Raw genomic sequence first — 288,358 nt, forward strand, 5'->3', positions numbered from 1 at the left:
TCAATGCTCAAACACCAGAAACCCTAGGAGACCTGTTTCCTTCTTTCTAGAGATTTGGGAGCCAAAGTTTCCTGCCTGGAAGCAATTTCCTGTGCCCCACTCTCTTTCATGTCTGCCTGCTCCCTCTCCACCACTATCTCCATTATTTGCCAGGAGATAAATCTTTCAGCCCCACTCAGGTGGCTGGGTGAGCCACCGTGGTTTTGTGCTGGCAGGCATCACTGGGAGTTACCAGCCCCGTGTCTGATCTGCAGACGATTGCTAAAGCTTTTGAAACCCTTTATGATTCCCCATTGCTTCCTCTTCCCATTTCTACTTCCCTCTTCCTGCAGTTAACTGAGTGTTGCTCACCGAGAGCTGAACTTTCCAAACCAACGCATCCTTAATATTTAAATTGCTGTGCTGCAGGTAGCAGGGAGCTCCATATGGCACTGAGAAACCTACACCTCTGGAGCCAGGGCACAGCCTGACACGGCAGGCGGAGAGGTGAGGGTGAATGCTGCGCCCCAAGGACACGGCAGGGAGGATTGCCCTTGAGAGCAAAATAACTTGCGTCAGCCAGAACACCCAGTGCTTCGGGCTCAGAGCTGCACGGTCATTAATAAACACAGAGACGCAGAGAGGGTCCAGAAAGATCATGCATCTGCATTATAACCTGTCATCAAATGCGTTGTAACCCTCACACAAACTTTTATATATGAAATAGTCCCTCAACAGCCTCCCTGGGAAATAAAGTGCTGCCTGCTAGAAGGAAAGCATTCAATAAAAAGGTCATTTTTGTGAGCGAGGCTTTGGAAGTAGAAAGGCACTTCTACATCATGAGTGTGGTGAGCACTGAAGAACACGCACAGGGGGAAATAAAAGCTGAATTAAATTATTTTGGTATTTGCTTGATAATGGTATTAGGCCCACGTTTGCACTTCTTTACGTACATACCTAAGTGAGATGTCCTTTCTTTGTAGCTCCCCAACAACTCTTCTTGAGCCAGCATTTGTAAAATGATATTTCTATATTTACTTAAGCATCTATTTAAAGAGGAGCCCCTCACAATTACTCACCACACAGATAGATGACACTGTTTGGCTGTGTTTATTTAGTTTCTATTAGTGATTGGCAAAAAGTCTATTGTGGCTTCAAAGCAGATATAGATGAACGACCCGTTGATCATAAAATAAAGTATGATGATCCCTTATAGGCCTTGTGGAAAGTGGTATGTGAAGGGGACATGTGTCATTATCTCATCCTGCCACTTGGTGATATAATATAAAATCCAGTCGTTCTGGTGGGTTTGGCTCAAAGGAAGATGTACACACAGTGCTGGCAGTCTAAGGCATGGAATAATGGGAGCAATTCAAGGGAAGCTGTTAGCTTCAAAGCATTAGTTCATTTGTCACTGCAGGTGAGACATCTTTCTACAAGTCCTCTGTCAGTGATGATGGACAAAATATGAGCCATCAGAATGTTAATCTCAAATTTTTGGCTTGCTGTTACCTGCTGGTACATGGTTCATCCTCTGGGAACTCAAGCACAGGCTATCCTCTGCTCAGCTTCACTCATCCAGAGCTGGGTCATGGAGTGATGGGGGTGACACAGACAGGGCAGCATCTGGGCTGGGATCAAAGGACAGATGAAAATTTACTGTCTGCCATCATGTATTTCACTGCCCTGAGTAGAGAGAGAGTTTGCAGAGTGCCTGATCTGCCCCTTTTTTGTTTTGGTCATTGGGGCAAACACTTATCAACCTGGCTCCAGGTGAATAGTTCTTAATTAATACCTTTTCAGCTGATTTAGCCTTCCAGGTGAGGTTGGCCAGGGCAGAAATTGGTGCTGTCTATGCTCAGAGGAGTTAGCAGCAGAACTGCACCATGGCAGCACCCAGACACTCCTTGCTCAGGAAATACATCTGGTGCTGACTTCTAAACCCTTCTTCCTGTGTAGTTCAAACCCCTCTCCCCAGTGTCATGAGCTACAAGTGCAGGAGGATCTGTCTGTGCTGGAAATCAAAGTTCACACTGCTGGGAGGGTATTTTTGCTGATGCTCATTAGCCCTGCCAGCCAAACCTCAAGTGTCACCAGCTGACCATCTTTTCAAGGTGTTGGTCCATGGCCCACCCACCTGGATGCTGAGCCATCCCTGGAGCAATCCTCCTCTTGAGGAAGAAGAAGAGGCCAATCCTGCCTCTTGAGGAAGAAGAAGAGGCCAATCCTGCCTCTTGAGGAATGAGAAATCCCCCAGGACTGTGAGGGTGCTAACACTGATAGGTCATAAATAACACCAATTACGATTTTCTTGTGAATTTTCAAAATGCAGAGCACTGAGTTTCCTAGTGCTCATGCTGTAGTCCCATGATTTGTGGAATGCTGTGCAAACCCAATATGCCCAGTCAAAACAAGTGCCCAGTGAATTTATTTGAAATGAGATGTCAAAATAACCTAAAGTACTTTTAATAAACCTGAAAACAAGACTTGCTGTCATGGCAGGTAGAGCATCCTCAGTTTTTTCTGGTATCACGGAGGGCTTGAAAGTACTTACAGCTTTTGCTGTAAGTACTGTTGTGCTAGAACATCTTTAAAGACAGAGGTATTCCTGCCTGGACATTTGTGTTTGGCCTGTGCAACACCACAAGCTCCCTCTTTCCCTCATGGTGACTTTGATCATGGGCCAGCTATGAGGGAAGCAAGCAACAAAGTGAAAAATCTGGGGAGAAAGGCCAGGGAAGAAAGAGGGGCTGCCCAATTTCAGTCCCAGTGCATGCCTCGTGCATAGGACTGCAGGGCTTTGTGGAACGAGCATCCAATCGAAAATCCCACAGTTTCAGGCGGCCACATGTGATTGTGGGATATGCACAACAAACAGACCCTTTCTGCACTTCCTTGTGGGTGGGCTTGTCTCTTCTGGACAAGGTGACCCCAGGAGTTTTTTGGCCCCAGACTCCCCATCTAGACTGCAGGATATTTTTATTTTACGTTGAGAAATACACTTCTGTATTCCCGCTGGCACTTTTGTTAATTTTTACCCCAGATTTGGGGTTTCTTTCCTCCGAAGTGTCATGTGCTGTTAAAGACACAAACACACACACACATATATATATACATAAATGTATATAATACTGCTGCCAGTCATGACACATCCTTTCCTAATACTCACCAAGACCTCTCCTTGTAGACCTTGGTTTTGCTGAAGGCTGCTCCTCTCCGCTTGGGACTTATTGACGTTACACTGTTGGATGCTGGATGAATTTTGTTGTTTATCCTTGCCTTTTGATGATGCTGCTGCGTGAAGGTTATCTGCTACAGTGATTTCATAATCCTTTTGAGTCTCTTTCATATCTTCAAAAGGCAGGAAACAGGGTTTTTTAGCTATTCAAGAGCCACTTGTCTGCAGGTAAAGAATTTAACAGCTTGTGGGAGTGCTACTTACTGCCAGCAATAATGTGATTGATCTTTCCTGGAACTGCAAAAATGATTCTTAGAAGTGACATTGTGGAAGGCAAAAATTGAGCTATTTTCTTTCCCTTGTCTACTAGGAACACTTAATACAAGAAAATAAATACCTAGTATTGAAGGGCGACCTGCCTCCTTGCATTTCCTTCTTCCAATTCAATTGTTAACTTCTGGGGGACATCATTGATGGTTTTATTTGCTTTAAGATTTGGAATAGAAAAGGAACAGCTTGCTCAAGGACTTGCCAATTTAGATGTTTTTAGTAGAAAAAGAAACGTGTTTAGAGCTAACTGCATTTTCTTTTCTGGGGACAGGAGGATTTAAGAGCAAAACCCAAATTGTGTGTACTATTGTATGACATACATATCCAGATGGTTAGGCTGGCTTATCTTTATTCTGAGATTTGTGTGTAATGAGCCCCAGTACATGATTTTGGCATGGTTTTCATTCAGGGCTACCTGATGAGCCCTCCTTGTGTAAGCACCAGAGCTGCTCATCTCAGGTTCCAGGGGCTGTGCTGCTTTGTCTCAAGGCTGTGGTGCAGCCTTTCCAACCCAGGCACAAAAACTAGGCAGAAAAACAGAGTTAAAATGTCACAAAACACCCAAATTAAACAGTATCCCTAGTCTTGACTGGGCAGAAATGTAGCTTTGAGTGACCTGGTCCAGAGGAAAGTGTCCTGGCCCATGGCAGTGACGATATTAAGGTCTCTTTCCACCCTAAGCAGCTCTGGAACTCAAATTATCACATAGAACATTTGAATAAGTTGCTTGACTGGCTTTCAGTGTCCCATGCTAAAATGATTTGGATTCTGGAGTTGATTTTGTCTGGCAAAGGACCACCCAATGTCCCATTTCCCACACCTCAGGAAAACAAATAAATAGCTCTTGTAGGCCAGAAACACTTTTATGTCTCAACGTGTCTACCTATCATACCTGGGACATGGCCTTTGTCTCAAGAGGAAATCCATGGAGGTGGGAGCTCCCTGGGAGGGGGATTTGTTCCAGGAGAATTTCCTAGCACAATGGCCCTGAAGAAGAGGGAAATTGTGTTTCCTGTGGGTAATCTCCCAGGGAGCTGGGTGACAGAGTGGCTGACTCCAGGAGCCTCTTTCCAAGCCTCATTTCTCATTTGGTTTCCTAAGAGGAAATGAGACTCTTATTATCTTGGTCTGATGCTCTCATCGGCATGAAAATTATGGTGTGAAAATATTTACTAAAGCTTTTCTTCTGCCTAAAAGAAATAAGAAAAAAAAATCATAGAATCACAGTGTGGTTTGGGTTGGAACTTCAACCTCATCCTCTCCCATTCCCTGCCATGGACAGGAACAACTTTTGCTAGTCCAGGGTGCCCCAAGCCCCATCCAGCCTGGCCTGGGACACTGCCAGGGATCCAGGGGCAGCCACAGCTGCTCTGGGCACCCTGGGCCAGGGCCTGCCCACCCTGCCAGCCAGCAATTCCTAATTCCCAATGTGCCAAAATCTGTGCCTGCCCTCTGGCAGTGGGAGCCATTGCCTGGGTGCTGTCCCTGCCTGCCTTGTCCCCAGGGGCTGTGCAGCTCTCCTGGAGCCCCTGCAGGCCCTGGCAGGGGCTCTGAGGTGTCCCTGGAGCTTCTCTGGTGCAGCTGAGCAGCCCCAGCTGTGCCAGGCTGGCTCCAGAGCAGAGGGGCTCCAGCCCTGGCAGCATCTCTGCGTCCCTTTATTTCCGTGCTTGTTCTTGCTGGTTGTTCTGTTTTGGGATGTGCAGCCTGAATTTGCTCCCGCTTCCCGAGGTGTCCCAGCTGCTGTCAATAGTTTGGGATGATGGCAGAGGAGCCCCTGGCAGACCCCTGCAGGTTCATCACTCCCTGGCACAGCTTTTCCCAGCAGCTCAGCACCCATTGAGGTGTGGGGATTATCTGTGCATATAAATGTTTATTTTAGCAAGTATGGCTAGGTGGTATTTTTAGTAGTGGTGGTTGTAGAAGTTTCATGGGAAAGCCTGTAGTTCATCAGCCGTTTCGGCGTGTATCTTATCTCGGAAATGTAAGCGTCGGCCGGGGGATATTGTACAATGTTGCCTTCATCACCCTGCACTTAATCTACTCACGATTTATTTACTTTAGTAACTACAGGAAGCAAATAGCCTCTGCGTGTCTCACTTCAAGTAACTGAATTAGTGCTGTGTGACAAAGTATCACTCTGTTTGGACTCTTTTTATCCTTCTTAAAAAACAAATAATTTTTTAAAAAACCCCAAAAATCCCCAAAAAACAACCCCCCCACAAAATCTCCCACAAAAACCAGAACAAAAGCAAAAATGCACAGCCCCAGGCAGTGCATTAAGTGAGGCTCTCTGGCCTGACCTGTCCAAGTACCTGGCATGGTGGAGGGCAGTCAGACAGAAAGCTCTTCAGCAGCTAAAACAAAATGTCAAAGTCCTTACGAAAGCATCTTCTTCCAAGCCACGAGCACTGCTTGCTTTATATATGGTGAAACCGGAGAGTTGGTCTCTCCTTCAGTGTTTATTTTTGCTGGTATAATTAGCTGATTTTTCAACCAGTAATATTGCTTAGTAGTGACTTCCTTTTAAAAAATTGTTTTAGCCTGTGCAAATCTTCTTGGCTTTGTGTGCATACAATGACTTGAACTGGTAGGACCCCAATGTACTAAGGCAGTGCTGCTAATTAATTCTTGGCTGCAGAAGCCCTGATAAGAGTAAACAAAGAGTGAAATTAGCTCAGGAGAAGACACAGGAATTTGCAGGCAAACCCACATCCTTCCATGATATCATTGGGAATCCGCCCGTGCTCCACCCATACGTTTGACTGAACCCTGGCCGAAGGCAAGGGAGCTGATTTTTTTGGGGAGGGTGAGCTGTGGATCCTAGAGAGGCTCAGTGTAATGTATGGCCTGTAAGGATTTTATTCCCATTAGCTTGGAGAGCAAGATAATTTACATTTGCTGTCAGAGGGTGAAGCCAAAAGCCTGGGCCCCCACACCCTCCCTGCTCATCCTGCACCACGCAGCAGAGCCCCTCGGAGCCCTGGTCCTGTGGGAGGGATGAGAGGTGCACAGAACGCTGGTCTGTGCTGTTTCAGAGGCTGCTGGTCTCTGTGCATGCTCTGGGGAGGATTTAGCAGCAGGCAGGGAGGTGCTGTCAGCCTCCTGTGAGAGCAGGGGCAGCTGCTCAAAGCATGCTTGAAATGATGCTCACTGGAGATGCTGCTCCCCCAAACCCAGCACACTTGGTACCATGGGTAGCACTTCCCCAGGACACCTCAGTGCTAAACTGGTGCCAAAATGATGGGTTTTTTTGTTGTCTTTTTGGTTTGTTTTTTTTTTTTTTTTACTTTGTATTTCCAAGGGAAGACTGCATTGACGAGATGGTGCGAGACATCTCACACAGCGCTAGTGTGTGTTGCCATGACATTGAAGTAATTGCTGTTACTTTTTTTTTTTTTTTTGAGAGAAATTAATTCTTTCAGAATTAAGTGACCAATTTTGCCAGCACTCAGCTGCAGGAGGAAAGGAATTTTCTGTAATTCAGCAAATAGATACATTATACCTATGCTTTCACAATAGCAGTGAAGTGTTTTCTTCTGTTCCCACTGTTGGCTGACTCCTTGCAGTTTGCATTGGGAAATTGTGGGACTGATGATAGAACACAACAAAATGCAATCCTGACATTTTCCCTAAAGCACAGTAAGAGGGGAGCAGGAGAATATAAAGGTGCAAGTTGGCAAAATTATGTCTAGACTGGTTGCTTTGGAAAACAAATCCAGTTTCCTCTGGATGGTTTCCCCTGCGGTTTAAGCCACAGCTCCTTGACTCAGAGGACACTGTGGATGTTCAGATTTGCCATTTTGTACCATGCTCTTGACCACACTCTTGTCAGAGCCACCTAAGCACCAACCTGCAGGGCCCGTGTTCCATTCCCTCGTGTTTTACATCTCAGCAAGAACTGTTACATAAAAGCCTTGTCCAGGTAATCCAAGGTAAAAAGCAATTAGCTAAAACCCAAGATCAGGTAAAACTATCCAATAATAAGGAGGCTGAGTGAGCCCTGGCTTAGTGAGCCCTGGGAAACTTGAGTGGGTTTGGTGAGCACCCCGAAGCCCGGCTGTCCACTGCAGGTCATGGTGCCCCTGTGCCTGCTGTGCCCAAGGCAGGATGAGATGTTTCCAGACAGCTGCTGACATCCTGTCTAGGCAGGAGATTACCAGTCTGCCCAAATCCTCATGCTTAGAAGGGGTCCCATTCAGGATCTGGCAGTCTTTGCCCATCTCCCCTCTTGGATCCCCTCTATATTAAGAAAAAGGCTAAAAGAACTCCTCACCCATGAGTTTTGGCTTTTGCCAGGCAAAAAAAATAGCAGCAACACTTCAGATTTCTTAATTGTTTTGCGTTTCTTTCGGAGTTTGACATTAAAGGGGAGAAGGGAATATATAGGAAGTATGTATTTTTCCTACCCATCTCGCAGATAGAGATACTGAGGCTAAAGGGATTTAACTCGCAGGAAGACCACCCAGCCAGCCTGTGGGGGAGCTGGCAGATGAACAAAGCCCTCCTGATTTATTAGCAAGCATCCCTCCTAGAAAAGAAGGGGATGGACCTGTCTCCAGAGAAGGGGATGGACCTTTAACAGCACAGTTACTTAGGGATCTGTTTTATTTTTTATTTTAATTGGGTCATACTGCACCCCAAAGACTCTTCATATTTTTCCTTCCAGCACCTGGTGGAGGATGTTGGAGAATCCTGCTGGCCTTTGGTGGCCCCAGAAGCCTGATGGTCTCTGCTCTGCCTCCAGCACTGCCCTGCTGTGCAGTGAGCAGCCTTCCTGTGTGAAACAGGGACTAGTTTTGCTGAGCCATGTTTTAAAACAAGGCTTGGACAAGCATCTCAAATGTTTCCTTGAAATGCCCCCACCTCCAAATCATCGGGATGGCCCTGGAAAGGAACCAGAGCAAACAATCCCCATGGTTTCAGAGCCATGGCAGCCCTGGCTGGGTGGCTTCAGCCCCTTGTGCCTCCGCCCTGTCTCTGGACACAGGCCCTTGTCCATCTGCCAAACATAGAGCTGGGTTATTGTTTCCATTGTTGCATCTCTGGAGCTCACTTTTTTCCCTGGAAACCTGTCCTGGATGTGTGAGGCTCTTTGGATTATGGCAGGTCTCTGTGAAACACAGCTGGGAACTGGGCCTGGTGCACTCCAGGGAGAAAATCTCAGCAATTCCAGGCCTTTGCAATAGGGCCGGAGCCCCTCTGCTCTGGAGCCAGCCTGGCACAGCTGGGGCTGCTCAGCTGCACCAGAGAAGCTCCAGGGACACCTCAGAGCCCCTGCCAGGGCCTGCAGGGGCTCCAGGAGAGCTGCACAGCCCCTGGGGACAAGGCAGGCAGGGACAGCACCCAGGCAATGGCTCCCACTGCCAGAGGGCAGGCACAGATTTTGGCACATTGGGAATTAGGAATTGCTGGCTGGGAGGGTGGGCAGGCCCTGGCCCAGGGTGCCCAGAGCAGCTGTGGCTGCCCCTGGATCCGTGGCAGTGCCCCAGGCCAGGCTGGATGGGGCTTGGAGCACCCTGGAACAGTGGAAGGTGTCCCTGCACATGGCAGGGGGTGGAATGAGATGGGATGAGCTTTAAGGTCCTTTTCCACTCAAATATTTCCATGATCCCATGGCTATGTCATGATTATACGTCATGATATCCATGTGGCTAGACCCTCATTCCTAAGACAAAAGCTGGGAGGGATTCTCAGGATCCCAGGGAAGCCCAGAATAGGGAGGGGAACTGCAGGTGAACCAGAGATGAGGAGAAAATGGGAACTGGTGGCCTGAGGGGGAGGACACCTCTGCTGTGCAGAGAGGCTTGGCCAGTGCATCTCTGCTTTACTCTAAAGGCACTTTTTAGCTTTTACTGCAATACAAACATCAGTGCATGAGAGCAGCAGACAGACCACTGAATTTGGCCTCATAATTAGACAGCAAAATATTATATACTGCTTCTTCTTTTCTAAGAATGGCTGGCAAATAAGATCAGGCCAACCACTGTGAGTTCCCAAAACCTGAAAAGCCTTTTCTAAGTGTAAAATTTGAGATTTAAGAGCGAGAGTAGGATCTTGATATTTGGTTCATACTGGGTATGACAGGTTAGAATTGCCATGGAATTGGAATTCTGACTATTGTCAGAAGTGATTTGCACTAAATACCTTGTGAATTAGCTTCTGAGTCAGCTCAGGGTATAAAGAAGCAGAAAGAATCTGTTTGTGACTATATGCAATTGAAGGGAAAGAATGTGGTAAAAACAGTTCTGAGTCCAGTTCTTTGGGGTAACTTTTTGTGTGCCCACAAATCCACCTGATCTCCTTCCAGGCCATGGGGGGCAGGTGGGATGTGCCACAAGCGAGTGCAGGAGAGGTGAACACACAATTCACTCTTTCCTGTTTCATACATCAGCTAATCCATCATGCAGTCTCTATTGATTTGGCACCAGCCTTTTCTTTAATGGATCTCTGAGAAGTTTTTCTCTCAGCTGTTTATGCTCTGAGCTGTTCCCTGGCTCCTGCAGAGCCCCCACTGGTGTGAGTGGCTCTGCCCTGTGGGCCTCAGGACGCCGTAGCTTGGGCCAAGGTTTGCAGCTCTTGGCCATTACTCTGCAATTGATGCATTAGCATATAAATATGAAACAGCTGAGCATGAATATATAATTCTTTTTTTTTTTTCTTAAGTCTCCACCCATCCCGTGAAATGCCTCCAATCTCAGTAGCAAGCTTGCAGGAGGGCTCAGTGCATTTTTCCATGGCTGCTGAGAAACTGGAGTCCCTCTGCTGAGCTGATTTCAGGTACCAGGACAGTGCCTGATGCAGGGCCTCCCATGGCTGCTTAAGAATTGAAATTATTTTTGCTTTGCTCGGTAAAAAATCACCTGACAGTCCCTGACATGACAGCATTTTCTGTCCTGATTCAAAAAAAGAAATGGGAAACACTTTTAAAATTGAATGCCAGGGAATAAAACACATGGCAGGGCTTGGTTTTAAGGGAAGTTGGCTGGCACAGCATATATAGTAATTTTTATTGCTATGGCATTCCCCATTTTCCAGCATATGAATGATTTTATTATGCCTCCAAAGAAGACAAGGATGTCCCTACTGTCCACATGTGGCTGGCTGTGATTAAGCAGTGAAGACACAGAGCCCTTTACCCATGAAAATTCAAACCACTGGTCCCAATCCCTGCACATTCTATGTCAGTGGCCTTCAGAAATGTCAGTACACATCCCTGCCATTGGCTTGTGTCATTTCAAAGTATATAAAAGCCAACTTTTAGAGGGACTCTCAGTGTGTTGGAGGTGTCTGTGCTCCTTGTAGCAGGGCTGGACTGGATGCCCTTTAGAGGTCCCTTCCAAGCCAAGCCATCCCATGGTTCCATGATTTCAGTGTGTTCTCATTTTGTCCTTGCTGGTTGGGTTTGCAGAGGTCAATAAAACCAGCACGCAAAGGAAAATGCAGCCCTGGTTACCCACAGCAAACCCCTCTCCTGGTGCAGATCCCACCTTGCCACTTCTCCTCCTCCCTCTCCCTCCACCAAACATGCCCCAAGTCTGACATAGACCCCAGGCCCCAAAGGAGCTGGATTATTCTCTCCAGGTTTCTCTCAGTGTTCACTGTGGGGTTTGGCTGGGCCTGGGCTCTAGGAAATCGCCCTGGAATGCGTGCCCCTCACCCCTGCCCCAGGGCACCCTGTCCTGGCATGAACCCTGAGTGAGAGAGCTGCTCATCCCATCTGATGGCACACGCCGGGGTGGAGAGCATGTCTGGGTGTCCCGCTGAGCCACAGACAGAATATGAGTTATATTTAATTGGCATTTACTCATCAGGGCCTCAGGTAGGCCTCAAACCCTGCTGTGGGCAGCAGGAACTGCAGGAGCCCTGGGAGGGCCTGGCTGCCCTTGGATCCGGGCCTGGCTGCCCTTGGATCCATGCACAGCCCAAGGAGGGACTCACCCAAGGAGACAGGAGGCACAGCAGCATATCCCAGCATTAATGGGACCCGGGTTTGGAACACAGACTCCAGGGGAGATGGAATAGTTGCCCCAGGAGAGCAGCAGGGGTGGAAGCTTGCCGAGGACACAGTCTGCTCCAGTCCCCAGCTAAATACAAACCCTTGTCCCTGGGTAACGAGGCCCTGCAGGAGAACAGCTCTCTGATGCTGCAGCACCCTTGCAGGCCTTTCAAACACAGCATCCCTTAAACCCAGCAGTATTCTTTACTCATATATCATGGAATCATTGGGTGGTTTGGGCTGGAAGAGTCCTTTAAAGCCCATCCTGTCCCACCCCAGCCATGGGCAGGGACACCTTCCACTGTCCCAAGTTGCTCCCAGCCTTGTCCAGCCTGGCCTTGAACACTTCCAGGGGTTGTGTGACCACAACTTCTCTAAGAAACCTCTGCCAGGCTCTCACCACCCTCACAGGGAACAATTTCTTCCCATTATCTACTCCAAACCTACTCTCTGGCAATGTGAAGCCATTCTCCCTTGTCCTGTCACTCCAGGCCCTTTTGAATAGTCCCTCTCCATGTTTTCGGTGGCTCCTTCAGGCACTGGAAGGCTGCGGTTAGGTCACCTCACTGCAGGCTGAACAGCCCCAATTCTCTCAGCCCTTCCTGATACCAGAGCTGCTCCATCCCTGTGACCAACCTGGTGCTTGCCCTGGGCTGGGCTCTGTCCAGCAGCTCCCTATCCTTCCTGTGCTGGGACCCTGGGCTGGAGCCAGCCCTGGAGGTGAGGCAGAACCCCCTAAGAGGGGCAGAACCTCCTGAGAGCCCCTGGGCAAGGTGTGGGGTCAGCCCAGTGTGGGGTTGTTGGGTTGCTGTTGATAATTGCTGCCCCTAGATGCGCAGGATGTCTCTGCTTTGGCCCGTGCAACAGAAGAACGAGTCTGGGCTCTTCACTTTTCAGTCCTGAGGTTGTTTATTAATTCTTATCTATAAAATTTTCTTTCTGCCCAGTGGAGATCTGCTCAGCAGGGCAGCCACAGGCACTCTGACTGCCCCTGAGGTGGTGATGTCCTTTTATATTACAAACTACATATAACATATTTACACTTAATTCCCAGTACCTATCACCTATGTTAGACAGTGCACTTCTACTCTAAGCCAACAAAGTGCCAACATCACAGCAGAAGATAGAGAACAAGAAGAAGAAGAAAGGCCAGACACACCCTGATTCCTCCATCTGGTCCCCATAACCCCCATACCAAACATCCCAAAATCTACATTTTCACCCTATGATCATTTTGTTATTACACTATTGAAACCTATGTGACTTTCACGTCCTCATACAAAGTTGGCAACTTGCTCCAGGGGTCAAAATCAAATCCCCAGGTGCTCTGGGCAGCACGCCAGGGTCTCTGAGGCCCCCAGCGGTGTCCTCAGCAGCTCTGGACACTCGGAGGGATGCACTGAGCTCTGACATGGGGTCAGCCCAGTGTGGGGTCAGCCCAGTGTGGGTCAGCCCAATTAGGGTCAGCCCCGTGTAGGATCAGCCCTGTGCCATCCCTGGGATGCTTTGGGTGCAAAGGCAGCGCGAGTTGAGCAGCCCCGCTCCCCACCAGCTGGTTTGAATAAGTTATGGGCTGAAAAGCTGGAACATTTGTTCTGGTGAATATTAACGTCCATCCCTGGGTGCTGATGTTTATCTGGCCAGTTTTAAATAACTGGAAAGTACATGCATGAGTTCAAAGCCACCAGCCGAGCTGCTGCCTTCCCCTGCCCTCACCGTGTGCGTGTCAGGCGAGGCCAGCTCCACCAGCCTCATGTTTTGTGTTTGGACAGCTTCAAAGGCCCCTGAGAATGCATACAAGGTGCTTGCCTGCACAAAACACCCCTGCCCGCACTAAAATGAGCAGGAAAGTATTTTATAAAGCTGGTTTCTTTTATTTTCTTTTCTTTTTTTTTTTTTTCAATTGCCCTCTCCCTAACAAACAGTGATGGGCCACATGCAAATCTTGCCTTCCCTCTTTACTCCCTGCAGCCATACTGATAATTTAAACATCTCACGCTTCAGGCAGGCCCCGGATGGCAAAAAAAATTAATATTTTAATTAAAGAGGTTCAGACAGAGTCTCCCTCACTCTCAGATGCTTGTTGTAAAAAGGACATTTGTTTATAAGGCTCAGCTGGATTTTTCTTAAGAAGTTCCCTAAGCATTTCAGTTGCCATCTGTGCACCTTTGTTGCTCAAGTGCATTAGCAGAACTTCCCCAGTTCCATCTAAACTGATAAATTCATCCAGTCCCCACTTGATACCACCACAGAGCAGCTGTTTTTGGGGCTGTTTAATCTCCATTAGGACACTGTGGTTAAAAGCCAAGCTTGCATCCATATGAAAACATGGCACAAGCAGGATGCTCTGCCTCTGCAGGTCTTTCCAGGCCAGGGCTGTGTGAGGCTGTTCAGAGCTGGATATTTAACATTTCCATGAAAACCAGGCTGGCTGCATGTCTCCCTGGAAACCTGGTGCTGCCCAGGAGCACGATCCTCTTTCCCTGGGGTTCTGCACCCACAGGTCGGGTTTTATTTTCCCCACACGAAATTCATTTTGGGACATGCAGAGATCACTGTGGTGGGATACCTGGGGCAGAAGTTGGGACTAAGACTGGTGTTCATTCAGGGAAATATGTTCAGTGAAAGCCTTTCTTTTAATCACCTCAAGTGCTTCCAAAGGGATCCACATTGCACTGTGTTTTGTCTGCAGGCAAGGAGATGTGGACAGTTAGGCTTTCTTTAAATTACATGTGACAGAGAAACAGAATCTAGATTATTTTAAAATCTCCTCATTTCCCTTTTACATCTTCAAATTCATCTTTCTCAGTGACAGCTGGGGTGAAGTGCCCGTCACAGAAGTTCCTCCCCAAGGGTAATTACGGGGAAGAGAAATTATTTTCTCCTACATTCATGCAGTAGAAAAAAAATAAGAACTACTTTTCTCATTCATTCCTTGAAAATTTTTCATCAAACAAATAAACCAGACGTGAAGTATCAAGCTTGCTCAGTGTCAGTGTCTCAGTCCTCTCTCCAAGTGCAAAACTGTTGGGATCACAGCCAGGAATCACTCTTGTAAGTGACCTGATGCTTTGGGAAAACAATTCTCCTTGTAACACAGCTGGGTTTGTCTTCACGCTCTGGCCCTTCTGAAGACAACAGCATTTTTATCATCAGCCTCCAGGGATTCATTGATCTCAAAGGATCTAGGCTTCCAGCTCCTGTATTTCGATCCACATTAGGTTTTGGCTGGGCTGTTCCTAACAGCCCTTCAATTTCAGGAACTCAGTTTCAGCCACCAGCTAAACTGAGTTTTCCCCCTGAGTAAATCCATCCTTCCCAAGCCACGTGTCCCATGAGGAAAGGGCAAGGAAGCAGCTGCAGGGTACTGTCAGCCAGGCAAAGCTGTGAGCATCCCAAATTTTCTGTCTGTGTCCCCTGTGGCCCCAGGAGTGCTGAAGGTGGAGCAAAGGGGATGGACCAACTTCTCTCCTCAGGATGGCATGGTGGGATGCAACATAACATAATCTGCAGGGCCAAAAGGTGCACGGTTTGGCTGGGATTTGCCTCCCCTAATTTTATCTAAAAATGAAAACCCTGGGCTGAAGTGATTGCCCACACCTTAAATTACAGCAGGGATGAGGCCAGCACAGCCTTGGACACACATCCAGGACCACCCAGCATGGATGTCCTGGCATGGCTCTCCACATCCCTGCACTGCTATGGATGCAGAGACAGCCCAGCTCTGGCTCTGCTTTCCTGCCTCCTCCACCTTGTCCCCCTCAGTATTGGCACACTTTGATGAGCAAAGGGGCTCAGATCAGAATAGTCTGCGCTCTGCTGTGGATGATCAGCATCTTTCCTGACACCCCAGCTAGGAGCAAGCTCCGTGCCCAGCCACCATCAGCATCACCATTTCTGTCTTCATTTCACTGGGCACCTCCTCTCTGTGTCTGGAACCTTGCATCCTCACTGAGGCACTCAGGGTTTGAATCACAGAATGGTTTGGGTTAGAAGGGACCTTAAAGCTCATCCAGTGCCATGGTCAGGGACAGCTCCCACTGTCTCAGGCTGCTCCCAGCCCCATCCAGCCTGGCCTGGGGCACTGCCAGGGATCCAGGGGCAGCCACAGCTGCTCTGGGCACCCTGGGCCAGGGCCTGCCCACCCTGCCAGCCAGCAATTCCTAATTCCCAATCTGCCAAAATCTGTGCCTGCCCTGTGGCAGTGGGAGCCATTGCCTGGGTGCTGTCCCTGCCTGCCTTGTCCCCAGGGGCTGTGCAGCTCTCCTGGAGCCCCTGCAGGCCCTGGCAGGGGCTCTGAGGTGTCCCTGGAGCTTCTCTGGTGCAGCTGAGCAGCCCCAGCTGTGCCAGGCTGGCTCCAGAGCAGAGGGGCTCCAGCCCTGGCAGCAGCTCCGTGGCCTCCCCTGGATTCACTCCAGCAGCTCCCGGTGTTTCCCATGCCGAGTTTTTGCTGCTCTCCACTGTTAATGGGGCCCCAGCCCTGTGGTGGCTGTGAGGGCCCATCCTCACCCACTCCCCACAGGAGCAGGGCAGACAAGGGGAAGAGCCTTCCTCTGCTGCCTCCCCAAAGGATGGTTTAGGTTTTTTCCCAACAATTGACTCCTGCAGAGCATTACTGAGGCTCCCCCTCCTCACACCACACACTGTACAGCGCCTGGCCCCACATCACAGCGAGCAGGGAGAGAGAGCAGGACCCTGGCACAAGTGGGGAGCCATCCATGGGGTCCCAAAGTTGGTCTCCAGGCATTATTTTATCAGATTACAGCTGTGGGGAGCAGGTTAATGCATACTGTGCCCTGCTGGAGGAGGGCACAGCACGGGCAGCCCCAAACTCTGTCACCCGGGGCTGACTGCAGAGAAAATCATGGACAAAATGAAAAATGAAAATCACAAATGAAAATCACGGTCAAAATGAAAATCACAGCTTTGGGTATCATCTGAGGGAAACAACAAAAGAGATGATGGAGTGTGGTGCCCTCTGAGTGCAGAGATAATGTTTTGTATTTTGTCTCCCACTAGCAGACAAAATACAAAACATTAGATAACATTTGTTGTCCCAGTGGTGGCTTTTCAGCAAGATTTAGAATCACAAGCAAGGGCACACACAATGAGGGGTGAAACACAGGAAAATGAAGCAGCTCAGCTCAGGTTCTCTCCTGGAAGATGTGAATGGGGAGTCCTGTCTGTCACTTTTCTGCTGGGATGTTGGGGACTGGACCTCACACAGCAGCACCTTCATGGAATGCCAACCCTAAGGAGAAGGGAACACCCAGGACTTGCAGGGGCTCGTGATCAAAGGAATGACAAAAGCCAGAGGGTTTGTGAAATCTTACCAAGTTTTGTCAGTGAGTTACACACTTGTCACAGAAATTGGTGTGTAAGCACACGGCAGTGGGATTGGCATAATGGGGTAAGGGTGAGAGGGAAGAGAGAGGTAAACTGAAGGGAGAAAGGAAGGAAGGGAGGGAGAAAGAGGGATCTCCAGAACTGGCTCCAGCACTGACCCATCCAGCTGATGGGATGTCCAGGGTCCTGGGAGTGCCATCCTGGCTTCCTGGGGACGCCTTTCATGGAGAAGCTTTCCTCACCAGGAGAGAAATATCTCACTTTTTGTGCAAATTAGTTCTCATGCACAGCCAGCTCCTTTGGGCCTTTCTGGAAATGGTTTAGAGGCTTCAGACATCCTGCATGGCCTCATCCCCTCTACAGTCACAGATTCACAGGATCCATGAGGTTGGAATAGACATCCAAGACCATCAAGTCCAAGCTGTGATCAATCCCTCCCTTGTCACCAGCCCAGAGCACTGTGTGGCGCATCCAGTCATTCCATGGACACCTCCAGGGCTGGGCACTCCAACACCACCCTGGGCAGCTCCTTCCAAGGCCTGACCTCCCTTTCCATGGGGAAATTCCTGCTGCTGTCCACCTTGAGCCTGCCCTGGCCCAGCCTGAGGCCGTTCCCTCTGCTCCTGTCCCTGTTCCCTGGGAGCACAGCCCGACCCCCCCCGGCTGTCCCCTCCTGTCAGGAGCTGTGCAGAGCCACAGGGGCCCCCCTGAGCCTCCTTTGCTCCAGGCTCAGCCCCTGCCCAGCTCCCTCAGCCTCTCCTGGGGCTCCAGCCCCTTCCCAGCTCCGTTCCCTGCCCTGGACACGCTCCAGCCCCTCGGTGTCTCTCTTGTGCTGAGGGCCCAGAGCTGTCCCCAGCACTGGAGCTGCCTCAGCAGCGCCGGCACAGGGACAGGCCCTGCCCTGGGGCTGGGTCACAGCGTGGCTGGGACAGCCCAGGGGCCATTGTCCCTCTGGGCACCCTGGGCCCGTGTCCAGCCCCTGGCCCCAGCACCCCCAGGGCCTTTCCCATCTTTCCAGCCCCAGGGCCTTTCCCATCTTTCCAGCCCCAGGGCCTTTCCCAGCTTTCCACCTACAGGGCCCTTCCCATCTTTCCAGCCCCAGAGCCTTTCCCAGCTTTCCAGCCCCTCCACCCCAGCCTGGAGCTGCAGGGGTTGGGGTGACGCCAACCCCGAGCCCTGGGGAGCCCCATGAGTGCCCAGCCCCAGCTGGATGTGGCTCCTTCACCCCACTCTCTGGGCCTGGCCATCAGCCTCTCCTGAGCCCAGCCAAGGCTGACCCTGTCCCAGCCACGGGCTGCATGCAGCTTTTCCCAGGGAATGGTTTGGTTTGCTAAAGTCCACGGCCACTTCTTGATCTCATTCCTGCCCTGAGCCGGGCTGTGCTTGGCTCCAGAAGCCAGAGCAAGGTTTGTCCCAGGGAAGTGCTGCCCTTCCTCCACAGGGCCCCATCTCCAGCACATCCTGGTGTTCCTCACCTGTGCTCCTACCAGCAGCCCTTGGCTCCACAGCCGTGCTGCTGTCTGTGCTTGGGACATGCACATCAACCCCTCACCTGCTTTGCTCCTCCAAGCCACCGTGAGCAGCAATTGAGCAACAGAAGTTTGAGATTTGCAATGAATAATTGTGGGGAGACCCAAAACCCCGGAAAAAAAAATGTCCCCATATTGGCCAGGGATCACTGTGGTGCTCCAAACTTCAGGGCAGGGGGTGGGATTGTTCAAAAGTAATGAGAGAACATTAGCTCTGCTTGCAGCAAGCATTTGTTAGGATTAAGGGCATTGCTCAAGGGGAGTGTTGACAACAAAATATGATCATTTGGCATTTCCGTGTCATTCTACATTTTCAAGATGCCTTTCAGGCACTAAATAGACATTAAACATGAGCTAATCTTTTGTTATAGCTCCTCTGCAGCCATGAGATGGGATTAGGGCTCAAATTGGGTGGGTATTGAAAAAAAAGAAAAGGAATTAATTGAAAATATTCAAGTGCTTTTAACAAATTTAAAAGGGTTCATACCATGGTCCGTGTGTTATGGACAATAATGAGCACTCACACACTTCACATCAGGCTTGTAAAGAAGAACAGCCTGGGCAGTGCTGAGCCAGTGCAATTCAAAACAGCCAAAGGGGTGGCAAAATCACAGAATCCCAGAATGGTTTGGGTTGAAAGGGAACCTAAAGCTCCTCTCACTCCACACTCCTGAGCTCTTGGCTCACCATCAGCAGGTGTGGATGAAAGGACTTGCAGAGCAGACAGAGATGATGGAAAACATGCAGATCCAGTAATGAGGGCTACACACAGGCCCTCTCTAATGAGTGGTGCAGGTTAATTGCACCTCTTCAGCTGAAGACTGGGGGGTTTTGTGTCCTTGGTGGGTTATTGTGTGAATGGCCCTGGGGAGCTGAGTGGTCAGCAGCACCTGTGGGCGATCCCAGAGCTGCAGGGTGGCCCCTCCACAGGGCAGCTTTCCCATGAGATAATTCCATTGTCCAGGGGAAGGATCCAGTTTCAGAGGATGCTGTGCCAGCCTGCCTGCACCCCGAGCATCTCTGACAGGAGAGGGAGGCTGCTGCTCCCGGCAGCCCTGGGAAGGCTCTCAGCAGCTTTGGGAAGCTGGTGTTGCTGCAGTGACTGATGGCTCAAGGAACCTGATTTTTGGGTTCAGTGTTTTCAAACAGGAGCCAAAGGCCCTGGGTAGAGAGAGTGACCCTGCCTTGCCACAGAGCTGGACCACAGCAGGGTTTTGGGGCTGGAGGTGGTGACCCTGAGGTGCAGTGACTTGTCTGACATGACATGGACATGGGTGGTGGTGCTGGGAGCTCACTCAGGAGATCTGGGCACAAAGTTCAGCCCCTGAACCGCAGCCCTTTCCTTCTTCTGACTCCTTGCCCAGCGTGGCTGCAGTGGAAGATCCAGGCAGGTGCTCTGGGGAGCAGAGCAGCACTGGGCTGGTGTGGTGACCTTGGCACACAGGTGATGGTCACCACTGACCCCAAGGACAGCATGGGGTGGTGCTTCTCAGCACTGTGGGGCTGCTCAGTGTCCTCAGACCTGCAGCAGACCTTGCCAGGGTTAGGGCATCCCTTGCAAGGGGGATAGGTTCACCCTCATGGTCCCTCCTGTTCCAGCAGCCCAGCCCATGCTCTGCAGCCCTGCCTGGCTGGGAGGTGCTGGTTCCCCAGTGCAGTGGATGCAGGGAGAGCTGCACACTCAATAATCCCCAGCCAGGAGACTGCCAAGAGGAAATGCACTTCCCGTAAAGCAGGCACTGTTACCGACTTTGTTTGCTGGAATTGCTTGAGTGGTAATTACGCTCCCTTAATATTGACATATTTAAATAGTTTCCAAGCATAATAGGAGTCCTGCCCCGCTCCTTCCACCTTCTTTTCCAAATTTCTGTGGCGAGCTTTCACTTTGAACAGGAGATTATGTGGAGGGGCGTGCCTTGCCCACATCTTGTTTCCTGAGCAGCAGCCCAGATGTTGCTCCCTCTCTCATGGTGCATTCTGTGCACTCAGCATCTGCCCCACGGAGGAGCAGCCACAGGGGTCTGAAATGCAGAACAGGAGCTCTCCATCTCAACTGGAGGAGCCACGGGGGTCTGTCATGCAGAAGAGGAGCTCTCCATCTCCACTGTGCTGCTCCCCATGTCAGCGTGCTGGCCGTGGCCCCCAGCTCACGCCAGGATGCTGACAGGGCAGCATGCAGCGATGTCAGTGCTGCTCACATATTTGTGTTTCATTCATTATGTTCTGAGACATTCTGTCCCCAGCACAGCGGCCAAAAAAGGCCATTCCCTGCTTACGCTGCTCCCTGCGTGGGCCACTCTCATGAATGCTGCAAAAGAGGGATTCGTTTTCCCAGGAAAAACAAGTCACGCGAGAAGCGAGGTGGAAACCTGGGCTGCTCCATGTCCTGAGAGACCCCTGGGCTCCACTCTCTGCCTGTGAGCCCATGCACAAATTCATCTTGGTCAGACCCCCAGATTTGGTACCTTTCCCCCTAAAACAGATGCCCTTTTCTCCCCCATTGCACTGCTGCTGTTGTTGGTCCCTGTCTCCCTCTGAGCATCCATCCAGAGCAGTATCCAGCATGGCTTTTACAGACTCCTGCTCCTCCCAGCTCTGGTCAGCCTCTGGGTGGTCTGGTCTTTGCAAACCTCTCCCTGGATTTTCCTCTCCACCCTGAGGAAGATTTTTTCATAGAACCACAGAAACCTGGAATGGTGTGGGTTGGAAGAAACCTTAAAGATCATCCAGTCCCACCCTCTGCCATGGGCAGGGACACCTTACACTATCCCAGGCTGTGCCAAACTCCTTCCAGCCTGGCCTGGTACCTTCCAACCTGGTCTGGATCCACTTCCAGGGATCCAGGGGCACCTGGAAACAAATTTTTCTGTCACAAGTGCTGGCTGACCCCAGAGGCAACCCCGACCAGTTCTGCTCCATGCCCAGGGTCAGTGTGGGCTGGACACCCCATGGGGACACACTCTGGGGCCACTCTCTGGGGACAGAGGCAGTAGCAGGGGACCCCAATCCTTCCTGCCAGGCAGGACTCAGGCACCTTGCAGACACCTCCTCTCCTCCAAGAGGCTGCAGCTGTGGCACTATCAGCCCTCAGTTTTATCTGAGGGCCTGTTCTGCTGAAGATGAGCATCAAGCTGGCCAATTTGCTACATTGCCTTGGTACTCAAGCAAGGAAGGAGTTCTCACCCTGCTTTGGTGAAAGCCAAAATAGGAAAAAATCTCATGCAGGTCTTGAACTATCATGGAAATGGCTCAAAATCACTCAAAATTGAGAAAATTCCTGGGAATTTCAGTAAAGGACGGAGGAGAGACTGTTTATCCTGCCAGGGCCCTGGCTGGGTTGTAGCTGCTTGCACAAAAGGGAGTGTGTGCGTGTTTTAAGTATGTCAGAGGGATGAGAAAGCAAAGACCAAGCCAGGAAAGCGCCAGGGAGGTTCCAGAGAAGGATCTGGGGAAATGCAGCGTAAGGTGAGGGTGCAGGGTGGCTCCAGGCAGGCTGGGGCTTGGGCTCCAGGCTGTGGCAGCCGACGTGGCCCCGCCGTGCTCGGGAAACGGGACTCTACGTACTTTCCCCAGCAATACACAGAATTGCATCAAAGAAATACCTGGCTGTCAACATCAGCGTATCCTCCCAGAGAAAACGGTCTTGGCAAGGCCTCGAGCAGGCCCAGCAGTGTCCCAGGCCAGGAGCCAGCAGTGTTCAGTACAAGTTTCTTCATCTCCCTGTCTTTCATCATCTCCCACACGCACCCCACCAGGCTGCCATCCCAAGGGTTACTGTCGAGGTAGGAGAGAGCTGCTAAGCAAAGACACCCTTAAAACTTGGAAGGGCAGAACTGCAGAGGCATCAGTAAAAACCCCAACCTCTCTCCAGCCTTCCTAAGCCCACTCCTCTCCACCTGGCCTCAAACTGGGAGTGCAAAGTGACAAATCCTCTTAAATCAAGAGGATACCATGGACAACTTCTGGTCCAGGGTCCATCATGGGGCTGGGGGCACTGACAGGGAAGAAGGTGCGGCATGCCACTGTTCCCAACCTCATGAACCCCAGATCTGGGCTCCAGACTGAAGGAAAAAGCCCTGGATCCACCAGCCAGGTTTGTGCAGGCTGTGGTTTGGAACATTTCAGGGTGCTGTCCATCCTCCTGTATCTTTTCTGAGGGAGGAGGTAGGGTAAGGCTCTGACACAGCATGGGCAGCTGCTGCTCTTGCTGATGGCTGCTGCTGCTGCTGCACACCAGAGGGGAAAGATGGGGTTCCCAGGGCCAGCTCCTACATTGTTTTGACCTGAAGAGGACTGTGAGTCCTTGAAGATTACCAGAGCCAGATGTGATGCTGAAGCACACGGGTACAAACAAGGCTTTTGATGTCTGCTGACTGCAGAGCAGCCCAAGGCCACAGGACAAGACAGGTGATTTCAGGCCTGTGTTGGAGGGAAAGTTTGGGAACTTGATGCCCAAGGCTGGGGCTGAGCTGCTCTGGTGTTTGGGCTGGGGAAGGAAGGGAGTCTCCCTGGCTCTTGATTTCACCAGGAGCAGAGGGTTATACAACAGTGGGGCAGTCACAACAGCCAGGCTGGTAGCTGCACAAACACAGCTAATCTGCCCCCACTCAATGCTCGTAGCCACAACAAAAACACAGCACCAGGTAACAGAGCAGGTGAATCTGGCACCTCCTGACTTGGGATGTGCTGTCCTGATCCTCCCTGCACACCCCAATGCCTGCAGAAGCTGGTGTCACCTCAAAGTCCTGTCCCAAATGCAGATGAGGCGTCACCTGTGGCCACCCCTTGTCCATTTCCTCTGTTAGTGCTCTACACCCCCAAACCCAGCCAGTGCTGTGCTCTCACCCACGGCCCTTCATGAGATAGGGTGGTGCATCAGAAAGGGGGCATTTATAGATTATATATCATAAAATCCATCATAAATAACAGTGATGTGCCATTTCCACATGGGTATGGGTAAATACCCTGTCTGCATGTATCTGTATGCAATATATACATGTTGACACTATAGACACACATATGGGGAGGGAAGGAAGGAGGGTGGGAGGGAAGGAAAAGGAAAGAAAGAAGGGAAGGAAGGAAGGAAGGAAGGAAGGAAGGAAGGAAGGAAGGAAGGAAGGAAGGAAGGAAGGAAGGAAGGAAGGAAGGAAGGAAGGAAGGAAGGAAGGAAGGAAGGAAGGAAGGAAGGAAGAAAGGGAGAAAGAGAGAAAGAAAGAGAGAGAAAGAAAGAAGGAAAGAAGGAAAGAGAGAAAGAGAGAAAGAGAGAAAGAGAGAAAGAGAGAAAGAGAGAAAGAGAGAAAGAGAGAAAGAGAGAAAGACTGCTCTGTGTGGTTTTTTGAGCCCTCTCCATCCCACCTTCACCAGGGCCACTTTCCTGGCCCAAGTGGGCTCTACCAGGAAGGAGGAGAATCCAAGCAGGGAGACAAAGGTGCCCTGTAGTTTATGGCTGTTGCTTAGGTCAATAAAACATTGATTACAATTTTGTAGGCTAAAAGCTTGACCTTTTAAAGGGCAATTGGCGCCTGTAAGATTTGATTTAGGAGAAAGACAATAATTTAAATTTAATTTTCACTTTGTGTTTCAGTTGGGAGAAATTCGCAAGGCTGCTTTTTTGGGGGGGCAAGGTGAGGGTTTTTTCCTGGAGCCATCAAAAAGAGCTTCATTTCAGGGCGAGAACAGTTCTGTTGGTTGTCCCTGCTCCACTGCTGACCATGCAGAGGCATGGACAGGACACAAGGCACTGAGCAGAACATTTATTCTGAAACTCATCACAGTAAATGTAAGGGATACTGAATATCCCACATGAAGGAATGATGGCTTTCCCCCCTCTAGGAACAGCTGACCAACGAAAAAACACACAAGGCTGTTTTAGGGAAAACCCCCACACTTTTAGGCCTTCGAGAACCTGTTCTGTGAGAGATTTTGAATGTGCAGACATGGTTTTGCCTGAGTGGTTTATTCCCATTATTCTCAAGCTGATTCAGTCCTTAAACAGAGACAGACAGCTGTGGTGGGGCTGAGCACCCCTGGTCCCCTGCACCTCGAGCCCCCCACGCTGCAGGATTCATGGGGGGCACTGCAGCCTGGATGCAGGAGCTGCATGGGGAGAGGGGATGGACCCTGACAACAGCTCCAGGTACAAAAATAGAAACAGCAGGCCGAGGACAGCTGTTCCTCGTTTAAATTGCCAGTTTTTAATAAGCTGTTTTGCTCTTTGAAAAGCATTTTTTTTGTCATTTCATAAATAGGAGGAGGGGCCAGGGTAGCATCATCAGGACGTCACCTACTTTGTCACTGCTCCTCTCCGGATCCTCAATTTTCCCCGGGTGCCATCACATTCAGGGCTTTCAGCAGCACAAAGTGACTGCAAGGAAGACTGAAGTCTGCCATTTAGTTTGCCAAGACATCTGGCAAAAACATTATGTACAGCTGAACATTTCATCACGTCTGCCAAGACATATTCATTTTGGATTAATTTTAAGACAGTTTTTAAAGTGATGATGAAGGATTATGCCGTGCGCTTCAGCGGAATTTAAAAAAAAATAAAAATCATCCCTCCACTTTAAATCTCTCATTCAAATTGTCACAGTTTGGCAACTCCACAGTGTATTGGAGTCATGATCTGGAGGGATTCACCAATAGTGATATTTTCATTCATCTGAGTGCATGTCAGGCCTGTCACAGTCCATGGGTGGTAGCAGAGCCTCCAACACCAAACACTCCATGGAGATAATTCCCTTGCAGGCAGGCAGCACAGCCCCAGCATCCGAAATGCATCCACCAGCAATAACCCAGCACTGATGACTGAATGAATCCGAGCTGCAATCTCAGCTGGAACCTCGCAGTTCGGGGTTAACTGCACTCAAAATGCAAAGCATTTCCACAGAGCTGTTACTCCAGGGACATCCCTGGTATTCCCAGTGAAGGGATGCCAAAATCAATGCCAGGGGCTTGCAAAGGAGGGATGTGGCTCATGGGTTGCTGCTTTTGAGCAGGCCCATGCAACTCTGCAGCCATTTCCATGGCCCCATCAATTTCTCTGGGCACCCTGGGCCAGGGCCTGCTCACCCTGCCAGCCAGCAATTCCTAATTCCCAATGTGCCAAAATCTGTGCCTGCCCTCTGGCAGTGGGAGCCATTGCCTGGGTGCTGTCCCTGCCTGCCTTGTCCCCAGGGGCTGTGCAGCTCTCCTGGAGCCCCTGCAGGCCCTGGCAGGGGCTCTGAGGTGTCCCTGGAGCTTCTCTGGTGCAGCTGAGCAGCCCCAGCTGTGCCAGGCTGGCTCCAGAGCAGAGGGGCTCCAGCCCTGGGATCTTTAAATTCCTTTCTAACCCAAACACTCTGTAATTACTTTAAACTACCATCTCCATGCCCAGGCACCTCCCTGCCCTGCTCCTTATGAGTGGCTGCTCCCAAAGTCACAGCAGGAAGTACAGCTCTGCTGCTGGGGTCAGTGGAGGTTGCAAAGCTGCCCTTTTGTCTGTGAAACACCATTATCTGCAGCTGGCAGAGCTGTTATCAGGCAGTGTTGGTGACGTGTGCTGATGTCTCATGCAGGAGGATGGCCTGGAGCACTCCCCTGGTGATGTCCTGCCAACAGGATCCTTCCCTGAAAGTGAAAAAAACAGGGAACCTCCCAGCCTTGTGATCCTTTCCCTGAACCTGTCACACACATCTGGGTGTCATGACTGGCCTGTGCAAAGGCACCATCAATGAGTAACTCCTAAGAGTTAAAAACTCAGCCTTCTGGCCAAGCCCAGAGCAATTCCCAGCCCCGTCCAGCCTAATCTCCACCACCAACCTTGTGGCATCCAGGCTCAGTCTCCAGGGACACCCACAGCACAGCCAGAGCTCACAGCCACCACGGCTGCTGCCAGGACCTGCCCAGAGCTGAGCCTTCAGAACCCAGGGGCTCAGGACGAGGCTGTTGTGTCTGCACCCAGGCGTGCAGCTGTCACCTTCAACACTGCTAGCTGTTAGAAATGAAATACAATAAATATGGGAATAATAACAACTCCCTCGAATCCCAAAATTAACAATGAATCCAGCACAAAGCAGCTGGGATGCTGAATTTTACAGTAATGCCAGGACCAACAGTACACATTTTTAGGTAAGGTGGCCAAAGGGGGAATGGGTAGAAATAGGGAAAGGATTTGCAGTGGTCAGGTGATTTTAGGAAGTGAAATGCATTAGAAAACTCCTCCTCTTCCAGCACAGAAGGTGGAGTTTTTGCAGATCAAGCCCAATCAATTACAAGAGGGGCTGACTAAATATGAGATTTGACCTTTACTTGGCTGAATTAGACAACATATGCAATGATAAAACCAGTAGAAAAGGTTGTACAAAATCTTTAGAGTTTCCAAAGAAGGGAGGGGAGCTGTTTGCTTCTTCCTTTCCTGTTTAACTGGTAGATCAACAATCTAGTGGCACGTACAAAACAGCTTGGGTTTTTTTTCCCCCCTGTAACTTGCCAATACTCTTTGGTTTTAGGCTATCAGGGTCAAGAAACACCAAGAAATCTGGCAGGTTTTTGAGCTGCTTTTGTCAAAGTGGATGATGTCCAGTGCATTTCTCTCTTCCAGCCGTCTCCTGTCACCCCCATCTTTCTTTCACAGCAAGAGCAGAGTTTCACTCCATTGCCTGAGGCAGGAGGATTTCTGCGTCACCAGGGACACGTGCATGAGGCTCCACAACTCCTCCTCACCAACAATTTACACAGCAGCTGACTTTGCTGCCTGTTTGGTCTTCTGGAAGGGATGGTCCTCTGAGAGCAGACCTGCCTTCTCCTGCCCAGCCCTGAAGTGATGGATTCCTTCTGCAGAGCTGCTCAGGGAGCCACGGCAGGTGCTGACAGCAGTGATCAGCACTCAGAGCAGGTGTATTGTAATAGAATCTCAGAATAGTCTGGGTTGGAAGGGACCTTAAAACCCACCTTGCTCCACGCCTGCCATGGGCAGGGAGAGCTCCCACTATCCCAGGCTGCTCCAAGCCCCATCCAGCCTGGCCTGGGGCACTGCCAGGGATCCAGGGGCAGCCACAGCTGCTCTGGGCACCCTGGGCCAGGGCCTGCCCACCCTCCCAGCCAGCAATTCCTAATTCCCAATATCCCATCCATCCCTGCCCTCTGGCCATCAGAAGCCATTCCCTCTTTTTCTGTCCTTCCAGGCCTCCTCCCAAAGTCCCTCTCCAGGTCTCCTGGTACATGCAGGTACTGGAAGGCCACAGTTAGGGCACCCCAAATTTGAGTGTGGTCAGAAGAAGGTCTTGGTGCAACACCCACCCTACACCCCAAAACCAGAGATACCATCAGCTGAAATGGACAGAAAAGGGAATGTGAGGGTGCAGAACACATCAGGTCTGGACTTGTGTGGACAACCCTGTCCCCTCTCTGCTTCCCCCCATGACTGTGCATTCCCAGTGCCCCTCCAGGCCATGGCTGCTGTGACCATTAAAGCTGAGCTGGCAAGAGGTGACATTCCATGTGACACTGCAGCACGACATGTTCCTTCCTCTACTTTATACAACAAATAAATTTACACTCTTCTTAATTGCACATCATGGAGGACATTATAAAACCTTGATCAGGTTGGGCCTGATGATCACGTCAAGACCCGTGACATAAAACACACCACCCTGTATTTACTGTTTCATCTTTTTTTTATTTTTGTAATTACGCATAATAAATCTTCCACACAAAGTAATGAAAAGGATCCCTAAGGTGAAGGAAAAACAGAGTATTTGTGACCATACCAGACTGCAGATGTCAGGACACTGCCAGGCCCACGTCACACTCCAGCTCTTGGGAGAGCCAATGGGACCAACATGATTTTCTGCCCAAATCTTGGTCTGGCTCTGCTGTTTTGGCTTTAGGTGGTAACTCCAGCTGTTCCAAACGAGCTGGGACCCAGGAGCAGGGTATTTCATGAAACACACAAGGAAATGACGCCACCAGAACAAACCCTCTGCACCTCAGTGTCACCACAACGGGAGGACAGCGAGAGAGAATTTTCTGTGCGACGCCGATGATGGCTCAGCAGCTGCTGGACCTTTTCTATCAGACTGCTGCTTCATCTGCTCCTCTCTTGCAAAAAGCCCTTTCACAGAGAAATCAGGTTTTCTGCAGTCTGACATCTGGCTGAGCAGCGTCTGCCCTGGCAGGGCCTCTCTGGTGCTGCTCAGCCCGGAGTGTTTAATACAGATGAACATCGAGCCAGCCCAGCAGCTTTAGAAGCCACGGTTTAAAAGTGCATCTTCAGACTGACCTTTCCAAATCGGGGCAGCCCTGTTGACTCACAAACACTCTTAGTCTTTTAATAAAGACAAAATTACAAATCCCTACAGTAACCAAGAATAGTTATCCCCTTTTGACGTTTGCTCAAAGACCAAAACAAAACAGAATAAATCCAAAATACAGATCAACTTATGTGCAGCTCAGTCATGGTTCATTAATTTCTCCTATTTGCCTAAGAAAACACTGCATCTCCAGTCTTACCATCGTCTTTTCTCAAAAGCTTCGGCCATTTCAAAGCCCTAAATCCTCATGGGCTCTATATATCCCTTTGCAGCTATATTTAAATAAATTTGGAAAGCTTTTTTTTCTTCTTTTTTTTTTTTTTTTTTTATAAGCCAGCATTTCCATTTGTGTAAGACTCAAATGGACTTCTGTCTCTAAATAAGCAGATAAAAGGAAAGTACAATCTTAGCACATCCTTCAGAGGGATGAAACGGTGCAAGAAATTCTATTTAAAGCCATTCAAAGGACTTTCTGAAAGCAAACACACCCGATTCCTCAGGTCAACAAACAGAACATGCTGGAGCAGGCAGTGAATACAGAGGGTTGCCACGCATCTTCAAGAACTAATTCCTTGAAATTGAAGTTTTGGCATGCAATGCACTGCTGACAGTCCCCCACACAGCAGCACGTGGGACGAGGAGAGTGGGTGCACGTGTGTGCAACAGGCATCCCCAAAATACGATCCCCACTTTGAAAAATGAGATTTCTTTCAAAATCACACCACTTCTTTTGCTTTTCCCACTGCTGGAACAGGTATATCAGGAAAGGGCACTTGAAAACAACCAAAAAAGAGAGTATTATTCTACATTCAGATAAATTTATACTTCTGCCATAAAACTTTAAAAGCCAAGAGGAGGTTTTCAACACAGAGCTTCGTCAAGGATCCCCAAAACACACTGTCACCATTAAGCACAGATTTACAGGACACTGGTCTATTTTACAATCTTGTAATTATTTTCTTTGGACTTTTTTTCCCCTCTTCCCTTACACGCTCAATTTCCAGGAACAATTTTGCACAGGAGCACAGAAAAACAAGTCTGTAAGGGACTTGACTCCAAAAGCAGGTGTTTCTTGCCCTCTGGAGAGTATTTGTCAGTCAAACAACAACAACAACAGAAGACTTGCTATTGAAAATCCTCCCACAAACATCTAAATCAAGTGTTTTGAATCTGCCTGGGAGCTAACCTGATTAAGATGCTGCTTGCTTAGTTCCCTCGGATGACAGCGTAGACAGCAATTTAATGGCTGCAGCCTTGACAGTGCCACAGAAACGAAGGGCTGTGAGTGGAAACAAGGATTAGGTAACGAGCACCCCACGGCAGCATCCAAGAGACCATAAAAAGTTTGACCCAAGGAAGCTGCCCGCTCCAAAGAGCCAAAAATACAAACACTGCTTCCAAATCAAAGCCTGCAATCTCATTTAGCCTGTTAAGTTAAAAGGACGATCAGGTTTGTGGTTGGTAGTAACATCACACCCCATGTGTAAGGCCTCATTTTCATCAAACAAGCTCTAGGTTACGGACTATAAACACAAGGTTGCCTACAAGCCATCAGTGCCCCACAGCAGGGCTGGACACTGGCTCTGGGGTCAGGGGGCGGCTGGAGGGGTCAGGCTGGAAGGGGTGCAGAGGTTCAATTCCCGTAGGATGGAGCGGGGCCGGCCTGGCCGGGTGTCCCTCAGCCCGAGTCCATGGTGAAGAGCTGGATGTCACGGGGGTTCCAGTACAGGGCCACGGCAGAGTTGTACACCAGGGACCACACGTAGGGGATGAAGAACTCCTCAGGCTGCTCCTCCTCCACGTACTTAAACTTCAGCTCGGGGAACTTCTGCAACAAGAAGCCAGAGTCCAGTGAGGGAAGGTTTGCATGTCTGCTTACAAACACACAGCCCACATAAACACTGAAGAAAGAGGTTTGGTGAAAAAAAATAGTGGAAGGAACTAAACCATTAGAACCCAAGGAAAATATTTATAGGCTAAAGAGAACATTTATAATTTCTTCTTTGAATTAAATGCTACATTAGCATATTGTATTCAAGCCTTTTACCATTGGTCACAATCTATTTGCCTGTTAACAGACTAAACACGTGAATCCTCTACAAAACACAAAGGTCTCAAGGAAAACTCATTTTTAGCAGCCCCTCAAAAGCCTTCTTGCTTGTGCATGTACAAACATATTTATTGCATTTTCCCTTAAAAAAAAATTTGCCATTAATTGTACTTGGCTCCTTAGCAGGAAAATCCTCTGAAAAGGCTGAAAGCATAAATGCAGCTTATGGTATCACAGGATCACAGAATATCCCAAGTTGGAAGGGACCCGCAAGGATCACCCATTCCAGCCCCTGCCCTGCACAGACCCCCAGCAGCCCCACCCTGGGCATCCCTGGCAGCGCTGTCCAAAGGCTCCTGGAGCTCTGGCAGCCTCGGGGCTGTGCCCATCCCTGGGGAGCCTGGGCAGTGCCAGCACCCTCTGGGGGAGAGCCTTTCCCTGAGATCCCACCCAAACCCCCCTGGCACAGCTCCAGCCGTGCCCTGGGTCCTGTCCCTGTCACTGGAGAGAAAAGCCAGACACTGCAACCTCAAGTTCCCATTTTTCTCATTTTTTTCCCTCCCAAAGCAGTGCACACTGCAAACCCACCAGGTTCACTCTTGGTAAGTGCGTATTTTGGAAAGAGCTGAGTCCACTTTTGCATTGTGATCTTCACTTTATCCACTTCTAAATGTTGCCTGTGTCTGAGTTTGGCAGAGTCTCAGGCAAAAGCCGCATTGCAATGATCACTGGGGTAAGATAAAACATGACCCATTTTATTATTTATAAGGCTGTGGCTAAGACTAAGAATAAACTCCTCCGTGTGACATGATCAGAACAAGCACAGCAATGGCTAAGGAGCCTCTTTGCCCATTAATAATGAAGGGATTCCCTACCCTATTTCTTGAGCTCAGTGTCCTGTTTCCTTGCCTTAAGGGTACAAGAATTCTGGCTGGATCAGTCTCCTTTGAGGGGGCATTTCTTGGACACTTGGTTTTCAAGGTTAGGTATTTAACTTCAATGCTCCCATGTTATTTGTACACTTGGATTCGGAAAACATGTACAACTTGTAGAAACATGTGGATGTGGCACCTGGGACATGGGTTGGTGGTGGCCTTGGCACTGCTGGGAGAGCAGCTGAACTCTGAGATCTTGGAGGCTTTTCCAACCTAAAGGATTCTGCATTATCTCTGTTCAAGGAAGTGAGGCAGCTAAAGGTAGGGCTGTTAAAGGCTCCTCTGCATCTAACCCCTGTTGAGTTCAAAGCCCAGAATCTCAAAGGTACATCAGCAAGTTTAATTTCCTGTGCCAGACATGCAGTTTGTGGTAGAGAACTCTCCCACAGCCGTTCTGTGCGTCTAAACCACCACCTCTCTACAACCTCTCTTCTCCAAGTCTGTTTTGACCAGCCTGTTCAATCTTCTGCATCACTTTGGTTTTTTCACTCTTAGGTACCTTAGACCCATACTCATCCCCCACCTCTCACTTCCAATCTCCCAGCCTACTGCCATGCCAACTCCTTTCCACTGCATCCTTATCCTCTCTCTTTAGCATACTTTTCTCTTTTGTACTCACCTAACCTTTCTTTTCTCACCAGCCTTGTGAGATCCTCCTTTTCATTCACATTCCTATCCCTTCCCAACTCAGCTCCCAGTTCTGAAGTTGTCCCTGTCTTCCCCCTCTATCACCCCCCCAAACAAGCCCTCATGTATATTTTCATTAGTATTTATTTTGTTTAAAAAAGCCCTGACATTCTACTCTGCTTATCCTCAGTGTAATCTTCCCCACTTCCTTCCAAAACTTCCTGGCTTGTGGTCAGGGCAGACAGGAGCACATTCTGTTCAGCTCTGCATCAGCAGAATGAATGGCTCAACCTCACCATCACACCATGGCAACACTTCCAGCCAGAGGAAAAGTCTCACACAGCTGCCACTCTTCACCCCAGGGGTGGCACGCTTCTCACCAGGGATGCAGCCCATGGTAGCCCTTCTGGGAGGGAAGGAGGGGAAAGTCATTCCAGATTCTAATTTGAATTGAATTAAACACAACCTTCTTTTTCACCTTCAGGTCACAGATGTAGCTACTGGCTCTGCAAACATTCATGGCAGTAGCCTGGGACCATTCTTGGGCTCTTGTGCAGCTTAAAAAACATGTTCAGCCTCAAAACACTAGGCAAAATTACATCAGAAATTCCAACAACTGCATCTGAGATGCTCAGGTCTTACTATTCCATTATCTCTCAGCTGCAAGGGCAGCATAAAATGGCTCAGGTGCATTCATATTTTCAGGCAATAAGCCATGCATTGATTTTATTATTCAGCCTCTCTTCAGGCTGATCGATGTTGCCATTTATTGCAATCGCACCACAGCAATTTAATAATCAATTTCAGATTGAAGGCTGAGTGTAACTCAGTGCAGTCAGCCTGGACTCTCTGACACTCAACATGTGCTTTGAACTGCCTGCGGGGGTGTCTTGGAAATGCAGACAAGGAGAATGAGATTTTTAAGGAGAGCAGTAATACACACTGCCACTACTTATACACAGTTTTGATTGAGGCTATATAAAAAGAATGTAGATAACATTAGGAGTGATGGATTTTTGAGGGTTCACCTGAACAGCAGGCTCAGGACAGCTCAATACATTGCTGATGAGACATGAAAAATTAGAATTCCAGGCCAGCAATTCAAACTCACATTCTTTAGATGACTGCAATGACCCACAGCTGTGTGCTGGCCATGTTTTCTAATTCATTTAAAATGAGAAACCCTAGAGGTCCAGCACAGAGAGAACTGCACCAGCATCTCTGGGGTGTGGATGCAGCACTTGGGAATATGGTTTAGTAGTGAGCACAGTCCTGCTGAGTTAATGTTTGAACTCAATGATCTTAGAGGGCTTTTCCAACCTCAATGATTCTATGACGTAACTTGCAAGATTAACCATGGCAGCCATCCACTGCTGAGATTAAAAACTACCCACACTGTTTCACTAACAGAGTGTTCACTGAAAACAGAATTTGTTAACAAACAAAATCATCAAAAGTTCCTTCTTTAAGAGAATGACTTTATAACAATTTGTAACAGCAGGATTCAAAGACAATGTAGAAAGCCTGATTGATGCCAAAAAGCTTTAAGATTTTCAAAAAAACTTTTCAAGATTTTCAGGTGACAGTCCAAGGAATGTTTAAACTCCGATTTGTGCCATTTGTCTCCTGTTTGTCCTGCTTCAAAGGAGTGATCAGGAGCCTTGGGCCCTGGCTGTGTGCTGCAGACACATAGCAGGTGACACTGTAAAGCAACCAGGGCACACGGGTCTCAGGGCATGCCCAGAAATAACCCAGCCAGCAGTGGTGAGCATTTTATCACAGTTAACAAAATTGCCAAAGTGGCACATCAAACCTGCAGTGCACAAATCTATTTTCTTCTGCCTTGCTGCTGTTGTATTCAACTTACTTCTGGAAAGACACTGGCACCCTAGCTGGTGACACTCCAATGAACCAGATTTTCAGCACCACTTACAAAGAGAGACCACGCTAAGACATCTTAAATGGCAATCTTAATGACAGAGGAAAAGCCTTGGCATGGGGTGAATCATCCCTTTTTTTTCTTCACTGCCCTGTTTGTTTGGATAGATGGTGTGGAAAGATGGAGCCCCTCTGCTCTGGAGCCAGCCTGGCACAGCTGGGGCTGCTCAGCTGCACCAGAGAAGCTCCAGGGACACCTCAGAGCCCCTGCCAGGGCCTGCAGGGGCTCCAGGAGAGCTGCACAGCCCCTGGGGACAAGGCAGGCAGGGACAGCAGCCAGGCAATGGCTCCCACTGCCACAGGGCAGGCACAGATTTTGGCACATTGGGAATTAGGAATTGCTGGCTGGGAGGGTGGGCAGGCCCTGGCCCAGGGTGCCCAGAGCAGCTGTGGCTGCCCCTGGATCCCTGGCAGTGCCCCAGGCCAGGCTGGATGGGGCTGGGAGCAGCCTGGGATGACAGAAGGTGTCCATGCTCATGGCAGGGGGTGGAATGAGATGAGCTTTAAAGTCTCTCCCAACCCAAACCCTGTTTTGATCCGATATACAACACTGTTCACTATCTAAATTACTGAACTCCTTGCCTTGACATAAACAGGTCCATTGCAGCCATTATTTGCATTTCTTGCCATCCCATAGAGGGACAGACAACCCCAGATAGTTTAAAATAAATCAGCCTGAGAAAGTCCTTGAAAACACGAGAGACAGAGGTAACATTACGGTTTGAACGGCACAGTTTAAATACAGACACCACTTATCAGCTCCAGTGAATCACCCCACATCACCCTATCTTGTTTTCTTCTGCCAGACAAAGCAGAAGTCAGATTTCGTGGTTGGGATGAGGGTACAAATGAGACAGACCGAGAACTTTGCAGACTGTCTGCATTGTCAATCACATGATTTGATGAAAAACCACGGGAAGTCCTATGAAGAGACACAGAACTGCACTGCAGTAACTCCCCCACCAAAGAAGTTCAACAACATTGGGGAGTTTTGTTGGGTTTTTGTTTTGTTGGTTTTTTTTTTTTTCTGGTTTGGTTTGGTTTTTTTTCAGTTAACGTTGAGGAAGGGAACATCACGGCCAGTGCACCTGGCTCTGCTCCAGGCAGCTCAGCGGCATCTGAGCTATAAGGCTTGAGCCATACATTAAATAAAACATCCCCTTCCCTCCAAATGAACCCTCAGAGCTGCTCTAAGGATACAGTGTTATGTCAGTGGATGATCTCCACTCAGATAACACAGGCAGGGGCAGATGGAGCTGCTTTAAGAGCAATGTCTTTGCTTCTTCCCTGATCTAGATGTTCTGCTGGATGAAAAGCAGCATTCATCAAAGATATAGGGCAGTCGCCGTGGAAATTAAAGAGCTGGATTAATAAAAACCTGGAGAACCCTCTTTTCCTCAAGTTCTGGTTGGAAACTCTGGTTTCTGAAACAGCAATCAAGCACAAGTCAGTATTTTCAAAAGCAGGTGACTCTCTGAGCAGAGAAGTGCTGTTTTCAAAGGAGTCTGAACACATTTGAGAGTCAAATTCATGTGAACTTTACATCAATCCAAAGCTTCAAAGTCTTTCTGAAAATGGGATTTCTCTGTGTTTGAAAAGCTTACCATGAATCCTGTTTGGTAACTTAATGACTTGATGGCAAATTATGTGTTTCATATTGTTTCTGCTAAATATAGCAGTATTGCCTGCAGAGCATCTGTAGGATTGGACCTCATTAGCAAAATACATCAAATGGCAGAGGAAAAAAAGAGAGCTCAGGTTCAGCACTGTACCAAGCCTCTGTTATAGGGTCTATAATGAATATTTACCCCAGCAAGAATCGCCCCTAAAACCTGCCTTGCACCAAACATACCAATCTGTGAGGATTTTGGGCAGAGGAATGACACCTGTATTTGACTGCCAAGTCCTCAATGCCACTTGGAAATCTGGTCCCCAAAATACCAATCTAAGTCAACTTAATGGCCAAGGATCTTGACAACAGCTCAACAACAATCATGCCTGGCACACTGTTCATGGTATGGATACACAGGTTCATATGAAAACATTGATATATTTGGGTTTTATATAAATACAAGGACTTGAGCTCTTTAACAGACCACAATTCGTGGAAGAAAATGTCTCAGTGCTTGCTCCAAAATACTGACAGATTGAATTTTTGCAATGACTTAGTTCTCATGGGGTGTTAAGGCTGTTTCATCTTTCTCAGGTTCTGTTCGTGTCTGTAGTGCTTCTCTTTGACTGCAGACAGAAAGTGTGTGGCTCTGGTGAAGTATCTGTATGGGCTACACCACACCTGCCTGATACCATCTTTTTCTCCTCCTCGGGCTCACAGCACAGAGGATGATGGTGGGGAGATGAAGGAAGCAAACAGGAAATGTGCTAGACTAAGTGTGAGCCACACATCTTGTTCAGAGATCTGCCTAAGGAATAGGTGCAAACGGAAAGACAGTGAAGAAAATGGGGGCTCAGAGCATAGCAGGGAGGTGGAAAAAAATATAAAACTTATGGTAATAAGAGGTTCAAGCACAAGCTGCATATAATAAGAGGTTCTGCACAAGCTAAATATAATAAGTATATTACATATTATTTAATAAATATATATTAAATACAGTATTATTTATCATAATAGAATTAAAGTTTAAGCCACTACACAAGCTGTAGCAGACAACAACATTGTTCCCAGGGAGCAAAATTCAGTAAGACAGGTAACCCACATTCTAATGGGTCACCATCTTGCAGGTCCAGGAGGGTAGGGGAGTTAATCTACAGAGAGAGAACTGTTTGAGCAAGTTTCATTGATATGTGATTTCTGTTTTCAGATCACTTTGAGTAAAGGTTTGTACAACCATAGCTCCAGGAAAACAAATGCTCAGCAGTGAATTTTCAGTATCGGATGTGAACTACTGCCAGAGAAGCAGATGTGCCTCTGGTCAGAGTTCAGCAATTACCAATTTTTTTATTGAGTACTGAGAAGTCAGGTCATTTTGGGAAAAATCAATCAAACAGTTCTGCCTAGATAATTATTGGTAAAAACACAATTAGTTAAATTAGTTAAATATTTGTGGCAAACCTGCCAGGGCACAAAGCTTTGCAGGGTATCATAAGAAGACTGCTTTTCTGTCTGGAATAGAATGGCAAATAATGAGAACTTTAAAGTCCTAGAAATTCAGGGACACAAACACATATACACATGTGTCTTTGCCTTCCAGGAAAGGAAACTTGCTGATAAATGTCAATAGTCCCAAACTGTGCCATTTTTGTCCTCATACCAGGCTGTTAGCTGCACAGATTCGAAAAGCTCTGTATAAATGGATGTATCTGAGCTTAGGACAAGGTCAGGTATCTGATATTTCAGGATCTGTTGGGTTCCACATCAGAAACACTTGGACTCTGGGCTACTTCCAGACAGCACCAAAAACAAACAGGACCATTGGTCAGCAGCTATAAAGACAGGCTAGGGGAGCTGGGGCTGCTCAGCTGCACCAGAGAAGCTCCAGGGACACCTCAGAGCCCCTGCCAGGGCCTGCAGGGGCTCCAGGAGAGCTGCACAGCCCCTGGGGACAAGGCAGGCAGGGACAGCAGCCAGGCAATGGCTCCCACTGCCAGAGGGCAGGCACAGATTTTGGCACATTGGGAATTAGGAATTGCTGGCTGGGAGGGTGGGCAGGCCCTGGCCCAGGGTGCCCAGAGCAGCTGTGGCTGCCCCTGGATCCCTGGCAGTGCCCCAGGCCAGGCTGGATGGGGCTGGGAGCAGCCTGGGACAGTGGGAGCTGTCCCTGCCCATGGCAGGGGGTGGGATGCAATGAGCTTTAAACTTCCTTTCAACCTAAACTATTGTAGGATTCTATGAAAATCCCTCAATCCTTTAGTTTGAAGGATTTGAGTGGCTGCTCAGCTTCAGAGATCCTGTGCCCACCTGAAGAAATTTTGGAATGGGAGGAAAAGATAACCAAGATGAAAGACTGAACCAAACCTACGTATCACACATGGTTAAGTATCATTAATCTCTACATACATTTTATGCATCCTGACATTTATAGTCACAGTTCAAGGATTTACGGCCCTAACTATAATTTGCTTTCCCTGTCAGGATTGTTCTCTATGCCATGTTGTCTAGATGGGCAGAGATCTTTCCAGAACATTTCCAAGAGGACTGCTCAACTGCCAGGAGCCAGACTTGTCAGACCTGGAGACAGAAAACAACAGCAGCACTACGAGGACATTTCCAACACTGCAGAAAATACAATACATGTTTGCTTTACCAAATAAAAAGAAAAGAAAGAGATTGATGTATGTAATACACTTGAAGCATGAGGATGAAGGCAGGACGTGTAAATGAGGTACCATCAACAAAAACCAGAACTTTCATTCACTTCAGGGCTTAACCTGAAAGAACGGTAATTCTCAGAAAATACAGTGGCCTTTTAAAAGAAAGAACACAGGTCTGAGCAAAAATTGAACAACTCAAAATGACAACGATCCAAACAAAGGATGTTTTTAACATGGAAAAAAAAAACTAACCAAGAAGAGAGTTAAACACATGGAAGAAACAAAGCTACTGACCCAACTGACAGAAACAGTTCTGGTCCTGACCTCGCTCTAGCACTTGTTATGTACATACACCAACCACTCAGACAAATAAGTAAAATCCTTTGTGTGTTTTTGAATTTAGGGAATTAAAATCTGAAAAACTGAATAATCCCTGAACCCATTTCTCAGTGGCATTAAAGGGCACCAAAGCACAAATGGGGATGAGTCTATCAACTCACAAAACTTTTATGGATATGAAGCAGACATATAAGCCTTTCCTACCATGGGATTTGCAGAAAATGCACATTTCATAACAGTAGTCCCCATTTTTAACACTGGTAAGGAAGATGCAAATAAGTTTAAGCCCCAGCTTCCTGTGCTTCAGCCTGCAAGCCATTCTTCTCTAGATTAATGTGCAAGGCTTTACACAACCACGAAAAACAGTAGGCTTTCAGCAAACATTTTTGTTAAAACTGAAGTGAGTTTAGAAATCACTCATCACTGACACCTTTATATAGAAAACTTATAGACCTGCTAACAAAAGGTTACAAGATTAGAACTAGATTTTAGATACCTCAACTCACAGTTAAGACCATAATGCCTTAGCAGTACTCTCAAAGAAGGGCTTAGAAATACATAAATTTCCAAATTCTCAGAACTAAACCCTGCACCTTATGAGACTTTCCAAACTCCAAAATATCACTCACTTGCCAAACAAAGCTGATTCACGGCTGTATTTTTTTCTTTCCAGAATTTTATGAGTGAGATTTGAGCAACCTGGAAGGCATCCCTGCCCATGGCAGGGGGTTTGAACAAGTTGAGCTTTAAGGCTCCTTCCAGTTGAAAGCATTCAGTGATTCTATGATTCTATGAATTCTGCCACTTTTCAAGTGCGCAAAAGGTAAAGTTTAAGAAATTGGCAGCAATAAATCAGTTGGGAACATCTCATGAGGAAGAACTCTTTGAAGATCTCAAATTGGGCAAAAGCTCAAGTTGTCCTGAGTCCATACATGCACACGTACTGTTTGGATCACTCTGCAGAAGACAGAAAATGTATTTATAAAGTCAAGGAAACAAGAGAAGGCAGGGGAAGATCAGTTCTGCAGTCAACCAGACCTGGAGCAGATAACCATCCCCAGAGGGATCTAAAAGCTGTGTGGATGTATTTTTGGGGATGTGGATCAATGGTAGTTTTGGCAGTACTGGGGAGATAGTTGGACTTGATGGTCTTAGAGAACTTTTCCAACACAAATGATTTTGTGATTCTGTGATCTGTGAGATCCTAAGATGCCTGCTCCCTCCAGAAAAAGCTCATGGTGCTCTCAGAGCCCCAGTATCTCCTGGTCAGTGGGAAACCCTCATATGAAACAAGAAAGGCTTTTTATGGTTCAGGACTTGCCAAAGACCAAAATAATTCTTCCCAGGTAATTTGTTTATTTTATTTATTATTCTTCCACAATGTGGAAGAACTCAAAGGAGGGTGAGGTAGGGTTGGGAAAGGCAAAGTCTCCTCTTGGAGATATTGTAAGTGAAGGCAGTAGAGAAGAATTAAATTGTGTATCCGGACAAAGTCTGCTTCAACTTTGGGATAAAAATGACAGATCTATATTCCCTTCATCAGCCTTTTTTAAACACAAAGCCAATACCATAAACGCCCAACAATATTCCACTTCTCATGTCAGAGACAACCATCTGCTAATTATTTTCTGAAAAGTGAGTTACACACTTTTAGTCTGATCGATATAATTTATTAAACTTTTTTTAACAATAACAACTTTTTTTAACAATAAATGGAAAGGATTAAAAGGGTCTATGAAGTGCACAAATGACAGAAGCTTCACAGAAAATAACCCTGCTGAATAATGAATGTGCACTAATATGTGTAGCTATATATTAAAAGACATGGAGAATCTGCTCTAGACAAATCTTACAGCCAATTATGTATTTTACATTTCAAGCAGTGAGTGCTACTGTTTAAGCCAGAGCAGTTGTTTTGACTTTGACAGCAGACTAGTCTAAAATACAAGGAATGTTGTTTATCATGGAAATGCTTTGTGCTCCAGATAACATCACGGATGGCTGCCCCACCTAGGCTAGGCACCATCCCACCGTCCTGAAACAAACCCCAGATAAACCTTTCCCTGCTGCCCGGCTCCTACTCCCACCAAAGATCCAACTGCTGTGCAAATAAAGTCCTCACCATGGTGTGTGCCATGCAATCAGCAGCACAAAACGAGCAGAAGGTGTTGGATATGCATGTGATAGTGAAGGAAACTACTGGAGTTAAAGAACATGACCCACCCTTTCATGCTTTGGTAGGGCAGAGAAGCCTTGATCACTATGGCACCCTGCCTTGATGCCAGAGGGATGCACCTTGGGAACCCTGTATGGACAATGTACATATCCTGACCCAGTAATACACAAATGTTATCCTTTTCTCATTTCTTTTTTTTTTTTTTTTGGTTGCTGTTGGGATTTTTGTTTGTTTTTTGTTTGTTTGTTTGTTTTTGATAGGATTGTCATGCCTAGGGTTAGGTTTTTCTTCCTCCACCCTGGAGAACGAGCTCAAGATTTTGTCATCTGACTTGGTCCCACACTGCTCTTGCTGATGGAGACTGTGACCCATCTACGGAGTTTCCAGCACTCCTCTCTCTGCTCTTCAGCATCTGAGCTGGGAAGAGACTGGAGCACATTAACAGTATAAACCCCACAAATTTCACAGTTATAAGATTTTTCCTTTTGCAAACTACTATATGACCTTTCTCTGCTCTAATACAGTCTTGGGATAATCCAGCAGAACCAAAAGGATTGAGAGGTCAAAATGCTGTTTTCATCTGCCTGTTTCTTTCACCCCAAATCTAGAGTTACTACCACGCCACAGTTGTTTTGTTTTCTCATTTATTTGTGTAGACCATATTCCCCCAACACAAAAGGTGGCAGGAGAAGAGCACAGTGATTCAGTTTGCATACTTTTCCAGTGATGAGGTCCCAGACATGCTTTCACTACACATCAGTTCAACATTGCCTCCAAAACATCCTGCCAAGCCAAAAAGAACATTCCTTTGGACAACTGGGACCCCGCTCCTCTCCGTTATCACTGTACAAGGGTTGATGCACTGCCTAGGCCTTGGCTTCGTGCATCAACCAGGGAGACAAGGCCCACTCTCCCAGCTGAGCTTAACACCTTTGATTTGCATCCTGGGGGCTGACATTCGCATGTTTCCTGGTGTGCAGGGCTCCTGGAAGGTCACTAGGCGAGGTTTGAGTTTTCCTCACAGCAGCCACAGGGCTGAGGCCCGCGCCGACATCCTGCTCCGGTCCCTCCCACCCAGCGCGGCGGTGGGGCCGTGTGCCAAGCCCAAACATCCTCCCCCACCCCCAGCGCCCACGGAGGAAGACCTCCTTTTGATTTTGTACTTTTTAATCTGAGAGAGCCAGGCCTGTAAATATTACAAAAAATTATAACAATGACTAAAGAACAGAGACAGACTCGCTGTCACCAACTGTTAACTCTCAGATCAGGGCAGCCTAGGAAGTGGACCCTTATCTGCCTGAAGCTCAGGACGTGCTGACTAACACCCTATTGAGCCGGCAGACCTTTGGCTCCCTAATCTCCCCAAACTGGAAAATGTACACCCCAGTGGACATACTCCCTTCTTAAGAATTTCAAGCCTCTGCAAAAAGACAGACTGTGCTGCGAGATGAGCAGTGCTGCCCCGCTGCATGCAGGAAATCCCATTTATTTGTCTTGAGGAGTGAAATGTCAAGTGACACTAAAACCTTTCCAGCCATAGCACACAGTGCCAGACTGCAGCCTTATCTCTGCCAGGACTGCCAGCCAAGGAGCTGGTGCCAAATGTGTACGTTTGCACGGTAATTTTGTGAATGTGGACTTCACAGCTTTATAAAAAAAATTGCCCTAATGCCAAAAGTCCTTGAAGACAAACCAAAATCAGGGGAGGGGGGGCTGTGTTAAGTTGACCTCAACAAATAACCAGGACGCCTTTTCTGAAATGGAATTTTAGGTTGCTCATTCTATGCTATATTTTATTCTATATTCCATTATAATAATGTAGGTTGCAATAGCAATTTCAAATTAGGTTGAAGACATGTCTTTATGAATGATAGACGCAAGCAGTGTGTAGAAAGGGGAAAGGCTGAGTATGAGCAGGACAAGGATTCCTTAAAGTGTTAAGACATCATTGCAAATCTTGAACCTGGCCAACTGGTTCAAGGGCAATCTCCTTGACTGTCTGAATACAGGAGTTGACTGCAACCAAAAGGGATCTGTATGTTTGGTGTCATCCTGCAGCCACCAGTTTAAAAAGCAGCACTCTCCTATAGTGAAACTGCTTTTTTTTTCCCTAATGCAAACAATCACCTCAATCTGAAAAAGGGCCCCAAGTGAGTCGCTGTTTCAATAATGAATTAAAATTATTTTTGTTTTCTTTTTCACTATGCTTAGATGTAGCATTTCCATATTTTTTGCCTTCACTGACACTTCTCTTGTATTAAGATTTATTTTGGTAAAGACTGTCTTTAGGACATGAATCAAGCATTTCTAGAGAACTCCCCACCTCAGGCTGGGGAATTCTTTCATAAATGCTACTATGTTCCTCTGTTATTGAACCTATCTGCCCCTTCCTCCCTGTGCATTCAAGCCAGGTTTGTTTACCCTGGTGACAACAATCAGGCTTTGCTGGCCTTAGCTCAGCAGCTTGGCAAGTCCTGGTGGGGCAGATAAGCACCAGGAACTCAAATAAAGTTTTGCTGCCTGACTCTGCTCAGAACTACAGGCACCACTTGGATCTCGTGGGTCTCACACCAAGGACAACGTGTAAGTTGAAGGCCTGTGCCCTCCTCCCACTCCACAAGCACAAAATTTCCTTCTATGTTTTGGAGCTGCCAGTCTCCCATAGACTCAAGGGACCTTCCCTCAGTGAACTACCCATAACTATCCAGCCTCTGGTTTCCCATCTATAGAAACCATCTTTGCTGTGGTTTTTGATAGCTCACATGCTGCAGTGAAGGAAGGGAAATCTGCCTCGTGCAGCTTTGGATGCTGCTGCTACAGCATCATCAAGATGGGAAATTCTCACCCCCCTGCTACACTGTCTACCCTCAAGCCCCAGCTCATAATCCACAGGTTGGTAGCTCTCCCCACAGTTTAAACATCAGAGCAATGGCTTTAAACTGCCAGAGGGCAGGGTTAGATGGGATATAAGGAAGAAATTTTTGGCTGTGAGGGTGGTGAGGCCCTGGCACAGGTTGTCCAGAGCAGCTGTGGCTGCCCCATCCCTGGAGGAGTTTAAAAGCCATGTGGATGTGGCATTTGTGGGGGACATGGGTGGCCTTGGCAGTGCTGGGGAATGGTTTGACTCGCTGGTCTAAGAGGGCTCTTCTAACTTAAAAGACAAGGAGAAAAACTGGGTAGAAGGGAGCATAGTAGGATTTGTAAGGCAAGAGAGTCAACATGAGGACACAGTCAAGAAAAATCAGCCTTTGTTTGTGAGCTCAACAGATTGTGGGTTTAGAATTAAAATCTTATCATAAACCCAGCCTAAATCCATGTGGATTTAAGATTCAATACCTTCATCTGATACCCCAGAACATCTACAGCGACAAAAAAGGCAGGGTGGTCTAAACCAGCTGCCCTCCAAATCCTAACACCAGAGTCCTCAGCAATGATGACAGATATGAGAAACCCCTGCTTGGCCAGGAAAAAGCCATTTCCATCTGCAATCATCCTCAGCAGGAACAAACAGCCTGTAAATCAACTGGAGAGAAGCTTTGCAACTTGTACCAAAGGTTGTGACAAAATTAAACTCTGTATGGGAATGCAGGGGACGCAGCCATCAGCTGACAAAGTACATCTCTTCCTCATTCTCACTTCTTGGTGCAGTTGCTGTAAACATTCAAGACATTCCTCTGATTTATGCATTTAATTAGAAGATATCTGTAACATTCCTGCTGTTTACATTTAACCCAACACTGCAATGAAAGCTGTAATTTTGTCTGGGATTTATATTCTGTACTCAAACTTATTTTGATTCCTTGATTTAAACATACACACAGAAGTGAAAATGTGTCAAAATCATGAAAATGGAAGAGATTATACTCCATTATCTAGTTCATCTGTCATCCAGGGCAGAAATTTTCTGAGGACTGTTTTTCTCAATCTGCCACATATTATGGAAACTTAATTCAAAAGACTAATTCAGAAAAGACAGCTAAACCTTATAAGTGGAAGAGCAATTGGATGAGTATAATTAGAAGTTACATGATTTTTCTCTCCCTTTATCTTGTATTTAGTTGTCATAACCCATTAAATTTTGCACCTTTTGGGATAAAGTTGTTGGCCTCTGAGACATTATTTTACGCTTTATTTAAAAAGTGGTGAATACTTCTTTTTCTTGATGGAGGGGGGATAATGTGTGACTTTATTAATCAAACAAATTAATAAATTTATTTTAAATGCAACTTTTTATACTTTTCAGCTACTCTGCCTGCAGTGAAGGTTTGCAGTAGAAAAGGAACACATGGGTCGGAAATAGCTTTCAACTGAGCAGGGGAAGAAAGGGGTCAGGGCATTTCAGTGTAATTTTACTTTATTTTGACCAAATCTGCAAGATATTTGGAAACAACACGTCATGCGAATGCAGTGCCTTTGGCACTGTGCTTTTCATTGGACTCACAACATATGCAATGGAGCGAGGGGAGGCTGCACAACACATGTGAGGCAGATTTAGTCACAGCAAAAAACGTAATAAAAGTATAGGGAGGCTTTCTAGGGAGGGAAACTTGGGGAATGTTATTTAGCTTGAGCAATTGTACAGCTCTGAAGTGAGCAGGGGCTGGGCTCTGGCTGGGAGCCCTCCTGTAAGATGTGCTGGACAGGGATTTTGGGCTGCTCATAAGTGTGAGGCTTCTGCCAATCTCCTGCAAAGCCAAAGCTCTCCAGCTCTGGGCAGGGAAGCTCCTCTGTGCTCTCTTTCAGCATGGGATCACCCTTGAAGGTTAACAGAGTTCAAATGATGTGGCAGGCCAGCAGTTAGCAGAATGGAAGTAGCTTCGAAAAACGTACACGTGCAGAGAGTTGTTTACCCAGGTCAGAGCTCTGTTGCCATGGGGAGCAACTTGGAAACTCTCACACTGCTTTCCCATCCTCCTGTTTCTCCAGAGCTTGCCTTCTGCCTTATACTTGGTATCCCTTTCTTGTAGCAGCTTCCTTAAACCAATGAAATCAGTCAATCTAATGTATCTGGCGTCAAACAGCAGATACACAAAGACAGACTGTGTCATGTTAGAATCTGTGTAAAGCTTAAATTTTTCTGCTCAAAGTCTCTTACTTGTGCCCTTCCTTCCCACAAAGTAAGAGAATGAGAGAATTGTAGAATGGTTTGGAATCGAAGGGGCCTTAAAATCCATCCCATTCCAACTCCCTGCCTTGGGCAGGGACACCTTCCACTATCCCAGGGTGCTCCAAGCCCTGTCCAGACTGGGCTTGGACATTTCCAGGGACAGCCACAGCTTCTTTGGGAAACCTTGTGTCGGGCCCTCACCACCCTCATAGTCAAGAATTCTTTCCTAATATCTAGTCAAAACATTCTTCTTCTAGTTTAAATTACACCATCTTTCTAAGTGCCACTGAAAAATTAAATTTTGGGACTGGTTATTTTTAAATTGCACAATTAATTTAAAATAGATGCACAGACAGCCAATGGATTGTCTGAAGAGCTCTGAAGAGCTGAATAATTTCTGAATCAGAACTTATTGCTAACCTTGCTGGTTATTTCACCTTGCAATGAAAGGTCAGAGTTCAGCTGTGGATAAAGAAATATTTCACTGATCTCTTTTGGCAATCCAAGCTCCCTTCAGTAGACTGGAGTTTGTGTGTCATCTTCTGACCCTTCCGCTCCACAAAGCTTGAAGAGCACCCAACATCAGCCCCTCACCATTTACTGTCTTGTGCAGGGATGCTCTTCCATACAGACATGAACAGGATGTTATACATTCCTCATAATGGACGACAGAAAATATCACCAGTTACATTATTCTCCTCCAAAACTTCACTCCTAACAGCAATGTTTTCTGCTCATCACAGCTCAGTAGTGTCCTCATGGCTGAGAACCAGCTGGGGCACATTTCACTGGGCATGAGCTGAAGATGCTGAAAGGGTCCCTCTCACCCTGACTGTCACCAGTGGACTGCCACCAGATTCTTCAGGTCCAAGGAAGGAGAAGATCTTTGCAGTAGACTTCCCTTGTGTCCCTTACAGAAATATTTTTCTGCTCTCTACAGGTAGCATAAAGAATTACATAATTATTTCATAGAGTCATGGAATCCCAGAATGGTGTGGGAGGGACCTTCAAAGCTTATCCAGTGCCACTTCCTGCCATGGGCAGGGACACAGGTTCCAGGTTGCTCTAAGCCCCATCCAACTGGCCTTGGACCCTCTCAGGGATGGAGCATCCTTCACCTCCCCAGGCAATGTGTATTTTACCTCCCTCATTATAAAAATTGTCTTCCTTATACCTTACTCTGAATTTACCTTCTTTTCATTTAAAACTTTTACCCTTATCCTGAGCAAAAAAAGAAACAAAGCCTCCTTTAACATCTCTTGTTACATGACACTACTTCATCTTCTAAAGCTTTTGCATGTAACTGCATGAATTTTCATCTGTTGCCTTAATGGGAGCTAGTTAATTACAACCCACAGAGTGCCACAGCCAAGGCTGAGGCATTATTCAGCTCAGCTGGGTACAGGGCTGTGGCTGCAGTTACAGCTCTGCAGAGCAGCAAAGGGAATTCCAGTCATGGCAAGGCGAAGAAGACCATGGGAGAGAAACAGCAAACTCCTGCACTACTGATCAACCTGCTGATAGAATTGGTTTATTTTCCCTTTCCCATTTTTATTGAAGAATTAAGTCTCAGTAGATAATACTGTATTAGTTTTATTATATTTGCATTTATACAATTAAATTGTTACTGTTTCCTAGTCCATGGTAGTCCTGGTTGGGCAGGTACAACCTTGTTGTCTGCACATTTTAATTTAAACTTTTTTTTTTTGGATAGCCAAAACACTGCCCAGCCTTCTGCAGGAGACTAACCTGCATAACAGTATTATGGAATCTCTTTGGAAGCAGCTACGGCAAATCCAGGATAAGGTGATTTCATTCCAATGAAATTGTTGAGCTTTGCAAAGTAAGCAATGACTCGGGAATGAAGTGACTGAATCCAGAATGCAGCTTCCAGAAGGTAACTGCAATTATCTTCAGGGGTGGAGGGGGACAGACAGTAAGCCTCCATGTAAATATTAGTCTCCATGCAGACAGCAGCTTGGGAATAGGAGTGTCCTGTGCTAGCCCACCCTTCATCCTCATCTTGGCCAATGCACCTCATTCCTGAGCTGCAGAATCACTGTACTCCAGTCACTCACCCAAGCACCACCCTCCCAAGCTACCTTGGATTCTTGTGCAATATCCATCTCTGATGCATTCCTTCATCCTGGAATGAAATGTGCTTCCCTGGATTTCAGTAGGATAAACAAGCCTTCTGTATGAACAGGATGCTTCTTTCCTAGAGAACTGTAATCTAACTACAAGCAAGATGTAAAGGAGAGAATAAAAAACAGACAACATACTTGATTTTAAAACTACAGCTGTTGACATAACCCTGATGCCAGTGAAACCCTTACCAGTGCTTCTGAGAACCCTACATGTAAGACTTTCATTATATTTGCATTTATATGATTTAGTTTTACTATCTATTACTCCAAAATAGCCTGTTTTCAGCCAGTCCTTTATCCTGTATGTACTCAAGAAAATTAAGATTTTAAGCACACATTGAAGAAAGGTGAGGCACTGGCTTAGATCTTCCAGAGCAGCTGTGGCTGCCCCTGGATCCCTGGAAGTGTCCAAGGCCAGGCTGAACAGGGCTTGGAGAAACCTGGAATAGTGGAGGGGGGTGACACTGGATCAGCTTTAAGCCTTTTCAACCCAAACCAATTGCCTTGGTTCTAAACCCAAACCATGGTTCTAAATTATTTGGAGCTTCCCCAGCTGACAGTAAAGGTCTTTTTGGGATTGTGACAAGGTCACTCATTTTTCAACACATAATGCAAGGAGAATTGAGTGTTACAGGCACTCTGATGGCCTTAAACATCATCAGCCTCTCACTGACAGAATGAGGGATCTCCAACCATGCACAGCCCTTAGACATCGTGGCTTTCCTTGTTCACAATGGAAAGGACCATTATTCTGAGATCCTCAGGAGTATTTATGACACACTACTTTAAAATGGAAAATTATATTTATACTACTAAACCACAATTTTTTAAAAGCAAGCAATGCTAAATTCATAATATTTTTACTTTAACTTGAGTTGCAGACACAGCTTGGAAAACATCTGAATTTTACGAGCCTCAGTTATGTTGGTAATGAGGCCAAATCACCCACTTATCCTCCCCTGCAGTGGCTCAGGCTCGCAGGATGCAGGCCATGAGCAGGGTCCCTCGCTGGCACCAGCCCCAGGCGGCTCCTGCAGCAACCACCACGGCTCGGCTCACAGAGTTGCAGATGAGGCTTACATGGTGCTTTCCCAGGTTGTGGAGCTGTTTTCAGCCACTTTTTGTTTGTGGAACAAAGGATCACAAATTGCCATGAAGCTAAATGAACTAAGAGAGCTCTAAATACTTCCACAGTGATTTGCTCATAATAAAAAGGAGACTACCATATTAGACTGCAAAAATTCCGTTTACAGGATTTTTGTATAAGAAGTGATGAAATTAAGAGAGGCTGCATTACTTGCTACTGCTATCAATTAATGCAGCAACCACTTCCAGACATAATAATTACCATATGTGCACTGTGCTTTACCTCTGGGCTTAGTAATTTCATACATGGGAGGTTACAACTATTGATTGCATTAAAACAGACTGATGTGTTATGAGAGACATGCTCCCAGTGCAACACATGGTTGCACAAACTAAAATGATTCAAGTGGTACAGGAACAGACACCTGCATCCACCAGCAGACAACCTGCAAATGGTCATTTCTCCATCCCCTCTAAAACACACAGATAAAGTGTGTGACACAGAAAAAGCTCACAGCAAAAGGAGTGAGCTCAGCTAATTAGGGACAAAACTGGGGAGTCTTAAGAGACAGATGTTGACCTCTGGAGAAATGAAAAATCCTCAGGAGTAGCTCCTATCAATATAAATAAATTAATAAAACCAAAATGGCTCTTTGTTTCTCAATGCAATTTGCACAATTGAGAATTTGCTCATGTTTAGGTTGAGTATTAGGAAAAACTTCTTGACTGAGAAGGTTGACCAGCCTGGCACAGTTTTCCAGGCCAGTGGTGGAGTGCCCATCCCTGGAGGGGCATAAGACCTGTGTGGATGCAGCACTTGGTGCATGGGTTAATGGTGGCCTTGGCAGTGCTAGGGAACAGCTGGACTTGATGGTCTTAGAGGCCTTTTCCAACCCAGATGATTCTGTAATTGACAACCAGCTCTGCCCTGCAAACTTCAGAGCAGCCTGGAGTCTGGTAAGTCGCAAAAAAAAAATGCATTTGCATTTTTAAAAGTGCAGTTGTTTTTTAAAGTTTCCTGAAAACTTTAAAAATTAAAGACAATGACCTCCAAATAGCATCTAAAAAGAGTGGTGTTTACCTTGCCATTACACAGCTGAGTTTGTAACTATATGCAAAACCTGCAACACACTCAGAAAGAACTGCACTTGGGTTTTTTGTTGTCATCCTATATGCATAATTAAAGACATATTTCTATTCAATTCTGGTTAAGCTCCCACAAGTTATGTATAAGTTATATGTATAACTTAGGCTTTAAAGCATCCCTTAAACAACAAAGCATTGTTTATGTTTTTAATAAATCTTAATTTTCACTCTAATTCAGAAGACATTTTTTTGAAGCAAGAATACACTGAATTCAGTAGGCAAATCTCCCATTAACATAACTCAATTGCCCTAAAATAATATTTATAAAGACAGTGGTAACTGTGATGCAAAGAGCTAAATGTAATAGGCAAAATTATCCTGCATTAGTAGTGTATTCATAAAGGGTGAGAGTGTGTCAGCAATTTCCAGAAACCTTAAAAGTAGGAAGGAACCTGGTTTTTTTCAGCGAAAGCACTAAAAACAAGCGTCAGCACAAAGAGTTAACACATTCTTCCTACTTCTGAGAGCAGGAACGGGGCCGGTTTCGTCAGTGAGGTTTGGCAGCGCGCGAAATCCTGTAACCAATTCCATTTCCTGATAAATGAACGGTCCACAGGGGAAAGTCAGCCAGAGGCTTTGGGAACTGCCGAGCGCTCAGACATGACCGAGAGGCTCCTGGAAGGAGCCAGACTGTCTCTCTGCTTATCGCCGCCCAGCCGAGCGGCACCAGAGCAACGCCGGTGCTGCCAGACTGCGCTGCGAGCCCGGGCCGCGGCACAGCCGCTCCAGCCGCATGTGCGACCCCAGAAAATCAGAGAATACACCAGCCCCAGCACATGCCTGACATCAGGCTCTAGGAACTCTGAGAACACATGGCCGTGTAATACGGGCGTTGGGATGGGACTTGTAACAGTCCGCATTGTTTATGTGTTTCAGAGCCAAGTGCTAGGGGTGACTCGGTATTCTGGAGCTGAGGATCTCGCCCCCACCCTTCCAACAGGAAAAAGCCAAATACAGAATGATAAATCATTCATTATTGGTTAGATTTTGGCATCAGTGAGGCTGTGAAGGAGGGGTTTTCAATTGGAGCTATAGGGTGCGTCTCCTCAAGAGCTGAACATCACTCTCAAGTCCTAAACTGTTCTTCATTTTGAGCTACCAATTCTTTTTTAAAAGTTATCTTCATAAATGTGACTAATAGTCTTACTGAATGTTAACAGTAAATATCAGCTCTAATAGCAAAATGACAAATGTGTCCCAACCCAAAATCAGCCCTGAGTTCCTGATCGATTTAAATACTAACTTTTCAGACAGAGTTAACCTGGATGTTCGTTTGCTTTCATATTATTACAAATCAATTCACAACTCCAACATTTTTACAGGAAATTCAAGTAGCTTGACATACACAGAACTGAACTTTCAAAAGTCTAAAATTTGAGCTTGTAAAAAAGAATAAAAATACTGCCAGTCTGATGACCCCTGAAGGGAAGGAAAAAAAAAGGAAAAAGCTCAAATAATAACTTCAGGCCCTTCATTACCAAAATCCTGGGTAAGTTTTCAAGTGGCTTGCAGGCTTATAATAGCAACTATGTCTGCAATTGATTAGCTCCCCCAGCACAACCAGATGTCTCAGTGACAGGGAGAAAGTACTGTGGGTTTGGAGTTTACTGGGATGCACAATATCCCATCACTGAAAAACAGAATAATAAATGGGAAGGTGGGAAACGAAAGATTTATTATTATATATCTTTATATAAATATTATGCTTGTTCTCAATGTGTCTGAATCCAGTTTTACTGCATGTTCTAGTTCTTTGGAAAGCCCAGGATAAATTCTTTCTTGTTCCCAAAGAAAATGCCGGAGACTTTGTTGAATCTGTCCTTTATCACAGCATCACTACTCATTCCTTTGCTGGGATCTTGGTGGGTGCTTTCTGCTCATAGCTGTGACAAATACAAGCTAACAGCATAAAAGAATGACAGTTCTCTACATTCTCTATCTGCACAGGTTTGCAAACAAGGTACGTGGCCTTGGAGGAACACCAGAGCACTGTTTCAGACATAACACCCACACGTAGACCAAACAAACTCCCCGTTCCTGCCGCTCCTTCCCTGACTTTACCTTGCATTAATTAACGCATGCTTTAAACCTCAAATGAGAAAAGCAGTGGGAATATCTGAAGGAGATACAAAAAAGATTTGCTACTCTTTGGAGCATTTTTATATTCACAACTCTGCTGCCTTTAAAGTATCCTTGATCCTTTTTGGGCTGCTGCTGTGCTTCTACCAAAGACTGCGATGACTCTGTGCACAGCATTGCATAACGAGCAAGGAACACGGCAGCAAGAAAAAGTCCTCCAGCTCTCTTAAGGATGTGGCATTAAAGTGGAGGATAACACTGCAGGTATGGAGTGCCACAGGCTGGCTGAGAGAAGCAAAGCCCAGCACAGAAGGATTAGTATTTCTATCACAGAATATCAGAACTGTTTGAGTTGCAAGAGATCTTAAAGGTCATTCTGTTCCAACCCACTGCCATGGGCAGGGACACCTTCCACTGTCCCAGGCTGTTCCAAGCCCCATCCAGCCTGGCCTGGGGCACTGCCGGGGGGTCCAGGGGCAGCCACAGCTTCTGGCATAGGGCAACCTCTGCCAGGGCCTCACAGCTAAGAATTTCTTCCCAATATCTAACAAACTTACAACAAACAGTCAAAGTACATTGAAGGGATTCAGACATCAGCATCCTATTTGAATTGTAACCAGTGTAAGAAAAATTATTCACCAAGAAGGGTGACAAAAGCCAACCTATTCAAGACAAGAGTGAGCAAAAGCTGATGGATTTGATGTGGGTCACTCCCAGCTTCTTTGAACTGACTGTGCACCTGCTAACAAAGCTCTACCTCCATCCCATTGCTCCTTGAGCTGCTTCTCTCAATCCACTCCAGCTGAGATGGCTGAAAGTCAGGAGTCCACAGACAGTTTTGCTGCTCAGGTCACATACAGCACAGGCAGAAACACAGCTCTCATGGCATGAGATCCTCACCAGGCTGCTGACCACGGCACCACTTTCTGAGCTACCATGCAACCAATGCAATCCCCACAGAGCAGCAGCCAGGGAAATCAGGGAGAGGGCAGGGGAACATGACACAGTCCCTCCTTCCTCCTAACTAACACCAGTCACTGTGAACCACACACTGCCCACCATGGGACACACACAGCCTTGGGGCCTGCCTGGTGTCCTGCTTGCATCATGCCTGGTACCATCTCCTAAGCATGAAGATACAGCCTGACAACCTTGAGAATGCTGGAGCCATCAGCAAAACTTTCCAGTAGAAGAAGAATTTTCCCCATGAAAATAAATGCTTCAGTGACTAGGAAGAAAACAAGACTGAAGTTCTCAGTTTATTCTTCATCTCTGAAGAAAAGCTGTTACACAAATGGTCTAAGTTAAAAGCATGATTACTATTTTCTGTTCAAAGGGATTTTTGGGTGCTTTACAATAAGAAACTGATATTACATAAGAAACAGTTTAAAGATCAGAGATTCAAAAGTTTGCTAATGCTTTTTTTCCTATGTTGATGCTGCAGTGATGTTTATATTACTCTTCAATAGGGAGGTGTCAGAAAAGCATTAATATGTTTTTAACTGTGTGCCAGGCAGACAAGCAAAATAAAATAGCTGGGTTTTTTTCTTGTTCTAGTCAACAATGCCAAAAATTACTGTTTATTTTTCTCCGCCCCCATGAAAGAATTTATAACCACTGAAGTAAACTCAAGTTAAAAAGCTGGTTTTAATCCCAAAATTGACTGACAGCTGCTGTGTAAAAGCAAACCTAACTTGTTTGGGTTCTCAGGAGCATTCACATTTGAAAAATTTAGTTTCCTGGAATCATTTGAAGGGTGGTTTTTGGTGTTTTGGGTTTTTTTTTTTTTGTCCCTTTCCCCATAATGCTACAAAAATAATTTAAAGAATTTGATACTGTATAATTTTCACACTCATAAGACAACTGGGGAAAGGTGGAAAGCACATCTCCTTTTCAAACAGCCTTAAGAGTAACATGTAAATATGGAGTCAGTTACAGCGTGAGTGAACTCTCTTTGGGAGTGCCAGGGAGAGGTTGTGAGTGCCACGGTGCTCGGCCTGGCAACACTCAAGCAGATAAAATACTCAGCTGTAACTCAGACCTTCTACGCAAAGGGACTCGTCTCACACCACACCAAAGAAACCCAAATCTTGACATGTATGACAGTTAAAATCCTTGCAAACACTTGCGGGAATGGGTAACTGCATGAAGAGTTCATGTTAGGGTTTTTTTCCATATAAAAATATTAAACCAAACTTTGAAAAACAAATAAATATGCTTCATAAATGCTTGATAACTGCCAGCCTATGCCAACATTTGAAACACCTCGAATTCAGCAATATGAAAATAAGCTCTGTGGATAGCAAGTTTCAAGTCAAACTACATTGCTACGGACTGCAGTAGAATTTATTTCTTTTTTCATTAAAGTCTCTAAGTTAACTGATTCCTTCCATTATACCTGAAGGATGCTTCTGAAAATGAAGTGTTGTTGGTATTCAATCCAACTCATCAGCTGTATTTGCATTACACATGGCTACAAACAAGGCTCTCTAAAGACTGCTAAAATCCACTTTTAACCATGGAACAACAGGAGTCATAATGTTTCAAAGACTTTTGATCACTTACATGCTCAAAAGCCATGTAGATGTGAACTAGTGGCGGCCTTGGCCACCCTGGGGGAATTTAATTTAGAGGGCTTTTCGGACCTAAACGATTCTGTGATTCCATGACTTTGAATCCACAGATTCAAAGTGAAATTACTTTGGCCACTGGTTTTTTCAGTGTTAAAGCAACCAGGCACATGAGTATATTTTTTGTTAACACGCTATGTATTCTAACTAGCTACTGAACCCTACTTCCTACTGAAGTCACATTTCTGTGGCTTATCATATTAATGCTTCAAAGTGAGGGTGGTATTTATTTCTGAACTAAACCCCCAAAGCTTTCATTCCCTTCTGGGATGATGCCGTTATTTTTCTTCCTGTAAGGTTTCAAACTACAAAGCCAAGAGTTCCCATACAATGCATTATGTCAGCAAGTATCTAACTTCAAGCACTGTAATAATCACAGTTTTTCCACAGTATATTTTTCACATACTTTAGATCTTGCCTACACACAAGTTTGCACCATTTAATTAAACAGATTTAAATGATAGAAACTCCTGCTTGGACATACTTATTATAAAGTGGTGTCATCCAGTTTAGTTTCAACTCATTCTCACCAATTTAAGTAGCAAGGCTTACATTAATAGAAAAGCACCTGCATAAGGGTTTGCCCTGGCTCAGACAGACAGACAGGTTTATAGTCCCACTGTAAGATTAGCCAGAGTCAGCTGAGTGCAGACATGTCTTTGACTGCTCACAGTTTCACAATGATAAGTTATTTTCTGACCACAAAGCTCATCAAAACTTTCAAGATCATTTTTTTCCCCCTGGAATTTTGATTACCCAAAATAATATTTCTCAAGGGATGCAGAGTATATTCTTCTCTACTCAAGGTCTCTGAGAAGCTGACCTCTAAAACAAATGCCTTCAAAAGAAACCTGAGTTATTGTCCATCACTTACAGGTCAGCTCACGGAAGCAGGGAAGTTTGACATCTTAATTGAGGGTATAAATTGTCAAAAGGAAATATACAATCCATAAATACTTATTCTTAGCATATGGTCAGTGTTCTGGAAAGGCCCAAAAAGCACTTTGTTTAAAACTTTCTTACACTTCTGTCACTAATCTGATCTTCTTCAGGGTAAGGGTTAACAGCAGCTGAGGGTCAGCAAAAGGAAGTCTGTGTTGTAGACGCCTGCCTAGCGTCAGACCTAAGGATGTATTAGACACAATCAGCTTCCACTGTAATAAGAACTTTGACCTTTGAGCCAGAAAAAAAAAAAAAGAAAAAGATAAATATCAGGAAGAACTGGATGTATTTATTTTTTAAGGAAGTTTTCTGTCTCTCTTGCTTAGTGCTGTGCCGTAGAACTGGAGTTGTTGGTCTCTGTAACTCTTGTGTCCCTACCGCTTTATGGTGTCATACAGAGTTAATTTGTGAACTATTCCACCAAAAACTCCACAGCAGTAAAAGTGTTACAGCAGTAAAACAAACACAAGAAAGCTGTACATAGCTTTTAAAGCAATTACAGATCTGCCCCAAAGTTTAATTTGGATTATTAAAGACCACTGGTCTGGATCCAGCATCTTGCTGTGGCCAAATACCAAACACTCATGACTAAGGACAGCAGGACTGTGGAGGAAAAAAACCTGTAATCAGGAGCAATTCTAATAGAAGATGGGGCAATGGATGGTTTCTTTGGATCAACGAGGTACATATATATGGAACACTTCCATTTTCCTTTGCCACCTGGGGTGCTGTGCAGGGCTGCCCATGTCCTGTCCCTCTGCAGGTGTGATGGCACCACTGACTGATCAATAGATGATGTCTCCTCTCTGGGAGGAACATCTGCAGAAGCAGGAAAATTCTTCCAAAGAGAGCTCAGTACCCAAGCCAAGAAATCATTTAGGTTCCTTTGGTTTTGGAGACTTCACACGCACTTTCTTTTATGGCCATTCCTGATTTCTGATTTGCCATGAGCGCAAGTCCGATGGGGAGCAGCTGAGGGAGCTGGGCAGGGGCTGAGCCTGGAGCAAAGGAGGCTCAGGGGGGCCCTTGTGGCTCTGCACAGCTCCTGACAGGAGGGCACAGCCGGGGGGGTCGGGCTGTGCTCCAGGGAACAGGGACAGGAGCAGAGGGAACGGCCTCAGGCTGGGCCAGGGCAGGCTCAGGGTGGACAGCAGGGAAAATTTCTTTACATAAAGCTCTGCCAATCCCTTGTTGCCAAGGGCAGTGTTGCAGTCCCCATCCCTGCAGGGCTTTAAAAGCCATGTGGATGTGGCCCTAGGGGACATAGGTTAGTGGTTACCTGGGCAATGCTGGGGAAACGATGGGACTTGGTGGTCTTGGAAGGCTTTTCCAACCTAAATGAATCAGTGATTCTACCAAAGCACCTGTGCTTGACATCCCTTATTGAATTCACTGCCACTTCATTCAACAACCATCTCTTTTTTACGATAATTTTTTGTAGCTAAATTTCTGGTGCTGCTTTCCCAGGGTGATGTGCCAGAGATATAAAGCTGCTCTGGTCCACCTCCCAGGCAGTATCTGCCATCACCATGATGACAATTTACTCTTCCCCTGTGCTCTGGTGCCTCAGTGATTAGCAGCTTTTTTCAGTGAAACAAATGGAAGCTGATGGAGTTCGAAGTACATTGTTAATAGAAGAGGAAACCTATGAGAAGTGCTTTTAACACCTAAAGTGAAACTTGTTCTGTCAAGAGACTGAAGGCTTTTACCTCTGCTCCTTTTACATATTCTGTGAAATTTTAATGCCCATCGAACTCAAATGCACTTCAATAAATATTAAATTCTGTACCATATCAAAATTGTGAGAGTTGATGGCATAATGGCATGTCTGCATAGCACACAAAGAACATCTGACAAAGTGCACACTGATGACAAAATACTCATTGACATGGGGAGAAAAGGAGTGGGGGAAAAACACAAGCAGATCAGAAAATGCTCATGAAAAACAAATCTCCATCTTAAGTGGCTTAGGTAATGGGAATTTTTCTTTTATAAAGCATTAAACATGGCCTCCCAAGTGTGATCATTCCATAAAACCAAATGTCAGCTTCCAGTCACTAGCTGGGATTTGAAACAAGTTTTCCCACTTATTGCAGAAGAGTTGTTGTTGTTATCTGCTGGCTAACTCCCCTCAAAATCCTGAGATAAGTCACAGGCTCCAGACACGGTCCTGCTTCTCTCACTCTCCTAATCCTGAAAGTACAGATAGGTCACCAAAGGGAAGGAAGGCAGCCTGAGAACTTTCAAAAAAATAAAGAGAAAGAAAGAATGAGGCTAATTTTCACCTATCACTATGATCTCTAAATTGCCTTTAATAAGCTCCTGCAATATAGCAGGGAGCCTGGATTGTGGGCTGCACGTCTGCGAAGGAGACAGCTCTATCTCCACGCCATGGCTTCTGCCTCCATCCCGGGCATATTAACTCCATTTATCTCCTCCCACAGACTGAGGGAGAAATAACCAGCTCTTGATTTCAGCACCTGCCCTTTATCTTTCTGTTTGTGCAGAAGTCTTCTAAAAGGCTAATTGCTCAGCTTGGACTTTCTTGGCCTTCCACAGTACACAGCTAAAAGCATATGCTTAAAATAATGTTAATTATATTGTTTGCCTCCAGTCAGACTGCTCCAGGACTAGAAGGAAAATCTGAGTTAGATCTCCCATTTCCCAATAATTATTTGCTAAGAAAATGCAGGATATCTTTCCTAACACAGACACACACACACACACACACACATATATATATATTTATCCATGACCTACTGCTACCACCCATGCTCACTTTGCATCCCATGTTGCTTCCCACAGTGGAAGGGAGCAGGAGCACCAGGGTGTGCTCCCAAACTGATAAGCTCCATTATGCAGATGAGGATCGTGGCTCTAAGTGCTGTTATTTTTAGTTGACGTTGATTCATGTTTGAACTATGGGCTCAGCAACAGACCCAGAACCTGAATACATGTAGCACCTCTTGAATGCTCACTTCCTCGACAAAGGCCAAGATAAGCAACTTGGAAACATTCACTTGAAAACATCCGTGCATACATTAGGTACACAGGAGAAAAAACCATCATTGTCTGAGCTGCAGGGAAGTGACTGAGTAAAAGCTCTGCCTCAGCCCTCATTTTCCAAATCACATCCATGTTTCAACTGCCTCCCCCAGAGCGCTTCAGCTGAAGATGGTTATTTCTAGGAGGCAGGAATAATATCTCTGCAGGGTCTCTTGTACTTTACAGCACTTCTGTATGCAGTGGCAAAAGGCAAGGATGGCCTGAAAATTAGTTAGCAATTAACTGCAAAGCTGACACACACATATAGATATATTCTTGGGATTGAACTCCACAGCTTTGCACATTGGAACTACGTGTAGGTTGTGTCAACATAGATGCAACAGATTCCTAATTCCTCCAGACATTGTCCAAACCGGCTGGGGACAGCTCTGGGCCCTCAGCACAAGAGAGACACCGAGGGGCTGGAGCGTGTCCAGGGCAGGGAACGGAGCTGGGAAGGGGCTGGAGCCCCAGGAGAGGCTGAGGGAGCTGGGCAGGGGCTGAGCCTGGAGCAAAGGAGGCTCAGGGGGGCCCTTGTGGCTCTGCACAACTTCCTGAAAGGTGCCATCAAAGCCAGAGTAGGTAGGGCAGCTCCCACCCATCCAGACTTGCCCAGAGAGTGTCATTAAAGACCTAAGGATTAAAGCTTTCTCCTTCACTTAGCTGCTGAAGTGCCTCTGAGTTGCCAGAGCTATTGTGTAACTATATCTTCAGTCTGATCTTAATAGGAGTTTGTTGAGCTTTAGAATAGCTTCCCCTGAAAACCTCAGACTTAAGTGGGAAGACTTGAGGAACAGGGAGACTCCCAGGAGAGAGGCACATGGACAGAAGGCACAAAGACTCACAAGGCCTCTCCTATAGGAGGGAAACATGTGCTGCTCCTCATCACTACCTCTGCAAAGGAAGGATGTTATTTGCATGTACAAATTGATGCATGACAATACATACATACAAACATCCCATCCCAAGATCAATGTCACCTTTTCTACATGGAAAAGTAACCTGCTCTGCCTAAACTGCTGCTCAGCAAAAGCATTAAAAAAGACAGAAAAGAAAAAGAAAAAACAAAAAAGGGGAAAAATGGGAAAAAAGAAAGAAAAAAAAAAAGGAAACCAAAGAAAAACAAAAAGACAAAACTCAGTAGGTGTAAATGGTCAGTATAGAAGACTCATGTGCCAGTCTGGCTTCCCTTTGTAAGTCTGTCCCAAAACTCAAGTGCTCCAGAGGAAAGGGAAGTCCTTCAAGCAACACTAAGCATCCTTAAAACTAGAAGTACTTGACTGTTTGGTGAGGACTTACAGAGCTTGGCACACACCAAAAACTGCTGCTTTGTAACTTTAAGTGGCAATATAAACATATAATTTTGAATACTGTATATCGTCAGTGCAGAAAATTGAAACTTGATGGTATTTCACTCCAGAAACAGCATTTCTGTAAATTGTGGCCTGACATATCAGTCAATGTGGCACACTCAGCAACTGAGAAAACCTTCATTTTTTCCTAAGCAGTGAGTTGATTTGGTGATGGCTTTGTGTCAAGAAGGGTGTAGCCTCAACATAAGAGCTTTTAATTATCTGCACATCAGAACAAGTTGTCATAGAAACCGCCGAAATTCCAGTGTTCCTCTGCATTCACAGCATCACCACACAGAAAGGACAACCTGAAGGGCTGAATTTGGACCCAACAACTGCTCTGGTGTTACTCAGGCTATTCCTGTACTGTGGCTCAGGACTCGGACTCTAGACCGACCTCTCCTGAAGGAATTCAGCCTGAGTGACTGAAGATGTGCCATCTCAGGGACACAGGGAACTGCAGGAAAGACATTAGTATACGCAGCCAGCCAGAAAATTCCCACTGGGTGTTTTAAAATTACCAGCATATAAATAAATTACCAGCCGTTGCCACTGGCTGTACAGACTCAGTGTGCCTTATCAGAGGATATCTTACTAAAGTTACCGCAAAAGAAATAGTGCTCTCACTCTCTTATCACAGAGCAGCAACAAAAATAGTTCTGCAGAAAACAGACAGTATTTAAAATACACTTGGCATAAAAGAGAAACAAGATTCATCGTGTTTAAAAAACACACACAGCTCCCATTTGCTTACTTACCCACTTACACAGATTTCTTTATTGCAGTATTTAAACATCACACAGCCATTAATGGATTTTAGCCTCACAAAACCTGTCAAGTTGGTAAATCCCTCAAGAGATTTGAGAGGTTCTCAGAAAGGAATGGAGGGGACTGCTCAGGATTATACAGAAAGCTCATCATCATGTTGACCAGACTTACAGGTCCTGAACTGTTTTTCCCTAGGTTGGGTAATTCTTAACTAAAGCCCTCCAAATTTATCTCTATAGCATTTAACATAGTACATGACAAAGGTGCATGAGAACACTAGAAACAGAAAAATAACACTAGAGATAGAAAAAGAAATTAATCAAAAGAGAGAATTACCAGTGTTTGGTTACAGCATAACTAAACAATAGAAGGAGAGAGGAGCCTGCATCTTCAGGATACGTTGAAGAAAACCTTAGCTTCAGCAAATTTTAATTCCTCCACACACTTCAATTTAATAACTAATCACAAAAACTCACCCAAACACTTAGCAGAAATTAGGAATTTAAATGAAAACATACACATATGGCAATCGACAGTGTAACCACTTATCAGTCACTACTGAGAGGAGAGATGATTTTTTGGAGTTACAGATATAAAGGGCATATATATGTAATTGATAGGAACAGTATACTTTAAGTGATGAGGTCTTGAGCACTTACTCTTAGCCTGTCTTTGGGCAAAGCAACAGCTCCTTGCTTGATGATTTCCAGAACTCGCTCCACTGACAGCTCAGCTCCAGCTTGCTCTAATCGGGAGCTGAAAAAGCTGATCACCTAGAATGAAACATCACAGCACATAAATAAACAGAAGAGATCTTTGGATCAATTTGTACACAAAGCTGTCATCTTCTTTTTTGGCAGCGCTGCACTTCTTAAAGAATAATCACATTATTGCCTGTGTCACAGCCAGGGAGACTTTGTTAATGACAAATTAGCACAACCCTCAGCTTCCTCTTGCAGTCATTTTCAACAGACAGATGATTTTACAATATAACACACACAGCTGAATTAATAAATTTACATTTTCAAGTACTGTGCACTGACATATGCCTATATTTCTTTCTGTCCATTCTGCCCATCAGGCTTTTGAGTTCTTCCAGTCTTTCTATGATTTGACCTACGCTGTAAGGTAATAAAGTAAAACCATTATTGTTACACTGACTTCTAGACAAAAGGCTTTAACACAACTGTTAAGTATCTCAATATGAGAGACTACATTTCGTGGGAACTGTGTAGCACTCAAAGCCACAGCAAGTGGATAATGAGAAGGAGTCCACCAAGCTCCTCTTCCACCCAGTATCCACCCCAAGTGCCACACATACCTTCCACATCCTGGATTTAGGCCTAAGGAATCCTGCAAATTCCCTGTCATCTTCCGGACATCCCCCTGGTAAAGCCAAGCTCATTTTCCCCATATTTCCCTTCCCACCTCCTTTTCTGTGACCCAGCTGGTCCTTGTTAGCTAGAACTTAGTCAGGTCAGGCTTTAACTTTTATCCCTCTCCAAGCTCAGTGGGTCACAGCAGAAGCAGACATCCCACTGGCAGTTATCCATGTGGGACATCAGAAAACTTCCATTTCTATAGCTCCTTTCATCCAAAAAGGATATACTTTGCAAACCCCATACCTTATCCCAGGGAAACTCCTTAGTCACACAAGGGACCCAGGACTCAAAACACAAAAAAGGTCTGGGGAAAAATTTCAACACCTACTTAGACTCCTCTGGAAGAATTATAAAAATACCAAGAGGTACTTGGTAAAGCCTGTCTACACCAGAGCACCTGGCTACCCCTGGGCTGGAGGCAAGCACAATGCTGATGGCAGGTTCTGCAAAATCCTGTGAGCTTTCAACACCCTCTGTGGAAAAATACTGATGTTCACTTGTATCTGAGTCACAGTCCCAGTCCATCGAGTAATCTTCGATAATTCTCCCAAGCAGAAGTGGGGAAAAGTGTATTATACTACAAAATCTCTGCTGAGCTCTCTTTGTTCTGTAGTGAGACACAGCTGGAGCCAGAAACCATTACCCTAATTATGCCTCCCAGCTCAGCTGCTGTTCATAAAACAAAGACAGCTGATGGCTTGATTACTGTGAGATTCAAATTTGTTGTTCCTGTTTGTGACTTCCCCCACAGAAAGCCCGGCCCTTGTTTTGAGCTGGAAGATTTGCTGGGATCTCGAGAAACTCTTGCACCAAGTGAATGAGACAGAGGCAGACTAAAGTTGCTGGAAGTTGCTTTTTGGGGTTGTCATGGGATTGTGGTGTTTGGTTTGTTTTTTCTCTCTGTTTTATTTTGTTTCTAACAACAGAAGTACACAAACCAGTCAAGAGAAAATTCAGGTTTAATCTTCTGTGCTGTCCCTACGATTATCTCCATACTTGAGCAGAAAGGGAGAATTTCACTGCCTCTGGCAGATGCTGCAGGTAGGCTTTTACATTCTTAGAGATAAGGACCTGGTGGAGCACTGTGATCTCTGATCCTTAGAAAAAGGGAGTAGGAAGATGTGCTGAGTTCATAAGCAAAGGAGCTGGAGGGAGGAACCAGAAACTACAGAGTAAAACAGCAAGAAAGAGCTTGTGCAAAGAGCGTGAGGACCTCAGAGTGAGGCTGACACGGTTTTGGCACAGAGTTTGGGACAAATTGCTGGTGGAGGATACACTGCTCACAGAGGAACAAGCAAGTTGCCCACAGACTTTGAAAGAAAAAAACATCTTCCTGCATTCAACACCCCTCTGTTGTCAGTAATCACTGGTGAAACCCATCCTCGCCAAGGGCAGGCTCCTGCAGAGAATCCTTCCCAGTGGCACTGCCCTGTTAGCTCAAGTTCTGCTAAACCACAACAAAAGCAGAACTTAATATTTAGCTTTTAACCAAAAGGATAAAATACTATCATAATGCAAACATGTAAAAAAAATGAATGAAGCTCACAGATACTCCCTGAATTCTGACGTTTCCTATTTTGGGAAGTCAAACCCTTCAATCTTAACATGTTTTTGAAAGACTTATGTTTTTGTGGTAAAGGTACTAATCTTCTTCGGGTTATATTTCAAAAGAACAAAAGCAAGACAAGCTTCCAGTATTTTCAGGCTATGTCAGCATTTTAGAGAACTCAGAATGGCTATTTTTGATGTGTAGTTGATGACTAAAATTAAAAATGCCTACTTTATAATGGTACTTATCTCTAGCAGTTATTTGCCTTAGTACTTCAAACAAAATAGAAATGAAGTACCTCCCTTTTGGACCCTGAGAGCACAATACCCCAGTGAGACAGTGAGGTACCCACAAGTATCCCAATGAAGTAACGAAACAGAAAAGCAAAAAGAAAAATTAACGATTAATTATACAGAGGAAATTCTAAAGAAGGCATTTTCTTATTAGCTCCAGATCAGAAATAAAACCAAAAAACATCCAGTATTACGTTACTCATGCCCAAGCTCCCACATCTACAGCAGAGGGTCTAACACTTTTCCTACTAATCTAGTCTGATATAAAAAAATAAAAGCGCAACATCATAATAAGGAAGAGTAGCCTTTTTCCTTGAAAGAGCTTTAATTATCTTCTACACTTAAGTAACAGAGGTGAATTTAAAATAAAAATGAAAATTTACAGATTTCCACTCCTTGTCCCATTGAAAGTAAAATTAACCAGAAAAATAAGCTGGGTGAATAGTATTAAAAGAGTTTCAGGTTTTAGTACATGTTTTAAAACCAGCTGAGCATATGACTGTATGAACAGAAAAACCCCAAATCTTGCGGCAAATAAACAAGGCTGAGAGAGTATGTTTTCCTGGTACCCTGAAAATTAATTTTCTTCTTAATTACTTGGGCAATTGGTCTAAGAAAGAACTGCAAAGAAGAGTAAGAAGGAACTCCACAAGTCGCTGTGAATTACTCTCTTCCTAGTCATGCTGAGCACTGAAAGGCCTCTTCCTTAAGCAACATAACCCATTCTAAGAGCTCTCTCTCCAGTCTGGCTTCCATATTAGCAGAGATTAAAAGGCACATCTAATCCAGGATCAGACAACCCCTCATCAGGAATATCTGATGCCTGTCCAGATAAAAGGCATGGAGAGCCTTGCCCTGTGCAGAGTATAATCCTGGCTGTACCTTAGTCTATCCTAAGGTACCCAGACCTGTGCTACAATGGGCACAGGGGACCTGGTTTGGCCACCTCCAGCTCAGGCCTTGCCAGGGTTTCTATTAAAATACCATTAATACTTCTATATGAAAACTATGTAGTTTTCTACAGTGATTCCCAAAACTTGTTTTAATCATAGACTCATGGAATGCTTTGGCTGGGAAGGGGCCTTAAAGATCATCCAGTGGATATCCCTGCCATGGGCAGGGACACCTTCCTCTATCCCAGGATGCTCCAAGCCCCATCCAACCTGGCCTTGGACACTTTCAAGGACGCAGGGACAGCCACAGCTGCTCTGGGAAACCTGTGCCAGGGCCTCACCACCCCCGCAGTGAGAACTTCTTCCTAGAGATCAATTTTCCATGAGAAACTCATACTTTCTCCTTTTGTTTTCTAAACAGTAAACTTACAAGGCACTGCCAGAGATTAAAAGTACTACAAGATTAGAATGATTCAGAAACATTTTTCATTTAAAGGCAATATTTTAGGTTTTGGAGATTATTTTTGAGATTGTGAGAGAACAACCACAGTGTCTGTTATTTTCACCCAACTATTGTTTTCAATTGGGCTGCAAGGCTGAAGTAACAAAATACTTCCCTTTACAGCAGGCCAACGGCAGAGCTATCAAGGGCAAAATGTTTTCTCCACTTGGATTCTGTCAGCAGATGCTGAAGTGCTGTGAGGCCTGCGGCAGCCCAGGCAGTGCTGCTGCCTAATCAACATGACAACTCCTCTCCTTCTCCTGCGGCTAAAAATAACAGTACAACACGTTGCTACCTCCTCTGCCTGCAACTGCAAAGGTCAGTTCTGAAAGACAGAAGAAAAAATCACTTGGCAAAAAAATGAGTAAGTTTTGTACCTGTTTTTGTCAATTTTATTTCCCTTTGAAAGTGATTGAAAGAAACACTTTGAGAATTTTATTTCCAGCCACGTTCACCACTGGGAGAGTAATATGGTGTATTAATGGCACACCAAATGAAGAAGAAAAGAAGAAAACAAACCTCTCACTGTAGAGTACCACAGGATTAGCACTTCAACTAAGTAGCTTCCATAGGGAAACATAAATCACAGCTACATTTGGTATCCAGTAGTCATAGCTGGAGCCAATGAGAGGCAAAGCCAACCCTTGCTGATTTAAGAAGGGGTGAAACAGCTTCATGTGATTCAATAGCAGGAGAAACACAGGAGGTTAATCAGCAAACCTGAAGTACTGTGTTTTTCAGAACCACCTTGAAATGAGGAGCATATTCAAGGACACATGAGCTTTTCCAGGTATTTTGCTCTCCACTCCTAGAGTGTAGGAGTGAGGAAAAAAAATCAGGCAAAAAGAGCCCCCCAAAGCAAACAAACAACAACCAACAAAACCCCAACCCAAACCCACCAAAACCTTAGAGTATGTAGCCAGGCTCTGGTAATCAGCAGGATCAAGGCTTTTCAAATTTTAAGGAAAGCCATAAAACCTTAGTTTTTAAGTCCTGAAGGTCTTAGAACAGGGGTTGCTATGCCAGAATGAAGACAACTTGATTGATTTTAAAATCTAGTAGGGAAATGTCTTTGAAGAATTAAATTCCTTGTAGGAAATTGCATCAATTGAATCCTTTGCATCACTAAGCCATTGCTCCCAACCTCTTGATGTCTATCAGAGTATTTTGCAAACAAAATTCTAGCAGCTCCTAGTTAGGCCTGTTCCACCACCTGGTATCAGTTCCTCGCTTGTAGGAAATATGAGAGCAGTGAAAGCCAAGGAGTTCTCGCCGTGGCCATGAACCAAACACATCTTTAGGAATGATAAGTGAAGAGTCTCCACCAAATTCCTGACATATCTGAAGCGGCTGACCAAATTACAGACCACCTCTGAAGTGGAGGCATATAGACAGCCCCCAGATGAAATATTTCTGCACAAGGCCAGAAGAGGAGCCATAGCATTCCTCTTTGTTCACGATTCAGAAGAGGAATATCCCTTTTTAGATGAGCAAGATGCACTATCTCCTACTAAAATGGCTTTCTAAAATAAAAGGTAAAGTAATAGGAAGCAGAAGGTATTTTGATTTCAGTTTCTTCTGTACAGCATTAATGGTTCCCATATGTTCCCAATCAACTGGAAATGGTGATTTTTAGATTATTTATAAAAACACAGAGGCAAATAAGTAGTTTTCAATGAAAAGTGGCCGCTATACTGATGACCCTTACACATTCACCTATTTTTGCCTCAATAATGAAGCTCACAGATATTATGTGTATCTCCAGAGTAAAGTGAATGGTCCAAATCCTGAGAAACAGCCCAGAGCTAATGTGGCCAGGTCGGTACTGAAGGTAATCCGGGCAATTCCTGCTCTGATCTGAGCCCTGGTGGGGCTGCAGAGGCATGCCCACATCTACCTGTGCCTGTGCTGGTCTGTGCTCTGCCCCAGTGCCATGGTGCCAAACCCCAGAGGTCTCCAATGCTCAGTTCCCTGAAAACCTACCACAGTGCTTCATTATTCCTAACCTTGGAAAAGTCTTTCCTTATGACCTGTGAACCCACAAGTATGTCAAAGAGATTATTCCACTTCCCTTCAGAGCAGCATTTTATTTGAAAAATACCACATCACTTTAGCAAATCAGCACCTTCAGAGGTTCTGTTTTCTACACTCTTATTTCTGCCTGGAATTTCCTTCATGGTGCCAGCTGAGCATGAGCACAGGTGTCCACAGGTGGACAATGGGCCCTGGGCTGTCCCAGCCAGGCTGTGACCCAGCCCCAGGGCAGGGCCTGTCCCTGTGCCGGCGCTGCTGAGGCAGCTCCAGTGCTGGGGACAGCTCTGGGCCCTGAGCACAAGAGAGACACCGAGGGGCTGGAGCGTGTCCAGGGCAGGGAACGGAGCTGGGAAGGGGCTGGAGCCCCAGGAGAGGCTGAGGGAGCTGGGAAGGGGCTGAGCCTGGAGCAAAGGAGGCTCAGGTTGGATATTGAGGAAAATTCCTCCATGGAAAGGCTTGTCCAGCTCTGGAACAGCTGCCCTGGGCAGTGGTGGAATCCCCAGTCTGGGGAGAGTTTAAAAGCTGTATGGCTGTGGCACTTGGGGACATGCAACAGTGGCGGCCTGGGCAGTGCTGGGGAATGGTTGGACTCAATGGTGTTGCAAGTTCTTTTCAATGTAAATGGTTCTGAGATTCTAAACCCAGAGTAATCCAGCTAAGCAGTCACCAGTGTGATTTGGCCTAGAGGACATCTCTGTGTTAATTCTTTGCTTGTATACACACACAGAATTGCAGCAGATGCCTTTTTCTATTTGCACCATCAACTACTCATTATTACATCCCCAGTACACTGTCCAATTAATTCTTCTTCAAATTTTTAGCCTTTTCACCTCTTCCATGCTTCCTTTTGGTTGATGAGTACATTATGTCCAACTGAGTAAAAATAATAAGCATTTAAGTCTTTACATGTCATATCTATCTTATAGATTCTTGACAAGGCAAACTGGCAACTGTTCTAGTGTCCAAAACTCATTACAGACTTTACATGCTCTGTATTTTCGTCTGATTTCTGACGCATTAAACATTATCACACTGTCTGTTAGTATTTCTCTATGAAATGCAAATCTGGACTACAGTTTACAGTCAGAGAATCTTTCATCAGCTGGTGGGCAGAATTTGTTGGAGCAGAGGGATGTCAGAGTGACACAGTGCATAACAGGCACCTACTGCTCATGGGAATCTCTACAGCTATCTGATGGTTGGAATCATAGAATTCCAGAATGGTGTGGGCTGGAAGGAACCTTCAAAGGCCATCTAGTCCAATCCCAGTGCACCTTCTCCTAGACCAGTTGACTGCAAGCCCCATTCAGCCTGGCCTGGAACACTTCCAGGGACAGGCCAGCCACAGCTGCTCTGGGCACCTTGTGCCAGAGCCTGCCCACCCTCCCAGCCAAGAATTCCTTCCCAATATCCCATCTGTCCCCGCCCTTTGGCAGTGGGAAGCCATTGCCCCTTGTTCTGTCACTACATGCCATTGTCAAAAATTGCACTCCTGGTTCCACTGCAGCATGGGTACAGATAATCCAAACATACTTTGCTGTTTATGACCAGAGAAAGTACCAAGAGAGGGAGCCAGGATGCAGCAGAGCCCCTGCACACACATTTGGGGAGCTTCAGAAAGGTAATTTTTCTTGACCACTCTTGCATTACCAAAAATCGCAACATTTACCATTTCTATCTACAATCTACACAATTTGGGCCACAAAATTTCTTTGATCACAACAGCCTGAAAGCCAACACAGCTCCCCAATATACAGGAAGTTGGTGGGTCCATCCTCTTCTGAATAACCAGCCCTGATCACAGGAAAAGCCTGGCCAGCTCACTATTCTATCTGTAAACAGGCTGGGATGGATGCTGAAATAAGAATATAAGAGCATGTCATGAACAGGGAGATCCTCCCCATGAGTACATCCTCCCAGCTTTCAGCAACACACACTTTAGAAATTTATTGAGCCAAATCTTTTGAGATTTTTTTTTCTGACTCCTTTCAGAGCACAGCTACATTTCAGACATCCATGGAGTCCCATACAGCTGTGAGGACGGAGCTCCCCAGCTCCACCACTGCAGAGAAAAGCCTGGTAAGCTCTTGGAAACAGAAACTCATTTTGGTTCTTCTCAGATCCTGCCAACGTGGCTCCCAGACAAGCTCCCTGCAATGTGTACAGTAAAACTGATATGATTTGCCACTGTTTCAAGGGACAGCAAGACCAGTTAGAACATTCTGGCTGTAGCTCACATGAAAAAGACTGGTTCTGTATGGTGCTGCCAGTACTGTTTATGAAGTGCAGGACGTGACAGGGTAGACAAGGAGTCAGATGAATCTCATCTTTTATTCAGATCTACAAGCCTGACAGCTCTTACCACTTGCCAGATGGTGACAGGTACATTTAAAAAAAAAAAATTTAAAAAATTTCTTTTTTTGACGTCCTTGCTTCTCTAACAAAGGAGCTATTTAAAAATTCAACATGCTCCCTTGGAAAGCTTTAAATAGTTTCTGAATGTAACTGGCATTATGCTGTAACCCAATATTAAATAGTTTTGGGGAGGAATTGTTTAAATTGTTGAGGAAAACCTACATTTAACTGTTACAAAGGAAAGGACGTGCTGCTGTCTGTGGGAGGCACAGGGCTGCAAGCAGAAGGATCTGGCCACCATCAGTTATCCTGGATGTGGGCAAGTAACCAGAGAAGGTCCCTATCTCAGTCAGGAATGTAGACAACTGTTATCTTCAGTGCACCATATCCTCTTCACACAACTTGAAGACATCTTGTTCTAATCATCCAGACAGTATCATGCTGCCTGTAGTCTGCAGCTGCTGAAAGTTTGGACAGTTTTGAGCCTCAAGTTCTCCACTCCCCAAACTCTTGCATGACCAGAAAATGTGAAGAGAGAACAGAAGAGGAAGGAATAGGTACAGAGCAGGAATTCAGTTTAACATTTTAAATTATTTTCCTTTATGGGCAATCAGATATCTGTCAATCTCCTGTAATTAAAAGCAAATCAAACCAAAACCTCTAGATTATGAGGCACAATAATATGTTATTCACTGCATTCAGAGACTTAGTACCCTGCTCAGCCCTCCCTTCCAGTATTTTGCACCCAGTGGTCATAATGTGGCTTCAAACATTGCTCAGCTCTGCAAATATTGACTAGAAGACAGGGAAAAATTTGTAATGCTTTGAATTTTTCTAGCAGAAGCTCAAGCTCTCCATATGAATCTTAAAACTACTCTCAGATGCAGAAATAATTAATAATTGTTTCCCAAAGTCAAGCTCCACAGAGTCACACTAGTAACACTTCTTATCCACAGCTATTTTCTTCTGTTTTCTTCTAAAATGTTTCCCTGTGCAAGAGGAAGGCTGCTTTGAAGAAAACACTTGGCAGGTGGAAACAACACATTCAGATACAGACAGGGAATAAGACAGCTGAATGCCTGCTCTTCAGTTATTTAAAGTTAATTCCCCATAATCATTAATAGGCTGGTGAGAGGAGTAAGAGAAAAGAAAAAAGACTGTTTGACAATGAAAATTAGCTTTTGCTCCCCTGAAAGGCAGGTTTCTAACAAGGGGCAGTCAAGAGAAGCTGACATTGTTCTCCTTTTGGGGGGTGAAAGATGTGTCACAGTTTGGGAATTCCTTACCAGAGGCATCTCAAAATCCTTCTGATTCTCCTGAGTTAAAGATGTGGGATAGGGCTGTTAAAGAAATTAGAGGGTTGGAACTAAATGACCTTTAAGGTCCCTTCCAACCCAAACCGCCCTGTGTTTCTACACTGCCCAGAAGGCGTGTGCAGGCCCAAAAACAGACAAGAAAAATTCAACATTTTAAAACAAACTGGTAAAAAATGACAAATATTTTCCACCTCTCAAGAGTAAGAAGAGCTCAGATAACCAAGCGTAACTATCTCTGAAGTCAGGTACCACTCACCAGGTCTATATTTTGCATGATGTCCTGGAAGGAAGGGTGAGTCCGAAACTGCTCGAACAGATCGCGCTTGTAGAGCAGAGCGTACACCAGGTTGGGGTTGTGATGGAGGGAGTTGGTCAGGCAGGAGTTGATGATCTCCAGCATCATCCGGATCACTTCCTCAATCACATTCACGTCTTGTGCCTTTAAGAAAGGAGTGGAAGGTCAGTGTGCCCTCTTCCATTGTAAAATATTGAGTAATAAAGGCAGTGCAAAGGTAATTATTACTAATAAAGCTATTAGCTGGTAATGTTTCTATGGTGAGCAAATCTGGCATCCATGTGTCTGGAAAGGAATCTGTTTTCTCCAGTAATCACCAAAATTTTAATTGAAATGCATCATACTAGTACTCAGCCTCATAGCTTGATTCTCCCAACAGGAGCCATGACATAAAGCATTACCATATTGTAATCAGTCAGATTCATAAAGGTTAAGTGAACACAGTCTTTTCAACCCTTCCTATTCTAAGTAAAAGCACTTCAGCATATAATTAATTTATTACATTTTCTGTTGAGCCCCTATGCAGGAAGGAGGGATAGGGAAAAGGGAGAAAAAATAACAGAAATAAAAAACAGTGGGTGAAAAAGCAAAGGCAGGAGAAGAAAACTGACTGTATCAAACATCACTGCAACTCTGCAACTTCAACATCTGTCACTGTTACCAGACTTTTACTCTTTGACTCTTTTTTAAAATTATTTTCTTGGCATTGAAGAACACTTGCAACAAATGAAAAAAAGGAATCTCCTTTTGTAGTGCACTAAGCCTTCACACTAAGATTAACTTGTAGAGCTTTTCATTTTGTCAGTGCATTTGACAACTCAAACCTCCTAAGCTGAACAAGCTGGCATGTGAACTCCTGCCAGCTGCCTGGATTTCCCTCCTTGAGCTCCACATCGGGATATCTCCAATACAGTTATTCTGACTGCAGAGTTGTCTGTCCTGCCTTGGAATAGGGTAAGAAAAGGGCTCTTCTACCTTGTTTGTATCATTTAGGTTGTCTCCATCACATCAAAAACTGGACTGTGAGACTTTACATGTCTGGCAAGAATGAGAACCATACTAAACCAGCTTGCGCTTTTCTGCTGGGTATGAACAATGAAACCACCGATACTTCCTTTTGCTGGCTGCCCACAAAGTTCACTTTCTCAGTTATCACCACGCACTTAAATTCTTCACAAAAAGGCAGTACTTAGAGCATTTTCTTGGGCTGTCATTCAATCTGCACACAGTTATTTTCTACTATTAAGCAGCACTGTAGAAATTGTCATGTAGCAGATGTATGCTCTCTCCAAGACAGAAGAGAACACAGGAATTTTCATTATCCTGTTTAGATTCAAAAAGAGCAAAATTCTTTGCTACCACTTTGCTCTGGCTGATTTCAATGGGAAGCAAGGTGCATTTCTTCCTAGAAGTGTAGCTAACAGAATCCCAGAATGGTTTGGGTTGGAAGGAGCTTTAAAGCTCAGCCAGTTCCACCACAGCTTCACTTGGAAACCTGTGCCAGGGACCCCCACCCTCACAACAAGGATTCCTTTCTAATATTGCGTCTGTACCTGCCCTCTGGCAGTGGAAAGCCTTTCTCTCCTGTCCAATCTCTCCATCCCTTGTCCCAAATCCCTCTCCTAAATGGCCCTGTAGAAGGCAGCACCATGCCCCTAACCTGCTGCTCCATTTCTTTTGTGACACTGAGGACCATGGAGAAGTGAGATCCGATCATTATTCCCACACTACAGTCTGGTTATCACCAGCCCTTGTCTTCTATATGTACAAGGGAGATTTAAGTGGAAGTTTTTTGGAGCTCTTGTTTGAAGAGGAATATCTTGTGCACGCATTCCAGTAAAATTCCTTCTTTAGCAATGATACCTGATAGTGAAGGTTGCAGATTTTTTTCTGAATGTAAGTATCTCCTATTTTTAATGACTTTGCCACCTAAATTAGCATTGTAGTGTAGCTAACAATGACGGCAGAAACCCTTACAAAGCTGATTGCTGTCAATGGGATCACATTCTTCTATGACAGAAATAATCTTTACTTTCAAAATGCAGGTGGTTTCTCTGTCTGTAGTTACCTAGCTATTGTGCTATGAAACAGCATCCCAGGCAGGTGTTGTCAAGGGTATGTAATGGAAAATATTAGACAAAAATAGAAATAACTGCTTCAGCTGGCATCTGAAGAAAAATCCAGACCTAACTCACCTGGGGAATGGTGCTTGCCTATCAGATTTACTGCAGAATATGCTGTGTTATGGTATACTTTTAAAAACTCTGAGCACTGGCATACTTCTGCCCCCAATGCAGCAGGGTGAGCTAGTGACCAAGACACTATCCTAAAACACAGAATAGATGACTTTCACAGAAATATTATTATTCCAAATCAAGTGAGATCTGTCCAGTTACAGAAAGGTAACAAACCACACAACCACTTTTCAAAAACTAAATGTTTTTTTAATAAAAGGTGTGTTCAGCTTAAACCCCAGGTGTACAGCTAATTGAAAAAGAAAGCATTGCTAACCGTCTTCCAATAGGTTGCAGACTCTGCTAAAGACAGGCTTCAAACAATGAAAAGGTTCAGCGGTTATTACACAGTAACTAAATTTAACATTTTTAAGAGCTAATGGACAGAATCAACCATCTGTATTTCAGCTACTACATTGCAGGGGCAGAATCTGGGACCCCCCCATGAAGAAAAATAGGAGATATAGTGAAGATTTTTACTCACAACTGACTACATGAAAAAGAATTTATAAGATTAACTATGTCCATAAAAGACAGAGAAGCGGCACTGAATCCCTGTATTGCACATAGATCATCAGAACTGCCTGCTCCTATAATTAGAGATTGAATCATTCCTAAGGGTTTAAAAGTTTTCAAAACAAAGGAAAAAACAAGCATAAATCCAAGGACAGCATTTGGATAAGAAAGTGGAGAAATGCTGATAAAATGCCATATGGTTTTGTTGCTCTGTATCATCAGTATCAAGTTACAGACCCACTGCATCCAGACATAGTATCAAGATAGGAATAAATAAAGTTATATTAACATTTTGTTGTTGCAGTTTATCACCTTGTGGATTACTTTCAGAGCAGCTGAACACAGCTGAAATGCTGAATGTGCGTGGCCAAGGCACAGACTAACACATCATCCTCAGCAGAGAGGATGCTTAAATCCTTGTAAGATCATTTTTTTTACTGCATTAGCTGTCATATGAAAATAAAAGTCAAATATTGATTTGTGAAATGTAGACATGCTTCAATCTGTTGAACAGTACATTTAAAGAAGAGGAGTTAAAAGTTTCCTATTGCTTACAATTGACAAATTCAGTGTGGCACTCACATTTAAAATTACTACAATATTCCTTTACAAAGCAGGGCTCAGATAATGCCTCTGTCAATATCAATGCGTATCAGTCCTCTCCCACCTATTTTTTGCTTATTCCCATAGAAATAATTATAACCATAATTAAAAAGAAAAGTGGAAGCTAAAAGCTCAGTACCAACTCTGTGAGACTGAAATCATGCCTGCAAAGGGGATGGGAATGTAGGCACAGCCTTTGCATTACTGTGGGTAATTCTAGGTAGTCACTTAATGTCCTTTCTCAGGAGAGAAGTTAAATGTGGTGCTTTTTTGCAAAGATTCTAACTTTTAAAGCAAAAAGACAGATGTTTGGTTATGTTCTAGATGCACAAGGGATAAACCAACCAGTGACAGCTAAAAGACAGCCATGTCTTTTACATACATGCCCAGGTACACGTCTGGGTAGTTTTTTGGTAAAAGGAAAAAACAAGTAATCATGCCAGAAAAAAGAGGATGGAAATAAGCTGAGAGGATGCGGGGGAAAATACGATGAATGAGAACATTATCTGGGGAAAAACAATTTGAGTTTGATAAACACTATCAAGGAACACACAAAAGTTCAAAGCCAAGGCAAATGATAGGCAGAGCTGGATGTTCCTGGATCTGACCATCCTGGAATATTGTTGTTTTCTTTACTGCAATACAGTTAATAATTAACATGGTATCCTCCTGGGCAAACATTTCCACAGAATTAAATACTTACATCCTGATGTGTAAAACCACTTGGAAAGTATATGGCTTTTAAATATCAAGAGAAGGCAAGCAGCCTAACCATGAAACCCCAGGCATTTGCTCACAGTTAGCTCCTTACGGACATATTCACCCATCAAAAAACAAATCACTGTCAACAGAGGATGCAAAAACTCAATGTCACATAACACCTCTTTAATTTATGGTGCCCCATCTCCTGGTTCCCACAATGGAACACTCTGAGTGCTCATCCTTTTAATTCAATTTGACATTGAATTTATTTTAATTATTATGACCATAAAAAACTGATTTTAAAAATTCTATCATGAATGAATGCAAATCTCCACCCTCTAAATGTTACCAGTTCTGAGGAGATAAAGGGAGGCATGTCTTGTGTAATTCAGCTTAGTGTTGCATAACCATCCCTCGTGGTTGTACTGTCTAATATAAACAGAGGCAAAATTATTCAGCTTTCTGTTTTCTTCCCTCCAAAGTTAATTTATATAGAAATCAATAGCTGGTTGAAAAATCAGAATTTTGGTGACTTGTAATGCTATGAAATGGCATCAATAAGCAAAGGTGGAAATGTGTTTCTCTTCTATGATGAAATTAGCTCCTTGATTAGCCCAGTTTTTGACTGGAAGTCAAGCACTGCCCTTTTTCAGTGTGGTCCCCAGGGTATTGTGCAGCATGGATGGTGACAGATTTCTTAATGATATTTTGCATTTTTGATCACTAACCCAGGAAGATATGCAGCACACTCAGTCACAGCTGGCACAGGTCTTCAGAGCAGCTGTGGTTGCTCCATCCATGGATGCGTCCAAGGCCAGGTTGGATGGGGACCCTGGGATAGTGGAAGGTGTTCCTGCCCATGGCAGGGGAGGAACAAGATCAGCTCTAAGGTCCCTTCCAACCCAAACCATTCAGGGATTCTAGTCCGTGATTCTAAGAAGCATTAGTGAACAAACTTAAGTCTCGTATAATGTCCACATGACAATTACAAGCTTCAGACTATATATTATAGATATGATCATATATTTCTTTATAGCAAGCTGAAATTCACTTAAATGCAATGATCTGGTTTTCCTACCCTTTACCTGGATATACAGTAAACCCCAATCCAAAGCAATGAATAATTGTAAGCCTAAAGAGGTCTACTTTTAAACTTTTTAAAAAATTCGAGATCTAACAGAGCAACTTTTCCTTTGTGGCAAGATCCATGTGAATGGAGTTATGCACCATATGACAATGGGTGCAGACACCCAGGTCACTTGTGTGTACTAAAAAAAGCCTCATTTCTCACTGTGCATTCACATCACAGCGATTTTCCAGCCAAATTATACTTCCAGCTAAATAACTGCTAATTATATAGTTAGCAAAATAAGCAGGAAGAAGCTTATCTGCCTAAAAAAAGCAAAACCTGAGCAGGGATTGGTAAGGGAGTATGCTACAACTGCACAATGTAAATAGGGTGAAAGAAAACAGCAAGACAACATATTGTGCTGAAGTCTTAATTCAAAGAAACCTGATGAAATAAAGTGGAAATGTCACATGTAATTGCAAAAGAAATACTTGATGGAAATGCAAGCTGACAAAAAAACATGTCCTAACACACTTCTGAACTTAACTGCTTATGACAATGAATGGCTCTTAGTGAGCGGGAACTCGCTGCCAGTAATAAAATGCTTTGACATTTGAATTTTCAAAAGTGCAAGCTGCTTTGTGTCAAAGCTTGGTGGCTTTAGCTCATTCTGACCAACACTGCTGGTCCCTCTCCGGCAGAGCCAGGAGTGCACACAGTGTGCAAAAGCTGTGAAGCAGCTACTTAAAACAGCTGGACATGATGTAATAGCTTCCTTCCCAGGAACTCCACAATTCACAGAAGGAAAACCATCTTGGACTCACCACTCTCCCTGCTAGGTCTGAGTGACCCCTTAAGGACATCAGCTCCCCTTGCCTCTCTTTGCAACTCAGAGAATCCCAGGATGGTTTGGGTTGGGAGGAACCTTAAAAGCCATCTTGTTCCACCCTCTCTGCCATGGGCAGGGACAGCGGGACAGCTCCCACTGTCCCAGGCTGCTCCCAGCCCCATCCAGCCTGGCCTGGGGCACTGCCAGGGATCCAGGGGCAGCCACAGCTGCTCTGGGCACCCTGGGCCAGGGCCTGCCCACCCTCCCAGCCAGCAATTCCTAATTCCCAATGTGCCAAAATCTGTCCCTGCCCTCTGGCAGTGGGAGCCATTGCCTGGGTGCTGTCCCTGCCTGCCTTGTCCCCAGGGGCTGTGCAGCTCTCCTGGAGCCCCTGCAGGCCCTGGAATGTCAGGAAGGTCTGCACCATGTCTGTGTTGCTGTATCCACATTGTGGGACCACCCATCATCTTCAGAGCTGAGGCTGAAGGCCTCATATAGATGTAGGAATAGAGAAAAGGTGAGGGTGGAGGCTGCGCAGGCAACTGTAATTATGGCTGTTCTCCATGCTGAGCCCCTGTCCGTGATGACTCACTATAGCTCTTCATCTGTAGTATTTTCAGTGAGATTCAACAATTTGTGAACATAAATTATAAAAAATTATAGTCATAAACAACTACTTCCTTCATGACGCAGATATGACTATAAAGGCAATTTTGTCAGCAATGAAAAAAAAAGAAAACCATACATACCCTGCACAATTAACAGATATCAAAAGGACTAAGAATGCAAAATTAACCCCAAACAGACAACTTCTGTGATTTTTTTTCTACCAGGGAGAAACCAACAGGAAAAATTTGGTAAATTATTTCAGATCCATAAGCTGCAGTCACACAAAATAGAGCTGAACAGACAGTTTCAGTTCATTTTACATTACTTTTTCTTTTCATCTGGCTTTGTACATACTAAAGAATACTTCAATGAATTATGCTTTTGGACATGCAGTAGTTACTACTTCTGCCTGTAATGCAGCTATTCCAGATTTTAGGGTGGTACCCCTCAATCCTTTGTGAGGAATAGACAATACACGCTACAAGGAATTTCACCTTGATAACACAATTTATCAGCATCCACAATTGTAATTACATAGATTTCCCTTTCTCTTTATTGAGGAATATCTATAGTTAAATATTTTCAAATTATTTACTTTATTTTTAGTTAGTTTAAGAGAAGCATATGTATCTTGTTTGTATTAGCTTTGGGGAGCTTCCAAGAGAGCTGTCTGAATTTCCTGCACTTTCAGCAGAAAATAAAACCTTCAACAAAATAAACTTGCTCTGCCAAAGGAGTGGAAGAACGGAAAGGAATGAAGGAAGCTCACAAGAAAGCTGTTCTTACCCTCAGTGAGCAAAGCAACTTCAAAGCCAAGCCTTTGGTGACCAGAATCTTATCTTTATCTCTTTTACTGGCAATACTCTTTGGCTGTTCTATGTCAAGCTTTTGGTAAAGTAGGTACTACGTGAAAAAATGCAGGGCCTATGGTGATTATAACCTCAAGTATTAACCCTGCCATCTCTGATCACTGCTTAGAAATGAAAGCACTGCTGTCACACAGCAGAGCTGTTTGTTGCCAGACACTTGGCTAAATAAACTGTCCATCCTGACATTCCTCCTCTCCTTCCCAAGCAACTGGCAAGCTGAGCGTGCAGGTTTTCAGCCAGGCTGAGCCAGTCTGTGTGGGAGCACACTTCCCACAAGGAACACAGCGTTTCCAGCCCATATCCCAATGCCAACACCCACCACAGCCCACGACAAGGAGGAAATGCCATGGAGTGTGTCCTGCCCCAGAGGAACAGGCCCAGGAGCAGTCTGCTCCGAAGGAAAATACACCACAGGACACCTGCCAAGGCAGCAAGCCCAACTGCCTTCCTGCTCCAAACCCCTGCTTTCCCAGCTTGCACGGGCCCAGGAAATACTGAGCCATTTCTGAGGACACAAATATAACCCAGGGAAGGTGCAGCTGCTTCATTGGTACTTCTTACATGACTTCACCATACTGTGTTTATTATCCAGCTGACCTACAGCTAACCCACTGCTCATCTCCTGCTCACCCCATCACTTTCATCTCTTCTTCCATCCATGCCCTTCCTGTGTTTGAAATTCCAATCCTAAACCACTTCACTTTGAAATATTTTAACTTATCCTCCATTTCCTTCAAAGTCAGGCTCCAGAATCAATCAAAAACTACTATAAAACTGCCCAGATTCCTTCAGTGCTTTACTGATTCTTGGTGATGCCTCAGTCTCACAGCCCTGTGTCATTTTTACCTGTTTACTGAGGATTTTGCAATTTCCAGAGTCACAGAAACCCAAAATGGTTTGGTTTGGAAGGTTTATTGGCAGGGACACCTTATACTAGATCAGCAAATGAAATCAAATAACCTGATTTTCACCAAACTAGCTTAGAAAAGGCAAATTATTCTGGAAGACATCTACCCAGGGTCAAGCTTCAGAGGCTGGTCTAAGCCCCCAAGAAGCTTCAGCATAAGGGGATCCACCACAACAGCCAAAATACCTGGAAGTCACCAGTTGGGAACTCTAACACTCAAAGACACTATTCCCAAACCACATGCAACAATGACAACAGAATGCAAACAGTATTTAGTAAAACTGAACCCAATCATTTTCTAAGATCACACAAAACCTGGGAAGCAACTGCTACTAGAAGATGACAACATTTCTACTAAGAAAATTAAAACGGTGAATTTTTATTTAGTCATACCATGCTTGAAATACTAATGAGGTTTTGTTGCTGTTGAAAGGAAATGAAGATTTCTCCATTTCTCCACGAAACTTAGCAGTATTCCCTAGAGGTATGGGAAGATTTTGTTTAGTTTGACTGGTAGAACAAGAAAGAACAAGTCCCATATGCAACCCCAACTCCACCATACAAAGGTAAAATAGATCATCCTGATACAGGCTTTAATTAAGAGAACCAATCGACCTTGAGGAGAGTTCGAGGACTTTAAAGACATTCCCCAAGTGAAAAAGTTTCTGATTTCAGCCCTACACATTCAGCTTAGCTGCAAAATGTCACCAGCAAAACTGTTTGGAGAAGTTACACAGCAGTAAGCGCTGCAAGAACTGAAACCTTGACAATTATCATGGAATGATAACCATCACTGGATGGTTTGGGTTGGAAGGGAAAGAGACCATCTTGCTCCACCCCCTCTGCCATGGGCAGGGACACCTCCCACTGTCCCAGGCTGCTCCAAGCCCCATCCAATCTGGCTTCCAGGGATCCAGGGGCAGCCACAGCTGCTCTGGGCACCCGGGGCCAGGGCCTGCCCACCCTCCCAGCCAGCAATTCCTAATTCCCAATGTGCCAAAATCTGTCCCTGCCCTCTGGCAGTGGAAGGTATTTCCCCTTGTCCTGTCACTCCATGCTCTTGTAAAAAGTACTTTTCTACTTTGTGGGATCCCATCAGGAGCAATGCAGGTCTCATATAAGACAAAGTTTCCAATTTATGCATTAAACCCAACAGTAGTATTAATAGCAATGTAAATAGTACCTACTGAAATCTGTAGATCTTAATGTGTATCTTAGAGATGATTTCTGATGAGGCTCTTTGAAGCAAGTGAGTGGTTCTCCAAAAAGGAGCAAATTTAACAATTTACTATGAAGATACAGTTGCTAATACAGGCATTCAGTTTTGTGTTTGACTTCATAGTTAACTCCAGGTTTAAGCATCCTTACCATATTTTAATGTTTCTTTCAAATGGGCTCTTATTCTTTCTATTCTATGTGATGTTTATTTCAATTAACATATTTAATTGAAATAAAACCCATATTTTTATCATGAAGAAGAATAAGATGGCAAAACATCACATCTTGCAAATGGCCAGAAAAACCCCACCAATTAGCAGTTAAAACCCAACAATTTTCTTAATGTTTTTCCTTCCCACCTCCCAAATTTTACTACATACAATACACTACAGTTGCAGGAAGTAATTAATCTGCCAGTACCCTCACCCCAGCATAATCCCTGACTATATTATCAAATATTTTCTTCATCCTTCATATTATGCTTAGCAGTAATAACTGTAACACTGTCTGCAGAAGTACATATACAACTATTAGCATGTTTCCTGTGAACCACCTGCTGTCACTCGAGAAAATCACCCAGTATTTACAGATTACACCAATCCTGGTGTCAGCTCTGGGCCCTCAGGACAACAGGGACACTGAGGGGCTGGAGCGTGTCCAGGGCAGGGAACGGAGCTGGGAAGGGGCTGGAGCCCCAGGAGAGGCTGAGGGAGCTGGGCAGGGGCTGAGCCTGGAGCAAAGGAGGCTCAGGGGGGCCCTTGTGGCTCTGCACAGCTCCTGACAGGAGGGCACAGCCGGGGGGGTCGGGCTGTGCTCCCAGGGAACAGGGACAGGAGCAGAGGGAACGGCCTCAGGCTGTGCTGCTGGAAGTTCAAGTTCAACAGTAGGGAAAATTTCTTTCATAAAAGGGCTGTCCAGCCCTGGCACAGCTGCCCAGAGTGGAGTCCCCACCCCTGGAGGGATCTAATAGCCATGTGGATGTGGCACTTGGGGACTTGGGCCAGTGGTAGCCTTGGCAGCTGGGGGAATGACTCAATGACTTTTCCAACCCAGACCTGAGAGGGCTTTTCCAAAGCAAATGGATCCTACAATTCTATGGTCTTGCAGACCAACCTTCAGTGTCTAAGCAATTTTAATTGAGAAGGTACCAAAACAAGCTGAATATACACTGATCCCTGACTAAAGCTGTCAACTCCACAGAATCTGAATTCCTAAGTTCTCGTACGGTTCCTCACTGATCAGATCCTGTGGTTCAGCATCTCTGCTATGACACAGGAAAACCATCAATGCCTTGGAACTGTTCTCTCCCATTGAAAGTATCAATCTGAATAATTCTGACCCTATCTAAGAGAAAAAACTTCACACACAAGACTGTGTAATCCAAGTCCTCCATACAGAGACTGAATGGAGTTTCCATAATTTCCATACTATCCAAGCAGAAGATTTTCTGGTCCTGATGATGCACAGGATGTCAGTGGGAAAAGTCAGTGCTTCTCTCTACCCAGTAGCCAAAAGATTCTGTATTCCTGCCCTTGGGGTGAAAATTGCTATTGAAATTTCTGTGGGAGGAATAAGAAAGTGAGAAGGGGTTCACAGAGCAGACATATCCATCATTACAATTCGGGGAATATCAAGGAGGCAAGGGAATGGTGTTACTGCCAAGGCCACACCCTGCCCCTGCTGCCACAGAGCAAGACTCCTGCTCTGCTCAAACACCAAAAATCACTGCAAGGGGACACTGGGATGGGTAAGACAACAATAGAAAAGCACCACAAAACAGAAAAAAAAACCCTCTTGACAATATTAGGCGTGTCTAAAAACAGTAATTACAAAAAAGGTAGATTTAACCTGTTGCTGTTCGTGTAGAAGGTTACAATGTGCACACATGAAAGTTTATACCATGGTTCGTAGTAAACCGCAGCAGTGCATGATACAAAATGTCAGGTCCCAGGTAGCAGACAGCCGACAAGATGTTATGGCACAAGATTCCCAAACTCCTGTGAGCAGGAATAAGCTGCTTTACAGCCATCATCTCACACCAGCGCTGAAGATAAATCATGGAAAATGCTTTTATTTCTTATGATACTTTAAAAGATAGCAGCATGGTTAAAGAAGTAATTCTTTATGACACCACTCAGCACATGTGCTATATTCATTCTTTCAGTGGTGTTAAATATTTTGAAAATTAAAGGGAATAGCTTAACAAAGATATGTGAAACCTATCAGAAAAATCACACTATTGAGCTTTGAAGTGGTTTTCAGTATAAGGGAGATAGGTTCTTCTAAGATTAGAAAATATAAGAAAGTGGCTTTGTTTTCCTCTTACCTTTCCAATTCTTCAAAACTAGTCACTGACAGTAAAAGTATCATTTATTATATTAACCTGGGCCCAAAAAACCTCCATGAACAAATTTCAAGAACTGCTCTCTTGAGCTGAATGAAATGGAAATTGTAAGGAGATGAGAAAGAGCCTTCTGAGGGCTGACAGCAAACAAACCAAGTAAATGGGTATCTTTTAGATTAAATCTGTTTTTACTACATTCCATCTTATTTTTGAAATACATTTGGTCACAAAGACACTGCATCAGTTCTGATAAACACAGAAGTTGCCGACCACTGTGCTGCTAAATGTTCTGGAAGCACAGAGCAGCTGCAGCCTGAATGCCAAAAAACCAAACCTTTAACTGAGATGTGGAAAACCCAAAACTCACAGAAAATAATTGCAGAAGTCTATGTACAGAGGCATTTGTTCCAAAATGAACTATGAGCAACAGATGGTATTTTCTCAGATTTTGAGGCACAATGCTCCTGATGGAAATATGTAAAAATTGCATTATCCAACTAAATAAAATTTCCTGAAATATTTATGAAGCCTTGTCTATTTTGGGACCAAAGTTAATTTTGTATAGCCTGGTTCATAAAGCTCAGCAGTGACAGACAGGGACAAGATGAGAGATTACTGCTGAAAGACAGTGAAGCACCTGGGTATGTTGTACATCCATCCCAGAGTCCCTCAACTCTTCCTCACCAAATCCTGCTTGTGACTATAACTGGTTACCTATAATTTACACTAAGTTTTCTAACAAACTTTAATTAACTTACCACACATTAAGATGGCTAATGTACTGCAGAAAAATAATTTTACGTATCAGAAAAATTCCACAAAGTTTTTTCCCATGGGAATGTAACATGACTCTTCCTATTGACTCAATTTATCAAAATCTAGAAGATTAGTACTGGAATGGGAAAACTTGTCATTATTTGTTCAGATAACTTTTTTTGGCTGCATTGAGTAAGCATCTTATTTCTCTGTGAGTGCCACAAATTATCTGCTGGTGAGTAGATGAAAGAACTGCCTTTGGGAACTGCAACATCCATTTTCTCCACAGTTTATCTGGGGAGAACAGATATACTTCAGATAATGAGTCCTATTGCAGTGAATAAAGCAAATTGAACCTGCAATGTTACAATACATCTTATTTTCTCTAGAACAGGACGGCTGTTTTTCGTTATTAGCCAACATTATCTTTGAGGTCAAGGGTTTGGGTTAACACACACACAAATGCTGGAGTGGAACAGGCTCTGTACACACAGTGCCAGCTTGACAGCAACACAAAAATGCATTGGAACACAATGTCTTTGGAGAATGTGTTGTTCAGTAGTGGGCCACAGCTCACCCAGCTTGGGCTCCAGCCTGAGTATGAGCAAGAGCAGCTCTGGAAGAGCTCCACCACATTCCAGTAACATATCTGAAGGGCAAATGGGAAAAAAAAAAAAAAAAAGGTATCTTACGTGTCTCAACTTTGTTTCAGAGAAGTGAAGGCAATCAGACATCTCCCAAAAGTGCTGGGGATAACAAATACAGGAGGATTAAACCATGGCAATGTATTAGAGGCTTGTCTCCCCAGAGCCTTCTCTTCCCCAAGCTGAACGCCCCTAGTTCTCTAACTCTAACTCGGAGACTGTTAAGAATTGCTACTTTTTGTGCAAAATCTGGGTTATTGTTTCTATAATTAACCAATTCTGTGGAAGAATTCCAATTTATAAAAACTGACTTAGCATATGAAATATGCAATGTATTCCACTAATTCGCTTAGTTCCTAATCAACAAAGAAATGAGAAAATTAGGAGAAATAGCTGATTACATGAAAGGGAATTAAAAGTTTATCTTTTCAATTACACCTGTGAAAAACATTAGGTTGCCCATACAATTCAATAAAAATGAGTAACAGACTTATAAATTTCTGTTTCTTCTAAATACATTCTCTAAATTTTCTGAGAGGTTTTTCAGGAAGGTATTTCACAGAGAACAAGAATCCACTCTTGTCAGTGGAGATAAACAAAATGTAAATTCTCCCTTCTACATTTCTTTAAATCTGTTTTCAGGCCAGGTGATGAGGAAATCAGTTTTCAGTAAGTGGCTTATTTTGCTCCATGTGATACTTCATATGAGCAGCAGAGAGGAGCCTACCCTTTTTCAAAATCCAATTTTGGTTTTGGATTTCTGTCTATATTAATAATTTTTCATATCCAAGCCTTTTTCTTATTCACTTCATACCAAGACTGTCTTTTAATATGGTTGACTCATTCCCTTTAAAATACTCTCCTTGCCTTCAACCCATCATTCAGTCTCCTGGCCACCCACACTGCCAATCAGCAGCAGTTGTGTAACATTATAGGTAATACTAACAACAGCCACCAGTGGGAGAATTGCCCTCGGCATGACACTGTGAAATGCTGCTCAGGGGGCACAAGACCTCTCCGAGAAGATAAATTGTAAACTGATGAGATTAACTTGCTTCAGTAACACGGACACAACATGTAATAAATGTGGCTCTGCAGAGGTTGAAAATGGTCCTGTTTCAACATTTTATAGAATTACAGAACTGTTTAGGTTGGAAAAGCCCACAGAGATGGAGTCCAACCATTCTCCCAGCACTGCCAAGGCTACCACTGACCCAAGTCCCCAGGTGCCACATCCACATGGCTTCTAAATCCCTACAAGGATGGGGACTCAGCACTGCCCTGGGCAGCTGTCCCACGGCTGGACAAGCCTTTCCATGAAGAATTTTCCCCAATGTCCACCCTGAGCCAGCCCTGGCCCAGCCTGAGGCCGTTCCCTCTGCTCCTGTCCCTGTTCCCCCCGGCTGTGCCCTCCTGTCAGGAGCTGTGCAGAGCCACAAGGGCCCCCCTGAGCCTCCTTTGCTCCAGGCTCAACCCCTTCCCAGCTCCCTCAGCCTCTCCTGGGGCTCCAGCCCCTTCCCAGCTCCGTTCCCTGCCCTGGACACGCTCCAGCCCCTCGGTGTCTCTCTTGTGCTGAGGGCCCAGAGCTGTCCCCAGCACTGGAGGTGTGGACATTTCATTTCAGACAGATTTGAGCAGCATCTCCACAAGTGAATAACTTCTTCCATCATTTTATCCAATGTGAAGCACACTATCTTCCTCTTATAGCATGTTTCTCAAAATCACTGTGTCTTGGTTCACCCTAATTTCTATTATTTTCTTTGTCTTTCCAGTGTCAAAGCACAGATATCTGCAATGAAGGAGTCTGAAGATCTATGTTTGGTTACTTTTTAAATAACTTCTTAGTATCCTTTGGTAGTAATGGATGGCTTTTTTTAAAACAACTAAAAACATACAAAAATGTCACTGGTTAGTCTGTAAATGTCCCTGTAAAATATGAAGAGGAGAAATTGGAAATGGAAGGTACAACATGTTCCGCCAATATCTCATAGAGAAAAAGCAGCACACAGAAATTCCAATTCCAGTTAGACATTTAGTACCAAACAGCCTAAAAGGTTTGGTACATATGTTCTTCCTCGTCCATTTCCTCTACTTTATATGGCTGCATGTTTAAAAAAACAATTACCGGGATGTTTATAACATATGGTCACATACTTATGGTTTTAAAGCACTACATTTTTCAATCAAAACCTTGCGTTAGGAACACCAGAAAATTGTTTTAATGCATTGTTGAAATAGATTGCTGTTATAAAAATAAATCCTACTCTTTGGAGAGCTACTGCATTAGTTTGTTCTGTTTGTCTGTGGACGTCTGACCAAGATGAACCATCCAGGTGAATAATTGGTTTCTGAGAAACCCTGAACAACCCACTCATGTGAAAGAGGCAGCAGGAAAAGCATCTAATGACCAAATCAGCAAAGAAGGGCGCTTTGGAGATCAGTACTGCTGCTTTTTCCATCCAAACACTTCAATACTTGCCATTAGTGTGAATAAAACAAATGTTGGTTTACATGGCAGTAATAAACAGTTCTATAGAGAGGCCTATGAGGGCTTTATCTGAATAATGCATCACATTTTCTATCTACAGCTACATCTAAGGCCCTTCTAAAACAAGCGTTCCCAGGCTTCCAGTTCTCTCAAATGCAACCCAATTAGCTGTGCAGGAAAAAAATCAGCATACAAAGTTCTCCTGCTTAACTTAGGGAGGAGCAAAGGAACCCCAAGATCTCATCCTTTTATAAAACAATCTCTTACAATTTCTTCAGTTTAATCACCTCTTTTAAGAACACTCATTTAAGCAGTCTTCTCAAAAAACATGGGGTTTGAGTGCAGACTTTGAACAAATGCCATAATTTATACCCTTTACTGCAAAATAATGACAATGTCCTAAAGCTCTACAACTATTTTAAAGAAGAAAAAGTAAAAAATTATTATCATGTTTGGTTTATTTCAAATGTTTCTAACAAGCAAAACAAGGGGTTTTGAAATTTAGCAGGTGTTCTTCCATTTATTTGTTTTCCTTTCTCATAAACCTGAAGAATGAAAGATTTTAAATCAGATAATTATAAGATGCTACTGCCATAGTATATGTTCCTTCAAACCAAATTAATTTTCATCCCTATTTGCCAAAATAATGAGAATTTCTAAGTGAAATAAAGCTTAAAACCATCTATGTAACACAAATACCAGACACCAATGGCACTTTTGTAGAAGTCCTGGGTGATGAAAGACCAACATCCTATTGAAGAACATCATCTTGATGTTCTTCAATGTATTTAATGTAAAAATCTTTCAATCACAAGAAATGTATTTGTAAAGACATAATAATGCAAAAGCCAGCTGCAAATAACTATTAGTACTTCATAGTAATACAGAAGTTTTAAGAGACTGAACTTCACCAACATCTTTTTTCACAGGATTTTAGGATAGTTCTTCTGTTTAAGGATAATTTATGCAGCATTTTCTTATGAAAGTTTCAATTCATTTAAAGGAAAGAACTGATTAAGAATTCAGACAGAACTGCAGAATTCAGCTATTACTCAATAGAAAAGCCTGCTTTAGATTTGGGTTAGGTTGGTTATTTCAGTCTATTCTGAAATAGCTATTTTTTGGTGATATAAAAATAGGCAGATTAGGTAGGAGTAATATTCTATAAAATATAATTCATCTGAAGGAGGGTATGACTAATATTTAGAAAAAGTATTTTTAGGCCCTCTGCTCAATACTGGAGACAGGCAAACCAAGAATAACCTGATATTGAAAATGTTACTTCATCAGCCATCAAGTCAGAGTAATCAAAAAGAAGGTATTATACTGCAAAACAAGGTGACTCTCCTATTAAGTGCAACTTGAACAGCTAGAATGCACATAGTATTCAAAACCCACCCAATACTACATTGCTTTAGCATATGCTTTCATTAAACAACACCCTAATAAAAATTCTCTTGTATAATCACATTTTAAGTTTATTCCTCTAGACAACATGAGATACTAAAAATTCACACACAAAAATCAAGATTTTTGGACTACTAATGATGCATGACTAAGGCATTAAAAAAAAAATCTTACTGGGTATCCTGATGCCATTTTGAAATGGAAGAAAATAGAGACAATAAAAACACTGAAGAGACCTAGGCAGTGCTTTGGGTGGTAAGTAGGTGGTTTCTGAATTTTAAAGAAAGATTATGACAAAAAAAAACCAAGACAACAAAACAAAACTACCTTAGTTTTTTTTCCTCACTCCAGTATTTGACAAATATGGGCATATCTCAGGCAGCAGTCTTGATTTAATTTGGCAAAAGTTTCCCATTCCGCCAATGGTGTAGCCAGTTCTACATATTTTGTGAGTTCTTAGCAGTTACCACCGAGCAGTACTTTACAGACTACCAGCTGAACAACGTTAATTGCATCACAGTAACTCTATTACAGCCGACCAGTTTATTTGGAAATAGGTTTAATTTCATTTCTGCATCATTTCTGGAGTCATCAGATGATTGTGGGGAAGACTTCCCACTTCTTCGTGATAGCACACGTCTATAGGAGAACACTTCTATGTGATGGCAGAGCTCTGCATTAAACTGCTCTTTAGATAATTAAAAAAATCAGAGCTGCAGGATACCTCATGTAATATTAGATATGCAAGCACAGAATATTTTATAGGACCTGATGAACCTGGAGGTCTTTTCCACTCCAAATGGCTCTATGATTCATAAAATCATATAATGCCAGAATGATTTGGGCTGGAAAGGCTTACAGATCATCTCCTTCTAATCCCCTAAACATCGCAACATTTATTTAAAGGTCAAATTGTTCACATCATTAGTGAATAAAATTAACTTCTCTGCACGTAACTGAATCTAGAACATAAATAGATTCTAGATCTGTTCCATTATGTTTAAAAGACACCAAACACTGCAGTTCATGCACCTGATTTTACCTACTCTTTAGCAATTTCAAGTTTCTAAGATAAATATGGAGCTCTTAATTATAACAGGTAATTTTCTCTTAGGAAGTAAATGATGCAGGGGAACCTTTTTACATCTCTTGATGTACATGGGAGAGACTGGGATGGTTCTCTCTTGGGGAAACTCAAACGAAGGACAATTTATGAAGTACTTGGAGGTTTGAATATAATCAAATGTAATAACAAGATATAAGCTCCCACCCCCCCAAATTTCTTTTTTGTTGAAACCACTTTTGTAATACTGCTTTTTAATAACCCCCATAATGGCCGAATTAGAGGGACCCCAACTGAAGTCATTCATCCCACATAAAACAAACATTGCTTTTTCTTCTTAGCTTTGTTTTACAAGCTACATTACTTCCAGATGACGCTTGAGGGGCCTAGGAGTTTCAAGAGTTAGATGGTTAAACAGACAGCTGCTTTCTATTTACCGTATAAATCAGGAAAAAATCAAAGAAGAATCTAAATATTGGAATTCATTTAGCCCATTATGGAGCACAAACTGAGGGGGAAAAGAAAATAATACAGAAATCTCATCATCCAGATGCAAAGTTTAATTCTGGTTATCAAGATGAGAGAAAAACTCATCAACATTTGCAGAATTCCAGCCCTCCATGAAAGCCAGCTTTGCAGAGTGGGTAAATTTACTGGATTGGGAAGGAGTCATGAGAAGTCAGCTCTGATTGGGAAGTCTCCAGCACTACCAGGCTTTGCTACTGCAGACTTTATATATATAACTACACATCAAAACATATATTTTTATACATATACATGCACACACAAAGCTCACTACATTTGTATTTTTTACATTTTTCCCTTTGAGTTGCCAACATGCTTTCATTCTATGCTAAATAACCCAAAATCCAACAGATTTTGGACAGGGGATTAAAGAATGGCTCTCCATATATTGATTAATGTGTCTATTAATATGAAAAGTTTGATATTACTCTACAAGGTTTTTATCCCATATTTCATCCACCACTGACGTGCTGTTTAAATTACAATGCTGTGTACTAAATAATTGAATATATTGCCATTAAGTGGGATTATTTTTACAATTTTTCCTAACACATTTAAGCTTCATCTGGCTAGGACAAACTTTTTTTAAACCCAAAATTCAGGAGGTAAAACTCAAGTGATGATGTCTGCCAAACTACTTAAATCTAATACCATATCTATATCTACATTTAATTTTTAATTTCCTCAATTTTTCCATTTAGGAAACTGGTTTTTCTCATATCAGCAAGAAAATTACATGAACTTGTCAAAAATAAAAATTTACTCTCTTCTTCTCCATAGAAAGAGTTAAGGAGAATCTCTCATTACCAGGTGTAGTTTAAAAAGCGGGGAAGCACTCAAAAATCATAAAGAATACTATGAAATCCTTGAAAAGAAATTTTTGGTGTAGATGGTAGCTCCAACACCACATCTGACGTGTTACTTCCCAAGAGAAGTTAACATGTCTCTATTTACGCTGTTAAGTACCTCTGATTTGATAAATTACATTAGGCTGTAATGAAATTACTAAGAAAATCATTGATATGTTTACTTAAGTAATACGTCTTGATTTGAACTGAAAGAAGCAAAATTCTCAATTATTTTATTACCAGTTTTCTTGTTTGCTAAAAATATTGGAAAACATGCTTTCATTGAATGCAAGAAAGTAAGAAACATAAACTTAAGTGGATTCTTCCCATTTCTATTTGGATTATATGTAGTATTTCAAAACACGTCAATGCTGCAACAAAAACAATGAATAACAGTCTAACAAAGGATTGTATCTAACAATGAATAATAGTCTTAACATAGGATTGTGTCTTTGAGGCAATAATGACTGGGGGTGGTTGCCTCTGTCCTGCTGCCTTCTCCATCCTGCTCCTGAATCCACCGCACTGACAAGAGTTTATCAGGAAAGGACACTGGTCCAGCCTCAATAAATGAAACAAGTTGCTCTTTTCTTTTTTAAAAACCAGAAAAACCCCAGCAAGAACAATATCAAGGCCAACGGGGTCAGTTCCTTACTCCAGTTCCCAGGTCTGCTGTTACTCCACAAATCTGATGGAAAACTGCAGCAGATAACTCACAAAAAGAACATTAATAAACATGTAAAGGTAGAACTCACTATATTCCTACCACCACCATCAGTGAGTATAAGCTTAGGAACTGTGTATTGGGTCCAAAACTTACTAGAATATAGAGAGTACCATGGTTCAAACACACAGAATTTAAGACAACATCTTAAACAGCACCTAGAATACTTTTATGTGATTTAACCCTTGGATTCGGGTTCCATGCAAATTCCCACTTGGATTACAAAGCACAGTAAGAAAATGAAAAATTTCTAAATTAAAGTGAATGAAAAAATGGTGAAAAAGGAATTTTTAAAATACTATTTGGTCCAAACACAACCTGGCAAGAGAACTGCTTATTAGGCAAACCTCCACCTCTCAACAAACAGACCTGTGCAGAGTAGGCAATATTGGAATCACCCTTTTCCTTAGCTCCATACTGAGATACAGAGGTAAAACGTGCTCCAGGACTTCTGACATTTCAGTCCCCTCCACTCCTACACTCCTCCTTGTTCTTACACACAACATAAACACAGGCTTTCAGAAGCAGAATATGCTGAAGTGATGAAATCTGGCCCCAACTTTTTTTAGTCAACTGCCTATGTTTCAGGCTGAGCTGTAACATGAGCAATTTGAAAAGGAAAAAGAGAGGACCAGAAAGCCATGCCTTAACAGTTTACCTTTTTGTTTCAAAATATAGGCCATGAACTTAATTTACTCTCCCCTACACCAATCTTTTCAAGGGATCTCTTTCCCCCTTCCATCCCTACATCATACCAAGAGTAAAAAGAAAAAAATCAGTGGTGTATCTAAGCCTCTTGGCTGTACTCCAGGGAGCTTTCCCAGCTCTATCAGCTGCATTGTTCAGCTCTTTCTGAATGTAAGGGGACAACTTCATATAGAAAGCCTTTCCCCCTGGGCCTTTCCTTAACCGCAGTATTGTTTACATCCAGCAAGTTAAAAAGTTCAAAACCTATAAAATATTTTTCAAGCATACACATCTTAAAATATAGATCTTCATATGTATGTTACCACATGCCTATGTGTGCCTATGTGTTTTGCAGATGTGTATCATGCTGTTTCCCTATTTAAGTCATTAAACTATTATACCAAATTATCTTTTTAGATATTTTTATATTTAATGCTAGAGTAATAGGATATGCAAAGTCTCAGGCAGGCATATTATGGATCATGCATTAGCCCTGAAAATAAAACAGCTGATACATTCTCATGCTCAAAAATCCTAAGCAAATGATAAATCAACTTTTCTTTCGTGCACACAGTACTGCAGTGAGGGTTCAAACGAGTACAGACCAAAGATACTTCAGCAGCACAAAGATATTATTCAAGACGTTCTTCCACCCAAAGCAGAGATTTCCCAACAAGCTGTGCAATTAAATACAAAATTGTTGCCTACTTGTGGGCATTGGCTCAGCAAACTGAAGGGAACTCTAAGTAAGCATGTACTCAGAACATACTAATTTACCCCATGACTCCAGTACTCCCTCAGAGGCTCACTGGGAATTGTTTTCAATCATTTTTAGGCATTTTAAGATTCTGTGGATGCTAAAGCCCACTTCTTAAAAATGCCGTTTTCAATGGTGTCATTTAAATATTCTGAATTACAAATGGCTCGAAAAGCATGAGTTGACACTAAGTCTCTTCCCTCTGCATAGCTGTGGTTTTGCTCTGCCATTTCTAAGTGTAACTCTTGTTTTTTAGAGATGTTTCAGACATGACATCATTCATACAGGTTCCTGTATTTTGATGTTGGTGGTTGCTCAGCTGCCACAGTCTGAGGATTCTTTGCAGATTTAGGGATGCATGACTTGAATTCCGAAGCACCCATTACAACATTCATTTTGATACTCACATAATCAGGAAGTGGAGAGTCGTTTGAGCCCAAGGAACCTCTCAAGGACTGCGTGGCTTGCTCCAGCACTTTGTTGTGTTTTTTAGACAACAGAGAAAATAGACTGGGGGAAAAAGAAATTAAAATAACTTCATGAGAGTGTCCTGAAATAGTTAAGACTATTCAGAAAGGAAAGGTGTCGTATTATACACACAAAATTTTTAGAATGTAATGCACAATGGTATTATTTATTTATTTATTTATTTATTTAGCATCTGGGTAAGTAACAGCAGAGTTTGAATCAGAAACATTCTATACAATATATGCTCTGAAGAACATTTTCCGTTCATTATTAAATTCTTAAAAGTCAAACTGTCACAGAAGGAATGACATACATGCAATTGTAGTTCATAAATAGTTTGTGTTCACTAGAATGCAATTTTTAAGTGCAGCACCTCATGCAATACATTGTAATATATACTTAAGTACCTCATATATTATCCATTTTAATAACCTATTGCTTAGATAGGAGAAATCTGAGTATATGATAAAAGTTTTATGTATTTTGAGGCTGAGTTATTGCATTTTACATATTATTTTCAAATTTATTTTAGCCTAAGTCAATTGAAAAAGGATTACCTTAGCTTTATAATCTGTTAAATCAGAGGTCCATACACATACAGAGAAATAAACATATTTTTCTTGCATTCTGGAAAAAAGCAGGGCAATGACACTCACAGAGGATGGGGTAACCTGATTTACAAGGAGACTGGTGTGAGTAGCAGCAGTGGGCAAAGACCATCAGGCAATGCTCGGCAGCAGCAAGGAGTGAGATACTCCTCTAAAGCCCTGGATAGCCTAAACATGGCTATCAATTCACAGATGAACCCATCCCCATACTGCAAGAGCTTCTAAGACCATTGAGCCCAACATTCCTCCAGCACTGCCGAGGCCACCACTGACCCATGTCCCCAAGTGCCACATCCACTTTTAAATAGTGGCTTTTAAATCCTTCCAGAGATGAGGACTCCACCAGTGCTCTGGGCAGCCTGTGAAAGAACAACCCCTTCCATGGAGAATTTTTCCCTAACATCCATTCTAAACCTACTCCGGAGCAACCTGAGGCCATTTTCTCTTGTTAGGTGTCAGATGTTTTTAGGCTTTCTGCATTTAAAAACATCATTTGGACTTCTTTACTTCTTTTTGGAGCATTACAGGACTCCTATCAGGTTTTCCAAGAATGACTGTGTGTGTTTTAGAGGGGAGAATGGCTAGCTTGTCATGAGCTCTTGTCATCCCACTGCTCGTCAAGAGCCCCAGGAAAAGGCTTTTCCAACACTCCTCACAGCCACGAGGAATTAGTTACACTAACTCACAGCTATTAGTCAATACCGTTAGAACATTCCATGATAAAAGGGGAAGAAGCAACACAGAAATTAAGATATATTGGTAGCTTTCCACCTTTTTCCCTCTCCCAAATTCTATTATTGCACTCACAGACTGAATTTTTTTTTCAGATCAATAACTGGATCTGCAAACTGGTCCTTGGTAGCAAACAGTAGCACTACTTCTGCAACCATGGGTATCTTTGAAGACTCAGATTTCAGAGATATTGTCATCAGCACCATCTAGTGCTGTGGAGACAAAATAATCAGTTAAAACCAAGCTGGAGATGCTTATGGTGGGATGCAGCAAAAAAGCTGGAGATGCTTATGGTGGGATGCAGCAAAATCAGGTTAAATCTGGTGTCTGCTCCAGAAGACAGAGAAAATTTCACAAAGAAGAAGAATTTGGAATAACGCAGATTTCCAACTAGTAGATTCTTCTCCAAAACACATAAAGCATTTTGGCTTTAAAGGAATTTTAAATATAAACAAGGAAAAGGGATCAAGATTTTGGAAAGTGCATATGTTCAATGCATATGAAGAGGAAAATGAACATACAATGGTACTCTGCATGGAACCAGAATAGCAAAAAGTAAATTTATTTATTCCAATAGAAATTGGGAAAAAGGGGGAAAAGCAGAAAGGAAAATAATGGACAAATTATTTCCTTATTTATTCCTTAAAGGGTTTTTTGTAATAATTACATGTATTATAAGTAGAGTTTATGGCATAAGAAAGGTCTTGGGGGCTGATTTCTAGGTAAAGAGCAGCAGTACAGAGGCTTTTGTTGTCTTTCCCCTAGCAAATTAATTGTTGTCTTCCCCCTTGCAAAGTTCTGCTTCCCAGCCACAAACTCATGTCTTTCACACTATACTGACAATTTTTTGTGGGACCAGTGCCCATAACACAGATATCCAGGTTAGAAAAATGCAACACAATTCTCTCCTCCATCCATTGGTAATCCTTCTCTAAGGACCATCCCTTAGATAAGCACAAGGGCAGGGATAATGGCAGGATTTTTCATACTAAATTTTTCATAATAAAAATGCAAACTCAAACACCCCCACAAAAACACTACAGCAAAACACAGGGGAAAAAAAAAAGAAATCAAGGCCAGATATTGTGATTAGGAATGGATTTGGAGCTTCCTAGGAAATACTGTTGCTCCCTAAATTGGCGCAAAACTTCAATTCCAAGTCATTCACTTATTATTGTGCCTCTGTCTCTAGCTCTGAAAAGCACCTTGATAAATATCAGACTAATTTTTAAAGTCTCAGCACAGGGTTAGTTGCAACCCTCAAAAGGCATTTCTATGAAGTACCCTTCATCACCAACAAATGCTGCATTCTAGAAGAGTTGCTTTATTTTGCAGCAGCCATGTCTCCAGTGTATGTAAGGTTTTAAGCTTGATTTTGATTTTCAGGGCATGAATAATGCAATTTTTAAAAAGCAAAAATCCTTTACAACAAGGTTGTTCCCCTCCTCACAACAAGGTACAAGGTCCAGAAGTGGAAGCTGTGACTGTCTCCCAAATTTTCCTCATATGTCTTCATCACACATCTATTTTTGCCCAACTAAAAGCCAAGTTGAGATCAAAAAGAAAAATATATGTACTTTGTGGTCCCTAAGGGCAGCGTGCACAGGCTGACAAGAATATGGATTTTTCTACTGGAATATTTGTCCTCTTTCATCCACTCTTCTCCATCAACTGTCAGGCAGGCTATGGAGCCTGACAGCCCTTCAATCTCACCCATTATGGACTTTTCATAACAGTAAAGAGCTATGTCCAGAACAATTAAATCATCTTGGTGTCCCTCATCTCAACTCCTCCCTCCCTCACAGACGCACATCCAGGCCAATGCATAGTGAGCAAAACAGCAAGTTGGAATAAGAGCAAGATGAGGTAACAGCTGGCATCTGTTAGGAAGATTAGGACTCATCAGCTGGCATTATCAGGAGAAATTCCTGGCCGTGAGGGTGGTGAGTCCCTGACACGGGGTGCCCAGAGGAGCTGTGTGCAGCTGGGAGTCTCCAAATCCCTGCAAGTGTCCAAGGCCTGGCTGGACAGGGCTTGGGGCAGCCTGGTCTGGTGGAAGGTGCCCCTGACCACACACAGTGTCATCTTTAAGGTCTCTGCAACCCACACCATTCTGGGATAATGCGATCTATTACAGATCATCAAATCGCAGCAGCGATGAGCTCAGCCAGCAAGGAAGACTAAAGGCTGAACAACGGTCTCAAGGTCCTGTGGTTGTTTGTTTTTAAGGAATTAAAAACAACATTGATTTCTTACCTCCCTTTACACAGCAGGTTTTAATTTAACTCAGGGCTGAACTTCAATAAATAAAAGAAATTAATACAGACTAAATAGAAATGGTTGCTAATACCAGTGAATTGAATAAGTGCTCTTTGCACACACAATAAAATGCAAACCAGTAATATATGAATTTAACACTTTCAAAAAGTCAACTCCACAAAGTGTGTACATCCCAAAAGGAAAAAAAAAAGCCAATATGGAAACTCATTTAACAAGTGCCTCAAAAAGTCTAATTTACATCAGTTTGAAAAAGCTCATAAAGTACACTTTTCACATCAAAAAACCCCAATGTATAAATGCAGCTTTTATAACTAAATTTGAAAAAAAGATGTGAGAACTAAAATTAAAAGTTGAAAGGAAATCCGAAGTTAGAATTTACCACAAAGTTTTCTGAAAGCTTTGAACAATGAGAAGGAAAGGTAGGAGTGTACTTTATTTTAAGGAAGTGAATAGGATGCTCCAAAATAACATGTCAGTTTGTCCTGAGCATAATACTAGAACAGTGATTGTGAAACTCATTCCAAAGAGGATATCACCATCACTAAAAAATACGCCTTGCTGATGGTCTTTCAATGAGACTGTAAGAAAAATAAAGCACAGTACGCCTGTTGTAACAGGCTTCTACAAATCATTTATATGATTTTCCTCCACGTGAGATTTTTTTAATTAATACAGTTGAATAATAAAAAGTAACACTTCCAGAAGTGGGAGCTGTGACTGTCTCCCAAATTTTCCTCATGTGTCTTCATCACACATCTATTTTTGCCCAACTAAAAGTTAAGTTGAGATCAAAAAGAAAAATATATGTACTTTGTGGTCACCAAGGACACTGGTGGTGTTTAAAAGCCATGTGAATGCGGCACTTGGGGACATGGGGCAGTGGTGGGCTGGGCAGCACTGGGGAGCAGGGCTGGACTCAAACTTAGATGTCCTTTGCAACCAAAACAATTCTGTGATTTTATATCCAGTAAAGTTGTGCTGTGCAGCAAGTGCCCCTGGCATCCTGCGTGAAAGATTTTGAAACAATTGTATGAAAATGTACAGGATCTAAACCAGAAAACATACTTCTCCATGAAATTCTTGAAAACTCATTTATTCAATGGATTTGAGAAGAGTGAATTGACCAAAAACCCAAAAATATGAAAAGGGAGAAAGGAAGTTTGCTTACACAGTACTCTACAAGATACCAGCATTAAAAAAAAAAGTTATTAGAAACTTAACTATCATTACATGGGCACCCTTACAAAGGAGGTTGGAGCCCGGCTCAAGGTGCAATAAATTCCTATTTGCATTGTCAAAGCAATGGCAAAGAGGGAAGAAAAACCTGGGAGGAAAGAAGACAATCTCAATACCTAGGGTATGAGACGAGTTTAGACTGATGGTGTGATACAAAGAAAGAGATGGAAGCGTGAAAAAAAGTGGCATGGATAGAAACAAACTGATGACATCAGCAGAGGAAAGTCAGATCGTGTTATATGACAGCAAGAAGGGGTAAGGATTGGATTTCTCACAATTCAAATCACTACTGAGCTTCTAAAGGTGAATTTTCATTTATCTGGGTATCTAGAAATATTCTGTATGTGCTGAGTAAAGAACTACTTGAGGACCAAAGCACCTCTCCTCAGAATTTATTTGAAGTTTGGAAATTCAGATGTTCTGAATTTTTTCTGCTCACTCTCCTAGTTCAGAAGTGCTGCAAACAAACTGAACAGCACCCAAACACAAACCACTATCTGGTAATGGAAAAAAACAGCTCCACGGATCAAAAAATTTGAGGATGAATGTTCTCAAACAATTCAGCAATACTCTATGCTGCTTTTTCTCACTCTTCCTATATACATGCCAAATGTACTATTGTTCTCTATTTTAAAGATTTAAGTATAAAGCCCTAAACATCAAAACCTTGCTACACTAAAAATACTCCTTTTAAACAAAAGGATTTTACAATGAGACAATCATATTAGAAAAAAGCTCTAGAAAGATTTTATTTTCAAAACCTGACATCTAAAAGTTAAAACCATACCTTGATTTCTGTATATGTAAGGAACACTCCTTGGGCTGACCTATTTTTTAAAAAGGATTACAGCAAAACAAAGTGTGTGCTGTGGCACAAGAACTCTAGATATGGATATGTCCCAGCACAGACGTCTCCAAGCAGACAACCTGAAATGCCCATCTGGTTGAATAAAGGTCTGTGAAGTGTCATACCAGACATCAGAACAAAATAAATGCACTGTGCTGCTCCACTTGAAATACAATAAATGCATTGTTCCATAGACCTGTATGGGGGACAGGTTGTAAGCAAGTGCCTGTCTGTGGGCAATGGAGAAGTACTCTGTGAGCACTTAAGGAACATAGCACTGGGAAAAATCCATTTAGTACAAATAAATGCAGAGAAAAATCCCTAAGACCCCTGTGCTCATGTCTACTAAAGAGCCCTTGAGGCATTCTGCATTCGAATTATCCAAGCTACAATGGCACATAAATAGAAATAAAGAGAGACAATAGCCATGGAGAACTCCAAGGCCTCTGCAGGGCCATTTACTCCATAGAGAGGCACTGCTCTTATTTATTTGAGACCAACTCTAAAGCCTGGGAGACATTTAGGATCCCAGGAAACAGAATCTAACCAATTAAAATATTAAATAACAGAATAAACAGAAAGCAAGAACGCACTTTATATCTTTCTTTCTAATCTTGTAAAGTGAAACATGACTAAATTCTGCTGAATAAAGATTTGCTATATTTACTATTAGGTCCATCTGGCTTGTGGAGATGATGTGAAATCGAGAGACTCACAGTGTGCAGACTCCACAAATATCATGGATGTAAATAACATGGTTAGCATGGGCCACACTGACGGACAAAGAGGGTTCAAGGGATCAGGGAATGAGAAGAACTCCCAAACAGTAGAACATTCACACGAGGAAGGTATTGCCATGTTCCGATTTTGCTGGACAGAGATCAGACCTTTTTCTGCTTTTCTCATATTGTGCCTTAAAAATATAAGTTTGTGTCGCCTTGAAACAGCTATGTGCCACAGCTGGCAGCTATTTCAGGGCAAATCCCAAACTACAGAACCTCTGAGTGATTTGGGTTGAAAGAGATCTTAAAGCCCATCCAGTGCCACCCCCTGCCATGGGCAGGGACAGCTCCCACTGTCCCAGGCTGCTCCCAGCCCCATCCAGCCTGGCCTGGGGCACTGCCAGGGATCCAGGGGCAGCCACAGCTGCTCTGGGCACCCTGGGCCAGGGCCTCACCCCCCGCTTTTAAATGAAGAATTTCTTCCTAATATCCAATCTGAACCTGCCCTCTGTCTGTTTAAAGCTGTCTTGTTGATATCTGCCCATGTAAAAAGTCATTCACCTGAGCCGCTCTCTGGCATCACAAATGGTTTTAATGCAGCCTGGGTAAGAAAATTATTTCTGTCCCATCTCCCTTTTAAACAGCAAACATAAAAGGCCACTCTTTTAATTCTACAATCCTAAACTTGATCCTAATAAATTATATACTTCAAGATATCTTCATGACAAAACATCTCATTAATTTTAGAGTACCCTTTTATCTGCCACTGCTAACATATGAGCAGAGATCTGTAAGTCATGTGCTATAAAGCCATATCACATTCTGCCTCACAGAGGCTAACATTATTATTTAGAATATTGTTGTATTAAGTAGAAAAACAAGAAGTCACCATACACTTGTAGGTTTATAAGCAAAATCAGAAACAACTTAGAACAATTAAGGGAGGCTTTGCATTAACGAACAGGATTTCCTGCCAAAATGGAGTTAGAAAGACAATGACATTAGAAACAATATGGAAGAAAGGAATTTGATGTGGCAAGAAAAAAGTAAATATTTACAAAATAAGCCAAGAGTTTAATTTCCAGAGACCAGGAAATGTATTTTTCAACTGAAGGCATAAATTGTTCGGCATTTCATGGCCACTTTCCAGCCAATGTTGGGAAATGGATGCTCCTATTGCTAGAGAAGTAAAAGCAATAGAAAGCAGTAAATTCCTTCCCCTGTATCTTGGTACAGATCGTTTTATTCCCCTTTTGTCTGGCATTTCAAATAACATCCTTGTAACTCCACTTACAGGGCAGAGGCGGGCTAGGACCTAACTGTAGCTCGTACTGAAATAGAAACTCAATAAGCAGACTGTGATATACCATGGACTGAATTCCTGCATGAAAATCCTACAGAATGTGATGACTTTGACTTGACAGGGCAGTGCTTTGCTGAGCACCACCTCTCTCCTGTACTTTTCAAGAGAGTGGCAGGCAGGAAACTAAACTCTGAAAGGCTGAGAGCTAAGGAGGAAAAATCAGCGCAGTCCAGTATAAACAGAATATATATTTGCAAAGCTCAGATTAAACACAAGGCTTATTCTGAGCTAAAAATCCTCAAATCTGTTTTAGGTGTCTCAAGGTATGCATGTAATTCCTTTTAATGATCCCTGTGTTTGTCCTGTTACTATTTTATAAGAATATCAAAGGGGCAGAGCCTGCAATATTTCAATTTTATCTACTTGCACTTAATTCAATAAGGGTAAGGGTCTAATAGCTGCTGAGAGATGACATTTGCCTTGAATGAGGGTAAAACTCTGTGGGTGAGAACCAGAGGAAATAGCTGGAGAAAGCATCCTGAGCAAAACTCTCACTCAAAACCCTAACAAAGAAATTACAACATGAAAATTAGAAAGACACTGCTGTTGTGCAACCTAAGGTCCAAATCCCTATCCTTTGGGCAGCTCAGATTTGGCACAGCTCTGCTCAAACACACTGGCTGTGCAAGCACATTTGAACGTATTTGTATGTATGTGGGTGCTTGCTACACTTGGAAAGAGAATTGCTGTGCCCTCTAAACTCATTCTGACAGGAAAGAATCTGGGTCCACTTTGGGAGACAACAGACTCATTCTGCTTGCAGAAGGTCACAGGGTATGGGTGTTGCTGACAGCCCTCTTTGTTCTACGATTTAAGCAGAACATGAGTCTGGAGCCCGGTTCATACCCGGAGCCCTCACAGTGCTCACCTCTGGCACCACCCTGTCCCTACACAGCCCCGTGGGCTCAGTGAGGGTTTGGCTTTTTAGTGCCCTGGCACAGTTACAACGAATTAATTGCAATCTCCTGTGAAACTTGGAAATAATATCACAGAGTCATAGAATGTTTGGGTTGGAAGGGATCTTAAAGTCCATCCCACCCCCAGCCCCCTGCCATGGGCAGGGACAGCTCCCACTGTCCCAGGCTGCTCCCAGCCCCATCCAGCCTGGCCTGGGGCACTGCCAGGGATCCAGGGGCAGCCACAGCTGCTCTGGGCACCCTGGGCCAGGGCCTGCCCACCCTCCCAGCCAGCAATTCCTAATTCCCAATCTGCCAAAATCTGTCCCTGCCCTGTGGCAGTGGGAGCCATTGCCTGGCTGCTGTCCCTGCCTGCCTTGTCCCCAGGGGCTGTGCAGCTCTCCTGGAGCCCCTGCAGGCCCTGGCAGGGGCTCTGAGGTGTCCCTGGAGCCTTCTCTTCTCCAGGCTTTGATCTAGCTTCATAAAACTTGAATTTCAGTGTCGAACAGAACAAGAAACAAGCCTCTAGGAGGACCCATCATATGCCCCAGACAGCGAATGCTATTTTTGTCTTATGCCTTTGTCTCCCTTCTCGCTCCTTTCTCTTGGTCCGTGGCCTAAAGGTCTCTCTGACCTGTTTGCTGCACAGGAAGGAGTTTACTGCTTTCCTCGTGGACTGACCTTGTTTTTGGCCAAGTGTCCTTCCTGATCACATCTTTCTCCCTCCACAGTGATTCTGCTAGTGGGCATGGAAAGCCTCTAGTTGTCTCTCCCTCGTCACTACAGTCTGTTTGGTTATCCTACTCACATGAAACCTCTCCAATTTTAACAAACTGGAAACTTTTTTTTTAAGAAATAAAAAAAATCAGTTGGACCAATCCACTTCACAATAAAGTCATTGCTAAGGACACTACAGAAATGACCAAAAATTCAAACCTGACATAGGTGTCACAGCTAAGATTTTCTCCCAAACATAATTTTGGATGCAAGGACTCCCTTTTGCATAACAATAAGGCCATTTGTAAACTTCCAGTGCCCCATAAAGGAAAAAAAATTGCAAGCTAATACATTTATATCTGTGGATAACTTCCATAACTGTTTATAGTGGGTAGCAATCTTTTTTTCCCAAATCTGTATTTATAAATAATTTGTATATTCACTGTGAACACTTGTGAACCACTGAGAACTTTTATGAGTATCACAGGCTGTAAAAAGAACAGTTATTAAGGAAATGAGCATTTTTTGTCTTCTGGATAAAGTTAGATGGCATGTGTTCAGTGTGCCTGAGGCCACACAAAGAATAAAGACAACGTAAAAAATCCCAAACCAGTGAATATTTCTACATTCAAAACAAAGCACAATGAACAATCTCTTAATTAAAGATTGTGTTTCACTTTTGAAACCAAGACAGTGAATTAAACTTTTCATAAAACCTTCATCTATTATTTCCTGAACTTTGAATCAAATTCCAATATTGATGAAGTCAATTTTTATTGTAAAATATGCATAAAGCATAATATATTGCGTGTATTACCACCTCCTTCAATGGAGTACCTCCATCCATATCATGTTAGTAATTTTGGCTCAAATATCTCATTTTACTCAATTTCTAGACATAAAAAAATTACACAGTTTGAGCTGGAATACTATAAAGCTGAAGTTGGAGCTGAATTTTAATTTTTCCCCCTACGCCTTCACCAGGAATTTCACACAGGATGTTCAATCTTGGTACACACACTGCAATTTCCAAGACGTGTATTCAAACCAGTACATACAGAATTTCAATTTTCAAATTTTGCTCATGCATTCCTTTCTGAATAAATCATGCCAGGCACGAAATACCTTTGAAGGAATAAAGAAGAGGATTTTAGGTATGGTAGTTGATAATGAACTCAAAATTCACACTACAATATCTGGTATCACATTAGCCAAACCGGCTCGAGCAGCGGCCCATGGAAACATCTGGCTGAGCGCTGCACCTGGGTCAGGGCAGCTCCAGGACCAACCCAGGCTGGGCTGAGCAGAGGGAGCAGCCCTGGGAGAAGGAGCTGGGGGTGCTGTGGGTGAGAGCTGGGCCTGCCCCAGCCTGAACCCCCTGTCCTGGGCTGATCCCCAGCGTGGGCAGCAGGGCAGGGGGATCCTGCCCCTGTGCCCCTGGGCTCAGGTGAGAGCCCACCTGCAGAGCTGCCCCAGCCCCGGCTCCAGCAGCACAAGGAGCTGGAGCTGCTGCAGCCAGTGCAGAGGAGGCCACGGAGCTGCTGCCAGGGCTGGAGCCCCTCTGCTCTGGAGCCAGCCTGGCACAGCTGGGGCTGCTCAGCTGCACCAGAGAAGCTCCAGGGACACCTCAGAGCCCCTGCCAGGGCCTGCAGGGGCTCCAGGAGAGCTGCACAGCCCCTGGGGACAAGGCAGGCAGGGACAGCAGCCAGGCAATGGCTCCCACTGCCAGAGGTCAGGCACAGATTTTGGCACATTGGGAATTAGGAATTGCTGGCTGGCAGGGTGGGCAGGCCCTGGCCCAGGGTGCCCAGAGCAGCTGTGGCTGCCCCTGGATCCCTGGCAGTGCCCCAGGCCAGGCTGGATGGGGCTGGGAGCAGCCTGGGACAGTGGGAGCTGTCCCTGCCCATGACAGGGGTGGAATGAGATGAGCTTTAAAGTCTCTTCCAACCCAAACCACTCTGGGATCCTATGACCAAGTGTATGCACCTACATAAAACACCCACACCTTCCTCCCATGGTATTTGTTGGAAATACTTCTCCTCTCTGCAAACAGCACTGATGTGCAGATCAATATACCTTCCAAGAGATGAAATGCTTAAACATTTTCAGAAGTACTTGAAAGCATACTAGTATTTGAAAAAAGGAAAAATGCAATAAAAACACAGGATAATGTCAAATAATGTAACATCAAATAACTTAAGATATCAAGTGTTTTTCAATACAAGACCAAGATTAAGTTTATTATCTGTTACTAAACACACACTGCAACAACACAGTACTTGAAAAATATGTATCTCAAATGAAAATTGTTTACATCCTTCACTGTAATGTCAACATCATCCCCTTTGAAGCATTTCTGTGAATTTCTGTTCTTAGAAACAAACCTGCAAAAGGTAGCCTGTCATAAATAAACCACTTTTCAAAGGAAAATTGAGGTTAAAATAGGAAATTAAAGATAGGTATTTTCATCCTGAAAAATACTGCATCACCAAAAGAAAACATTTATCAAGAATATTAAATTTTTTGTAAGGGATGTTAATATCCAGTCAGAACCCAACTGCAGTGAATGCTGAACAAAACAAGGGATAATGAAGCATTTCATAAGAGTGCAATTCACTATGGAAAAAGCTACAGTTAATGACCTACACGGAGGTTAACTTGGCTTTAGGAAGTCCCAGCCTGCCCTTGCCCAGTTCAGTGTAAATGCTGTGCCAACATCCTTGGAAATAAGCCCACAGCATTTTTTTAAGTCCTGTTATTTAACATTTCTCTTTATTTTCTTTATTTCTCTCTTTTTGGTAGCTCCAGCCTCTCAACAACACCCATGTCCTTTCCTATGTATGTCTGAGAGATAATGCCAGGGCCTTTCACTTGCTTCCTTTTCCATGTATCTTTATTACGAACAGTAAAGTTTGCCTCCCTAACATCACATCCCAAATTCACAGTGCTTAGTGATCTTCTCTCCCTTGTTCTATCGTTCATAAAAAAAAAATTAAACAAAACAAAAAACAAACAAAGCCCACACAAACAAACAAACAAAAAAGGTGGGGGAAAAAAACCTGTGAAGCATCACTGGAGGGATTTAAAAGCTTTGTGAATGTGAAACTTTAGTGACCTTGGCAGTGCTGGGGGAATGGGTGGACTTGATGCTTTTAGAGGGATTTTTCAGCCTAATGATTCCATTAAATGCAGAGCATGGGCCTAGAAAGGTTAAAACACATCTCCAGGGAAAAGCATATAGGTATCAAGAATATACCATGGTCTCCAGCATATACAGAAGCATTTAGAAATACACTTCAGCATGAAATGCTCTGAACTACTCATCATTGCAGGAAGATGACAATCTTGGAACGGATAATCTGGAAGCCTTTAAGGAAGGAAAAATATTTGGAGTACTGAATTCTCCCAGTTTTTGTCTCCATCACCACCACTGTTCTCCCAAACAAACATGTGTGATCAAAATCACCGTAGCTCACAGCAGGAAAAGGTTTGTCAGCATCCTGAAGGATCCCCGGCTTGGACCGTCTCCTCATCTTTTATTAAAATATTTTCCATATCTAGCAAAAGTCACATCTTACCCAAGTTTCACAATCCAATCTTGACAGAGCTGAAATGCAATCCTGTTTCTCCACTCTAGTCTGCCTGTCAATGTTTTCAATTTTATTCTTCAGTGAAAGAGGTGTTACAGACAATACCAATGAGATCTAGAAAAGTTACATGGGCATGAATAGCCCCTATTAAGAAAAAGTAGGTTTTATTTAGATAAAGCGTTAAAGCTATTGTTCATTACTTTTCAGTAGGAAATATGTCATTATTTCTCACATACACTGTCATCTGAAATTACCTTACCCATTGCTGAACCTGTCATTTTGAAGAGAGATTATTTTATTGCCTTCAGACATCCTCAAGTCTCAGAACTGGTGGGACAGCTAACACAGATTTGATTTAATTATTTATTTCAGTGCTCTTGCAGTTGTGCAATATTTTTCCATCTTAAAAACTAACATGATAGCTTTTAAGTCCCAGTCCTTTGAGCTGCACAGTAATTAAATTTACATTGTCTTCAATTTATTTGGAAATTAACCTCCTTCCCACAGAGAAAGAGGTTGAGCTCTACCTCCCACTCAGTTGTATAAATCTTATTCTGCTGTGTAATTCTTCCTGCCTCTATCAATCTAAAAATCCTCCTAAATTCCAAAACATTGCCCTCCCCAAAACACACTTTTTAAAAAGGCACATTTCTGTGATGTTCCAGGTCATTCTCTGTTTTTCCCAAAGTTAAGACAACATTTCCAGGAACTGACTTCATGATGATAAAGCAAACACTAACAAATTTCATATTCTATACTGTATAAAAACCAAGTACAACCACCATGGGTTGGGATGTTAATTCCACTCCCACTTGGGAAACAAATGCTAGGCCATAGGATCAAACATAAATGCATTTCAATAGGATATTCAGAAGACACACAGTAAGAGTCCTTCTAGGCATGTACAAACATTGTTCTGAATTTCAATTTATCCAGGTGACAGAACCACAGAATCATTCAGGCTGGAAAAAACTTCAGAGATCACAGAGCCCAAGCTGTGCCCGACCTCATCACCCACCCCAGAGCATTGAGTGCCATGTCCAGCCCTTCCTTGGACACCTCCAGCGATGGGGACTACATGGACAGCCCCTTTAAATTCCTGACCCCTACTTCCCATGTGGAAATTCCTCCTCATGTCCACCCTGAGCCTGCCCATGCCCAGCCTGAGGCCGTTCCCTCTGCTCCTGTCCCTGTTCCCCCCGGCTGTGCCCTCCTGTCAGGAGCTGTGCAGAGCCACAAGGGTCCCCCTGAGCCTCCTTTGCTCCAGGCTCAGCCCCTGCCCAGCTCCCTCAGCCTCTCCTGGGGCTCCAGCCCCTTCCCAGCTCCGTTCCCTGCCCTGGACACGCTCCAGCCCCTCGGTGTCTCTCTTGTGCTGAGGGCCCAGAGCTGTCCCCAGCACTGGAGCAGCCTCAGCAGTGCTGGCATAGATCACAGATGAGTTTTCCCAAGCCTGGTGGTGTAATCTGAAATCTTAATTCAAGGCCAAAACTATCTCGGATACTGAAGCAATTTGTAAATGTGAACAACTACACAGACAGTATAAAGACTCTCAAAGATAAAATCAAGATAATCATGGTATTTTACAATTAAGCCAAGTTGTAACACTGTGATGAAGTAGAGACTAGATAAATGGACAGGGAGGTGGACAGAAACCTGGCTAAACTAAAAGGGTCAGAGAGCTACAGTCAGCAGCACAAAGTCCAGCTGGAGCCCAGCCAGAAGTCGTGCACTCCATGTGGTGATTCCAGAGGAGGCCACGGAGCTGCTGCCAGGGCTGGAGCCCCTCTGCTCTGGAGCCAGCCTGGCACAGCTGGGGCTGCTCAGCTGCACCAGAGAAGCTCCAGGGACACCTCAGAGCCCCTGCCAGGGCCTGCAGGGGCTCCAGGAGAGCTGCACAGCCCCTGGGGACAAGGCAGGCAGGGACAGCAGCCAGGCAATGGCTCCCACTGCCAGAGGGCAGGCACAGATTTTGGCACATTGGGAATTAGGAATTGCTGGCTGGCAGGGTGGGCAGGCCCTGGCCCAGGGTGCCCAGAGCAGCTGTGGCTGCCCCTGGATCCCTGGCAGTGCCCCAGGCCAGGCTGGATGGGGCTTGGAGCAGCCTGGGACAGGGGAAGGTGTCCCAGACCATGGCAGGGGATGAAATGAGATGAGCTTTAAAGATCACTTCCAAACACGCTAGGATTCCAAGACCAGTGTTTCCCAACATCTCCACTGATGCCCCAGCTGGTGGGGCAGGCTGCAGCCTTGGCAAGTTTGCAGGTGATACAGAACTGGGAGGAGAAGCTGAGAAGCTGAAACACATGATGGTTGGGCTGCTAGAGGGACAAGGACAGGCTGGATAAACACTCCAAGAGAAATCTTGTGAAGCTATGAAGGGATGTACCAGACCCTGGGAGGTGAGGGTCAACCACACGCAAAGCAGCTTTGCAGCAAAGGCCCCCATGTTCCTGGGGAACGCAGAATTGAAGGTGCCCAGCAACTGACCCTCATAGCAAAGAAATCCCTGGGCACCTTGGGCTGCATGAGGCACAGCACCACCAGCCCAAAGAAGAGGTGATCCCCCCCCTCTCTGCTCAGCACTGGGAAGCCTCACCTAGAGCTCTGAGCTCCCAGCAGTAGGGACATGCACACACCTCAGCAAGTCCAGCAAAGCACCACAAAGATGATGAGGGGACTGGAGTGTCTCACATGCAAAGAGAAGCTGAGAAGCCTCTGATTAGCCTGGGAAGAAAAAGCTCACAGGGCTCCTAGAACATACAAATATCTGATAGGTGACAAGGTGGTGTTAGATCATAGGTAGGACTTGATGACCTAAAGGTCTTTTCCAATCTAGATGATTCTGTGATTCTGTGACTCTGATGGGAAAGTCTAGAGATGACTAAGCCAGACACACTGATGTCCAGAGAAAGGACAAAAGGAAATGGGCCCAAATTGCAATACAGGAAATTGCATTTAACCGTAAGAGAAAAACCACAAGTTACACAGAGAACTTGTGGAGTCACCATCTTTGAAGATAGTAAACATCAACTGGATGTAGCCTTGGGCATACAGCTCTTGGTGACCCTGCCCTTGGACATGAAAATCTCCAAAGATGCTTCCTAACCAGGCACTTTAATGATTCCCTGAAATCACAGAGCACAAACATTGAGCACAACTCAATAAACAACAAAATGCAAGGAAAACTGTCTGCTGGGAATGAATACCAAGTCAATGTAGAAACCTGTAAAGCCACAACTGCACTACAAAGCGCTCTGGGAAATACAGAAGACATACTTCAGGGTAAAATCCTGCAGTAGCAAGACGATGGCAGTTGATTAATTACAAGAATGCAGTATTGGAAAGATCAGATTTTATTTATTAGGTTGGAAGCTTTTTATAAACACCAATTTTAAATTTTTGCTGAGTGAATGTCACACTAAAAGCAAGGACTTGCATTTTTTTTCACTCTGGTGAAAAGGAAAATATCCATGTCGAATTCCCTTTAAAAGTCTTCTGCAAAACTGAGAAGCAATCAACTGGAAGTCAAAAACTCTATCTCACTACTGCTAGCAGGTCTGTTAGAGGTATATTACCATATCTTATCTATAAAACTAGATTTTCCTCATTTATAAAATATTCTGGTAACTACAGAATACAGGCAAAATGTAATACTCCACACCATGCACCTAGAAGTATTTAAAGTAACCAAGTGCACAAGGCAGGAACATTAAATGGGAACTTTAAAATCTTTCATTAGTTACATGTATTGAACCAGTTTTCAGCTAGGCTGACGCCCCAGAAAACTTTTCCAGCAGAAGAAAAGCCAAACACTAATCATTGTCCTGGAGGTTACACTGGGGCTGGAGGATTAGTCATCTTTGGAAACCAGTTGTGGTTGTTCTTATTTTCCTCTCCCACTGCTTTTTCTGATCTGTGGCTGCTGCAGTGGGAGCATTCTCATCAATGTTTTCTCATAAATTCAGCTTACAAACACGAAAGAACAAAACCACTTAAGAATAGCTCACAGCTCTCACCCCCTACATTCTGCTGCAGAGTGAGGATCCAAAAACTCCTTACACAACTTAAATCAATCCTTTGGAGGATTGGAATAAAGAGCTGACTAAATCTTCCCCCCAAGCCTCTCTCTGCATTTCTTGGTCAAACAGGCTGTGGTGAGGAAGGGAGATACCAAAATGTGAGAAGACATAACAGTTGTTGTTTTCAGATGTTCTCAATAGAAGCCAGAAATTAAAAGGAGGAATTCTTACAGAGTTAATTACAGTGTTATTAATTCTGCAGATCTGGAATGGTTTGGGTCACTGAGGTCAGTATGAACGGATCTGGATGCCCATTTCCAATTTTTCAGATGTTACACCTTCAATAAGCAGGTCAGCAGTGTTCCCTCTTTCTTTCCTCCCCATCCTGTTCCAGCCACATGTGGAGCCAGGCCAGGTGTGCAGGACCCAGCAGCCCAGGGCTCTGCCTCTGTTGTAATGTGCTTATGACCCCTCACTGGTGGCACCTGCCCCTCTGATGGAGAATCACTGATTTAAATTCAACAGCTGGGCAGCTGGGCGACTACCCAAAACTACATCAGAAGGAGAACCATGAGGATGATGCCTCTAATCACTTATACTGTTAATCAAATATTTTTAAAAATATTTTTTTAAATCAAAATAAGCCAAACTTCCAGACTCATGCTATCTACAGCTGCAGTTAATTAGAAGAATATAAACCCTCAGGTATTTTCACTAAGCAGGTCTCCCCTATGGCTCCTGTGCAGAATATCTCTGCAGCACATATCACAACATCTGGTTTGAGACAATTTGGGCATACTGGAAAACCCAGTGAAACTGGGTTTCACTATATAAGGGTTATCTCCTGGACTCATCACTTCTAAACTAACATACCAGCCCCACATCAGCAGACCACTCAGATATCCTTCTTATGCACAACATCCCACTAACCAAATTACATTTCAAGTTAAAGTCTCCTATGAAGCTATGAGTATGTTGTGAGGTTCTCTCATTTTTAACTGCACTGCTGATTCTTGGCGTTATTGACTAAAAATAACTGCTGAACTAAAATTTTATATATTTTATGAAGTGGGACACTTTGCATCCAACTTTAAAAGCATAAAACTTTAAATCTCTTGTCCTCTACATTAACAAGATTAATTTCTTGCTGCTTCTGCTCTCAGAGTCCTTGATCAAAATTTAAAATTTCCCTGATCACCACTGTTCATATGCACAATTTTAATCCCTTAAGCTCATCCATCTCTGTCTCTAGGAGACACCTGCAAAGATGTTTGCTGCACGTTCGTCCTCTGAATCATTTGTTACTCAAGATTTGCAAAGTTCTTTGCATATTTTAGTACTGAGGGTACTGCCCAGCTCTGGGTAGACACCCAGATCTCTCTCAGGAAACCCACAAAAGTGGTTTAAACATTTAGTTCTCAACTGATATCAAGATGTAGATACTCCTACTTAAAAGGGGGAAAAATGTACACATTCTGATGCTTCAGGCATTCTGACTGGAACATCTTAATCAAAATTATCAATTGTGACAACTCTAGCTGCTGTCAATACTTTCTTTAATTTGAGAAATTGGAAGACATTTTGAATCAGTAACATATGTTTATTATTTTCTAAGTAAATAATTTTCTATATTTAGGGATTAATTAAATATTTTACTAAGCTGCCATCACTAGTCAAAGTTCATGCAAAATTCGGGATATCAGAACAGACATGAGTGCATCATCTAGATGCAGAAAGCCAAGAATACCTGCAGGGCATTCCCTGCTGCCAGTGGCACTGACTTCAGGAAGCTGCTGGAGAGGTGCATCCAGGGAAGTTAGCAAAGACAGAGGGGCTGGATCTCAGCAAGGTATTTTAGTCTAAGGATAAAACTGGCTGAGATGAGCATAAATTCTTTCTCCTTTCAGCTATAAGCTGTTTCAGTATATTCAGACTGACACGCATTTTGTTAGCATTCCCCTGAACTCTTCAGACAAGCTATGGCATTTTTCTCCTTTTACTCCCAAAACAATAGCTTATTTACATACTTACCAAAGAATAAGACACCCTCCCAATGCTGATTAAATGCCAGACGTTACGTAGGAACGCAAAACCCCGGACTCTGAACATACTGCTACAATGGAAATGTGTGAAAGTAATTTTGTTCCAGTTTCATCTCAAGGGAATGTGGGCTCATAAGCAACCAATTAAAAATAATTCTGACTGATCGAGACGTGTTTTAGCTTCACATGAGAATGCATCTAGAAAATGTCTGTGATAGATTTTTACCAGGGTGGGAGGAATAAAGATTATTATAAAGAAAGAACCTCACTCTTGCAAATTTTCTCCATTCAATTCATTCTCTGTACATGAGAATGTAGAGTTTTGGCAACCTGTGCTGTTTTGTACTATTTGGGTCAAATTACCTGGGGAACCTGAGAAGATATAATTTTTAGTGGGAAGATTCCAAATGAAAATGCATCCTTTTAAAGCAATCTGTAAGGCAAACAAATGAACAAAACCCTGCATGGCAATCTGCCTGTAACTTCCATTTTTTATGCCAAAAGAAGCCACTTTGATCCACTCATCTGCACAAGCCATAGGAATTCCCTCAGCTACTTCCTCCTTCAAGTCCAATAGTTTTGGCTGGACTTGGACATATCTTTTAGGAGAACATCCAACCTCATTTAAAAATTCCAATCTAGGGAAATCCAGAGCCCTTGTTATTCCAGTGACTCATATACCATGTAAAAAAAGACAGACCAGTCTCAGCTGGGTTTGCTTTCCAGCTACTGGACTGCATTGTACTTTTGCAAAGGATAACAGAATATCCTGAGATGGAAGGGACCCACCAGTCCAGCCCCTGCCCTGCACAGACCCCCAGCAACCCCACCCTGGGCATCCCTGGCAGCGCTGTCCAAAGGCTCCTGGAGCTCTGGCAGCCTCGGGGCTGTGCCCATCCCTGGGGAGCCTGGGCAGTGCCAGCACCCTCTGGGGGAGAGCCTTTCCCTGAGATCCCACCCAAACCCCTCTGACAAATCTTATTAAAGAGCCCCCTTATTGAAGGATTTATTCCCCCTTAATCTTCCAAATAATTTAAGGAGCAAACTCATAAAAATGCCATAGAGTATTTCTGATTTCTTTCAAAGTCAACCTGTTCCTTTTATCTTTTAGTATGATCTTTGTGCATGGAATTCCACCAGCTTCATGAAAATACACCTTGCTTTCATCAAGCCTAGACAATTACATTTTTATATCAGCAATCTCTTCCCTTCACTGATTGCTCCTTCTCTAAAAACTATTTTAGATACTTAATTTTAAATAGGGCAGGACTTAACAAATCAATGCAGAGGGTTTCCACTAGACATGCATCCACTTGGTAAGCATCCAGTTAAACTGTATTTGAGACCTGCAAGCCAGGCAGTTCTTCACCCAATGAATACCCACACCATTAATTTTATATCACACTGGCTTCTTGACCACTATGCTATGCAGTACAAAGATAAATAATCTGCAATAGAATTATTTATAAACAATTCTGCTCTGCCAAGTCACTCGATGTTGAGTGTAAAGTGATCCTTCCATAATAAACAACTCCAAGCCTCCAACAAAATTATGAGCAGCTGACTAAAAATCACAAAGCAATAAAATATTAAATTATATTCATTCAACAGACCTCTCTGACCTTTATTATTTTTTTAATTCTATTTTTTTCCCCCAAAGAAAAATTATCAAATGAGCTGGATTTTGGGGAAGTGAACCACACAAACGCAGCAGCCAAAAAAAAGCCTCGTCTCCTGAGCTGTGGCCCCAGCTCAGAAACTGAGCCCCACAAACCATCTTGCATGGAAGCTCAGAGAACACAGTTTCCATAGAAATTTACAGGCCACTCTAGAGAAATATCAGCATATGCGTATTAACAGAATCCTTGAAGAAACATTAATGCAGTTTGGTTGTCCTTTTTTCTTTTGTCTTTTTTTCACTTGTTCTTGCTTCTATTTACTTCTTAAGTGACTTAATTAAATTCTGTTCAGCTGTTCCATGGTCTGCCTAAGATTGAAGTTTAAAATACACCATAACCACTGAACTCAATGACTACTGGTTGACAATTACAGCAACTCACAGCATTGGGCAAGCATTGAAAATAAAAAGTAAAACTGTGCATATTAAGCCCAGTAGGAAAAAGACCACCTTTGAGAGTTCAGGTTTAACACTGGTAATGGAGGCAGTTAGAATTAATCAGTGGCACAGCATTAAGACAAAAAAATTTGTTCATTGTCACAAAAATGTACCATTTCCAACTCTTGACACTAGAAGTTGGAGATACTATGCCATGTTTCAATAACAAGAAAAATTTCCCAGTCCACCCACAAAGATACTTTCTGACAATGTAATGACACTGCAGTCCCTGAATGCTACCAACCCAGTCCCCATCAGCCTCTCAGCTTGGCAGGATGCTGAGCAGAGACCACTGAACAGTGTTTGGGGGAACAGAAAGGAAAAAGAGGAGGAAAAGGATCATTGGTAAAATGCCAGCTTTGGAAGCAAAGTGCAGAATCTTATTTAAATATCCTGCAGAAAAATAATGTTTTTATTCAGTATTGTAAAAAAAAAAAAAAACCAAAAACAAAAAAACTACAAGCTTGTTTATTTAGAGTGCTTAAATCTACCATTTTTTTACATGTATTGGAGAAATAAATTTTTCTTTGGGGAAAAATATTTTAAACTATGCTATCTAACATTCCAAAAATAGCCTGCTTTAGTGATAAATGAAGTGAAGCTAGTTCTTGCCTGTGACAGATCCAGATTCTTCCATCCTCATTACTCTACTTTTAACTCTATGACAAATGTGGGGCCATTTATGAAAGCTCTGACAGGTTAAGCTCACAGTGAAGTAAGGATCAATGTTTGTCCTATCCCTGGAAGTGTTCCAGGCCAGGTTGGACAGGGCTTGGAGCAACCTGGGACAGTGGGTGGTGTCCCTGGTCCCTGGAAGGGGTGGAATGAGATGAACTTTAGGGTCCCTTCCCACCCAAAGCATTTAATGACTCTAAACAAGGCTGATGCATTGACTATTTTACTCGCACCAACTTAGGGTGAGATTTTCACACTAACTGCCTAAAAACTCAATGGCAACAAATGCTCAGGATTATTGGACAAAAAAAATTCACATCTGTCAAGCCTCATTTGAAAGAATATGAATTGCTGTACATCTCCACAGAGCAAATCCAATTAATCCAAGCAAAAGCCATTTAAGGTTCAATGATACACATGTTTGCCTCATGTTTTTCCCCACCTTCTTTTCACAGACGGAAGTCAAAGAAAATATGTCAGAGTTGCAAATGCTTAAGCTGTTTTTGAGGATGATACCTAGACACCTTTCCTGCATTGTCAGGTCAGTAATTCACACCAGGACACAGGACTGGGATCCAGGCCCTGTGCCCCAGTACAGCTCGCACTCCAAGGAAAAAGGAACTGGAAACTGGATAAAAAATTCAAGCTGGCTTTAAGCAGCACTTGAGCATCAGGTTGCAGCAACAGAACCATTTCTAGTAAATTAGCAGCATTTCTCAAAGCTAAGCTCCAAGGCTGTGATCCCAATAAGGCAGCACAATCTTAAATGAATGTAATTGCATAATTCCATTGACTCTGATGGCATGGGAGAAGGATGGCTGCAAAGCTCATTCTCCATACCCTTCAGACAATGCCAAAACACTTCTGAAAGGGAGCATTATAATCTTATGAGATACATTTTGCTGTTTAAACAAACCTAGCATTAAGTAATAAAAGATAAGCAAAATGGGTAAACTCAATGTCAATTTGATATCATATTTCTTGGTCTTTTTTTACTTACGAAAAAACCCCTTAATTAAAATTAATCCATTACAAATTTTACCTCTGCAACTTTAAGACATATTTACCCAATTTACAAGGTTCAGCAAAACTGCATTTCCTGCTTTCACACACAGTGTCAAGCTTGCTATGAAACTAAAACTGTCCATAATTTGTTCAGCATCCCAGAACTAATCATTGCTTGTTAGCTGCCTCTTTGCCAGTACATGCACTAAGCCAGTCTTCCTTCAAAAGCAATTTTCCTGAGCTTGACTGCAACCCAGAGAGGTTTAAAACAAAACAGGAACACACATGAGCGTTAAAACATCACACAATGAATATGAAATGCAAAAGGAAACAGTAATAGTGGCAAACATATCTCACATCACAAAGCAGCTGCTGCAATAAAAAATACATAGCACAGTCACAACACAATTATCAGATATTAGGAATTTTGCATTACAAACCCAGGCTCAATATTTATGCTATGCTAATGCTGTGCATAATAAAATGGGTATGGTACCCACTATGTTTCTAGAATTTGCAATAGACCACAAGCAACATTGGCACTAAATCCCAATGAAAGCTGCCTGGAAATCTGGTGCTGTGGGCTTGCCCCCTGTGGGACAGCAAAATAAATACGTGCTATTTTGCATTCCCTCTTCCCTGCTTTAACCAGTGTTGGCTGTCCAGTAAGTGTGGGGTGTGGTGTGCTTGTGCCACATCATCACCAGGTTCTCACACACATCCATGGAACACTGAAAACCTGACAAACACAGAATGGTTTGGGTTGGAAGAGATCTGAAGGACCATCTTTTACCACCCCCTGCCATGGGCAGGGACAGCTCCCACCGTCCCAGGCTGCTCCAAGCCCCATCCAGCCTGGCCTGGGACACTGCCAGGGATCCAGGGGCAGCCACAGCTGCTCTGGGCACCCTGGGCCAGGGCCTGCCCACCCTCCCAGCCAGCAATTCCTAATTCCCAATGTGCCAAAATCTGTGCCTGCCCTCTGGCCCTGGGAGCCATTGCCTGGGTGCTGTCCCTGCCTGCCTTGTCCCCAGGGGCTGTGCAGCTCTCCTGGAGCCCCTGCAGGCCCTGGCAGGGGCTCTGAGGTGTCCCTGGAGCTTCTCTGGTGCAGCTGAGCAGCCCCAGCTGTGCCAGGCTGGCTCCAGAGCAGAGGGGCTCCAGCCCTGGCAGCAGCTCCGTGGCCTCCTCTGCACTGGCTGCAGCAGCTCCAGCTCCTTGTGCTGCTGGAGCCAGGGCTGGGGCAGCTCTGCAGGTGGGCTCTCACCTGAGCCCAGGGGCACAGGGGCAGGATCCCCCTGCCCTGCTGCCCATGCTGCTTTTGAACATCTTTAATGCAAACATTAATATATTTGCACATAAAATCTACCAAAATAGTAATGAAAACTGTAATTTTTTGATAAGTACAAAGACAGGCAACACCATCTGTGGGTATCAGAGCATCGTTGGAGACCTTCTGCTCTGGACTAAAATTTATATTCTTTGCCAAAAATACTAGATGGTGGGATGGTGATTTATGAATCACCATAATTAATTATCTTCTGCCTTTAGTAATTTGTAAATTCCATCTCTTCTCTAAGCAGGCTGATCACACAATAAAACACTGTAGTACTTAATAGAGGATGGATGCATGGATTCAAACAAAAAGCTTTTGACACCTCACTTATTTTGTTGTATATTCAATGCTACTTACAGAATTAGACAGGCAAATTTCCTGACTGTACTTCTCTAATCATCCAATATCAAAACAACAATGGAGAATTAGCCAGAAAAAATAGCTACCTCTATATTTTTACAGCAGCAATTTCTATTTCAAATCCTCTGTTCTCCTCCTATCTCAGAAAAAGATAATCTGCAATGACAATCTGAGACTTTAAAATCTCCCAGATTGATGTACTCCAATATATCTCAACTGATGCATAAGCCCCATTTCAGAAAGTGATACCAGTAAAAAATATCCCCATCAGTTGTGGTAAGTGGGGAGTAACTAGATGAATGTTTTTCTCTAAAAACTTCACAAGCTTGTTACATGAAAACACATAGAGTGTTATCAGCGCTTATTTTCATCCACAGCACACCTGAAAGATGCAATATCCACGGAGAAGCACTCAGTCTCCCAAGGGTGATTTTGTCAGCTCAATATGTAGTGCTGTTGCTGTACAAAATTACCAAAATTTCATGGAAACAAGCTGGAAGAATTACACTATTTATTTTACATTTTCAGGCTATCATTTCTACATGTAAAACATTACATCTGAAAGAAGACTGTAGTGTAGACTGCACTTATTATTAGTATTCATTTTTACATAAGCCTTTGAAATCTCAGGCTTTTGACTGCTTTAATACCATGTCCCTGTTCCAAATTAATCTGAAGAACGCCCCTGGGACAGCTAGATTTTCATGTCCTGTTGAGATCTTCAGAGTAATTCTCCATCATTATGCACTACTATAATTTTTTTCTTTTGTACAAAAAGAGCTATTTCAGCTTGCATGCTGTATTTTCTTCCCTTGACAATCAAGCTGGTTTTACTTATGTTTACTGTGTGGTCCCTTGCTATTGTATGCTGGCTTAGCTGGGAAGCTGCATTTCCACCCTGGATGCCTTCCATGTTCTGATCAATTTTGTCACGCAATTTTTCCCTTGTTTTCCCAAAGCTTCTGGGGACTAGGTTAATATATTTAATTATCCACAGCATCAACAATGAAACAGTAAAACTTTAATTTTTACTTGGAGTAAACAGCTAAGAGAAATCCTTTGGGTATGGCAAGTAGGACTTACTTTAAATTCACCCTTTTTACAGTTTATGTTAAGTATCTATAATTTCCTATCACAAAGAAGGATTCGGGGCTGATGGATTCTCATAATTCTTATTGTGTATAATTAAAAGGAATCAGACATAAAAAAAAGGAGACATCTTTAATTGTCTGAAGTAACAATCAATAGAAGAGGAAATGGACTCATCTTCTGTCACGGGAAGTTTAGGTCGGATATTGGGAAAAATTTCTTAACCCCAAGGGTTGCCAGGCACTGGCACAGCTGCCCAGGGCAGAGGTGGATTCCCCGTCTCTGGAGTGACTTAAAAGCTGTGTGGATATGGCACTTGGGGACATGGGTCAGTGGTGGCCTTGGCAGTGCTGGCTAGTGCTTGGACTCGGTCTTAGAGGGCTTTTCCAGCACAAACAATCATGTGATTAACTTCCACGAAAACTTCCTGAACTTGAGGCAAAAGCTCTATCATTTCTACTCATGAAAAGCAAATTATATAGACAACATTACAAAAAAAACAATGGCTGTCAAGAAGTATTAGACACTTCCATGTAACCTCTGCACCAATTCCAAACAAACTGTGCAACTGCAATGGAAGTTTTGTGAATCACAGCTCAAGTTCTTATGTCAAGGCTTTGGAAATGGATTAAAATACTTTAACATAAAAAGCACTTAAAGCTTCCAAAGGCCAATGAATTTGTATTCTAAATTTAAAAAGACAAACCAAACCATTAGTAGACTCCCATTTCTAACACATTTTTAGAATATACATCAAGGATGTCATAAAGACACAAACTATCCCCTTAGAAATCAAAATTATTCATCAGTTAACTGAAAACATGCACAAATCAGTCACAGGGCATGCAGCATGCAGTAAATGGAGAGGAGAGGTTAATAACCTGGAAGCATAGGATCTGAGAATGTGAGAACAAGTTAAAGACAAGAGTTCCTCTCCATTGTCACTGAGGGTCGAGAAGCAATGCTGCAGCGTAGAGCAGTGGGAGTGGGGGAAATACAGTTTGTCCAAGACATACACATATCTCCGCAAGTGGCGGCAGGTATAACTGAAAGACAAGGGTAGAGGGAGACAAAACAGAAAAAAGAGGTGTTTTCCTTTAAGAAAGCTAAGTCATGGTTTAACATCCCTGGCTTTTGTGCCAAGAGTCAATGGAAGGTGCCAAGAAAGCAATGGAGCGGTTTGACATAAAACAGTTTCAAGAAACAGAGGGATCTGTTTGCCCCTGTGCCCACACGCTGGTTCTGTCACTGCTGCACGGGGCATTTACCAAATCTGACACATTAGACACAAGAATTTGGGCTTCTTTTGGGTGTGTGTGTCATTTCTCTCCCTCTTCCCCCTGTTTTTCGCTCCTGGCATCATCTTAAGAGAAGTTTTATCTCTCTGAATAAATGCAGGAGACTAGTCCCTGATTTACAAAGGTTACCTTTAAAAAAGACCTAAGAATGTTCACAAAATTTAACCGCCTTTCATGAAAACTGACTGTTGACTTAAAGGGGAAAAAATCATACTGAATTACTGCTCTTGTAGTCTGGGATTTCAGTGGTAGAGCATTGCTGTATTTAATTCTAGTTGCTCAAATGCGATGCTTAATCATAACAGAGTTACTCAATTAAGACCTGGCCAGCTTTTCCATGAAGACCTAGAGTCACTTCTACGAAGTAAATACAGAGCAAGCAATAAAACATTTAAAATTGATATTAAGCAACCCTGAATGCACCTGAGTAAGAGATATATTGCCTATGCCTATGCACAGGATATCCTCCCACTCATAATGGAAAGGAAAATAAATTCATTACCGTCGTTCACCTGCAACAAGCTGCATCACTGGAAAACTCTGAGGCACATAGAAAATATAACCTCAACTACCTTTTATTATAGGGTTTGTATAGAAAATACTTCACTGCATAATAGTGCACAGCGCAGGGTGTGCCAAGTATGATGATGTGGTGTGATGATGTGTCTCAGTGATCTTACAGTTGAACTTGGTAATCCTGGAAATCTCTTCCAACCTTAATGATCCTGTGATTCTAAGTTGTCCAGAAAGTGCTTCAACAGGCCCTATATGCTGAGAGACAAAAAGGTCAGCTCATGATGGTGCAACCAGGCTCTGCTGTCCTCATCTGCAGTCAGGGGACATGGCTCTCTCCAGGTCAGACACACCCATGGAGTGCTAAACTGGGAAAGTTTCCCATGAAGATTCATGAAACCAAGTCTCTTCTGCTAACTTTGGCAAGAACCAACAACACCTGAACTCTAGGCTCCATCCAAATCAAAAAACCCCATTGTTTCATGGCATCATAGGTGGAAAATTGGCCCAGGGGTTATACACCCAGCTATCTGCATTTCACAAGCCAGTGTCTCTCTAAATCCCTATGTGACATAGTCACATGTGCCTGAAACACTCTTTCCTGAGATATTTGTGTACCTCAGGGAAAAAAAAAGGACAAAAAAGAGTGCCACCAACAGCTAATCAGTGCAATCAGTGGGACTCTCAGTCCAAGACTACACCAAAACCAATCTCTCTCTCAACCTCCCTCTGCTTTGTTTTAAACAACACTCACTACTGGATTACACCAGTCCTGTGTTTGCTCTGGAAGTTTAAGAACACAATATCCCTTTTGGCACTTCATTTGCAGACATGATAATTGTCAGGAGATGAAGAAGCTCAAGGATGCCATTTCCTAAGCCTTCCTGTCTTTTCTGCTTTCCTGACCACAGCACACTGTGAGCAAGGCAGGCTATTCTATTCACTCCATAGGCCAGGGATGGACAAGATAAAGGATTTACAGGGTCCCATACTAAAGAAAACCCTCAACCCACAAGCCTGCTCTTCCAGCTACCTGGAGAGGCCACATATTTTTTTCCAAAACCAAAATAAAGAGCATAATTTAGAATGATGATGCTTTGAAGATTTAAATGGTTCTAAGTCCACAGTTACCATTTACTATATTTAACCAGGCCCCTTACTAGAAAACTCCTTCCAGCTATTCAATCTTGTTAGATTGATCAAGAAATTGAATGGGTCTTCCACTGTAAAATCCTATGATGGTTTCGGTCAGAAGGGACCTTAAAGCTCTTCCACCTCTAAAGCTCAGCTCATCCACCTTAAAGTCCCACCCCCTGCCATGGTCAGGGACAGCTCCCACTGTCCCAGGCTGCTCCCAGCCCCATCCAGCCTGGCCTGGGACACTGCCAGGGCCTGCCCACCCTCCCAGCCAGCAATTCCTAATTCCCAATCTGCCAAAATCTGTGCCTGCCCTGTGGCAGTGGGAGCCATTGCCTGGCTGCTGTCCCTGCCTGCCTTGTCCCCAGGGGCTGTGCAGCTCTCCTGGAGCCCCTGCAGGCCCTGGCAGGGGCTCTGAGGTGTCCCTGGAGCTTCTCTGGTGCAGCTGAACAGCCCCAGCTGTGCCAGGCTGGCTCCACAGAGAAAGTGATAGCAACTATCTTTGACCCCTGCCAACATTCTCCATAGATGGGAAGAACAGGACTTGATCCCATAATCACCATCACCATATACAGGCTTAACTGACCAAAGGGGTGGGGTGACAGCATGTGGTGGAGGAGGAGAAGTTTTGCCAAAACATCACCCAGAGGTTCTGGAGTCACACCCAGGGTGACAAAGTGTCAGCAGCACTGCCCTCCATAGGCATTCCTATTTTCAAAGCTGGACTAGTCTACTGACAAGTTTGACATTAAACTCACATCAAGAGCAATGCAACCCCCATAACTCCATGACTTTCACAGCCACTTTGACCAGCAGAGCTTACCTCAAATTGAAGACTAAGCATTTCTGTTATTAAATCCGCTGAAGTAAATCAGACTAAAATCAAGGCTTAAGAGCAGAATTCCTTTAAGACTATGTACATTAAGAGACATTGATATCAATTTTCAGTGACTGCTTGTGAGCTTGAAATAAGCTTACTTGATCCACCAGAAATTAGGTATCCAGCTACATCTACTTTTATTGAAATTTTTATTTTCTGCATATTTTATGGGGCAAATTTCTTTTACTTTATAGCAAAAGGTGATCGATCTTCAACTACAATACAGTACCTAAATATTTGAAAAACATTACTGCAAACAATAAAGACAATCATACTTGATTTCAGGTGTGCGTGTGTGTGCATGTGTGCTATTCAGGTATCCTGTTTACCTGGAAAACAAAACTGTAGCTTACACTGTACTAAAAATCTCACTTCAAAAGACTCTAATCTCCTCATATAGAAATCCATCTGATCAATATTTTGAATTCTGATGCGACAACACGACAGTATTGATTTCTAAAAGCTTAAAGGTAGAATGCTTTGTTACAAAACTCTGTCAGGGAAATCTGGGTGGACTTGAGTTATCCCAATCAAAAAAAGGCAACTATTCATACATAACAGTAAACTATCACTCTATTTATGGTAATGAAAATAATAAAACTCCTCTCCTGCCTTCTCAGTACACAAAATACACAGTGACATTCAACATAAGTATAAATTATGAACAAAATTCCATATGCTCCAGCAAAACTTCAAGTTATTGAAGTTCTTTGTCTTTAATGGCCATGAAAGCCACAAAACCCAAAACTTTCAGATCTAAAGCAACAGAGGTCAGCATCAATATTTTGGAGACTAAAGTGCCAGGATCCTTTCTGCCTGGTAGTTCCCCATCTCTCACACTGCATCAGTTGGGACTCGCTGTGATTACAGAGTATCAGCTGGATGGAAACATAAACATGAAAACCCAACCATATCTTTAAGATAACAGAAGATGCTCAAAACTGACAGGCGTCATGGCAAAGCACCAAATTCAGTCCTTATAAAGTCAGAAAGCAGCATTTAGAAGGCTCCAAGGATTTAATCTCATAGGTATTTTATAGGTTTCTTGTTTGTTTTTCATTTTCTTTACTACACATTGAGGATGGAGAATTGAAACACACAAAAATCAAACAAAACACCAAAACCACCATAAAAATGCTCACTTGCTACTCATCAATAATGTGAATTTTGGAATAAAAACATACCTAAAGTAACTTCATACTGTAAGAGACAGCACAGAGAACCTGACATCTGTGATGAAGCCTGTAAACTACCTGCTACCTGAGAATTTTTTCCTCTCATGTTTCTGGCATCCCTCAGTGATTCCTTCTCTGATCATGGCACTGTCTAATCTTGCCCAGCAGCTGGTATAGAGAGGGCAGGGAGGAAGCTGCAGTATTGGCTGACAAAAGAAAAAAAGAAAAGAGAGAAAAAAAAAAAAACAACAAAAGGAAAAAACCTCAAATAAACCACATTAGTCAGCCATATCAACCCCCTAGAAAAAGAAAAAAAAAGTTAATTTGCTCAAAGGGATAACTGATCCTGCTTTAAAGTCTCCCCAACTTCTGAGCTGTCCTTTCCTCTGCCACCCTGCAAGGGCAGCCTGTTCTCATCAAGAAGTGAATGCCTTCATCTGACTGCTGTGAGAATACTCTCACCCATTTACCCCAATCTTCTGTAATCCTGAAGCACTGGTCCTCTGCCTGAGAGCTTTTTAAATTTGTCTGAACCAGAAGTAGTTAAAATGAAGGCTGAGACTCTCTACTGTACTCACTGGTCACTGCTTGAAACCCAGGCACATGTAGGGGAAACATGCAATTTCTACACACACACACAAAAACTAACCCAGCATATCTACATTTATTTGCAATTAAGTGCAGATTTGATGAACGCAAAGAAAAGTTTTATTTCGTTTTTCTTAGCCCAGTCACTAAAGGTATTTTGATGACAGGAGTTAAGCAAGAGCATCAAAGACACACTTTAAAACATATGGGAGTTTGATGTGGGGACCCAGAGGGAAGGTGGAGGTTGCCATGTGAATAGAAGAGAATATTTTCAGTAGGAAGGGACCTACAGCTTTCTAGTCCAACTGCATGACCAGCTCAGGGATGACCAAGTCAAACCATGCTAAAGCATTAGCACAGGGTGCCCAGAGCAGCTGTGGCTGCCCCTGGATCCCTGGCAGTGCCCAGGGCCAGGCTGGATGGGGCTGGGAGCAGCCTGGGACAGTGGAAGGTGTCCCTGCACATGGCAGGGGGTTGGAATGATACAAGACTAAAGGTATCCAAACCAATCTTCCCATCCAAACCATTTTGGGATTCCATGATGGACCATCTCTCTAAAAAGGCTGTTCCAGGGTTTGACCAACCTCTCCGTAAAAAAATGCTTCCTAATGTCCAGTGTGAACCTCCTCTGGGCAATTTTGAACCATTCCCACCCATCCTATCACTAGATCCCAGGGAGAAAGGGTGACTCCCTTCTCAGGAAGCTGCTGCAGGGAGCAATGAGGTTGTGCCTCAGCCTCCTTCTCTCCAAACCAGGCCAGCCCAGACTCTTCAGCTGCTCCTCATAGGACATAAGCATCCAAGGACCTCCACATCCTTCTCAGATGGTGTGTCCATAACTGCATGCAGTGCCCAAAATGACACTGCAACAACGCCGAGCCAAGTGGGACAATCCCCTCCCCTGACCAACTGTTTTTGCTGTGTGTGATGCACGCCAGGATGCGGTTTTCCCTCTGGGAATGCCATGGCACAAAGGATGTGACAGCTTCCTGCAGCTTTAGTTATCCCCCTGATCATGTGGAAGCCCTCCAAGCAACTTGTGTGAAACCAGCAGATAGTCAAAACCAACAAATAAGTAAGACTTTGCTGAAGATTCTTCCAAAGCTTCTCTGAAAATTTAAACATCTAATTGGTCACTGAAATTATTTTGGTTTAGGTGATCATATCACTTCCAATATTTAAGTCAAACTCCACATTAATTCAAGAAGTGAACATAAGGCTACAGCCACAGACTAAACCCCTAGCAAAAAAAAGAGTTTGAAAACAAGAACTGTAGAAATTCATTACACATTTACATTCTTTTTTTCATCCAAAATGTAAGACTTGAACAAGACAACAGCACTAAGCAAAACATGCAAAGCCACTTATTTGTTCAAATTAGAAAGATGATATTTTCTCTAGTGAAAACAACTGTTATTTTAAAATAGGCAAAGGCAAAAATGTAAACAGCACCAGGCCAACATCTTAATGACACAGAAAGGAAGCAAGCTGGACAGGGTATAGAAAAGTGGTATAAAACCACTAACCCCTCTACAAACACAACCTAGGCTGAAACAGCATATACAGGATTCAAAAGAAAAATTCCCAGTTTAAGTAATCGTAATTCATAATCTTCTTCTTGGCACATGCCAGATTTTATGAGAGCTATAAATCTTTAACGTTATTGAGAAAAAGAAAGGTCTTGAAGACATACATGCCATGTGTATTAGCTCAGAGAAACTAGATTAATCTGCAGCAATAAAAAAAGCCAATTCTACTAAGCCTGATTAAATATTTAGGTCATATTGTTTCTGCGGCAGAATTTAAAAAATGCACAGCAAATAACATCTTTCCCTGAGCTTGAAGACTTAATCACTGTATTTTCAAAAGGCAGTTATGTTACAACACAACTCTACAGGAAAGCCAATATGAAAGTCTTTAAAAGAAAAATAAATGAAAGTATAAGCTAATTAAACTAGCACATGTTAATCAACACACTGAACTACCTCTGTACAAGTGGGCAGAACGTCACGACATGCATTACTGTTCATGTTTGATAATTTGAGTTCTAGGAAGTCCTATTAGTCACTACTCCTCTGTTCCCAAAGACAAACCCAAGCGAAATACATTCTGTACTCAAACACCAAATATATGGTAACAACAACTTATTAGATCATTCACTCCATGAGAACTGATTTCTATTCTGCTTGATATGTCACAAATTCATGTTATTTCATAAGGCACAAAAAGCTGAAAGACAAATAATCTCTTTGCCTATATCAAGGCCAGGTTGGACAGGGCTGGGAGCAATGTGGTCTAGTGGAAGGTGCCTCTGCCCATGGCAGGAGGGTTGGAATGAGATGATTTTTACAATCCCTTCCTACCATGCGCCAGTCTAGGATTCTGTGATTCTTGCAACAGTAAAATACATCATGTACATCATGCAAAAATAGAATTTTGGATTGAACTTTTCATTTGTATTTAGTACACTGCCACTGATGACATGATGAACTATGGTACTGATGAACCACAGCAAAAATCTAATTGTCTATTTGTATTTCAGTACCAAGAACATTTTGAAAGACCAACATGCCCAGGTTCATGGAAAGATGTTCTGGGCTACTTTGGGGCAAGTTTCTGCCTCTGTGGTGTTAGCACAGTTAAACTGCTTAAGAAATTCCTCATTTTTCATACAGTTTAAGTATTTTTTGAATTATTATTCTTACATTAGAGTCACAATTAAGATGAAAAAGACCTTAGGGCATCTCTAGCCCAACCTTCTGCTCAGAGCAGGGTTAAAACTGTATCCACACCTGAACAGAGGCTTATCAGAAGCCTCTCAGGGAGAGACTCTACAACATCCCTGTGCTGCTGTGCCAATTCTGCCATGACCATGAGAAATTGCATTTTTCCCTCAGCCTGGAACCTCCTGACCATCTTCTCTCATCTTCCTGCCACACCCTTCTGTATAAAGAGCCTGCCTCCAACTTCTCAGCAGCCTTCTCACACACATGGGAATGCTGCTCACCCTTTCTGTGACCCCCCCACTGCAGCCTTGCCTCAAAGCCTTCTCTCCTCCAGGCTGAACAAGCCCAGTGCCCTCAGCCTCCCTTTCCACACCAGCTCCCAGCCACCATGCAGCCCTCCACGGGACTCCCTCCAGTCTGGCAGCCCCCCTGCTATGTCTAGGGGCCCAAAACCTGGATGCAGTTTTCCAGATGTGATCCCTCATATTGCCACAAGTCAACACGCATGGCACTCTTGGATGTGTTTTACCAGATCCTGTGGACATGGATATGTCAGTTCTCAAGTAAGCCTGACTTGATCCTTTTCCACTGCTGACACTTTCCTTCCTTCCTGATCCCCAACGAATGTCCTCTTCCAAGTAACATTCTCATAGATTTCTAAAAATACTTAATTCCTGCAGGCCTTCTTTTCAGATGCAAGTACCCCTAAATTTATATCTTACATCATAAAGTGATGACAGGATTTTAAATTACATTACTGCAAAACAGCAGTTTGCTGGCGAGGGGTCACCATGGGGTTAAAGGTGCCAGAACAACATAGAAAAGGATGAAAATTATTTAAATGCTTAAGAAGCGATTATTTGTGATAATGTGTCACAGATGTAAGTTCCCATGCCCTGAAGCAGCACTCTGTCACAGTACTGGCCAAATGTACACGACAGGCTTATGAGAGGAGTATTATCTTTATGCATGAAAGTATTTATAGCGAAGGAGGGCGAGGAAATGAAAGCCAAACAAGTTCTGGAGATGTCTGATAGACTGAAAACAAAACGAGAAATATATGAGATTCTTCTACAGAAAAGGCCAAATTACTTCTGTACAGATGAAGTTCTATCAGAAAGAACAAAAGGATTTATATATTAAAAGCAGACAGAAATAACTGATGACCCATAAGCAAAAAAGATCTAAAAGAGCTCAGAGGAAGTGTCTATTCAGTTCTGATGTTTCAGACAAAGGCGAAGGCTTTAATCACCCAGATGCACTGGTTACTTGGAAGGCACATATCGCCAGCAGCTTAAGAGATGCTTCTATGGGAATGTTGTTTTGGAAACCTCCTGTGCTTTTATCCTTTGGCTAGACACTTGTGATAATTCACAGGCTCTGTATGAGATTACAGGGATGCTACAACACCCTCATTAACACAGGCATTTGCATCTCCGTCTGCCTGAACCCGGAAAATCCTGTATTGGGAGACAGCGGCAACAGAGGGGACGGCACACGAGGGCACCTCTGCCCCACCCACCCAACACCCATCCATCATCCATCCATCCATCATCCATCCATCCATCCATCATCCATCCATCCACCCATCATCCATCCATCCATCCATCATCCATCCATCCATCCATCATCCATCCATTCATCCATCATCCATCCATCCACCCATCATCCATCCATCCATCCATCCATCCATCCATCCATCCATCCCTCCATCCATCATCCATCCATCCATCCATCATCCATCCATCCACCCATCATCCATCCATCCATCCATCCATCCATCCATCCCTCCATCCATCATCCATCCATCCATCCATCATCCATCCATCCACCCATCATCCATCCATCCATCCATCCAACCATCCATCCATCCCTCCATCCATCATCCATCCATCCATCCATCATCCATCCATCCACCCATCATCCATCCATCCATCCATCCATCCATCCATCCATCCCTCCATCCATCATCCATCCTTCCATCCATCCATCCATCCATCCATCCACCCATCATCCATCCATCCATCCATCCATCCATCCATCATCCATCCATTCACCCATCATCCATCCATCCATCCATCCATCCATCCATCCATCCATCCATTCACCCATCATCCATCCATCCATCCCTCATCCATCCATTCCTCCATTCATCCACCCATCATCTATCCATCATACATCCATCCACCCATCATCCATCCATCCATCCATCCGAGCCCCTGGTAACTGGGGTACTTGCAGACAGACCTCAGCACACAACTGAGTCACAGGAGTGTGCCTCTACAAAACTTCATAGTAAATTTGTTTATTCATTACAAAACTAAGTGCACTTACTTTACCTAAAAGCCTGTTATTTCCTAAACTTGCTGAAGGCCATTACCATTAAATAGGCTGAGTCATTCAATGGTTATAAAGACCTGCTGCACATTAAAGTTGTTAAATCCCGATTCTTTTGCCTGTACCTATAGTTTCACCCTCCATTTACAAATGTCAGATGATTCAATGTGCAATATTATCTTTGAGAGCCACAAAAATGCCAGTGAAAATACACGGTGGTAGGAAATACCTCCATTTGAGTACTTCAGAGACTCAGAAATTTCATAGATTGTTATTTTCTACTCCCAAAATCCATCAAAAAGCCTATTTGAAAATTCCCACCAAAGTGTGGGATCTGAAAGAACTGAAAATTTCCATGTGTGGTGGAAAGGAGGGAGGCATTTGGAGGGCACTGACACAGGTCAGCTGGGTATTACAAAGCCCTGCTTCCCTCCCTGCAGCCACTCATACCTATCCTGACTTCACACAAGTGGAGAGGGACATTAGTTCACTGCAGTGCAGAGCTGGAAAAATACTAGACGTATATAATGACATCAGTTAAAACGTGAAATAAGCAGCAGCCTGACAAGGAAAAAAAATATAATTAATGCTGTATTTTTGGCTACATTTTTGTTCCATACTAATGTTTACTTACAACCATTTTAGTTTGTCAGATAAATCCTTAGAAGTTCATTATTCATTTCTTCAGATCACAGTGCACGGTTTTTTCTAAAGGGAAAATTTCTAAACAGGAAAGAGTACATGTTGTATCAGAATAAAGCACTAATGAGCCAAATACCCTGCAACTGAGGATAAATTACAGGTTCAAGCAAGTCATTATCTTGAGTCACCTCTATTTCTGTTAAGGAACATGTCCCATAAATATGTTCCATTCAAAACAAACTGAGAAGACAAGACTGCAGTTTCTAGGATTCTACTAGAATGGCAAATAATAGTTTCTAAAAGAATTCCCTTGGTTTTTTAAATCTCAGAAAAATCTTATTGGAACAACTTATTGGTTTAAAACAGTTTTTTTTTAAATAACACAAAATCTATGACGATCACATCTTGATATCTCTCAGGTCCCTTCTGATTCAACCATTCTATGACCCTCTACTAGATATCCAAATCCCAAATAATACAATGGGACACAACCCAGCAAATACTTCAGTGGCCTTAAATTTTTTTCCAGCTAAAAGAAATCAAAATTGCATTAGCAGGAGTGGAATAATCCTACTTGATTTCTCATTTTTGCTTCCTGTAGCATTAAACATGCAGAAAACTTAAGCGACACAACTCAGAACAACCCCTGTCTACTCTGTAAATTCATCTGTAAAACAACACTGGAAGTCTATTAGAAAAATAGTTATTTCTCTACGGTTTCCTCAGCTATTTCTTCTTCTGTATCAGAAGAGATTCACAAGATCAACAGTTTCAAAGGTTACACCAAAACAGAAAAGTTTAATTCCCCAATTTGAACACTCTATCAAGTTATACTGTTTCCAAAGAGCTTATGTGGCACAGTAACGATGAAAGGGCCATTCATAATAATTAAAGATGTCACAATGGGGCCTTCTCCCTCCTAACTCCAGCTCTGTGTGACACATGTGATGCTCTGGGTGCCCTGAAAGGCTTCAACACACCTCAGTTCTATGCTGATTTGAATCATACATCCTGCCAGGCAGTGACATGCAGTCTGTAAGACTCTGAAATATCACACGACTTTCTGGGATGGTGGAAGAAAAATGAGTTGTAGTAGTGCCTTGCCCCCCAAAAATGACAGAATTATCCTGCTGGTTGTTGCCTATAAGTCAGCAGAGATACAAAAAGCAGTCCATGAAAGAGCAAACCACCTTGTACAAAGTTGAGCTTTCAGAATAGTGCACATTTTGATACTAAATATCTTTTAAAGCCAAATCAGCAATCAAACTGTCATTTTAAAGGAGTCCTGTGGCCATTAACTGCAGAGTAGAAGGTAAGATAGTTTAACTGCTCTGGTCCGTGTGAGAAAACCCTGACACAGAGAGAGGCAACTGCTCCCCCAGTACCCCTCCATGGCCCACACTGATCCAATCTGTCCATCTGGGGAGCCTCCGTGACCTGCGAGCTGGGGGTCCTGGGCTGCAAACACTTCCAACGGCATGTGGGGCACTCAACTGCTTGCGCCAGATGGGGGACGAGGGTATTACTGTCCCATCAGATGCCCACTCAGAATCCCCAGCAGGTTCAACCAGGCTTAAACCAAGTTCAATGATATTTCCATGTTGGAAACAGCTGATATCAGCCTAAAACCTCACCTCCATATGTTACACACAGGCAAAAACAGGCAAGCACACATGGGGTACTGCTCTTGCTGTCGACATAGCTAAAGCAGCATTTTAGTACATTTGACCACAAATACACCCAATTCTTAGTAACAAAGGATGCTTCTTTCCTCTTAAAAAGTAACTCATTCTATTTACATCCCTAAGTCATGCCAGCAAGAGCCCATTTGCTACCAATATTCTCTTTTCCCTTGTCAGAACAATTGTTGTCTTCCCTTTTGTCACAGCCTTTCCCACTAATTGCAATGACACCTCCCAATTTTGGAATGGCTGATCAGCTTATAAGCTTCCCCACAGCTAATCTAGGTCAACAAGCGACTAATAAGGCCAGCATATGTTTCTTTTATTTAACACTATTGAGATCTTTATAAATCGTTTCTGTCTCCCAATAAAAGGCACCCCAGGGATTCAAGACCCTCTGTGGGTTTGAGGAGTAACAGTGACAGAGAAGAGAATGAGGGGTATAAAAAACACTGCACACATAGTAGGGAGCCCATGCGTGTGGATTGCTCAAGGAAGAGAAGAAAAAGCTGCCCAAGGTTTCACCAGGTGACTCAAACAGTGTCTCCAGGTATCCTACTGCACACACAACCTTGGCTACTGGCAGCCCACAGGTGAAAAGCAAATTAAAGTTGTTCAGGGGCCTGAAGTTGCCTGGTGTTCCATTTCCACAGTGTCCTCTTTCAAACACAGCCTGAGCATGAGAATATCATGAAGGCCCTTTTTCTGAGAAGACGTTAGTTTTCACTCTCCTTGGAATGCTTAATAAAAACGGGATTACCACTTTTGCTGCACTACATCGGGGTCAAAAAAATTCTCATTATAAAGCAGTTTCCCATAAACAGAGTGTAATTTTATCACAGAATCACAGAATGTGTTGTAAGAGATTTTCAAGATCATGTCATTCCATCCCCCTACCATGAGCAGGGACACCTTCCTCTATCCCAGGTTGCTTAAAACGTTATTCAGCCTGGCCTTGGATGCTTCCAGGGACCCAGGAGGAACCACAAATTCCCTAGGCACTCTGTGCCAGGGACTCCACACCCTCACAGCCAGGAATTTCTTCCTAATATACCATGTAACCCTGCCCTCTGGCAGAGAGAAGCCATTTTATATCCAGGCTAGACAATAAATGCTTTCTTTTCTGAGAAGAATGTTACAAACTATTTCAAAGTTAAGAAGCACTAAATTGTCTTTGAGGATTTTAATTCTTATTTCTGAGGCAAACTCAACCAGTTGGTTCTGCAGCCTTCTGAAGAGAATTTATTGCCAGAACCCGTATCTTACAGCACATGGTAAACACCGCCCAGGTGAAGGATGGAGAGAAAAATCAATACAGATTTTCCAAAGTAACAAATTCACCAGTCCAAGTACAGAGTGGCAACCTAAGTTTGTTGGGATGAACAGGTCATCAGCTACTGCTTTAAAGCAAACACAGAAAATTAAACAAGCTGGTTAAGTTGCAGATAAACCTGAAGCTATATCCACAGAAATGCTCTTTGCCTGTTCACCTCAGTGATGTGAGGTCTGCATGGAAATAATCAGGGACAGGAATTACTAAAAGCCACCTTTTTTATCAGCAGGTTCCCCTAAAGCATGGAATTGGAGAGTAGGGCTGTGGGGCTTCCTGCACTGACAGTGAAATTAACATAAGCCTGAGGTTAAAAATCACATTTAGAAAATTTAGCAAATAGTCATACTATTACGATAACTATCATTGAAATAATTTCTTTCTAGCACAACCTATATGTGATTCAAAAGAGGACAAAAGTTATCTTTTATTCTTGAACAGCTCAGACTGGAGGTACTTGAGTTTCACTATCAGAAACCAGGGATTTTTGACTATTCCCCTCACGTTATTTGCAGAGGCAGATTTCACTGCTTTAGTGAAACTGTTCATTACCCTCAATTCCTTCCTTTCTTCTATTCTTTTGATTAAAAAAGGAATGAGAAAGCTAATGCTCAGAGGGTTCACTATTGAGCAGTACAAAGCTGATGCTTAGAGGGTTCAGTATTTAAAACTCTGGCCACAGGGCACTAATTCCAAGCAGCTTCATCTTTTATTATGTTATAATTTAACGTGTGAAGTCTCTCAATGTCTGCTGCCATGGGAGCAGGAGCAGCCTCTTTTCTCTAGGGGCTGCCATTGTGAACACTTCTCTGGTATGATTAAGAGATCAGTAAACTGAGATTTAATTTAATGGCCCAATTAAGAGATGAAGATTTGAACCCAGGTTGTAAAACCCTTGCCTACTGATCATTCCTACAGTACCATTACAGCCTGGCCAAGCCCAGGCTCCTGGTGTGCATGGTGTGATACAAACCTGTGTGTTTCAAACCATCCCCAGAGCTGTGCAGTTCTAAGCAACATAAACCCCACGCTCCAACAGTACCGACGGAGAAGGAATGGAGGAGGGTGGAATCAGCTTTCATGTTGTGTGTTAATAAATGTATAGGTTATAAATCAGTCACTTAACATCTCACTAGCATTATCTTGCTTTTTGATTACTGAAAGCTGACGTTCCTGGAATTAAAGAGCCTTTCAAAATAAGGTTTCCTAGTGTCAAAGGACTTCAACTCCCAAATCTGGAACAATTCTGGGAAGTTTTTAATCTGAAAAACGGCTCTAATTTAACCCCATTCATTTCCCTGCTGTAAGAAAGATGCCAGAACTATGAGCTTAACAAAATTACTGCATACTCTATTCACCTAATTCTATTTGCTCAATTTAGACATCTCAGTTGAAGTCTAAAATGCCAACTTAGCTCAAATCTTATAATTTAAAAATCACAACTCCTGTATGAGAAAAAACACTTCTGTTCTATACCCACATTTCCAAGTGAGAATTAAATTAGAAAGCACACAAGTTTGAAGCATTAATGCAGCAACCTGGATTATGCTTCCAAGTTTTTCCCCTTAAGATGCACCTTTGATTTTATGAACTCCATCTCAGTAGTTCTCTGCTCCAACTATCCCATTACTATTCTCCAATCGTAGAGGAAGCTCTCTGCTAAAGAGCTTCCCAAAAGCACTGTGGACATCAAAGAAAAAAAAGCAGGAAAACCAGAAAGCTCAGAGTCTAAAGTTGTGTGGGAGACAAATTTGTTTATCTTCCTATGTGAGCAGCCTAGAGAATTTTGAGCCAGCAATTACATCTCATTATTGGCACTACTAAATGATATTAAGCAATTGGCAAATTTTAATTTCATCACACTCACACACTAACAATTTCAGATGTTTCAGTTCAATGTGGCCTCTAACACATGGGTCAGATCACACAGGTCTTGCTGCTCTGTAAGTATTTTTCTTCTTTGTTGAAACACAGTGATTCATACAAATTTTTCTGAGCAAAGAATGGATGAAGAGCAGCCCTGGGAGAAGGAGCTGGGGGTGTTGTGGGTGAGAGCTGGGCCTGCCCCAGCCTGAGCCCCCTGCCCTGGGCTGATCCCCAGCGTGGGCAGCAGGGCAGGGGGATCCTGCCCCTGTGCCCCTGGGCTCAGGTGAGAGCCCACCTGCAGAGCTGCCCCAGCCCTGGCTCCAGCAGCACAAGGAGCTGGAGCTGCTGCAGCCAGTGCAGAGGAGGCCACGGAGCTGCTGCCAGGGCTGGAGCCCCTCTGCTCTGGAGCCAGCCTGGCACAGCTGGGGCTGCTCAGCTGCACCAGAGAAGCTCCAGGGACACCTCAGAGCCCCTGCCAGGGCCTGCAGGGGCTCCAGGAGAGCTGCACAGCCCCTGGGGACAAGGCAGGCAGGGACAGCACCCAGGCAATGGCTCCCACTGCCACAGGGCAGGGTTGTATTAGGTATGAGGAAAAATTTTATTTACAGTTACTTTAAGGAAAACATTGGACAGGGTTTCGAGCAACCCAGTCTAGTGGAAGGTGTCCTTGTCCATGGAATGGAAGGTGGAATGAGATAGGCTTCAGGGTCCATTCCCACTGAAACTATTTTGGGATCGTATGAAATAAGTTGCAGTAGCAATTCATTGTTCCTCTAGAAACTCACACATTACAGCTTAAAGACAATTTTCAGTTCAGCATAAACAGGACTTTAAAAGCACTGTTTAAAGTAACATCCTGTACTCTTTTTCCTAAACAACAGTCATAAACATTTTTGTTCAGGAAAATCCCATCAGACTTCTGTAAGAGGAAACCATACCAAAGAAATTAAATTACTAACACAGAAAACCATAAAGCAAATAAATGGTTTGGTTGGGGAGCTGAAACTTCTCAAATACAGCAGTATGTATCATCAAGGGTAGCAATTTTCACAGTAGCTTAAGAAACATAATCAACCCTACAAAAATATGAAGACTTTTTTTTACTGAAGAGTAAAAAGGGCATTCAGGGCTTCATCCTCCTCGGATTTGAGGAACTACAGCAATGCAGACAGACTTTACAAGCACTGATGTTTAAGGACATCCCTCACAACTTATTTTAAAAAAGAAATAAACAACGTTTACAGCTGGTACACAGGCTTCCAACTTTGCTCTCCAAGCAGGTACAGCAGGGCTGTGATGACACTCAAGCACAACCTACTGCATCCCACAGCATGCTCAAGTTACACACATCTCTGATCTTAAAGCACACATTCTTCTCTAATTCCATTTGACTCCTGCCAGCATCAGGAGAATTTACACAAACCTCTTTCCTCATGTCATTCCCTGAATCTCACTGAAACCTCTGTGACTACCAGAGAAATCAACACAAGTGCAACAACAGAATTCTTGGTGTCTCACATAGCCCTGCATATGAGCAGCTGTGGTGGTTATGTACAACAAATGGAAAACTGGATGATGTTTCTAACCCCATGAAATCATTTGATGCTAAAAGTCCACGTCTAATTAGTGAGGTGCATGGCAACCTCTAGTGGCATATGCCTGCTTAGGAAACAGAAACATTCCAAAGCATGAAGCTGGAGGAAAAGCATTTGCCTGAAGTGATCAGCCCTTTTCTTGTCACTAATTTTATTAGAATGACATGGAGAGGAGATGCCAGAACACAGGTGATCTAAGGAAGACTCCAAGTGTTACATATACTACAGCAGTCAGGCAAGCTGCAGAAAAGGCAGATATCATGAACGAAAGCTGTTGCCAAATAGGTTAAAGGAATCAATGCAAACTGACTTGCAGTGTTGAGTGACAAACTGAATACTCGCACTACGATGCAGGTACATTTAAATATAACTTTAAGATACCACAAACAGCAGCACTCCACAGTGCAGTGCAGTACCACCCTCAGCAATCTGCTGATAAAAAAGCTCTGAGTAATTAAATACAAACCCATGGTGGCAGTGCATAGAGAATCTCAGAATATTCTGAGCTAAAGGGACCCACAAGGATCTTAAGAGTCCAACTCCTCAGTGAATGGCCCATACAGGGATCAGAGAAGGCAAGGATTTCAAAGTCAGGGCAATCTACAACAGAGGACATCCAACACTAAGAGAACCCTGGATCTTACTAGGAAACATCTATTACTTCTATTTTTAACTTCCAGCAGCTGCTTGTGATAGATTTACACAAATCAGACAATTTTCATGCTTTGCTGAAACGTGATACAAATTACCCAACATTATGAAGTTGTATTTTACTGAACTCTTAAGTGCAAAACATGAATATTCCCAGCTCATTCTTTCACAGAAAATAGTCTTCAGAATTTAAAACAATTGGCTGTCTCTGCTCAGAATAGGATTAGGAAAAAGCCTGTGTGGAAATGGAATTAATTCTCACATTAAGGAAGGAGTCATTAGAGCATCTGGTGAGGTTTAAATTATTACTGTCTATTCAGTTGTATTGCTAAGCAGATTTTAAGTGTTTCAGAGCTACTTAATTTAGAAACCTATACCCTGAAATACTTCATGTAATATAAATACTATTTTGTTTTTCCTTCACAGAAAACGCTTTCTGATTAAGATGCTTGTACTCTGACGGTGAAGCAGAATAGGAGCATAAACATATATATATTCTGCTTTGTCATCATGAAACAAAGCTGGGTCCATCACTGCTGGCAAAATTTAGTAATTGTGGATAACAGACTTCTTAAGGCAGAAAAAGGAAGAACCATATAAGTTCCTCAGGAAGTACATGTATTTGTACTGCTTTTCTTGCTAACTCAAACTTCATAGCAAATCTAGTGTATTTTGAGAGGAAATCAGCTCAAAGTACTCCCTCCATCATGATTAAACCTGCCAAGGAGCCCAAGGCTGTAAAGTTTCTGAGAAGAAAATGCAGTAAAGTCTAACAGGAGACAGGCTGCTCCTGGAACTGGCTCTTCCTTCCAGCCTGCTCATGTCCTACTCCCACAAGACACTTTACAACAGATTTTAATACATTTTTAAAGTCGTGTCTTTTGATTTACAAGCAATCATGATCACAGCGACAAATTAAATTCCAGCCTTGGTGGTCATTTTTCCCTACTGTCCAGATATACAGTTTTCTAATTCCAGAATAAGATCCTCTTTCCCTAATAATCCTCTTGTTTTTGCTGGTTGTGTTTCAAATCTAAAGTCACCTCCTTCATTACAATTTACACTTATAATAATATGAGTGCCTGGCTACAATAAGACAGAAGCTTAAAACCAACAGCATGGAATGCCTTTGGACTATTTAAGAATGTCATAGTATACATAACAGAGATCTTATTGCCTTTGGTTTGCTTCTTCAGCTGATGAGTATGACCATTTTCTCTACTAACCCTTACATTACTTCCAGGCAGAACAATACAGCTCCAACTCTGCCAGCGCGCAATGGCTGGGATAGCCAGCATCCTTCTCTCTGCTGTCCTACCAGACTAACATGTCTACAATTCTCCAAATGCACTGAGATCTCAGACTAATTTACAGAATCACAGAATAGAACTATAGAACCATTTAGGTTGGAAAAGCTCTTGATGACCATTGAGTCCAACCATTCCCCCAGCACGGCCCAAGGCCACCACTGACCCATGTCCCCAAGTGCCTCATGGCTTCTAAACACCTCCAGCGATGGGAACTACAAAAGCTGGACTCAATGATCTTCCACTCTGACAGAATCTCCTTTCCCTGTTTTCTGCCATTCACCCCCTTGCCTTCTTTCTGCATTCATCAGCGTCAAGCAGCAGAACAAGTCTTGTCTGCTTCCAATAAGAATTACCACACCTAAAAATCAAGCAGCATTGTTAAAGTTATGTTGTAACTATTCAGGTTGAGAGACATTAGGAATAAGGCTCTCAAACATTAGAGGATCCTAATAAAAAGCTGCATGAAATGAGTGAAAGTGAAATTCTTGGGTCTTGAGACTAGCAAGTAACTGCTTCCTGCCCCTAATATACTCAAAAGGACACATCTCACTTTGGGCTGCAGAAACAGCCATAGAATAAAACAGAACAAAATCAGAACCCAGGATTCTAGGACCAAGCTCTGGAGTGGCAAATGAAGTATCACAGTAAGAACCAGACCAAGTTTTTGAGAGTCAGAGAATTGTATCTCACACCACACCAGGATCTCTGATTTCAGAACATTTAAAAGGCTTGGAAAATTCAGACTTCAAGTCTATGATTTGAGAAATGAGCACAGCAAATATTTAAGACAATGTCTGTGGCAAGTAAGGGGAAAATAGCTCCATTTCAAACTCTGAACCCTCTTTACTTCTGCCAAGGGTATGAAAAGAGGGCAAGTGTAAGGCAGGTGAAAGGCACCAACACAATGCATTCATTGGTAACCTGTCCTACTTATACCACCAACCATTTTCAAAGGAGAAGTGTCTTGGAGAGAATTAAATCCTTAAGAACAAGCTGTATGTCATGTTAACCCAGTCCTTGACAAAGTGTACAGGTACACAATTATTATTTTTGGCACGCAGTCTGTACCTGACAAGCCCTGTAACAATTTATTCCAGATCACATTAAAAAGGACCTTCCTAGTTTCCCTTGGAGCGTGGAGCAGGGCTGGCTGCCAAGATGAGAGGGATGCCTGGTGCAGGGTTACCTGCCTTTACAATGTGCTCTGCAGCACAGAAACACAATAGGAAGGATCAACTTCAATATCTGCTTCTTCAAAGTTCTGGCCTTGTTTTACAACCAGAGCAGATACTGACTATTGACTACTATACAGGATAAAAAACGTAATCATTTGGAAAACATAGATTTAGGCTTTATTGCTCATATTTGCAAAATGATCATTTAATTATGTCTGATTTTAAAAACAGACGTTTTGCCAAATATGCAGGAAAAAATAAATAGAGAATCCATGTTGTGAAGCACTTGAGAACCACCACTCAGTGAATTTTTATAATAACTGAACACATGACTGAATTTGCAATTAAAATAAACCCCTGAAAACCTTCTGTTTTGAAGGCAGATATTGAGCTGTTCTGTTAAGAGGATCAAAAGGCAGAAGTTTCTCAGACAGAGAAACTAGTATTTTTACTGTTCATTCAGAGCAGGTTCAAATATAGAGCTATTAAGATTTATTCTGGGATTATTTAGTTACTCAGTTATCATTTCTGCTGTTTAGTTCATTGGTATCTACAAAGACATATAAAATTAATGTTTCTGTACTACTAAGGCATACAAAATTCAAGCTTCTCTACTCCAGAGTTTCAGCAGAGATGATTTTTCCAGCAGGGTTTTTATATTTACCTGATGATCCTCTGAGCAGCATACTGATGAAGTGAGCGGAACTGTGCCGACATATTTGCTAAGGCTGCCAGACAATTTGTGTGAAGGTATTTGTCCTGTCAGAAAGAAGAGGAAAGATAAAAAAACCAACACATCAAACTGTTGGTTGGATATGCATTGACACCTCTGGCAGGAGTAATTCAAAAGACTGAGTAATGTATGTTGTTTTCAAAGTACAGGAAGAAATGCAAAGCATATATACTCGGTGAGGTTTGAACATGCTTTCTTAAAATACCAAGCTTATAAAAGAGTGATTCCATACAAATTTCAGAGTGTATACATACATATATGTATAGGCATGTTTGCATTTGTCTTTCAATCTTCATTTACAGTTGCACCACAGCTGTAACATATACACAAAGACATTTTCTTCCTCTCTACCTTTCTCTCTCTCCCTTTTGTAGTCTTATCCTAAAACTTCCTACTTCACAACTCTGAAGTAAGGGACAATCATACCTTACTTCAGAGCACTGGTCCCCATTTCAGCATCCCTGAAACCATTTGGCCAGATAAGCATTTATCTGATGCCCTTTCAAAGTCAAGGGTTCTCGCAGAATGAAACTTGTCTGTTTATCCAATCCAAAGGGGATATATTTCCCTATTCAAGTCTAAAATATTCATTTACATAACATAACAGATTCTAAATATTCCAAATATATGCCAAATTTGTTATTATTCCTTCCAATTCTTTTTATCATTTAAGTAACATCCTTAATTTTTGCAGTTTAAAATGTATTAAAGATTTTATGTAATAAATTCTGTGCCTTGAATTGTTGAAAATATTCAGAAATGCATGATACTATGTTTGCGTTTGCAAAAAAGATAAAAAACCTATTGTGCATTGAAAAATGCACAAAATCAATCTAGGCTATAAGGCTCTGAAATTAAAGCAGTTTTGCTTTGCCAGACCTCAAAGAGGTCTTCAGGCCTAGTCCCTGACACACTTCCTAAAAAACTAACAATAAATAGACCTGAAATTCCTACTTTTAAGTCATTCAGAGAGGTAAATAGCCTATAAGGAATCACTTCTTCTCATGAAACTAAAGAACTCTTTCTTCTCAACTGAAGATGGGCTTTATGCCTGAATGAAGGTCTTCAGAGAACCATACTCAGTGAACTGGAAGACAACACAGAAATTGTGTTTCAAGTTCACAAACACTTAGTTAACACAGCTGATCTATTTTCTTCCTTTCTGCAAAACCAGATGACAACTGGATGCAATAGAATTAATAAAATCCCACCCCCTGTTTGAAATTGAATGCAAGCTGCTGAGGTTAGGAATTCACAAGTGCTCAACACAACTCTTACCCTTGTCCGTGTCATGTTGTACTGGATAGTTCTTATCACAACCAGTATCAGAAGACTCCCAAGTGAGATCTCTGTTAGGACACGCTCAGCATACCAAGTAATGTTTTTCAGTATCTGCAAAAAGAAAAAATTAAAAGAAAAGGGCTCTTCAGCACCTAGGTCTGAATAAGAACATAGGAAACTGTCTGGAGTCTCAAATTCCTTAAGACACAAAAATTTGTTTCCAGTCTCAAATGTTACTTAATTTTTGTACTCCAAAGCATAATTAGAACAAAATTAACAACAACAACAAAAAAAAAAAAAAAAAAAAAAAAAAAAAAAAAAAAAAGTCAGACCTCTGCAGCATTATCACCTAGTAGATCTCATCAACTTTAAGTCATATGGAAACATAGCAAGTGTAGAAAGATGATTACATTTGGCATTTGCTAATTTCTATGCCCTGTGCCACCACACTTATATACTCATCTTTACCCTTGACACTTTATGAAGTCTCCATTTACACCCAAGACACCTGAATAATTCTGCTAAAGCCTTGCCATTTTCCCTCATCACTGGCTGGGCAAGAGGCAGCACACAGGAGCTCTGACTGATGGGCAAGAGCACACACACTGAATGTCGGGGGCAGATCAACAGTGTGTTGGCTTGACACTGAAGCATTTCCCTTGAAAAGTATGAAGTCTCTTCCCCTAATACTATGAGAAAGTCATCAGCTAGATTAAGAGCTTTGTGCTTTTCACTGCCCTCCACTATCAGGGTGGATGAAGTTAATCACCATTTCCAAGTTTACTGCAGAAGGAGAATCAATCCACTCTTTCCTTGTAGCCAGCCAACCTACATGGAGGAAACACATGTACCCAACACCCTGCCTTGAAGGACTGGTAAAAATGACTCAACAGGAACTGTCCTAAAAACATGGAAAAGATCCTCTATAAATTCAGGGTTATTCCTGGTCAAAACATAAATATGTTTAACAACGACTACTGCACACAAAGCTATTGCCCTGTGTAACTTCAGAGAGAGAAGAGAGACTGCAGGAGAGCTGCAGAGGGATTGGAGAGACAGGGCACAGGCAATGGCTCCCACTGCCAGAGGGCAGGGACAGATTTTGGCACATTGGGAATTAGGAATTGCTGGCTGGGAGGGTGGGCAGGCCCTGGCCCAGGGTGCCCAGAGCAGCTGTGGCTGCCCCTGGATCCCTGGCAGTGCCCCAGGCCAGGCTGGATGGGGCTTGGAGCACCTTGGGATAGAGGAAGGTGTCTCTGCCCATGGCAGGGGGTATAACCCCGAGATGAACTTTAAGGTCTCTTCCAACCGAAACCATTCTGTGAGTCTGTACCTCTGGAAGCTCCTTCACAGTACAAGAGACATTTGAAACAGCATTCTTACTATGATTCATGTTTATTGGTAAGCCTAAATTTTGAGATATAAAAATATTTTTTTATTATATACGAAGAGACGAAATAAAAATTCAGATATTTGAAATAAATTTAAAAATATTTTTTTAAAAGCATCTCCATTTTCACATGCTGCCCAGAACCTGGATCTTTGTCAGCACCTTCCTATTTCCCACAAGGAAGCTAAAATGAAGCCAGTGACTGTAACCTACAGATGGGGAAAACACTATTTTATGGCAAGGGTGACAAAACATCCCCAGGTACAGGCTGAGGTGTAGTAAACACCTTTTGCTAAAAGGACCAAAAAATCAGAATAAGGGGAAGACAGAAAGACTTGAGAGGTATTTAAGGAGAGAATGGTCAAGGCTGAGGAACAAATAGGAAACATGAAATCACTACAAGAAAGTGATTTCCACAAATAGCAGGCGATGAGTGGATGCGGAAACCAATATAATTTCTGGTTATAGCAAGTTACTAATACTATTTTAAAACAAAGTGATGATGGTATAAATGAAAACAAGTCATCCAAGGAGTTTCAGTAGTTGGGATGAACAACAGTGATGATTAACAGGAAATGCCTGAAAGACAAAGCAAAATATTTTCACAAAAAAAGGCAGCTGAAAATTCTAAAAGCTGTTAGTGTAAGTAATTAATGAATCGCACGTACGAACTGCAAGAAGATACTCTGCTAGTGGAGAACTTGATCATCCCAAGGCTGCTAAGAATAAACATATGGTAAGATACAGCAAGTTCATGGGTTACCTCACAAATGCAAAATGCTAACGTAAGTGTAGACATCCATCCTGGTTGCCTTAATTATAATTTCTTAATAACAGCTTATTTATGACTATGTGAATGTACCTATTCTCAAGAGAAGATTTTATATAAAGAAATAAATTAACCACTTTGACAAGTATCTCAAGCAAATATCTCAAGCTGAAATATCTGAAGCTCAGCATTGAAACCTTCCAAACGAAAAACATATTGTTATATGAAGAATACAGTATATGATCATTAAATAATGGTTACTCTCAGTAATGCATAAATATAGCGGGGATAAGTTGTGGTTGCACATTTCATTTCCTGACTTTTAAATGCTTATTGAAAATGTAACAGACCTTTTAAAAAATACAGCAATGAAAATGGGTAGTATAAAGTACTATTTGTTTTGACATGACACACAATGTAAATTGAAACCAATAGTACATAAAGGGATGTATTTCCTGATGATTATTGAATAACTAATTTCACTCAATCTGCTCTGAAATGATACCCAAGAGTTTAGGCTTGGGTTTTTTTTTTTTCCCTCTTAGACAAAATACACTTATTCTGGCCAAAAAACCATCAACTTAACTGATTAAATTTCTAATAAGCTAATTTTTCTAGTCTCTGATTTATGAGTGAAATAGCAAAGCAACCTCCTCCCACAAATAAATAATCCTGATGCTTCCTCCCACCCTCTTTGTTGCTATTTTGTGGAGCACATCCCTGCACTTCACCAACCAAAGTGGAAGTTCATGAGTCACTCTATGCTGGAACTGAGAGCAGATTCCATCGTGCGCTCTCTCCCACATGGTGTCCCAATGGGATAAGAGGAATGGGACTGGGACAAGTTAAGTAGTCTCAAGTAGTACCTTGGGCCCTCAAAGATCTCCAGACACATCTTTCCCATCCACCATGGATCTCTGTTGTATATAGAAGCCATCACCCTTCCTGTTGTCCCTCCCTGCAGCTTATTCCTGCCTCCTCGCCCTCCCAGACCCCATTCCTTCTCAGCTCTTTCTTTTACCTGCTTCCACTCCCCCTACCCACACCTTATCATCACAGAACCATGGAATGGTTTGTGTTAGAAAGGACTTTACAGCTCAACCCACCTTCCACTGTCCCAGGCTGCTCCAAGCCCCATCCAGCCTGGCCTGGGACACTGCCAGGGATCCAGGGGCAGCCACAGCTGCTCTGGGCACCCTGGGCCAGGGCCTGCCCACCCTGCCAGCCAGCAATTCCCTCCCAATACCCCATCTAATCCTGTCTTCTGTCAGGGTGAAGCTACTCTCCTTTGTCCTACCCCGCCCATCCCAGTCTCTCATCAAAAAGAAGCCTGACTTCACCTTCCTCAGCTTTTTGTCTCTGCTCCTATCCTGCCTCTTTATTCACCTCTCTTCTCAGCATCCCAAAATCTTACCTACTTCTTGTTTAACTCTTGTCCCTCTCCTCTACTGCACTCATCCCATGTTCCATGCACAGCCAGTCCCAGCCTGTTTCAATTTTCTCCCAACTGCTGTCACATCAGGGCTCCCATTCTCACACATTTTCCTCAAGACGTGGAGGTGGCATTTGGGGACTTGAGTCATTGGTGGCCTTGGCAGTGCTGGGGGAATGCCTGGACTCGATGGCCTTGCAGGGCTTTTCCAAGCCAAAGGGTTCTGTGTGGTTTCAAGCCCTGCCAAGCAGCAGCAGAAACGTCCCTGGGAGCACAGTCCTGTCCCACGGGAGCTGGGAGCTGCACTTGCACAAGCTGCAGCTCGTCCCTGCCTATCTCAGCTGATAACGTGATCCCTGGGCACGGGAGGATGCACACAGCCCAGATGGCTCTGGGAGCAGCAAAATGAGAATATTCAGTTTCCACAGACGTCAGGCCACCTCCGGCTGCGTCCCTGCTGCGCAGATGGAAACAGACTGCTCCCTGTGCCCACAGACTGATAATTTGGTCACATTTAGTCATATTATCAGCAGCAGAGCCCTGGCACAAAGGCCACCTGCCAAATTTCAGATTCCTAATGCAACACATGAAGTTACCAGGGCTCATTAAGTAACACGTTGTCAGCTGAAAGCATGGACAAAGGCATGTTAATGCTCCAGTCTCACCCCAGAAACCTTCAGTGAAACCTTCCTTGAAACTCTGAAAATATCAGCCTGGGAAAAAAAAAGGTAGTTACTGAGATAACTAGTCCTTGAAATATACTCTTAAAAAATATATATTAATCCACAGTTATAAAGTTACATACCAGAACCTGTTAGCTCTCCTCTACACTGGGGAAAGCAACCTGAGCTGAAATGGCGATTTCAAAAACAACAGCAGCAACCACCACCATCCACTCTGGGTTTCAGAGGCATGAAGCATGAAAATACCTTAAATTTCAAAATCCTTTACTTGGAACCAGTGCCTCCACTGACCAATCTCATTGGTTTGCAAGTTAACACTTAAAAAGGTAAAGAAAGAAAAGGCTTCCTCCCTGAGGTGGTCTTGCAAGAATAATTTTAAAATAAATTAAAATGTTTTGATGATTGATTATTCTTTTGCATACCAGGCTCTTGGATAGTTCCAATTTAGGGAGCACAAACTGCAAAGATGCAAAGAGCAGGAGCTCAGTTTTACATACACTAAGCAGTGATATTCTCAGTTTCCCACAACTTTACTCATGAGATATTTTCTGACACACTAAAAATAAACAGTTAAATCGTGATTTACAGTGTATCACCATTTACTACAGCACAAAGTGCTACAGTAGCACAATAAGGTTACTGCTACATCAAATATCTTATGATGTTATTAAAATACCTTATGATGTTATTTTGATGTATGATGTAATTTTATTTAGAATTTCATAAATCAGAGACAAAAGAACACCAATACTTGTCCCTCTGGGGAATTCTTACATTTACTTGTTTACTCTGCTATTATAACTATTGTTATTATTAGTGAAAGAAATTGAGTTCTGTGTGGTTACAGTGACCCCACTGCATTAAACCAATTGCAGGGACAGGACCTATGATTTGGATCATATTTTCCAGGCAGTTAAGACCACATTCATTTTAAATAAAAAATGCTTCAGCATGCTACAGCAGTCAAAAAGAGTTTCTGTGGTTTCCTGAGCTCCTTACCAGTTGGTATAATCACCAGATTTATAAAACTTTGCTCACTAAAATTAATCCTAAAAATCAATAAATAAATGTGGGTTGAATGCCACAAAGGAAAATAGCCTATAAATGAACTGCACAGTCATGGCTCTTATAAGAACAGTACACAGCATACACAGCAGAGAGAAAAACAGGTTGATCTAAAATACAGCACATTCTTTTTTCTTCATCTTTTACCCAGGTGATGGAGGGAATAAAAAAGTTCTGCTGTAACTGCTAAAATCTGGTATGTACTTGCATGAATGAGGTTTATGAAACTGATGCTAGATGCCTACATTTTACAGAAAAGCCTACACAGATTTTCTGACTCCTACCATTTTGCAGACCTATAATACCCTCTTAGGCTTTAGGAGATGTGGAGTCAATAGCTAAGCAAGTATGAGACTAATTTCATACTTAATACTAGAGTTTTTGAACAGTAACTTGCTCATTCATACCTGAAAACATCAATTTAATTAATTCAAAGACTTGGGTGAGGGGAATGCATTTGTAAGCATGACTTTGAAACTTTTTTTTCCCTTACACTTATTTCCCTCCTTTGGATCTGTAGGAATGTGTAGGAGAAGCTCACACAGACAGGCCTGCAGCACCTCACAGCCACCTCTCATTATCCACCTAAGAACCAAATCCAGCAAAACTCTGGACTCACAGCACTATTAACAAATGGAACGAGGCACCATGGGGCAGGAAAACACAACCACAGAGGAAAGAAGCAGTTATTGGACATCTGAAGTAAAATCAAAAAAACTGTGAAGAAAACGGCAGAAGCAAAGTCACGACTGAAAAAAAGATCAGTGCAGGGTTAAAGGAACAAGGTGGGGTTTGTGTTTTTATTAAGGTACAAGTAGTAAACCAATATCCACATTGCAAGCGAACACTACAACTCTGTTGGCAGGGTGAGCTGAGAGGCAGGATAAATCAGACAAGAAAACTTGATTTATGTTTTCATTCCACAGCTGGATTCTCATTAAGGAATTCTAGGGAAAACTTCCACTTTTACTCATCCAGTAAGGAATTTATTGAAAGACTTATTGAATTTGTGCATTGTGTAAAGCCTCTAAAATGAACAAAGAGTGACAGGGGAAGAGACTGAGGCAGGAAGAACACCTTGCCTGCTGAATTCCCACTCTACACAAGCCCAGTTTATGAGAGAGGATAAATGTCTCTGTGACACAGAGCCTAAAAATGCACATCACACATGCACCTCTGGTGCACATGTACAGGTTCAAGGCACACAAAGTTGAAGGCAGGAAAAAGTTTCAAGAAAATATTTCAGTCATCTGTATGGTTACTATAGGTGCTCCTAAAAGCTGCTTCCAAAAAAGTATTCCCAGGAAACTGCATTAAAATCATCTCTTCCTGCTTTCTACACACAAGCTATACTAAACAATATGGAATTTCAGGGAAAAAATACTGTAAGTCTGGAAATTCACCTGGGAGAGAGTTCTGTTTAGGAACCTTGAAACTTGCTTTCAGCATTTTGCATTTCAACAATTTCACAAAAATAATAATTCACAAAGATAATAATTTCCCCAAAAGAGAATTTCTGTGTCTCAGTCAAAAAATTAAATTAAATCAGTGCAAATATCTCATGTAGTATCATAGCTTTAGAAGCTGGGAAACTAGGACATAATTGTCCAAGGTATTCTCCTGCACAGATGGTCAAAGTCCATCAAAGCTAGTAAAAATTTGGCTCCTGCTATACTGACAACGTAAAATAGAAATTAATCTAACAGAGAGACAGAAAAAGAAGTGCCAAGTAAGGAAGTAACATTTAGTATGGAAAATACAACTCCAGCTAAAGGCTGCATCACACTAGTTAAGCAAAGTTTTTCAAGAGAAATAAAAATAAAAAAGGTTTCCTGTTTTTTTTTTCCTCTTCTAGGCCCTCCACTTCCATGGCAAACATTCAGCACCTTTGAGGCAGCCTGCCCAGCTATTACTAGGCTAATTTGTAATAGGGATCACCAAAAAAGACAGAGAAAGAGATATTTGCAGCAGTCTCTCTACAGGAGGGAGTGTGTTTGTTCATTTCACTTGGAAAAAGTTTTGAAAGCAGTCTTCAGGTTCCTTCTTCTTACAAAAGAAAGATGTGTATGCCATCAAATTTGGATGAACTCATACAGCCTCTGCTGAGGGAACAGATTTGCCCATGTATCTTCTTAGAAGTAAATATTTAGATTATTTTTAGAGCCGAAGGATTATTTACCAAAACAGCAACTCACCACTTCATGAATGGATCGGTTGAAGCCATCATCCTCAGTGAGGATCAGCAAAATGATAAGGGCCATGTAAACATGGTGTGAATTCCTTTCTTCAACGTGATACAGGATTTCAAGAATTGGCAGAACCTTTAGGGAAGGAAAAATGGGTGTATCAGTTTAGTCTTCAAATACCTCAGACACTAAACAGAGGAGGCTCTAAAGGTCCCATGCATTGCCCTGCCCTTGACAATTCTTACCAACTCCTCCCTCTGGAAACAACTGCCCCTGAGCAGCGACATACAGTGTCCAAACACCTTCCATCTGCTTCATTCTGTCCCACAAGAGAGCCTAAACAAGTGTTTTCTTGTGGTCAGAAATGGAATTTCAATCCCTAATAAATGAGATTCCCAGCCACAGCAGTTACCATAACCTCCAAATGCTTCAGTCCTCCTCTCTACACTACAGGGAGAAGAGAATTGTTAAACAAGATTTTCACCAGTCCAAGCAGGAAAACAGTTGTGTCTACCCATCTGTGCTGCCACAAGCCTGCTCTGAAAAGCCTTTCCTCATCAAACCTAGCCAAGCACATCAAAGCTGAGGTGAACAGAGGCATTTTGAGACATGAATGTAAACTCCATTTTGGTGTGTAAAGACAATATCAGGAAAAAAATCCCAGTTTGGGTTTGGTTAAGACTAGAAGAGGCCTGTTTTTCCAATTTTAGATAATATGCAGCCAAAGAGAACTGACTGATCATTATTATTAGAGTTCAGCCCAAGGTCTTGCAACATTTCCACCAGGATGAACAGCTTAAGCCAAAGCCTTGCAATAATAATGAAAATGAGATTTCATTGCAACAGCAAGCATACCTGAATGCTAGTCTAAAGTTAATCCAGATGCAAACATTGTCTCTCTACCAAATGAAAATTAGCTTTCTACTGGCTCAGTACAACGTGGCTTCCCTGGGCTGCAGAAATAGGCCGAAATCACAAAAAAGCCCTGGAAAAAGGAACTGGAGAAAGCCCTCAGTTCCAAGAAGCTTCTAGACACCTAAAAATTTGCTGTTTTTCAAAACAGGCCAAAGGCAGCTGGATGAATCATGTGAAACCTATTCTGGTGAGCAGCCAGGACACCAAGTGCTTCACAAGGCTCTGAAGTTACCAAAATGTTCTCTTACAGTCAACCATCCTCGAAGCAGTTGGGACATACTAAACCAGTTTTTATTAGAATGAAATGAGATTGCTCTGAATACTGCAGGCCACAAAACCTTTTGACACATGCTTTGGTCAGGGTCAAGAGAAGATGACAACAGAAGCTGAAGGAAAATATGCTTACAGTAACATCTTTATTAATATTAAATCAATATTAAAATCAAACATTTTTTTTAAATTACATGTTGCATCCTTGCCGTTTCAAAGGATCCTTCAGAAACCTCTCTCCCCACTGGAAACTAGAGTACCGTCTTTGTGTTTTCTGAGTATCAGCCTTGAGTAAAGACAAGGTTTTCCCTAGAACTTCTAATTAGCACATAGACAAAAAAAAATTGTCCTTTTTGTTGGATGGGGAGAGAGAGAGACAAACATCATGTGTTGGTCCACCATTCAACTTGTTTCCATCTCCAACACTTGCATGTAGCTTTGCACTGTAAAAACTCTGTCATTTCCAGGTCCAAGAGTTATTATAATAAGCTGGATAGAGCTGGAAGCAACATAAAACTAATGAAGAATTGCATTTACAACTTTGCAGTGAGAACAACAAAAGCCTTGCTGAAGGTAACCATCGGAACAACTTAGTTTTCCAGACAGATCCCAGATGGAAGCACAGGATGGTTTGAGTTGGAAGGGACCTTTAAAGATAATTATGACTCAGTCTGGTTGTGTCAAACCATACAAACCACTCTGGCAAAACATACTCCTTCAGAATAGCTCAAAATATCCCCTCTCTCTACACATATTAATACTAATTGTAACTGAAAAAGTCCATTCATGTTCTCAAGCGCTCCAAGTCCTACAAGTGTGTGGCTACAAACTACATTTAAAAATACATGATACTGAGACATTGCAGCCATTCCCCTACAAGCCAATATGTCAAAGTGCTGTGACTAAAGCTCCACACTTGCTACTGAAGAGTAGTCTGGCACTCCAGACCATGGCAATCAGTCCTCCCGCCCCAAAAAAAACCTCTGCTGCTTCCAAAACCTCCACTCCTTTGGCCACATTTCCCTTTCCACTCCTCTTTCAGGCTCTGTGCCATCTACACACTGGACAAAACTCAGGGAGGCATATGGCAACTTAATTCTGTCCTATGTGCCATTTCTGGATGGAACCAGAATCAATTTGTACACTTTTCATAATCCTTCCTCCTTACAACACTTCTTCCTTTGTATACTGATTGCTGAGGTGCACACACATCTTTAGGACAAGTATTACTGTTCTCAAAACAAAAACTAGTTAACAAGCAACCACTTCTATTAAAAAGTTACAATAAAGATTCAATTAAAATTCTAATCATATGAAAATTAAAAATTTTAAATACTCTGGGGAAGAGGAGTCTTGGGTGGAACCTGGATGAGACAGTTTTCTTCAAAAGAGGAAGACTTTTAGGTAGTTTCCTTGAAGAAGTCTGGGTCTGAAACCTGGGTCTCAGGTCTCTAAAAGAATTCAAAGAACCTGAGAGATGCCTGGAAGGAGTCCAGGAGGATTCTGGAAGAGAGAGATTCCTCCAAAAGAGAAGAATCCTCTCAGTTAATATTTTAATTATATTAAAATTTATCTAGACTTTCAACCAAAATACATTTCTATACTTGTGTGCTGCATGCATACATTAAAACTTTTATACCTATCTTCTTACGTAATGGTTTTATCCAACCTTATATTGAGAAGAGAGCCACCACTTCTTTTGTATTGCTGACCCTTTTCTCACAGCCATCACACCACCTCTACTGCATCACTACTAACTCTCCTCCCTCAGGAGCAGCTTTCAACTGGCAAGAAACAGCCACCGTTAAAAAGTTACTTTTAATCCCCAAAACAAGTGGCAGGTAAAAACAGAGACTGAAAATTGCAGGTGCTATATCCAGTCCAAGGTTGGTTTCCCCAGTAAAGTCTAAAAACAGATTGTCTTTAGCACTCAACAAAATACAAGCAGCAACCTGCTTAAGACAAATTTATACTACAGGAAAAAATATTGCTGTAGTATCTGCTGATATAAATACATCACCATGTATGTTATTTCATTCCAATGATGTTGAACAGCAACAAAATCTCCATTCAGCAGCCAAAGAAAACACATCGAATAGCTCGTTTCTTACACACAGAAATCTAACTTGTATATTTACTTGCAATACTGGTGCTCATTGCTCTTTCAAACAGAAGAAGGCTTGACAGACTCCCATCCACAGACCAGAACACTATGCTTATCAAAAAATGTGCTAGCTGCCCTCTATTTCATCTGTCCCACCACTTTCTGGAGGATCCCTGCAAGCACTTTGAAAAGTAATGCCCAATACTACATGTAAACTTCTCTAACATCAGACATTTAATCAGTTATTTTAAAAAATGAAGTAAAGAAGGACACATAAAGATGCTAATCATTTTGCCAAGCAGAATTATATTAAAAGCAAAAAAAGGTTCTTTATTAACAATAAAACACGAAGTCCAACAGAGGGTGAATGTATTTAGCTGTAACTGGCAGAGGGAGAATCATACAAATGAGGAAGTGAGTTGAGACAGTATCTGTTATACCAGCTAAGAAAAACAAACTTTAATTTACAAGTTACACTAAAGTTGAAAAAGAGCAGAGACACATTTCAAAAAATCCTTATGAAATGTTACAGAGCACCTTCTGGTGATGCTTCCTGGGCACAGAAAGGGAGACAAATTAAAACAGGGGAAAACACAACATATGGGATGCACTGAGTGCAGTGAAACAGGAAGAACCTGCAAAACCCCCTAAAGTTTAGGATGAACTCCGAGCTGCCTGTGGACATGATCTCTCACACAGCACCTATATAGCTTACACCCCATTCATCCAACTGCCTCTGCACAAAGAGGCCACTGATTTAAACCACATGCCTCTAACAAGTCCTCCACCCCCATTCAAAGATCATTTTGACTCTGGATTAATGACCTTACTGTTTTCCTCCCATATCTCTGGATAGTGGGAATCAAACCTCCAGACTCCTGTTTTTTGAAGGATTCCCCTTTATGAAGGCACATACACATCCCAAGGTTCCCCAAGCTCTTCTCTGACCAGCTAGAGTTACCTTCCTAGCCCTCTCACAGTGTTATTGCTAACTTTAAAGCAAAAAAAACTCCCATGTTTCTCAACAGGGATGCATTTTTCAACAGTCTGTAACTATTTTTAGTTACAGACTATTGGAAGTACAGTCTGGAAGTACAACACCAGAATAGTGCACAGCGTATCAGCACCACTCTTGCCAGGGAAGCCAGCTCCAGTACTCAAGTCCCTTTATCTCATTATCAGGTCTAAGACTGAATTATCCTTTTTCATCACAGGACTGTAGTTAGGAGGTCATGATTTCTTTGTCCACTAGTCCTCCCAGCCCTCCCAATTCTTTTTGGTCTGGCTCAGCCTGCCTTACTGAGCAATTAAAACTGCTCTTCTCAGTTGGCTGCTGCTTATCCTTATCTACTGGCCCAATAGAAAAAGGAGGATTGAACAAAGATGTCAGTTACTAGTCAGTAGAGATCACAAAGAAGCAGCACGAAGAGCAAATTAAGAGAAGTCCCAAATGTTGGTACTGAAAAAAAAAATCAAAATACTCACAAAAACATACTGTTGACTTTTCAGTGATGCTTTTCTGAGTTTTTCCAGCTTTTCCCAAGTGTTTAAAGTTGCTGATAATGTCTGGGATTTTCTCACTATATTTTTTAGGTGATAATATATGAAAATATCCTGCACTGCAGAGTATCTGAGTACCTGTATCTTGATTTTGACAGATGCACCACACTGTTTTTCTGGAAGCTTTACAGTGTATCAGACACCATAATTATTAAACAATGCACACACTTGTCTAGAGCAACCTGGGATAGTGGAAGGCATCCCTGCACATGCAAGAGCCTGGAACAAGATGGGCCTTAAGGTTCCTTCCAACCCAAACCGTTCTAGTATATGCTGTGAGTCTAAAGATACAGCAAATTGTTATGGTTAACAGCTGTTAACTTGTCAAATCACACACTAGCAGCCCCAAAAATTATATGTGGCCATTTGTTCACAGAATTCATGCGAAATGACTCAGCCCTTGCCTACATAATCTGCCATGGACACAGGAGCTCAGTCTTGAATCAATTCAGCATCACCATCTCACCCCAGTTTGCCAACAGTGGCGTCTATCAACTCTGATTTTAGCAATACATCTGCTAGGACTTGGACTGAAACCAAACTCACTCCATATCTGCCATCAAACAGGCAAGGGATCTAATTACCTGGCAAGATTTCAAATATTAAAATGGAAAGGGTCCTCTATTCTGTTACCAATTCCCCTAGACAGCCATTATCTTATTAAAGGAATGCTTTTTAATAAGTAAGATTTGTTAAAGTGGTTTGTGACATTACTAAAGTGGGGAGCATAAGCTAATTTATAACCTACAAAACCATACCAGGTGTCTGTTATATTGGCCATTAACCACAATCCTATTTAAGCAGCTAAAAGGCACTACAGTTGTATTTCTATAAAATCTGTGAGCTGCTCCTTGAGGAGTTTCAGTCTTAGGTCAACCCTGTAAGACATTTGGCATGTTAGTCCAGTCACAGCTCATTTTGTTAGCTATTACTCCTGAAAGCACAGAGACAGCTTGTGCAACTTTTTGGCCTGAATATCCAAAAGCAATAAATAAAATAATGAATGGAATGATATCTGCTACCAGTTTCTCTACACAATGATCAGAAGTGGGCAGGTTTGACCTGGGTCATGATAGTGGCACAGAGAAAGAGGGAATCCAAGATGGTCTTGTAGCGTTAGCAGTACCACCCTTGACTGCAGCGACATGCTCAGCAGCACACTCCTGAGATGATGTAACAAAAATGCTTAAGTGAGCTAGAACTGGCAAATGAGTGATCCAGAACCTGTTGCTCCCACTGCAGAACAGAGGCCCCTGGCAGCTGGTGAGACCCAAGTTCACAGGGACAATCCCTGGTGAGGAGAATAAAGGAGGCAGAGCAAGACTCACCAGATTCTCTATGTCTGTCCGTGCCAACACGTAGGTGCGCACGTTGCTGTTCTGATGCAGAAGCATGTATAGGAGAAGAGTGGCTTGATCAGACTTCTGCTGATCACATAAAGCTGTGTATAAACTGTTAAAGTTAATCTGGAAAGCGTGTGGATTTGATGACGAAAAAGCAGTGTTATCTGAAATAAAGAAATAAAGTCTTTAAAAAATACATTTATCATTCAGTTATTTGTTAATTTTACAAAATCTCTGGGGGAAATATTTAATACACCACAGAAAGGCGGAAACAAAAATCACCCATGATTCTTATTACCAATGGTCATAAACCATAATAGAGTCTCATAAAGCTTCAGCTGTGCCAAAAAGCTGAGGTTATCCTCCCATATGAACTTCAGTAAGACACCCAGTACCTGCACAAAACATTCATCCTTTTTCATGAAACAATTTTGTTCCTCCATACCACTTCCACTGCTAAGAAGGAATGTGATCCCAGGAGCTGCTTCAAGGGGGCCAGACACAAAGTCTTCTCTGGAAACAATATACCAGTGATTAACTAACAAACCCTGCACATCAAACTTACAGGTTTAGTTCTCTGCCATTAAGGCAGAGTCTCTCCCATCCATCCCTCTTTTGGTATAAAGGGTGGATGTGCATAGGTTCAAGATTACTGTGATATCTCAGTGAAAGGTAGGTGTCAGGACTTTAGAGGTGTGTGGTGGAGAGTTTGGTGAGTTAACTGATGTAAAACATCACATCACATTGTCTGACATCCCTCAAAGTAACAGCAGTTTGTTCATAATCACAATACATTCTGTGCCAGGGCTGGAAGTGAAAATAAACAGATTTCTGTTCGCAGAACCTTTAGCAGCCTCAACAAAAACATAGATCTGCACAGATACCTAAGGTCTAGAAATTCCCCATGGAAACAGAAAAAGCTAGTACTTACAGGGGGCTTTTGAAGAAGATGGAGAGTGAGACAATTTTATATGGGCAAATAGCCATGGGATGAGGGGGAAGGGTTTTAAACTGAAAGAGAAGACATTTAGATAAAAGATCAGGAAGAAATTCTTCCCTGTGAGGCTGATGAGGCCCTGGCACAGGTTTTCGAGACAAGCTGTCCCTGGATCCCTGGCAGTGTCCAAGGCCAGGCTGGACAGGGCTTGGGGCAAGCTGGGATAGTGGAAGGTGCCCGTGCCCAAGGCAAGAGAGTTGAAACTGGGTGATCCTGAAGGTCCCTTCCAACTCAAACCACACTGTGGTTCTATGATTTTAAGACCATATTCCTACTGAAGTTTGCTAAGTAGCTTTCAACACAGAAGAGCATGGCAGTCATCATGTATTTTGAACAACATTTCCACCCACTTTGGATGGAAAAAGTGCTTGGAATTGCTGCAGGAGCCCTGCAGGAGCCCTGGCTGCCATTGGTTTTGTGGGGCCCAGCAGACAGCGTGCTGGGGAGTCATCACTCCTCTTGGCCAGGGCAAGGGGGGACAGCTCCAGCCATTGAGCTGGAGGCAGCAGGAGGCCCTGGAGCAAACAGAACCCCTGCCTGCAGGAGTTGGGAACCACATGGAGACGCAGCCCCACGGCAATGGAAACCCTGCCTGTCCCAAACCCACGCACCCGCAGGCGCCGGAGAGACTCCAACCTGGCCTTCCTCAACTACTGACCGTGACTATGGAGCAGCTGGATTAAAACCTTCCTGCTTTGGGCAGGAATTCCCCTTCAGGAGGAAAAACATGGATGTAGACAGCAAAACCAGAACAATTCAGTCCTTGGTGCCACAGGTCATTAGCTGAGACGCTCCCCTTGGCTTCGCAGCTTCACTTCTGTGAACGTTTAAGCCGAGCCACTGGGATTTACAGCATTTCACTATCAGTTTTATTAAAGGATACTAAAAAGTCCAGTAAAATAAAAATCTAAACAGAATAAAAGAAACTTACCAGCAACACTAGCATATCTTGTATTATTCTGCAGAACAGTAAGCTGATCAACAGAAAAATTAAACTATTCTAGACCATGAACAAAAAACCCCCATCCTGAATTCTTCTAGTTTTGTCTCAATTAAATTATAGAATTTATTTTTTAAAAATGCCAATTTTCCTTTTATAGTATATATTATTACTGCAACCAGCTTCTTTTTTTCCACATTACTTTCCTCTTACAAACCCCTTAGAATGTTCACAGAAATCAAATTTAAGCTCAATTATGAGTATTGCTAGCGAGAACAAGTTTCTGGGAAACAATAAGTCATTCCATCAACACACACATGTAGAGAAAATATAGCTTTTCATGCTACATTTGACACAAAATAAGTTATTTCAAAATTTTATAATGATGTATGTATAGCTCACTTTAATGAAATACATTACTGGCTACTGGTGGCATGAAACAAAGTCAACCAAAATACAACATTAAAGAAAGCTTGCGGTTTAAAGACAGAACAAAACAAAAACTTTATCAACAATTTGATCTCAACCACCTGTAAATGGTATCCAATAAATCAAAGAAGCATGTTAGGACTCAGAATTCTTCTTATGAGAACAATCCTCCACATTCACAACCCAATAAATTTTCATAGGTAATGGTGAATTAATTTAGAGCTCAACCTGGTTAAAACTTAATGGACAAAGGAATACAAAAACTCCCCAGAAGAAAGTGCATAACTCAGGATATTACTGTGGCTTCACAGGTTGTCACACAGCTCCTGAGCCCTGTGCACAGTGCCAACCTGTACAAAGCCAATGAAAGGTAAAACCACATGGCTCAGGTTCAGAGATTTAAGTGTGGATAAAGTACACATGGAAAACGGTGGAGTCCCCATCCCCACAGGGATTTAAAAGCCTTGTGGATGTGGCACATGGGGACAAGGGGTAGTGGTGGCCTTGGCAGTGCTGGGGAATGGCTGGACTTGGAGGGCATTTCCAAAGGCCCAGGCTGCATACTGAGCTCTCTAGATAGCACAAGCTGTATTAGGGCATTCCCATGTTCAAATAAGACCCTCTGTGAGTCAGTGCCACATGGCACACAGACTGGATTCTGCCTTCTCAAAACCCAGACAAGCACCAAAACAACTCTGAAACCTCTCATACGTACAAAACTCATGGAAGTGTTTATGTTAAACATTTTTTCTTACATTTGAAATAAAAGAATACAGTCAGCAAACCCAGGCAGCAGTTCATTTATTTACCTTCTCTCTAAGGACCATGACTCCAGGGAAAAAAGTGCTACAAATTTTTAGGGGACTCCTGCAGACTCTTGGATAATCAATCTACTTATAGGTTAGTTTTATGTATATTTTATGAAAGTATAGAGTCACAGAATCATCAAGGTCAGCAGAAATCTTCAAAAACTTCCAGTCCAGGAAGTAAACTGGACCAGGACTATGAAGCTTTCCAGTATTTCTCAAGTCAGAAGAATAAAGTATCCTCCTTCTGCCCCCATCACAAAGTCCCAGCAGCTGAGGAACTCCACCTCAAAACCCCCTGATAAAAACGTGTTATTACTGCTCTTCCATGGGTGTGCTGGAAGGACAACAAATCTTGGAAAGAGAAGCTCTAAGCAATCACAGCATCTTAAAACTCCATCAGCTCAGGCTCAGAAGTAAGAACAGATACAAACCTTGTGTGTTCTTGAAGGACATGATGGCTTGTCTGTAGGGGTTTGGGGTGTCTGGAGTGTCAGTCAGGTTGGCCAGGACCAGCAGCAGCAGCAGGCTCTGGCTGGCCAGAGGGGAGCACTGCTCCAGCTGTGCCGATGCTTTGCTGCCCACCCCACCCAGCGTGAAGACTGTCCACAGGCCAGCTGCAGAGAAAACAACAATAACAGGTTTGGTCATATTTTAATAAACAAGGCTATTTTAGAGTGTAGGTTTAGATTAGATATTGGAACAAAATCCTTCTCTGTGAGGGTGGGCAGGCCCTGGCCCAGGGTGCCCAGAGCAGCTGTGGCTGCCCCTGGATCCCTGGAAATATCCAAGGCCAGGCTGGATGGGGCTTGGAGAAACCTGGGACAGTGGAAGGCGTCCCTGCCCATGGCAGGGGTGGCACTGGATGGGCTTTAAGGTCCTTCCAGTCAAACCATTCTCTGATTACACAATTGTACATTGTGCATTTACAGCTCCAGTAATAAGGCATAATGTATAAAGCCAATGCAATGTCCCCAGAGGCTGCTTGAAAAAATTCTCATTATCACATTGCTTAAACTTTGATGATTGGGACTCAAATGCAGAGTCATTTCACACTTACAGCACTGAAAAGAATTAACTCCAATACTAAACCACAGCATTTGAAATTCCTGTTCCTAATTACAGCAGTGTTGGTGAAACCAAATGACCAGCTACATGACCAAATACTGATTAGAGGAGAAGGAGCATCAGAGGAGGAATAAAGGGCTCCCCTCATCCCTCTCCAGCAAATCCTTTAGTCCTTATACCCTTGCCACTGCTCATGGGAGTGTATTACACAACAGGAAAAAACTAAGAAAAGCACTAGAACTGAAACAGAGATGCTGCAGACTCAGTATTATTGGAGTACAAAGTCAGAGGAAAGGATAAAACCTCTATGTTTTATGACATCTGGGCTCTTCATACATTCATTCCAAGGGAGTAAGAAGCAGCCCCTCCTAATCACACAGTATTAGATTCACCCCAAATGCCTGCCTAGCAGTTCATTTTTTTGAGTGTATCTTGAAATTTTATTACAGAGACTAAGCATTTAATCAAATTTAACAGGTCAAAGCTTTGAGTTATACAGGTTAAAAATATTAAGTTTTACTTAAAAAAAGGTAAATCCTTATTTCTTCTTTTAATTAATGCCTAAATCAAAAATTAAATAGAATACAGCTTCTTAAAGAAAAGAGAAAAATTAAGAAAACTTAATTTCCAGTCTTCTAGTCATCAAGCTTCAAGGTGTGAATGATAAAATCTTCTAAGTCATTTGAATGCAAAATACTAAAGTATAACCAGTTAAAAGAATTTTAAGTACTTTTAGCCCTACAAGATTTCAAGCCTTCCAATGAGTACTTTTCTTCACATGTAATTATACAGTCAGATTATGTAACAAACCAGTGCTCCCTCGTTAGGACAATTGCAGGACAATTACTGCCATGTCATAGGCAAGGGGACTAATGCCACTCAGTGTTAAGCAGCTTGAGAGAGTTCTTATAATAAAAAGTACTATAACTGCAACCTTATTAGCAAAAATTTCGTATTACATTAGTAACCTTTTATCACCATGTTTTTCACCCACAGTACTTATCAGAATGAATGATGTTCACCATGAAGCTTTTCAAGTGGGTTAACCAGAGAGGTAACATGCAAAGAAACTTTTTAAAAACCCTGAAACAACTGTACATTTATCATCACATGTTAAAGAAACTAAAATTCATCAGATTTCCATTTTTAAATCTTAGTGGTTTTCATTTTCTACCACCCCATCCTTCTGTGGCTGCCATCTGCCATTACGTCTTTCCTCAATAGTTAGGAAAAGAGGGATATGGCCAAAACACCAGTGATTAATCTGAATCTTCCACCAGGGAGAACAAGGTCATGATGTCCAAGAGACATCTGCACATGATTATGTGGCCCAAGTAAACTCCTGAAGTTCTCTTGTGCGTTGGCAAGTCCTCCAGAAAGCCAACCCCATGTTACAGGTTCATAACATTCCTTTCAGCTGCAAGGGCACCTAATTCCTTTAGGTGCTAAGTATTGGTTGATGCTTCCAACACACTCAAGTTAAAAACATTTTAAAGGAAAATATTATTTCTGATCATAAACATCACATTAAAATGCTAAACAGGTAAAGAGCCAGAGACAACAGAGGAACAGGAATTTTCTAGCTCTGTGTAGCAGTATGTTCACAATATCCGAAATATTACTTTGTTAAACCTGATTTTATATTTATACATATTTGAAAATTACAAGACTATATTTAACTTAACACACAAAACAAAGCAACTTATGCTGTGCTCTCTTAGAAGCTTTCCTTTATATTCTTTTCAGATCTGAAGTTAACAGAAAACATAGAAATATAGACACTGATACAACGAGGACAGAATATTTCAGATTCTGCTTCTTCAGAACATCACAGGGGAAAAAAAAAACCAGAATAAGAGGAAGAAAATTTCATGTTTAAAAGGGATGAAGGCCAGGTTGGACAGGGCTTGGAGCAGCCTGGGATAGTGGAAGGTGTCCCCACCCATGGCAGGGGTAGGAATGAGATGAGCCTTGAAATCCCTTCCAACCCAAATCATTCCACGATTCCATGATTCCATGAAAATTCTTGTTTAAGTCAACAGGATAGCCACAGATGACTGCAACAGTACTAGTTCTGCCAGGCATCATTACAGCCATGAAGTGAAATTTGTCTAAATGCTTCAACATATAGACTGGATTTCTTTCACATTGAGGGTTTTTTTAATTTTACTTCTATCTTCTTGTCATCTTTTTCTATAGCACACGAGAAATACAAATTCCAGATGTTTTTGTAAAGCTTTCTACATCTCTGGGAGGTAGCAAAGATAAGTGAGAGTCCTCAAAACTAAATCACTGAACTACAAAAAGAAGGAAAGGGTAGATTATCTCAAACAGCATCATGAGGTACACTGCTTCTGAAGATTTATAAAATCTTCAAAAGGCTCTACAGTGCAAATACTACCTTTCTGGACCCAATTATAAGGCTGATGAAGTCAATAATACACAGCCCTAAAACAGCTTCTTCAACGTTGTTGTGGTTTAACACCACACAACCAATCATCCTCTCTTCTCTGGTGAGATGAGGAAGAGAACTGAGAGAAAACACAAAACTCACGGGTTGAGAGAAGGTAATTCAAGAGGACTGAAAAAAAAGGGAAAATTGTGATGATGATGATGATAATAATGATAAAAGAATATACAGAGGAAGTGACGCACAGTACCAATGCTCACCACCTGCTGCAGACCCTGAAGCAGTGTCCACCCACCCCTGGACAACACCCCCAGAGTTTTATTGCTCAGCATGACAGGATATGGGATATTCCTTCAACAGTTGGGTCAGCCATGCTGGCTGTGCCCCCTTCCCAGCTTCTTGAATCTTAAGAAACCTTGAAGCTCATCCCATTCTAACCCCTGCCATGGGCAGGGAAACGTTCTGCTATCTCAGGTTGCTCCAATCCCCGTCCAATCTGGTCTGGAACACTTTCAGGGATGGGGCAGGCACAGCTTCTCTGGGAAACCTGTGCCAGGGTGTCCCACCCTCACAGACAAAAATTTCTTCTGAAATCATGAGAAGATGGCACGTCCTTGATGCAGAGTAAGCATGACTTAACAACAACTAAAACATCAGGCTGGTATCAACATTACCCAGCACTGCAACTGCATCCAAGCAGAAAACAAGACAAACATTTAGGTATTTGGATCACTTACTTCACTAACGCAGTTTACTGTTTTCTGCAGAATACTTTCAATTGCATTTCTCTAATATTTGTTCAACACTTCTAACTGTGTCCAGCTCTGGGCTCCCTAGTACAGGAGGGACATGGAGCTCTTGGAGTGGGCCCAGTGGAGAGTGACACATATACTGAAGGGCCTGGAGCATCTCTGTGCCAGGCCAGGCTGAGGGAGCTGGGGCTGTGCAGGGCTGTGAGAGGGCCCTCAGCCCTGGCTGTCCCTGGCTGTCCCTGGCTGTCCCTGTGTGCAGGGAGGGACAGAGCAGGGCCCAGGATCTGCTCCAGGCCCAGCAATGGCACCAGAGCCACGGGCAGGGACTGAGCCCAGCAATTCCCCTGCACAGGAGGCACAAAAACAGAGACCAGACAGGGGTGGAGTCTCCCTCAGCAGGGATATTCCAGAGCCCTCTGGACACAATGCTGTGCCCTGTGCTCTGGGATGGCCCTGCTGGAGCAGGGAGGCCCTTCCAGCCTGACCAGCTCTGGGATTCACTGATTTAACTTTATTTCTTCACTCAGTCCCACATGGAACCACATTGCTAGAAGTTCTGTCAATTGGAGAACTGTAAAATTCTGCCAATTATTTCTGCAAAATACTCGAATACTTTAATAAGAAGCTGGATGTTTTTACCTTTAAAATCAAATTAACAGCTTCATTTTTGCCCTTTTCTTTCACCAAACTAGGCACCACAGGCTTTTTTTCCCCTGTCCATACAACTCTATGTAAGGCAGAGCAAGAAAAGCAGGTCATAAGAGCAAAGTATGTTATGTTGCAACAGAGAAGCTGAGATTTTCTGTAAGATGGCTGGAAACACAGTTTACAGCCATGAAAACAAAGCCAGCACTTTAATCTAGTTTGACAGCCTGTGAAACAACACTTAATGGCAAAATGAAGTTATGACACAGTCATCAAAATAGAACTTTCTTTCACCTGACTGTTATTTGATGTAAACACAACTCTGCAGAAATCTTAGCCTAATGCCTGGTCGCTGTTACACAATGAGATACAAGTAAGGTTCATGTTTGTATCTACTTTGGAAAAGTTTAAACATATTTATTTATAGTTTCACAAGAATAAGAAGAATTTTAAGAGTTTTACTATGAAGACATTTTGAAACTAAGGGTGCAGAAGGTACTCTAAAACTCATCACAAGCATATAAAGCATTGCAACTTTCAATCAACAACTTCTAATACTATCTACCATTACTTTAAGTCAGAAGATCAACCGACTGTGAGCTATAATTGATTTTTGAGCTCTCCTGGATTAGTTATTAAACTAGTTGTAATTCTTCGTCAAAATGTATTATTCACCTTTCAACCTTCAGTGTCAAGACTCAGAAGACAAACTCTCTGACTTCTCATGCTGGACAGAGCATTAAATTAATGCCGAGGAAATTGGAGTTACTTACTTCCAAGTTTCTTTCTAGGAAATTAGTATTGTTTGGGTTTTTTTTTTTTAATCTAATAGTAGCTCAAAAATTCAATTAAAGTAATCACTGAACTTCAACCTTTCCTTTGAACATCCTTCATTGCATTTAAATATAGGCATTAAATTGCAATTAATACTGGCAAAGCCTTTCTGAGTATGGTCCTGTCTCTCCTCACTGGAGCTTGGTAAGAGGGCAGATCCCTCCCTCATTCCCCATCACGTAACCCACATCCTCTCAAATATATTTAGCACCCTCCTATTGAGTTTTTTATTACTTTTGACAGGATTTTGCTGAGGGCACCAACTTGAGGTGCTGCTCCCAGGCTGCTTTTGAGACTGAATAGGACAAAATAAGAGTTTTAGTAGACATGAAAATTTTCAAGAAGTCTCTTGATCTCCCCCTGTCATTTTGACATTTCCAAAACAACAATCCTGCTCCCTTGTTGCAAAAATGGAAAGAACACAAATAGATGAGGCTACAGAAGTTGGCAAAGCCAGTGTTAAATATCAGAAAGAAAACTCAACCACAACGAAAAAAGCCCAAAACAGAACAGATCTAACTTATGGTTAGTAATACATCCAAGTCCTAGTTGCACATTCTGCTTTCCTATTTCTGAAACTTTTAGCATCCAGAAGATTGTCCAATCCAAGGCATCACTAAATAGAGATGATGAAGAATTAAAGCAAAAGTGATTTTCGTTGCATCTAATTGTACCATCATGTAGTTCCTCCACCAAAACCAGTAAATAGCATATTATTAAAAAACATTACAATTACTGTTTAATTCTTATTATACTCAAGCAGGGAACTGAGTGTTGTTTTTTAACGCTTATTATGTGTGTCACTTTTCTTAAGTCAATTCAATAGTTCTCACACTGTGGTCTGATGAACACTTTCTGGTGGCCCATGGAGAGCTGGCAGTTCACATTGTGCTGGCTCTTGTCCTTGTTTCCAGCTGCTACATTGTGTTAGAAGAAAGCTAAAAATACATAAATACTTTCCTACGATTACTTTTCCATGCAAGCAATTTCTCAAGTTGCCACGGGGATGTTATGTGATAATGAATGGGAGAGGAAAAAGAGGTCCATGGAATCATGAACGGGGATCAGTGAGGCAACTGCTGTATCAGGGGCATTTTATACTTTATAAAACACATCTCCAACGTCTCAGATCTTTAGTTAAGGAACTTAAACTGCAAATTGTGAAGAACCCAGGGTACACTTGCTTAAGAGACTATAAAAACAGCAGCTCCATTAATTTTAGGGAAGTCCCACTAGAGATTTGTGAAGATTCATTACAGAAAGAAACTAGCAAAGCTGAAGTATAGGAAATATGGAATCATTTTTACATGGTTTATGAACCTGCATGTTAAATATTCCACTCTTGAGCAACATTAAACTCATCTGTAGCATAAACACACTGACATACACACAAACTACAACCTGTGACTGAAAAAGTCAGTCTGGTGACTGTAGACGTTTTAAAACTCAGAAGCACAAAAATGGCTGTCTGTCCTAAATACTACAGTAACTTTTTGTTTGCAGTCACTTTTTAATTGCAGTAACTTTTTCAACTAACACAAGTTCCCATAAATGATAGGTTTTTTGAAACATTTCACCTAGCATGATAATACAAATGGCAAAAGTAACAATTTTTAATTTTCAGCAATAGTTTTCATGGTCATCATTGTCCAGCACTGGACTAGCAGGATTAACCCAAGCTAGCATGAAACATAGGAAAAGTTCTACAAACAGCAATAAATGAATAGTTTCTGGATGGCAGACAGTCTAGCAAAATAAATTTGTACTTTAAGTACGGGTAGGCTAGCTGCTCTCAAAGTCATTAGCAGGCTGCAGCAAGAATTCACACATGGGAAACACTAAATTTAAAAGCATTTTAAAACAACAGCCATGTACCAACCCATCTTGACTCTATTTCTTGTCTGGAACACAGGAATGGGAGATGATGTGTATCAGAGTAAATGTGTGATCACTTGGAACTCCATATTCAGGCTTAAAATCCCATTGAACTACTACTTAGTCCTTAGTGCAAGGTCAAAGGCACACAATTTACACAGATGATTGCCATGGCTTTATTTCAGGTGCTGTGTTATATTTCAGTTGCTTTACTACTATATTTTAAGTATTTAATTCCTAAATACTACAGGAAAGTGACTGAAATGCTATAGAAAGATTAAGTGCATGTTTTAGATTACTTCTCTAAATGTCAAAAAGAATTATAGAAGTGATTTAAAAACCAAGTTATTTTCTTCTCAACAAATCACTGCAACAGAACAACTGCTCTATATTTCATAGATTTCAACTGGCTCATTGAAATATATGACTGAGTATGACTTAATTGTTTGAGGGTTTTCACACCTAATAACACTATTGTAAAGGAGACCAGTATTTCATCCTCCCTGCCAAGAACAGCAGAAGGTAGTTGTTTCTGTGGAGCCAAGCTCTGCAACACCAGCTCCCTGCCTGCCCCAGTCCCAGTCCCAGCCTCTCCAGGAATAGCCAAGCTCATGTCTCTGTACCCACACATTTCAAATCCATCCCAGGCACTCGACTTTTTGATGTCACCATTGCTCCCAGTGCTGCAGCAGGACAGGAAAACCACAGCAAATGGCTGGGGTGCAGTGGAGGAGCCAGTGGGGAAAAGACAGCCCAGGAAATCTCCACACAAACCCTCTGAAGCCAGAGAAGCACTGATAAGTCTGAGGAGCCCGAGGCTGTGATGTCATTAACACATTCTGGAAGTAGTTTTTCAGGAAATGAATCATGGAAGCAAGTGAAATGCAAAGATGTATTAGGCAACTGTGTCCATCCCCTATCCATGCAACAGTGTTCCCTCCAGTACAGCTTGTTATTCTATCCAGACTAATTTTAAGGGACTAGTAATGGAGCTTGAACCACATCCTTTGGGAAGCATGTTCCATAATCTAATAAACCTCAATGTTAAGATTTTTTTCCTAATATTCAGCTAAACATTGCTTTATTCAGCTTCATCTGCTTACTCCTTTAAGTGGTTCTATGTAATACCATAAAACATTTCTGCCCCAGTTCAGTGTTTACAGCCCTTAAATAAAAGGCACAGTCAGGTCTCCTTTGTTGCCCAGCCAAATTACATACACACATTTTTCTTTCTTTTCTTTTAAAGTCTTTTCCAGTTTGCTTCCTGCAATTAATCCCAGCTCCAATACTTTGCACGACCTTTCAAATGTCATGGAACTGAAAAAGATTGCAAACACTAAATTGCATAGACTGATAAATAAGCATATCCCTCATTTCACTGCAGAAACAGTGTTTATTTCATTTTAAACCATTCATCTCCCTTTTTATCACTACATCTCAGGGGATGTTTACTGTGAAATTTGAAAACATCCAAGCCTTCCTCGGGGCAGGAACCTTAACTACTGCATTATTACTCTTTTTCTTGTTTTGGAATTTAAAATAAGAAGACAATCACCTTCTCCCAAGACCATGAAGCTCAGCTACAGAGTTGCATTCTCACCAAAGTTTTTGACATCACAGAGGAATCAGAAATGTAAAAAGACACCCCCTAAAAAGTATTTGATCTGAAAAACTACAAAAACATAAAAAACCAAAGTCAATACCTGTAAACTCAGTGAAATCATATTACCTGTAACTATATATATTATTAACAGTTGGACTTGATGGTCTTCGAAGTCTTTCCCAAACTTGATGTTTCCATGAGTCCATAATAAATTTAACATTTCCAGACGGGACCTACTTCTCTTACTTGCCCAGAGATGCTGAAGTATGGAATAGCTTTGTTAGCTGGAAATCCCTGATGACATTTTTATTATATGTAATTGGAGTATGAGTAGTAGACATACCCAGAGACAGACACCTTGAAGAATTAAGCAAAGCAAATTACATAACATACTTCAGAATCAAAAGGCCAAATAAGGCTGGGAATAACTCTAATGAGCCATTAATTCACTTTTAGAAATAGATTAAAAATAACTATAGGAGGAGAACATCTTAAGCAAGGAATCTTCACATTTTTATTAGACCAAGTCCTGGCCTGCTGCTGGCAATACCTATTTCAACTCCTTTGGACACAAGTGATACATTTTCTGAGATGGAACAATATTCCTGCCGCACATTTGAAGACTGTCCAGTATAAGTGAAGCTGCAAATGTGACCACAATATCAAGAAAAAATAAACAAAGGTTTTATGGTATTATACAAGAGCAAAATACCACAGTATTATGACTACTTGGAACCTGGGAAACTAAGTGCAAGCTTGAAGAGAGTGAGAGAGAGGAAAACGAATGAGAAATGTGGGAAAAACTGCAAATCCACCCAGTGTTGTATTTAATTTTAGAGGAACTGTCTGACTCAATCATCTATCAACCTTGGAACAGCAAACCTAACGCCAACAACAAGTTCACATAGAGACATTAAAAAGGAGTTGTTGGATGGTGGGGGTTGGGGCTTTGTTTTGGTTTGGGTTATTTTGGTTATTTTGGTGGGATTTTGGGGAGAAAAGGTTAGTTCTTGGAGAGGTTTTTTTCAGTCTTTTCTTTTTAATTATTATTAATTTAATTATTTTTGTTTTTAATAGAAAACTCTTCTGGCTTTTGCCCAGGGTACTCCCACAGTATTTTATTGTTCTTGTCAGAATGCAAGGGAACACATTGAATGTGTATAATTCAATCAATTGTGGAATTTCCAGTAACATCTTCTGTTGACTCTATCAGGCAAAATACAAGGCAGAAGCAAACACTGAAACATGTTACAAAGCAAACATCTTGTCAGTATTATTTTTAAATAGTGCTGATCAGGGTATTGATATTAACTAATGCTTTTGATGTAGGACCCTCAGGAGAACTTCATCCCCACACATAGTGGGGAAGGGGGAAGAAGAAATCCAGACAATCAATGAAAGAAGTGACCTGTAAAGTTGCTAGACAGGTCAAGACACCCAAGAAATTACTTTTGCAGAGCAGTTAGATTTTTGTATCAGTTAGTGAGTTTAGCACACTGCTCCTTTTGGTTTGTCATGACTGCAGGCACTTAATTCACTCATATTCCCTATGAGAGGAACAAGGAATAGCTAGCACAGTAAAGTCAGCACAGACCTGCTGCTTCCCTCCTAGACCTAAGTTTCATTCCTCCAAACTTGTGAAGCGCCTCACCAATGGTACCTGCAGCAATCCCAGCCAGCTTCTCTATCAGCCTTCAGGAGAGCATTCAAAAACAATTAAATAAAACTCCTAATATAAGCACAGCTGAAAGACCTAGAGTTCCACAGCTTAGGAATGCTCTGGCTGCCACCTTTATTTCTGAGAAGATCTGCTCACACTCCTTGGAGACTGTCACCTCTCCACAGTGCAACAGACATGTTATTTTTAAACCCAGCATTTCTTAACCCCTACTTTTCCTTTAAGAGGTAACATTTTGTTTGTGTGAGGTAACTTCTTCCTCTACACTACCTGCTACTCCGGTGACAAGGAAAACTCTAAGTCTTAATTCTCTTGCTTGAAACCTGGTCCACCAGCAACTGCATGGAGCAGGGAAAGTCCCCCCTGGATGCTGGAACAGTCCTCATGCTGGACCTCATGAGAGGTGCAGCATCTGAGCCTCACTGGCACAACACTCTGTGGAACACACTTCATGAAAACTCAACATTCAGACAATTCTGCTGCCAGTTTTTCAACAAGTTTCTGCTCAATGTATGCAAACGGCAAGTTTTGGGACCCTGTAACTTGGCCAGATTTAGTAAACTTTAAGAGGGATTGTAAATGGCACATCTCTATCCACAACTTCACTCCCTAAGCCCGGCTTCCCAAATCTCAAGAGCCTGTTCCAAGGCATGAAGGCTCTAAAACTCCTCAATAAAACAGATGTAAGAATTCAGCATTGGTTAAGTAACATTTTTCCCTAACCTCATTCTCAGAAACAGAAGAACTGTTTTCAATTAAAGCAGTGCCAAAAAAATTTTTAAAAAAATCTAAAAAAAAAGAGCCTAAGGAAGATACTCAGCATGAAAAGTTTCACCACAAACAACTAAGTCTGAAAAAAAAAACTATGAGCAATGAAAATTGGATTTCACTACAGAAAGTGCTCTATAAGCTTATCTTGAGGCATCAATACCAGCTCCAGCCATACGAACATTATTAAAGTGGCAGTTTTAATGATGAAGCATTGAGGAAAGCAGCAGTGCTGAGGAATGAAGTCCTACCCCCAGAACAAGCGTGCCACAGGCAAAACTTTTCATTATCTTGACTAGCAGAAAATGCCTCCTCAGCTGAAAGAACCCAGTGTCCCTGCTCCGTGTCGGAGCGGGGCGTGAGCTGCTGCCAAGGCTGACGAGCTGTTTTATGTCAGCACCTGCCCTTTGGCTCCGCTCTCGCACTGACATCAACGGCCGCGGCATCAGACAGGAACACGTTTCTGTCACCAGACACCGCGCCTGGAGCCACACCAGCTCCTCTCATGGATCCAACGCCGACTGAATTCCCCCTCTTTTGGGTTGATGGCCAGCGTGGAGGGGATGGCGTAGGGAAAGGTTTTGGTGTGTCAAATTTACTATGAAAACAGAACACTATGGGGGGAGAAAAAGGCTTACTGACTCTGCCTGCATATTTTTTCCCAGCAAAAACTGATAGTTAACATTGAACACTCATTAACTTTACTATTAAAGACTAAAATTACATATATGGCATTGAGAAAGTTTTGGTTCCAAATGCTTATTCGCCAGTTTATGGAATGAATTACATAAAGATTTGCATTTATATGAAAAAATATATTCAGAGGCACTTTATTTTTTCTCTAGCATGCACATTCAGTTCCATAATATTTCATCTTCAGTACCCAAAAATGTAAAAATGTTTTTACCACAGGGCAAGGGAATCCTCTGGGCTTTTCCTGTTCCTAAGCATTTTGCAATAGCGCCAAGCCATAAAGGGAAAAGAAGTTTGGTCTTTGGGAGCACAGTTAGGAAATAGTGAGGACAAGCCACTCCTGCCTCTCTGCCATCACCTACAACAGGGCTCTGCCTGTGCCTGAGAAAAAGGAGCTAATATAACTTTTTAATATAACGTACAAAGAAATTCTCATTCTGTATGAGATCAATCTAGGAGTTAAAAAAGAAAATTTGAGCAGCACAACTGCCCTTGAGGTGGTACCACAGTCTCCAGATCTGCACGTAGATCTCACTTGTGTGGAAGCTCCTTGGCAATCCCAAGGCACCCCAGGCAAGCCCTATGATGCCGACAAGCTATGTAGGCCTCCACCGTCAGCAGCCGCACACAGACATCCTTTTAGGCTACCAGGTTTTGAGTGGCACATTTGAATATTATAGTATTTTTCATAAAAAACATTTCTGCTATCCCAAACACACAAAATCACACAATGATTTGGGAGGAAAGGGACCTTCAAGATCACCTCATCCCACGCCCTCACCTGCCATGGCAGGGACAGCTCCCACTGTCCCAGGCTGCTCCCAGCCCCATCCAGCCTGGCCTGGGGCACTGCCAGGGATCCAGGGGCAGCCACAGCTGCTCTGGGCACCCTGGGCCAGGGCCTGCCCACCCTCCCAGCCAGCAATTCCTAATTCCCAATCTGCCAAAATCTGTGCCTGCCCTCTGGCAGTGGGAGCCATTGCCTGGGTGCTGTCCCTGCCTGCCTTGTCCCCAGGGGCTGTGCAGCTCTCCTGGAGCCCCTGCAGGCCCTGGCAGGGGCTCTGAGGTGTCCCTGGAGCTTCTCTCCTCCAGGATGAAACTCACTCCACATTCCCACAACAATTACTCCAACACTTCATGGAAAATCACAAATGCCACTAAACTGTTTGGCATGAGCTGATAGCAGGGCCTCGTTCAAAACAATTACAATTAGCAAGGTAAGACAATGAGAAACACCTATGTGTTGTATTTACATCCTATAAGATCACCTGAAATTATTTGATAAGTGGGAATCCTACACACATTATCACATGCAAACAGCATGTTTTATTAACCTTGAAGCAAGGCCCAGCATTTAAAACATGAGGATAAGGATCAGGACAGTGGAATTTTATTCCCAGCTGCAATGTCAACTGATTGTGTAATTTTAGCCAAGCTTCAAGCATGTTATTTCCTCTTTTTCCCCTATCTATAAAAATGAGAATTTTCTACTTAATAAGGGCCTTTACATCCTGATGCCCTTGGCCTGAATGTGCGTTGTTCCTGAGCTGATGTCCCAATTTCCTAAGAGATCTCTGACCCACTGAAGAGAGTCAGAGCAGATTATATACACACTGGGACTGATTACACACCCATTCTGTATTTACATACAACTAGCTAATGATATAGATATATAGAATGTATCCAATTATACAGATAAAATTATATAGATATATAAAGGACAGATCTTTGCTTGACAGATCCTCTCAGAATGGCAATTGCTGAGAGAAGCAGTTCAATAGATATAAACTATTGAGGCTGAAATTAGAAGCCAGCAGTGAATGAGATGGATAAACCTAATGCCAAAGTTGAAATTCTGCAGGCCAAAACAGCTTTTTCCTAGGAATATTTTTATATTTTGTATTATCTACTATTATCTACATTTCTACATATACATTTGCTTTAACATATTTACATATGTCATATTTGTATATGCTGTACATACATCTTATAAAACCACTTGAAATTAAGTGGGAATCTTACAAATTACCACATGCGAACAGCACGACTCCTAACTAAATGTCATATTGATATAATATATTCTAGATTCATTAAACAATTTATTCTCATATATAACTTACACATTTCATTTTTATATCTCCAAGTATTTTGATCCCTAAATGGTATATTTTTGTATAAATACACTAAATATATAGATGCAGTACACTGGGTCATTTATATTTCTATTATTAAATGTAAGCATGTTCATATGTTTCTGTACAGTCTGTATTTTATTTGTATTTTATAGTTTTTCTATTATATACATATACATCCACACACAGAACTAGTGAGTACCAAATAACTGCCAAATGTGCGATGTCTACAACATCTCTCATTCTTGGCAGAATTAATTTGATCCAGATTTACCTTCCAGCTGAGAGTGAACTCTGCTGAAACCTCCCATATATCTACTTCCCTTTCTCTTGCAGACAAGAAAAAAATCTTTGTTCCAAGGTCATGATGTGGCTGCCCCATCCCTGGAAGCGTCCAAGACCAGGCTAGATGGAGCTCTGAAGCAACCTGGTCTAGTGGAAGGTGTCCCTGCCCATGGCAGGAGAGTGGAACAAAATGATTCTTAAGGTCTCTTTCAACCCAAACACTTACAAGATTCTACAATTCTATGATCTGATTTTTTTTTCCTAAAAACAAAAACACCTATCTGTCTCCCACACAGATTTGTCCACAATTCATAATTCAAGTGCTTTAACTATAAAACATTCAGAGGATTCTTCCAGTTTCTAAGTTTTGTATCAAAATGGGATTTACTTTCCCAGTTAGCAGTTTTTTAGCACTTATCCTAAAGATTAAGAAACAGGTAAGAAAACAGGTTCAGCTTATGAATTCCTAAGTGGCAACAAGACAACTTCAAGTCACTACATCAGGGCTAGAGGGAATGTCTGTGTGAGAGACCCTGAAGAGACAGAAAAGCACCATGACTCCACTGCAGAGAAAGGAGACTACAAAATGTAAAAAGATTAAGTCTTTTCCAAACCCGGAAAAAAAAAGGTATATAAGCTTTGGCAAGGTTCAATGCTAAACCAGACCAAGTTGAGCCAAAAGTAATTTGGGAACAGCCTGCTAAAGGTATAAAAATCAACAGTAAAAGCTTTTCCAAACAATCTGACAGCTCCTCAAAGAGGCCAACAAGCCATAGAGGCCTTTAGGGAGCACTCTGGGAAGGTCAGGGTCTGGCAAATGAACTACTCTGGGTGCATTTCCCAACACTTTCTGCACACTCCATCAACAGATCTGATGCATGACCAGTGAAAGCAACTGCAAAAGCAACACCAAATGCTGTGGTGTCCTCCCTTGGCAACAGGTCCCCTCCAGCAGCTGAGGGCTCTGCAGAAGCCCTGAAGATGAGGGGCTAACATGTAGATCCCAAACACCAACAGCTGGGTGGCTGTGGAAACAGCCAAGAGCTGGCTTTGGGAACAACAGCCAAGGGTTGTTGGTAAGAACAAGCATGAGAAAGACCAGGATGTGGCTACAGAACAGGCCATTTGGAAGAAGGGCAGCACTTTTCTGGGACAAACCCCCCTTCCCTTCCCTTCCCTTCCCTTCCCTTCCCTTCCCTTCCCTTCCCTTCCCTTCCCTTCCCTTCCCTTCCCTTCCCTTCCCTTCCCTTCCCTTCCCTTCCCTTCCCTTCCTTCTTTCCTCTCTTTAATCCATCCCCCTCTTTCTCTTCCCCTTCACTATACTCCTTTATCCAAAATCCACCACCATGTGCTCACACAAGGAGGACAGGGACTAACACACCAATTTCCATGCCATGTGTGTAATTCATTAGGAAAGCTTACTAAACTTTTGTAGACTCTCTGACTTTTGTCATTCCTTCTGACCCCAAACATCTGGGTCCTGCCTTCCCCTAAAGCGTCAGACATCACAGGCCCAACAGGAGGCTGCCTTTGGAGCAACAGCCTTCAAATGAAGGATCAGGATAAATTCAGGGGGAAATTCAGAATTTTTTTAAGAAATGCAGCATTTTTACATTGTCCCTTAAGACTCAATGCCCACATTAAGCCTGAGAATTTCACACCTACGAATCCCCACCACAGATACAACTAAAGGTAAGCCAGACTTCTCTTGCTCAAGTTTAAGTAATTAATACAAGCATCAGCAGTTGCAGAAACACCCGACTCCACATTAAGGAATATTCCAATGTAGTTATAACCATAAAAGCTCCAGTTTTAACTCAAACATCTAAAATCAGCATGAATTTGGGTAAACATGCCTTATGCATCCAAATGGCATCTATGGACTTTCTTGACTAGTTATTAATTATCATCTGAAACAAGCCCAAAAGAAAAAACAAAACAAAACAAGATACTGCTTAATTAATATACTTTTAAGCAAGCACAGCATCAATTTGTTTGAGGAAAGCATGAATTAAAGAACTCCAAAATAAATCCAGAACAAATTGGAAAAAGAAAATGTACAATATATCAACTATTCCGTTCCAAGCTTTTATTTCCTCCCACACCTCTCACACAGACATGAGAGTTTAATGATAAAGACACACCCCCCACACACACATGATTGCAATTGATGGATAGTGGACCACTTTTAATTGTAGCTGAAAGAATCTGGCACTCTATCCTATCATAAAATCCCTTCCTACGCTTGTGGAAGGACACAATGACAGCTCCACTACGGACACCATGCTCCATGAAGAATTCTGTGGAGCACAATACCCATACTAACCAGACAGAACTATATGTTTTAATTTCTACAGTCACTACTTCTTTTCAAAGCATGCCTCCTAAGGCAGAAAAAGTGACAAGACAAAGGGATTGATTTGTACATAAGGTGAAATGATTATTTAGTACTTATTTTCCATCTTTAGTAATTGCATTGTGCTTGTCTCAAGTATGTGCCAAACCACAGTGAAAATCTAATTTAAAATTAATTAACTGGAGAACTCTACATACATGCCGAAGCTAACTTCTACAAAGCTTCTATGCTTTAAAAATTGACTTCTGCAATTTGCAAATATGCCAGCTCTTGACATACCAATAGGATGCTGGAATGACTTAAAAAAATTACTCCAAATATTTGAGCATGCCATCAGTTTCAGCAGACTGGTGGTGGCTGTGGTGGGGAGAGAGAGAGTGCAAAACACAGAAGGGAAAAAAAGATGCTATTAAAAAGACAGGAAGAGAAACACTGTAAGAGTGATTGAGAACACATTATTTTCCAATACACAAACTGCAAAAGCTCATAAGGTTATTTTTTCTTCTTCCAGTGAAAATACTAAGAAGCCAAATGGCAAAGATAAACGTTTTCTATTTAGCAAGGACAAAAATTCCCCAAGTAGCTACATATTATATGACAAATCATTATCCTGACTAGACAAGCTACACAGGATTACATTTAAAACATTTTAGTTGACTACTCAGGAAAATAATTATTAAATTTTACTGCCTATACATTGTTCAAAGTAAGTCTACCTTCTGCTCTAAAAAGCATTTATAAGTCAACAGAGTGCACCAAGGCAACAGGAAAACCATGGAGGAAGAGACAAGAATAATAGGTAACTACTTATTTTCTTCCTATCACTTGATGCACTGAGACAGTAAACTTCCATAGTCCCATGAGAGCCCATATTAAACATAATGTATTTTCTATTCATAAAGCAGCAGCAGCATAAATGGCAAACACACCCAGACCAGCCACACACAATAGCTTTCCCTGCATTTGTTCATTTTAATGCTGCAGTTAAATCACTCAGCTCTACCAAGTGCTGTCACCAGGACTTTGTTTTGTGACTGCTACAGCAGTTTAGAATTGTTTGTTTGGGAAAGAGTACAACTTTTGCAAACCTTCAGAATGTTTTCGAACTCAGGATAGGGAAGGCAAATATATCTCAGAAAAGGAAAAATTTATATAAATCTTCATTAATAAGCAATTTGAACCAATACAGCAATTACACAAAAAATGCACTGACAGCAGCCACAGCATGTTAAAAGGTTGTAGAAAAATTAAACAGAACATTGGGCAAGAATAGGAACGTGGCTAATGAGCACATTTTCCATCTAGGCTAAGACTATTTCAGGACAACTCTCTTAATTGCAAAAATGTAAAATGCTAAACTTCCAATTGCATAAAGCCTTTACATAACAAGCAGTTCTCTAACCTAGATTACATGTGATTCCTGTCCAAAAACAACAGTGACAACAATCAGAGGCTCTATAGCTTCTGTCCATCTCCCAGGCTGCTTGCACCAAGAAACAACAAACACCACCTCGAGGGTGATGATGTACAGCAACTCCCAAATTTAACTTTTTACAGAAAAGACAGCACACAAAATCCCTGAACTGAAAAATGGGAGAGGAAGTCAAGGAGGGGGAAAAAGCCTGAAACCACAACAGATTTTTCCATAGCGAAGTCAGATTATCTTTAAGCATGTTGGCAAACTCCACTCGATGATCACCAAACTATTACTGAGATTGGCTGAAACAGCAGACCTGCCACTAGAACTTGTGTGCAGATCTTACATTTGATTTTAGGAGCAGATGCTCCAGATGCTGTTTGAGAGAAACCTTGGAAGAGCAATGATGCTTCTGGAAATGCCAATGGAACATCTTGCCACCTCTCACTTCTTGGTCCCAAGACAATTTAAAGAGGTTGACTAGAAGTCATCTCAAAAGCTTTCTCATCACAGTCATCTGATTCATTTAATAAAATAGTTGGCAACAGGAAAGTTCATGGAGAATCACAAGTAAGGTCAGACTTAGTAGCAATGAAGTCCCCTGTTTAGTCAAGAAAATGAATGTGTCTGGTACAGTCCTAGACTTGCTGTATTGTTTTAAGGATTCTGCTTCATCAGGTGGGCTTTTTAACTTAAAAAAACTACTCCAGATTTCACAGACCATCAAATCACTATGGTTGGAAAGATCTCTAAGGTCAAGTCCAACCATAAATTTGTTGCTATTCATTTTTCTTGAGACTAAATTATTGGATCATTGAGAAAACTTACAAAAAAGCAATTTTCCTGCATGGAGATACAGAGAGAATCACAGAATGGTTTGAGCTGGAAAGGACCTTTAGGATCACCCAGTTCCACCCCCGCCATGGGCAGGGACAGCTGTCATGAGCCTAGATTGCTCCAAGCCCTGTCCAACTTGGTTTTGGACACTTCCAGGGGAGCAGCCATATACTCACACTCAGAGTGGCTCACCATGAAGACCAGCAATTCTGTTGAAAGCTAACAGCTTTTAAAGACATAATTTATTTCCAATATCCATAATTTCCACCAAATTAGATTCCTCAGTGAAGAGAGAACTTCCTGATAAGTCTGGACTAGTGTCTGAAAAGCTCTGAAGTCAGGCACACATGTTTTGACAGAATGCTGTGTGTCCATGTCTTGCTCTCTATACGTGATGTGGAAAAGCAGCACTCAGTTCAGCAAGACAAGCAGTGATTTTGCTTCATTCCCAGTGCCTGAAGGGTCTCCTGGGCCAACGAGCCAACACAACTTCAACCACGTACTAATATCAAGAAGTCCAAAATCATTGTTCAAGACTCTTGAAATTTCGATTTATCTGACTTTGAGACCACAGGCCAACCAATTACAAGGAAGGGGAACTTTTATTTTTACTTTTTCCTCCAGGACATTGCAGGTGATAAGACTCGTGGGCATCTGTTTTACTTCCACTGATCAGCTGTTCGTAATGGATGTCTGGGAACAAGCTCTCCTGCTAGAATTTAGTACAGGTTCCATACTAGGACATAAGGCTTCCAAGAAAACCTTCTGGATGAAGAGAATACATGTGTTTTTAGCATTGTACTTACAGATTTACAACTACCTTTTCTCCATGGAGAGCCTTTCCAAACCAAAGGAATCTTTAATCCATTACACAGTATGGGTGGTGTTTCTGGTTAGATACATGCAGTTATACATATCATTTTTGGACTAGTCACTAGGTCTCTGTCAATCAGAGATGTCACAGGCATTCAAGCTGCTGTGCCTGACTGCCACCACCAGCAAGATCATAAACAGTTTACTAATATATCCTAGAAAGTACTCTTTATGCAATTTATTGTAAAACTCATTACATTGTTAAAATTAACAATTACTATTTTATTTTCCAGACATTTTTTCTACAGCAGTTGCTCTTTTATCATTTCAGAGGTTCTAAAATGTAAGTTTCCTGTATAGGTAATTTCTCATGAATATCACATCTGGCTTGCCCAAGCACTACAGAAATCCAAGGTAGTTCCAAACACTGTATTTCGAAAATAATTCAATTCTCTGTTGAGTAAAACTGTTTTCTTTTGACTTATTTTGTTCCTCTTGCCACATTTTTCTGTGAAACAACACTTAACACAAAAGACCCAAGTGTCTATTGCTGACCACAGAAATTGAAGTTCTTCATAATGTTATTTAAATAACTAGATATAAAGAAATTCTAAAATTACATATTAAGGTTTTAGGTTTTTCATCTGAAAGATGTCATGTATTTCCTCAGGACTGGAAGTGGTTGGGGACATTTTATTTCAACACTCCCACCAGACATCAATGTGCTCTGCGTGTGCTGTACCACATGACATACCTGGTTTGCATCTGGAACGTTGCACCAATGTTTCTCCTTCAGATGGTTAAATATGTTAATTATGCACTTTTCCTAACTGTGGTTTTCTGATTGTTTTCAGCATAAACTGTGTAAAAAGCCCAACACAGATCACCTAGTACTCTATGAAAAATCAAATGCTCCTCTGTTTGCTCCATCACTATGAATTCAGAGCATGATCAAGAAGCGTGCCTTCTTTCCCTGGAGCACTTCGCACCACTGCTAAAACTGACAGGTTGAAAGTTCAGGGTCTCATCTGAAGATTTCCTCTGAAGTTACTGGGATTCTGCACAAGCACACAACGTCTCTGTGCATAACCAGACCCCAGAACCACACATTGCAAAGCTATAAATATACATCCTTTGCCACGTAGAGGAACAGGAACACTTTTATACCACACAATCTGCTATCATCATCTCCAAAATAATTCTTAACTTGGGAAGAAATTACGGCCTGTGAGGGTGCTGAGGGTCTGGCCCAGGGTGCCCAGAGCAGCTGTGGCTGCCCCTGGATCCCTGGCAGTGTCCAAGGCCAGGCTGGACAGGGCTTGGAGCAGCCTGGGACAGTGGGAGCTGTCCCTGACCATGGCAGGGACATGGCACTTTAAGGTCCATTACAACACAAACTACTCTGTGATTCTGTGATTTGATGATACGTGGCAGTCCTGGGGGCTTGCTCTGTTTCCAAAGAATGGTACAGATCCTGATATGTTTACACAAAGCCTTCAGAAGTATTCAGAGAGTAACGCAAGACCAGCTTATGCACTTAGAAAAAACAACTCTTTAGACATGTAGCCCCTAGTAAGATTTGTGTTTAAGAGCTTTGCCAGTCCAAAAGAAGTTTGCAAGCCTGATAACTGCAATACAAGATCTTCCTTGAGAACACAGAGAAAAAGAACAAAGACGGTTCTCAACAAATTATTCACTTCTCTCTTATTCTACTGGCTAACCTTCTCTCCATTTTTTTTGAATCTCACTACACAAAGCATTGTATTCAGGCAGATATTACATGGGTGGTACAGTAAGAACTAGTTGTGTAAGAGCTATTTCTTGCCTCCAAAGTCCTAGTTCATTTAAGCTCTAATTCAGATCTGCTGAAAACTAGTTTGTTCTAAAGTCTTAAACGAATCTATAAATCCACCTTTTCCCAAAGGTTCAAACCCAGCTGTATGAAAGACATCACAGAATGGTTTGGGTTGGAAGGGACCATGAAGACCAGCTCAGGCCATCCTCCTGACATGTTTTGTGTGAATTAAGACCAACAGGAAAGTGAAAACTCTCAGTTCAGGCTGAGTGTATAGGTCTATGTATTTATCAGCATCAGAGTCTCATACTGCTGAACAAAAATCCAAAATATTAGCTGGAATGCTATGAAATTCAGTCTTTTAACAATTACAAGGAATTTTTCCAGAGTCAGACTCATTCTGAAATTTTTCATTTAGACAGAAAATATTATCCTGTTCCTGACCACAATTCTCTTATGAAACCTAGTTTTAAATTTATTACCTACCCAATTCAGCACAAGAGTGACAAGGTCTCAACTCTGTCATTATTAATATCCACAAAAGGAATACAGGGTTTGGATCCCAGCCAAGGAAAATCTGTCCATTGTACTGCAGCATTTCTACCAGTAATAGTCTACCTCAAACCTCACAAAATGCTGAAAAATCAAGAGGGAAAGAGAGCAGTGTTTGGCACAAATACTGGACAAAATACTATCTAGAAAGACAAATATGAAAGCATTTGTTTAATATGCTAAATAAAAATAACGTGTGAGAGCCTATCAGACCAACTTGCTCTCCACTTGGCATAAGCAAGCCCCAAACAATAGTCTAACAAAGGAAGTTTTTTACATTAACTCTTGGATACACACTCACATCAGGAATGGGTTTGCATCACAACAGCCATTTACATGTAAGCAACAGGCTTCATGTCAGCAGCCAGGTCCTACCTGGGTTAGAGCTGTCAATCATCCTCCCACCCACAGCTGCTCCACCTTCCCAGCTCCACACATCCCCATTCTTTGTCTTACAGGACAGTAACAAAGATGGAAAGGACCAGGAGACAATATGGGACACTCAGGCAACAAGGGATTTGCTTCTGTGCCTGTCCCTCAGCCTCTCATCGATCTAGTCCTTTCCTTTACTTCACACAGCACTTAAGTTTACAGTGCTTAGTTTTGTTAAACTCCAATACTTGCAAAAAGATAAAATGAATAAAGTTGCCTTCCAGCTATGGTGCTGGTAACATTTCTTCCCTCTTGCTCTAGCCCTTCACTCAGTCAGCCTGCATAAAAGCAGCATGTCACTTCAGCCTGAGCCACATCCCCTCATTGTGACAATCGCCACCACCCAGACACCAACTGACAGAGCTTCTCAACAGCACAGCTCTGGGCTTCATATATATTCAAAATCCAAATAGAAATCTAATTGCTTAGAAGCAAGCAAAAATTCACACTTTCCTGTAAGGATGCTAATTGAATTTCCATGTAATGCAGAAATTTATTTTTCAATAATGGAAATCCATTCTTTTCAACCAGGATGTCTATTCCTAGGTGCCACATTCTTTTCTTGTTAATAGTATTTTTCTTTCCCCAAAGTGAGTCACTCTGGAAAATGCCATTCGCTTAAAAGAGAAAAACTGACAAACAACCCCAACTGTCACAAAAATGAATGTTCATGCTCAGTGCTACAACTACTACATACCAATAACTTAAACCTCAATCACGAAAGTACCAAATTACTCAACAATAGTAACTGGCCTCAGGACAAGGAAATAAAACTTAAATCTGCAACTGTGAAAATAGTTTCTACTAATACACTGCTAAGCACATGATCTGTTTGGCTTTGCTCTGCTTTGGCTGGGAAGTCTTTCGCAGAAAGACGGAAAAAGTTTTTGATGGCTTATTCAAAAGGAAAAATAGCCATTTATCAGGTTATGTAAAAATCTCATACTTGTGTTGGAAACTACAGTTTGGCAGAACACATTCAATTACCACTGGGTCTTCTAGAACATTAGGTAAAAAATAACGATGGTATAATCGCATTAAGGGTTTGTCTTTGTTGGTTTAAGACAAAGATTTTAGTCAAAGGCCTCATTAAATCTTAGATCATTCTGTGCAGAGCTTAGCTCCTCTGTGGGTCTACAAAAACAAGGAAGTACAACTATAATCCATAGAAATAAAAGAAAGATGGAAAGACTTCCAAGTTTTTTATGCTTAAAAGTAGAGGAACATTTTCCCCTTTTGAACAAAAATTATTCATTAGAAACTAATGATCATTAGCTGTGAAAATGAAATTATTTGTGAAATCAACCCTCAAAATCAAACACTTCAGTCCATATAGCCAATACTGCAAGTTTGTGCTCTTAAGAGCATACTCAACAAGGCTCAAGAAAACATACTCTGAGCCACATCCAGGTGATGTGTGCTACAACCTCCAGGGAGGTTGTAGAGGTTGTAGCACCTCAAAATTACAAAATATTTTGTAGCCAAGACTTTCACAGTATTTCCTCTTAGCACAGAATGGTTTGGGTTGGAAAAGACCTTAAAGCTCCTCTTGTTTCAGCCCTTTGCCATGGGCAGGGACCAAGCTGCTCCGAGCCCTGTCCAGCCTGGCCTTGAACATGTCCAGGGATGAGACTTCTCTTATCCTTCAAAACATTTTTGTCTCACATTCTGCAAATTCAATGTATTCTTTGCATACCAACCACAATAAAAAAATGCAAATAACCAATTTAAAACAAGGTTGCTTAGGAAAATAAAGGCACAGTTTTATGATCTTTTGAGTTTTATGATTTTATGAGTCAAGGAGCAAAGCTTCTGTACAGATCTGCAAGACTGCAATTTGGAAGTGCAAATGTACACAGAAATGCACACAGATATTCTCACTACAGATTAAAGAGAGTCAAGTATCCATCTGATTCTGGGTTTTGGTGCTCTTCAAAGTTTTGCTTCCACAAAACATTTTGTTTTCCTTCATTTCCCTCAGAGATCCAGCAAAAACTACCACAGTCATCTCCTAAAAGCACAGTATTCCTTCACACCATGCACATTCAAAAGCCAGAACAACAATTTCTACTTGCATTAATGACTCATTTATGGAGGTAGCTAATTACCCATCTCCTTCTGGACAGGGGCTTAGCACTGGCAAGACAGGTACCACTTTCTGCAGGGAATATTCTTGTCTCCTAAGTACTATTACTAAATCAGAGTTCACCTGCAGGCTCCTTAAGTAAGCATTGTATTTAATTTATATATCTTCACATTTAAGCACTGTAGTTGAGTAGACATCGCAAATCAAGGCTTCTCTCCTGACATAAATATTGAAAGGCAGATCAAACTGTTTCAGAACTTGAACTAATTTGATCATGAAACAGAACTTCCGCATCTAAAATGTGCCTCTCCTATCACAAGTCCATTCCATGCTGAACATATTTCATAAACTTCTCTTTAACCTATTACATGTCAAAAAGTCTACCAGACTTCAGGAGTTATTTAGTGAATGGGTTAAAATACAGATTTTCCTTGCAGATGCACTAAAAAAAAATCTATCATCATTTATTTCAGGGAAGGAGCAGAAGCTAAAGGTGAGAGGGAACAGGGAACTAAACAGAAAGCACAGACACCCTTTCCTCTACCCTTGTTTTACCTATAATGTATCAGTAATAAAATATATATAAAACCTTTAAAAAAATGCAAAATAACACGACAGCTTCACAGAACTGGTACTCCAGTAGCCTACTGGAGCAAACAGAACCCCTAGAAAAAGGAGCTAGCTAATCAATATTTCCAGACAGGCAGTGCACAGCATTGCCTTTTCAAGCCTTTAGTCTTTACACACACAACCAATCAAAAAAACCACAAAATTTAACTATTAAAAGGAGTTTCACACGCCAGGCAATGTAACTCCCCTGCTCTGCTGAACATGGACAATGGTTAAAATTAGTGATCTGATGTCTGAATACTCCCACTCCAAAATATGGTACAGACATCTGGCAGGACAATGAAAGGGAAAACAGTTAATGTGTTATTCAGTAACATGTAATTTATTAACAAAAGCAGCTTCGGATGGATTTAATCCATGAACAGACCTGAAAAACAATTTTTAAGAAAGAACAATAGAAACCCAAGGAATTTGTTGAGCTTTATCAATGCTCTTCCATCCTGACTTGCAATGTAGCTCAGTTTCTCCTATCCATCCAATCTGTCCAAGGCACCTGTCAATTATCAGACATCAAATTTAGACCTTTCATTACATGGCATCACTGCATCTGGAAACAAACAGATCATCCTTTTTCCTGACCTATCCATTTTCATGAGAAATCATGCAGCTAAACAATGCAGCCTGAGCACTTTAGTGCAGGTATTGTCAAAATTATGAAGAATAAATCCCTTATGGAGCTGTAGGTTGTAGGTGTTATTTTAACATCCAATATTAGTGCAAAAGAACCTAATCTTGTGAGTCATTAATGCTACAAAATCTGCATCTGCCATCTAGAAGGAGTACCATCAAAAACTTCAAGATCAAAAAACCCTGGAATAGTTTGGGTTGAAAGGGAAAAGCTTAAAGCTCATCCCATCTCACCCCTGCCATAGCAGGGACACCTTCCACTGTCCCAGGTTGCTCCCAGCCCTGCCCAGCCTTCGACACTGCCAGGGATCCAGGGGCAGCCACAGCTGCTCTGGGCACCCTGGGCCAGGGCCTGCCCACCCTCCCAGCCAGCAATTCCTAATTCCCAATCTGCCAAAATCTGTGCCTGCCCTCTGGCAGTGGGAGCCATTGCCTGGCTGCTGTCCCTGCCTGCCTTGTCCCCAGGGGCTGTGCAGCTCTCCTGGAGCCCCTGCAGGCCCTGGCAGGGGCTCTGAGGTGTCCCTGGAGCTTCTCTGGTGCAGCTGAGCAGCCCCAGCTGTGCCAGGCTGGCTCCAGAGCAGAGGGGCTCCAGCCCTGGCAGCAGCTCCGTGGCCTCCTCTGCACTGGCTGCAGCAGCTCCAGCTCCTTGTGCTGCTGGAGCCAGGGCTGGGGCAGCTCTGCAGGTGGGCTCTCACCTGAGCCCAGTATCTGTTAACACTGTACAAGAAGTGCAGCAGCCCACAGCAAGAAGGTACCAAACCTTTAACTCAGAGAGTTTGGACTGTTTCTTAGACAGCATGGATGGTCAAGCATCTTTGTCATTTGAAATATGCTCAAAAATGAACTTGAAAAATACTTTTTAAAGCCTTTGCACATTTATTGCTAAAATAAAGATTAGGTAGGAAATGAACATTCTTGTTGACACTCAATTATAAGGCAAAGAGCTATGGATTTCTTACCATCCACTAGAAAAAATTTATAGGACTTTAAGAAAAAGTCAAACATAACAGCTTTTGCTGCTCAAGTTCATTTTTTTACATAGATGATTATTGACATTCTTTAATTATAAATATTGTCTATCTCAATTCTATTTCCATAATTCTCTAGAGCAAAGAAGAATTTGGAAAGCAAGAAATATCTCCTTCTCAGCCATATAAAATTCCTTTTTTCTAGCCCTAATCCTTGCAAAATATCAACTTTTAAAACTTTGTTACAATACATCAGCTTGCTTCTTGGTTTCCTTTAACAAGCAATTTCCCCTAAAGAATTAAAGCAAAACCATTTTTGAGCCAATAGGTTTTCTCTTCTCTTTTATAATGGGTTATTTGAAGCTGCTCAGGTTTTGGAATATCAGGATAAATGTCAGGGAGATAAATCACCAGCACACCTCGTGAAACTTGCTGCTGCACTCTCAGTAAACAAGCTGAAGCATATGGTTACAATTAGGGTTTGTATGACCACAGAAATCAGAAGCTCTAGTCATGAACCACAGCCTTGCTGTGCTGTGCACTGATGGTCCCTGCTCCAAACAGCTGACAGAGCTACAGCACAGCTCCCTGCACAACACAAGCCTGGGCAGTGCCAGCAAGACATCACAGAAAAGAGTTTAAAAACACATAAGCCTCCACAATGTTAAGTATGAAAAATGTTGTCACTGTCACAAGGGTGGAGTGGTGGCAGTCAAGGGTCCCCAGGAGCACCAGCCTGTCCAAAAATAAAAGAAAAATGTACAGTTTCACAGAATATCAGAATGGGTAAAGGTGGAAGGACCACAGTGGATCATCTGGTCCCAGCTCCCTCCAGCAGCAGGGTCATCCCAAAGTAACGGCACAGGATTGTGTTCAGATGGTTTAGAATATCCCCCAGCAAGGAAGACTCCACACTCACTCTGGTCTGTTTCAGTGCTCAGTCACTGCACAGGGAAGTTCTTCCTCAAGTCCAGGTGGATCTTCCTTGGCATCAGTTCCACTGGTGCCATTGCTGGGTCCCACAAAGAGAGTCTGATCCCTGCTCTGACACCTGCCTATAGATACTGATAAGTCTCTTCAGAGTCAAAGATTTTTCAGAACTATCAAGCCCAGGAAATGATAGTATAAACTGCTATTCTGGGAAACCATGCTTTTCTGTCACTACTGTCAGTGTATGTGCAAAGAGCAGAGCTCACAGAGCAAAGCCCATGCTACCTGTACAGCTAGTTCTGACTAATAGTGGTTTACTATCAAAATAATGTTGGTGAAGCTAACAGGACTGATCAACAATTTCATGGACTCTCAGGATGGTCTGAGTTGAAATGGGACCTTAAAAACCATTCCAAACCCTCTGCCATGGGCAGGGACACCTTCCCCTGTCCCAGGCTGCTCCAAGCCCCATCCAGCCTGGCCTGGGCACTGCCAGGGATCCAGGGGCAGCCACAGCTGCTCTGGGCACCCTGGGCCAGGGCCTGCCCACCCTCCCAGCCAGCAATTCCTAATTCCCAATCTGCCAAAATCTGTCCCTGCCCTCTGGCAGTGGGAAACCAACCATTCCCTGTGTCCTGCCCCTCCTTGTCTTGTCTTAGGTTCCTTTCTAGCTCTCCTGGAGCACCCTGAGACCCTGGCAGGGGCTCTGAGGTGTCCCTGGAGCCTTCTCTTGGGCAGGTGAACATCCCCAGCTGCAGAGGGGCTCCAGCCCTTGGAGCATCATTATTTCTTAATTATACTACAATTGTTCTGGTTTCAGATCCTTGTCATTCAAATCCCAAGAGCCTGGTGGAGCTGGGGACAAATGCCACCAGAAGTGCTATTGCTGTATAACCATTGTATACTCTCACACTATGCAAATACACAAAGATAAATTACATTACAAGAAACAGAACATACATGGCACAGTGTACATCAGAGAAGTGTCTAAGAGCTTGATAGTGAGTACATCTCTGGTCTGCACACATACTTATCAGACACAATATATTTCTGTACCAATGCAATTAAGGCAGAAGGTGAGTTTTTGTCATAAAAACTTGAAAACTCTCAAAGGCGATACTGAGACACTGGTCAGGCAGCAGCAACCCAATTTCGAACCAGCTTCTGTGGTCCTTGTAGCACCCAAGCACAGATTTTGGGCAGGATGAAGCTGCTCTGGCACCTGTGCAGCTCTTGCAGACTGCCCCTGCCACAGCTACACAACCAGAATACTCAACTATTTATTCTCAAAGTACCTGTGCTTGAACTGCAGCCGCACACTTTGCTCTGTGTCAGGCACATTGTCACGGGAACTAAGTGAAAGATTAAAGATCTGGAAACTTCCTCAATCTTCCTATTCAGACAAGGGAAAATATCATAGTTACAGCATCAAGAGGATGACACTTACAGACTGTAAGCAAGAAGGAAAACGAACAGACAGAACTGGAAAAGAAAGCTCAAATGTATGTTTCCATTGTGGTGGGCATGAAGAGGCAATTAAGCATTGACTAAGCACCAGAGATAGACACCAGACCTGTGACACATAACAAAAAGGATCTGGAAGGTAGAAGCAAGTAGAGTGTAGCATTTGCTAGCAGAAGTAAAGGTTGGTGAAACCATAACAATAGGAAATAACAGACACATTGTTAGTATCTTTTTGTGTCTCTCTACTTTGATATATTTTAATGTAGATATTACAAATCAGGCTACACAAAATTGAAGAGGAAACAGGTAGTAACATAAAACACTAAATATTAATAAACAGTTTTCTTGTAAAGTTAAAAATTACCATTCAAATGCTTCTATTAACCAGAGAGTAGCAGCAAAAAAAAAAAAAAAAAATAGAATAACCTATAGTGTATATAAATCACAGATATACAACAGAGGTCTGACACCTTCAGGTATCCTAATGCTGAACAGTACAGTGCAGAGTAAAGCATATACTTGCCTGATATAACATCATCAATGGCCAGGAATATTTCTCTAGTTCCAACCAAAGTATACAGACATGAGAAAACAAGCCATCACTGATCACTACACACTGAATTCTGCAATTTCTATTAATGCTACAACAGTGCATTTTTGTGGCAGATTAGTTATGATGATGACTTGGCTGATTAATGAAGCTGAATCCGGTCAGTGACTCTGCTTGAGCTCCTTACAGATACAGCATTGTACCCCTCACATCTATAAACACCCTAACAGCACAAACCAAGTCAATAAGATCCCACTGATGCAGTAACTCCTCACTTCTGCCAGATGCATTAGTGTCTGGAGTTGTTTTTAATAGCAAAGTATAAACTGGATCAACTATTTCAAAGGAAACCATCTAAATTGACTTATTTTTCAACAGTCTTGAGTAGCACTATCATTCCCTGTCTTAGCACATCATCTGCTTGGCAGTTCCTCACTCTAACAAGGATTCTATTTTGCAAGCAATAAAATGAATAATTTAAAAAAATATTGCTTGTCCACAAAAAGTTGTCTCAACTTAGTTGACTGTAGACTATGAATTGGCAAATGTTAAGAAATCTCAACAAAAAAGAAGAGGGAACTTAGACCCAGCAAAAAAACTTGGGTTTGAGGGTAAGTTGGTTCAATGTGCTTTGTGAACCAAGAATAATTTCTGGTTTTCAATAAATGAGTTTCTAATATCTAAATTCTACTGCCATGCATATTAATGTCATTTATGCTTCACAACACTGCCCCAGATCTAGCAGCACTTTACAATTACTGTGTACACCTACTGAAAGACCACAAAGACAAAGCAAAGTTGACTCAGTAGAGAAAAATCTCCTTTATGAAGTCACAAAAATAAATACCATTATTTTTCTCCTCCTTCCAAAACCACCATTGTTTCTTTAATTATTGGAGCATAACAGAATTGGCAGGACAATCCAATCCAGGTATTTTATATCCAGGACAGAAAAAGGTCCTTGCACAGAGGTAACCTGGATCCAGACAGAGGCCAAACCCAGAAGTAATTGGTGTGAGGATGTTGGTTGTGTGGTTTCAGAGGAAGCTCATGAGAGGAAGAAAAACAGGCTATGAAGGATGAGAAGCAGGAGAAGGTTAACTGTGGGAAAGGGTAAAATTCTGCTCATATCGTGTATAATTATCACTGCTGCTGAATCACAAGGAAGGAAAAGGAGGGTGGATCTAAAATACGGTGCTTGTAAGAGTTTGTTGATCTCCTGCTGCAGTGCAAGTGACTACAAAACAGGAGTAACATTACACATGATAATTTAGACAACTGTGGTATCAAGTAAAATAATTAACATGTACAATAATTATTTTAGGCCTTGAAATGTCATATTAAAAATACTTTTTTTTAAACCAGGTTCCTATCTCCTTTCATCCTAAGTAGATTGTATTTAGACTATTTCAGTAAACTTACTTTAAGCATTATGTGGTATTTAAAAGGCACCGAGCAACACAGAAGTGAGTTTTCAATTCCTCCAGTCTTTCAATTTCTATCATGTAAAGATTACAAAACACAAAAAAGTAATGCAATACAGAAATCACATCAAAGTTTTCCACAGCTGTTCATTGCTCAAAATTCCCTTTTGTTCCCTAACAGATTGTCACCTCGTGTTGCTGCATCTTCATTTGTGCTATGCTCTACCCATGTACCTGAGGCTACATGAACCAAAGTATTGATTTGATAAGAGTTAATTCAGAGATCAGACAGGTAAATATGCCATTTACTCTACAATCCTACTGTGCCCACGTTTCACCTATAGTCCAACATCACATATAGGCAAATATTTTTTTAAAAATCTCAAGCAACTGTCTGGGCATGGACAGAAAAAACATTTCTGTTTTTTAACAGGATGTGGTACTCCTCTTTTCCCTTTTCCCAGGCAGGAAATTAGAAAGCTCTTTAAAAAGGCTCCTCTTCTTAAAGCTTTAAATGAAGACACTTAATTTGTCGGGCTAAGAGATGGCACTTCAGGTACTCATGAAAGAAGCAAGAAAACAAGCGTAGGCGTATGCCAAGGTAGTTGCTAAGGGAATGGTTCAAGAGGAGTGAAGGAGGTGGGAGTGTAGGAAGAGACAAGAACAGATGTAGGCTGAAATCTTAAGAGTTTGCATTAAGAAATGGAAACTTAATATACAACGGGTAAAAAGTCACAGGGGATATCATGTAAGAAGTGTTACAGAGGGAGGCTTGAGTGGTGGCAATATGGATGCATTTACAAATCAGTCAAGTAACCAGAAGAGGGGAAGAAGTGTTTTGCCTGTGGCAGCACTGACACAGAAAGACACTGGAGAGATCAGAATTAATAATAACATAAATAACAGCAATTACTCCGGTAATACTACGTACCAAAACATGCAGCAAAAACTGAAAAACTACAATGCAGATACTGAAAACTGCTTCAGAAAAACATGTTAAGGGCAATTTCTCATTGCAATTGAAACGAAGGAGAAGAATATACCTGATGGGACTCTCGAATAAAGCACTGCAAGGAACAATTTAATTAACCTGGCGTGCGTGTAAGTGAATCGCAAAGCCAGCCACTGCTTTGCGCTGGGTTTGGGTTAGGGACACGAGCCAGGCGCGGCGCCGGAGGTGCAGCCCGGAGCGCGGACGGGGCTGAGCGCAGCAGCCGTGCGCTGTTACTGCCGCCCTGAGGAGGGACGCGGGCACTGCCTCCGAGAGCAAGTTCTGGCAGACCCCTTGCGGCCTGAACTTTAATATTCCCTCAGGAGGCTGCCAGTGAATTGATTTCACAAAAGAGCTAAATAAATAGTATCGGTTTTAACAGCAACTGACTTGCAAAGTGTTCTCTAGTTTATCGGGGAGAAAGAAAATAATATCTACCTTTGCTGTTAGCACTGTATTATGTTTTATTCTCATTCAGTGGAAAAGAAAAAACCTCTAGGATAGATTTTTATATACCAGTAAAACACATCTGGTGTGGGGAAGGGAGCAGCCACCAAACAAAACAGAGTGTATAGTATAACAAAAATGAGAAACCTTCTTCTGAACAACAAATGGCATCAAGTCTGCTATTCTTCGGGCAGTATTTCTACAGCAAACATTCTGGGAAAGGTCAGAATCTAGTCATACTGATCAGGAAAAAACATTAGTCAACTTACTGGGAAAGGCACAATATGTTACAAAAATTCCTATCTAGGTTGCTCCCTTACATCAAAGAGCCCTCCTAGGAGGGACCCCTTGGGACCACCTAAACCAGTCTTTCGTTTAAGCAGAGCCACAGAGCAGGTCACCAGATGCACAGAGTAATTGTAAAGAATAAAATGCGCACGTAAAACTATTTCTTGCAACACTTTAAGTAACTTGAAGTATGTGATTCATCAAATAGGGCACTACTTGGTTGGTTGAGGGTTTTTTAATGTGTGAGTAAAAAAACCCAGGGGCTAGGTGATACTTTTACCATCTGCTGTCCTGCAGGTATAATTGCTTCACATTCTAACACATCTCAAGATGGGCCACGTAGGCCTGTGGACAGCTTTTCTACACTGGTATCACTTGCTGAAAAAGAAATGGGCTACAGGTGTGTCTGCAAGAGAGGGCACACAGAAGGCAATACTTCATATGGTCTGAAATACAATTTATAGAAAATCAGACTCACTTGCCACCCCAGATGCAATTCCATAGAGCAGTCCTCCTCCATCTGTTTGCTGCTGAAAGACGTGGGTCCCTGGAGGAGGGCTTCTCTCTTGTCTAATGAAATTATACAGCAAAGTTTTCACAAGTCTGCTGGTGTATGGGAGACTGGAAAGGAAAAAAAAAATTTAGTTGACTCACAACTCACAAAATTTGGCACAACAAAGTCCAGTTAGGGTGCAAATGCTAGTGTTTGGCATTAAAGATGGTCAGTAACTCTCCCAATGCTGACAAGACTGGAAAGGAAAAGAACACCAAGGTCTTGCCCATGCAAAGCTGCCCAGACTTCATCAAGGGTCTGAAGGAACATTTTCCACAGCAGGATCATGAAAACTGCCTTCTGGGTTTTGTTTTTTAAATACTACTTTTAAATAAACCATTTAGTTTGCATTGTATTCACTTACCTCAAGACATAACTGGAAAAGAATTTATGCAATGGAAAGGAACGCTGTATTTTTTCAGTTTTCACTCCATGCTCTAGTAACACAGAAGAGGTACCAACAGCATCTTTCTACACCCACAATATTTTTGCTTGTGTGTGCAGCTCAGAACCAATCTTAAACATCTTTTCACACCTCAAAGATTCTATAACTCTAGGAATTTGCAAAGACCAATGAAACAACCAACCTCACATCAATGAATCTGAAAAATGCCAGTAGAATTTGTTGGGTTTAACAAGAAGGTTACAGTATTTCCAAAATGGAGTAGCATTTCCACAACAGCAAACAGCTGACTCCAATTCCCATCTGATTTAGAACTGAAAAGAAGGAACTCTGTTTAGGATAGACTGTCTGACCATCTGTAGTATCCGAGAAGGTAAGGAGCTAATGTTCATGTCCCAAACAACAATAGCTGCATGGTGTGGAGCCAACCAAGGGTTTTTGGGAATTACAAGCAAGCACTTGGTAGAAACACACCCGAGGAAGACCAGGATGTGGCTGGAGAAGGGGCCATGTGGGAGCAGGGCAGCATTTCAGGGACAAACCTCCTGGCTGTGGCTCCTGCAGGAAAGCACAGCCTGGCACAGGGACAGGGCCAGAAGGGCCGGGCTCTGCAGGGGGAACTCTGAGCCCATCCAAGGGCCCAAAGCCCCAAACCATTTCCAGAGAGGCCTGAAGGAACCACTGTGAATGAGAACTGACTTGCACAAAAGGTGGGAAACTTCTCCCCAGCAAGTGGAAGATTTAAATGTGCCCCACAAAGCCCAGGGCCCCAGGACATCCCATCAGCTGGATCCACACTGGAGTCAGGACTGGTGATCTCTCTTGTTTTCTTCCTTTCTCTCTCCCCTTCTTTGATCCAACCTCTCTCTTTTTCTGTGTCCCTCTCTTTCTCCTTTTACAGAACCCCCCCACCTTTATCCAAACCCCACTGCGCTTACACTGGAATATCAGGGACAAACACTGTTTTCCATGCCAAGTGTGTAATTTACTAATAAAATTTGGCAGATCCTCTGACTTTTGTCATTCCTTTTGATCATGAACATCTACAAATCCTGGGAGCTTCCCTCTCCTTAGGGGTGGGATGTCACACCAGTATCACTCCATCTGTTCATATTGCTCTCGATTCCCAGCCACCAAATTCCTACATCTCTCTCCAGAGGTCAGGCTTCTCCTACTCCCAAATCAGACCTCTTAGATCACATACTGTCTTCCCCCAAACACTCCCCATTTTCCCCCAAACCCTTGATTCCTTCCATCCAGAGACTGAAGGATACCCCACACACCCTGAGGCTCTGGCTCTATCCTGCTGATGTTTCAGGCTGAAGTCTGCCCAGTGCTCCAAGCTGAGCCTCACTCCTTCCCCTGCATGTCACAGTACTATCTGTCTCTTACACCAAGTAGAAACTTCAGGAAACCAGAGAATAAATACATTTATGAGAAATTTGCCCACATGGAACTTGAAGATGAAAGAGAATGAATGGAAGCCTGACTAAAATCCAAGTAAGCCACAGTGAAAGCACTTGAACACAACCACCAACTTGCCAGAGCAAGTGGTATTACTCACACAAACAAGTCTACCCCCGGCTAAGTGTTCCCTTCAGCTCAGCCCAGCATGTGTACTCATCTTTCCAAGGACTGCTGCTTATCTGGACGGCAAGAAAGCCCTAGCATTTCTGAGGGACTTGAGTTCTCCAGGCTGCAGTGCTACAAGATTGATTGTTGAATCAAAAAACCATCCTGAAAACTAAATACTGTTTAAAGCTAATGAAACTAACCTCAAAATATAAAAGCTATTTCCAAATTAGTTTTACTGAAGTCTGGGCTGTGAACTTTCCACCCAAATCCCTCCAAGAGCCTTTAGAGATGTTTGTTTTGTGATCTCTTTTCTTTTGAGCAGAACAAATTTTCTATCACGATAATATTTTGCTGCCTTCTGTTTTCAAACAACCTAAAGAAGCCACCAGCAGCATTTTCTTTGCCCTTAGGCAGCACCCCAGAGCAGGACCTACCATCGACCATGCATCAGGTATCTGTGAATGATGCTCTCTCGCAGAATCTCTTTGTGGAATAATTGGCAGGAAAGGAACACAATGAGAGTTGTCACGGCTTCCAAGGAAATGCTGTATGTAATATCTCTGCAGAATAAAGAGAAAATTACAGAGATTAATCTACTGAGTTGTTTACAGGCTGATTTCCAAGAATACTTGGTAGCTTCACCTGAAGTTAGACACTGTGTAGCACAGAGAGATTCAACTGGGAACATGTAAACAACAAATTGAAGAAACTCAGAATCCTTTCATACCAAAAATGGATGTTTTTCTTAAGAATAAGCAATTTTTTCAGACACCAAAGGACAAAACAATGTAAAAAGAGGTATTGCTCATGGCATTCAAGTTGCAATTGATAGACTGACTACACCTCTTCCTCAAAATACTAAGTATCTCTCAAAAGTGTGTCCTTTGTACTATTAAACAAAATTGTCACAAAGCCATCATCCTAAGTGAGGGAATGAATGTCCACCTAGCCTAACACAGCTCCATCTGCCAAGAAAACTGGATTCCTATGAGAAGATTGTAATCTACAAATGCCAGCTCAAGTGTACAAAATGCTCAGGGTATCAGGACACATTGCTCAGTTTTAAACGGTATTTTTGAGGTAACAGGGAAGTAGAAAGTTTCAAAGTATTACAAGGTATTCAAGATAATCACAAAGAATGAGCTGCAATGCTTAAACACAGACACCAGACAGTTCAGCACAGTTCATTTAGCCCAGGTTCATTAGGAAAGGCTGTGCAGCAAAACAGATGACAGGCACACTATTAAAAGTATCTTGCGCTTTCTGTTCCCACCTCTGCCTATAATGACCTTGTTACAAATTTGGTTTTTAAAAGGGAGAGAAAAACGGCATTTGCCTCCTAAATCAGTAACAAATTGCAGACTGCAAGAAACCTTTTAAAACGCAATGAACTAACTTGGACATGAACCAGTATCATTCCTACTTTCAACCAAAGACCATTTTTTACGTCCTCCAAAATGAGGTACCTCATTTGGTGCAACAGCACCACCCTGCAGTTCATCAGAAATATTGTTATCAAGTATTGTTATTGTTACCACAAGTTCTTTTAATGCTTCTCCCACTGTCACTATTTAATTTCCACAGTATGCTTCACAATCCAGTATTGCTAAGTTACAATGGTTTCCCTGCAACAGTTATCAAGGTTTTCTGACCTGGGACCTATTGGAAATTCAAAATCTGTTTATTATTGTCAAATGCAAATATTTAATAGTACCTCTATTTAAGATTTTTAAAAAATCAAAACACCAAAGAACAAATCAGCATCTATGTTGGTTAATCAGTGGTGCTAAATTTTTCTTTGTTGCAATGCCACCTTCCAAAAATTTTATACTCAACAGTTAGAACAGGTATAAGCATAAAACTAAGTGCACTTTCAAACAATGATGATTTGAAAACTACAGTGCAATCTCCCAAAACAAAACAAATTGACCCCAGAAAGGACTAGATTTTCATTAGTCTCAGGATCAGAGCTGGTGTGGTCCTCACTAAAACACACAGCATTTTATTTAGAAGAAATCAGTCTAATTTTTAATACAACCAAATAGCTTAATATTCTCAAGTGTGCTGCCAGATACACTGCAAACAACACACATTAATGGCAAGTGTGAAAACAAGAATTTCATGCATCACAATGCACAGAGAGCTTAAGTTAAGCTCTTCTGCAGCAGCTCCAGGCCAGAGTTTCTCCAGAGTGCAGTTATTTACTCAAAGCCAACAGCAAACTGGAATCACAATTTCCTGGATCACAATCCACAGAACTGCACCACCTCTCATACAAAAATGTTTTTAAAAATGAAGGTTGTGCATATTCACTGCTTTTTATTTTCTCTCACTTCATTTGAGTATTTGAACCCCAAACATTTGAAGTTATGGGTTGGGAAAGGACATACTGCCTAAGTAACATTTTCCTGAAAATCATGATGTCCTTTTGAATTACTTTTACTCTCTGCAAGTTACCTGACTTTTTGCCCACTCCTGAGGAAGTTCGCCAGTGTAAATGCTGATAATTAGATCAGGCCAGAGGTTACACTCTGATCTGGTTCCACTGCAAACTCATCTGAGCCAGAAGCAAGGCTGCACTAGGAACAGTGCCCGCTCCCTCTCCAAACCAGAGGAGCTGTGCAATCCGCCACCCACACGCATCCCAAGCAAAGCAAAGAAGACTTAAATACATACATAACATCAAATTATCAAAGGCTCAGCCACCAGCAAAAAAAAAAAATTGAGAAATGTTTTTCTATCAAAATAAAAGCAACAGTTTGGGAAAATACTTTTTTGATATTATAAGAAAAACATTTAGAAACTTATCATTATGACATCAGCTGAGAATACCAGAACAATGTCTCCTACCCCAAGGTGATGAATGAAAAGGGTAACAACTTCATGACATACTACAGCATGCACTGGGTCACTATTCAGAAAGGAAACAAATTTTGGGGTCTAGTATACTTTTTCTCCATTTCAATCATTCATTCATTTATTTTTATTATAACCCACACAAGTGGAATAGCAAATTTGAGGAAACATTACAAAATAATTTTCTGTTTTGACAAGAATCAGCATAAAAAATAAACTAAGAAATTACTGCACTTTATAAAGGAAAAAAAAAAAATCTGCTTTCAATATTCTTATATAACTCAGACAGAAAAATACCAGAAAGGTAAATTCAAGCAGTCCCACTTAGTGAGTTGCTCTGATTTTCTCTAAGTTCAAAACCCAGACAGGGCACATTTAATTGTAGAAACACTCCACTCAAACCTGTAGAATCTGTTCAAATTAAATCTGCTCTGACATAAACACAAGCAGGGTTCTGATATCTGGGGTAACCCCTCAGGTCCAGTCACCCTTAATTTATCAGCACAATGATAAAGCCTCAGAGCAAAATTATTTTCTCCACCACGGGTAAAATGTATGGTTTTCTGAAACTCAGGCATTTCTAAAGGATCACAAGAACTACCAGGAACTTCTTTCAACTTCAAAGAACACATTGTTTATTTATATTGAGAGACTATATAATAGGAGGACTTGGTTTTGATTTTTTTTTTATTTTATTCAAAGCTATCAGTCATATAGAATGACTTTACATGAATTTATGCTGATCTTCAACTTCCCCTGAAAACTGTTTGCTTGCAGATAAGGAGGAAACCAGAAATAATGAACTCATGTATCAATTACATGTCAAAATTATTTAGCTACTTCTTTCAGAAAACTAGAATGTTGTTTTGAGCTTCTGTGGCTTTTTTTTTTACTTCTCAAGTGTCTTGCAAAACAAATTAAAAAATCTACAGATAGAGCTCACACTCTATGCAAATGGAGATCACAAAGCAATGTAACAAAACATGCAGAGGTCTTTTCTTTCTCTTGTTTTGGATTTTCCCTTTTGGGGATTCATTAGTTATTCTCAATTTTTTTCCACTTATTTTCTCCTTCCCCTTTCCAAAGGGAGATATAGTCCCATATCAGGAAGATAAGTCAGCAGATACTACAGGTCTGTCTCTCAAAAGACATCTTGAGTCTTTCACATGGAAAGAATCTGAGACAGACTGAAGTCCAGAACTCATGGCAATCGTTTCTCTTCCTTATCCCAGGCAGCTGTCCTCCTGGTATACCCCATGCCTGGTATACCCTCCTGGTACCATACCTGGTATGCAGGGACATCCTGGGACTGGATGGAGCAGGCCCAAGTTCTCCCAAGAGACACCCAAGCTAAAACTGATTTCTGGCAACAAACCTTATACATAAACATGTACTCTCTGAAGAAAATACAGATCATGTCATATCTATCCGAGATTATGTTAAATAATGAATTCGTCATAGAATGAGGAGCTCCAAAATGCAAGATTCCCCAATACCAGCATAACAAATGTGTGTATTTAACACGTGTTTGGCGTCTACATTTCAATGAAAAACTGATACATCAATGGATTCCTTCCAAAAGCAAATGATGCCAGATCATTTCAATTAAATTTTTTTAATTAAATGACTACAGAGTTTTATGATTTATAATCATAAATAAATCAGTAATCATTAGATAACAACTTATTAAATCAAAAGACAAAAATTAGAATAACAGAATGGTTTGGGTTGGGAGGCACCTTGAAGCTTATCCAGTCCCATTCCCTGCCATGGGCAGGGACACCTTCCACCACCCCATCGCGCTCCAAGCCCTGTCCAACCTGGCCTTGGACACTTCCAGGGATGGAAAGTCCACAGCCTCTAAGAAATAATTTCTACTGAGTCAGACCACATTCCATTTTAATCTGTGTTGTCAGGTAGGTAACAGAGATCCTGCACTCCTCTGGGACCTCTACAGCTGCTTTAAAGCAGCGCTGCTTTTAGACATACAGTAGTACTTCTTTAGAGAAATTGGTGCAGTACCTAATTCTTCCAACACATGGATTGGAGAGAGTATCACTTCTCTTCTGGTCTTCAACCAAGAACATACATTTTAGTTAATTTATTTTATTTATTGACTTTGGTGGCAAACTTGTAAATTAGAATCATCAAATCCTAGGCTGGTTTGTTTCAGAAAGGACCTTAAAGCTCATCCAGTTCCACCCCCTGACACAGACAGGAACACCTTCTGTTAGACCAGGTTACTCCAAGCCCTGTCGGACCTTAGCCCAAATACTGTTCCCAAATGATGCAATCACCCCACACAGAACAAAAAAACTATGATCCTGTTAAAACCACAACTCCTCAGTATCCTGGCATCTGCTTTATCAATTCAAAACCATGTGGATGACCTCCTATCAGCATCACCTACCAAGAACTTCAACAATCTACCTATGTGTCACCATCCTGCTGCTGCTGGCTTCTCTCCAAGACCAAGCACTGCTCACAAGTGCTTTCTATGCTCCCAGTCATTCAGCTTTGTTCCCTGCCTGTGAGAGAGAGGTCTGTGACAGAGGAACCGAGGTGAAGCACAGAGGCACCACAGAGGAAAATCTCAGCTACGAGTTCCAATTAACACTATGAAGGCACATGCTGCTGTAAACACTTTAATTACTCAGTGAAAAGGAGCTATTTCTATATCAGCACACAGAGGCTGGGAGCTCATAAATTATTTCACACCTACAGAGCAAACAGCCTGAACAGTCAAAAACCAAACTCCAAATTTCAACTCCCACCCCCAGACCGAGCCCCCTCCCTGTTCAAATATTTTCCCGAACTTTCACCCAGCCAGAACTGTCTACTCCGAGTATTAAAAGGTTAAAAGGTAACCCATTTTCTAATTTAGGAGAGTTGCCAAAAGGGCTGATTCATACAAAAAGTCTCAAATCATACAGGAACCAGGTTTCATTTCCCTGCTTCCTGAGGGCCCACCAGAAAGGTGAAAGAGGAGTCACCACAGAGAATAGGATCAGTTTTTAAAACTGAAAAGCAAGTACAATATCTGGCTATCAGTCTCAGGATACAAGTACAACAACTCAAAGAGAACATAATCTTTCCTCTTGGAAACACTCCTAATTTTACACTCACTGATGGCACATATGCACTGTGGCAGCTGATAATGTTCTACAGTCATTACAGCTGACTCCAAACATTTGGGAGATGTCCCAGGGGGGCACTCAGCAAACACAGACTGGAAGCAGAAAGAATCTCTGACATTTCGTACTGCATCTCCCCCATGCCGGGCATTCTCAACTGGGAGAAGAATAGGGTGAGAGAACAAAAAATCCCAGAATGGTTTGGGTTGGAAGGACCTTAAAAATCACCTCATCCCACCCCCTGCCATGGGCAGGGACAGCTCCCACTGTCCCAGGCTGCTCCCAGCCCCATCCAGCCTGGCCTGGGGCACTGCCAGGGATCCAGGGGCAGCCACAGCTGCTCTGGGCACCCTGGGCCAGGGCCTGCCCACCCTGCCAGCCAGCAATTCCTAATTCCCAATGTGCCAAAATCTGTGCCTGCCCTCTGGCAGTGGGAGCCATTGCCTGGCTGCTGTCCCTGCCTGCCTTGTCCCCAGGGGCTGTGCAGCTCTCCTGGAGCCCCTGCAGGCCCTGGCAGGGGCTCTGAGGTGTCCCTGGAGCTTCTCTGGTGCAGCTGAGCAGCCCCAGCTGTGCCAGGCTGGCTCCAGAGCAGAGGGGCTCCAGCCTTGGAGCATCAACAATATGGAAATACTCTGAAGTTGTACCTAAAGGATTAACATTATTCTAGAGCCTTTTTTCACAGACCTGTTTCTTAAACATCTGGGACTATGTGACTGTGTATATTGTCGCCTCACTGATAATTATTTCTTCCCTCTACAGATTAAAAATCCTAGAATAAACTTTGGACTTCTAAATGTTGCACAGAAGCTGTATTATTCTCCTTTTACTTTTCATATCACCATGTCTTGTTGCCAATATCCACTAAAACTAATTAAAAGACATTACTTTTCAAACAACAGCTCACAACAGAGCAGCCCAAATTCCTACAGAAATGGACAGCTGCAGAGACTCTCAGGTGTAGCTTCCAGGAAAGAGGAGATGACCCAGGTGATCAAACAACTACATTAGACCATCAGAGAGTTCTACACAGAGCCAGACCATAAGAATCACATCAGTGATGCAGCCTAAGTGAAAGTGAACCTGCTCCACAGTCTCTCTCTGTCTTTGCTGTTCAGCCCCAAATACCTGCAAACAGAGGTTTTTCAACACTCATCATCTTTTGTGGAAAGAGGGCTGAAAACCATATATGAAAGCAGATTATTAGGAATATGATACACAGCATAATATATGAAAAAACTGCACAGACCTCTGATACTGTGCTTTGAGGTGAGGAATTTTGTTACAAATTAAAGCACACTAGTGAACAGATAGAACAGGTCACAGAAAAATACTGATCCAAGTCTAAAATAAAAAATAAACTAGAACAGAGTAAGAATATGTGATACAGATAAAGGTTCTCCTACCACCCCAAGTTACAGCAGTAAATAAAACTCCCTTTATATGAATCAGCTCCCTCCTAAACAGAGCACAATAGTCTTAAACTTAGAGGCTCTTCAAAGTGAAGAAACACAAATCTCTCTCAGTTTGGATATTTTCGCTACCTTCAACCTCAGTTTCAACAGATGGAAGTTTGCCTTTGATGATTAGACAAAGTTGCCAAAAATGCAAAAGTCACATGTTTTCCAAATAATGGAGCTACTGCAATCTTGATAAAAATTCCTTGAACAGACTCCTTTTATAAAGAACTACTCTGACCTATTCTTTTGAAAGCAACAAAAATCATTAAAATATGGCACTCCTAGCTAGAACAGAAAACATTTCTTAATCTCTTTGCTACTCACAACTGGCAAAAAAGAAAGCCTAAACATCTAATCATCTGTACATGGCACTTTTCCTACACTGCAGTTACTTTGTAGAGCTTTATAATCAATTATACTGCCTTTCTTCCTCCTACATTTGACTTTTAAGCTCCCATAAAATGCAGCGAGCATCCCTAAATGAGTCAAAACTTTATCAACATTTACATCTTGTCAAGATTGTCAACATTTAAATTTTGTCAACATTTCCAAACAACTAAGACTGCACCCTAAAACAACCATAACTAGAGAAAATAAGGGAATGTAATAGAAATATCAGCTAACTTGTACTGGCACCACAGGGTGCTACTTAGGAGTGATGTAACTAGATCACAGTATTTCATTTTTCCTCCACATGCATTTATAGTTTTTAATGAAGTGAAAATGCACTGATAACAACCAGATGTTCAGTTATGGATACCAGCTCTTAACAAGCTGCTGAAAGAAGCCTTTATAATTTAAAGCTTTGGGAGCTCCATCCTGAAACAAAATGTTAGCAATAGTTTCTACATAGCAGTCATACAATTAAATACTAACATTGTATCTTTTCGCCGACTATGCAGTTCGAATCATTAGTGTACACTCTTGAGTGATAACATTAGCAAAACCAAAGAAAAAGAAGAGTATCCATAGCACACCCAAGGGAACCATATATCAAACATCAACATATGGTAACACCAGGGTTATAAGGGACCGCACAAGTCTAATTGATGAAAACTGTATTTCCTATAAAATTAAACCTGAAACCTTTATCCCTGGCATTTTGTACAATGCAGCACAGCCTGTTTTTCAGAAAGGTAATTCAAGATATGTTTAATAACTCTCAGACACAGCATCACAATGTTCCAGAGTCCCAACTGCAACCTATTTCTGCCTTAAAGCACATTTGCCTTTTCCAATACAAACTAACTTTGAGAAAGATTCTCTTAAACTCCCTGTAAAAAACTGAGACACTTCCAGAAATGCTCTGCCTCCCAGAAAGGTTCTGCAGCCTTTCTTACCAAAAAAAAAAAAAAAAAAAAAAAAAAAACAGCTTCATAATAAGGGACAGAGATCTGACATTTATCTTCTTCGACATCCCACACCTTACTTATTAATTTTGAGAAATACAGTCCACCTGCAATTTCCAAGTATGCTGTAGGTTGTTTTGTACACATAAATGAGCGTATTCTGCCAAGGCTGATAACCAGAGCAAGCTCAGAGATGAGTGACATCTGCCCATACCCAAGAAAAGACTGGAACCCTCATGAATTCTGTGTCCCTGCCAAGCTCAAACTTCTTATATTTACAATCCCAGAATGGTTTGGGTTGGAAGGGACCTTAAAGCCCCTCCAGTGCCACCCCCTGCCATGGGCAGGGACAGCTCCCACTGTCCCAGGCTGCTCCCAGCCCCATCCAGCCTGGCCTGGGACACTGCCAGGGATCCAGGGGCAGCCACAGCTGCTCTGGGCACCCTGGGCCAGGGCCTGCCCACCCTCCCAGCCAGCAATTCCTAATTCCCAATCTGCCAAAATCTGTGCCTGCCCTCTGGCAGTGGGAGCCATTGCCTGGCTGCTGTCCCTGCCTGCCTTGTCCCCAGGGGCTGTGCAGCTCTCCTGGAGCCCCTGCAGGCCCTGGCAGGGGCTCTGAGGTGTCCCTGGAGCTTCTCTGGTGCAGCTGAGCAGCCCCAGCTGTGCCAGGCTGGCTCCAGAGCAGAGGGGCTCCAGCCCTGGCAGCAGCTCCGTGGCCTCCTCTGCACTGGCTGCAGCAGCTCCAGCTCCTTGTGCTGCTGGAGCCGGGGCTGGGGCAGCTCTGCAGGTGGGCTCTCACCTGAGCCCAGGGGCACAGGGGCAGGATCCCCCTGCCCTGCTGCCCACGCTGGGGATCAGCTCAGGGCACAGGAGGTTTCTGGGTCCTAGTGCACATGGCTGGGGCATGTCCAGCCTTTCACAACTTCTGGGGTATAACCAGGATATACCAAAATCCTTCTCCTCAGGGCTGCTCTCCAACCAGTCTGGAACAACTATGTACCTGTGTGTGCAAATCTGTGTGCAAAATACCACACACAGGTATCCCAAGCACCTGAAGCGACATTCAGAACAAGTTCAAAAGGAAGGAGTGCAAAACAGCTGCACAGGTACCTCTGTTCCTGCATTCTGAACACGGAAATGGCATTCCATGCTTTAAAAATATTGTTACAGTTTCAGTGAAGGAGAAAAATACAAGCTTTAACTGGGGTGCAGGCAAGCAATCTATTCAGACAGCAGATGCCAGTTGTATCCACCCCTTCACCAAACTGCATCTGCAGAACCCAAGAGACACACTAATTGTTCAAATCCCCTGTTTAAGGCTATTGAATGCTCTTAACAAAATCTTTGCTGTTCTGAAAGATACTTTGAAGACCAGCTCAGCTTGGAGATTTTAATGGTCTGTCACCAAAATAATTAATCTTTGATAGTATCTTTACAGACAGACATTCTGTTACAGTGCCATTGCAAGCTGCCAAAACTGTCTGTTCTCTCACAGGTAATCCTAAGTTCTGACACAGAGAACATTACAAGTTTGAATATTTCATCTATTCCACTCAATCTATTCCTTCCCCAAATTCACATACTAGGCTTGCAGCTCTCTTGATTAATTCCAGCCAAAGACAAAAAGGGACTAATCCCTTGAAACAGAACAGGGAAAGAATCTCTAGCGATAACTGACCAGGAAGAGAGAGGGAAGCAAGAAGTACACTCTCTATGAAAGCAATCCTGATCACTCTCTTGAACAAAATTAATAATAAAGTAATACCTTATAACACCTTTTTGAAGAACATAGTTGGACTGCGTATTAGAGAACACAAGATCTCCACTATGTCCTTTCCCCTACTTATTTCCCTTTCGATGTATGGGAACAAAATTCTTAGTTAAGGCATTATCACACTGTTAAACGTATTCTAGTGATAAACAAGACAGTAATACATATTTTTGTAAGTGTTAGTATTTATTAGCAATCAGCAACATTCTGTTTCAGGAGAAGTTTAGCTAAAAAAACTTATTTCACCAAAAGAAACCAAACTAACCACAAAACAAAAATCTTCCACATCTATCTCTTATGAAGTGTATGTTTTTGATATAGATGAATATTAAATTATGGACAGGCTTTATAATTTTCTTTTTAAACAAGCCATTTTAGCATTGGATTTTACAGTAATCTAAGTGCTTCCAGCAGCTGCTTCCACTTGCAGCAAGCAGACTCACACAGAAACAGAGCTGCTGAGAGCTTCAGTTGTGGAAGTGGGTGAGGAACTATCATGCTGGCGTACTTTCTCCTGCTGGAAAGGCATTATGAAGGATACTGAACTACACACGGGTGCTTCCAAGAAAGAAAAATAAAACCCTGCAGGATTTATGAACTTGCCCGTATATCACAGTCCTCTCAGCCCTTTGTACTTCCTCTAATCTGCTCCAAACAAAGCCTGTATGTGTTCCAGGAAGTCCTGACTAGCTCTGTGGAATGACACTTTGAATCACACCACTAATTCATTACACTCTACCTACACAAACCCCTCGCGTTAACGTTGACAGAGCTGCATTTAATGACAGCAATGTCTCAAGAAACATTGCATCTTTGTCAGTTTTCCAACCAAAAGAACAATCCCAGCCACGAGATAGCAGAGCTCTACACTACACTGCAACAGACAATCTGAAACTCCTCCAAAGCTGCCATGCTTCAGCTGGGGCGCTACATTTTAGACACAGACTACAATGTAATTTAACACTAAAGACACTGTTCACTCTAGGTTTGGTAAAGTTTATCATGGGGAAAATAGTCAAAACTCATCAGAACACTTCCACAAAAGTGGAAGAACATTTTTTTTTTTTCCAAAGAACAAAGCATGCTCTCCTACATAAAACACCGAAGTATGTTTTATGACACATTTCCCAACAAGACACGGAATCAACATTTCTCAAATACAACAGATGCATGAAAAAAAAGCCATGTAAACAAATCTGGAGATCTACAGAAACATTCCACTTATTAATTTGTCTTGTCCCTTCTTTGGACATCAATTCACCGGAATTTTAGAAATCAGTATTAAATAGCACAGTATGATTTATTTTCAATTTAAACCCCCACAGAACTGCAGAAGAACTTTAGTTTTCACCTTACTGCATACCCCAGAGCTGAAGTGACACCTCCACTGTACCTTCCCCTGTACCATGAGCACAACCATTTCCACCAGTTACTGTCTGTGTGCTGACAGGGGTACCTGAAACAAATGGAATAACTTCTGTTGATGGTTTGAACTGGGTGTGAGACGTTCATCATGTACTTCTTCCAATAGAATATTCAGGGCTGGCACTGGCAGCAGCTTATCATTATCTGTACTGCTCCATCACATGGAACATTCAAATACAACTATTTAAACATTATAAACCCATTACTACAAGTTTCATAGTCTCTCAAATGCTCAGTTTATAAAAGAAGACTAAGTAAAAAAAAAAGCCTACTTACAAGAGGGGAATTTCAACAATGAGCTGGATGAGGCAACACAGCAACTCCTCTATAAGATCTTCACACTCTGTTCCTAAAAAAGAAGCACAGCAAAGGATTTCTGAGTTTTCAAATACCAAAACAAAACAAAGATTCAAACACACAAATGCAGATTATCAATATCTTAAATTAAAGAACAACCACTAGAAGTTCTAGCTGTTAAAGGAAATAGGATTTTTTCCCTGAAATAGAAAGCACTTGAGATTATTAACAGAGAAAATGGTGATGCCTTCCCTTTTTTACATAAAAAAGTAATTAATAACAAATGCATAAATTAAACGAGATGTCAGTATTGTAGGAATGTGCTAATGTTTAGCACAACAAGCCTTCCTTTACTACTTACAGAAGATCCTATTAAACAGTGTTATTACTAACAGTTGAACAAATCACCGGTGACTTCTCACTGGTCCACAGTTAAATGTCCTTTCAAAATCCCCTGCACTTCACATATTTTCCCACTCTGTTTTTTTAAACCAAAAGAAGAACAATCAGAGACAGTGTCATTTGTCTACAATTCACTGAGCAACATCATAAAAGAATGTCAAAATAATGGAGCCCCTGACCATGTCACTACTGCTCCAGAGTAACACAAATACAATGTTTTCATGGATACATATTTATCCATTGAGGAAGTTTTACACATTTCAATGACAAGCTTGTGCATTTTAAGGGAACAGAAATTACTCTCTAGTCATATACAATGTGATAAAATGCATGCAGTGATGCAGAATTATCAAAAAACTTGCAACTATTCTAAGCAATAAAACTATTCATATTTTACATGAGTAATTTTTAAAAGCAACTGTAACAAAAGACTTTCAAGACTCGTTAAAGAAAAACTTATTAAACCACTTGAAGTTATCATATAGTACTAAAAAACCCAGAAGATAAATCTGTTGGCTCATCAGGATTTTTCTGCTTTCAAAAATAAAATTATGATGAGAAACCTATAACATCATAAAGAAGTGGAGGGTTTTATAGCGCTGAATGGCTGAAGAGTGGCCTAGCTGATCCCCTGCATTACAACATTGCAGCACAATAATTACCCAAATGCCTGTTTATTTTGTATTTTCAAATAAATAACTCCTGCCATAAACACAGCTTTATAGCCAGGTTACAGAGGTGTTACTCTGCTTAACTCAAGTTTGTTCTTGAATACAGAACTCAATTTTAAGAAGCACACCAGAGGGAATATTCACTATAAAGCAAAATTATTTCTTTCCACAATCAGTTTATTAAAAACACATTAAAAATTGTCACCTAGTGAACTGCACATTCTAAAGGAAATCAGTTTTTTATCACGGAAACGTGGTTTCCTTTATATAGAATCCCCCACAAGTAACACAATGCAGCTCCTGTTAGTAAAACCAAGAACTGCTCAGATTATTTAACCTTGGACAGAAACCACAGCCAATAATGGAGCACAGATAATATATTCTAAAGTAACTTGAATGTGACACTTTGCTAAAGCTTTCTGGACCTAGAAAATGCTTATGAAGCAAGACTGTTACTAGTTCCCAACAGGTACCTAATTTTTCTCCCAACAGAAGAAAATGAGAAGAAAAAGGTTAAAAAAGTAAGGTGAAAGCATTTTTAAAATATAAATTTTTCTGCCACACTGTATGCACAACTTATATGAACAGAGAATAAGGTTATTTGAATATGAAAGAAGGCTTTTCTCTCAAGACAATATTCAAAATAAAGGAAGAAAACACTGGGTTAGCACAGTCACATAGAATGAAAGATGTTATTTAAAAAAAACACAACAACTTAATTGCTGTAATCAAAGTCATTCAGCTACAGTAATTAATGTATCCTTTTCCCAATGGGGGCACAAGCATTCTTGTTTAATTTTCATCTCGCCAAGACAATGAGGAGGATGCAAGCCAAATCTATAACGTGAGAGAGAGCTATAAACACGGAACACTCTGTGTTTTCATAAACAATGCTTCTTTCAATAGCAGGATAAAGACAATACACACAAGACTCATTCACATTAATAGATCACATACTTGGATCAAAGACCTGTAAAGCCTTGGGGAAAGTAAGTACAGGGCGAACCTGTCCAGATAAAATTAGAGCAGGGAGAAGAAATAACAGGTATATCTTCCAAACTGCACTGCAGAAGTGACAGCAATTACACAGGTTTGAAAATGTCCAGTCATGCTGAAGCACCATTTTTTTCATCAGCTCTATTTAAGTCTTCAAACATGGATTATTTCATATTGCAAGAAATTTTATGGATTTTGACTTTTTGGTGGGGTTTGTTTGTTTTGGATTTGGTAAATATATGTATATTTTTATATATGTATATATATGTATATATGTATACATATATATACATATATATATACATATATATGTATACATATATACATACATATATTTATATACCTTTTAAACTTTTTTTTTAATAATGCATTTTTTTTCATTTGCTTTTACTTTTTCAAAGTTACCCACATTACAGATACCGGATTAGCACACACTACACAGGTTAAATGGCTTATGAAGATGAAAGCAGAGATGCCAGGAGGCCCCAATTCTAAAACCAGTTCAGCTCCATCTTCTCAAGAACCTAACTACTACATTGATAAGGCCTGATCTGGTGGATGCTGAATATCTTACCTGATCAGTAAGATATTCAGGATAACAAGGTACATCCTCATCTTAAATGCTACTTGTTTTTCTGCCCTGTTGCTCATACAGAACCTGGACACAAGTAATGAAATAAATAATTCCTTGCAAAACAGACTCAGAGGTTCCCCAGGTTTTGTGGTTTGGTCTTCAGTTCTAATTATTCTTAAAAACTTACAACTTCTGCTTGATAATAATGAGTACATAAATTGATTGCCTTCCCTCATTTCCTTTATGTCATAGCTGAACATGTATGAAATCATTTAAGGCTTGCAGTAAATGTCTTTTTATTTATTCCCTTCTCTATGTCCTCATACTTGCTTTAATATGTCACAAACAGCCCTTAGTAGCCTTATGTTTAAAAATTCCTCTATAGAAAATGAATAAAGCTTCCTACTACTGCTCAGGGAACAGGTTAAATAAATCAATAGTCTGATTTGAACTAAAATACTCAGCATGTGCTCTCTTGCACCTTTGAGTCACTACAGTTAAAGACTTCAGAAATTACAGGATATAGACATTGGAAAGACGAATGATTTGTGTTAGTGAGACTAACTCCAACTTCAGCTGAGCAGATGTTGATTCCAGTTTGGGATTTATTGATATCAGGACATTTTCAGCTGAATCTTGAAGTATATGGGTTTAGTCTCTCTGTGGATTTTCCTGCAATCAAAATTCTGAAATCTTCTCCAAAATTATAAGCAAATTTCAGTTACAGATGAAGAGGCAAAGGCTGCACCATCTGAAACTCCTCAAAAAGAACACATTTCTGTTAATGGTAGGCCTTCTTTTGAAGGAAATCAATAACACACTATTAGCAGCAACTCAACTCAGGGCAATTTATTTGTTAAGCTAAAGTACACACATGCACTCAGCCTTCAAAAAAATTCCATTTTATGACACAAAGCAAGGTTGCACAGCTTTCTTCTGATCCTCAAGCGCAGTGCAGCAGGAAAAAGTATGAACTGGACATTCAGAAAAAGTGAAAGCATATGAACTGCAAAACCTGAGATAAGGCAAATGTGAAACTTGCTACCTGAACAATTGTGACTATGTCATACATAGTCTATATTTCTGAGCAGCCAGTGACAGGGATGTTTTCCATACACAGGACTCTCACAGATTCTCCCTGACACACCAAATATCCCAGAGCAGGTGCTGATTGCAGTGTGAGCATCCTGACGTGCTGACACTGCAGTTATGTTCTATAAGCTCCCAGGTGCTGCACTTAATTCAGAGAGCATGGCACCAGAAGATATTGTCCAGTCAGAAGGATAAAAATAGGATGTTCATAGGGAAACGAACACCACTATATAGTGATTTCCAAAGGAGTTGTGAGATGATCCTGAAAGGAACAATAACGTTTTCTCAGAAGGCTAAGAGACTGAACAAAGCATATGAATTTTCTACCACAGGGTAGAGAGGTTGTTTGTGTTGTTGGGTGATTGCACTGTTATTTTCAATGACTACTTATCAGGCAGTAAGCAAATACAGAAACTTCAAAATTCAGACATGGTATTAAAACTTCTTTTAATTTGGATATTCTATTTACGTCAAACAGTTCATATAACAATGTCTTTCGCAAGGCTTTGTTTTATCCTCACAATTGAAGAATTATAAATAATGCCAAGCTCTGGTAAATGAAAAAATAGTATGGATGACTAAGAACTTAATTTTTAAAAACCCTGTTCACCAAAGATAGTAAAATTTCCATAAAAGTGCTCATAAATCTATGTAAAATTAGGAGCAATATAGGAATAATAATATTCTAATAATATATTAATAATTTTATAATAAAAATATATCACAATAACAGGAATATTCTATTTTCCAAAAAGTAGACATCAAAAATTCAAGAAAGCTACACCTAATTATAAAAATACAAACACACCACTTCATTTTCTTCTGCTTACTTTTAACAGGCCCTAGCACAACTACAGTTTATTACAATTCCCTCATGATACTTCATCTTCCTATAGCTGAGCATAAGCCTTATTACCACCTTCTGCAGATATTTAAAAGTAAGATTTTTAAGATTCAAACCAAATGGCTATGTAACCTCAGCCTGTTATGAACCTCAACACCCTCAGGAAGTTCACAGGAACCATCTCCAATTGGAAACCCAAAGAGGAGCCAAGGAGCAGCTCATTTCCTGCCTCACCAGCAGACCACACACAATTACTTTCCTAATCAACAACATCCCATGAACAATCTGCTCAGAGGTAATTGCTAAGTACATTTGCCATCAATATGCACAGAATTACTGCTAATAAATGTCACTGTGAATTACAGTCAAGTGCTACTAGACATGGTATAAGCATGGGTCTACCCTGGTGACAAGAATCACTTTCCATACCACACTGCAAGGAACTCCCAGTGCAAGGAATAAAGATCACAGGGGTTCCAGCTGACAAAAGTCTCAGCTTTTCCACCCATTCCACTGTGGCATGCTGCACACTGAAGCACGAGGTGAGCCATTTCTTTAATCCAGGAATAAACCCACAGGCAGTCTGCAGGGATAGCTTATACACAAGCAGATACTCTTTTCCAGAGCATCAGCGAGCTGACTTCCCTCCTAGAGATCACTCATCACAGTTTAAATACATTAAACCATTTCAACATGTAGCACTTAATCCTTTGGCACCACAGTTCTGATTTCCCCAGAGCACTGGCAGGAGCCAAGGAGTTAAACAGATTTTAATGAACAGTTTTCACTGCTGGATGAGCAAGCAGTGACTCGGTGCTCTCAACACGTGTCCTCCTTGCAGGAAATCCACAGTCAGACACTCCTGGTTCTCACACCATGCACTCACTCTGCTCCAGCATTCTGAGACTTTTTGGGCTTCATGCAACATGCAATTAAACACGGAACAGTGTTTGACCTGGACTTGGCAGCGCTGGGTTGACTTGATGATCTTAGCGGGCTTTTCCAGCCAAAATGATTCCATGATTTACCCCAAAGCAAAAGAAATCAAGGCTCCCATGGCAGCATTATCCATCATGCACTTCATGAGAGCATCTTGATACAGGGCTACACCAAGATTTGTGGCAGACAGTGCGACTGATTTTGAATGTATTTCTATTATTCTTGTTCAAAGACAACAGTTTCTTCCTTGAGCATCTCTCCTGCCATCTTCCATCTTGCATAATACACACGCCATTTCCTGGACATCAGCCAATCTTAGTAATTCTGCCTAAATTCTGTAAAAGCTATTGCCCCCAAATTAAATTTTAGCAGGTGCTCTCTCAAGGGGTCAGTTCCAACCATAGGACTGTCACTTTCCTTCACTAGATCTCTAAAAGTAGCATTAATTCCACTCTGTGGCTGCTGTTGGTTTATAAAAAATATGTGAAAAGATGCATTGAATTGCAACATCAGTGTTCCAAGGTTCATTCATTGCCACCTTCACCTCAATTCCTCTGAAGAGGACCATTATCACCTTTCAAACTGTTTGAAAATCACTAAAGCTCAGGCTGATCTACAGCACCACATCTCAACAACTGTTCAAAAAAATCCAGATTAAGCTAAATCAAACTCTCTAGGACTTAATTTCTGGTATTAAAGCAAAGTTTGGGATTCTGAGTCTAAAAAACAGAATCATAGAGGTATTTAGACCTAAAGGACCTGAGGGAAAAGACCCTTAAGATCAAGTACAACCATTAATGTAACTCACTAGTCCAGCACTAAACCATGTCCCTGCGTGCCACATCTACAAACATCAGGACATTTAAGTTTTTCATGGGATGTTTCACTTGCACTTGTGTGTACCCACCATATGAGCTTGGTCCTGCTTTCTCTTCATAAGTAAAATGAAGTTGCAGCTCCTCTTCTGACATTCGACTGATGAATACTTTCAGCAAACAGCAAATAATGAACAGTGCGTTGTGAGCCTGCCAGATAAAGAGGTGGCTAGAAAAGAGCAAACAAGAATCAGTAACACTCCACCAGCAAACATGCACCAAAAGCCACAAGAAAATAAAGGTCAGAGTAGACAAAGTTCTACAGTTGAAGTAAGGAAAAGTGTTTAAGCAGGGCGTCTGCAGTTGACGTCACAGAAAATACAACGGGAATGTATTCAAAAGTGGTTTAGAAAATACAACCTTATCCCTAACTACATTTGTGCCATTAAAAACACCACAGTAGACAGAACTCTTTGAGGAACTCACCAAACAGATCAGCAAACTTCTAGAGGTCTCTAGAGCTATGGACTCAAGGCACACAGACATTTGAAAACTTCCAGCAGGTTCAGACCTGAAAGCTTCCTGGCTCCCTGAACCTTAGCCCTCTTCCTGGGTGAACAGCTTTCAGGTGACAGTAGGCATTTATGGACTTCATGAGCACCATACAGCACAATTTTCTTATGCAATACACACAAATATTTTCCAAGTTTTCTGAATGAAAGGGAAATACAGCTGCATAAAATTTTTTGAGCCCCAGAAGCCCTGCTGGGGATCCCATGCAGCAGCACAAAGTCAATTATTGCCGAAAGCTGTACTTTCAAGGTATTTTAGGATTAAAACAGTAACAGCTATCTGGGCAGAAATAACTTCTTACTTTAGATGCAAGCAAAAAACTTGATGACAGTCATGGGAGCAAGGAGGAATTCCAGCCCCAGATCTGATGAAAATGGGACATTTATCTGTGGGTGTGAGGGAACAACTACAGAAAGCCTCCTGCAAAAAAACACCCACAGTGCTGCACAAGTAACCTATTGGGAGTTCTCTCCTACTGCTGAATGGGGCCAACAAAACCAACAGCAGCTGCATGACATAACCTGAAAGCAGTATTTTGATACATATTTACATCTTCATAGATATAGATATTTAAAATATTTCCAAGATAGAATACTGGCTCATACATTAAGTTCAGCTTAGAAGTTCAGATAATTTTTAAAGATTTCTAAGGCAGTAGTACTCATACCTTACACCATTTATATAAAAATGTGTTCATCTAACATAGAAATATGTATTTTTGCCTAGTAATCTACTTACCTATTACACTCAATTTCTGAGTTTAGAGAAGTACTAGACACTTGTTCTGTTTCAAACAGCAGCTTAAGAGAATTCTAAGGTTTGGTCTGTGAGCAGTGTAGAAAAATTCAAGAGCTAGCAACAAAAGGAACACCTAAAAAATTAAATGGCACACACAGCTTTTTTCTGAGAACTTACTTCTGACATTCTGCTGAAATTTTTAACTCTTTGGTTCTAGAAAGAAAGACTTTAATCAATGATCCAAGGTTTCCTGTTCGAGGATTCTTCTCAACTAGATGAGGAAAAAAAAGATACAATTACAAAGGATGAATAAGCTGACACTATCTAGTTCAAATGACATTTAGAAAAAAAAGCAAATTTCAATGTCTCAAATATTTCCAAATAAAGCACAGTATGTCTTGGTTTTCTGTACAGGCATTCCTCTTTCAAGATTCTCTAGTACATGGTTTATTAGTCCAAAATTGTTCCCTAAATACCATTAATCCTAGATTTAAAATATCCCAAACATGGGATACTCATACTCAAACTGTTTCTTTCCCATACTTGTCTGCAGCACAACAGCCTCCCATCAGAAAACTGGGCAGGTCTTCACAACTACCTTTCACCTTCTCGCAACACCACTGATCACATTTATATCACCCTTCCTCCCATCCTCTAATTCCTTCCCCTTACTGATCAGCTTAAAGGGCAAAGGGAAAAAGACATGGTAGAGATGAAAATATTTGTTTTAAATCTTGCAGTCATACCAAATTCTGTAAAAGAGTTAACAATGGAGGTAAAGGTTTGGGGTACACATAAACACACTCTTTACACTGCTTTAATTTTAGTTGGGCAATATATACAAATAGAATGATAAAGGCATGAATGTGGGATCAGAACAGGGATGCTGTTTCCCAATTTTTCTGGTAAAGTATATGGAAAAAATATGATACAATGTCTCACCTAAAGACTTGCAGACTGAGATTGTGGCTTCTTCCAAGAGCTTTAAATCAGCACTACGCAAGAGGAAAAGAAAACAAAACTGGTTACACAAACAATTGGGTTCCTGTACTAGAAGTGAAAATTCAGTACAAAACAGTAATAAAATCTTTCTATGAAGCACTTAATTTTAGCCATCCATTAGCTTGTTGAGGTCAGTTTGTCCAACCACCCTGCTCAAGCAGGATCTCTGACTGTGTCCAGGTGGCTTTTGAGTATCCTCACAAGCTCTCTGAGCAACTCATTCCAATGCTCTGTCATCCCAACATCAGGCAATGCAATATTCTTTTGAAGCACAGCAACTATAAAAAAGGAAACTAATATTCAAAAGTGAAATGTGTATCAGAGTGAAATTATGTCAGTGTTTTCTCCCATGGAACAACGGACAGGATGAGAGAAAACGGCCTCAAGCTGTGTGAAGGGAGATTTAGGTTGGATATTGGGAAAAATCCCTCCATGGAAAGGGCTGTCCAGCCCTGGCACAGCAGTCCAGGGCAGTGGTGGAATCCCTGTTTCTGGAGGGGTTTAAAAGTTGTGCAGTTGTGGCACCTGGGAATAGGGGTCAGTGGTGGCCTTGGCAGTGCTGGGGAATGGTTGGACTCCATGGTCTTTGTGGGCTTTTCCAACCTAAACAATTCTGTGATTCCATGTGCATTTTATTACTGCTAGTTTTGCAGTTTCAGCGCTGCCGTACTCAGTTTGGTGTTACCGAAAATACAAATAGAACAGCAGCCTACAGAAAGAACTTCAACTTTTTTACAAGAAATTTCACACAAAATGACGCACTTTTAAAAACACAAATAAAAGAAACCTCAATCTGACATTTAATCTCAAGCTAACCAGCTCTTTCCTTTTAACCAATGTTATTATACTAGCACAACAATCACATCAGATGCAGCAAATTGTTCCTAACTTCATTAATTGCCTCATGATACGCCACAGAAAAACATTATCTGAAAAGAACAATAAAGCACTAAAGCAAAACCTGACAGCAACCACTGAAACCACATCAGCTGCATCAAACACATACTTCTGACCTATGAGTGCAGGGCAACTGATCTTCAAAAACATCCTTAACAGATGGGAAAACAAGACAAATCATCAGACACTGTGTTTCAATGCCACACTGAGCAATATGAATATTAAAAACTAAAGGGCACCCTGTTCCACCATTCTCATCATTACAATTTTTTCCTTCTATCTTGTCTGAATCCACCCTCTTCTAGTTTAAAACGATCACCTCTTGTCGTATCATGAACTGCTCATATTATGAACATGTGAACATATCATATCTACTGCTCAGTGTTTTGGAAGAAATGGTAGAGCCTCTATACAGACTGAACATATAGCCTGACCTTCAAGGACTTCTGAAGTTCAAAAAATTAAAGGATGGTCAATAAATTTACTTCAACACTTGCAATCATAACACAATCCTTTTTAAATTTACATTTAACTGGTAACCCAGTTTACAGCACTGTTGAATCAACCTGAGATTATCAGTGGTGCTGTGTGGGAAGCTGCTTAACAAGCTCCAGTGCTGAAAACCCTGTGGAGCTATGCTCTTGGAAGCTGTGGAGTCTGAGCTGTTCCCCAGTTCATGAGGACTAGAAGATACTGTAAAAAGAGCAGTCAAAAAAATAATTTCAAAACTCTTCAACAGGAAATTATTCAGGATAGAGACATCAAATTAGGTTTTAAGATGCCTGCAAATTTTAGTGTGTATCAGACTAATTTACTGTGCAGTGAGCTGACAGCTGAGACAGCTCTTCACCTACAGCTGAATATCCTAAGACAACTTTACACAGATTGGCTTGTCCTGATATCAATTGCCAGCATTCATTCTTCTCTTACAAACTGCTTTGAAACACAAGATTCAGAAAGAACAAACTTACACTTTGATATATACTTTAAAAATATTAGGCTTGGTCTCAAAGGTGGTCTCTTGTTCCAGCACTACAAACATGCAGAGTAATTAAAAACAAATGGTATTGAGCAAGAACCACCAGCACGCCACCAGCAACTACGGACAACACAGTTTTCTAGGTCTATGTGACCTTACACTTTTACAAAAAACAAAAACTTCTAAATTTGCCCAGCTGGCTGCTTGTCATCAGGATTTATTCCTTCCCAAGACCTGGCAGGCAGGGAGGGTGAATATTACAATGGACAACAACTCAGTAGAGAGTTTTAGGTACTGAAAAATCATAATGTAACACAACATGACTCCTCCCACTATCCAAAGATCCTGGGGACACAGTCAGAGTGGTAATTGCTCCAGGATTTAAACCCTAAATGCAGACATTCAGCTTTTGAATTATGGTTCATTTTCTCCCTAATTTCTAAGGTTAGGTTTCAAAGTACAGCATTCTTACAGATTTTTTTTTCTTCTCTTTTGGGTTATTAAAACCCACACAGAGTCCTCAAAAAATTCCACAGAGTTGTGTAGTTTCTACAAGTTGCCAGGATCAAAACCAGTGACAAAGCAAGCAAGGCTTTCAGATCTTCAGCAAAGCTTTTAACACTACGGTAATTCTTTTCCATACTAAAATGAAGTTTAACGCTTAAAAATTATCCACAGCCCGCTACCTCTTATTCATACAACAAGAACACAAAAGTGAATTTTGCCACACTCAAGATGAGGCAACAACTACTGTAAAATTTCAGTTCACTCAAACGAAATGGGAATTTCTGCTGTAATTCTCCCCACCTAGTGAGGGGGAATTACAGCAGAAATACCACCCCAACAGGCAGACACCACTGAAATGCATCCCCAGGGATGGACTCACGGAGACAGTATTGTGGAGGGGTACAAAAAATAGCAGCTCATTCCTAAGTACCATGGGCCAAACTTAGCAGTGACTTTCTTTCCTTTGATTGGGCAGGAAAGAGAAGTGAGAGACATGGAAAAAAGCAGCCTGGGTATTTTCTTGCGCAGTGAAGAGACAGAAGGTAAATTACATTAAGATTTGGACAGAAGATGCCAGAGCCAAGATTCACAAGTTGGCACAAAAGAAACAGTACAACCAAGTGTGGCACCAATTTTTCTCTACAGTCCCCGTGGAAATAACATCTGGTTAATGAATTAATGTAAAAATGGAAACTCAACACTGAAACATCTGTCCTTTCATTATGCCACAGAGAACACTGTTAATAAGTACTTGAATTGTATTTCAGTCCTAACAAGAGCAAGGACTGATAAAGTGAAGCTTCACTGCACTGATCACATAAAAGTTCCAACTCTCTCTGAATTGAAACTCTCACCTGAATTAGAACTCTCACCTGAGGAATACGGACTGCCCTGTTGTCAAATACATGTCTGGAGCACAAGTCTGATGAGAAGCAGCTGAGGGAGCTGGGAAGGGGCTGAGCCTGGAGCAAAGGAGGCTCAGGGGGGCCCTTGTGGCTCTGCACAGCTCCTGACAGGAGGGGACAGCCGGGGGGAACAGGGACAGGAGCAGAGGGAACGGCCTCAGGCTGGGCATGGGGAGACTCAGTTTGGATATTGAGGAAAATTCCTTCATGGAAAGGGCTGTCCAGCCCTGGCACAGCTGCCCTGGGCAGTGGTGGAGTTGCCATCATGGAGGAATTTAAAAGCCATGTGGATGTAGCACTTGGTGACATGGGTTAGAACACATAAAAGTAAAGGACAGATTTGTTAAGGATGGAGTGTAAAACATTCCCTGCTCTATGAGAAACGTTTGATATATTCACAATGTGAAACAGATTATCTATTGCTAGTAACAAACAGGCAGTGAGTGTGAAAAGTCAACTCTGCCTGCGGCTTGATGGCTCTGCTGAGCATCAGCAGGAGAAACCCAGGGACTCCAGTACCATCCAGGAAGCTCTGCCCTGAACAAGACACTCTAGGGAAACTAGTCACCTGCATAGGGAACAAACTCTGAGGAAGGCAGGGCCCTCGCACAGGGGGCCCAAAAGAGCTGTGACTGCCCCATCCCTGGGAGTGTCCAAGCCAGGTTGGGCAAGGCCTGGAGCAACCTGGGATTGTGGAAGGTGTCCCTGCACATGGCAGGGGTGTGGAATGGGATGGTTTTTAAGATCCCTTCCAACTCAAACTGTTCTGGGCTTCTGTGACACCAGCTTCAAGCCACAGGCCTTTAACAGCAGGATCACAGTGACCTAGGAGAGTTTGCACAACCTGCACTGAACCACCTTGCTTCCACAGAGCAGTACATATTTACATATTCACCAGTTCCACGGTTTTCCAAGAAACGAACAAAAGGTACCACCTGATGTGGGGATTCAAACAGGCTGTGAACATAGGGGGTAAACTGAATAGATTCAAATCAGAATATTCTTAACTATACAGACTTTACTGGCTCACTTGGATACAAGCAAATTTGTGAGGTGCATGGTTGCTTCCCACACACTTTAGGAAAAAATTCCAGGCTTCACAGGAGTTCCTCCCTCATGCTGTGATCTGATGGCCAGCACTTTCAAAGTACTTAATAAAAGAAAAAAAAAAATTTTATTTTATTTGCTTTTCTTTTATGTAGAGGCTAAGCCCACAGACTTCAGCAAAACTAAAATTAATACTAGTGAAATTTGCTTCCTTGACAGCACAGCCATGTTTAAAGAAAATTGGTTTGTCTTTGTTCATTTTAAAGGTATCCAAACAGGAGAGGTTTTACAGTGGCAGTGATTATTTTCTGTAACATATTAACACAATGTCATAAGAATATTTTGCACACCAATTGTCACTGAAAGCTGCTCCAGATGCAGGCAGCATTTCTGTGTCCGCAGCTATCACACATCAACGGTGAAAATAAAGAGTAATCAAGGATAATCATTATTTCTTTGGGATTTAATCACTCTGTGTTTGCAATCACTCATCACAGTGCAGAGTTTCTTCATCAGGAAGTTGGTTTTCTGTAAGAAAACCTCTTTTCAATAGAAATGGGAAAGAATGGCAAATTGAGCAGTCTATTAATCAATAAAATTTCATTGTTTTCAAAGACTGTGGATTTTTATTTCTGGCTTCTTACAACCAAAAAGCAGTAACCTGCAGTTAGTAGGATGTTTTTGTAAAAAATATTACTTTCAAACGAAAAGGAAAGGAAAAAAAGAAAAAAAAAACCAACAAATAGTGGCATTATAAATAGGATTATTTTTAAATGGTTGAATTCAGCTGCCTTACTTTAAATTTACTAACAATCAGTCTTCAGCAAAACCATAATTATTAAGACAGTGAAGGTTGTTTCCTGGCAGCAGCCAGCTTTGAAGAATGTGGTTTTATCCGCTTTTCTTTTAACAGCACCACAATAGAAGATGTTTCAAAGTTGCAGTGGCTTCTCTTATAGTATCTCCACATAGCAAGAGAAAGCATTCTGCCCAAAAGCTGAAATTATAAACATATTCACATCATATCACCTGCCCTTAGCATGGTAAGAAAAAGACCCAAACCAAAGCAGACAAGTACCCCTCTAAAAAGGAGGGGGGAAAAAACAAAACAAGCAGCTTTCCTGACAGTTTTTTCCTCAAAGTAAGGCCTTTTTTCTTTGCCATTGAACACAAAACAGAAGAACCAGCCCATTGACTAAATTCATACTGTGGGAATGCTGATTTTAATGGCGTAGTTGGAGGACAGACATCAAAGAGTACAAGGCAGCATATGATTTATTGTACCATTTAAAAAATGTACCATGTTAAGGAAACATAAAAGCTTCCCATCTCTATGTCTTTCCATTAAGGGCCCATGCACATTATTCTTGAACCACCAACTCATTTATAATTCTGGGGGAGGAACAAAGCAGAACAGTAAATATTAAGCACATGATTTTCAGCAAGTTCTGCTTTAGTTAACTTTAAGTTTTCCATCAGAAAATAATTGTAACTAATACATCCACTAAGGAGGAGGCTGCATTCTTGGTAGCAAATCACAGAAAATCCAGACAAACACAAAGTCTGCCTAGACTGAGAGCTAACACTCCAAAGCAAACCTCATAGCTCTTAATCCTGACAGTAACTTAAAAAATCATCCAGAGAAGCTGTATTTAATTTTTTCAATAACCAAACACTACTGGAGTTATAGGGTAGTCACCTAAAGTATAGAAGTGGCAGATTTATACAGATTTTAATTCAGGTCCCACAAGTCCATTCTGTGCAACAAATAAGGACCTGTGAAGGAAAAAAACCCCAGGAACATGCAGGAGTGTGAAATTGGAGTACCAAGTACTTCCTAATGGCTGAAACCAGAAATGCCTCAGCAGACACTTCAGCAGTACCTGCTTAGCACGCATGATTTGCTTTATGGAAGATGATATTGCAACAAACCTTTCACAGTGAAAAGTGTGAGGCAACCTAAAACTAAACTGCTGGGAGATGTTCCTTGGACTGTCATTTATGTCTGTACCACTTATCTGCTCCCACTCCTAGGCTGTGAGAGGCCCAGGGGCTTTCTTTATGTGCCAGATAGCCAGGCTGGCTCTGGCTGTCACTATTCACTCATGCCAGGGGAGTCACAGGCAGCCAGCAGGAATTCACCATCAGCTCATTTCTGATTACTGACAGCTGAAAGTCCCTCTTAATATTTGCCTAATTATTAAGAAAATCAACAGTATGAGAGGAAGAACAAACAGCCCAGGAAGGCAGTATATTGGACTCCACAGAGCAAGCTCTGCTTTGACCACACTCTCCTGTTGAGTTCTGGATGGCAAAGCAGGTTTAAGCAATCCCACCTTTTAGCTTAATAGGCTGCTGTGCCCCAAAAAATCAATCCCTCATCATGCCAGAATTGTTTTGTGGTGCCAAGCCATGAATCACTGTAGGGAATTGTCTTGGCTGAAAAAATAAACATTTCTGCTGTGTTTTCCAGATAGATTAGCTCCTAATTAAACCTACAGAAGAACAATATAAACACTGGAAGAGATAGTGAAACGGCAAGAGCATCCTGCATCAATGCTGACAGAGATACAGCAACTTTGCAGTCGGCAGCACTGGTATTTGGCAAACTTTCCCATACAGAAACAAACTATTCCATATAGAAAACTATCTTCTTTTCTTCACCAAAAGAAACTACCTTGTGTTCTTGACCAAAAAGTCAACAGGATTGAAAAAAATAAAACCCAGTAAAAAAGGCATGGCTGAGGAAATAAGCAATGCTAAACAATTTCACACGGAATCAGAAAAAGAGTGATTAACCCATTCAGTCAGGCAGAGGTCAAAAAAAACCAAACCAAAAACCAAAAAAAGAGAACCACGAAGATGAGACATGGAAAAAAGGAGGAAGAGATCAACCAAACTGAAAGGGGAAAGAGAGAAAAGCAAAACAAGGACAAATGAAGAAATACAAAGTGCCAGGAGACACAAAGCATAAGAAAATTAAGACAGCAGAGCGCCGGAAGTGGTGCTATTTTAAGATCTGGTATCATGTATTCATGTTTCTTGAAGTAACAAGACATTCCCCATCTCTCAAGCCAAGGCACAAAGACTACTGTTCCACAAAAGATCCAGCTCTGTTTGACACCTGGGATCTACCTCACCTGGGCTAACTTGGAACAGCTTCTGTAAAGCAAAGCACTAGTCACAAGTTCCTAACTAGAAAAAGCATACATGGAAAAGTGTTAAAAACCCCACAAACTTTCTTACACACACTGATTCAGATTTCTCTTGGAATCCTTCTTTGCAGATACTGTTTCCTTGCTATGGGCAATGCTTCTTGACAAAAAGGGGAATTTGTTGGGCATCTGTTGCTGAAAGGAGTAAAACTACCCCAGCCCCACCATTTCCACACCTTGCTTGGATAATCTGGGTTTGGCTGATTGCTTTTCCTACCGACATAAACTTTTCTACCACATTCTAGTGATTTTCTCTGCCTCTTCCCCTATGGTACTGACATGTGTAGAACAGAATTACGTCCAAAGCAGCACCCAGAGAAGACAGCCCTCTTCTCCCTGGGGATCACATCAGTCCCATCTTTGCAAAAACTTCAGGAAACAGATCGTTTACTCTGAAGTATCACCAACTGCCTCCAGAAAAAAACCAACACAAAGCACTTAAACTGCTCCAAATAATACTTGCAAACAGTCACTAGTTTTGTAACAAACCAGAAAAAGTGAATTTAAAAAGAAAAGAAAACTGTAAAACTCTGTCCTGTATGACACGTGAAAACTGGCTCCTTTCCACAAATCACAAACAAGCATCTTGCTGCTGACACTTAAGCTTCATTAAAAAAAGAGTTAACTTGGTCATTTGGAAGATTTCAATCTCAGAAATTGACATTGACCCCTATTGTTCCATTCCTGCAGGCAAGGTTATCTGATATAATCAAATACTGAGGGTGCTGTGCAGCCAACATAGCCCGATTTCACTTGCCAATGGTTGTCTCAGGTAGATGCAACTAAATGAGAAATTTCTGTTTCCTTCCAATACTAAGCTGCAGAAAAGATGTCTCTAAAAATATTTCTTCTCTAGCGCCCAGGCAAGAGCACCATCTGGTGTTCAACTAATTAAAGCTTTCAACCTGCATTTCGATCATTTTATTGGACTTCTTGTCTTTTTAATTATGTTTCTTGCTTGAGGTTTTTTTGTTTGGTGAGGTTTTTGCTTTGTTGATTTGGGGATTTTTTTCAGCAAATTTACTCTGCACTGGATCTGAATTTCATTAAATAGGCACAAAAAAGCCGCAAAACAAGCTAAGAAAAACTCCTTAATTTTCATGGTGAACAAAGAAAAATAGAGCAAAAAAAAAAATTGGTATGGTTTTATATGTAATTATTATTAACCCAAACAACAGAGTGTTATATAAGTTTTTAGAGTACTATCAATTTTATTAGTCATGAGTAGGCTGTAAATAAATCCTATCTTCAGGGATCTTAGAGCAAACACAACTGCTTGTTTGCACACTCCCAGTTCCGTACTGCCCTTTACCAGCTTTACAGCCCTCCACAACACTGTCCCTTCTTCCAAACCTCTGGCTATTCTCTCCAGGCAGAAGCCAAAATACTTCCTCCTCCTCCTCACTCTTCATAAAAATAGCACCTAGTAAATGCTTCCCAGTTATTTACCTTAACCATTTTCCATTCCAGTTGCCTGAACTTTCACTTACAGAGAAGCACCAGTTTTATGCTGAAAACTGTAAAAATAGTTTAAGTAACACCTGAAGACATTAATATCAGATTGTTCTTGTAAAACTGATAATCTACACACAGGCCAAGGAATTCAGCAATGGAGTTGGGCTAATAGAAGTCACAAGAATTTAAATTCTCTACTTCTGGAGATGTGCTATGGATCCTCTAAAAAATACTAATTTTATTTACACCTACACCACTTTCTGGAATGAAAAGGCATTCAAAGCTTGAATTTTAGGTATTTAGAAAATATTTTTATGGAGAATACACACCAAATTTCTTTCTGAGATGCAAAGAAGGTGAAAAAAAGCTATGCAGACTAAGCAACTCAAAAGCTAACCTACAATTAAATCATGCAAGAAGTACAATTCACTCTAAATTGAGAGGAAACACCAAATGTTGGAATCTCCGGTAAACCCAAAGGCTATACCAAAGGAAAAGAAAGCTTCCTAAAACAACAAGGAAAAAAGGCTCCCCCGACACTACAGACCCTATTTCTGATCTTTACCAGGAGAATGAATAGCAATTACAGATATTACGAAGAAGAAAGAAACCCACAGGAATGGAAGAGGTGGTGGAAAACGCTTCCAAACTTAGAGACAACACCCTATTTTACACAGGCATTTATTCCTCTGCTACCTAAAACAGGAATAATTAACATAACCACTCATTTGCTTTCAGACTGGTCACTTCTATAAACATATTATCAAAGCCAGCTCTTCAACACCCTCTTACCTGTTTGTTGGAGTGGTGAAGCTAAAAGACAGAAGCTGATTCCAGAACGGGTCATTCTCAGAGATGGGCTCTGATCCTGACAGTTTCTGTAAGTACTCATTTTCTGGAAGCTCACTGATGCTGCTGCTATTTGCTCCCATCTTCTTTATTTGGCAAGGGTTTTTCTAAATTTTCATTTCTTTGAGAAAAAAAAAGAAGAAAGAAATATTTTAAGTCTTTTACACAAATAAGGAGTATGCAGACCCTGAGTTAGCCACCAGTAAACCTTTAGATCACCTCCTTGAAAAATTACTAAGATGTAGGAATCAGGCACAGAGGAATATATCAGAAAGATTTCCTTTCAACAAACTTTCAACTATAACATGTTTGGTCAAGAAAGATATAAGTTTTTGTGCTATTCCTTCAGTCATCATCTCACTTGTATTTTAATAAATTATAGTCAGCAAGAACACTGCTTCACAGTTGTATCAGTGACAAGGCTGCTAGCAGTGGGGAAAACTACAAGAATAGAATTCACCATTTTAACGGGAGTGCCAAGCTGACAACTATTCAGAAATATGTTTTCAAACTGAACACGCACAGATAGAAAATTATGACTTCTGTAAAGATGCAGCTAATTCCTGTGTGCACCAACGATCTACAACTTTAAAGTTCCTGCCTTAACAGCTCTTATCATGCTGTTATCAAGTAAGCAAAGGTACTACCAACATGAATCTCCTGATCTCTGTGAAATAACACGCCTCCTTCCAGGCAACTACTTCAACGGGAAAGAGCCATAAAATGAACACATCAGAAATACAACTGCTTTTTGATGGAACACTGCAGAAGCTGCCCTCCAAAACCTCTTATTATATGTGTTGTACTTGATCTGCGTGAGGAATGAGAAGTTTTAAAATCTTCATGCTGCTTCTCATTTTTATAAAGAATTTTATTAACTAAGAAACCAACACAATGCTATCAACTACGTGCCAGGTATAACCCCAAGCACTTCACATCTTTCCAGGGCATCAACTTCAACAAACTTCTACCTTTTGGGACAAAATAACCGTGACTGATTGGTTTATAAGTTTGTATCAAAAAAGGCATCGCCATCAAGACTAAAGTGTTGTGCAACATTAACTGCAACCTAAACACTCATTCCTGAGCTGGCACAAGACATTAAGAACAGGCACAGCTGTATCAGAAGATGTAAACTACTACCCAGCAGCAACTTTTCCCTTGGTTTCAGCAGCAACTTTTCCCTTGGTTTCTACAAAGATACAGATGTGAAGTATCAGATACAAGATATCAGATACAAGGATCACGACCATACTGATACTCTTAAACTCATCAACTTTGCAGAAGCAATTAAGTCCAGAAAACACACTTCTAAGAGCAATCAATATTAATAAAGAACTGTGCAAACACAAAGAAAGCTTACTGGAAAGAAACAAAAAGCTGTAACATTAGCAGCCATCATGGAATTCATATTTGAGATTTAGAACAGCAGCAAAGTACACAAATATGCCAGAAAAAATCAAGTACACAAATATGTCAGAAACAACCAAGTACACAAATATGTCAGAAACAACTAAGGGCCAGCACAGTCACAGAATAGACTATAAATATAAATATAAACTAATAAAGAGATCTTTAAAATCTGAGATCCTAACAACAACAAAAAAGAAAATGGTGATTATTTTCTAAATTTTATTTGTAGGAGATTCTACAGGCAGGGACACCTTGTACTGGACCAGGTTGCTCCAAGCCCCGTCCAACCTGAAGTGTTTGCAACATGTTCAACTACTGCAAAAGCCAACAATGATGCTGTTGTCCCTGGACCTATACTTCGACACAAACCCCACCCCTCTAAATGGCTTAAAGGCCCTACATTTAAACCTTTATTTCTTGGAGAAAAAACAAGTCTAGCCTCTGTCTGCTTCAAGTTCCCATTCTCTGCTCATGTTTTCCAGCTTACTTGCTCCAAGACAAACAATCAATGGTGAAGAGAACCAAGAGGCAGCTGGAGCCCTGCCTTCAAATGCCTCCACCTTCACCTGGAACGCTTGAGCTCTCCATGCCAGAGCAGTGACAGTGCCCAAAACCCTCAGTCTGTTCTCTTAAAATGAGTCACTGTATTCTCTATTTTCAAGCTACTCTTACAGTTTGCTGCAGCTCCCAAAGCCCCCCACATTTAAACCACCTTCCCAGAAATATGACAGCAACTGGAACAGCTTTCAAGCTAATTCTTGAAAAGGAGTCACGCTTGCTTTCCAGATTTCCTACAGCATGCCAGCACGTTCAATACCATTAAGACAAAATCCAAAACAAAGAGGGCTTTAACAGCAAGTCTTTTTCAGATCCAGTGTCAAATCACAGTGCCCAAGAATAAGCCTAGTTCCACAGCCACACTCCCAAGCAACACGACAAGCTGTGGAGCTCTTGAGAGCCCTCCAGCCCTAATGCCCAGCTGGCTCGCTCCAAACTGCAGAGAACATTTTTCATTCCACAATCTTCCCCAAAGCGACAGTAAAATAAGGCACTGGCTGATTATTTTCTCCTCTAAATGAAATAAATATCAAGCCATCCAAGTATCAAAATAATCCTGCTTGCTTGAGCTTTAAATACCTGACAGTAGTTTGTAGATAAGGAGACTTGGCGAGCTTGACTTCCACTCATTCAAGAGCCAGCAAATCTTGGAGCAATCAAACAAAGATACAGATTTTTTCGTTCTGTTATGGCCCAGGTGGTTTCTCTCCTCTCCTAAGTACATTACACTCACTATACCCCTCTGAAATAAAAACCTCAGCAAGTTCTACGGATCCTTCCTGTAGATGACCACACCTACAGACACACAAAGCTAACTCCTTCCATCAGGAACTTGTGTTATCCCAAAGCTTGATGAAGTGCTCTGCAATGACTTCATGACACAGCCTGAGCACCTTCAGCTCCTACAATCTGAACCATAGGCCCTGCTTTACATAAGCAAGACATTTCTGAGGAACTACAGCCATCAAATGACCCAAGAAACAAGTCTCTCCTTCAGAGTTCATTAATATTCTACTAGAAAAATGACTAAAAACAATTTAAAATAGAAAAAAAATCAACATTTAATTTCCAGGCATTTTAACAACAGTAACAGATTAACCCCAATGCTTTAACTTAGCGGATTACATGCTAGTCATGATCTCAAACACATTTCCAATTCAACTGCTACTAAATAATATTAAATTAAATGGCAGTCAAATCAAGTATTTCTCTTAGAAATAGCTGCCTTGTGCTGAAAAGATCACTCAAATAAAACATGTAACCACTTCAATGTCCACACTGCTTTTGATTAAGAAGCATTGCCTCTGTGCCTACATGCTGGTTAAGACAGTAGAGGTTCAAGTTATTGGATAATATAAAAGGTTCATCAGTACTTGGAACAGATTTACAACAGTATGCTTTAAGCAGTATTTAAAACATTTATTTATTTATTTATTTACAATTTTTCCTTCAATTTCATAACAGCCCCCACTGCACAGAAAGGCTGCACCAGGGGATCCCAAAGAAACTTCAAAAAACAAGGTTAAACAACTTCTGCTCCCTCACATTGCTGAAGTGGGACAGCCCCAGTAAACACCAAATCACAGGAAATTCACACCAGGAAAGTCAGTCCTCACTCTAGCAGTAAATTACCAATGAAATCTGATTTACTTTTCCTTGAAATATGTTAAATAAATAAATGCACAGTTCATTAAAATAAGATTTTACAAAAAGTCAATCTACTTATCTGCCCCCCCACCTCCCCCCAACAAAAAAAAAAAAAAAAAAAAAAAAAAAAAAAAACACAAAAAACAGACACAACTTGCTATCACCTCATTTAGCTTAACTCAGTATTATTACACCCCCAAAGAATCACAGCCTGGCCTGCAAGTGTCATTCTCTATTAAATCCAGCATCTGTTTAGCCCCAGAACTTGGCTCCATAATGCAGCAACAGAGGCTTTAGAGCAACACAAGGGAGTTTGTTTTGCACATCAGGACTCATTCCAATCTCAAATTGCTAGGGGTAGGTATAAATCCCAAATTTACTGTTTGTTCTAGAAGATTTTAGTATTAATTATTAACAAGGCTTACAAGAATATAATTTTTCATCTGAAAGAAAGTTAAAAGCAATTCAGCAGTACACAGATGCCATGTGTGAGCTCCTAAGTGTAACTCAAGGTACAGATGTATACTGTTGAACTTGGGAAAAAATGTGTCATCCTCTACACATCTTCTATTTAAACAAGTTTAGACAAGTAATTAGAGTTCCTTTCAGGATTGTATCTCCTACTGGTATCACAACATAATTTCTTATGCTGGAATTTTATCTGTCCAGTACAGTCAGCTGCCCTCTTCCAAAATTACACTTGCCATGGTCATCTGGCTTAGTCTGCAGATATTTTGAATAATATAAACTACATATATCTGTGGGATTTTCTTTTAATTATTGCTTTAAAGTGGAAGAATTTGAGATGGTCATGCACATGATTTTACAATGTCATCTGAGATCTGGCCACTGGATTGAGTCCTTAACACAATTACATGAAAATACTGAAAACATCCTAAAACCTAACAAAAATTTAGTCTCTATACATAGCAGGACTCTGGTTACCTTTATAGTTTGCAGCTTTATGAATTATGGACACTGTTTTCTTTCCAAGCAAAGGAGCCACAATCACTGTAAAGATGAGAATATGAGGTGTAATGCTGCTCATTCAGCATTACCAAAGCACTGCACTGAGGTTTTTGGCTGATTCCTATTTGTATCCAAGAACTGCAGGTTTCAGACCATCTCTCACCCATGAGACATTAAAGTATCCCACAAAATCCTAAGATAAATCTTGCCACAGAGGTGTGAGACTACTGCAATATATTTACACATAATTCTCCATACAACAGAAAACAGAGAAGTTAAATTAACAGTATGTATTGTTCAGCTCCAATATTTGAATTTTACTGTCCACACAATATATTCAAATTCTGACTACTCCTCGTGTTACAGCAATATTTCATAGATAAATAGAACGGAAGGGACCTTTATAGGCCATCCCATTCCACCCCTCCCATGGGCAGGGACACCTTCCACTGTTCCAGGCTGCTCCAAGCATCATCCAGCCTGGCCTGGAACACTTCCACAGATGGGGCAGCCTCAATTTCTCTGAGCAACTTTGCAGCTTTCCAGACATTTTAACTGTTTATTACCTGCACTGCTTGGGGAACTCTTTTGGGGAAGTTTCGGTGCTGTTAAAAAGGCTGAAAAAATCTCCCAAAATTGAGATTCTGTCTTTCTACAAGACAAAAAGCAGTTATGCAAATACTTCATTCATACTCAGAGATCAGTCACTAATTTTCACATAAAGAGGTCCCAAACTGTAAGAATTTTTATTTTACCAATTAAATTGGTAAGATTTTGCTAAGCAAAATTAATGATGCTGAAATACCTGGCAATAACAATTCATGCCAATAAAAGAGATCTTCAAGAAAAGAAAAACTTTACAATCCTCAGACTTTAGGAATTCTTGCCATTTTAGATCAGAAAAGAGCATTGAAATAGTCTTTGTTTTTAAAGCATGATAATGAGTCAGAATATTCCAGCTATAATTTAATGCTTAGCAATCTTCAAACAGTATCAAACCACTATTAAAAATCTACCTTCTCTGATACACCAATTAGCCACAACCACACAGCCTGGGAGATTTCAGAATGGAATAAACACATCCTTCAAGACCAATTAGAAAAGCTTCCTGCTGTTTTTAAGTTAATGAGTTACGCAGGAAAGGCTGTTTCTGCTCACTTTACACTGATTTGTAATTTTCCTCCCCTTTTCTACTGCCTTTTTGGCAACCACTCCTTTCACTCCTTTCTTCACCTCCCTTTACTTTTGCATGCTGAAACCATTCAGATACATACCAAATCCCCTCTCCCCCAGAAAAAAAAACACCAAAACCACAAACCCCACAGTTTTATGAGAAGTAGCAGACAGGCAAGCTGCTTTTGTGACAAACACAAATTAAGTGCTCTTTTAGAGAACCTGGCTGACCATGACAGGGTCTATCTTTGCAGTTTGGAGACCAATACCATCTCTCATAGCTTTCTAGATAATCCTCTGTTTCTCCACTACCCACTATTTTTCAGACACTGCCAAGTTTGATGGCTACTGTCAGGGATACAACCCTCTAACCTATTTCTATTTTTGCAGTAGCCCAGCACACTAACTATTCACCAGATACCAAAACATCTTCCTGTAAAGCTCAGCACAACAGGACAGAAGTATTTTTGGACAGCAGTGAGAAATGCAAAAAAATAATGAAGTGGTCCCCACAAGGCCTAAGAAAAATAAAATAAAATAAAATAAAATAAAATAAAATAAAATAAAATAAAATAAAATAAAATAAAATATCTTAAGGTCTTTAGGCAGCTCTCAACATAAATTATCTGACTTGCTCACTGTTTACTCAGCTGGATGAACAAACACAGCATCTCTTTCGGTTCTCCTGCTCTGCTCAAGTGCCTTCCCCCTCCACAATAAGGACCTGAATCGAGCAGCGGTGCAGTGGCATCAGAATGGTCCTTCTGGGTTCCACTGAAGCCTGAAGAGACTTGCACACACCAGAAGTGATCAATCTCAACAGATTTACTGCAGGCAAAGAAGGCCCCTCACGAGGAAGGCAAGCAGCTGAAAAAACGAGTGACGGTGCTGTGTTTTCTGCTCCAGTTCCTTTTCCACAACGTTTTCGTGGGAGTCAGTCATCAATAAAAGCCTAATTCTGAAGAGCACAATCTGCTTCCTTTATGTCCCACCTACGGTACAGTTGTTCTGCTCACAACTGAAGAAGGGATTTTTCAAAACCTTCATGGTGAGGCAGAGTATTTCAAGCAGAAGAATTCCGATGTGAGTGAGCCCGGTTGTTGTGGTGCTTCCCCAAACTGCTCAACAAGCGATGCTATTGTCTTTGACAGCTCACCCTACACAGTTTGTCACATTTTAATAAATGCTCTGAAAGGAGATGACAGGAAAATTAAAATCTAAATTCTATAAATGAGACTGAGATGTACTGATCGTGTTTCTCAGTGCCATCTCAGAAAACTAACACGTTTTCATACACTCTATAATCTCTAAACTCCAGGTTACTGGTGATCCACTCTGCTAATTTCTGATCATCAAATCTAATAATTTTAATAAGCAGATGCCCACTTACTAATCTCAAAATACCTTACTTCAAGTGAACAACTAGTCACCTTCACAGGTCACCTTCAAAGCTGCGTCCTGAACTGGAACTACTGACTCACAGGAGGACAAAAACAAGGAGGACAACCTTGCTCAAGATGCTTTTCCCTACATTTGTGAGAGATCAAAAATAATTTACACAAAAATGCCACTCCAACATTTCACCTCACAACAGAAACTTCTGATACAGAGTGCATTAAAAAATATTAAAAAGTTACGTGATAGCCTCGAACACCAATAAGCAAATACAAGCTTGTGGCAAACTAGACCCCAAAATCATCATATTTCCACCCAACATGTATTGGCCTTTCCATTAGCACATACCCCTTAGTGACACAGCCAATCTAAATGAAGCTTTTTGTCCTCTATTCCCTCAGTCACCATGCTCTGGCAGGGCAGGGCAGGGCAGCAGGTACACGTCAAACCTCTTGAGGAAGCTTTTGCTGAATCTTGCATGTGAAATGCCTTTCTCTCAAGGTATTTCACAAGTTCAGAGAGCTCCTGTTCAACTTTTACAGGTAAATAAGCATTTAAGCATTTAAGGACTTCTTTGTCCAAGTTACAAAAAAGCAATTTATGCAACAAAACATATCTCTAGTCCATTAATACAAAATCCCACAAGATCAATTAAGGAGTCCTCAATTTTGTTCATTTTTAGTGCAGGCAATTACACACCCATGCTAAAACATTATACTTGTGGCCAAATCTCTCTGAAGGTTCAAAAGCCTCTCTAACTATAAAATTTATCATGAGTTAACAAAATTTAAAGCTACAAAAACTATAAAGACCACTTTTCTGTTGAAATTCCTACGTAACAACTTAAGAAATAAATCTGAGAGCAGAATGACAGCACCAGTTTTACAAAAACATCCTGTCACAGAGGGCAGGAGAGGTGGTGTGCAGGCAATTATGAAAAAATTTAACCATGAAGAAAGGTACCTCTATCCTTACTCTTACAATCCAACACCCTAAGAAAAGGTCAGCACTCAAATACAGCTAGTGTTTTTTGGAGTACATGCAGAAATAAATTCTTTAATCCAATTAGTAAACACTGTCAGAAGGGAAGAAGGCTGGGTCAGGCACACCTTGTAATTTCTGTGTAAAACACCTGTTACAAAACTATTACAGGTAAATAACACATTTTTCAAAAGTTTCAAGAAGTGAAAATTCAAATACTATCTCTACTCTCTGCAGTGGGCAGGTATTTCTGTAAAGGCTTTATTTGCTCTCACCAGTGAGATTCCTGCTGCCAGTCAGGACAGGTGTGCTGGAACTATAAAATGAGAACAACAAACTGAACTTTAAACAAGTATACCAAAGGGATATGGAGCTTAAAAATAAAGGCAAATCAAGAATGAGTACAACCCACACTGAGACCTGCCTTCACAGATTAGGAACAGACAGCACATCAGAACCAACTTTGCTGGTTTGACATTCTCTACTTCCAGAGGCCAAAAAGAGACTTTTATTACCACAAATACAGCAATGGTTTTCAAAAACAGTTTTACACCAAATCCCTGATAATCTATGATGGATTATAGTGTTGGAAAGTTGGTTCAATATGAGAAGGCTTTGATGACTTTGTCCCTTTCCTCTATTTATTTAAAAAAAAACCACTCAGCACCTCAAAAATCAATTTATAGTAATTCACTGTTTCTAATTGAAATGGAAGGTGGGTTGGATATGACACAAGTCAGGCTAAACGTAGCCTGATTTAATAAATCAAGTGGCTTCAATATGGAAGGGATGCTAAGATTACTGCTACACACAAGTATTTCCTCCCTATATCACTATCAGATGAAAGTAACACCTGCCTAAAAGCCACAGTAATGTTTCAAAAAGATAATTCAAGCTTCAAACAGATGCTCAGATGTTCATTAAACGGCCTGCATTTGTTTCAATACTGGCATATTTTGGTATACGTAAAAGTTTATACAACTATTTTGGTATCTGTGCTCTTCCACAGTTTGGGCATTAACCCTATTTTTGCAACAGGATTATTTGGCTCTGCTTTTTAAGTTTCTCACAGCTGAAGACCTAACTACAACATAAAAAAGCCTGTTATGCAGAAAGACAAATCTGCTCTGTATGGGTAATAATTTTATACTATATTACAATCATAAGTTATATTAAAAATATTATATCAACATGTTATATAAAATATATCACCTATCTTCAGGATCCACTGCAAATTCAGTTACATTTGTCACAGTGTGGGATTACTTCAAGGTGATACAGACTTTCCACTCTATAGAATACACTTCGAAAAATACAGTTAAGATCATTAATCATCTACTGTGGCATCAGTTCAGCAGCCACCAAACAGCATTTCTTGCTTTTAGTGACTTTTGTCAGTCATCAGCATGTCAAAAACATCTTAAGGTCTTAAAAACACAGCATGGCAGAAAATGCCAGAGGGCAGGGACAGATTTTGGCACATTGGGAATTAGGAATTGCTGGCTGGGAGGGTGGGCAGGCCCTGGCCCAGGGTGCCCAGAGCAGCTGTGGCTGCCCCTGGATCCCTGGCAGTGCCCCAGGCCAGGCTGGATGGGGCTTGGAGCAGCCTGGGACAGTGGGAGGTGTCCCTGCCCATGGCAGGGGGTGGAACAGGATGATCCTTAATGTCTTTTCCCACCCAAACCAGTCTGGGATTCTATGATCTTCAAATCTTCCTCTTAATCTGATAAAATCACTGGAAGGAAGCACCTGATCCATCTGAGTTCAGCAGTAATTTGCTACAAGTACTTTTTTTACTGATTTAGCAGGAGGGATTAGAAGCTCTGCTGGCAAAACATCAGCAGGGGACTGTCAGAGGAGGAGCTGAGGGATGCTCCAGCCAGGTGATAGTGCTGAGCTGTGTCCAGCGTTCCCCGGGCTGTCCACGGGCCTCTGCTGATGCAGCAGCAGTGGGAAGAGAAAACAGCCCATGGAAACGACAGCAGGAGGCCTCCCAAGCTCCTGGCACTCTAAGGAGAAATGGCAATTTTCTAGCCGGCCCAGCTGGAGCACCCAGAACGTTTTTCAGTTGGGAATTGACACAATGTGGGATTACACAACCCTGTGTTGGGACACGGGACCCAACCACCCGGGAGCCTCCTTCCACTCCCCTGCACTCCAAAAGTGATCCGTGATGGAAATATCAACAGCTTCCTTATTTCTGCAAACACCTACAATGATTAAAACTGCAACCCAGCACGTTATCCCTCAGCACAGGCAAGGGAAAAAATCAGATAATGCCCCACAAACTCTCTACGCTCAGCACAGATTAAAAAGAATAAATAAACAAACAGTGCTTGGCATGAAGGCATATGAGGTAATGCAAAGCCCGGCAGCTCAGGTGAGATACCAATTTCAATTTTAAACCTCACTTTTGATAAATATTATCATTCATAAGTATAAAAACAGTGTGGTAGGAGTGAGGAGGCAGAGCGAGCCCCAGGAGATCTGAGATGCTGCAGAAGAATAGAAAAGCCTCCGTCAAGAACAGGATGGAAAATAAATCAATTTATCATCTAGCCATGAACAATAAATATCATGAAAAGCACATGGGAAAAACCCGGGTATAAATCTCTGGCTTTCCAGTCCCGGGCGCATTTAAAGGGACAGAGGGACATCCCAGGGACCCTGAGGGATCACAGGATCCCTGTAAGGGAACACTCACGGTCTGGGTAAAGGGACACAGGCACATTCTGGGAACCCTGGCAGGGATCCCTGGATCCCTAAGGGACACAAGGACATCCAGGGGACCCAGCGCGGGATCGGTTCCTGGATCCCGAAGGGACACAAGTACAACCCAGGAACCCTGCGAGGGATCCCGGGAGATGCCCCAGCCCGGGCGGGGACACGGCGGGTGCCGGTGCCCCGGCAACTCTCCTCAGCGCCGGTGTCAAATTACGCAAGGCATCCCTCCGTCTATCGCGACACAGGCCCGCGCCACGAGGGGACGGTGACGTCGGGGCAACCGGGGGATCTCGGGGGCCCCCTTCGGAGTCGGCGGCCGCCGGGTCCACCCGTCGCACTTGCCCCTCGAAGGCACCGCCGAGGCCGCGCTTACCGTCCGTGCCCTGGGCCCGAGGTCGGTGGCGCGGTCGGTACCGGGGTGCCTCGGCCCGCGCCGCTCCCGGGTCCCCTCACGGCCCCTCACGGTCCCCGCCCGCCTCCACGTCGCCGGCGCTGCCCCGCTGCGCGTGCGCGAGACCCGCGCGGGGCCGTGCGCGAGGCACCACGGGAGTTGTAGTTTGTGACGGGCGGGGCGGCCATGACACCTCCCGTGTCAGCCCTGAGCTGATCCCCAGCGTGGGCAGCAGGGCAGGGGGATCCTGCCCCTGTGCCCCTCGGCTCAGGTGAGAGCCCACCTGCAGAGCTGCCCCAGCCCTGGCTCCAGCAGCACAAGGAGCTGAGAGCTGCTGCAGCCAGTGCAGAGGAGGCCACGGAGCTGCTGCCAGGGCTGGAGCCCCTCTGCTCTGGAGCCAGCCTGGCACAGCTGGGGCTGCTCAGCTGCACCAGAGAAGCTCCAGGGACACCTCAGAGCCCCTGCCAGGGCCTGCAGGGGCTCCAGGAGAGCTGCACAGCCCCTGGGGACAAGGCAGGCAGGGACAGCACCCAGGCAATGGCTCCCACTGCCAGAGGGCAGGGACAGATTTTGGCAGATTGGGAATTAGGAATTGCTGGCTGGCAGGGTGGGCAGGCCCTGGCCCAGGGTGCCCAGAGCAGCTGTGGCTGCCCCTGGATCCCTGGCAGTGTCGAAGGCTGGGCAGGGCTTGGAGCAACCTGGGACAGTTGAAGGTGTCCCTGCCCATGGGATGAGCTTTGAGGTCCCTTCCATCCCAAACCATTCTATGATTCATTCTGATTCTCTCCTCTGCATCCCACATTTTCAGTGGGACATAAGGTAAGCCCAGTGAATGGGACCAGCAGTGAATGTCTGAGGGTGGGATGATTTACCAGGCCCCGTCCTGCCCTCATGCTGCTTTAACTCATTGTTTCTCCAAGGGTAGCCTCCAAAGTGGGGCTTGTGCCATCCGCAGCATGTTCCAAGGTACCCTTGGTTCATTAAAAGGGAAACTCTTCCCAGTGTAGTCCTGAGTTTATTCCCACATTCCACTTGGTCCGTGACAGCAGCTCTCCAGCCTGGCTGTTCCCCATCCCTGTCCCTGGGCTGTGCATGCCAGCAGCAGGTCTGCAAACAGCAGCAGGTCTGCAAACAGCACCGTGGGTGTAGCCCTGAGCAAACACTGCCACGTTACAGCTCCGGGGCTCGGCCCGTGCTCGCACAGCGCTGGGTGGCAATGGCTGCACCCACAGAGCCGCGGCCTAGCCAACAGCACGGCTGTGCAACGCTGTGTGACAAAATGCAAAGGTTTTGTACAGCAACCCCCGTGCCAAAAACAAGCATTGGGGGTTTTAAATAAACACATCTATTCGCAACGTGGCAATTTGTGTTTCACTGTCATCCCAAGGACAGGTTGGGCAGGGCTTGGAGCAACCAGGGATAGTGGAAGGTGTCCTGAGGGTGTGACAGGAAGAGATTTAAGGCCCCATCCAACCCAAACCATTCAGTGAGTCTAAAACCACAGTGAAATAAAGATGCAGCACTATTACCTAAAAGCATTTCTAATACAAAAAAATAATGGCAAACATGGCCTTCTAGAGCTTTTCAATTAAATTACTGCAACCAGGTTCACAGAAAACAGGAATAATGGCAGCCTGTTACAACCAAAATATGATTTGGTTCAGCAAGCATTGCTCTAACTGCCCAAAGATAATCCCTTCTTTCAAGTCTCAGGCAGATTAATGAAACAGTCATTTCTCACTGAAGGAGATTTTAGTTAACCTAAGTGTAAATTAAATTTCTCTTCATTTCCTTCACCTGCAGCCTCTGCAGACACTGTTCTTTCAGCAATAATGTTCTCCATTGTACAGAAATCATGAAGGAATGACCCAGAGGACTGAACCTCTGCAGCATGTCCAACAGCTCCCAGAATTCAGCTGGGACATGATTGCTCCATCTGGGCAATAACAGCATAATGTGCTACTGTCATTAGATCAGAATTTATTTTCAGTTTAGACATTCTCGGCAGCTGATCATGTGCAGTCTAACATGCCAGAATTTCCTTTCCTGTCAGGATCAGGCCATCAAAATAATAAGCAACATAAAATTAATTCATTTTATTTAAGAATTTTTGGCATATGTTTGCATTTTTAAAATGTGTTTTTCAACTTTTCTTGGCATCCAGCAATTTGTGCAAACCAACACACAGAAGGTACCATTAAGACCTTCTCATTAAGAAAAAAATACTTGAAATTAGTTGATTTGAATAATATTTTTTCAAATACTGAGTCATTGATCTTTCCTCAATAGTATTTAAATAAAGCCAGACAGGTTTAATGCTGGAGAATTTAGGACTAGATTTGCAGTTCTTTGGTCCCCTAAAGATGCCAACTCTGACATTTTCTAAAAGTCTTCAGTGTAAATGGAGCTGCTACTTGGTCTAGGGAATTCTTCTAGATGTCCACGTGCCACCATCAGGTGCCTAAACCTTTTGTAAATCTTGTTTTTAGCGAGTAACAAGCACGTGGGAATTTTCTCAGTTAAATTCAACTCACTTGATCAATATTATTCTGTCACATGAGGATTTTCTTAATATCTGCTTGCTTGTTTTCCTTAAAGAAGGCTTTGTGCACTCCTTTGCGTCCCTGCAGATGATCTCATGCACTCCAGCCCAGACCTGGGTCTTTGCTTTCACTCGATTTTCATTTAACTATTCACAACACAACAGGATTGTTGACCTATTCTTGCAAAAGAATAGGGGCAGAAGAGTTATAACACAAATCTCCCGACAGGAATTCCAGTGAAGTGCCTCACACAGAAAGTTTTGGGATGTAGATTGCTCCCTTTAGGGTTTAACTGCAGCTCATAAAAGCAGTGGAACACCATTCCAGAGACCATAAGCGTGTAATCTTACTTGCATTATCTGCCTGTTTTCGTTTTTGCAGTGTTTTTTCAGAAGGCCTGGTGCTTAAATATGGTGCTGGCACACAGCTGGAAGCCTGGTGCTGCAGCCTAATTTACTATACACTTTATTTTCTCTTATATTGTTCAATGCATTTTCTTCTGAAATAATATCATAAATAACTAAAAAAAAATTTATGCAGACTTCATAAATTGTCTGAATACAATTGAATTGAATACATTTACAAATTAAAGGAGCCCCAGTAAAGCTCTTGCTCTACTTTTTGTTGTGTTCCCAGCTGTTTAGAGGTGGATATACTCTAAAACTACGGCCAGTATATAAAAACAGAATGGAAGAGACAATCTCTTCAGCAACGCTCAGGTTGTCAGAACACAAATTCTGGTTTAGCTGAAGAGCTGCAGATTGGACTGGGCATGACTGAGGCAGCTCCAGCGCTGGGGACAGCTCTGGGCCCTCAGCACAAGAGAGACACCGAGGGGCTGGAGCGTGTCCAGGGCAGGGAACGGAGCTGGGAAGGGGCTGGAGCCCCAGGAGAGGCTGAGGGAGCTGGGAAGGGGCTGAGCCTGGAGCAAAGGAGGCTCAGGGGGGCCCTTGTGGCTCTGCACAGCTCCTGACAGGAGGGCACAGCCGGGGGGAACAGGGACAGGAGCAGAGGGAACGGCCTCAGGCTGGGCATGGGGAGACTCAGGGGGAATGCCAGGAAGAATTTCTCCATGGAAAGGGAGGTCAGGAATTAGAAGGGGCTGCCCAAGGAAGCGTTGGAGTTCCCATCCTGGAGGTGTCCACGTGTAACACTCAGTGCTCTGGGCTGGTGACAAGGTGGGGATTGGTCACAGGTTGGACTCGCTGGTCTTTTCCAACCTAAATGATCCTGGGATTCAGTGATCTTGGAGGAAGCTGCAATACTCTGATCCAATGGGGGGTTATGCTCCAAAGATGAGCTAAGAGCTGATTAAACAGCAATTCCAAACTCAGGTCCGAGTTTGGACCTAAGCATTAATCAAGGCCTGACACGGAGGTGTCTGTGCCTGAGCTCACTGCAAAGTCATGGCTGTGGCTGCAGGGGCACAGCATCTGTGAACACAGCAGAGCCATGCACACCAGGTCTGACCAAACCAGGCACTGGCAGGAAACGAGGCACTTCACCAAGGACACCAGGCAAAATTAGGTATCAGAGTAATTAATTAACTGCTGAGAGAAATCACGGCCACAAGAATAACACTGGACCACAGTGACAGGTCAGGGACTGCCCGTATAAAAAGTGCATTTTTGGGCCTGCCTGAGAGAGGATTTTATGGAAATTAAATCATAAAGAATAATTCAAAACTGCTGGAATGGTTTAGTTTTGAATCTTTTAAAGAGCTCTCTGGTCTGGCAGACAGGGAAAAGCAGGAATTACCACTTTTATTCCTTACCAAGCAAAGGGACACTTAAAATGCTTCACGGCTGAGATGCAGCTCAGCAGCAGAATCCATCTTGCCAGGAAGAGGCAAAGTCTGCCCAGCTCATTTTATCATGAACTCAGTTGTTTTAGGGCCTCCTTCTGCCTGTCTCCAGGTTTTCAAAGATTTTGTCACCACTTGAAGTGTTTATAGCTCTGAACACTAAGAATTCTGTGATTCTGTGCAATAATTGCATGAAGCGACTTATTTTTAAGTAAAATCCCAGTTTATTATAATGAAAATTCCACAAGCATGGTAAAGAGGTTTTAACTGGATGTTGAGATTTTTTAAAGCCAGAACTTCGCCATTATAAATCACTACAACAGAACATAAAGCAACATTCTCTTGCATCATGCCTCAGGGAAAAAAAAGGCATAATATTTCAAGGAAAAAAATTAAGGAAAGTATCACATCAAGACTTTCTGCTTTTAGTAAGCCAAGTAAATTTTCTATGCAGCATAACTCCTCTAGCTCATCCATAGATTTGACATGAAAAATCTAAATTCTCCATAGATAAATTATGAGCTTTTGTTGTCACAATGCAGTCCACAGTTCTTCACCAGGAACAGATAGAGCCTTTAAGGTGAAAGCCTCAAGTACTGCACTAGCACTTAGTGACATCAAGATGCTAAGATACATTTGCCTTCCACAGACAGATTTATTCTTACGTTATTTAACCTAAACTCTAATCACACCAAACAGATGGCAGATGAAAAGTAGTTCCAGCAAGAAAAATACAAGAACATCAGATTTCAAATATTTTAAATAAACAAACAGCTGCCATTTTAGTGGCAAAAGAGACTCTCCTGCAAGCAATTAAGTTTTTTATTCAGCTAAAATGTGCAAAGAAAAAAAGTCTCAAATTGAGAGGAATATCAGCAGTTCATACTGGACATGAGGGAATAAAATCCTCAGGAATTAACTCCTTCAAGCTGTTTTCTTGTCATACACTGCAGCAGATCCCTTTGCAGGACTTCCATTTACAATGCCATTGCTTTCCAACTGCAAACAAAATACAGCGTCATCAATGAGATGTCAAATTAGAACTTCACATCTAAAACAGGAACAGCTGGTGACAAAAATGGCTTTTAGAAGCAAGGCCAGCAAAGATGTGTGGAGAAATATTGAGCAAGAACGAGAAGTGGTGGTGTCTGTGTAGATTTACAAATAATTATTGTTTCAGGGGAAAGGGAGGAATGAGAGCAGCGACAATATTTACAAGTCTTTGTATTGTGACAGAAGATAAATAATAAAAGCATGATTTATATGCACTAAGCATCCTCCCCCATTACAAGTGGCAGAGCTGGCTGAAGAAAGGGGCTGTTTTTAATTTCTGCTTGTGACTTGCCAGATATTTGACTTTTGTCTTTGAAAGAACAGGCAGCTGTTAAAAAAAATAAATTAATTAAGCTGTTTCAGGATACAGGTACAATTCCTCTTCCTCCAAGACCAGAAGAAGCAACTATTATACCAACTAGATCTTGAAGCAGCAATTCCTAGCTGGCACAGTAGTGGTAATTGCTGTTCCCAAGAAAATAGCCACCAAAATATCTGAGAACACACCCAGCTGTTCACCCTCCTGAGCTACCACTGGGTGGCTCATCCCGGAGCTTCCCCGCTTAGCTGGGTGAATTAATCTTACTTTATGGCCCCCAGGTCCATCCTCCTGGTCTCTCTTGGCAGCTGCAGGTCCCCGGGGGTCCCCAGTGCTGCCTCCTGGCCCCTGCTTGGTGCCTGGTGGCTCCTGCACTGCTTTCTTGGGCCAGACATGCTTGATGAAGGGGGCGACCATGGGGTAGATGTAGGGCTCCAGAAACTTCTTGTAGACCCAGAGCAGAACAGGGATCACGATGCAGGGAATGCACACCATGGCTCCCTCCTGTGCTGGGACAGAGATGGTGAGGGGGGAGAAAAACAGCTTAGGGGGGAGCGTTTGTATGCCACAACCTGAGAAAACACTATTTACAAAGTAAATAAAATCCATATTTCAGATTCAAACGTAGATTATTCTGAAATTATTAAGCAGCTGCTAAAGCTTCAAAAATGTTGTGTGTTCCACTGTTATAAAGCTTCCAACAAAGGGAACATTCTTGCCATTTTAACAAAAAAACCAAACCATTTTGCTATTAATTCATTAGTCCTACAGATGCAACTAAGGAAAACAAATTCAGGAAATAAGAGTTTTTGCTTAAGCCACACAAAAAACAGTTTAAGCAGCAAGCTGCCAGTATTAGCCCAGTTCCCACTATATTATGAGTCCAAAGGGTTTGTTTTGCTCAACTCACTTTTGTTTAAGGAGAAACTAAACAGCAGAAAGCAAATCCATCCAATGAGTTGCTACCACTGAAGGGCAGGACAGTGGAAAAGGAGAAAAAATTCCAATCAGGATTTGAGAGAATTAGCAAATAGGTTACTTTCTTCCTGCTGCCCTCACTTGATCCCACACCAGCCCCATACAATTAACTGGAAAATGAACCATGACCTCTCTCTGAAACCCCACAAGTCATCAAAATTCACACCTTGGGGTCTATGCCAAAAAAAAAGCAGAAAAGCAAAGCAAGGATGCAGAGAGGTCCAGCTGGGAGAGGAAGCAGTTAATTAGGGCTGGACCTGTCCCTGCCAGTGCTGACAGCAATACATTAGACACACTCTGCTGCCACACAACTTTGCCCTTCACAGTCCCCCTCTCTAGGCTGCTGACATCTCAATTCTCACATCAAGAAGCAAAACAAAAGCTTTCCAAGATTGAGAATGAAAAGGCAGATGTGCACACCTCACTAGTGACCAGTTTTGCTTTTTATTTTATGTTATCCTGAGGATTTTTATCCCTGTGGAAAAGCAGAGTATCAATTTCCAGTTGACTGCTTCCAGGTTCTGCTCTGGCTGCTTCAAATACACTTTAAATCTACTCTTTGGGTTTCAGAGGAATCTTATACTGAGACAACACAAATGAGGTAACTCTTTAAATCTATTAAAAAAATATATTTCAGATACTGTCTCCACCAGAACTTCCTAAGTATTAAATTTGCAGCAAGATGTGGATTCATCCAGCGGCTGAAGAACGTGGCTGTAGAATCATTACAGAATTATAGAATTATTTGGGTCACAGGAGAGCTTCAAAATAATTTCCTTCTATTCCCAGCCGTGGGCAGCGACAGCTCCCACTGTCCCAGGCTGCTCCCAGCCCCATCCAGCCTGGCCTGGGGCACTGCCAGGGATCCAGGGGCAGCCACAGCTGCTCTGGGCACCCTGGGCCAGGGCCTGCCCACCCTGCCAGCCAGCAATTCCTAATTCCCAATCTGCCAAAATCTGTCCCTGCCCTCTGGCAGTGGGAGCCATTGCCTGGGTGCTGTCCCAGGGAAACACAGCCTGTGTTGTGCTGCCTCTGCAGCCACTTCGCGTCCAAAAAATTCCTGCCCAAAAAATCATCCCTACCTCTGCCTGATGCACCAGCGATCCCTGGGATCAGCGTGGAACACCGTCCTGACGAATTCCTCCGGTGTCCTGGCAAAGCTCGGCCAGCTGTTTAGCAAGGACAATAAACGAAAAGGAGAAAAGCGGAGTGAGGGGGTGGCCGGTAGGTGATGTCCTGCGGCGGGTGGTGCCGCTGCCCTCGGTGAGCCCCGGCACGGAACGCGCTCACTGACGGGCAAACCTCGGCACGGCTTTGTTCCCAGCGCCCGAAAAACGCCACAGCGGCAAACCCGCCGGGTTCTCCCCGTTTTCCAAGAAGGATGAGGAGCCCGGGAGGCGGCCTGATGTCAGGCGTTGCCGTTCCGCTCTCCGGGGGCGGTTGGGGCCGGTGCAGCCCGTGAGCCCCCGGCTAGCGGCGAGGCCAGGCGGCCGTGGGCCGGGCGGGGCGGGGGGCAGGCAGGGTGAGGCGGGGTGTGGGGAAGGGACCATTCCCTGCTCCCGGGGCTCCCGGCGCTCCGCACCCACCTGCGCCCGCACCGGAACGGCCCCGCGCTTCCGGGGCGGTGCTTCCGGCCAATGGCCGGCGGCAGAGCGCGTCACGTGACGAGCCAGGCCCCGCCCCACCCGCGCGGACGCGATTCCCGATTATCCCGGATTGGGGACGGGGGGGAAATGTGGGATGGCCCGGGAGTCGGCGGGAACACGCGGCCCGGCTTGGAGGGCCGATATTGGCTGGGAATTGCTGGCTGGGAGGGTGCGCAGGCCCTGGCCCAGGGTGCCCAGAGCACCTTGGTGGATCCCTGGCAGTGTCCAGGCCAGGCTGGATGGGGCTGGGAGCAGCCTGGGACAGTGGAAGGTGTCCCTGCCATGGCAGGGGGTGGCACTGGATGGGCTTTAAGGTCCCTTCCCAGCCAAACCACTCCATGATTCTGTGACATTCACTGTCCCTGACCCACAGCAATGCCCAACGCGAGGTCAGAACTTGCAGCAGAGCAACACAATCAATCCACATTTTAAAAGGTTTTATTTATATACATCTGTCCAAGCAGATTTACTCCCGAGCCATTAGCTTTTGCTTCTTCAGCTTCTTCTGGGAGATCTGGGAAGCAAACACACAAAAAAGAACAGTGAAACGAGACTTCCCAAAACATCTCAAAGTTATCTTTTAGAACTGCTGCGAACTATTAGGAATTGTTAATTAGGAATTCACTGTTAATTAGGAATTCCCTCACAAATGATACATTCATCACACCTGCACATTAACAGGAATCCCTACAAGCACTACGTTATTTGCAGGCTCTAAATTCAACTTATTTTCTTGTACACACCCAGGGTTCACACACACAATGCTGTAGCTGCTTTGAGGGAGGAAAGAACCAACCCTCTGTGCAATTAAAAAATGATTCTCAGGGCATTTAAGTGCTTAATACTTAGGTTGGAAATTAAAAAAATGGGGTTGCTCAGAAAAAACTGATTTTTTTCATGGGCATTCCAAAGGTGTCCTAAGATTGTCATCACCGCAACCCCTCTCTGCCAGCCCCTCGGCTGTCCTGACAGCATCACAGGAACAGAGCACACAACACAGGGCACACAACACCTGGTACCTTTTTCTTTTGGGCAACTTCCTCCTCTGGCTTGGGCACGATCTGCTCCTTCTCCGTGAGGATCATCTCGATGTGGCACGGGGAGCTCATGTAGGGGTTGATCCTGCCGTGGGCCCGGTACGTGCGCCGGCGCATCTTGGGAGCCTTGTTCACCTGGATGTGCTCGATCACCAGGGAGTCCACATCCAGACCCTGGCACGGAAGGAAATCTGTGAGCCACCTTCATCTTTAAATAATTCATTTCTGCAGCAAAAATGTGAGGAATCACCCCAGACACTGCTGCTGGTGAATGAAACACCCAGGCCTAGTGGTTCCATGGAGCTCAGGTTTTCCAAGGATTCACCACCCACCCTACAGGCAGGCCTGGTGGTGCCATGGAGCTCAGGGTTTTCCAAGGATCTGACAATGGAACTGCTGTTCTTGGCAGTGTGATGAAGATGAGGACTTACCAAAACAAGGATGATTTAAAATGACGAAGTCCAGCCCACACATCACAAATAATTTAAAATTGTGCTGATGGCTCCTTGTCTATGGTTACTTCATGGCTATTCAAAGGTGTAACCTATTACTCCAACACTGCCAACAAAGCTACCAGACTGTAACAAAGACAGCAACTGACCATATCAGTTATTGATTTTACAGATTTCACAGATTTTTAGATATCTGAACAGCCCTTTTGTTTGAAATTTTTAAATTTAGTATTTCCCTGTAAAAAACTGCTGCTGCCATTTAACTTGAGGAACACACACAGCCTGCTTTAAACAGGGAGCCACACCAAACCCTCCCTACAATTCAGTGTTGTGGATGAAGCAGGTGGGAAAAGGCTCTGCAGGTCAGTGATACCCAGGCCAGGGATGCTGAGAGGGAGCCTGACACCACTGCTTTGTGCTAACACCCACCTTGAGCTCAGCATTGCTCTCTGCATTCTTCAGCATGTGCAGCAAGAACTCTGCGCTCTTCTTGGGCCAGCGGCCCTGCGTCCAGCCCCACTGCTTGGCCTGGAATGAGAGCAAACAATGGGAGTCTGCTTCTGGCCTGGTCCATTCCTGTTACCTTCTACGCACCTTCACCTTGCCATTACCACAGAAGGGTTTGGGCTGGAGGGAATGGCAAAGTTCATTCAGTGTCACACCGTGCCATGGGCAGGGACAGCTCCCACTGTCCCAGGCTGCTCCAAGCCCCATCCAGCCTGGCCTGGGGCACTGCCAGGGATCCAGGGGCAGCCACAGCTGCTCTGGGCACCCTGGGCCAGGGCCTGCCCACCCTCCCAGCCAGCAATTCCTAATTCCCAATCTGCCAAAATCTGTGCCTGCCCTCTGGCAGTGGGAGCCATTGCCTGGCTGCTGTCCCTGCCTGCCTTGTCCCCAGGGGCTGTGCAGCTCTCCTGGAGCCCCTGCAGGCCCTGGCAGGGGCTCTGAGGTGTCCCTGGAGCTTCTCTGGTGCAGCTGAGCAGCCCCAGCTGTGCCAGGCTGGCTCTGTGGCCACCTCTGCACTGGCTCCAGCAGGTCCCTATCCTTCCTGTGCTGAGGACCCCGTATCTTATGGATATAGATAGATATGAGTATGGATTAGAATGGATTATTATCTACTTATTTTGCTGTACAACCAATCCCACAAAATTTAATCCCTTGACTTAATGCTGCCAACTAGATGCAGACACTCCATGGAAAGGTATCCTCTGGAATTAACAGCCTTTTCTCCCTCTTGAGCACCCTGGTCTGGTGGAAGATGTCCTTGCCCCTGGCAGGGAACTGGACTGAGATGAGCTCTGTGGGCCCTTCCAACCCAACCACCCTGTGATTCTGTGTTTTAGTGCAAGTTTACCACCAGCAATGACAGACTACACTCCCACCCTCTCCCCATCCCCTTCTGTGTTAAGCACCCCGAGGCAAAGGGACTGCCAGGAGCTCACCTGAGCGCACCTGCCGACGCCGCCGTTGTAGCGCCGGAAGGGGACACACTGCTTCTTCAGGGTGACATCCTTCAGGTACTTGGTGGCCTTGCGGATGTGCATGCCCTTGATGGCCTGCGCCGTCTCTCGGGTGTTCTGCCAACACAGGGCACAGAAAAAACCTCTCAACAAATCCTTACAGGAGACAGCACCCGCTCAACCACCCCTCTGCCCCCCTGGATACAACTCCTTCCACTCACTAAAGAATACCCAACTCTCAGAATGAAAAATAAATAACACTTTTTTTATTTGTTACCACTTTTCTAACTCTTGGTATGACTGCCACTACTAAATTTTTGTCTCCAGCACACCTATTTATTTATTTATTTTTAAACTCAGCGGCTAAATCCAACACGGAAATATATAACTCTTAATAAAAGTACAATTAATGTACTTATACTATTCATAGCTCCTCCTGTTTGGCCACTAATCTAAAAAGGCAAGATTCGGATGGATAAATTCTTACTAAAATGTCAAATACAGCACCTCACAAGAACTGATGAAGAAACACTGGGAGAATTGTTAACAATGTTGCTTTCTCTAAAAGAATTGTAAAAGAAGAAAAGGCTCAGAAATAAAAATTAAGGATAAAAGATCGGCCTTTTAGACAGTATTTACTAATTGTGTAAGCCAGCTCTAAGTATAATCCTACCTGTTCATAATAAAAAAATTAAAAAAAGAAAACCAAAGTGAAAACTTGGTATTACACTAAGCAGAAAGTGATCTGCTAAGTTCTGGTTTCATGATTAAATAACACTTCTGAGTTGTTCTCTGCACCTAAGCCTTTTCCAGAGGTACTGAGTTCCTAGTCTAAAACAGCACACAACCAAAGAGTGTAGGAGAAATTAGACAAATTTCACACCAAACACTAGCCCAGTGTCTGATAAATTTACTCCAACTGTTTTGCTGCTGTATTTTGTTATCTGAATTAGACAAGGACAATTTTGAGATCCAGACTTTAATTTTTGTGGAGACCATTACAAGTAGCTGACAGCAGTTCCTTAGTGAATAAAGAGTAAAAGACACTTCCTTAAAAAGAGGAATATTGGGAAGAAATTCCTGGCTGTGAGGACAAGGAGGCCCTGGCAACAAGATGCCCGCAGAAGCTGTGGCTGCCCTTGGATCCCTGGAAGTTTCCAGGGCCACGCTGGACGGGAGCTCAGTCCCTAACCACGGCAGAGGGTGGAAAGAGATTATCCTTACAATCCCTTCCAATCCAAGCCAGTCTGGGTTTCTTCTAAAAAATAACAAGGAAAACTAACAAAAACCACGTAGAACAGAAAATGAATTTACGATTCCTGCTCATCACACACTCCCTTACCTTGAAATGCACACGCAGGTTAGATCCCCGGGACTTGCATGCTGCAAGAGAGAAAAAACACCAAGTTTTAGAATCAAAACCTCACTGGCTTCCAGGAAATCCCACATGAACTCTCCTAAAAGAGCGACTCACATTTCGTGGGGTTCTCCGGATCCAGGGAGTAGCGAACCATCTTGAGAGCTCAGCTGAAAAACACCAATTAAAATATATTAAACTTCTAACACTGGCACGCAGGGCCCGGACTACTCCCCTTACCGCTGCAGCTGCTCAGAATTTACGCATTCTTTTCACAGTTACATCCAAAGGTGTCCTAAGAAAGTCATCATCGCAGCCATGGATTTTCTCAGGCCTGCCACTTCCCCGCATCCGCGCCCGTCCTCCCACGTTCCATCCCGGGAAATACCGCGGGTGCGGGGCATATCGTAGCGATCCCGGTGTCCGGGACGCCTGTGGCGGCGGGGATGGGGCGGGATGGGGGCGGATGGCGGCGGCTGGCGCGGAACCGGGCCGACCATGGCTGCTCACCTCGGGGCGGCGGCCGCAGAGGAAGAGGAAAGGCGGGGCGCGCCGCCAGCGCGCGCGCGTCTCGCGAGATTTCCGGTGGGGACGGCCCCCCCGGCTAGCGCTCCGCCCCCAAGATGGCGGAGGGTCTCGCTGTGAGAGCGGTGTGCGAGCGGAGTCGCTCCCTCGCCGAGCCTGTGAATAAAACTTGCTGTGGGGAAAGACATCGCGGTATTCACGCTACCGTGGGGAAACACACCGCGGTATTCAGCCTCAGCTCGTGGTGCAGGTGCTTTTAGCGAGATCAGCGTGCAGCTGGCTGTCCTGGTTTAGGGCAAATTTGTTAAAGAATCTGCAAAGGAGGGCCCCTCTAGAAAGCAAAACCCACACGGCCCCTCCCCGCAACCGGTTCGGGAAAAAATTCCTTGGAGAGAGGTGGAAAGAAGCTGTTTATTTCAGGCACAGCACCCCCCAGCACACAAAATGAACAACACCCGATGACACCGCTCTGAGAAAGATGACAAAATCAGAAAGTCTCTTTCGGGGGTGGTTGCTCTGTTCTCAGTCCCTCCGGCGCTGGGCCAGCTGCTGCAGCCAAACCTTCGGTGTTCCCGGGTCCCAGTCCGGAGCAGGTTCGAGATGGTCACAGGAACAGGAGAGGAGAAACAGTCCAGGAAGGGATGTGGACTGTTTAACTAGAACTAGCTAAAAGCAGAGGCCAAAGCAGAGCAGAAGCGAGAGCAGAAAAGAGAGCAAGCAAAGCAGCTTGAAAGAGCTGCAAAGAAGCTGAAAGCAAGAAGTGAAAAAAAGCCGTATGAACGGCAGCCGAGGGCACCTGGTGTGGAGGGCGGGGACTTTTATCGCAGTTACAGCTTTCTCGTGAGGGAAGAGGAAGGTCAGGCATTGATCTCTTCTCTCTGGTGACCACTGACAGGACCCAGGGCACGGCTGGAGCTGTGCCAGGGGGGTTTGGGTGGGATCTCAGGGAAAGGCTCTCCCCCAGAGGGTGCTGGCACTGCCCAGGCTCCCCAGGGATGGGCACAGCCCCGAGGCTGCCAGAGCTCCAGGAGCCTTTGGACAGCGCTGCCAGGGATGCCCAGGGTGGGGTTGCTGAGGAGCTGGATTCGATGGCCCTTGTGGGTACTTTTCAGCTCAGGATATTCTGTGGTTCACCCAGTCAGGATCATTCAGGTTGGAAAAGATTTCTGAGTTAATCAAGTCCCAGCTGTGCCCACCATGTCGCCAGCCCAGAACTCTCAGTGTCACCAGTCCAGGCGTTCCTTGGACACCTCCAGGGATGGGGACTCCAACACCTCCCTGGGCAGCCCCTTCCAAGTGCTTTCCATGAAGAAATTCCTCCTGACATTCAACCTGAACCTCCCCTGGCATAACCTGAACCCGTTTCCTCTTGTGCTGTCCCTTGTTGTCAGGGAGCAGAACCCGGCCCCCACCTGCGAGCACAGAATTGTTACATTTGGTAAAGGCCTTTAAAATAACCGGGTCCAACTCTCACCCCAGCAGCCACCACCGTGTTCACCATTAGATGGCAGCTCAGGATGGGAATAAAAGCAGCACCTTGCTCACAGATCTGTCCCCGAGACCAGAACGAAGAGATTCATTCACATATTTATAAACCTCAACTGGTATTTACTGCACCATTATAAAATAATCACAGACTGACTCATTAAAAGATTTTTCTTTCCCATTTAAGGCAGCATTTGCGACTAGAATTGCTTGGGAAGCAGCTCAGTAAAAGCAAAATATTTCCTGAAAGTGGTGCAGCAAAAGTCTCATTGAGAAAAAAATGACAGAATGGGGGGAAAAAAGAGACATGTTCCTGAGATGACAGTAATCTGGTGTGCAGGCACCTCCCCAGCATGAGAGTCTGGGTTTAACTCTGAGTTTAGGAATAAGCAGAGGAAGAACTTGCTGACCATCTAAATCCTATGAACAGGAGGCTGGTTTTGGATCTCTTGTTAAGGCTAAAAAGCCCCAAAGCTCTGCAGCTAGGGTTTTACCCAAATGAGAAGAAGAAAATATTTGAGCTATCACAAATGTTTACCTGGCTGAAAACCATGTTACTGCAGCTCTCCATTTACCTGCCTTAAAATGTGCCCTTTCCTTTGGTTTTGGGGAAGCTCTCTGCAAAGTCTCCAAGCAACTTTCAAGCACTGATCTTAAAGCCTGAAACATGCTGGGTTATGGGCAGGTATTTCTTCTCTTTATTGTAGAATCACAGGGTGGTTTGGAAGGAACCTTAAAGCTCATCCATCCCACCCCCTGCCAGGGGCAGGGACAGCTCCCACTGTCCCAGGCTGCTCCCAGCCCCATCCAGCCTGGCCTGGGGCACTGCCAGGGATCCAGGGGCAGCCACAGTATATAGCACTAAGTTTTCAGGTACAATAAATTAAAACTGGCTAAACCTGGGATCCTCAAGCACTCCCACAGCCTTACCCACCACACTGTGGGAATCCCCTCTCTGAGCACACCTGAATGAAACTCTTCTTCATCCTTTCTTCCCTTCCCTCTGCACCTTCCTCTGTTTTCTGCTGGGTCTTTACGTGGGAAGCACCTTTACACACAACTGCTTCTTGGCAGCAGTGCAGAAAAGCCAGGAGATGTTCAAGGAAAGCTGGAGGAGAGGTGTGAAACACAAGTACTTGACACATGATGGGGATTGTCACCTGTGTTCATCAATCAAACCCAAGATAAATACATTTTCTGTTTCCCCAGAGGTGGAACTGTTTTGCTCAGCTTCTAAGGGTTTACAGTGGTGGAAGGTTAGCACAGAATCATGGAATATCCTGAGCTGGAAAAGGTTCACCAGGGTCATGGGATCCAACTGCTGGCCCTACACAGACACCCCAAAAATCCAAGCCTGTGCATCCCTGCGAGCATTGTCCAAATGCTCCTGGAGCTCTGGCAGCCTTGGGGCTGTGACCCCTTCCCTGAGATGTTTTCAGCTTTGTTGGGAGCTTGACAAGAGCTCTCGTGGGCAGCCTAGCACATTCCTGGTGCTGGGATCAGGGCTGAGGCAGCGGAGCTTGTGCCCCAGTTGGGATTTCACCGCATTTTTCCCCCACTGCACCACCTGCCTGGGATATTTGGGTTATATGAATTAACTCCAAAGTGGCTTTCAGATACTAAGCAGAAAATTCAGGCAGGTGAGTCTAAAACTGTATTCTTGAAGACTCCTGCATCGGAAGCAAGTGCCTGCTAATTGTACTGGAACCTCAAATCCACAAATCCACAGGGCTTTCCCTCAGGCTCTGCTGCTGCCATCCCTCTTGCTCCCCTCTCTGTACTGCCCAGCCCCAGTGCCTGTGCTGTGCCTGCCCAGGGGGACCTGGCTGTCCCAGCAGGTATGGACAGCAAACACCCAGCTGTGCCTGGACCCGAGCACAGCCTCTGCTTTGTGCTCTGGGAGCTCCTGCTGGGAACGTCCTCCTGTGGAGGGTGGATCTCAATGGCAGCAGAGGCTTCTGCTCTCCTCTGCTCTGGAGCCAGGCTGGAAGAGCTGGAGGTGTCCACCTGCACAAGAGAAGGCTCCAACCAAAGCCATCTAAAGGGGCTCCAGGAGAGCTGCCCAGGGACTTGGGAAAAGGGCTGGAGGGACGGCACACAGGGAATGGCTTCCCCCACCCAAAGGGCAGGGATAGATGGGGAGGAATTCTTGGCTGTGAGGTTGGGAGGCCCTGGCACAGTTTCCCAGAGCAGCTGTGGCTGCCCCAACCCTGGCAGTGTCCAAGGCCAGGTTGGATGGGGCTTGGACCAGCCTGGATCAACGGAAGGTGTCCTTGCCCATGGCAGGGGTGAAGCTGGATGAGCTTTAAAGTCCCTTCCAACCCAAACCATTCACTGATCCTATGATTCTCTCCTCTGGCTGTGCTCCTTGGGCTGGAATGTGGCTGTATCCCTTATCCTGCTGTGGAAAGGCCCAGCAGGCAGTGGGGAGTGTTGAGGTACTGAGTATTGCATCACATAAGTCCTTTTGTGTCTTTAGCTGTGAGTGAGCAAGAGGCCTTATCAGTGCTACTGGCAGCCAAATGTGACAATTAGCCAATGTCCCTGACAGTCCTCATCCCTCCTGGCCAGAGGGACAGGTGAGCTCCATGACTGGCTGGAGTTATGTTTTCTCTGTCTGGGGTTATGCCTTTGTGGCAGCTCTAAAACCACATGGAGTTCATTTCCAGCCAGGGGACCTTCCTGCTCGCCTTCCAGCCTGACACTCAGCTCAAGCACACACCTGGGGCAGTCACTTCTAACAGAGGGGCTGATAGCCACAGGAGGGGCTGTGCCAAACCCTGCAACACACAGGAACACTGGGGCTGACTGACCAAGCTTAGCTCTGGCTCACCAAAACACACTCTGTATCTGCTCTTCCACAGGAGAGGGCCTGACCTGTTCTTTGCACTGGAATGGAAGCCAATTCCTCAAATCTTTTTGTAAGATATCTTGGCATTTCTGTTAGAGACCCAGCTTTCGGAGTCCAAGGGTTATGTGGGGATATTAAACTGTCATTCATGAAATTGCACACAAATAGTTCCTTGTCCTAATGTTTAAGCAGAAAATCTTGAAGACAAAGACATTTTAAATTGAAACCAGCTTGAATGCTGCAAACACTGAGGATTTTCAACCATCAGACAGCTGGCTGTACTTCCTTCTGTGAAATCCTCTCTGCTGACCAGCCTACAGTCTCCTGCCCTCCTTGCCCCACATGCTTGGCTCCTCCAGAGGCACAGCTCACCCCACTGTTTGCCTTTTCCTACCACAGTCAGCAACACAGCAGCATTTGGACACATGGTAGGCAAGTTCTCCAGCTAAAGGGTTTTCCACAAACATCTTGAAATCTACTGACCCAGTCAATGAGTTACAGGATCATAGAATCACAGAATCATGGAGCGGTTTGGGTTGCAAGAGACTTCAAAGATCATCCATTCCCACCCCCTGCCATGGAGGGACACCTTCCACTGTCCCAGGCTGCTCCCAGCCCCATCCAGCCACCTGGATCCCCAGGGATCCAGGGGCAGCCACAACTGCTCTGGGCACCCTGTGCAAGAACCTCCCCACCCTCCCAGCCAGCAATTCCTTCCCAATAGCCCATCTGTCCCTGCCCTCTGGCAGTGAGAAGCCATCCCTGTGTCCTGTCACTCCATGGAAAAGGGAGAAACACACCTCCAAAAGATGGATTGACCTTCATCATGCATCAGTAATTCTGTCTTGGTCACTTGGAGAGCTCAGTTATGTTACGTATTCCACCCTGTGACTTTCAAGGAGAGTTGCTTCCATAGGGAGCATCTGACTTAAGGAGGTAAGTTATTTATATGCATATATTTATGAGCATATATCTGTACATATATATAACTCATCCTAAGTGCATCATCTAAAACATGTGAACAACTGAAATGTTTTTGATTCCCCAGGGGTCTTCCTAAAACACAGGCAATTCTTTACATGGAGAGAGTAGCTGCACATCCTGTTTAAATAATTTTTGTCATGTGTATGCTGTACCTAGAGCAGGGGTGAGGAAAGAGCTGGGGAGCTCAGCGTCAGGACAGCTGAATATCTGTGCTCGCCATCACCGCTGCTGGAGCGTGACACAGTAGCCACAGCCCCTTCCCCACGCTGCTGGTGACCTCCCTGCCAGGATCATAGTCAAAACAAGGAAAAAACAAAGCACAGCAATCGGTGATGTAGTCTTAATACTAAACTTTTTGGCATGTTGTCCAGAGCTATGGGTTCATCCGCCCCCTACACACCCAGCAAGGACGGAATCACTGGTAAAACAAACCTCCTGTGTGATTAAATAACCTTGTAGCTAAAGTTTGTGTTTATTCAGTGCAGTTTTTGACAGCAAACCCATTTACGCAGGTTGTGGAGGTCTGTGACTGCTTGTTCCTCACTTTAATGGCCAGGAATAGACAATCTCCATGATGAGTGAATAAAGGCATCATGTAACTGCCTGATCACAAACACTTTCTAGGATAAGTTAATTCCTGGGTTTATATTTGCCTTAACCTGTCTAGATTATAACCAATAAGTACTGCTTTAAATGTGCTTTTGATTAATGAAACCTAAGTTATCCCTGGAATCATGGATATTGACCACAATTTCGTCACAAATTAAACTATGGGGAATTCTGTTTAAACAAAAGAGAATGGTTGAACCTTGAAGCAGGTGGGCTAGAGACAATATCCTGAGCAACCAGCTCCAGCTGACTCTGCATTGAGCTGCAGGGGGTTGCTGTGGGAAGCCTCCTCTGGCCCTTTCCAGCCTCACCTTCTCTTGATCTGTGAATCCTGTCACCAGTTCTAAAGCTGAGTGTACTGTGAAACAGAGCCTCAAGCTCCCTTTGTTGCACTGCATCTCCTAAACAAAATGGATTAAAGAATCCTCCTCCCCCTCTGTTACAGTTGTGATTATTAATGTGTCAGTGCTGAGTTGGCAGTTAGACTCAATCACCTAAGAGATATTTTCCACCCTTAAATGATGCCATGATTCTGTAAGTCTGTCGGCTGTTTTTGCAGCTGCCCTGCTCAGGAGCTCCTCTGGATTAGCTGATAAAAGCCAACCAAACTCACTTTTCTCTTCTGGGGGCTTCTCCACCGCCCTGCTGGCAGACAAAGCATGCACCTGGGACAGGAGCATCCTCACAGACAGGACCCAGCTTTGCAGAGTTCTGCTCAGAGCTGGGAGATGAGCTTGTGTGATGCCTATCAACCTGTGCCAAAGTTTCAGCCAGCAGACAGCTTTCTGTCCATGGCACAGCAAGAAGCAGCAGCCCTGAACATCTGAACTTGATGTCCATAGCACTCTTTGCGGCATCTTCATTTTTCATCTCTGTGCATGGCTTTTGTGGTCATTCCTTACAATTCTTATCAGAAGAAATTCTTCCCAAGTTTCTGATCCTTCTAGCTCTGATTGCAGTGTCTTCCTGTCTACAAGACGCAAACAGCTTGGATCCCAAATGTCACCTCTGAGGTCATCCATCCCTCCCATCTTGCTCCATGGCTGTTTTCCAGTCATCCAGCTACTTCATCTTTACTACTTCATCCAGCTACTACTTTATTACTTCATCCAGCTACTACTCTTTACTATTGCAACAACTCTGACACAAGCCCCCTCTTTCAAAGCTTTCCCTATGTGTCCAGCTTATTAATCCTCTCTAGCTGCACTGCCCTCCCCCTCTCCAGCCTCTCCCCTGTGCTCTGCCTGGTCTTTTGCAGCATGGCCAGTCACATGCGGTGCTTGGGCAGGTCATATGATGGGTAGGGACTGCCGCGCTAGGCTGTGGCAGGGGCCCTAGAGGCAGCACACCTCCAGCTCCCGTCCAGCCTCGGCCATCGGCTGCCCCGTGACTCACTCAGGTGCTGGACCTGCATCCTGCACGCCACGGAAGGACAGGCACAAGGAGGTGCACAAGGAGAGTCCCCTTCAGGGAGCTGATTACTGGGATGGGTCCTGCACCCTTATCCCAGACTGGGGACGTGTGCAGCTACTGCTCCCCTGTCCTGCCTGCCCAGCAGGCCTCTGCTTAGGGGATGCCACCCTTGCTCTGTAAAGTATATAATAAAATGAAACCCCAGAATGATTTGGGTTGGAAGAGTCCCTCTCATTTCACCCCTCTGCCATGACTTGGGATATCGCCCACTAACCCAGGTTGCTCCAGCCTGGCCTGGGGCACTGCCAGGGATCCAGGGGCAGCCACAGCTGCTCTGGGCACCCTGGGCCAGGGCCTGCCCACCCTCCCAGCCAGCAATTCCTAATTCCCAATGTGCCAAAATCTGTGCCTGCCCTCTGGCAGTGGGAGCCATTGCCTGGGTGCTGTCCCTGCCTGCCTTGTCCCCAGGGGCTGTGCAGCTCTCCTGGAGCCCCTGCAGGCCCTGGCAGGGGCTCTGAGGTGTCCCTGGAGCTTCTCTGGTGCAGCTGAGCAGCCCCAGCTGTGCCAGGCTGGCTCCAGAGCAGAGGGGCTCCAGCCCTGGCAGCAGCTCCGTGGCCTCCTCTGCACTGGCTGCAGCAGCTCCAGCTCCTTGTGCTGCTGGAGCCAGGGCTGGGGCAGCTCTGCAGGTGGGCTCTCACCTGAGCCCAGGGGCACAGGGGCAGCATGCCCCACCTTGACCTGCCTGTCACACTGCTGGTGATGCAGCCCAGGGCGTACCTGATCTGTACAGGGAAGCCCTTTTGCTTTTCCCCTGCCCTCACTGCAGTCTTTCTGCCTGTCCGGGAAGTTCTGGGATGAATGTCTGCAGTATCTGTACATTACAGACAGGAGCATAAGTTCAAGGCACTAAGAAATGCCCCAAACTCTTCCTGATTAATTACAGAGCCTTTGACTCTTCCTAATAAGCTCCACACACTCAATAAACACAATAAATGAGAGAAGTTAGGCAATTAGGAATAAATGGCCAGAAGATGAAACAGAGCCATGAGGACCAGCCTCCCATCATCCCATTGCAATCTCTGAAAAGAGATGTTGTAGGTGTCCTTTTCATGGAGACATTGAGTAATAAGACTGGATTCAGGGATGGGATAACCAATGAGTTGTCAAAGTAAAATGTGCAACCTGGTGAAAATCAAAATGAGTAATACTGTTGGTGTAAGTAAAGCCAACATCTGAGCAAAGCACTGGACTCCCTGTATTTCCAATGGTGACTTGAGGCTTTCCCTGCCTCTGGCAGATCCCATCTCTACACTCTGCACGGGTTGCAGAAGACAAATAGTTTAAAGGGTAGGGTAAAGGAAGAACAGAGTGCTGGAGAGCAAATGACACTGACCTCGGTGATACACAGCCACATCTTGTTCAGCTTATTCCTGTCCTCAAGCTGTTTGTCACCCTTTTTCTTCACACAAAGGCTACTGCGTAAAGTCTGTGTTTGTGGTTTAAAATACGATTCCTCTTCAGTGTGTGAATCACAGTGAAATGCTGCCACAGGGTCTCCTAAACACCAGCTGAATCAGCAATCAGGACCAGAAATAGATGAAGAATTTCTGTAACTTACACAACAACCGCCCAGGAAGAAACAATTATCCGATATTTGCAGCCATAAAGCCTGGGTACAAATTAACAATAATGGTGAGAACTAATATATGTTTTTACAGGGCTTTGCTAAAGTGAGTAAAGAATTAATTGGTTTTAATAAAAAACTTGTTTACTTTCCAGTGGCCACTGGAAGTGGAGTGGCATGCTCAGAGTTTAATGGGTTTGATGTCCATCCAGATTTACAAATCAGTTTTGAAAGCCTGAGATAGATTTAAAGTGGATTTAGGAGTGCTGCAAATTAATAATAGAATAATAGAATGGGTTTGAGTGTAAGTTAAAGATCCACCTTTTTCCAAAACCCCTGTCATGTGCAGAGACACCTTCTACTAGATGAGGTTGCTCCAAGCCCTTTCCAACCTGCCTCCAGACAACTGGTTTGGGCATTAGTCTGGAGAGTTTTCAGAAAAGAAAGAGGTGTCAGCTTACTCATTATTCTGCCAAAATGCCAAATTCCAAGATTTTTTACCTGCTAATTACAGAACTAATCCCAAAGCCATAACTCTGTCCAGTCCAACAGACCCATCTCAGTGGGCAGGAGGGCCACTGCCTGCTCTGCCAGTTCTCAGAGTCTCCGCTGGTGCTGCAGCCCAGCTGAGTGTTGGGTACACCTCACTGGTGTGCTACCACATCCACTCCACACTTGGGCCAAATGTTCCTGCAGATTTGAAGAAAAGGCTTTTGCATAAGGATATGCACTCTAAAGCAATCCCTAAATCAAGCAGCTGCCCTACCAACTCCTCTCTGGACTTTCTATCAGTCCCAGGCTCCTCTTATTTTAGCATTCTTTTCTTTGCTGGATGCAGGAGACTTAAAGCAGAAGCTCTGTTGGGGCCTCACTATCTGCCAGCTGAAGGATCAAGTAAACACAAACTTCTGAGATGTTTCTCCAGTCCCACCAAAACAGAACCTCAGAAAGGAGCAGAAGAATATCCCTCTGGCCACCCACAACACCTCTGCACTGCCAATGGACTTGGCTGCAAGTCCATGTTCAAGCCCAGACATGCTCTGCATTCATCCAGCTTGGATGGAAAATGGTAAATTTTGCTTAAAAGCGTAAGGAGAGAGAAATGCACGTCATTCCTCAGCACAGACCTAAAGGCATCCTTGTCTGCAGAGGGGATGGAGCAGGCCCACCACACACCACCAGGCCTTCTGTCTGACACAAAGCAACCTAGCAGCCCGGATCCGTCTCACGGACCACGAGACATGCTGGGAATGACAAGCTGAATTCCACTTGTCTGCTTGGGCACAGCAAACAGGCGTCAGGACACACAGAGCTCTCTCTGGCCTCCAGCCTGAGCTCCTGCACAGCCCTGCTGGGGATAAAGGAGGGCAGGATCACTCACAGCAACCCAGGGACTCATGCAAGACATGGGCAGGGGTGAAAAGAGATAAATACCATCATAAAAATAATTTCTGTTGCTCATATATACATGCGGGAAAACAGCAGAAGCTTGAAGAAGGAAGAAGAATTTTGTCTGTGGTGAAGGGTGGTCCATGGTCCCCCATGGGGAGGGGGCAGCCAGCAGGGATCAAAGCCTCCTGGAAACCTCCCAGTGGATGGCGATGCTTGGAGACAGGTACAAACTGTAACCCTGTGTGACAACGTTCACAAGAATTAGCATTTCTCAGGAATGCGGGGATTTATTCTTCAAGGCCCACCATATCCGCGAGCACTGCAGCCCAAACACTGCACCAACAGAGCATGTGTTTGATAAGAACCCAGGAACAGATGCCAGCGGATTTAATGTGGGACAGGAGGCCCATTGCAGGTTTGCAGACTGCTGGCAGGGTCAGCTGTAAATATTCCTTCACAATCAAAGGCATTCATCTAAGGATTACATGCTGGGGGCTTTGTGGTAAAGTAAATTTGCAACTAACAGGACCATTAATAGTCAGACAGTTTAGTGGGCTCGCTGGCTGCCATTTATTTTCCCCCCAGTCATTTTTACTACATCTAAATACCATGGGGATGTGAGACTTGAATGAGGTGGCTTAAGAAATCAGCTTAGAAGGAGTAGGAGAAGGGGTTACCTCCAACAAAGAGAGCTCAACGGGGATCGAACCGGGATATCAATAGTGGGTAAGGCCACTGAAGCATGTGAGCTGATTTCATAACCTGCTGGAGATTAGCCTCTTCTGTAAGCAAACCAACCTACACGGGGGTATGAAGTATTGGTCCTATACAGTGTGTTCACAGAGGGGATGTGTTTGAAAGGCTGAGGAGGGAAGGTGAAACTTTGTGGGGTGAGGAGTGGCTGTGAAACAAAGATACCATGGCCTGTTTTCACCCCAGTTTGACACTCTCAGAGCAAAACCAACCAGAGCAGAAACTGTGCTGCAGAAATAATATGTCTCCCCCACTGCAGCAAGCACTAAGCATAAAATAATTGTGGTGTGATGGGATGATGACAAACCAAGAGTTCCAGGGCTGAGCAGGCACAGGGTGATACAAGGATTAACCTGGGATAATATTTCACTGGAGAGCTGCCTCTCCAGAATACCAGACATCTTGGGGTGCAGTCAGCTCTGCACCCCCATCCTTCCCAGGCCTTTGCCCCAGCTCAGCAGCCCCACCTCAGGCTGCTGCCATCCGAGCAGCCCTTTCCTCTCTCAGTTTGTTTGCTACCTGTCCTCCTTTGTCATCTCAGAAGCAAACTAGGCAGGAGGAGCCGTGTGGGAAACTAGCATCAATTCCACTGGATTATACTGCCTGTGTTTTGTAATTGAAAGTAATAACTGTTTTATAACTAAAAAAAAAAAAAAAAACCAACAAAAAAACCAGACAGATCCCTTTCTCTCTCCTCCTCTTATCCTGCAAATCCTACTCGCTCTTTCACTGGAGAAAGGAAGAACCAGGCAGGAAGAATGGAGAGTGGGTGAAACACTCTCAGGTTTCTAAATGCATTCCCTGACATTGAATATCTGACCTAAAGCCATGACATCTCTCTTTAGCTTGTTCAGATGAAAAATTTTTAATAGGAGCATCTTTAACTCTGGTTGGCATGCCATTGTTTTCACTAACCACTTCACAAGCCCAGGAGTCACAATTTTTCCCTGACAGGAGTGGCCAAGTGTTCCACTTGTGCCTTCCCAGCAATGCGAACACAACAGGATGCAACCTTAGCCCTGGGAATACTGTACAAATCCCTCTGCAGGCACTCATATCAGCAGTGGTACTCTGTCCTGGGCCTTTCTCTTTGCGGCATTTCCTCTGCAGGCCATCCATGGGAGGATGAGGGATGCAATGTTGGCAACGCTGCTAATGCAAAAGGCTGCTGTGAGTTTTCCTTGTTATCTCCAGCACCACTCACACCAGAATTACTCTACCTCTACAGGTTTTTAAAGAGGTAGTGTGATGATGAAGGGTTTCCCCTTTTCCTTTAATGCTCAGATCTTTAATGGTGTTGTCATTTCTGCAAGGAAAGCAGGTGTCTACGTGCTAATTTTGAAGACAGGGAAGAGAGGCATTAATGACAATTATTTTGCAGAAGTCTTCTGACTTCAGTCTCTTCGAAGTCCTTTCTGTCAGGGATGCTGAATTCCTGCAGAAGACACTGACCATAACCCACATTTGTGATGTTCTTCTTGTATAGAAACAGCATCGAAAGTGCCTCCTTGATGGATGCACAGGTGTGGAAACCTCTCAAATTAAATGCTGCTGCTGTATAAACCTGCCTAGTCCTTCCCTGAGAACACCAGCAGACTTCAGACTTTTAAATATTTGGGCATCCTAATTTACATCCCATACTGATTTTAGCTTTTTGCTTCTAAAAGAAGCTTGGTTCCTCTCATGTACCTTCTACCTCCACATTTCATGACTGTGCTCTGAATCACCATGTCTGGTGCTGCAGGAGAAACCAGACTCAGCCACCCAGCACCCACCTGCAAAGAGCTTGTGACTACAGCTGAGGGGAAACATTTTTCTATTTCCTATGAAAACACTCATGATTTCAAAAACATTCCTCTTCTGCTTTTGGACTGAACTGAGACCTTTAGGAAATCACGTAGGAATGGAGCCAGGGAGAGAGGAAGAGAGCCAGAAAGGCACCTCCAAGAACAGCCACTATTGCCACAGGCATTGCCCCCTCACACCAGCTGCTGAGGTAAAGCCTCCAACATCCCTACAAGTGCTGTAACTCTGGAGCTTCCTTTTTTGAGGAACTCTTGAGCGTCCTTCCATCTTTTAAAGTGGATTACTATCCTTTCACCCTGGTTTATTATTTATTACTTACTACAACATCCAGAAATTCCATCTGGGAGCCGTGAGGTCTTTTCCAGTGAAAAACTAATCAAAACTAGGAATTTTCCCTTAGAATTATTTGGCTTAAGGAACTGCTATTTTCCAAGCAGCTCTGGGTGGGAGCCTCCTTCCCCCCAGGCCACGAGGGTTACAGAGAGGTCAGTGCCGAGCCACACTCCGTGAGTTGATGCAATGCCCATCACAACAGACCCCGAGCATCTCCCCAGATGATCATCACCCTTCAGCCGAAGCAGCCAGGAATTATTTTGATGCACTTTTTTCCTTGCTGTTGCTAAGCTATTCTCACTGCTACTGTCATTCTTGGAAGCCAGAGGCAAAGAGCAGGACTCCCCTCCCAGAGCCTGGAGTTGCACAGACAAAAGCAGGAGCTTTACAATAGAAGGAGAATGAGAAGATCTCGTGGTTAAACCACGATAATGTCATGGTGGTCAGCAGTCTGGAAGGGGTTTGTTGGCACCAGAAATTTTTTAAATGATGAGGTGTTTGGTGATGAGGCTTGGCTGAATCATTTCCTGCAGGAGTAAGTCCAGTAGTGGACAGCAGCTGAGAAATTTAGGTCCTCTCTGTTTTAGGTCAGTGCTGGCAGGATGCTGCTCCTCGAGAGGGACCACACAGCTGCAGAGGAGAGCTACATCCTCAGGACATTTTGCTCAATCCCACGCTCCCTGAGGACCATGAGCATCATCTCCAGCCTGTGGAGATCTCAGAACATGTATTCATCCTGCAAAGTGAGAAATGAAGAGGTTCTAGGGGTGATCCCCAAAGAGGAGAGGAGCAGCAGTCCCCATTCACAACCTGTCACATATGAGAGCTATGAGGAAATAGAATAGAATAGAATAGAATAGAATAGAATAGAATAGAATAGAATAGGAGTATTTCAGTTGGAAGTGACCTACAATGACAATCTGCCAATCCACATGGAGTCAGGAGGTGTCTGAGCTGAGGAAGCCTCACAGAGATGTGGGGTACAAACTCAGTGCCCTGAGAAAGCACTGCCAGAAAGTCAGATGAATTGATTAATTCTGTCCATTTGTGTCTATTGGTAAGGGCTAAAGAAATTTCTGTGCATGATTTTGCATGATATCCCGTTTCCTTCCTTCCTTCCTTCCTTCCTTCCTTCCTTCCTTCCTTCCTTCCTTCCTTCCTTCCTTCCTTCCTTCCTTCCTTCCTTCCTTCCTTCCTTCCTTCCTTCCTTCCTTCCTTCCTTCCTTCCTTCCTTCCTTCCTTCCTTTCCTTCCTTCCTTCCTTCCTTCCTTCCTTCCTTCCTTCCTTCCTTCCTTCCTTCCTTCCTCCCTCCCTCCCTCCCTCCCTCCCTCCCTCCCTCATGTTTATACCACAAAACCAGGAAAACACACACCAATTTCCATGCTAGGCATGCCATTTTCTAATACAACCTTTAAAGGTTTTGCAGATCTCTGATGTTTGTCTTTTGTTTTGTCCATGTGCATCTACAAATCCTGGGTGCTCCCTTCACCTTAGGGGTGGGACACCACACTCCTCATCTTTGCTCATCGTTGGCCTGCACCTTTTTCCTTTGCCCTGGTGCTTTGTCCTTGCTTGTGAGTTTCGAGAGAAAGAGGAGCCACGGGGCTGAGGAAGGGGATGAAGAAGAGAGCAGGAAAATCATGTGTCCTCAGAGCATGATCTCTTCTTACAGTGTAGTGGGACAGCAGCAGTATAAAGTGAAATAACTTGTCACACATCAGCAATTGGTAAATAAACAAGTAATAAAAAAGTAGAAATAAATGGTAAATTTTTAAGTTCAAAATTACTCATTATATCAATAAGTTACTGCAGAAGGTAATGGGCTGCAAGTTGGGCAATGCCCTTCTGGTAACATCTCATGCCCTTTAGGTCCAGAGGGCCCAACGGGGGAAGTTCTGGGGGTTCCCATGGGTGGAGCTGAAAAGCAGAGACCCCACTGGCACGTGGGAGTGCAGCATGAGGGGTCAGCAAAGTGAGCCCCCTTCCCAAACACCCCCAGTTCCCCACGCGGGGCTGCGTGTCCCCTGTGTCCCTTGGGGTGTCAGCCCTGGGGACTCCCTATGGCTCCCCCCCCAATGTCCCCTGTGTCCCTTGGGGTGTCACCGCTGGGGACTCCCTATGGCTCCCCCCCAGTGTCCCCTGTGTCCCTCGGGGCGCCAGTCCTGGGGACCCCCGGGGACCCTCCCACGCGGGGCGTGGCCTCCCATTCATACTATCGTGACGTCACGGAAGGCGTGACCAATAGGAGCGGCGGCATGGCCCCGCCCCCACGGTGCCGCTGTAAAAGCGGCGCCGCCGCGCGTCCGCGCGAGCGTGTGTCCGTCCATTCATCCCTTCCCCGCTCCAGCCTCCGTCTGTCCGTCTGTCCGCCCGTCCGCCCGTCCGCCCGTCCGTCCGTCCGTCCGTCCGTGCTGCCGAGCCATGAGGAGGCTCTTCCTGCTGCTGTGCAGCGCCGTGTCCTGCTGCATCGCGGCGGCGGAGGCGGCGCTGCCCGCGGAGGGAGGTGGGTGAGCGCGGTCCCACGCGGGAGCGGGGCAGCCGCGGGGCGGGCGCGTCCCCCGGCGGGGCAGGCGGGCTCCGAGGCGCTCTGCTGACCCTTCTCTCCCGCGGGCTCGCAGACGGCAGCGCGGAGCGTGTGCCGGCGCAGAAGGCGCGGGTGAAGTTCGGTCTCCGCTCCTCGCCGGACGCCGGTGAGGATGGCTGCGCGCTCGCCATCGGCCAGCAGCAGTGCTTGGAGGACTGCAAGTTCAACGTGACAGCTAAAACCTTCTTCATCATTCACGGCTGGACGGTAAGTGTGAGGAATCCCGGGCAATGCTTAGTCTGCCCACTCAGAGAGAGCAAACTGCCCTGCAAATGGGCTGTGCCTCCAGAATATTGATTTTCAGGAATTTCTGTGACTGAAGGTGTTCAATCTCTGAAGGTGTTCAAGGCCGGGCTGGATGGCACTTTGAACCACTTGGTCTAGTGGAAGATGTCTCTGTTGATGGCAGGGGAGTTCAAACTGGATAATCTTTAAGGTCCTTTCCTACCCAAACCATTTTAGAATTCTGTGAGTATAGGAATTTGGGAAAAGTTTTCATGTTCTGAGCACAATGGTCTCTTAAAAGATGCACTTCTATTGAGATCTCTGGAGCAAAGTGTTCGGGGTCAGGCTTAGAAACTCTGAAATCACCCAACTCATTCATAACTGCTCAAGATCACTTCCTAGCTGTATAATGTGAACATAGCACTAAAATCCAACTGAGAGACCACTACGAATGTGACACTTGACTTGACAGGCACGTGTATAGCCCTTCTGTAATCGTAGCTGAGTGCCCAGTCTGCTATGTGCACTCCTTGATAAAGAAACAAGAGGGCACACAGACTTTATCAAGGTTTTTAATTCTGCATTTGGTAAGGCTGAGTGTGTGGCACTCAGGGGGCTTATCAGCTCTGCCAGTGCCAATGCGAACTGCACTGCCAGGTCTGGTGAATAATTTTGCAATCCATCAGAATTTCTTGAGAAAAAGGGAGATAAGGTGGCACGTAACGAATGCCTCTCCCTCCTGCCCTAGAAGGCAAGTGGGTAATTACAGCCAGAGTCTCTCAAAACCTGTTTTTCTTACTCTGTTGCATGCATGCTCTTACTGCATTGCTGAGAGGTAGTGGGGCTTGCAGAGGAGCAGCATGCAGCTGGAGCAGCAAATGTAAATGACATGCAAATAACTTGACTGTGGATGTGTCATCTTGGTCCCGCAAGCTGGAAACTGACACCTGAATCTCTTTCCAGATGAGTGGCATGTTCGAAACCTGGCTTGACAGCTTGGTGTCCGCTCTGCAGGAGAGGGAGAAGGATGCCAACGTGGTCGTGGTGGACTGGCTCTCCCTTGCCCACCAGCTCTACACCGATGCCGTGAACAACACTCAGATTGTTGGAAAAACCATAGCGAGGTTTCTGGACTGGTTACAGGTAGTGCAAGCTAAGAGCAGCCTCTGTTGTAATGCTCTTACACTGAGGGACTGTTGCACAAGGCTGCCGAGGCTCACCAGCAGGGCAGGCTGTGCTGCAACACCCAGCCCAGGGCTTGGCCAGGTGATGGCTCACGGCTGCAGTGCTGCTGCCCTGCCTCCCTGGAGGCGCTGCCGCGGGCGAGGCTCGCTCGGGTCAGTGGGGCTGAAGGGCAGCTCGGGTTTGGGAGCGCTGCCGGAGCGATGCGGGCTCGGGCCTGGCAGGAGAAGGGGAAGGAGGAGAGGTCCATGGTGCTGCACTTGGCACCTGAGTCTGCTGGCAGCTCCCAGGGGAAAGTTTTATTCTTGGTGATAAAGAATATCATAACTGGGGCTGGAACAGGGGTAAAGCACAGGTGCCATCCAAACCGCTCCCGCTTGTCTTGATGAAATACAAAACAAAGTGTGCTTATCTGCCCCCTCCCACCAATCCCGTCTTGGAACTGGACTTTATATTCCTGCAGGCAAAAAGAGCACCAGATGCCATGGAAGAGAGGGGATCAAACTCTCATATTTTCTTTTCCTTGCAGGAGAACCCCCTCTTCAAGCTTGAGAATGTCCACCTCATTGGGTACAGCCTGGGTGCCCACGTGGCTGGCTTTGCTGGTAACCACGTCCATGGCACTATAGGCAGAATTACAGGCAAGTGGCTTTTTAAGCACTTTTTCAAGCAGTCTCTCCCTTGCTCTTCCTGGCAGTGAGTTTCCCCGAAGAGGCTCGTTTCCTGTGTTGCTACAATGTTGTTTTGGTGTTATTCTTCCAGAAATGACAAGTTTTCTGCTTGTGGCAGCAGTGGAAAGCACAGATCTCCTCACATCAATTACAGCAAGGCTTCAATGTAAAAGCCTTACCCAGGACAAACTGGTCCTGGGTTTGTTTGAATTTAAATGTAGGTTCAAAACAAGTCCAGCTCAAGCTCTTACTATCCAAATTCTATTCCTCTCAGTGATAGTGTTTTTGTAATTACAGCTCATAAACTAATGGAGGTGAGAACTATTGGGTGCTGTTTGTCCCACAGGATGTCTGATTTAAAAAAAAATCAACTCCAAACTCTCATTCTGGAAATATCTGAAGAGTTTGCTTCCAGCTCCAGAGGAAAGCTGATTTCAACGTGTGAGGACTTAGGGCATAGTACAAGGAGTTGCATTAAGGATTTACATGTGATACGGGCAGTGATAATTCCAGATAGCCTGGCAATAAATGTCTGTATTTAATTAATCAGGGGAAAAAAAACCACCTAACAGTCAAGTTGTAGAAATGTTCTAGAGTACAACTTCTGGTTGGGAGTGAGGCTCAGGAGTTAACAGAGCATCCCAAACCCATCATGGGATCTCAGTGCAGGTATTTCTTGGCTGCTGCTTCAATTGTGTTAGTCCCTCCAAACGTGCAGTCTGAAAACAGACTAAATGTCACTGAGGCAGCTTTGCTGCCAGCTGTTCCTGGGGTGTTAAACCTCTTCTGGTGTTTGGAGCTGCCTCTTGAATCATCTCTTCACCATCACCTGGTGAAGGCTCTCTGCTTCCAACAGACAATCTGATCATGGTGCTGCTACTGGGTTGTGCTGCCCCAAAAGTGGAGAGGGGCATCTTCATTTGTCCCCTCAGTGAGCCCACGGGGAAGAAATCTTGAGGGACAGTACCAGCAATGGGGCTGGGACTGTCTGTGTGTCAGGTGGGGAGGAGACCTGCCAGCAGCAGGCTTCTGGCTATATTCTGTATGAAATAGCCCAATTTCTTACCTGGCCCCTTGTGTTCTGTCTCTGACTCCAGGCTTGGATCCCGCTGGCCCCATGTTTGAAGGAGTGGACCCTAGCAGGCGCCTCTCCCCCGATGATGCCAACTTTGTGGATGTCCTTCACACCTACACCAGGGAAACACTGGGTGTTAGCATTGGGATCCAGATGCCTGTGGGCCACCTTGACATCTACCCCAATGGGGGAGACTTCCAGCCTGGCTGTGGCCTAAGTGATGTCTTGGGAGCCATTGCCTATGGCAGTAAGTTCTCTTTAATCTTTTGCCTCTGGTCAGTGTAGACTTCTCACAAATAGACTTGGGTTGATGGAAAGAAAACCATTTTTTCCTTCTAAACTGTCTGTACTTCTGGAGATAGTTGCTAGAAACTATAAATGCTTTTAACAATGAAGCACATTCTCACTCCAACACCTGATCATAATCTGTGGTCTTATGCTGGGGCTAAAAGCTCTTCATGGGAGGGACTAAGAGAGCATCTCCCACTAACCTCCTGAATTGCTGCTGGTGGAAAACTGTTCTAGTTTGTCCCTCCTCAGCTTGTGCTGGGCTGCAGAAAGGCATAGCTCGCTTTATCTGATGGGCTGCTGGGGTGACAGCTGCTAAAACCAAGTGTATCCCTTGCAACTCTGCCTCTCCAGCAATTGGTGAAGTCGTCAAATGTGAGCATGAGCGGTCTGTGCACCTCTTTGTGGACTCCCTGGTGAACCAGGACAAGCAGAGCTTCGCGTTCCAGTGCACCGACTCCAGTCGCTTCAAGAAGGGCATCTGCCTGAGCTGCCGCAAGAACCGCTGCAACGGCATCGGCTACAACGCCCGCCGCATCCGGCACAAGAGGAACAGCAAGATGTACCTGAAAACCAGGGCAGACATGCCCTTCAAAGGTACGCCTCCCCTCCCAGCAGGAGCACAGCCTCCCGTGGGAGCAGCCTCCCCGAGTGGTGTGGGGAAGGAGGCAGAGGCGGAGGAGCAGCATCTCCCCAAAGCCCTGCAGCTGCAGTTGCTGTTCTGCCTGCACCAGGCTGCACTCACTGCTGTGCTGTGCCATCATCACTGTGCTGTGCCATCACCGTGCTCCTTCCTCCCTGTGGAATCCACCCACAACACCACTCTGCCTTTTGAGCAGGGCTGCAGTTCACCTGCTGTGCTTGCAGAACTCAGCCTCAGAGCAATGTAAAGTCTGGGGAGCTGTCCCCAGGGTGGGCCTGCTGCTGCTGTTGTGTAAAAAACTCAAATTTGTAATCAGTAAGGGCAGGAAAAAGTGATCAGAGCTGTCTCACTAAAGGAAGGGTCTGGTCTTTGCTTCACACAGAGCAGTGGTGAGCAATGTTTCTTTCAGCACAGCTGGTTCCATCTCTGCTCTCCCCTCTCTCTCCAGTCTACCACTACCAGATGAAAATGCATGTCTTCAGCTACAAGGACTTGGGAGAGGTTGATCCCACCTTCTCTGTCACCCTCCACGGCACCAATGGAGACTCTGAGCCCCTCTCTTTAGAAATGTGAGTAATCTGCCCTTTGTGTTTTTACCTAAGTACGAAGGCCACAGGGACTACACAGGATGGCAGAAATCTTTTTCTTCTGCTAACACTGGTGTTGCATGCCAGCCTAGCAGCCTCACTTCATCACCTTTCCAAAAAGCTTTTCATTCAGTAGCTTAATTATAATTTATTACTGGACGAATTGAGAACACTTTAATGTGCCCACTCCCATGTGAGCCTTCAAGGCTCGTTGCTTTTTTGTGTGTGGGTTTTTTTTGGTTGGTTGGTTTGTTTTTGCCCCCCACCATTTGGACACAGTCTGAAATGTCTGTGGAGGCACTGCTGACCTCCCTTAGCCTCTCCCAAAGGAAAGAGCAGGCACAAACCCCACCTTTAAGCTACGGAAGGATGGCCAAGCTAAGCACACACTGTGTTGTGTGGAGCCAGCTATCTGAGCTCCTGTCAGTGCAATCAGTAATTAACTGGTGACAGTTGAACGTGCAGCACTTGATAAGCTGCAGGGGCTCTGTTAAACTCCTGGCATGGAACAAAGGAGCACCTGGCATGCTTCCATAAGGAAAAAATGCCAAGTCTCTGCCTCTCTTCCAGGCTTGATCTAATTGGCTTAAACGCTACCAACACCTTCCTGGTCTATACTGAGGAGGACATGGGTGAACTTCTGAAAATAAAGCTCACCTGGGAGGGGACGTCTCAGTCGTGGTATGATCTCTGGAAAGAGCTCAGGAGCTACTGGTACAGGCCTGTGAATTCCTCCCAGGAGCTCCACATCAGACGAATACGTGTGAAATCTGGGGAAACACAACAGAGGTAATAATTGTGCTAGGCTGCATGTGAACTGACCTGAAACTTCAACCCAGAGCCAAGGAAAAAAACCCAATGTTTTGAATGTAGTTGGTATCCTGGCTGCCTTCCTTTTTGGTGTCACCAGCTATTGCTCCCTTGTGGTTTAGGAGAACAGGTTACTGTCCAGCATGAGGCTGCAAACAGGCTTTAAGCAAAACTGGTCACCACAGAGCAGATTTGGAGCTTTACTTTGATACTGTGGGGTCCACTGGGACTAAATTAACATGCTTCAAGGTGGTTTGGATTGTACCTGAGATGTTAAAGTACTGAGCAGCAAAAGTACTGAAAGATGGATGGTCATGGCTGTTATTTACGGGCTCAATGTGCTGATTTGGTACAACCAGCAGGGCCTAAAACTGCAGCCAGTAACATGGTGGCACCAACCCCTCAAGCACTGCACTGCTCCTTTTGGGATCTGGCAGGGGGATTGGAACTAGGTGATGTTTTTAAGGGCCTTTCCAAACCCAACCCATACCCCTGGATCATAGAACTGACCATAGAATTCTAGTGGAAGGTTCTCTACCATGGCAGGGATGATTTTTAATGTCCCATCCCACCCAAACCATTCTCTGATTCTATGAATGTCTGCAAATGGAAAGTTACCTGAGCATCCAAAAATTGTCAAAGCTCCCAAGCATGTAGCACGGCACTCCCACACCTTCTGTTAATGTTGTTCTGAAGGTAATCCAGATCTGTCAAAGAGCAGCAGTTGACATTGATCATTTCCCACATTTCTCAGTGCTTTAAATAAGCATCACCTGTCATCTATAAGGTATTCTGCATTCCTGGCTTCTATGAAACGTAGGGGTAGTAGAAGCAAAGATCCCCAGTTAAAGTATTGAAGTAGGAAATGAAACAGCAACTCAAGGGGCTGATGGTGTATCAAGATGTTCTGTGGGATGGATGGCTAATCAAACAACTTGTCCTAGAATAAGCTGCAGTCCGTATTACCTGCTAATTGTTAATCATAAGATAGCAAGTGCCTTGACTTCTGTGTCCTCCTAGGTTTGCTTTCTGTGTGGAGGACTCCCAGCTCACCAGTATATCTCCTGGCAAAGAGCTCTGGTTTGTGAAGTGCACAGAGGAATGGCAGAAAAGGTATGGAAATCAGTCAAGAGAAATTCTGTATAGTGCATGTGGCTTGGCTGGGATGAGTGGAACCTTCTCATTGTGTTTTTAGCTCCTGATACCTCTTTTTCTTTCAAAAAAGATAAGAAATCCTAGCCTAAGATTCACAGCTATCAGATTAAATTTTTTAATATCACCTACTATTGCTAAGTAGGTGGTATTATTCTCCCTTCTGACCTTGGATTGTCATCTTGTACCTTTACATCTTTACAGCCAAACAGGTGTATCACATTCCTTGCTGCTAATTGTGGTAGGTGCTAAAGTCAGGTGCCACCCAAGCCCCAGATCTGTGCAACAGTGGAAAGGTAACTAAGAGTCATTTATAAAGTGCCCTGTAAAACAGGAGGAAGCTGGAAGAAGTGCAGGGCATTTCCTCAAGCTCGGGTGGAGGACCTCGAGCTGCCAAGAAATCACTTGGTTAAACTTTGAGCTCAACTGCATGAGGAAGACTCAGGTGAGGAGTTGCCGTGGTGTTACAGCCCTGAGTCCTGCAGCTTCATCTCCAGGCCTGCTGATCTCCTCTGCTTCAGGAGAGTGCCACTGCCAAAGCAGCTCAGGCTTGTTTAACCTCTGGGGCACTTCCCAGACACACAGAACAGTCCTCAGAGCATGACTTCCAGAAAGTCTGATCCCAGCAGTGACAACCTGATTGCCTCAGATGCCTCTGGTCATGTTTTGAATGAATTCCTGTTCATTTGACTAAATGATACTTTCCTTTGGATTTAGCCCAGCCTTTTGCTCTCTCTTAAATTTCATTTTGTAGACTTGGAGCTTTGTTGCTTCTAATCCAGAGGACAAAATGCTTGTTAGGGCTAGCAGAGCCGCGTGGAAGTCGAGCTTAGCACAGCCTTCCTGGGCACAGAACTCAGCTCAGAAATGCGAGCTGGTCCCATTCCAGGTTTGGCAGAAACCAGCAAGCTGTGCTACGCACGGTAGCAAACAATTCTGTGAATGAAACCCCTGTGCAAGAACTTGTTGCTCTGCCACAAGTCTCGAAAGATCGAGTAAACATTCCTGCAGGTACAATAAAAGGTTGTTTTGATATGCTACTTGGTAACCCCCATAAAACTGAATTGCTGGCAGATGTGCCCTTCCTCCTTTCTCGTGCAGTACAGCTTGTGCACGAGGCAGAGGAGCTGAGCTCAGCTCCAGCACACCATTTTTTCTAGGAAATGATCCTTCCTTCCAGAAATCATGAGTGATTACTTGCTGTTCAGCTCTCTGTTTCTGCCAAGTCAGTGCAATATTATAGTTCCCCCCTTAGAGACTGAGCCTGCAAACATCTGTCCATCCCAAATGGAGCTGCACAGGCAGGGTCTAGCTCAAGCCCTGTAATTTCTGCTTGCAGCCTGCATAATGTCTGCTGCAGGCTCTCACTGAGTAGCTACTGGGCAAAGTGCAGCTTTGGCAGAATAAAACACCAGCCTGTGCCGTCCAAACCTGTTCTTGGCGTTGCATGAGTTCTTAGAAATCCTTTATTACTCCTCTTAATTTCTGCATTTAAGTAGGTGTCTTTTTTGCTGTCTGTTTTCCCCAGGTCTGTCTCAAATCTGCTCTGAAGGCTTCCCTAAAGACACACAACCAAGCAACCTAGATGCATGAAGACCACGCAGGTGGCAAGATGCTCTGGGAGAAACCTGGCTTGGTAGCACTTAAAGAAACTAGCTCTTCAGGACAAAACATCTTGGATTGGATGCAAGAAACTGAGGAGCAATTGATGAACCATGGTCCTAGACCTAAAATAACTACAACTCCATTTTTCCCTTTCCCGAGGAGCCTGGTTTGCGCATTTAACCTTACCCTGACCTGTTACACACTGCATTTTCCCTTCCCTGCTCCCATTAACCAGGACTATGGATGAGATCTTCACAGACTGAGACCTCAGCAATGATCTTCTGGTCTGCCTGCCAGTGGAGTTGAGAAGACAAATAACCATGCTAACTGCCCATCAGACTGTGGGTGACAGAGCTGCCAAGAACAAATTAGCACCTAGGGTAGGGTTACCATGGTCCTGTAGCACTCTGGGCTCCAGGAAGGTGAGACCAGCACAGGTCAGGTGTGTGGGGCTGTCCAGGGAAGGGCTGGGGATAAGCACAATGCCACTTAACTTCAAATTGTCCTTTGCTTGCCTTAAAAATAATCCGTTCTGATACTGAAATGTCTACTTTCCTGACATATGGCCTGAAAAGGAGGCAGAGCTCTGTCCTCCCTGTGCCGGGGGCAGGACGTGGTGCAGGTGGTGGTGGTGGCAGCTGCTCCTCAATGTCTGGTCAGTGTCTGCAGTGGGGCTGCCCAGTCCCACGTGGGGATCCCTTTTTAAGGGGCAAAGAGAAGCTGCCCTTGTTCTGACCGCAGGGATGGAGGAAGGCAATGCACCGTGCTGCCTCAGGAGAGCCTTGCACCACTCCATTTAACCTCTGAGAACGTGCTCACCTCTGCTCAGAAGCTGTCGTAGCACCAATGCGTAGTTAAGACCTTATTTTTGAGTGCCAAACATCCTGCCCTCAATTGTCACAACACCCCAGTTGGATTCCCTGGTCCCAGGTGATCTTGGCTTGGCTTTGGGTTGGACAGACTCTGCAGCTGTTCTGTTTGCTACAGCAGAGTGGACCTTGTCAGTTGGTGAAATAGGTTTTGTTTTGGTTGCTTGCTTTTGGCTTTTATTTCTTTTTCCTTTTTTTTGGTTTTTTTTTTGTACTTTCTGGAAGGAAAATTGGTATAACAACCCTTGAGCTTTTGGCATGCAGAAAGGCAATCTCCATAATGGTGTTGCCAGGTGGTGCACTGAGTTCTGAAGTCTTAGCAAGTCTTTCTGAGGCCTGCAAATCTCTTCAGTTTTTGTAGAGCTTCACTCCAACCAAAGCAAGCACATTTGGGGATATTTTTTTCATGGTTTTATGCAAAGACTTCGAAAACAGAAGCCTTTGGTTCTGTGAGTTATTGCCATGCCATACTTGGAGAAGTTTCAAAGCCCTATTTGTATATTGTGGTTTTTGTATGACTTAAAATATAATTTATTTCTCATATTGTATATATGTAGAATTTTAAACATTTTGGTTTTGAGTAACAGTTTTTATGAGCCTTGAGATCAAAAATAAAGGGCTTTGTAAAAATCAGTGAAGTCTTGTTATTGATCACAGAACCATTTAGGTTGGAAAGACCCTCCAAGAACACTGAGGTCGAAGTTGTCCCCAGCACTGCCAGGGCCACCACTGACTCCTGTCCCCAAGTGCCACATCCTCATGGCTCAAAGGATGGAGATTCCACTACTGCTCTGGGCAGCTGTGCCAGGGCAAGACCACCCTTTCCATGAAGAAGTTTTCCCTAATTTCCAGCCTAAACCTCCCATGGCCCAGCCTGAGGCCATTCCTCTGCTCCTGTCCCTGGTCCCTGGGAGCACAGCCCAACCCCCCTGGCTGTCCCCTCCTGCATTGTGCAGAGCAATCTACCAAAAGCTTTGACATTCCTTGCCAGAACAGCTATGACAGTCTTGTTCCTCTTTGCAAGTCCCTGAGACCTTCAGCCAGGTTCAACACCCTCCTTCCTCCTCCTTCCCAGCTCCTCTGTGTGGCCAAGGCCAAGCTGTGCTCCCCATGCTCCCACCACCGAGGGCCTTCAGGAACGGGGCAAAGTCACTCTGGATCTACAACTGCCCTGTAGAGATGCCCCCCATAAAACACCAGGAGAGGGGGGACACAGAGCTGCTGCCAGGGCTGGAGCCCCTCTGCTCTGGAGCCAGCCTGGCACAGCTGGGGCTGCTCAGCTGCACCAGAGAAGCTCCAGGGACACCTCAGAGCCCCTGCCAGGGCCTGCAGGGGCTCCAGGAGAGCTGCACAGCCCCTGGGGACAAGGCAGGCAGGGACAGCAGCCAGGCAATGGCTCCCACTGCCAGAGGGCAGGCACAGATTTTGGCACATTGGGAATTAGGAATTGCTGGCTGGCAGGGTGGGCAGGCCCTGGCCCAGGGTGCCCAGAGCAGCTGTGGCTGCCCCTGGATCCCTGGCAGTGCCCCAGGCCAGGCTGGATGGGGCTGGGAGCAGCCTGGGACAGTGGGAGCTGTCCCTGCCATGGCAGTGGATGGGCTGTAAGGTCCCTTCCAACCCAAACCTTCTGTGGTTACAGGTTGATTTCAGTTTTAGCTCAGCAGTGAGGACATTATTTGAACAGTACCAGTACCATCATATTTTTTTTCAGCAGAGTGAATGTCAGAAAACAAAAATCCTTCTCCTCTTTGCAGTAAAGGGATGTTCTGGCTGGCCCTTCCCCACAGTGATCTCGAGCCACATTCAGCAGGGAGCTCCACCAAAACCATTAGCCTTCCCTTCCCGTGTTGCTTTCTTTCAGACATGGCAATACCACTACTGCTTTTGGCTGGGGAAAAGCAGGATTTTGTGTTACTTTCTATGGTTGTAGCAGTGAGTACAGTGGACTCTTGAAAGACCATTGCTGCTGTGCCAGGCTAGTCAGGACAAGTTCAAACTCCCTCTCTTCCTTTGATTTCTTCCATTAATTCTTTTTTTCTCCATAAAATGTCACTTATATTTTGCGTGAAATTCTTCACCTTTGCCTGACTTCGCTAACAAACCCATCGGTGAACACTTCTAAGAAAACTTACCCAAATCTAATCACTAACTGAGTTTTCCCAGCTTTTCCCCGCAGCCACACCACTGAATTTAAAGGGAAGCCTCTTATTCTGCTCTGCCTGTGCCTGACACAAGTTGATGGCACAAATCCAGCAGCAGCAGAAGGACTTTGCAAACACAGTAAGTACCTCTGAGCTGAGGAAGATTTGCATGAAATTACTTTGTTAACCTTTCCCTATGGAAAGCTCAGCAATGCCTGTCTGCAAGGAAAACTTCCTCAGTGGATTTGGCAGAGAGCTATTTGGTGCTTGTAGGGCCCCTGATTATTCTGCACCCCAGAGCTGGAGCTGTTTTCTGATGTGTTCCTGTGGGGCTCCCTTCCACCCTCTGCAAAGAGTGTGTAGGGGGAACTAACACCAGAAGTCATTCCAGATATCTGGAACTCATTTTTTGGCTGCTACCCCGTGGACACAGCTGCAGCACAAGGGCTGGTGCCTCTTGCAGGGTGAGTCTCCTGCAAGGACAAGCAGGAGCTGGCCTCTAAAGGAAAAGGGGGAAGAATACAAGCTCACAAGAGAGGAGAAACAGACTGCAGCCCTTTTACATCTGTGGGCATCCTTTTCAGGTGTCTGGCCCTTCACACAGCAAATGTTAGCTCCCAAAGGCATCGCTCCTGCTGCTCCACACCTTGAGGGGTCACACCTGCTGGCATACCAAGATGCATCCCTGCATGCCTCCCCTCACTGGGAGCTCGGCTGTGCATTAGACAAGTGAGAAAACAAAGAGAAGAGGGTATTTTTTAAAAAAGTTTCCAATGAATTAATAATCTTTTTTATGTCTCTAAGGAATTTAGGCCTGGCAGAGCAGACACATCCCAATCTGTGCCAGGCAGGGCTGAGGCTGCACAACTGTGCTCGAACTGCTGGCACCCCTCCCCCAGGTTTCCTTGGGGTCACTTTTTCACAGCCACTGCATTCAGCCCCAAGGGTTAGGTCCCCACAAAGGTCAGGCTGTTCTCTGAGGAACAATAGGGCCGGCATGGGGAATGCTTTATAACCCTCCTCAACCCCCACCCAGGGCTGCCCCAGCCTCACAAGCAGCAGTAACTGAGCACAGTTTCACCAATGACCGTAAAATCAGAGCGCCATAGAATCCCAAAATGGTTTGGGTTGGGAGCTTGAATTCCAGCTCATTCCAACCCCCTGCCACTGGAGGCATCTCTAGAGGCATTTTCCACTGTCCGAGGTTGTTCCAAGCCCCATCCAGCCTGGCCTGGGGCACTGCCAGGGATCCAGGGGCAGCCACAGCTGCTCTGGGCACCCTGGGCCAGGGCCTGCCCACCCTCCCAGCCAGCAATTCCTTCCCAATATCCCATTTAATTATCCCATCTAATATTCCCTCTGGTAGTGGAAGCCATTCCTTGTGTCATCTCCCTCCATGCCTTGTCCCCATTCCCTCTCCAGCTCTCTTGGAGACCATTTAGGCACTGGTAAGGGCTCCAGGAGAGCTGGAGAAGAACCTGGGACAAGCTCAGCCTGCCAAATACATCCCAGCATCCTTCTTTGGAGGTCATTTGAACACAAAGTGCATTTGGAGTGTGCTTCTCCCTCATTTCCCAGTGTAATATCTCCCTTTGGCAGTGTGTCCCAGATCAGATCTCCCTGTCCTGTTCAGATCTCCCTAAACTAGGACACAATGCTCTGAGGTGGCTTAGCAGATGTCCCCAATGCAGGTCGTGCCAGCTATCTCTCCCAAGCTACAAAAGTCTGGACACAAAAGATCTCTCTGGGAAGATAAAGACCAACCCATCCTTCCAAGAACAAGGACAGCACGTTTTTTGTCTGGCTTCCCAAACAGAGACAATGACCCAGCCTCACTCCAGCAAGTAAAACTTTCCAGGGGTCCCCAAGAGCAGCCTCACCGAGAGATGGCTGTGACAGTCCAGGAAACCCAAGATCCTGCTCCTCTGCCTGTGCAAACCAGTTGTAATTTTATGCCTGCTCTAATGCTGACATTCCAACATAAATTATACAGCTCATTGCCTTTGCAGCATCCCATCCAGCCCAGCAGCAAACACAAAGGGTCTGGCAACTTCTGCACGTTGATGCAAAGGCATCAGAGACCTCACACTGCCCAGAGGGATGGGTAAAGCATCTCGGTCCAGAGCCAACCCAGGTTTAAAACTAAAGATCAGATCATTTATATTGCTTGATTATTGTTTTTTTCCTATCTCTGCCCTCTCCGTTCCAGGTTGTTTTGCAGCTCTTTCACAAAGGTTCAGGATATTTATGGCAACCTGTATAAAGAAGACACAAAGTGCAAACATGCAGAATCCTCTTCTTCTGACCTGACTTGTAATAACATTAAAATATGAGGAAGGTGGATTAATAAAACTAGGTTTTCCAGGCTATGCTGTTCCACCTCTCCTCATTCTGCAAACAGGCAAACCAGCTCAGACAAAGTAAGAAATGACACAAGACTTGGACAAAACATTAACGCAAATATGGTTGATTTTTCACCCCCTCCTTTCCATGTGGCTTTCCATATCTTGTTTTGGCTGACAACAGATATATCCTACAAAGTTATGAAGAGAAAGACCACACCAGCTGGGCTGGAGCTAGGCAAGTGTACTGGAACAATTCTAGTCTGATGCCCTAAAACCTGCAGATGTTAATGAGAAGAAGATCCTTGCTCTGCTCTCTATGAAACAGCCAGACCTGTAACTGAACAACCCATCAAAGACTCCATGGAAAAGCTGGACCACATTTTATTCACACATAGCAATGGAGGGAATACCCAATTATCTCAATATCAGTTGGGTTAAAAAGCTTAAAATTTATCTCTAAATTTCAGACTGATGGATCTGTGTGGTTTGCAGATTACTAAATTTGTTCCAAAACCTCACTGCTCTCTTTACAAATAGTTTATTAGTTTGGGGTTTTTTTTGCTGAGAAGGAAGAATCCATTGAAATACAACAAAATTGATAGCTGGATAAGATTAACAGGTTTGCCTTAAAAATTTAGTTTGCTTTAAAAGCACTCCAGGAGTCAGTGAGAGAGAGAAAACACAGATGCCTTCACCTTGGTTAACAGCTCTGCACTTGAACCAGAACTGTTCAAGGTCTTCTGAACAGTTTTCATGCAAAAAAAATATAGTTGAAGGGTTTATTTTTCTTACAGGAGTTTTCTTCTACTAGTCCAGTCTGGTCTAATTTAATATGGTCTAATTCAAATTAGGTTAATGAAGGTAAGTGAAGGTAAATCAAAATGAGTGAAACAGAAAATTTCTAGGGAGAGAAGGCACATGGAGCTGCTGCCAGGGCTGGAGCCCCTCTGCTCTGGAGCCAGCCTGGCACAGCTGGGGCTGCTCAGCTGCACCAGAGAAGCTCCAGGGACACCTCAGAGCCCCTGCCAGGGCCTGCAGGGGCTCCAGGAGAGCTGCACAGCCCCTGGGGACAAGGCAGGCAGGGACAGCACCCAGGCAATGGCTCCCACTGCCAGAGGGCAGGGACAGATTTTGGCACATTGGGAATTAGGAATTGCTGGCTGGGAGGGTGGGCAGGCCCTGGCCCAGGGTGCCCAGAGCAGCTGTGGCTGCCCCTGGATCCCTGGCAGTGTCCCAGGCCAGGCTGGATGGGGCTTGGAGCAGCCTGGGATGGTGGGAGCTGTCCCTGCCCATGGCAGGGGGTGGTGTTGGATGAGTTTTACTATCCCTTCCCAACCAAACCTTCCATGGTTCTGTAACTCCAAAAGGCTGCCATGGTTGAGCATCCATCCCCAGGAGAGCAGCAGCACACTTACACACTGGACATGCTTCCCTTGATGATTTCTGTGACCAAAGCCAAGGCTGCAGAAGCAGGGACATGACAGCTTTTCTGGGAGCTGTGTCTGCAGAGCTTCCTCCTTGTCTCGGGAGCACGGAGCAGCCGCTGTTGGGCTCGGGGTCACCCAGAGGGGCACTGCCCTGCAGGACCTCGGCTCAGGGCACACACAAGTGCTCCAGCTGGGCCTCCTTTCACATCTGAAGGAGTTTTCCCTTGGACATCTGCAGATGTGAGATGCTATTCCAGGAAAGGGAAGGAAGCTGAGCTGAAATGCCCAGGTGAGGAGCATGCTCTGCGCTGTGCAATGCTGGTTATAAAAGGCATACATTTAGAGAAATTAATACTCGGTCCACGTTTTCGTCCTGTTACTTCTGCTCATCATCCTCAGTTATTGACCTAAATTCCTGTTTGGAGTCCAAGTCACACACTGCCTCCAAGCCAGCTCCAGTAACAACATCAAAGCTCTGACCTAGACCGATCCTGTGTTCTGGCCAACAGCTACTTAACAGGACACGATGAACTTTAGATCCAGTTCATCTTTACAGGGATGAGCCAAAGGAGGCTCTCATTTTTCAGTCTGATCCAAAGATCCTCAGTTAACTTTTGCTGCCCTGTAATGGTGCTCTTTAAAGTTGTTTGCCCTTCCCATCTGGAAGACCCAAATAAATAAGTGGAGAAAACATGACAGCTAGATGGGTGAAGCAACAAATCTGATTGTGTAAATGAAATGCTGCCAAACAATCAAGAAAAATTAAGAAAGGGAAAGACTAAAGACAGTGTCTTCTTTTCTTTTAGCTCTATTACAAGTGATTAAGTAGTGAGGGAAAGAAGGGACAAAACTAGATAGTCTTAGGATATTTAAATACTGTTTTCCTAAGATAATAATCACTAATACTGGAAATAACTGGAAAGGCAACCAGAAAAAATTTTCCACTCTTTCATTTACACTAAAATTGAACATTGAAGAAACCCAAAACATTTTAATGAAGACTGTTTTAATTCAAGTCATACCCTCTACATATCACTGGAGCCAAAGCCAAGCTCTGCTCTTCATCATTAATGTCCAGAAACCATTTAGGAGACAGATTTTTTAGATAATTCTGCATAATCATTATCTGTGAAAGAAAACCTGCATCCATGTTTTTCATTTGCATCCTTGGATTGGCTCCTATCCATGATCCACTCCATCTCCCCAGTAGATTAATATCCATGTTCCTCATTGCTTTTTCCTCCAAGTTTTAGAAGAAACAGCCCTGCCCACTGCTGCCTAATTTAGAGACTCAGTGAGCTCATGTTTGTCCTCCAAAGGATCAATATCTGCACCCAAATATGAGCTACTCCTCTCAGGTGAGAGCCCACCTGCAGAGCTGCCCCAGCCCCGGCTCCAGCAGCACAAGGAGCTGGAGCTGCTGCAGCCAGTGCAGAGGAGGCCACGGAGCTGCTGCCAGGGCTGGAGCCCCTCTGCTCTGGAGCCAGCCTGGCACAGCTGGGGCTGCTCAGCTGCACCAGAGAAGCTCCAGGGACACCTCAGAGCCCCTGCCAGGGCCTGCAGGGGCTCCAGGAGAGCTGCACAGCCCCTGGGGACAAGGCAGGCAGGGACAGCACCCAGGCAATGGCTCCCACTGCCAGAGGGCAGGCACAGATTTTGGCACATTGGGAATTAGGAATTGCTGGCTGGCAGGGTGGGCAGGCCCTGGCCCAGGGTGCCCAGAGCAGCTGTGGCTGCCCCTGGATCCCTGGCAGTGCCCCAGGCCAGGCTGGATGGGGCTTGGAGCAGCCTGGGACAGTGGGAGCTGTCCCTGCCATGGCAGGGAGTGGAACAGGATGGGCTTGGTGGTCCCTCCACCACCAGAATTTCTGATAAGGAATTTCACAGCACAGAGCTTGACCAAGGGCAACCCACATTCCAACCCTCTCCAAATCCTGTGTTCCTCCTTGTCTTCTTTCCCCCTGTGTGCAGCTTCCCCACATGTAACTCCTGGAATTCTCTGAGCATTCTGTCTGTCACAGCTGGGCAGTGGAGAGGAACAGAGGAGCATTCAGGGTAAGCTTTGAAGTACCTGAGGATGAGTTTCTCCTGCCCAGAAGCAGAAACCCCAGGAGCTCACAACCCCTGTAGCACACCCAGGTGAGATGAACAATGACATTGCCTTAGCAAGCTGACAGTCTTCCTGTGTCCCTGCAGCTCCAGGGCCATGCATCAAAGCAGCTGAGATCAGGAAAATTCTTTTATATGGTGTTTTGTTAAACAGGGATAGAGGAGAACCTGTTCCAGCCAGGCCACCATCTGGCCTCTGCCTTCAGCCTTTGTATTCTGGGGGTGCTGAAAGAGATGCACTCAGAGCTCCATCTCCACCTGCACCCTCTCCTCAGACCTCTCAGGAGAAACACATCCTCCAGCTCACTTCACCTGTATCTCATAAAGGAAACTCTCTCTGCTGAGCTTCCAGAGGGAGGTGTAAGGCCCAGGTGGGCAGGGGACACACATGCACTGATGTCCCTCTCGGCTGGGACATGCTGCTGCTGGCCCACAGAGGTCCCCTGTGAACCCAGCACAACAAAAGCTCTCTAGGCAGTGTGGAACTTCCCACCAGGAGCTGTGATAACAGCAGCAGGCATGGTGCACCCAGCCACGCTGGAGGCCACCAGAAGTCCAGGCTTTTTGCCAAGGATCAACCCTCCTGTCGCTGGAAGATGCTGCAGGAGCCAAACAACACATTCCAAACCTCAAAGGAATTTAGAGGGTTCCCTCCTTGATATCCTTATGGATCCTGGCTTGAGCATCCTGAAGCAGCAGCTGCTACTCATGGCCGGATCAGCCATTCCTGGGAGGTTGCTGGGTTAGGCTGGGATTGCAATGCTGGTTCCTGTGCTCTGCTGTCATATCAGCAACTTGGAAGGGTTGTGAGCCATGTTCTGCTGAGCCACCATCAGCTGTTGGATATGATAATATTGAGCCCTTACCTAAATTTGTGGTCAGTTTGGGAATTTAGGTTGAAGGACCGTGTCCTCCCCCAGCTCGGTGGTTGTACTGCAGCAGGGCTGTGGCCTCTGATCACTCCATCCATCTGATTTTTCTTTACAGCCAGGTTGAAGCCACCTGCATCACCAGCTCCAGACCTGGCCAGAGAGTGGGACAGCTGCTCACAACCAGGGGTGAGCTGGGGCTGATTTATGCTTTGGGAGATGGGCACACCAGCAAGCCTGTTTGTTTGTAAACTAAGGATGATTTATTCCGCTTAGTAATTCAGTGTCCTTCGGAAGGCACACGATGTCAGCCCCATTCACCAGCCCTTTTATTTATTATTTTATTCCTGCATAATCCATGCTGCAGACAAAGAGGCATATTGTTCTACTCTGGCTGACAAACAAAATCTGTTTTTTTATAAATTCCTGCTGTGTTGTTTTCTCCCAGTTTTGCTGTATCAGCTTTTAACTTCCATTTAGAAAAAAAAAAGGTATTATTTTAAAAAGAAGTTAAATTTGTTTTGTAATCCAACTGAGTTACCTCCTTATGCAGTTTCAGCAGCATTCTGCTGCTCCAATGGCCAGGAGGCTGTTCTGCCAGCCTATCCAGACTGCCTTGCCTAAACCACCCCATCCTGTAGTTTTAATGGGACTGCATTCAAGAAACAAAGCTAAGGACCAAGTCCAAGTTTTGCCAAGTACTGATGTCATTTTTCATCCTGCTTTCAGGGGAAAAAAAAAAAAGTGTAGAATCCCAGAATTGTTTGGGTTGGAAGGGACCTTAAAAATTATCTCATTCCATCCCCTTGCCATGGGCAGGGACACCTTCCACTATCCCAGGTTGCTCCAAGCCCTGTCCAACCTGGCCTTGGACACATCTAAGGATGGAGCAGCCACAGCTGCTCTGAGCAACCTCAGGGTCTCACCACTCTCACAGCCAGGAATTCCTTCCCAATATCCCATCCCTCCCTCTGGCACTGGGAATCCTTTCCTCCTTGGCCACTTTGTTCAGAGCCTTGTACAAAGCCCCTCTCCAGCACTTCTGTAGTCTCCCCATATAAATTTGCCAAGATAGAACAGTTGAGGCCCACAAGATTGCAGATTTTAGGAGATGTTACCTTGAATTTTGTGAACTGATCCACTGCCCCGTGAGAGAAAATTCTGGGGAAAGTCACAGGAGCCAACAAAAAACTCCCAGTGTCTGTTGAACTGCAGATGATCTCTGCACCCATTGCAATGAGAGTTGACCTATTGCAAAATGCACACCAAACATCCCTCTCCTGGCCACTGGACTCTTGTTGTCTCTTCATGGCCTCTGGAGATGATGGTGAAGCAATCCCAGCTCAGTATTGTTTTGACTGGGTGGCTGGCCACAAGAAGGGTCTTTGGCTATAGCACAGAACTGGAAAGTAGATCCAAGGTTGGTCATCAACACTGATACCCAAGGACAACACAAAGGTCACAGACTGGACTGGAGAGACCGAATGCTCTTTAAACCCCTTGGGAATCTGCTGAAAGCAGACCATGAAGCTGCTGGTCTTTGTTCCTGCAGGATGATTGCAGCCTACCCAGGTCCTGAGGCCAGAAATCCCTCAACAGCATCCCCATAACTCACTGTGCTCACTGCACCTGCTGCCCACAAGGACAGGTGAAACTGCTCCAGGTTTGGACATCAGCTGCCTGCTGATGTGCGAGAGCTGGGAAAGGCCATTACCAGCTGCCCAGCCTGGCTGAAGGTGGTTTTCAAGGGTGAAATCCATTTAAAGACAAACATTTATTCTGGCTCCATCTTGATCTTGCGGTTTTTCTCTCAAGTGAAAGGCTGGTGGGTGTCAGACAATCCTGTTGCAGATGCACAGCAAACTCAGGACAGTTTCAGAGCGTATGGAAGCTCCCAAGGGATGTCTTATGATGTGCCAAGAGTGACCCCAGCCACCCATGTGGCAATCCTGCACACAGCTGACTGCAAGCACAAGTTAGAATAAGAAGAAAGGCCCCTCAACTCCATGCAAAATGCCAAGGACCAGCGTTGAACAAGGGTGTAGAAGGGAGCATGCTTCTTATGGCAACCTTTTTAGACAGTAGAACATTATAAAAATTCCCACCTCACTGGAATCTGCAGCATAAACAGTCCCTGATGCTGGGTCACCAAGGGGTGGCTTTAAATTCCCCATTTCTGGGCAAAATCTTGTCCCCAGGGTGTTCCTTGCACTCTCAGGGGAGCACACCAGGAAGCTGCTGATGCCCCTCATTAGTCCTGTTAAGCTGCAGGACAGCCTCCCACCAGTCACTGCAGTAAAACCAACTTGCTTCACTCATCCATGACCTGACTCCTTGGCCAGCAGCCCAGGGATGTGATCCCCAAGCTCCAGAAGCCTGGTGGTGCTCAGGCGAGGGAGCATCAAACTGGAGGGGCCATTTGCTGCCAGATTGCAAAGGGAAGCCAAAAATAAGACAGACTAACTAGGGACTGAGCAGCTCTCCACAGACCACTGATGTTCCTGAACTGTCCTGGGAGCACCAGTGGCATTGAAAAATGAGCAAGGAAATTTCCAGCTCAGCCACTTCCTAATCGCATAAAAAGTTCAGGGAGGACAAAGACACACAAAAAAAAGGAAACTCTGAAAGGAGAGCTTGTTAAACCACAGATAAAATGCTTTTCTCTGGCCATGACACTACCACTAGAGTGGTGCTATACTGGTGCAGTTCAGGGTCCTGAAGAACTTCTAAGGTGCTCATGTGCTCAAGGAAGAAGGGATCAGACTGGGCTCTTCTGGGCTGTCAGAGGGCATACACAGCTGTGCAGGAAATGTGCCCTCCCTGCCTGTCCCTTGATGACATCCCCTTTGTATTCATCTTTTGCTGCTATCGTGTCCCTTATTCTTAAAAACTCTCAGAAAACAAGTTTAAGGTGATAATACTCCCTGCACAAGGGTCTGTTCTACAGCAGAGGAGAGCATACCATACCTAAACCCGAGCCCCCAGACCAGTTCTCCAGCATGTTTGGAAGAGCTGCTGCTAGAGCTCAGCATTTTATGGACTTTGTGGTGGATGCTCTCCCTTCTCAAGAGACAAGAAACACAGGTTTTGCTTGGGGCTTTCTACATATGCAAGAATTTCTGTCTTGGAGCACTCCAGATTTCCAGATCTGTAGATAAATCCTTCTCTCTAACCTGTGCTCACCTGCTGCACAGGGCGTGGACTGAAAATCAACCCTTCCCTCATCATTTTGCATCTCCTTGAAAAGCTGAACACTAAGGCAGATCTCAAACCACTGTTGGCCCTGCCTTTGGAGTGACAATCAGTGATTTCAGGTTATTAAACGTGTTTTGCCATCCAAGTGCCTCACAAAGCACGGTGGGAGTGCCTCCCACACCATGATTGTCATGCACCACAAAGGTCCTGCCCCAGGCTCTCGGCTATGGGACAAAAGGTGAGAGAAGCACAGCACGGGATGAATTTTAGAATGTGTGGCTGCTTTCAGCCCTGGCATGGCAGGAAGGGGAAGGTCCATGCATGGACCTTGTCTAAGTTATCAGCACCCTGTGGAGTGTGGGCTGTGGAGCTGAAGTATCTATCTACCTATTGATACACCCAATAGCAAAAAAACCCCAACCAAACAAAACAGTTCCCCTGATAACCCCTCTGCAGGTTCTATGTTGAAGCTTTCATGTCTTTCAAAAAACAACCCACGAAAAATAAGCTTCACAAAACACCACTCATCATGGTCAACTCTCCAGCTCTTCTAAGAGCAAAATTCAAGATCCAACTTAAATGCTTAAGATGAAGTTTTAAGCATCAGCTAGATGAAACTTAAACAGAGA

The 288,358-nt window shown here is 43.4% G+C and overlaps 4 protein-coding genes and 2 non-coding genes across 10 annotated transcripts; 1 reads left to right on the forward strand and 5 right to left on the reverse strand.

Annotated features, from left to right (window-relative positions):
- Nucleotides 1–28,013: 28,013 nt before the first annotated feature.
- Nucleotides 28,014–237,607, reverse strand: DYM (dymeclin). Of its 3 annotated transcripts, XM_054283296.1 has the most exons (19): nt 237,511–237,607; nt 226,221–226,398; nt 216,364–216,416; nt 215,599–215,692; nt 214,203–214,339; nt 207,757–207,829; nt 207,407–207,511; nt 195,923–196,048; nt 193,436–193,578; nt 160,042–160,224; nt 156,421–156,599; nt 150,253–150,378; nt 142,716–142,829; nt 141,369–141,463; nt 120,681–120,845; nt 94,109–94,211; nt 71,864–72,046; nt 61,943–62,056; nt 28,014–30,475 (listed from the first exon to the last, which is right to left on the reverse strand). In XM_054283296.1, exons 2-19 carry the CDS (start codon nt 226,358–226,360, stop codon nt 30,326–30,328), a joined length of 2,283 nt encoding a protein of 760 aa, XP_054139271.1. In that variant the 5' UTR covers nt 226,361–226,398; nt 237,511–237,607; the 3' UTR covers nt 28,014–30,325. The 3 variants fall into 3 exon arrangements, with proteins under 3 accessions (XP_054139271.1, XP_054139268.1, XP_054139269.1); XM_054283293.1 differs by lacking the exon at nt 207,407–207,511; XM_054283294.1 differs by lacking the exons at nt 120,681–120,845; nt 207,407–207,511.
- A 4,909-nt stretch (nt 237,608–242,516) lies between these two features.
- On the reverse strand, nt 242,517–245,859 carry CUNH18orf32 (chromosome unknown C18orf32 homolog). Of its 3 annotated transcripts, XM_054283299.1 has the most exons (4): nt 245,812–245,859; nt 245,308–245,394; nt 243,515–243,751; nt 242,517–242,874 (listed from the first exon to the last, which is right to left on the reverse strand). In XM_054283299.1, the coding sequence occupies exons 3-4, from the start codon at nt 243,740–243,742 to the stop codon at nt 242,800–242,802; spliced, it is 303 nt and encodes a 100-aa protein (XP_054139274.1). In that variant the 5' UTR covers nt 243,743–243,751; nt 245,308–245,394; nt 245,812–245,859; the 3' UTR covers nt 242,517–242,799. The 3 variants fall into 3 exon arrangements, with proteins under 3 accessions (XP_054139274.1, XP_054139275.1, XP_054139273.1); XM_054283300.1 differs by lacking the exon at nt 245,812–245,859 and having other exon boundaries at nt 243,515–243,756; nt 245,308–245,728; XM_054283298.1 differs by lacking the exon at nt 245,812–245,859 and having other exon boundaries at nt 245,308–245,726.
- A 434-nt stretch (nt 245,860–246,293) lies between these two features.
- Nucleotides 246,294–250,731, reverse strand: RPL17 (ribosomal protein L17). The gene is made up of 7 exons (XM_054283297.1): nt 250,688–250,731; nt 250,295–250,347; nt 250,163–250,203; nt 248,803–248,937; nt 247,790–247,888; nt 246,891–247,082; nt 246,294–246,385 (listed from the first exon to the last, which is right to left on the reverse strand). Exons 2-7 carry the CDS (start codon nt 250,332–250,334, stop codon nt 246,338–246,340), a joined length of 555 nt encoding a protein of 184 aa, XP_054139272.1. The 5' UTR covers nt 250,335–250,347; nt 250,688–250,731; the 3' UTR covers nt 246,294–246,337.
- LOC128941707 (small nucleolar RNA SNORD58) lies at nt 246,742–246,809 on the reverse strand. Its single transcript, XR_008483572.1, has one exon. It is a non-coding gene; the product is annotated as a small nucleolar RNA SNORD58 (small nucleolar RNA).
- On the reverse strand, nt 250,425–250,493 carry LOC128941708 (small nucleolar RNA SNORD58). The gene has a single exon (XR_008483573.1). It is a non-coding gene; the product is annotated as a small nucleolar RNA SNORD58 (small nucleolar RNA).
- A 15,597-nt stretch (nt 250,732–266,328) lies between the features above and the next one.
- LIPG (lipase G, endothelial type) lies at nt 266,329–276,256 on the forward strand. The gene is made up of 10 exons (XM_054283516.1): nt 266,329–266,455; nt 266,571–266,743; nt 267,725–267,904; nt 268,473–268,584; nt 269,712–269,936; nt 270,332–270,574; nt 271,069–271,189; nt 271,778–271,996; nt 273,038–273,130; nt 274,698–276,256. The coding sequence occupies exons 1-10, from the start codon at nt 266,374–266,376 to the stop codon at nt 274,717–274,719; spliced, it is 1,470 nt and encodes a 489-aa protein (XP_054139491.1). The 5' UTR covers nt 266,329–266,373; the 3' UTR covers nt 274,720–276,256.
- The last annotated feature ends 12,102 nt before the right edge of the window (nt 276,257–288,358 follow it).

The sequence above is a fragment of the Melozone crissalis genome, unplaced genomic scaffold (genome assembly GCF_028551555.1).
Source record: "Melozone crissalis strain CALT ecotype California unplaced genomic scaffold, PUWL_Pcris_2 ptg000036l_1, whole genome shotgun sequence".
In the NCBI taxonomy this organism is placed as follows: domain Eukaryota; kingdom Metazoa; phylum Chordata; class Aves; order Passeriformes; family Passerellidae; genus Melozone; species Melozone crissalis.

Bases quoted from the DNA above. Each gene is read 5' to 3' on its own strand.
- DYM (XM_054283296.1), bottom strand. From the start codon at position 226,360: ATGGGAGCAAATAGCAGCAGCATCAGTGAGCTTCCAGAAAATGAGTAC. The intron at 150,379-156,420 runs GTGAGTCTTGCT...CCTTCCCTAAAG, and splicing joins GGACAGACATAGAGAATCTG to GTTCTGCCAATTCTTGAAAT. The intron at 142,830-150,252 runs GTGAGTTGCTGT...TTCTTTTTGCAG, and splicing joins ACCGATCCATTCATGAAGTG to ATACTGAAAAACATTACTTG.
- CUNH18orf32 (XM_054283299.1), bottom strand. From the start codon at position 243,742: ATGGTGTGCATTCCCTGCATCGTGATCCCTGTTCTGCTCTGGGTCTAC. The intron at 242,875-243,514 runs GTAAGATTAATT...TTTTGTTTGCAG, and splicing joins ATGGACCTGGGGGCCATAAA to TTGGAAAGCAATGGCATTGT.
- RPL17 (XM_054283297.1), bottom strand. From the start codon at position 250,334: ATGGTTCGCTACTCCCTGGATCCGGAGAACCCCACGAAAT. The intron at 248,938-250,162 runs GTAAGGGAGTGT...CTGTGTTGGCAG, and splicing joins ACCTGCGTGTGCATTTCAAG to AACACCCGAGAGACGGCGCA. The intron at 246,386-246,890 runs GTACCAGGTGTT...TTTGCTTCCCAG, and splicing joins AAGTTGCCCAAAAGAAAAAG to ATCTCCCAGAAGAAGCTGAA.
- LIPG (XM_054283516.1), top strand. From the start codon at position 266,374: ATGAGGAGGCTCTTCCTGCTGCTGTGCAGCGCCGTGTCCTGCTGCATC. The intron at 267,905-268,472 runs GTAGTGCAAGCT...TTTTCCTTGCAG, and splicing joins GGTTTCTGGACTGGTTACAG to GAGAACCCCCTCTTCAAGCT. The intron at 268,585-269,711 runs GCAAGTGGCTTT...CTCTGACTCCAG, and splicing joins CACTATAGGCAGAATTACAG to GCTTGGATCCCGCTGGCCCC.